Source organism: Chironomus tepperi, unplaced genomic scaffold (genome assembly GCF_022539635.2).
Source record: "Chironomus tepperi strain 1889 unplaced genomic scaffold, CSIRO-AGI_Ctep_v1 contig_461, whole genome shotgun sequence".
In the NCBI taxonomy this organism is placed as follows: Eukaryota; Metazoa; Arthropoda; class Insecta; order Diptera; family Chironomidae; genus Chironomus; species Chironomus tepperi.
In genome coordinates, this window is record NW_027226583.1 from 631418 (window position 1) to 871343 (window position 239926).

At 33.4% G+C, this 239926-nt stretch overlaps 29 protein-coding genes, 2 long non-coding RNA genes and 3 other non-coding genes across 39 annotated transcripts; 15 read left to right on the plus strand and 19 right to left on the minus strand.

Annotated features, from left to right (window-relative positions):
• Positions 1 to 25691: 25691 nt before the first annotated feature.
• PIG-Z (phosphatidylinositol glycan anchor biosynthesis class Z) lies at positions 25692 to 28259 on the minus strand. Its single transcript, XM_070651487.1, has 2 exons — positions 27957 to 28259; positions 25692 to 27887 (listed from the first exon to the last, which is right to left on the minus strand). Exons 1-2 carry the CDS (start codon positions 28201 to 28203, stop codon positions 25993 to 25995), a joined length of 2142 nt encoding a protein of 713 aa, XP_070507588.1. The 5' UTR covers positions 28204 to 28259; the 3' UTR covers positions 25692 to 25992.
• Positions 28260 to 28524: 265 nt separating this feature from the next.
• Positions 28525 to 30189, minus strand: LOC139099065 (ras-related protein Rac1-like). The gene is made up of 3 exons (XM_070651463.1): positions 29980 to 30189; positions 28807 to 29042; positions 28525 to 28745 (listed from the first exon to the last, which is right to left on the minus strand). The coding sequence occupies exons 1-3, from the start codon at positions 30087 to 30089 to the stop codon at positions 28525 to 28527; spliced, it is 567 nt and encodes a 188-aa protein (XP_070507564.1). The 5' UTR covers positions 30090 to 30189.
• Positions 30190 to 32025: 1836 nt separating this feature from the next.
• LOC139099066 (rho-related protein racC-like) lies at positions 32026 to 33644 on the minus strand. Its single transcript, XM_070651464.1, has 3 exons — positions 33538 to 33644; positions 32707 to 32942; positions 32026 to 32264 (listed from the first exon to the last, which is right to left on the minus strand). Exons 1-3 carry the CDS (start codon positions 33642 to 33644, stop codon positions 32026 to 32028), a joined length of 582 nt encoding a protein of 193 aa, XP_070507565.1.
• Positions 33645 to 39273: 5629 nt separating this feature from the next.
• Positions 39274 to 43761, minus strand: LOC139099092 (cell division control protein 42 homolog). Its single transcript, XM_070651490.1, has 3 exons — positions 43583 to 43761; positions 39634 to 39869; positions 39274 to 39572 (listed from the first exon to the last, which is right to left on the minus strand). The coding sequence occupies exons 1-3, from the start codon at positions 43687 to 43689 to the stop codon at positions 39343 to 39345; spliced, it is 573 nt and encodes a 190-aa protein (XP_070507591.1). The 5' UTR covers positions 43690 to 43761; the 3' UTR covers positions 39274 to 39342.
• A 2909-nt stretch (positions 43762 to 46670) lies between these two features.
• Positions 46671 to 105773, plus strand: LOC139099086 (uncharacterized). The gene is made up of 8 exons (XM_070651484.1): positions 46671 to 46967; positions 81076 to 81663; positions 81902 to 82064; positions 82129 to 82542; positions 96767 to 96816; positions 102271 to 102438; positions 102766 to 102889; positions 103681 to 105773. The coding sequence occupies exons 2-8, from the start codon at positions 81367 to 81369 to the stop codon at positions 104604 to 104606; spliced, it is 2142 nt and encodes a 713-aa protein (XP_070507585.1). The 5' UTR covers positions 46671 to 46967; positions 81076 to 81366; the 3' UTR covers positions 104607 to 105773.
• A 3387-nt stretch (positions 105774 to 109160) lies between these two features.
• LOC139099067 (cyclin-dependent kinase 2-associated protein 2-like) lies at positions 109161 to 109550 on the plus strand. The gene has a single exon (XM_070651465.1). The coding sequence runs from the start codon at positions 109161 to 109163 to the stop codon at positions 109548 to 109550; it is 390 nt and encodes a 129-aa protein (XP_070507566.1).
• A 2597-nt stretch (positions 109551 to 112147) lies between these two features.
• LOC139099053 (nucleoside diphosphate-linked moiety X motif 6) lies at positions 112148 to 114589 on the minus strand. Of its 4 annotated transcripts, none has more exons than XM_070651449.1 (7): positions 114463 to 114589; positions 114264 to 114378; positions 113829 to 113953; positions 113556 to 113749; positions 113027 to 113120; positions 112861 to 112959; positions 112148 to 112588 (listed from the first exon to the last, which is right to left on the minus strand). In XM_070651449.1, exons 2-7 carry the CDS (start codon positions 114329 to 114331, stop codon positions 112272 to 112274), a joined length of 897 nt encoding a protein of 298 aa, XP_070507550.1. In that variant the 5' UTR covers positions 114332 to 114378; positions 114463 to 114589; the 3' UTR covers positions 112148 to 112271. The 4 variants fall into 4 exon arrangements, with proteins under 4 accessions (XP_070507550.1, XP_070507551.1, XP_070507548.1 ...); XM_070651450.1 differs by having other exon boundaries at positions 114441 to 114572; XM_070651447.1 differs by having other exon boundaries at positions 114264 to 114506.
• A 258-nt stretch (positions 114590 to 114847) lies between these two features.
• On the minus strand, positions 114848 to 118561 carry Prp5 (pre-mRNA processing factor 5). Its single transcript, XM_070651493.1, has 5 exons — positions 118253 to 118561; positions 117574 to 118189; positions 116721 to 117480; positions 115411 to 116603; positions 114848 to 115343 (listed from the first exon to the last, which is right to left on the minus strand). The coding sequence occupies exons 1-5, from the start codon at positions 118426 to 118428 to the stop codon at positions 114927 to 114929; spliced, it is 3162 nt and encodes a 1053-aa protein (XP_070507594.1). The 5' UTR covers positions 118429 to 118561; the 3' UTR covers positions 114848 to 114926.
• A 115-nt stretch (positions 118562 to 118676) lies between these two features.
• On the plus strand, positions 118677 to 120132 carry rdgBbeta (cytoplasmic phosphatidylinositol transfer protein 1). The gene is made up of 5 exons (XM_070651435.1): positions 118677 to 118827; positions 118900 to 118994; positions 119055 to 119230; positions 119300 to 119673; positions 119733 to 120132. The coding sequence occupies exons 1-5, from the start codon at positions 118765 to 118767 to the stop codon at positions 119901 to 119903; spliced, it is 879 nt and encodes a 292-aa protein (XP_070507536.1). The 5' UTR covers positions 118677 to 118764; the 3' UTR covers positions 119904 to 120132.
• On the minus strand, positions 120111 to 121824 carry Atg3 (Autophagy-related protein 3). The gene is made up of 5 exons (XM_070651434.1): positions 121629 to 121824; positions 121445 to 121557; positions 120804 to 121312; positions 120681 to 120745; positions 120111 to 120413 (listed from the first exon to the last, which is right to left on the minus strand). Exons 1-5 carry the CDS (start codon positions 121740 to 121742, stop codon positions 120294 to 120296), a joined length of 921 nt encoding a protein of 306 aa, XP_070507535.1. The 5' UTR covers positions 121743 to 121824; the 3' UTR covers positions 120111 to 120293.
• Positions 121825 to 122109: 285 nt separating this feature from the next.
• Positions 122110 to 125787, plus strand: Patj (patj crumbs cell polarity complex component). Its single transcript, XM_070651515.1, has 5 exons — positions 122110 to 122623; positions 122686 to 124077; positions 124138 to 124307; positions 124625 to 125105; positions 125243 to 125787. The coding sequence occupies exons 1-5, from the start codon at positions 122305 to 122307 to the stop codon at positions 125386 to 125388; spliced, it is 2508 nt and encodes an 835-aa protein (XP_070507616.1). The 5' UTR covers positions 122110 to 122304; the 3' UTR covers positions 125389 to 125787.
• Positions 125788 to 125909: 122 nt separating this feature from the next.
• Positions 125910 to 128072, plus strand: LOC139099068 (oocyte zinc finger protein XlCOF6-like). Its single transcript, XM_070651466.1, has 3 exons — positions 125910 to 127341; positions 127470 to 127810; positions 127867 to 128072. The coding sequence occupies exons 1-3, from the start codon at positions 125969 to 125971 to the stop codon at positions 128070 to 128072; spliced, it is 1920 nt and encodes a 639-aa protein (XP_070507567.1). The 5' UTR covers positions 125910 to 125968.
• A 79-nt stretch (positions 128073 to 128151) lies between these two features.
• On the plus strand, positions 128152 to 130213 carry LOC139099091 (nucleoporin Ndc1-like). The gene is made up of 2 exons (XM_070651489.1): positions 128152 to 128336; positions 128399 to 130213. Exons 1-2 carry the CDS (start codon positions 128329 to 128331, stop codon positions 130161 to 130163), a joined length of 1773 nt encoding a protein of 590 aa, XP_070507590.1. The 5' UTR covers positions 128152 to 128328; the 3' UTR covers positions 130164 to 130213.
• Positions 130214 to 130498: 285 nt separating this feature from the next.
• On the minus strand, positions 130499 to 133621 carry LOC139099051 (WD repeat-containing protein 36). Its single transcript, XM_070651446.1, has 3 exons — positions 132459 to 133621; positions 131163 to 132320; positions 130499 to 131009 (listed from the first exon to the last, which is right to left on the minus strand). Exons 1-3 carry the CDS (start codon positions 133552 to 133554, stop codon positions 130552 to 130554), a joined length of 2712 nt encoding a protein of 903 aa, XP_070507547.1. The 5' UTR covers positions 133555 to 133621; the 3' UTR covers positions 130499 to 130551.
• Positions 133622 to 135875: 2254 nt separating this feature from the next.
• On the minus strand, positions 135876 to 155712 carry unc80 (unc80, NALCN channel complex subunit). The gene is given in 21 exon segments (XM_070651427.1): positions 135876 to 138831; positions 138889 to 139938; positions 140011 to 141504; positions 141787 to 142088; positions 142147 to 142299; positions 142356 to 143333; positions 143392 to 143809; positions 143860 to 143977; positions 144035 to 144383; positions 144981 to 145557; positions 145617 to 145773; positions 145980 to 145997; positions 146124 to 146236; positions 146446 to 146836; positions 150165 to 150278; positions 150347 to 151026; positions 151086 to 151409; positions 151926 to 151952; positions 153717 to 153877; positions 153998 to 154061; positions 155558 to 155712. Coding segments are annotated over 19 exon segments (10074 nt in total). The 5' UTR covers positions 153861 to 153877; positions 153998 to 154061; positions 155558 to 155712; the 3' UTR covers positions 135876 to 136164.
• On the minus strand, positions 141585 to 141656 carry TRNAT-CGU (transfer RNA threonine (anticodon CGU)). The gene has a single exon. It is a non-coding gene; the product is annotated as a tRNA-Thr (tRNA).
• On the plus strand, positions 146951 to 147023 carry TRNAM-CAU (transfer RNA methionine (anticodon CAU)). Its single transcript has one exon. It is a non-coding gene; the product is annotated as a tRNA-Met (tRNA).
• LOC139099034 (uncharacterized) lies at positions 148628 to 149526 on the plus strand. The gene is made up of 3 exons (XR_011545265.1): positions 148628 to 148714; positions 148781 to 148921; positions 149143 to 149526. It is a non-coding gene; the product is annotated as an uncharacterized lncRNA (long non-coding RNA).
• On the minus strand, positions 149972 to 150044 carry TRNAM-CAU (transfer RNA methionine (anticodon CAU)). The gene has a single exon. It is a non-coding gene; the product is annotated as a tRNA-Met (tRNA).
• Positions 155713 to 156764: 1052 nt separating the features above from the next.
• Positions 156765 to 159583, plus strand: LOC139099069 (uncharacterized). The gene is made up of 3 exons (XM_070651467.1): positions 156765 to 157316; positions 157815 to 159098; positions 159152 to 159583. Exons 1-3 carry the CDS (start codon positions 156765 to 156767, stop codon positions 159581 to 159583), a joined length of 2268 nt encoding a protein of 755 aa, XP_070507568.1.
• A 2735-nt stretch (positions 159584 to 162318) lies between these two features.
• Mlc1 (Myosin light chain alkali) lies at positions 162319 to 165137 on the plus strand. Its single transcript, XM_070651454.1, has 6 exons — positions 162319 to 162448; positions 162605 to 162635; positions 163469 to 163656; positions 163723 to 163843; positions 163927 to 164013; positions 164984 to 165137. The coding sequence occupies exons 1-6, from the start codon at positions 162446 to 162448 to the stop codon at positions 165028 to 165030; spliced, it is 477 nt and encodes a 158-aa protein (XP_070507555.1). The 5' UTR covers positions 162319 to 162445; the 3' UTR covers positions 165031 to 165137.
• A 1161-nt stretch (positions 165138 to 166298) lies between these two features.
• Positions 166299 to 167657, minus strand: Nup44A (nuclear pore complex protein Nup44A). Its single transcript, XM_070651437.1, has 2 exons — positions 167494 to 167657; positions 166299 to 167436 (listed from the first exon to the last, which is right to left on the minus strand). Exons 1-2 carry the CDS (start codon positions 167560 to 167562, stop codon positions 166444 to 166446), a joined length of 1062 nt encoding a protein of 353 aa, XP_070507538.1. The 5' UTR covers positions 167563 to 167657; the 3' UTR covers positions 166299 to 166443.
• A 59-nt stretch (positions 167658 to 167716) lies between these two features.
• On the plus strand, positions 167717 to 168410 carry LOC139099046 (60S ribosome subunit biogenesis protein NIP7 homolog). The gene is made up of 2 exons (XM_070651441.1): positions 167717 to 167849; positions 167909 to 168410. Exons 1-2 carry the CDS (start codon positions 167794 to 167796, stop codon positions 168393 to 168395), a joined length of 543 nt encoding a protein of 180 aa, XP_070507542.1. The 5' UTR covers positions 167717 to 167793; the 3' UTR covers positions 168396 to 168410.
• LOC139099045 (integrator complex subunit 12-like) lies at positions 168377 to 169276 on the minus strand. Its single transcript, XM_070651440.1, has one exon. The coding sequence runs from the start codon at positions 169215 to 169217 to the stop codon at positions 168447 to 168449; it is 771 nt and encodes a 256-aa protein (XP_070507541.1). The 5' UTR covers positions 169218 to 169276; the 3' UTR covers positions 168377 to 168446.
• Positions 169277 to 169302: 26 nt separating this feature from the next.
• Positions 169303 to 170248, minus strand: LOC139099044 (NFU1 iron-sulfur cluster scaffold homolog, mitochondrial-like). The gene is made up of 2 exons (XM_070651438.1): positions 170181 to 170248; positions 169303 to 170122 (listed from the first exon to the last, which is right to left on the minus strand). The coding sequence occupies exons 1-2, from the start codon at positions 170225 to 170227 to the stop codon at positions 169399 to 169401; spliced, it is 771 nt and encodes a 256-aa protein (XP_070507539.1). The 5' UTR covers positions 170228 to 170248; the 3' UTR covers positions 169303 to 169398.
• A 5326-nt stretch (positions 170249 to 175574) lies between these two features.
• org-1 (T-box transcription factor 1) lies at positions 175575 to 190928 on the minus strand. Of its 3 annotated transcripts, none has more exons than XM_070651521.1 (9): positions 189803 to 190928; positions 183945 to 184377; positions 183723 to 183791; positions 183635 to 183660; positions 183485 to 183567; positions 183263 to 183418; positions 181366 to 181433; positions 176447 to 176544; positions 175575 to 175978 (listed from the first exon to the last, which is right to left on the minus strand). In XM_070651521.1, exons 1-9 carry the CDS (start codon positions 190002 to 190004, stop codon positions 175677 to 175679), a joined length of 1437 nt encoding a protein of 478 aa, XP_070507622.1. In that variant the 5' UTR covers positions 190005 to 190928; the 3' UTR covers positions 175575 to 175676. The 3 variants fall into 3 exon arrangements, with proteins under 3 accessions (XP_070507622.1, XP_070507621.1, XP_070507620.1); XM_070651520.1 differs by having other exon boundaries at positions 183945 to 184389; XM_070651519.1 differs by having other exon boundaries at positions 189776 to 190928.
• Positions 190929 to 194577: 3649 nt separating this feature from the next.
• LOC139099050 (uncharacterized) lies at positions 194578 to 196562 on the plus strand. The gene is made up of 3 exons (XM_070651445.1): positions 194578 to 194735; positions 195769 to 195888; positions 195948 to 196562. Exons 1-3 carry the CDS (start codon positions 194678 to 194680, stop codon positions 196412 to 196414), a joined length of 645 nt encoding a protein of 214 aa, XP_070507546.1. The 5' UTR covers positions 194578 to 194677; the 3' UTR covers positions 196415 to 196562.
• Positions 196563 to 198480: 1918 nt separating this feature from the next.
• Positions 198481 to 200480, minus strand: LOC139099108 (ketohexokinase). The gene is made up of 4 exons (XM_070651507.1): positions 200324 to 200480; positions 199922 to 200102; positions 198945 to 199612; positions 198481 to 198722 (listed from the first exon to the last, which is right to left on the minus strand). The coding sequence occupies exons 2-4, from the start codon at positions 200029 to 200031 to the stop codon at positions 198571 to 198573; spliced, it is 930 nt and encodes a 309-aa protein (XP_070507608.1). The 5' UTR covers positions 200032 to 200102; positions 200324 to 200480; the 3' UTR covers positions 198481 to 198570.
• Positions 200476 to 202934, plus strand: LOC139099106 (WD repeat-containing protein 43). Its single transcript, XM_070651505.1, has 3 exons — positions 200476 to 200869; positions 200930 to 202376; positions 202685 to 202934. The coding sequence occupies exons 1-3, from the start codon at positions 200684 to 200686 to the stop codon at positions 202876 to 202878; spliced, it is 1827 nt and encodes a 608-aa protein (XP_070507606.1). The 5' UTR covers positions 200476 to 200683; the 3' UTR covers positions 202879 to 202934.
• A 183-nt stretch (positions 202935 to 203117) lies between these two features.
• On the plus strand, positions 203118 to 205765 carry LOC139099104 (O-acyltransferase WSD-like). Its single transcript, XM_070651503.1, has 3 exons — positions 203118 to 203981; positions 204279 to 204539; positions 204785 to 205765. Exons 1-3 carry the CDS (start codon positions 203199 to 203201, stop codon positions 205472 to 205474), a joined length of 1734 nt encoding a protein of 577 aa, XP_070507604.1. The 5' UTR covers positions 203118 to 203198; the 3' UTR covers positions 205475 to 205765.
• A 763-nt stretch (positions 205766 to 206528) lies between these two features.
• On the minus strand, positions 206529 to 216078 carry LOC139099105 (MAPK regulated corepressor interacting protein 2). The gene is made up of 4 exons (XM_070651504.1): positions 215873 to 216078; positions 215684 to 215762; positions 212819 to 212943; positions 206529 to 207030 (listed from the first exon to the last, which is right to left on the minus strand). Exons 1-4 carry the CDS (start codon positions 215925 to 215927, stop codon positions 206837 to 206839), a joined length of 453 nt encoding a protein of 150 aa, XP_070507605.1. The 5' UTR covers positions 215928 to 216078; the 3' UTR covers positions 206529 to 206836.
• A 902-nt stretch (positions 216079 to 216980) lies between these two features.
• Positions 216981 to 218862, minus strand: LOC139099047 (transmembrane protein 179). Its single transcript, XM_070651442.1, has 3 exons — positions 218483 to 218862; positions 218304 to 218416; positions 216981 to 218220 (listed from the first exon to the last, which is right to left on the minus strand). Exons 1-3 carry the CDS (start codon positions 218590 to 218592, stop codon positions 217754 to 217756), a joined length of 690 nt encoding a protein of 229 aa, XP_070507543.1. The 5' UTR covers positions 218593 to 218862; the 3' UTR covers positions 216981 to 217753.
• Positions 218863 to 220861: 1999 nt separating this feature from the next.
• LOC139099119 (uncharacterized) lies at positions 220862 to 221448 on the minus strand. The gene is made up of 2 exons (XR_011545269.1): positions 221315 to 221448; positions 220862 to 221235 (listed from the first exon to the last, which is right to left on the minus strand). It is a non-coding gene; the product is annotated as an uncharacterized lncRNA (long non-coding RNA).
• A 6652-nt stretch (positions 221449 to 228100) lies between these two features.
• On the plus strand, positions 228101 to 236047 carry LOC139099115 (doublesex- and mab-3-related transcription factor dmd-4-like). The gene is made up of 4 exons (XM_070651513.1): positions 228101 to 228701; positions 231935 to 232055; positions 235248 to 235570; positions 235638 to 236047. The coding sequence occupies exons 1-4, from the start codon at positions 228613 to 228615 to the stop codon at positions 235942 to 235944; spliced, it is 840 nt and encodes a 279-aa protein (XP_070507614.1). The 5' UTR covers positions 228101 to 228612; the 3' UTR covers positions 235945 to 236047.
• The last annotated feature ends 3879 nt before the right edge of the window (positions 236048 to 239926 follow it).

The following is a 239926-nucleotide window of genomic DNA, read 5'->3' on the forward strand; positions in this document are numbered from 1 at the left end:
GACTCTTTAAAAGCTTATCCTTCATGATAACCTACTTCTACTTTAATCATAACAATAAACAATAAGAAGAAAATTGACAAAAAGTCTCAAGATTTTTACGGATGAAATAATATTTTCGTAAATAAAAATCTGCGGTTCCATTTTTCAACAAGATTTAATGTCTGCATCACACAATAATGAAACACTCCGACTGGAAGTGATGAGAGCCCTTTTTGTAAGCATTTTAATTGTGAAAAAGAAATGAAAATGTGATAATGCTTGGTTTGTGGAAATGAACAATTCTCATTGTGATGAAGACTTTTTAGAAAATTTATTAATAGAAGATGAATTTTTGTACACTTTTTGAGGGGGAAGTAGAAGACAAATAGAAGAATTCATTTGTGTTTAGCTGCAAAAAAGTAGGACTGAAAATTCTTGTTTAAGTTGAATTTTAATTAAAATTTTTTTCGTGTTGATAATTCGAGTTATAGGATGTTCAATTTTAGGCATAATCTTATTATATCCAGGCGCCGGTTAATTAACTTATCAGGGATACTCTAACTTACCCTCCCGGGTAGGTAGGTCTATCCTAGGGTAACCCACTTAATCTACCAACGCAACCCCATGTTACCTTACTTCACACAGTCCTTGCTGTCCTACATTTGCTTGTTCCTTCCGTTCCTTGGTCCTCTAGGTTACCCTATCCAATCCGTTCTTAGTTACCCTAGATTACGTTACCCTATCCCATTCTAGGAACCCTAAGGCTATCATAGTAGGGTTATCTTATATGAGTCCTAAATACTCTATCCTAGCTACCTTAGGTTAGCCTATTCCATCCTATTCTAGGTATTCTGGGGCTGAGGTGGGATGATTACCCTAAAATAGCTCCACCCTGAACCTCACATACTCTATCTTAGTTACACTAGATTGTCCCTAGTAGATTAAGTAACCGGCTCCTGAAGCCCCCAGCTTGTCAAGATACCATACCAAACGCTACATTCAAATTGTCATTCTGCATGTCAGAGAGTCGGAACTTAATAAATTCACAATTGCTCACCAACCCAGCGTTCATGGGTTCGAAACTCGACATGAGAAATTTTTCAAGTGTCCTTTTTCAAATCTTATCGTCGCTAGATACACGACTCACAGTCTCTTCTGAATACTAAAGGCAGTAGGTTTAGGATAAAGAGCGTTAGTTTGGTGAACCCTGACTGCTACTCGCTGCATGAATATCTTCTTTCTCCAAAATACACAATCCTAACATATCGTAATCCTTGTCCATATGGAACAATAGAATGCAGTAAGGAACAACTAAAATATAGTTCAATTGGTCCTTCAGCCACACCAAAAAGCTCTATGTGGCTTTGCATGTGGCAAATACTTCAAAACCACCCGTAGTTCATTGCATCACACGAAAATTTCGTATGACTACCTTTGGTTACTTTATGTCACAATATGAGGCTCATATGCTAATATTACGACACATTCACAAAACCCCATCAATAAATGAACACATAATAAATGCAAAGCATCAACACTTTATTCAATCGAGAGAGACAAAAGGAACAATATAGCAATATCCAATTGAATTCATCAGGATTGTTTACCGTAAACTCTTTTGCCCATTCGTAAATAAATTGAATGATTTCAAGTGTAGATTTGGAACCGAAAAATAACAAAAGAGGAAAAATGTTCAGGAAGACAAGGAAAAATGTGAATTCCCTCGTCGATCCTTTGTGGCTGCTTTTTTTCTGCTTTGGTCACACACAGTCTATTCTTTTGTAACAAAAGCAATCTTTTATTGACATTTACAGCAAATGAGCATGCCATAAGCACATATTTTGTCAATTTGTGTGTCAGGTTGAACTACATTAAGGATGTGAATGACGTGGGACGGTTGATCAACGACCTTCTTTTACTTAGTCTGACTGAAATTTTATGATTATTATTAATGAATTGTTTAATAATTTCAGACGTGATTAAGCCAATATTAATTTCATTTGGCAATTATCAGCTAAGAGCTATTGATAAGAACACAAACAATTTCATTTGATTATCGAAGGTTGTAAATTTTGTGTAGGTTAATGAAGTTTGAGCTTGAATATTGCAGTAGGTAGGAGGAACTACTGCGATTTGACAAAATCACAGATTGGGCAACAAAAGTTCAAAATTGAGCAACAAAAGTTCAAAATTGAGCAACAAAAGTTCAAAATTGAGCAACAAAGTTCAAAATTGAGCAACAAAAGTTCAAAAATGAGCAACAAAAGTTCAAAATTGAGCAACAAAAGTTCAAAATTGAGCAACAAAAGTTCAAAACTGAGCAACAAAGGTTCAAAACTGAGTAACAAAATTCAAAATTGAGCATAAAAAGTTCCAAATTGAGCAAAAAAAGTTCAAAATTGAGCAACAAAGCAGTAAAAGTTCAAAATTGAGCAGCATAAGTTTAAAATTGAGCAAAAAAAGTTCAAAACTGAGCAACAAAAGTTCAAAATTTAGTGACAAAGGTTCAAAATTGAGCAACCAAAGTTTAAAAATGAGCATCAATGATCGAAATTGAGCTACAAAAGTTCAAAATTGAGCAGCATAAGTTCAAAATAGAGCAACTAAGTTTGAAACTGAGCAACAAAAGTTCAAAATAAGCTACAAAAATGCTGGTCAAAAAATGCATTTTTGAAATTGCAGATTTTTATTTCAAATTTTCAATTTCCGTTAAAATCATCAAATTTCTCCGAACATTTATAAAGATAACAGTGCCTAAATAGACAGACTTGTCTATTTTGAGAATGTAGGATCTTCCCAGAATTATCTTGATCAATGATTTTCCCAAAAAAAAGGCTTCCCATACTTGTCAAAAATTAATGAACTAAAATATCACAAAGAAGACGTTTTCCCACGTTGATAATTACATCATCGGAAGTTTCTTCCAAAAGAAGAAATTGATTTATTTACTTCGTCAATATTGACTTGCTTTTTCAGACATTTCCGGACACATTTCAAAAAATTCAATTTTGAAAATGAAAAATAATTATTTTTTTCATATTAAGGCTCGTGTTGACGGCACAAGAATAGCTATCAATAGAAACATTTTGACGACGTAAAAAATGTTTTTGAGGAGGTATTTGAGTGGAAGTGATTCTCTTTGATGTTATCGTAAATGATGTGAAAAATAATCAACGTTGATTTGTTTTGATCAATTAAGGAGATTGTGGAGCATCAATTGGAATTTTGGTGAAAATATGAACGATTTAAACTGTATTTACACAAAATATTCAATGTCTGGGCTACTTCTTATATCTTGAAAGCTGTTTCTCATTAGAAGCTTGCTTGCTGAGGTTACTCGGTTTTCTATTCTTTTTCGGTTTGCTCGGCTTTGCTTCGGTTGTTCGGCTTTTCTCGGCTTGTTCGGTTTTACTTGGTTTTTCTCGGCTTGTTTGGCTTTCTCAGCTTGTACGACTTATTCAGCTAGCTCGGCATACTCGCCTAGCTCGACTTATTCGGCTTGCTGGGATTGCTCGGTTTGCTCGACTTGTTCGGTTTTGTTCGGCTTTACTCGGCTTGCCCGGCATGATCGGCTTGCTTAGCTTGCCCAGCTTGCTAGACTTGCTCGATTTACTGTGCTGTAGATTGTAAAGTAATAATAGAACTCTGTGTACTGTTTAATACTAGTTTATTGATACATAGACTTATAAAAGTAAGAATGTTGTGACTTATATACTATGAGTGATGTTTACAATGTTTCAAGGATGTTAATAAAATAAACAGACAAGGAATGGATTTGATAACTTAATGTGTTAATCTTAGATCGTTGATGAAATGCCCAATTGTTGTTGATTTTCAAAGACAGCGGTGATTTTTGCCAGTTGGTTGTGAGTTGTTTGTGGTTGCTGCTTTGTAATAGTAACTATTTATAATACTTCTTGTTGTTTTTTGAGGTTTGTACGATAGGAGCTGATTATTTTGTTGCGATTTGAAATGATTGATTTTGGTATCTTAGTTATACAAAGGATGTCCCAGTATTTGGATGATTTCTTTATGGAGTAATGCACTAGCGACTTGAGATTATTGTGATTATATTGTGTCCTTAAAAAGTGTAGCATCCATGTGCTTCGGATTCTACTATCAACTATTATGTCTAATTTTCGAAGCTCTTTCTTCATTTCACTGTTCTAGTTACGAAGTTCGGTTCGTGTGTTAGATGCAGTTTTGATGTATTTGAAACGTAATATGTCTCTATTAATAAGTATACAAGGATATACTGCTATATGAATGACGGAATTTGGCACACACGAATTGTAACTAGATGCATTGCAGAGTACATTAGGTCTTATGACGGACTCATGTCTTTGCAATGTGAAGAGCTTGCAAGTGTCTCGTATTCTACTATTAACTGTAAATCCCAAGAGTGTGGTACAACAGTTGGTTAATCTTAGTGCCTCTAGCTCATAAGACTGGATTCTTCATACATTATATATTAAGGGTGTGGTTATTGAGCATCGCAACACCTTCAGCTCGAAGGAGTGCATACTTTATTCTTGCTTTGCGTGTTGTTGGTAGTTATGTTGTGATTTGACCCTTTGGAGTATTGTTAATTGATTGGTATGAGATTGATGGAACGATGCCATTTTTAGTTTAGCAACTGGTTCTTGTGTTGTTTATGTCCTGAATTAAAACTTAAGAGGTTGTTGTGTTTGTGGGTCTGCTTTGTCGATATGATTAACATTTCGTTGAATTAAGTTATCAAATTTATGAGATTTAATGCAATTTAAACATTTTAAGTAAAAAAATTTACAAAAATGTGACATTTTTTTAAATTTTAAGCAATGTGCTTGTTTAAGATTTTTATAATTAACAGTCTGTATAAGTTGTTGACAAAATTAACATTTGATTTTTAGCGCATTTTTGTTTTGAATTAAAATAGTTAATGAATAATGATAAGGAATGCATATTTGTTATCTTAAGTAATTAAAAAAAATTAAGTAAATGAAAATTAAGTGGATGTGGTATGGAATGTACCTGGTGCACATAGCTTGGATGTTGACTTGCACTCAGTTGGTTGGGGGCTTGAATGATTATGACTGCTTCGTTTTGGTCGGGGAGTTCCCTGCGATTGGGCGAGTATGACGTCACCACTTGAAGGTGCGGGTTGTTATTTCTTGCCCTTCCCGCATTGACAATATCACTGTTTATACTGTTAAACGCTGTTGATATTAGTCTCCATGTGATGTCATAAACATATAGAGTTCTTATTACGTTGTAAAGAACTTCGACTATTGTTGTAACGCATTTGAAAATAACTAGAACAGCGATGACTTGCGCTGAGTACTTCCCGAGATATTCAAGTTTTTCTTGTAGGTATCTCAATTGACTGGATAATAAGTCATCTTTAATTTTTTCTGAATTTATATAATTAAGTATAGATATACGTTCTTGTTCTATTGTCTTTTCATGTGCGTTGAAAAAGTTTGATGCGGTTGGATGGATTTCCTTTCTTTCCATGATAAAGTTATGTAACTTTTCTAATTGTTTATTATTATAAATTCCACCTGCGGTCAGTTGTTCTCGATTTATGTACTTCCATTCGAATCCTTCTGTAAGAATATCGAGAGGTTTTGTTGAAGCAATTGATATGTTATTTCCAGAGATTAAAATCCATTTGTTCTCGATAAAAAAAATAGTTTGGGATTATTTCTGAGCATTGGGAGATTGTTCCTGTTTTGGTTATTAGTCAGTCTCATGGTGAACTTGCTTTTTGATTGCTGAATTGATTGAAGACGCGTCCCATGGAACCAAAATGTTTCATATGTTTTGCATTAATGTTCCACTGGAATATCAACGTAATGCATACAAACATCTTGGTTACATGGGACGCATCTTCAATCAATTCAGCAATCAAAAAGCAAGTTCACCATGAGACTGACTAATAACCAAAACAGGAACAATCTCGCAATGCTCAGAGATAATCCCAAACTATTTCTTTATCGAGAACAAATGGATTTTAATCTCTGGAAATAACATATCAATTGCTTCAACAAAACCCCTCGATATTCTTACAGAAGGATTTGAATGGAAGTTCATAAATCGAGAACAACTGACCGCTGGTGGAATTTATAATAATAAACAATTAGAAAAACTACATAACTTTATCATGGAAAGAAAGGAAATCCATCCAACCGCATCAAACTTTTTCAACGCACATGAAAAGACAATAGAACAAGAACGTATATCTATACTTAATTATATAAATTCAGAAAAAATTAAAGATGACTTATTATCCAGTCAATTGAGATACCTACAAGAAAAACTTGAATATCTCGGGAAGTACTCAGCGCAAGTCATCGCTGTTCTAGTTATTTTCAAATGCGTTACAACAATAGTCGAAGTTCTTTACAACGTAATAAGAACTCTATATGTTTATGGCATCACGTGGAGGCTAATATCAACGGCTTTCAACAGTATAAATAATGATATTGTCAACGCGGGAAGGGCAAGAAATAACAACCCGCACCTTCAAGTGGTAACGTCATACTCGCCCAATCGCAGGGAACCCCCCGACCAAAACGAAGCTGTCATAATCATTCAAGCGCCCAACCAACTGAGTGCATTTGCAAGCCTAGAAGCGGAAGCAATGCAAGTCAACACTCAACCTACACCAGGTTGATAGCACACATTCCATACCATACCAACTTATTTTCCCTAAACTCAGCAAAAGTGAGTATACTCAGAGGATGATCTTTGTCTGTTTGGGATGAATACTAGTTACAATATTGAGTGTATATAAAGCATGAACATGCAGTATGCATGGTGATACAGTAACATTCTATATCTCTGTATATCACCCTGCATGTACGCAACAAAAATAAAGTAAAGTAGGTATGCGATTAGTTATAAGATGCAATTTTAAGTTTTTATTATTTTATGGCAGTGCAATTTTAAAGCATTTTACTAGAAGGATTCGTTTTTGTTTTGAATTTAGCTACCAGAGCTATTTAGGATGTTGTTGTTCTGAATAGTTTTACACGATCTTTTAAATTTAATTTTATGGTTTTTGCAAGGTTTTTTTGTAATGTTCAGGTGTTTCAATTAAAATAGGAATGAACATTAAGAGTCGTAAAAGAAATTACTTTTATCTTTAAAGATGCTCAATAGATTTACGTAAAAAGAGTTGTTAATTTTCATAGTTTTATCCAGGGTTGGCAGGACTTTGGGAGTCCGTATTAAAAAATTAAATCAAGTTTTTCTGAACTTTTTAAAACGTTTTAAATTTTTTAATTTTTAATTTTTGAATTTTTTTTTAAATTTTTAAATTTTTTAAATTTTAAGATTTTTTTTTAATTTTAAGATTTTTTAAAATTTTTTGAATTTTTTTTTTCTCTATTTTTTTTTTTTTTTTTGAAAGACGTCTCCCCAATAGGGTCCTGTCAAATTTAAATTTGTTACTGAATGTGATCAATACCAATCTTGGCATGTGATGAATTTATGATTTTTTATAAGAACTTTAAAGATTTATTTTTTGCGTAATTTATTGCTTTTTTCGAAGGAATTATTTTGGAGCAAAGAAAGCAATAAAAATTGCATGCTGTTTGGAAAAGATGCGTTTTTAGGATTATATGAAGTTACATTTTAAGTTTAAATGGTTTTATTGCTTTATGGAACAAAAGAGCATAAATTTTTGTTTGAGTTTTGCAACCTATTGTTTGTTTGTTTACCTAACAGGCAATGCATGCTTTCAGGATACAGAAAGATCACTGTAGTACGATATAGTACTTATAAGCGGTCTCATTGCTTGTTATGGTTTACAAGTGTTTGGAGAAGAATTTATGTTAATGTTTTGTTGTTAGAATTGTGCTAAAATTGCAACAATGTTCATCTTGTACAAATCTTGTTGTTCGTTTTGAATGTTTTTAAAAGGATTTGAATGTTTAAAATTGATGAGAGTGTAAAGAGAATTTGCAGGTAGTTTTAAAAGTATATTACAAGATTGTGAGGTGAATTTTCTTTGTATGAGTGTTTAACAAGTGTTTAATTTGTAAAATTTGAAATGAGAAATATTTTAAGAATTTTAATTGTAACTTTTAGGGAGATAATTAGAAATTTGATATTTAATTAGTTTTTTTTTTGTGCATTTATGAAATTTATTAATTGCTCTTCGACTTACCATTTTGATTTGTTTAATATTTATACTTGTGAAATTTCATTTGTTTAATATTTATACTACACCATTAGCTGCGCCAGGGACGTAGTTAGACAATTTTATAGGGTGGGTCTGACCTTTTTTTTGTAATTTTTTAAAAAATTTTAAAAATCACACAAAAATTTTGAAATTTTAAAAAGATGTTACAAAATAAACGATTATCCAATTCCGTTCCCACAATGGCCCCCACTGACTGCGCCCCTGAGTTCGTTCAATACGTAAAGCAGAGTGACTAGACTCCAATGTCGAGACGCCTGAAAAAAAATAAAAAATTTCTTCAATTTTTAAATTTTCAAAAAAAATTTTTGAGGCTTTCGGTTTGGAGTTGGCCAACTCTGCTTTACATATTGGCGCAGCTGGTATTAGCTTCTCTAATATGTAATTATTATTATTTATCTAAACTACTAATAAAACTCTATATACTTTTTAATACTAGCTTATAGATAGACTTACAAAACTAAGAATGACCCAAGAATGATGAGTGTTGTGACTTATATACTATGAGTAGTGTTTACAATGTTTCAAGGATGTTGCATGGATAATGCAATAGTGTGAGTGAGTTATGCATTATCGATGTCTACACTTGCACGATTTGCTGATCTTGTTGCTTGATTGTTGGAATTACTCCGGCATGTTCAGCCTGGTAGGCTTGCTCGACTTACTCAGCTTGCTAGGCTTGCTAGGATTGCTCGACTTCCTCGGCTTGCTTGACTTGCACGACTTTCTTGACTTGCTTGGTTTACTCGGCTAGCTCGGCTTGCTATCTAGTTGCTAACCATTTGATGTTGATGAAAGACTTTTTACAGAGCCTTCCTTTATTGTCTTCCTCGAGTAATATAGTATTTTAGGTTACCAAGAGACCGAATTGCTAAAATACCAACCAAAAATCAGTTTTCTTTCCATTACATTGTCCCATCAGTCCTTCCACGAAGTGACAAATCATTTCATTATAGTAAATATTTCCTTAATTTCTATTAAATACCTGTTAACCAAATTGATACCTTTTTTAATTGAACCTTTTTTTAAATATCCTAGTTTATTTATATTGTCAATTTGGTGCTGATTAAAGTAAATTTTCGGCCAAAATCAACAATAGATTTGAAAACTTTAGATCCTCTAAAAAAACTAAGCAGAAACAACATCCGTTGACAAAAAGTATAACTTTACAGTCTTATAATCACTTACTGAACAATTCAATGAATAAAAAGCAGCTCCAAAAACTTCTCAAGATTAAAATTGTTGAATGAAATATCAAGAGCATTAAGGCATTAGTAGCTGAACTTACTTTGATAATATTTTCAGTAAGTTTGCGTATTCTTCTAGTTTTTTCATGCTGCTGGCAACCACAAAACACACAAAATTGAGTTTTATTGGGTTTATAAATTATTTTGAAGTGGCTGGCTCCTTACAGAAAACTTTTTTTGTGAGAGACGTACAGAAATGAGGTCAATTTGATGTTTGACACAAAAAAAATGTTATCTAAGTTTAATAACATGGAAATAATGTGGAGCGTGACTATTGAATATTCGCAAAATATCAGCACTCTCATGAGGGCTGTTTATATGTTACGTAATGCTCTTGCCAAAAGATAGAGCTGTCTACAGACGTTCTTTAAACGCGGCAATTTGCCCCCGCGCCCTAGCCAAGAAAATAAGTAAGTAAGTAATGCGCTTGCCAAGGAGACAGAGATGTTGTGTCAAAAAGTCGATTGTATTTATGCATTATTGATACCGATGTGATAGACATCTCGATAGTTTCCCAACTCTGCACACGTTGCATGATCCAGGATATATTCTTGGTATACTCTGGACTCAACCTGTTAATTAGAGATTATAACCAACAAAGGAAGCAACCAAATGTAAACAGGACTGGACTCGCCCTTGGGTGGAATGCGTAAGGAAAAGAAACACACTGGAGCTCAAACAGCTACATAGAGCAGAACAGTGATTAAAGAAAATCTACTCATCACGTGAACATGCATAAATTCAGTCATATCATTGAGATTATATTTTGATAAAATCTTCACAAACTAGGTGACAGATGCAGCAAAAGAGACAGATGGAAATCATATTTTGCCACCATAGTTCCATATGAGAACATGGTCAACTGTAAGTGATTTTGGAATCATGAAGACGAACAAATCAGGTCACAAATTTAAACACTTTTGGTTATTTTGTCCATTTTTAAACGCTTTTTATTGCAACTTTTCTCACAATTTTGACTCTTTTGCCACATTTTTGACTCTGTTGCCAAATTTTTGTGACTTTTTGTCACCTTATCACCTAAGTTGTCTCAGGGGCGTAACAACCAGGAGACTTGAATGCATTTTTTTTCCCTAGGGGTGGAAACTCAACTCAACAACCGGAAGATACCGGTTTTAAATGAAAAATGCCGGAAAACAACTATGAGAACCGGAAAAATTTTAGTCGTTTCCACCCCTAGAATGGACCTAACCACAATTTGTGAGTGAAGAAAATTGCAAATCCTACAAACCAAGTTAACGTGGCTAGAACCAAGCTAGAACAGTAAAAAGACACTCAAAATCCAACAAGACTTTCTCTGGGATTTGATCCCGTGTCGTTAGGATCGATTGGCCGACACTCTAACCACTGCGCCACTCCAGCTCTTTTCCTACATTAAGAATTATGAACATTAAAATGTTAATATTAAAATTCAAAATACAAAACTTCAACAACTTGAAAAATAGAAAATAGAAACAAAATTTAATTGTGTGAATATGAAAAGCTTTCTTACTAAGAACATTTCAAGCTTAAATTGACTGAATAAAAATGATAAAATTTCATATTTATTTTTTCGAAAACTTTATGTGAATATGAACTGCTATAGAACTGTAAAAAGCAGTTTTGGAACTGAAAAGGAGTCAACTTTGAGTCAATTGAAAAGCAAATTAATTCATTTCATTTTCCATATTTTTAATAAATATTTATTTAGAAACTTTATGGTACAATAACTGAAATGAAGAATCAATCTTGCTACATACCAAGTCTAGACAGTTGTTTGTTTTAAAAATAATTTATCTTAAAATACCTAGAATATCAAAGAAGTTTCAATGCATATGTATATGCATACCATAATAGCATTTGTAGATGAGTTTATGAAAATGTTGTTTAATCTACTTTACAACTTATTAAAGGAACTTATTTAAGATGTTCAAATGTTGTTTCAGTTAAAGGAGTTGAAGTGGCTCGGTGGCGGAGTGGTTTCGTTCTTCGGGACTTTTCACACCGACCTAGCGATCAAAGGTTCGAGACTCGGCATGGGAAATTTTTCAAATGTACTTTATCGAATCTTATTCACTGAAAAAGCTGTTTACTGCTTCCATTTTCTAATCTAGAGGCAGTAATGTCATCAAACGAGTTGTTTCGGATATCCCACCTAACTTTGTTAGGTCTAGATTAGAATCCAATGAGATGGTAATCGGACCCATATTAAATAATGTTTAAAGGAAGCGGCTTTATGAGCTGGAGTCACTGAGATTGATAATAATCTATTGTCCACACCCTTTAGACCAATGGTAACCACCTGTGTGCTCCGATGCACTAATCGCCAAACTTATTTAGAAATACCATAAATCGTATATAGTGTGCAGTTTTGGTCGACATTTGCCACCAAGGTGTTACTTACTTCTTACTTCCTTGGCTGGGGCGCACGGAGGCCATTGCCGCGTTTAAAGAACGTCTGTAGACAGCTCTATCGTTCGATAACTTCTGCCAATTCGGGATATTGATCGGCCAACAAGGTGTGTCCGCGATTAAATGACTGGCATACCGTTGTTTTAGAGACCCTACAATTTTTAATAGGATCCGAATCTATTGCAATCTCTGCATTGCAAGGACACGACATAAGGACCTAATATACCCTGGAAAGTGCTCAGTTACAATTCATAAATGCAAGAACTCGTAAAAATCACATCCAGTTTTTTTTTTTTTTGTAGATCCTTGTGTACCTAGCAGTGGAAACACATTATGTACAAAAGACCTCAAAACTAGAACGGACCACGAATTAATCCATAATTTCCATGGAATCCATTGATTTCACCAGAAAATCCATAAACTCCATCATTTTAATAAATTTATCAATGGATTCCTCAAAATCCATGGATTCCATTAAATCCATAGTTTCTGCCAGATGATCTACTACCTAATGCTCTATCATGTAGGCCACTGCTAATTCACCGCTAACCCTTCCTAAGAAAGGAAGGGAACGAAGAGATTCTTAAGAATTTAAAAATTAAATCGAAATTTAATTAAAATTTTCAAAATCTCAAAGAATTTCAAAGCCTAAAGCAAAATAAATATTTCCTTCCATAACTTCTTACAGCTTATATTTTGTTATTGTCATAAAAATTCATTCCTACTGTTAGAATTTCAGCTTACAAAAAAATAAGCAAAAATTTTTATCGAATATGCGTTAATATGGAGCGATAAATCAGCATTAAATCATTCGAATATTCCATTGATTGTCAATTTATATCCCCATCCACAAGAATTTTTTATTTTTTATATCAGATTCAACATTTCAAATCGAGAAAAAATAAAAGGAATGTTCAGTATTTGTTGAATCCGCGATGCGGGAAAAAATAGAATTTTTTTTAAAAAAAAGGAAGTGAAGGCTTTGTCAAGGGAAAATTTTTTTTATCACATTGTTGCAAAAAACAGCGTGAAAAATTCCAATAAATTAAAATTCTATCCACAAAGAGGATATGTCAATGTGAAAGCAACCGAAGTAAATAAAATGATAAAGGTACGCTTGAGATTCAACAACTTTTTAGGCTGACAGATTTTATTTTTTTAAAAAATTCCAAGATCAGAGGTCATTATTATTGATGATGAAGTGAATTATGGACATTAAATTAAGGAAGGAGGTGTTTGTGAGTGATGTTAAGGCTGAGTATGAGTGGTACCTTTATGGTTCTACTCCTACGAGCGTAGCATAATAAATAAGGCTCGACATCAATGCGCACATTCACGCATGCATGCGCATACACTATTGCGCATCATGTGTGCGCAAACAAGTACGCATATGCGCATAAAATTTTGTCGATTCCTAGTAATAAGTGAACGGATTTTTGACACAAGGCATCAGAAGGTGCTGCAAAAGAACAGGGGTGGGTGGCCTGATAATAGATGCAATCCCGCACAGATTCCCTCGTATATGAAGCATAAAATAATGGAAAAACAAACGAGGAAGACGTATGCCTAAGGGTGGAATTATGCAAACGTAAGGGAACGGGGTATGAAGGAGAAGGAGGAAGATGGAGAGAAGGGGTTGGGAAGAAGGAGGAAAGAGAAAGGGAAGGAAGGAGGGAGAAGGAGGGAGAAGGAGGGAGAAGGAGGGAGAAGGAGGGAGAAGGAGGGAGAAGGAGGGAGAAGTGCAAGACCGGACCACCCACCCCAACCCCTGGGCTGCAACTTCAGATGTATTATGGAAAAAGTTGTAAAATCCCCTGTATAAAGGTACACTATCCTCAACAAAGTAATAATTGGAATAAATAAATATTAAAATAATAATGACAATAACCACCAAAACCGAGATGTAATGACACAAAATGAAAACCACAATTTTCGGTTTGTTGACACCAATTATTAAATTTTAAAACCTTAAATTATATCCAGCCACAAAAACCAAAAAATTTTCAAACTAATTTTTAATTAAAACTTTTTTTGTGTTGGTTCCGACTGATAAAATATGTTTTATGATATAATAATTATAGACAGAACCGTAATTACTGAGACAGATTGATAAAATAAATCTGTTGTAATCGGATATGATAATATTGAGCAGCAAAAAAAAACTGACATGAAATATTACAAACTTTAAGTCCCCAAACCAATCAATTTAAAGGCATTGTAAAAAAGCTTATAACTCCTCAAGGGAAGTTTTTGAATCATGATTAACACTGTAAACTTGTGTGTAGGAATAGACGAAACTTTATCTATTGTAATGTTGGATATAAATAAAATCGGATAATGATGATAACAAAAAATAGCAATCATTGAATCAACAATTTTGAGAATTTTGAGCTGTGGATGAAGTTTAAAGACAGTTATTTTGAAATTGCAATTTTTCCGACTTCTGACCGATATTTCAAAATATTTCCGACTGTCTGGGAATTTTTTCAAATTTATTTTGACCGTTAACTTTTCAAATTTATTTTGGCAGTTAATTTTTCAAATATTTTTTGACCGTTAATTTTTAAAATTTATTTTGACCGTTAATTTTTCAAATTTATTTTGACCATTAATTTTTCAAATTTTCTTTGACCGTTAATTTTTTCAAATATATTTTGACCGTTATTTTTTATATTTTGACCGTTATTTTTTCAAAATCGTTATTTTTTCAATCTTTTTTGACCGTTAATTTTTCAAAAATTTTGACGTTAATCTTCAAAGTAAATGCGTTAATGCCAATTTTACTCTCAATTCACTGTATTATTATCCCAAAAACACATTAAATTACTCTCATTGTCTCAAATCTCAATTACTTTTTCTGATCATAAATAATCCATTGTGCCTAGCAAATAATCTCATCTTAAAAAGCATTACATTGCCGCTTTAAAAAAAGAAAACACATAAAAATTAGGGTCTGCAAAGAGGATAATTTGATTTTTCGATCAAAAACAGATAAATCCAATTTTTAGAAGCTTTTAAGAGGTTTAGAAGTGGCTTTAATGTTTTTATGCTGAATTTTCAAATATTTAATGCATTTTATCGATCTAAAAATAAAAGGCTGAATATTAAAGATCCCACAGAGCTTTTATATCTGATTGAAAAAATCCTTAAAAGCTCTAAAGGCATGAAATTCTATGGCTGTAAATTCCATTCAGAATAAATTCTCAAGATCAGCCGACATTGCTATTTGATAATAACAATTCTGATGTTTATGTTCGTGAATTAATTTTGTCCTTAATTGTTTAAAGTCAGAAGAAGCCTGTCGCCCTTGCGAAATACCAGCTAGCACTTGATAAGAACATAAATATCTGTACGCGAAGATTTGCTGACATTGTCTTGTAAAGATACGTTCCTTTAACTGTTTTTTGAGAGAAAAAGGTCGCTTAATTATATTTTTCGTTCGACTGGCTGGATGAAATGCGAGGTTTTGATTAGGAGACATTGTAGAGAGGTCTAGTTTTGAGGACTAGCTTTATGGCATTGAGTTATACCGGTATGAATTGGTTTCAAAGCTTAAAACTATCTCTAAATGCATTAATTAATAATTTTTCATTTGATAAACAAAAACACGTGATTTTAAGGTCAAATATTGAACTTCGAAATTTGAAATTTTTCAATCGTTGATAATTTGAAAATCAAAATTTGAATTTTTTTAAGTCGTTAAATATTTGAATTCTTAAGAGCCGTTAAATGATTAAAATCGTTTTAAGGCTCATTGATTTGATTGTTTCAACTTGATTCTTGACAATACTATCAGGATAATGTTCGTTAAAGTACCCGAATAGCACATTTCATTCGTTAGAGCACCGATGCATTAACGGTAAGACGCGAAGTTGCCTGACGGTTAAAACGACGTTTAATCGGATTTAAATTCAATTTAAAGCCAAAATCTAATTCATCGCATTGTGATGCTCAGAGTATTTACAAGATCTTAATTATGCAGTTATATACCCATCCAAATGTTGATCACTTCCACAAAAATGCGCTAAAGTCGCTGCATAACCTCGTGTACAAGTCAAGTACTTCTTTTTAATTTTTTTGTAAACATCATTATTTATTCTTCTGAAAATTATACTCGAGCAATTTCATGCTTTGTGCTGTTAACCTTCTTAGCTCTTAACCTTAGTAAGGACATATCAAACATGTAGCTTTGAATGAAATTTGCGATACTCAACATGGATTACTTAAACTCTTCTAATGTAAATATTGATTCAGTCTTAGTCATGTATTCTTTCTCATCATTTCCTGTTATGACAGCTTCAAGAAAAAGTTTGGATAAATAAAACTAAATTGGAACTGCTTCATCCAAAAAAGAATAAGTCACGAAACTAATTTTCTGTTCCTTTGAAGGTTTTCCTTGATTATTTTGAACTTGATTTTCATGTTTTTAATTAGTTTCAATAGTTTTAGTGCTGCTTCATGCAATTTGGATTACTTTCTGAATTATGCTATAGTTTTTTAAAAACTATCCAGACAAACACAAGACAAAGTTTCAATTAGTTCCACAACAGCTTGATTTCTTTATTAAAAATACACAGAAAGTTTCTTTTTCTCGATTATTTGTTGCTTCTTCTTGTTTAAAGGAACTAAATTTAAAAGAAGTTTAAGAATATTTGAATTAAATCCAATTGCAACATGCAGGCATGCGGAGTCGTTCACCCAAACATTTGGGTATTTATGTTGACATCTCTAGTACGAGATCATGACAATATTGAAGCTTTTGGCTACGTTATATTAAAGAATGGATTAGAAACAAGAAGTGTAACAAGAAAAATAGGAAAAAGAGCAACAAGCTTGCTTTATGAATGGAATATTGGTAGAACAGGTCTTGTATGAACTCTTAATGATGCTTTTAATAGCTGTGATTGGATATAATTGCAATTAATATCTATTTTCAGACTTTTAAACCCTCAAAACAATGTTTATTCTTCGAAGTTCAAAAACAGACTGAACTTTAGTACAAAAAGGGGCCTTCAACTATGCACAATAGATATTTTTCAAATCTCAAATGACCGTTATAACAAATCAAACAATATAACAATCATAACAATCAGAATTAGTAATAAACCTCATTTACAAATAACTCTCCTACAATTGCCATGTCTATCCTGTGTCTACCTCAAAAAAACATCCAATTCAAAAGAAACCAGAGAGATTAAATTGGACAAAGCAAACCGAACGAGATGTTTCATTAAATTGAATACTGAATTATTCAGAACATGGTAAGCTAGTCCAAGATATTTAGATATTCTCATGCAGAGTTTACTCAACCATGCTCGACCGCATGGAATTTTGTGTATACTATTGTAAAATTGCATTCCAAAATTTGTATACAAATATCAAGAGATGGATTGTTATTTAGCTTTAGGTTGTTAGGTTAGGATTTAATAAAGCATCTGCAATGGTTTTGCATTGACAAAATTCATTAGAAAGTAGAAAATTTTGGAAATTAAAGTTGAACAATTTTCTTTCATAGTGTTAGTGTTTATGAAAAATTCAAATTTTTGACCGTTAAAAAATCCAAATTTTTGACCGCTGAAAAGTTCAAATTTTTGAACTTTAAGACATTCAAATTTTTGACCGTTAAAAGTTCAAATTTTTGGCTGTTAAAAAATCCAAATTTTTGACCGCTGAAAAGTTCAAATTTTTGACCGTTAAAAAATTCAAATTTTTGACCGTTAAGAAATTCAAATTTTTGAACTTTAAGAAATTCAAATTTTTAACCGTTAAGAAATTCAAATTTTTGAACTTTCAGAAATTCAAATTTTTGAACTTTAAGAAATTCAAATTTTTGACCGTTATAAAATTCAAATTATAGAACTTTTAGAAATTCAAGTCTTTGACCGTTACGACGGCAACATTTTGTATGAAAATGTCGACACAAGCTTCATACCAAACAAAAGACTTTCTAGGAACTAAATCCTTTTTTAAATTAAATGATTTCATTTGCACAGCATAAAGCATCCAACGACTTCTGTTGCTGTCACAAAAAAAGAAAGTTCTTTTCTTCATCTTTCATCATTTATAAGAGAATAATTAAACATCGTCATTAATTTTACTCCTTTATGCTTGAACTCTTATTTCCGCCTTTTTAATTTTTTGTACGTAATTAAAGTCAACCTTGAAGTTTTGTGATGCTTACAATTTTTTGGTATTTTTTAAAATTTCGTATCTCAAAAGGATGAGATGATTGTAGCTACAGGTGAAATTCAGTCACAATTTTGTCATCAATTTGTCATTAAAACTTTTTTGTTGGAACTGGATTGAACATGCACGATTGAGAACGCTTTAAGCTGATATCAATCATGATGGTCAGTTTTAATTAAAAATTACTTTCGTTCATTTGGCAATCATCCACACAGTGCTACATAGACTATAGCTTGTTCATACAGTGGTTTGTTCAGTGGTTCTCAATCACTTTTTCAATTTCCTGTTGACATTCTATGCATTTTGAATGAATTTTTGGTATTTGTAGGATAGAGTGACTAGATGATTGTCAGAATATTGAAAAAAATAGGAGCATTTCTAGATTTGACAATATGGAGGCATCATTTGGACAGTTTTGTATCCTAATATTCGAAGAACTAGTAAAATTACGTTGAAAAATTGCAAAATACTTGTCAATACCATCTGTATATTAAGTTGCTTTCTTTGTACAAGTTGATTTCGGAAATGGTCGGTTGTAAGCCTTACCAACTATTCCCTGATTGTAGGGTTGCCGCCCTTCAGACAAGGTGCTTTCGATAGGTTTTGACTCTATCCTTTAAAGTACTCATCCTGACACATAACTCATTTGCTTGAGGTTTATCACCGAAATCAGAGAATATCATGAGAAGGTATACATTTGACATTTGCTTAGCTTTGGAGTCAGACTTCGGCATTCCCGGCATTCCTCCTCCAGTTTCAATATCGCCTTATTTTTCCATATCACCAATGAAACTGCATCGTACCATTGGTATACCAATATCGTATCATCGTAGAATAAGTGCTCCACTGGTGTCCTATTTTGTCATACAAGGTGTTCGATTGTACCGTACCAGTGATGTGCCTATACCATCCCGTATCATGTCATACCCGTTCATTATCATCACTGGATATATCAATCCCTAAATTTTAACACAGACTCAAAATGACCTGTACGAAAATGAATTGTTTTTGAGTGTTTAAGCAATAAAGAACACAAATTTAGTGCTTTACATTCATCCCGAATGAACGACAATACTTTATAGCTAATTAACGTCAGGTTAATGTCCAGTTAATGACTAGTGCGTAATTTTGTCCACTCGGGTATATTTCGTTTGCTTCTTGAAGAATTTGGATATATTGGAGTTTGGTCGGTACATAGCAGCAACAGAGTAAAGTACACCAGCATCCCAACAGATGGCCACCCCATTAATCACAGCTTATATTTGCTGAAAAGTTTTAATTTCAATTTTACAAAGAAGGTTCAAATTTTACCATTCAATTTGCATTCAATAAGGATTTGCATACATAGTTTTGCAAAGTTCATTTAGGTAGTAAATTAATTCCAATTGAAGTATTTGAATAACTACATATTTTAAAAACAAACATCCATTAGGTAGCAAGAAAGCATGTAAGTTCATGAACTTTTTCATTTTACCATTTGAATTCCTTTACAAAAATTCTTCAGGATTTTTTTCAATTACCATTCATATCAATACATACGTAAAGTATGTTATGAAGCTTTACATTCTTTATTCAATTGATATTGCTGCAAATTTTTCTATGTACGGATAGAAAGGCAAAATGATTTAAAAATTGTGAAACCATTCACATGAGCCTGAATTGCTTGAGCATATTCTGCTACTAGAAAAGTGGAAGAATTTAGGAAGAACGATGGTGATGCGGCAGGTCCAGCGATGAAGCACGAGTTTTTGTATCTATTTAACTTAGTTGTACGTCCCTTCAAATTTGAATTGAGTCATTTATATCGCATTTAGTGATTATTATGTTTGGTAAGATCCACAAGGCACTAAAAGTGGACTTTAGGAGCATCCAAGGACTGTTACTATAAGATCCAGTAGGATCCGAGTCACTGCAGACATCAGTCAATAAATAGAAATGGTGTTAACGGATTTTTGAATTTCAAATTTTCTAACGGGTTTTAAAATTTCAAAATTTTCTCGCAAAAATTTGGTAACTTTATGTACTGAAATTCTAATTTTTACGATGTCTAATTAAAGGCAGCGAAAAAGCAGCAGTTGCTTAGTGGTTAGAGCGTCTGACAACCGACAGTAACGACCTAGGTTCCATCTCAGGGAAATTCTAGTCGGATTTGGACTTTTTTGCCGTTTCTAGTCACACCAACTCGGTTTGTGTATTAGCGACACACAAATTGTGGCAAAAATCAACCACAACTACATCCCTGCAAACTCACATATTTCATAGAAAGTGATTTTCAAATCTGACAAATCATTTTGAAGATGAATTGGACATGCGATGTTGAAAAACATCTTTTTTCTGTAAAATCATCAAAATGCTTGTCGAGAGTTCATCTTGTACAAAATGTATATACGTCGCGTCTCACAAAGACGACGGATGGCTTCCTCAAAAAATGACTTTTTAATCACGAATTCTAATATCAGCAAAAATATTTTTATGAAAAAGAGAATCTTATTATTTAATGTGTCGTCATAAATAGTAATGAGGAACTAGTAATGTGATCCGTCAAATTTGATGAACTAATAATATTAAGTTATCTGTCGTTATGGATCTTAGTGGGTCAGTGGCGGAATGGTTCGAGCTTTTGTACCTAATTATTTTGATACTGACCAAGTGGTCATGGGTTCGAGACTCGTTAGGAGAGAACATTTTCACCTATCCTTTTTTGAATCGCATGCGCGACTCACAGAATCCAAAAAAGCAAAATTACGCCTGAGTTGCAAAACAGGCTTCTGTCAAAACCCTGTACGGTTTGGTGCCTGTTTTGTAACATTGTAAAAAATGACAATAGCGTCATCAAAGGAGTGGTTATGATCCCACTATAAACTCTAGGTCTACTGAGTGGAGTGGTTTGTTGTTTGCTCATTTGTTAATCAATCCATCAACCACAAAATATCAAAGTGCAGCTCTGTATCTCAATGAGGAGATTTGTGGCTTAAATTCACAAAATGTGTTGCTTTAATCGACTATTAATGTTGATCTAGCAGAAAAAGTAAAGGAACCTGAAATGGGACTTGATCCCACGTTCCACGATTTCCGGTCGCATATTCCTACAACTGAGCTATCGGAAGTTACTCGACTTACTAGCACAGTGTCATATATAATATCCATATATCCAAGACTATTATGTCAAATCTGTAGCTGGAGTTAACAACTTGTTGTTTTTCATGTTTGAACAACACTCTTCTATAGGTTCCAACTTAATATTCCTAAAATTAGAGACTAATTATGTAAAGTAATATGATATATTGCGTGTCTGACTGTATTATTTGTTTATTTCCATATGCATATTAATTTAACATATTCTGTAAAGTACATCCATATGCATGAATACTTGTTGATGACTCAGAATTTAATAAATGACAAAATTTAGTTCCTTTCCAAATTAAAACCGCATCAAAGTTATTTAAGTTTATGAGACTTCCTTCAAGTTGCTTGCTTACATTCCTGACTTACTCTTAAATCCATATTGCATTCCTCGTTTTTTGACATTTGAATAGCTTCAAACTTTATGACAAACTTACTGGCACAAAACTTGTTTATCTTCTGTTCTCATAATTGCTTTATATTTGGGAATTCCATTCAGCAGAACATTAATAATTTCAATGCTAAGCACATAAGCGGATGTCTTTTTTTCTTCCCCATCCTTATTTGCGTTTTACAAACGGAATTTCATATCTCATGCTGAATATGTAATTACTTTCAGTGAAAAATGGCATTATTCAAAGCTATTCAAAGTTTTACTACTACTTGAGTATAGTTTATCAATAGGAAGCATCATAAAATGAGATTCAAAGGACCTTTTTAGTATTTTTTGTGTCACAGAGATTACACGCCCCTTATATTAAGGAATCAGCTGTGGTTGAGAAGAAAATCGATGGCATTTTTTTTTTGGTTCTTTATGCTTTAATTTGACCTAATCAGCATTATACATGTTATACGCGAACATCATCATATTTTGGTTAGGTCATTGCATTGTGGGAATGGATTGCTCACAATTTAAGGAAGCATGAAACAAACATTGCTTGACAGGCATTGTTTAGGAACGTAAAATGCAAAAAAAGTATTGGAAGAAGGAATATCACTTGGCGTACAATAGTAGAGAAGGAGGCAGAACAACTCCACAACAAACTAGCAGAATTGGCCGTTCTGGACAGAATAAAAACCTGTTCAACCGATTTATTAACGACCTACGATCCACAGTGGATTAATAGGAACTAACCATCAATCATCAATGCATCGCCGTATTAACGGTAAGACGTGAAGTTGCACTAATGCGAGGGCACATACTTACTTACTGCAATCAAGTTCTAATGTGGAGGCTTAGATTACAGCAGAAGATTTTCCATCTGACTCTGTTACTGGCTATGTCACTTATTTTTTACAAATTCTATGTCCACACTGTTGAGCTGTTCTACTCCTTTTGGTACGCTCCTATCCACCGTTTCCCTTGTGGATTCCATTCAATAGCTGTGTAGCAAACTTGAGTTTCCTTGTTCCAGAAAAGACATTTTTCTTGATATCAGTACTGATATTGTACCTGATAGCTTTTGCTTTGCCATACCAGGTGTACCATTGAACCGTGCCAGTTATGTACCTGTACTGTACCGTATCACCAACGGAGAAATCGGCACATAGCTTGACTATCTGAGATCGGGTTGCAATACAAAAGTCAGAGTTGAAAAGCAGGCACCTGCTACAGGCAAAAGTCGTACAATTTCTTTCGAAAACCATACAAATTCTCAATAAGATTGAACTGATTGAATTTGAAAATAGAGATTGAAGCTTGATGAGATAACTTTACCTAGAGACTATCTAGCTCCACTCCTATCTTGCTACCCAAATTTGTGACATTCCACAAAATATTTATAGCTTCGTTCCTGAGTCTAGCCATTGTTACATATTCAAAACGTATTTCAATTCTTGACAAGCTTCTTCCTCCTACCCCCTCAAAAAGTTATGTCTTCAACATTTTTGCCAACACAATAAACTCATAAACACTTTATTTTTCCTTACATCGATATGCTCCATAAATATTAATTAATGGGTAATAAAAATCTCACAATATTTTATCCAAATAATCTTATGATGAAGCTTATTAGTAATATTATTATTCATATGGTGTTTTGTTGCTTATTAATATATGACGCAGCATAAATTCTTATTCCTATACATCAAAAGGCTGGAATTTATTGGGTAAAAAATTTCATTAAATCCTTTTGATATTTAAATTTTTTTGTTCCTAATTAATATAAAATTGAATATAATTAGTGATATTTTATTGGTATCCATGTAGGTATTGCTAATAATAAACAAATTAGGAGTTTTCAAGGATATATTAATTTTATGCATATTATAAATAGCTATAAACAAGTTTGCGACATAAAAGAAAATCTTGAAGCAAATTTGTGTTTTAAAACAATGCGTTAACCTCTGATTTTGAGAGATTAGGCAAGAGGAATGCTGTAATCAATTTAGTTAGTTTTTTGTCATCAAAATCAAGGTAACCTGTATGTCGCGGTACGACGATATGTCATGAAGGAAACTCAGTTCCGCCTCGATATCGAAATGGATTGTTGAATCCAAAAGATGAATTTCCAATTTTCAATCTTAGTGTGTCATGGAACATCAGTGAGAATCTGGACTTACTTACTTCGCTGTCGTACAGATGAATCTGTGATCAATGACTCCCACAGGTGTCGCTGAAGGTGGCTCTATCGCTGGCTTCCACTTGACAATTTTCAATACCAAGCGCTCCACTATTTCTATCGACAGCTTCCTTCTTTGTCGTTTAGGTCGTCGATGATAGGTCCAGTCCGGTTCTTCCTTTTGGTTTCTTACTTCACTTACTTACTGGAACAATGCTCCGACTTAGAGCCTAGGTTGCTACAAAATGCTTTCCACCTGACTCTATTGCTGGCCGATTCCTTTTGGTTTCTTAGCTTATTGTTAAGGATGGCTTGCGAGACTGCTTGCTTGCTAGGCCGCTTGCATGCTAAACTACTAACTTGTTAGAACAACGCACCCTGTATTAACCAGAGACTCGTTCAATTCCGCTCCACTATGTGGCTTGGATTGACGATCTCCACCGTGACAAGGTTAGGTTGATGCATGAAGGAGTTGGGCTGAGTGCGACTACAATCTAATATAATACGCGTTCACCACCTTTAGTCGAACAAGAATCTGGCTTAACAACTATATTTTAATGAAGAAAAGAAGTCTCAACGGATCTTGTACTATGTTACCCCGTAGCAAATTCAACCTGTAGATGTCTCCTGCCCGATATTACATAACCACTGTCGTGCCTTCAAGAAAATGAAGAATAATATCCAATAACCGAAAATAATCTAAAAAGTATCATCATTTCGACCTAAAAAATCAAGCAAATCCTTCTGCAAATTCTAAATGTATTCTCTGAAGTACATCGTTAACCCTACTTGTCATAAGAGACATTCTTATTTACTTTTGTGAGCATTTCCTTTGAACAGAACCTTTATTTCAATTCCAAAAATTTCCATTCTTTATCGGATGAGAGTAAATTGCCCATAGCCTCAATGTTCTTCCTCTTTAATCATGTCAGCAACTGAAATCACTGATTGCATAATAATAAGAGCTTGAATAAACAGTTGATGACTGGAAAAATACAGAATTAAAAAATGCAGTAATTTAATTTGAATTTAAAAGCTGCAAAAATTGTCATTGTTCCTTTTTATTTGGTTTGAAGCTTAAATATTATTTAAATTTTTTTTTAGAAAAAAAAGTCTTTAAATAAGTATGGAGTTCTTCTTAGGAGTGCTTAAAAATAAGTCTGTTGATGTTTACATAATCAAGTGCCTTACTGCTTCTTATGATTTTTTGAAATAATAAGTCTCTTGGGGTTTTCGAGAGCATTTTATTGTGGAGGCATGGCTTGTGGATGACATTTGTTGTGACTGAATGAACATTTTGTTGGATTTGGCTTGAGAATGAGAAGAATTTACTCAAAAATTTAAGTTTTTCAAACGGTCAAAAGTTGAAATTTTTTGAAACTATAAAGAAAAAATTTGAAAATTTTGAAAACCGTCAAAATTTTTAACGAAAAATATTTGAAATTTTGAAAATCGGTAAAATTTGAAATTCTAAAAGACGTTAAAACTTGAGATCATGTTAACCGTTAAAATTTTTGACGAAGAAATTTGAAATTTTGAAGACCGTTAAAATTTGAAATTTTAAAAGTCGTTAGCTTTTTTGACGAAGAAATTTGAAATTTTGAGACCGTTAAAATTTGAAATTCTAAAAGTCGATGAAATTTGAAATCATGTTGATCGTTAAAATTTTTGACGAAGAAATTTGAAATTTGAAGACCGTTAAAATTTGAAATTCTAGAAGTCGTTAACATTTTTGAAGAAGAAATTTGAAATTCTTGAACCGTCAAAATTTTTCTAAAAAACGATAAAATTTGAAATCTTGTTCGTTAAAATTTTTGACAAAGAAATTTGAAATTTTGAAACCGTTAATCGTCAAAAGTCTTCGTTAAAAATTTTGAAAATCAAAAAAATTTTTGATGTTCTTCGTCATTAAAATTTTGAAAAAAGTCGTTTTGAAATCTTGTTAACCGTTAAAATTTAACGAAGAAATCGATTCAACCGTTATTTGAAATTTAAAACTTGAATTTTTCTACCGTTAAATTTAAGACTCTTCAACTTTAATTCCAATTCTTTCTCATTTAGTAAGGACATTATCCAATATTGTCGCCAAGCAATTTATCAGATTTAACGAGAATGCGCTCATATAACATCATGAATTTTTAAACAGCCACAAGTCTTCTTAATTATCAAAAATTACAGTATCAAAAGCAAAAGAAGCTTTTCAGCAGCTTTACAAGCATAACATCAACAGAGACAAAAGAACAAGCAGAGCCAAAAACGTGACTAGACATTTTATATAATAAAAAAAGTACAAAATTTACTACGAAAACTTTGGTTTCTTCCTTCTTATTTCAACTTTATAAAGTGCAAGTCCAAACTGATGTGCCGTCAATGAGACACGCCGCAAAACACCTGCAGTCGTCCATTGATCCTTAATATCATCATAATTTTCTAAACTACATGTTTCATCCAGTTCATCGACATTTGTATTTATCTCACACGGATGAATGGTTGTGTAGAAATTTGGAAATGCTTCTGTTGATAAATGTGGATAAAATATTTGTTCCTCTTTGTACGTTATCAATTGCTGATGCTTGTAAAACATTTGATTTAGTTCATAAGCTTGACTGGATGGAATGGCTATAAAAACATCATAATTCACATTTTTCATCCTTAACTTCAATTCAGCTGCATCAAGTACAATCTTCATACGTTTAAACATTTGCTCAATGTCCATACTTCCATATTCATAGATAAAGAATCTACGTGAGCTTTTATACTTAAGTCCAGTCTCAGGATTTGTAAGGATAATGTTGGAATTAGGTATGACAAGTAGTGACTCGGGAATGCTATAAATATGACTTGTTACAAGATGAATTTGTTTCATATTCTCATGATGATAATAACTTGACATGTAATCGGTCAGTTGAACAACGCCAGCTTGATGAATGAATCCAAAGAATATTGTGAATATAATATTCATCATGTACCATATTTTAAGGATCACACGACCACGTACTGATATATTCACATAAGATCCAAAGAATCTCACTAAATACCAATTGGATTCTCGTAAATAATTGGATATATTCACGCCGGTAATAAGTTTAGGTGAATGTAATAAAATTAAAGGTGCCGTGATTGGAATAAGGAATCTTGGTTCCTGATGATTAAAGAATGAGAGCATAAATATTGGTGCGAATATGGCGCTTGTCATCATGAATACAAATGACTGAGTTTGTGGTAAATTCTGGTATTCCTTCCTGCAGAACTTGTAGAACATATTCAGGAACGATACAACCGCGATGATGCCAAGTATATTGTATAATATTGGAATGTTAATTAGAAAATGAAGCCATTTTGGATGTTCACCATGTGCTGCAGTATTGCTTGAATTAATATTATATCTGATGAAATTTACAGGCGTAACAAGAAAGCTGTAAATCGATATGTCCATAATATAAATTTGTGCTAATGATAAATAGCCATAATAAAGTGAGTCGATGATTACAATGATAAAAAATGATGGCAGTGCGCTTGTGATGAAAAATAGCATTCTTAAATTAAAGTCTGTAAATGTGACAGTTCTTGATATTCCCATACCACGTAACATCCAAAAGAATACAAGCGGTAATCCAAAGCATATGAACGTAGGACGATTGAAGATACCGATAACGCATATTGATGATATCATAGCACATTTACTGTATGAATGATGCGGTAATGACATTCTCATCTTGAAATATTTCACACGTTCGCTGATATTTTTTGCATTTTCATATTTTTCTTCTAAAAATTCCTTTTGATAGATGACGGTATTAGACAATATCATACAGTCACTAACTAAATATAGTAGAAGTGAACATAGTGTCATTTCGATTGTATTTGAGAATGTTCTTATTCCAAATGTAAGGACAACAGCTGAACTGGCAAAGGTCACAAGTCGAATGTCATACTTCAAATTATAAGCACGACAAATTTGATAAATGCTATAGTCATTCAGGAATGAGATGAGACAGATGATGATTCGTGGAAATATCAAGATAATGTATGATGTTAGGAGATCAACGCCCAGTAGCATCTTTGTAAACATCAGAATGAATTTTAGGACAACCATTGGAATTTTAAGGTAGAAAAATGGAATGGCATAGCTTCTTATTGGCATTGTACTGTTGAATTCCCATGTTCTTGTATGTTCCAGCTCAAAGACTTCTCCTGTATTAAAGGAATTACAAATTTTCATGATTAATGACTGTAAATGACATCCACATCTTGTAATTTTACCTGAGATCACTTCGGACGATTGAAAAAACTCATCAGGATGAATATATCCATATTGAGGAACAAAAACTAGCACAATTCTTATTATAATAAAGAAAAAATATGTAAATAAACTAAATCCTTCACTAATTTTTGCAAATTTTCGCTTTTTTGCAAGTCTTTGCTCATTTTCTATCTTTCTAAGAACACTTTCGGCATAATCATCATCATTAGTTGCTGATTCACTACCATTCGTCGTATTATATTGCATATTATCACTTAAATTTATTATTTTTTTAACAAGAAAATTTTTTCAATATCAACAAAGCGCTTTTACAGTGTACTAAAAATTTTTGTATCAATCTGCGAAATCCCTGCGCGGGAAAATTTGAATTTTTATCGTAACGGTTTTTTTCTTACTTTTTATTGACAATGCCGGTTTGTTTTCATTGAATATGAAAGTTTCGCTTATTATTATGCATTCTATGACTAACTTTCAAGATATTTAAATGAAAATATGCTGATTAATCAGTCAAAACAGTCAAATCAGCAAAAACACAACATTTTATTAAAATATCAATGAATACTTGATCTAACTACAAACACAGGAATGCTCTTTAACCTTCTTACCATTCTGGTCTTCTATGACAACACGCAAAGCCTCTTCAATTGCATCCTTGACTTTTACATTATTCATTGCCGAACATTCAACAAATCTTCTTGCACCAATTTTCTTTGCAAGACCCACGCCATCTGCTGTTTTTATTAATGGTTCAGAGGTATTTGCATCGTCTCTAAGGTCAATTTTGGTTGCTAAAATTTTGTAATTTGATAATTAATGTCTGAAAATATTTGTGTTTATTTTGTTACGTACCGACGAGGATGTATGGAATTGGCTTGCATGATAAATGTTTCAAGTCAGGAATCCATTTATTGGATATGTTTTCAAATGATGAAATGTTGTCAATTGCGTAGCATAAAATGATGACTTTTGAGTTTTTATAGTAGAAAGGACGATATCGATCAGCATCTTCATCAGTTTTTGGTTCCACTAGATTGATAGTGAAAGTTGTTTCGTCCAGAGTAATTTCTGTTTCCTCATTGTCAATGCTGGAAATGAAGATTGTTAAGTGGTTGTAGATTCAAAGAGTGTCAACTCCGTAACCGTTGGAAATAGACTTTTCCAATCGGCAAGATAGCAGTATACCCGAATAGTACAAGTTGGATCGATCCAAAACCAAGCCCAGGAGAGGATTGACTCTGGCATTTAAATCAATGGCACCAAGGCAGAGTCACCCTTCCCTTGTACAGGATTTTAGAATCAAGTGACCTAAGTATCCCGATTAGCACAAGACCGCTAATCGATTCAAAGCCGGGCACCTGACATGCGTGACTCTTGCATCAATTCAGAGTCTATGTAAACTTTTGTCGGATTTTAGAACCGGCTAAGTATCCCGAAAAGCACAAGACGGCTAATCGAACCAAAATCCGATATCAAGACAACGTGACTCTGATTTGGTGCCAGATGCGATTTAAATCTGGCACCATTGATCAAATCCAGCACCAAGTCAAAGCTCCCGGATTTTTGATCAATTAACTGACTTAAGACATTCCGGACTCTTGGATCACTTAGTTCCAGCCAATTGGTAAATTTAGTTGTTTTCGCCAAATATCATGGCACTTAGTTCTAAGTATACTGCCGTCTTGTCACCGTGGTGGCCAAATTTGAATGTATGCCGAACAAAATTAAAAATACTCTAGAACAGTGTTATCCAAACTGTATGCCGGCAAAATGTTTTGAAAATGCATTAAACCACATAGCTCGTGCGGTTTCGGTCTTGGCTTTCCATCAAGGTTTTCTATGGCATATAAAAGTTTGGATAACACTGTCCTAGAACATGGCATTTTTTAAAATGCATCTAAGAAGGTGGGCTTGTGTTCAAAATGTCCCTTGACTGGATTTTTTCAAATATAGAATATTTCCATCTAATTTCTAGCTTCAATTCATCACCACAAAATTATAAATTAATTACTTTATTGTACTTACTTAATTGAATTATTTGGCTCCAAAAATGTGTCATGGCAGAATCGATAAATTAGGCATGTTTTACCGACTACTGCGTCACCAACAACTGCAATTTTAACAATAGTCGTCATAATTCAAGGAAACTAGAAATTTTTACTATGTTGCTTCCTACGAAAATTTTATTAAAATGATTTTTGTGCATCAACATTCATCTAGCTTTGAGGTTGTTCATAAATTGTGGCAAACGCACTTTTAGAGGTCGTTCACTTATTAAGGACTTCAATAGGCAAAAGATACCGGTTTTAGGTGACATAGTGGATATTTCTGTACCATGAAAGCATGCTCTTTGTCTATTAGGAATAATGCTCATGGAGAAGTTCAGGCAGAGGTCAAATTCGACTTGAATTTGATCTGGTTCGCTATAATCTTGCTAAAAACCGAGTAAAATTTAAATATAATTTTTTTTCTGATGGCTCTTGTGAAGTATAAAATTTCATACAAATTTCATTGGGTTTTTAGAAATTGTAAAGAACTCAATTTGGCTTCGGGCTCTGAATTTAAGATTTTATTATGCCTCAAACGACAAAAGACTTCTTGAGGCAGTTTTGGACAACCTGTGTGCCACGGCACTCTAGTGTCAAGCCAAAATTTTTGGAAATGCCATGAATCGTATGCCGTGGATGGTTTCGGTCGAGACTTACCATCAAGATGTGCCGAGAAAATATTTTATTGCGCACCACTGCTTTAAGGACATACACATTTCAGACTTAATATACAACTCAAGTCAACTTGTCAAGCTTTGCTTTATGTAAACAGGCAGATGATCTATTAAAATTAATATTTCAATAGACATCATCCATTAACTATCCCTAAGCTTGTTCATTGTTCAGAGTCACGATAAAATTAAGAATGATTAATTTCTAAATGTGATACACAATATTATGATTAATGTTATATACAAACTTAATCCTTGAGTGTAGCTAGAACTATCTGTAAACTACATTAAAAGTATAAATGGACGCAAAGTATGTTCGCGCGGATGGCCAAAGAACTTTTGGAAGGAAGTCTGTTGATTGAGATGGTATTGCAGTTGGTAATGGAGCCCGTTTTGAACCCCAACTGAGGAAAGGCATGGATCACAGCTAATCTGTACAGCCAGCGAATTGAGTAAGTAAGTAAGTACAGGAAATTGGGAGACGAAATCTAGCGATAGAATCAGCTGTAGGCGCCAATTGAGAGAGTCCATCACATTTGACCTGTATGACTAACGAAATGAGTTAGAAAATTGAAATGAAGCATGCTGTACTGATCAATTGTGATCCATGGCCTCCTTAAGATGCTTTCTAAAACTGACCATATCTCTGACTTCCGCTTGCCAATTTCCAATACCAAATGCAACACTGTATATATCCATTCCCTTCTTTCAAGAGTTCTATGGCCGTCCACGCGAACTGCTTCTGAACAGCTTCCTTCCATGAAGTCTTTGGTCGTCCTCGTAATCGTATGCCATCTACAAACTCAGACTTGAAGACCTTATTTAAAGGAGCTTCTACAAACCAAAGAACTCATGGAAAGGACCTGTCTATAGAAATAGTAACTCACACTTGGAATTAGTAATTGTCAAGCAGGAGCCAGCTTCATGCGCCACTTGATCTATACGGTCAGCGAAGTAAGTATGTAATTTAGTAAGTACAGGCCGTCTTACAGCATATCCAGTCCATCGAACCATGTTCGCTTGAATTCGATGTCAGAATCTCTGTACAGCAACATCCAACATTTCCCTTTAAAAATACAGCAAATGGTCACGCTACTTAATATCCAAGACAACAGCATTAAAACAAAATTTTTAATGGTTTTAATAATGTTCGTTCAATGAACTTTATCAATAAATTTAAAGCTCCTAAAAGCTCATTAATGTCTTTTGTCTTAAAAGTTCGTCCACAAAACATTATTTTCTACTTTATTAGGAATCTTCAGCAACTACAAAAAATCTCGGTTAAGTTTAGAACAAGATAAGCACATCAGATATATATTCTTTGTCTAATTGATTCCATTCACCATACCTTCTCAAGATTGACGACATGAAAAGCATAAAACCTTTTTTTGGGGCTTTTCTTTCATCAACTCTTCATGTGCTGCACGCAAAGCTTCATGAATTGCCTCCTTAATTCCTATATTTAGCTTTGCTGAGCATTCAATAAATTTATTCGCTCGTATTTTATTCGCTAATTGTAAGCCTTCATCTGTTGTTATTAATAGCTCCTTATGCTGTACATTTGGATTATCTCTAAAGTCTATTTTTGTGGCTGAAAATTGAGTGAAAATTAAATTAATTTAAGGAGGATTTGTTCATGCGAAATGGCATGTGGTTGTGTGTGGGAGACACTGTACTTAGAATTAAGCAGCATGTCTGTAATGTCTTGAGGATTGTAGGGATCCTTGTCATATCGACAGCACTGTACATAACGATTGAGACTTCCAGTCTCTGGTGGGAATCGAACTCACGTACTTACAGAAGAGCGGACACAAATATCCGGTCCGTAAGCTAACCTCTCGTCTACAGAGTCCTTACTATCGCACTGGTAGATTCACATATATATGACTCAATACCCCAGATTCCACTCTGCTCAGACATCCACACAGAAGCTTGCCAAATCGAATCAAAAAAGGTTGCAGCATGTCCATTTGAAATGTGTGATTGAGCATACATTCCTAAAACTTCAAATTTCTCTACAATCCGAAACTTACCAACCAAAATAACCGGAACTGGCCACTCAAATATTCGCATGAGTTCTGGTATCACCTTCATGGATATCCTTTCATATGAATCTCTATTACTTATGCTGTAACAAATAATGAATGCTGAGACATTGTTGTAAGCTAGTGGTCGTAGATGCTCATAATTATCTTGTCCCGGTGTGTCAAATAAACTGAATGCACAGCATTTGTCGTCCAGAACTGTTTCGAAGTCTTTGAAGTCAATGCTAAAAAATGGAATTTATGTGAATTAGTTAAGGAATTGATCGACGGACGTTCCAGAGTAGTTCAAGTCGGTTAATCGATCCAAAATCTTGCATCAGGATGGCTTGACTCTGACTTGGTCAAGTTACTATCACGCAACATGCAACTGACTAGGTCACATCAGTGTCACGCCACGTGTAACAGACTAGATCACGTCAGAGACACGCAACGTGTAACTGACTATGTTACGTCAGTGTCACGCCGCGTGTAGCTGACTATGCCACGTAAGAGTCACGCAACGTGTAACTGACTATGTCACGTCAGAGACACGCAGCGTGTAACTGACTATGTCACGTCAGAGACACACCGCGTGTTACTGACTATGTCACGTCAGAGACACGCCGCGTGTAACTGACTATGTCACGTCAGAGACACGCCGCGTGTAACTGACTATGTCACGTCACTGTTACGCCGCGTGTGGCTGATTATGTCACGTAAGGGCCACTCCGGAACAACGCTGATCTGGAGTCAGATTTTGAATCGATCAGCCAACTTGTGCTATTCTGGTTCGATCGGCTGCTTTATAGACATCATCAGTACATGTGTCGAACAACTTACTTCTTTGCAGGTGTAAACTTTAAAAATATATCATTTGCATATCGATGAAAAAAGCACGTTTTTCCAGTATTTTCAGTACCGACAATAACAATATTTACACTTTCCATATTGACTTTATCAATTAGTTCCGTATCCATTCACATTAATGTTAATTATAATAAGTATTTTAATGCAATTAATTCAAATTCACTAAAATTTATGAGAATTTGCATTCATAAACTATGAAATTATGTCAAAACAAGTTAATGAGCTCATTTATTCCAAACGAGAAGTTGTGAATCATTATTATAATTTGATAATATCAGCTACGATACAGATACGTGGTTGAGACAAAATTATGATGCTTTTCAGACACTTTTTGAAATTATTTTAATTCTTGTGGATTTATTCATGAAAATGATAAAGGTTCAAAAGAAGCTTGAGATGTAGGAGGTGATAGTTTGGTTACTAAGCTATAATTTGCAAAAGGTTGGTTACCTCGTATCTGTATCACTTCCTCGGAGGGAATCACTTCCTCGGAGCGGATCAACTTCCTCGGAGCGGATCAACTTCCTCGGAGCGGATCAACTTCCTCGGAGCGGATCAACTTCCTCGGAGCGGATCAACTTCCTCGGAGCGGATCAACTTCCTCGGAGCGGATCAACTTCCTCGGAGCGGATCAACTTCCTCGGAGCGGATCAACTTCCTCGGAGCGGATCAACTTCCTTGGAGCGGATCAATTCGTCGGAGCGGATCAACTTCCTTAGAGCGAATCAATTCGTCGGAGCGGATCAACTTCCTCGTAGCGGATCACGAGTGTATAAATAGATCGAAATAAACTGTCACGGTGCAGACATGTCAAATGTGTCATGTCACAATAAACGTGTCACACCACTGATGCAATACATCCCTCCATACACATTCCTATATAATTTGAATATTAAATGTCCGTTATAACAAATTATACATACTTCCGCTTGACAAATTCGCGATTAACAAGGTCATACACTTTTATTTATCTCAAAGCTAATAACATGATGCGTACATATGCTGTGATGTAAGGACTCCTACATTCAAATTATAAATTGAATCCAATTAGCCAGTTCAAATCGTCATGGGATACTTTGTAAAACAAAATCAATGTTGATTTGATTATAGACAGTCGGTTGACCTTCCCGAGTAGCACAATGTGTTTGCTATGGCACAGTTAGGGGGGCATATTGACGGTAAGACTTCTGACTGACATCCTGAAAGTGGATCTACAACAAAAAATACCAAAACCAGCCTAATTGTGCCGCTCGGACATTAAACCATTAAATTGTGTGTTCAGCCTTTAATCAGACATCAAATAAAATTATTCAGCCAGTCAAGCTTGTTAGAGCAAAACTATAAATCACACAATTCATTCATGGCTACTCCAATGAGTAATTTACAGTTTATAAGCAAATTAATCCTAAACAAACTAACGTGTTAGCACGTCAGTACGTCAAAGTCATCAGATCCTATCACATGCTATCCCTTCTCGAAATGAGCACTAGCAAAAGTTAAATGATTTATACAAACATAAAAGAAGCAAGACTAAAGTATTGTGTAAAGGACCAAAAGTTATTTTCATGATTTTATCAGGCAGGCACGTAAGAGTAACGAGAAAATAGCACCGGAAGGCATAAGGCAGTGCTGTCCAAACTTCTTTGTGGCATGGCACACCTTGTTGCTTTGTCGCGACACAAAAAGTACACGACATGTGGTTCATGACATTTCTAGACAACACATGTGTGTCGCGACATGCAGTATACCCAGCACTGGCCATAACGCAATAATTTTCATACTCGAAGTAATCTTCTTGGCCGTTCACTAAATAATACAAATGAAAAATCGTTTCGTGCAACCTTGAAAGTAGCTCAAATAATAAATTCTATTTACATCCTTAAATTATTAGCTGCTGTGGGTCTGCGGAATATGCTTTTTATATTTTTCGTCTCTATTTACCTTCGATAACTACCTATAAATGTCAGTTTCAAGCATTATCGCTTCGAGGAAAACGGAATCTTCATAGAACATACATGTAACATATTATATCCTCCAAGAAGGTTATCATATATTATTAAAATGCTCCAAGATATAACTTAGAGGCGTTCAAGTGATATATTTTTGGTGAAAATATGGAAGTAGAAGGTCGGAAGTTATAAATATTGAGGATATCTTTAAGAATAATTTTCACTTACTCAAAAATGTGTTTGTTTTGGGTGGTTTGAAGGATGCTTAGGAGAACCATGCATGAATAAACTTTTCCGGGTGACACAAATGAAGATGGTCACGGCTACAGTACTTTTAAGTCTCTAGGTAACACCATATGACTGCCATATATGGACGGCTTTGATTAGATGCCTTCTTGTGCATGTTAAATTATGACACATGTGGCAGTGACGTAAACGCAACATAATAGCCACTTGGACGCAACATTGTAGCCACTTGGACGCAACATTATAACCACTTGGACGCAACATTGTAGCCACTTGGACGCAACTTGGAAGCAACATGGAAGCCCCTTTGACACTATATGGCAGCCACTTGGACACAACATGGAAGCCAGTTGGACCCAACATTGAAGTCACTTAGACACAACATAGAAGCTACAAGAATGCAACATATAAGCCACTTGGATGCAACCTTAAAACCACCATATGACAGTCGCTTGAACGCAACATGGCAACCATTTGGACTTCATATGGTAGATATTTGAACGACATATGACAGACACTTTCACGTCAATTTCACGCTTCCATGAATAATTTGTGTCGATCGGGCATTTAAACCTTCATTTTCAATTCGAGTTTATCATCAGTAAGTTTGCAATAACTAGCTTAGCTTTGAAAATAAAAAATAGTTGGAGTATGTTATTGAATGATATATGTAGTAGGCAGGATACATCCACGTCATCTTGTTAACAGAAAAAACGACACGAGAACGTGTGGATGTTGTAAAGTACGTATTTTTTAATATAAATTGATTGATCAAAGTAAGCATTGAAATGTTGTTAATGTTTATTAAAATCTCCATCGAAACGCTGAATTATTATTGAAATTGTGATTAAAGATAAGATGAGAGGTTAAAGCCAAATTGAGTTTGCCCTAGTTTGATTAGAACTGATTGAAATTTGTATAAAATGTTATACTTCACAAGTGCTTGCAGAAATTAATTCAATGCAAATTTTAATCGGTTTTTAACGAACTCAAGTCGACTTCGATCTCTGGATTAGATGATTGGTCGATACAATGACGACTGTCTTACGGCTAGAAACGAGATTTGCTGCAGTGTACTGCTCGGAATTCAAATAATGCAAATTATTTGATTAAATCAAGAATTTGCGAAGATAATTGATGAAGTACATATTTTGAAAAGGAACTACGAGAACCCTGACAAGAACTTAATTAAGTAGGCAATACTTTTTGAGGTTAGTGGTCAAACTTGGTAGAGCTGTTGGTTGTTTAGGTGAAATTCTTCAATTTGCAAGGGGTTTTCGTGAAAATATCCCAAAAATCGGCTATGCCTCTATGTCTAAGCATTTCCATCCAAAATCTTCATTTTCTTATAAAAGAATCAATCATTTTGGACATTAAGTGCCTTAAAACCTCAAAATCCAGCCTGTTGAATGATATTTCAACATTTTTTGTCTTAGTTGGCTTTGATATTGTGAAAAGTCAGTTTATTGAAGTTTATTGAAGATCATTCATTGCATTGGAGAAATAAAGCATTATATATTTTTTAAACTAGATACAGTCCACTGAAGTTTGATTATATCAAAACGCTATCGTTTTTTACAGCCATTGCCATGCATTTCAGGTCAATATTTTGTCTGTTCTGCTTCATCTAAAATTTAATAAGGATCACCATAAATACGGAAAAGTTTTAGTTCCCAAAGTAGCAACACCTTTGATATGCTAAAATCCATCACTCTATCCACAAAGAAAAGGCTAACAAAGAATTATAAAAATTTATTAAACTTGAGTTTAGTGTCACCCATAAGGTCAATTGCTTGCTGAACTGTTTTTTATGCATAAAAAGAAATTGGAATTGGACACAAGAAAGCTTTATGGAACCGGACAGGAAAGAAAAAAAAATCAATTTAATACAAATGTAACTTAATGACATTATATATTCGTGACATGTACACAAATGTACAAGCATTCACAAGAAATTCCATTTTCTACTAAATGCAGTGTTAGATTGGAAGATGAAATTACTTACCCTTATCATCACGCACGGAACCAAAGTGGAGTGGAGGCAAAAAAAAAAGCAATTTAGTTTTTGATGTTGATTAATTACGATATCCAATTTTGGGAAAGGATAGTAAGGCCGACACACGTGCTAATAAGTCCATCGTACAGGATCAATGAATTCAGTTCCGATGATCGACATGAACATCAAATTTATTTCGTTGAGTGACGTCCAAAAAGTTTGAAATGTGCTTGATTTATTTCGCATAATCAACTCGATACATCCTAACTGCTTACAAGAAGCATTATCAGCAGCATGTAAAAAAAATGAACAGCATGATGCTTGGGAAAATACCCATACTGCTCGTGGAGATTAATGTGAATCTTAAATTTGATGCTGAGATCAAACGAGAGGTTAAAGACTCAACGTGGAATTAGTTTACAGCTTGATGTAATTTTTCTCACCTTACAAATTTCATTTTGAATATTTTGAATATTTATTAGCATTGTCTAGACCAGTCGAGACTGTGCATACTTTTTGTTCCATATTATTGATGATTTGTTCTTATTCATTTTGCCCTTGGGTAGTAACAGGGGTATTTTTATTGCAGTTTCTAGTTCAGCACCTATTAATTTAGGGACACTTTTACAGGTACATAAGTATTTTACCAGGGCAATTACCCCAACTAGAGTCAATAATTTTAAATCTAAGTATTTTTACCGTGAAGCAGGTACTAAGATTACCCCAGTTCACTAGGGTAGTTTTACCCCGAGGCAATAACGCTGGGTAGTTTGGGTATTTTTATCTTAGGAGTAAGGATCAGGCTCCAGCGGGTAGGCCAAACCCCGCGACTTATTTTTAACCCTAGAGCAGTTCTCTAGGGCGTAATTTTAATCTAGGGTGATTCCGGGGGTATTTTTACCCAGCAGTCGGCTGTTATTAGGGTATTTTTAACCTACGGGTAGTTACACAGAGTTTTTTATCCTTGCAGAAGTTTTAGGAGTATATTTCCCCTAGAGTCCCTAACAGACAATAAGCATTCTCACCTAATTGAGAGCGCTCTCACTTAGCGTGCCTTGTCTGTTCGAGGGAAGCTACAGGGGTCTCAAAAAAGTCTTAAAATGTAATCCAGAAAAGAGTGGGTCGAAACCACATTCACTTATTTTAGACAATATTCTTAAATTTCGATACAAAAATCCACATTTATATGTATCTGTCAAATGCTATCACATCATGCTGCCTGTGAACAGTGCAAAATTTCTATTAATATGAAATGTCAAAATCTATCTATAAATTCATGTCAATTTATGACCCACTTAGTAACAAAAACTCTTTAAATCCGTCGAATTTCAAAAGCTTACAACCCACAGTTAAACTGAACAGCTGCCATCAACTACTCATCATCAAAATTACCCCGGAAATAGAAAAACTCCAGTTGTTATCCTCATTCAAATTTTTGATTAAAAATATTCACTATGATGTATTATAACTAATTTTAACCATCCATCCCTTTAAATGTCCGTCGGAAATGTTAACACATTTTTTAATATGGAAAAATAAGATTTATTTTATAGCAGTAACAGTAACAGGCATGATAAAAACTCAAATTCATGACTGACAGCATGTAAAACACGAATCCTTTTTCTTATTCTCAACAATTGGTCCATTAAATGAAGCACGTAGTGCTTCTTCAATCGTATCTTTAATGTGGACATTTTTCTTAGCTGAACACTCGATAAAACGATTTGCACAAATTCGTTGAGCAAGGCCTTCACCTTCTTCTGTTGTTATTAATGGCTTACGGTATGTTGGATCATCTCTTAAGTCAATTTTCGTACCTGAATGTGGAAGAAAATTCATGAAATTTAAATGCTATAATCTTCGTTAGAGCCTTCTTACCGACTAAAATAAATGGAATTGGCCAATTGTCTATCTGCTTCAATTCAGGCATCCATTTATTATATATATTATTAAATGATGCATGATTCTCTATACCATAGCATAATATGAATGCTTTTGCATCTTTATAAAACAACCTTCGTACCCTCTCATAATCCTCTTGTCCCGCGGTGTCAATTAACTTTAAAACATAATTTTTTCCATTTAACATCACGTCAAAATCTTCCTTGTCGTAGCTGTAATTATTCACAATTATGATAATTTTTTTTAGCACATTTACAGAAACTTTTTTTAATTTTTTTTTTTCCTTAATTATATTGTCATTTTGTGTAATGGTCTGTCAGTTTGTCTGGTATACTTACCTGTACCTCCAACCCATCCTTCTTCTTCTTCTTTAAAGGAATAAGTGAAGGAACCGTACTTAGAGCTTTTATAAGAATGTATATAAAGCCTTATTTGTCTTAAACTTAAGACAAAGTTGATGGATAATCTGGTGTCAGAGCAGTTTGGCAATGTGAGAGTAAGGTCTGAGGAACAGATCGGAAATCTGTATCACTCTTTTGTCATATAATAGGTTCGATTCTGCCAGAAGTCGACTTCTAAGAATTTTATAGAGTGGCTTAACATGTTTAAGGACTCACACATTTCTCACAACCCTTTTGACCCTTAAATGGGTTCGATTCCAAGAAGGCGACTGTGTGAAGAACAACCCATAAAAATGTCTTGATAACAACCCATATTTTCTCACACATTGCTCACACATAGTTGCTCAGTCCATTAAATACTTGGTCATATACAATTAACAGAGTATTTACAGTGCCCCACGGTACACAAGTTGGCAACCATTGGTCATACATAAACTAGCATTGAAAGACGATGGTAAAAAATTGCGCACCCAAAGTTCAGTTTCGACAAATCTCATACCCAAACTAGATTTCAATTAGCAAATCTAGTAGTAAGATTCCTTTTATAGAGAATAGGTCTAGCTTCAAGTGGAAGGTTCGATGAGCAGGAAACCATGACAGAGCTCTACCAAAATTTCCCAAATAACACGAAATTCGGTGCCGCCGTGTCAATGATAGAATTGCTCAGAGCTCGTCTGGAGAATCTGTCGAAATCGAGACTTTGGGAAACCATACCTAGACATCATTTGCAGATGACACCAACTACCGATGTCACACCAGTAATAAACATACAAGTGTTCCATACACATCTGTTTGTCATCTTCTTAACTATTATTACTTCGATTACCGCACAGCTTAGTAATATTTTTTACCAATTATATTCTTTGAACCAGCACTTTTCTTAGTAGTCTTCGTCTAACCTTGCTGTATAAATTGCTTTTGAACTTGTGCATCTTAAGGGAAATCGATAGAAACCGTCTGTGAACATTTATGTCAAAAATGTATCACACAGAGAGATTATACACAGTCAACGCACAAATGGTGACTCACAAAAATGTCATAAGAAAAAGATAAGATTTTGCTTGGGATTTAGCACACAAAATAGAAATGGAATTTATCATAAGAGAGAATTGCCGTCATTGAATAAAGTATGATATTTCTGTAAATCCTTTTTTTCTGTGTCTTTTTAGCTTACATAAATTTTTGTTCTGTATGATTTAAAATCACATGAATAATATTTGTGGAATTTAATGGAAATATTCTACATGTCTTTACATCCGGGCAGCATATTAAGGGGCTGATATGTCGCAGTATTAATGGTAAGACGCAAACTGGCATTGACGGCACCATTAAAAAAAACGTTCACCCAGAACTCGAGGTCGATACACTTGAACTCGACTCGACTCGGTTTCGAGCTCTGCCATAACCTAGTCAGATCATTGAGATCCAGAGCTGCGCTAGAGCGTTTCGCGGCTAATGATTGTTTAACAAGGGGGTGTGTCTGACCTCGGTACTCGGTGGGATTTCAGGGATTATAGTTTATAGTGGGATCAGAACCTCCTCTTTGAGGAGGCTATTGACTGGTAATTGTCTTTATAAAATTCAAAAAAAAGGACAATTGAAAAAGTTTGTATTGCCGAGTCTCGAACCCATGACCGCTTGATCGATATCACAATAATTAGGTACCAAAGCTCCAAACCATTCCGCCACCGAGCCACCCCGACGGCAACTTTACAGCTGATTTTGTCCCATTTTAAAGCAATTCTCAGAATTGTGCAGCTCGGGACATCCATGTCATTTGCTTGGGAAGCATTAAATGTAACTCATTAATATTAATGGGTGATGACGATGTAATGGATTCAATTAAAAACTTTGATGAATCAGATAAAAAGTTGGTAAATTCACAGACAGAATCAGAATGAAAAATCAACATTTTTTTTGTCAATTTAATTTAATTCTTTAAATATATTCAAATTTATTTTAAATTAAAATCACAGGAGACGGGTTTGATTCTCATTTAGAGAAGGTATTTTTTTTAGAGGGATTTTGGCGTCAAATTGTAATTTGAAAGGATTAGAGAAGCAATTGCTTCATTTTAGTTTTCAGTTCTCAATTTGGAAGTAATGTAATGAAATTTTATTTCCGACCTTTTTGGTCAGGTTTATTGACTTTAACTTTAATGGTCAATTTCATTACTGCAAAATTGGTAAAATTGTGAATTTAATAACTTAATTTTGAATTTGAATGGAAAAGTTGAAAAATTTACAATTAAACAGCTCTTTATGGGAACGTTCGGAAATTACGTAATATTAAATTTTGTTGAAGAATCAATATTTTGAAACATTTTAAATTTGAAAAAATTAAATTTTCAGAAATAAATTTTTAAATTTTAAAAACTTAAAAACAAAAAAAAAATTGAAATTTTAGAAAACAATTTTAAAACTTAAAAAAATTGAATTATAAAGACAAAAAAATTAAAAATTTGGAAAAGAAAAAAATTTTGAAAATTTATGCAGTTCTTCAGAAACAAAAACAAATTTTTTAATTTAAAAAAAGTTGAAATTTTAAAAAACAAAAAGTTTTGAAATTTTAAAAAACAAAAAATTTGTGAAATTTTAAAAACAAAAAAAAAACTTTGAAATTTTGAAATTTAAAAAAAAAAATTTAAAAATTTTAAAAAACAAAAAAAAAAAAAAAATAGAAAATTTAAAAGATAGTTTTAAAATTTTTGAAAGAAAAATTTGAAATTTAAAAAAAAAAAAAAGAAAATTTAAAAAAAAAAAAATTTGAAAATTTAAATAACAAATTTTTTAAATTTTGAAAATTGAAAATTTTAAAAAGCGTGAGAGATTTTAAATTTAAAAAATTTTCTGTTTTTTTTAAATTTAAAAATTTTGGTTTTTAATATTGCAATAATTTTTGTTTTTAAAATTTCAAAATTTTTTAAGTTTTTTAAAATTTCAAAATTTTTTATTTTTTAAAATTCTAATTTTTTTTTTAAATTTGAAATTTCAAAATTTTTTGAATTTTTACAATAAAATTTCAAAATTTTTTTTCCAAATTTTTTATATTTTAAAGTTTTAAAGTTTTTTAAATTTGAAACTTGAATTTTTAAAAAAATTTAAAATTTGAATTTTCGAATTTAATTTTGTTTAAAATTTAAAAAAATTTTTAAATTTTAAAACGGTTCTTAAATAAGTTTTAAAACAGATTTTTAACTAACTTTTCTTCTGCATAGATGTATTTTTATATACAATCTATATCTTCTATATAAATAGCTGCAATAAATCTTATACTTTCAGTCACCAAAAGAGCTGTTGCTTTTGTAGTAAGTAACTAGCAATTAATATACTTCAATACAGTATCACAAACTTTAGTAATTTAAAAAAAAACTTCCATCGACTTCATTCCATTCTCATTAAAATCACTCTTTTTTCTATTTCCTAAAGGTAATGTCAAGTTCACTAGCTATGAATCACTGTTCTTACATAGATCAACTTATTATTCTATAAAATTCAATGAAATTCAACATCATTTAAACTTACACTGTAGGTACATAACTTTCCAGAAAAGTTTCATTTGAATAGCAATGAAGTAGACAGGTCTTTCCCACTGTACCATCGCCAATTATCACAATGTTTATGGTATCCATTAGGAATTCCTTCAAGTTTGTAACTCAGACTGCAAATTCTGTCACTTTAAAAATTGTATTTTAGAGGAATTACGGTGTGACACTGATAAGATAAGCTGAATAAAGCATTGTTGACACATTTTTTATCGATGTATTTAATTTTAAATTTAATTTTATCGTTTTTTGATTACGACTGTGTGAAGGAAATGGCAACTTGACATCCTAGTCTTAAAATATCATTTGAAGCTATTGCTAAATTATAAATAACGAGAATTGTTGATTGAAGAAGATATAATCGTTATGAATATGTCATGAGCAGTGCTATAAACATATTTAGACTAAAAATAGAGGATTTATTTATTTTAAGACATAATGTAAGGCTACAGCAAATTGAACTTGAATTGGATTTGTAATTTACGCTTTAAACAGAAGGTCAAGATCGTCCTGCGGAATTTTTATTAAGGAGGGAAAAAAATCTAGAAATGTCAAGAACCGTATGCGGTGTGGGATACAGGTTAAGGCTTACCACTAAGGTGTGCCGCAAAAAATAAAAGGTTGCCCACCACTGATCTAGAGTTACACCTTGAAAGGTCATTAGCCCAGAGAGAAGGGTATGGAGGGCAGGGGGTGTCTTTTGGCTTTATTTTGGATTGAATTCTAAATTGTCATGGGGCAAAATTGTCATGGGGCAAAATTGTCAGGGGGCAAAGTTGTCATGGGGCAAAATTGTCAGGGGGCAAAATTGTCATGGGGCAAAATTGTCAGGGGGCAAAATTGTCATGGGGCAAAATTGTCATGGGGCAAAATTGTCACAGGGCAGAGCTGTCAGGGGGAAATCTAGGGGTAAAGTTGACCGGGGAAAGAAGACAGGGGCGAGAGTTGTGAGGACTCGAATGTGGAAGCCACGGAGGACTTCATCCGGTGTTGAGGTTTAATTCCCAAAATGTTTCCAGAATTCTACTAAACCTATACCCACCTTCCTCACTCCATCTTAAAAAGTGAGGCTCGCTTTTTAAAGCTTCACCAAAAGAAATCTTCAATCTGAAAAAATAAATCTCTCATACAAATCACGTACAACAGTTGATTCTTATATCATGAATAATGCATACTCATTGTTTATTGCAAAGAAATCATTCATGCATCCTTGATATTGTCAACTTTTATTTTCATCTTTAAGAAATGTTCAAATTGAATGGAAAATGATTAATTCTCAGAAGAAATTATCGTACCGTCTGGCTTATGATCACAACATCATAACACTTTTGATTTAATTGATCACTTATTGATACTTGGAACATATTATCTTAATTAATCACTGCATCGTGCATTAATCTATGACATAATTCAATAAGCTAGAGATTTAATTAAATTAAGTGGTCAGTTGCTCGATGCGTTGGGAAAGTTCTTGCTTTTTCGAGAATACCTTATTCATACCTTCAAGCTATAGACTTATAAAAGGTGCTGTTTGGTTATTACATAACGCAAAGAACAGAAGGGATTGAGTTTTTGTTGGAATTTGTTTTAAAATTCTTGATTTTCTGAATAAGTTTTTGTCAGTGGAAGTAAAGCGGAAATTCTGAGGATCAAAAGCACTCATTTTCTTGCAATACGCAATAAAAGAATGACACTTTAAATGTACGATTCTGAGTTGTAGCTAGTGCTGTGACCCGGAGTAGAGCATATTAAGAGTCAACATCAAGACCTCTTGAATCAATCCACAGAAACGCACATGCAAAGCATTCATTTCTCTTTGTTCGTATTCAAATTATTCAAAAATTCCGTTCGTTTTATGGGATCCGTTCACTTATTACGTTACATAAAAAATCGACCATTTGAACCAAAATGGCACCACTCCCGCTTACATGCCTGACGTCATCCATTGTAGGACAGGGCTCGATTTCTTCCGTGACATGGAATTGTATATATACACTATGGGTGCGAAGCAGCAAAGGTACATCTGGTGTGGTAAAGTGGTATTACCTTTCCCGTACTAACGGTGTAATTATAACCCAGTATAGTGATATGATATTGATACACCAATGGTACGGTACAGGTGCACCATTTGTATGGAACAATAGTACTGGATTGATACAACCCTGGAGTACCATTTGAACGGGACAAATGTACCACTTTGTCAGATGTACCAGGTGTATCAGGTGTACCAGGTGTACTAGGTGCATCAGATGTACCAGGTGTACTAGGTGCATCAGGTGTACCAGATGCACTAGGTGCATCAGATGTACCAGGTGTACTAAGTGCATCAGGTGTACCAGATGCACCAGGTGTACCAGGTGTACCAGGTGTACCAGGTGTATCAGGTGTACCAGGAGCACCCGGTGTACCATCATACCGTACCCATGGTGTACCTATGCAGTCCCATACCTTGTGATGCAACACCGAACCACAGCCGTAGTAATCGACTTATGACCCATTCCTCCTTCCCCCTCCCCCATTAAAAGCTTCCGTAAAAGAAGTTAACGATTCATTATCCCTCAATACTTTTTTTCCCATTTTCATTCTGTCATGCAAATGTTATGTTGTTGTACATTCAAGTGTAGGAAATTAGTGAGCATAACGTGATAAAAATGAATTACGATTAAATTTTTCCGGCACGACTGCCTCATTTACTGCCACTCGAACACAATTGTACTTAAACAAAGCATATCCACCGAAGGGAAAAAGCAAAAAGGAAGCTTTAGTCTTGAGAAGTCACTTGAGTACAGCACACATATATAATTCAACTATGGATATTCAATCGTCGTGTTTCACCATAATCAACGGATGTAAATATTCTCTCACGTGGCCGGCTGCTCAATTTTTTTATTCTCTCATTTTTTACTACAAAACAGGCGAATTCCCAATTTATATCGCAGCGGAACCAAAACACAGAGAGAGAGAACCGAGAGAAGAGAATTCCTTTCATCTTCCCGAATTCGCTCCGATACGTATCGCTTAACATTTTTCAAGTCATACAGCATTTTTGTTTCAGTTTCGCGTAAGCTTTTGAATCGGCAGCATGGCTAAAATGAAACGGCAATTGATAGTTTAGTGACTGGAATTATTAAAAGATATAAGAATAAGGAAAAAGAATACCTCAAAAAATAATAAAATTTAAAAAAAGGAAGTTGATGGAAATTTTGTGGATGTTTTGAACCTTATTGTGTAGCTTAAATAAATATTTTTATAGTAAAGTGTATTTTTGAATATTAAAAAATTAAAATAAATATAAATAAATTTAATCAAGTGTTAAAAAAATTGTGCAATAATATTGGATAATCTGGGGATAAATTCTTAATAGTGTATGTATTAATTGACTTACTATCTGTTGAAATTGAATTGAAATGTGAATGAATTAAAATTGGATTAAATTGAATTATCAACCGTAAATTTATGATTGGATTAAATGCAAAGAGATTTGGACTAAATTGGAACTAAAATTAATTTATGAAACAGGAAAAAGGCCGGAAGAATTGAAATAAAAATTTAAAAAGATAAAAATTTAATTATTTTGAAAAATTTTAAGATTTAGAAATTTTAAAAAAAAATTTTAAAATTTCAGAATTTTAAACAATTTTAAAATTTAGATAAATTTAAAATTTGAATTTTAAAAATTTTAAAGTTTTGAATTCCAAAGATTTAAAATTTAGAACAAAGTTTTAAAATTTTGGAATTTAAAAAATTTTAAAAAAAATATTAAGATTTTGAATTTTAAAAATTTTAAAATTTAAGAATTTTAAAAAATTTTGAATTTTAGAATTTTAAACAAGCTTTAAAATTGAAAAATCGAGAAATTTTAAATGTTTTAACATTTGGAATTTTATTTTTTAAAAAGTTCAAAATTTTGAATTTTAAAACAGTTTAAAATTTTGAATTTTAAAAAAATTTAAAATTTTAAAACTTAAAATTATAAAAAATTTAAAAATTTGAATTTAAAAAATTTTTAAAATTTTAAAATTAAATTTTAAAAAATTTTAAAATTTGAAATTTAAAAATTTTGAAATTTAGAGATTTAAAAAGTTATAAAATTTTAAATTTTGAAAAGTTCCAAAATTTTGAATTTTAAAAGATTTAAAATTTAAATTTCAAATTTTAAACTTTCAGAGTAAATTTTCGAAAAATTCGAAATTTTAACAATTATTAAAATATCAAAATTCAAATTCCAAGTAAATATTATCCTTTTAATTTCCTTCATTATCAAACGAGAATGTTTTCAATTTTTTTTACACAAACTTCCGCATTTGTTCCGACAAACATTTTATTATTATAAAATTGTCTATAGCACACCAATAACATAACAAATTTAACTTGTAAAAAACCACCTGTAAAAACAATAGTTTTTTGTTTTTTGGACTTTTTAGTTAGTTTTTAAAGTTTAAAATTATCTGTAAAGTTACTATTTTTATTAAAAAAGTTTGCGGCACAATTAAGTATTGTCAAAGACACACCTCTAGTTTATAGTGTAGTAGAATGATTGTATCGGGAAAAAATACTAAATTTAATTAATTTGGCAATATATTCGGCCAAGACCTGGATTTCCTGCATTTATATACACAGACTTCCTTTTCTAAGCTTTATATTATTGTTCAAAATGCGTTTTTTGTCTGCTGACCGGCAATTTTTAATGAATCCTAATATATTCGCAATTAGCAATGCAATCATTATCAATACTCAATTGCTTCCTGAAGGTAATTTTCATCTCTACTAAAAGTTTGCTCTTTGGTCGGCATAAATGTAAAAAGCTTTGATTTAATTAGCTCTTTTCCTGTATTCAGAAATCAGAAGGTTTCATTCAATTGTGAAATGTATGAAATGTTATACTTCACACGAACCAGCAGAAAAATAATTCTTTGCAAATTTTAATCCATTTGGGGCAATGTGTGGACCAAAAATCTCAAAACATTCGAAAAATAGCACTTTTTGAAAATTAGCTTAGGGATATGCAAAGAAATTTCAAAAAACATGACAACAAGTGTTGGATTTAGGGTTTTCAATCTTGGGATGGAATTGTATGTAATTCCGGAATTCTGTACATTTTGATCTCAGAATTGAAAAACAAGTTTGGATATTTTGGGATTTTTGATAGTTTCCACTCCTTGGTTTCAAGCGAACTCAAATCGGCTTTTTACTTATTTCCTTTGCTTCGTTGGAAGGGGTGTACTTGGCTTACTTGGAAGGGGCGTACTTGGGCCCATTGCCGCGTTCAAGTCGACTTCTACCTCTGTTTTATTATACTGTCAGACCTTGAAGTTGACTCGAAATTTCTTTGAAGAATTAGACTCATGTCGACTCGAATCCATATAAATTTTAAATCTACTTCCATCTCTGATTGTACTTATTATCCTAATTATTCATGCTGATAATCATTTCCGAGAAGAACAAAAGTTCTTAAAAGAAGAAAATTCAAATTAAAATTTTCCAATTTTTCATGCTCAGTGAATCCCTTTAAAATTCTTTAATTCCTTACAAGATCGTTGAATCCTCTGAAAAGAATTTAATTTAAGCTGTGACGCATTAAAGATTTAAAGATGTGTGTAAGAAAAGTTGTGTCTCTTCTGTTACTTTGCTGCAGCAGCGTTAATTTAATCAATTTAATATCATTATTTTGTTTTGATGGAAAAGCGAAACAACAACAGAACTGAACGTGTCTCTTGACATGTGCTTTATGCTGTATTTTATCACAAACAATTTTTAAGTTTGTTGAATCCATTAAAATTTATGTAAAACATAAGATAAAGTTCGAATTTGCTCAAGAATGTGGAAATTGTCCTGGAAGCAGACGACGTAGAAATTGTGAAAAATACAGTCCCAGGTTCCATATTCATTTCCATTGTACACTGAATCATACATTACCATTGTTGCATTTGCAGTGGATTCAGACACCGCCAACACCATTCCCCTCCCACTCTCTTTCCCGTTCTTTCAAGAAATTATTCAGTTTGCTAGGATTTATCGCAGCAAAAAGTCCAAAAAATGTCAAAAAGTCTTCGTCTCATTGATCGAGTGTCTTAAGCGCATTCTTACTCAGCCTCTCTGTTCCGTCGTAAATTGAAATTTGTAAATAAAGGATACTTATTAATTACCCAGCAAATCAGAATTTATTAAACCGAAATTAAGCACAATAAAATACAAATAAGCAAGCAATTGAAAATGACCTGGAAATTGTATGAAAATTAACCGTTAAATTTATTTTGAAAATTAACGGTCGAAAAAAATTCAAAATTTCAAGGGGCTAAAAACACGTGAATTTTTTGTATGAAAAATTGAAAAATCATTAATTAAAGCATTTAACCATGGTTTTAAGCTACCAAATAATAATAAGACATTTAACTCAATAGTGCAGAACTAACGCTTCAAACCGGATTCTTAACGATGTCTAACCTTGTTGAGATTTTGACTCACCCAGACATCCAACCGATCAAAGAATGCTTTCTCAAAATCCCAGTTCCGATAAACTTCTGGGACCGGGATTGAAATTTTCGGGATTCAGAGATTTTTTGGATATCCTGATTCCGATAACGAGAAAAATATTCTTACTTACTCAAGCTGGAACCATGCTCCGACTTGGAGCCTAGGTTGCTACAAAAGGGCAGAGTTGTTACTTCCATCTGACTCTGTTGCTGCCTGTATCACAAAGCTTGTACATATTCACAATTTTGAAATCTAACTGACATTCCTTCATTACCGTCCTACGCCATGTTGCTCTTGGAGCACCTGGACGCCTTTTCCCCCGTGGGTTCCAACCAAGGGCAGTATAGCAAGCTTGTGTCTCACCCCCAGCTATCACACTATACATATAGAAAGAATATATCATAGTGAAATTATTTAAAAAGGCGGTAAAACCTCCTCAATTTCTGACTACGCTTTTGGCTACCACAGCACACTTAACAAGTCCTAAAAGTCTGTAAACAAAATTCCTTCAACAAATCATTTAATTCTTAAACAAATAAAATCTCATTAAAATGTTAAGCGATCTGTCATGTCAGACAGGTGATGCATAATGTCATCACGACATCAAGCAAGCATGCTTATTGCCTTTGTTCGGAGTTCACAATTGAGAAGGTATTCTAATGTACATGTCAATTGCATTATTGCCCAAACTTTTTCGTGTCACGGCACGTCTTGGTAGTAAGCTACGACCGAAACTGAACATATTAGCATTATGCAGCACTGCCACATTAGTGCGTCGTGTCACACAATTTAAGCATCACTGCTTTTAATGTTCAAGTCATTCACTTTCAATAGATAATAGGCACTAAAATATATGAAGAAGCAAGTTAAAATTGAAGACACACGAAGAAGTTGTGACGCTATAAGTTAATATTTAAACAGCTTTTATTCCTTCATTTATGGAAAAAGAATTTTTTGTTTTTCAATGTCGACTTTAAGACTTTAATATAAAGTTTGACGGTGTGCTTCTTCATTCATTGCACACTTTTGGATATTCTTCGTTTTAAATGATTACTTTGTTACAATTCTTGAATAATTCATACAAAAGCTGCAAGGATACAATGTAATTAATCACTTTTTGATCGGTCGGCGCGACCTTATAAGGCTGTTTGGAATGACAGCAGACGTCTATAGGTGACCAAATGAAGAAGGAATCGCCTGGAGCTTTAAAGGTTCCGAAAAATCTCATATGAGCACCAAATGAGAAGGTCCCTATTTTTGACAGCCATATAGACAGCAAACGGAAGCGGCTTTCCACATTGTGTCGCTCTGGCTCATCTAAATCTATTTAAGGAGGTTTTGAGGCATTAAAGGTTCCGTATTGAGCCTTTATCATTTGTGTCGCTCGGGTTGACACCTGAGAAAGAAATCGCATGAATCCATATGGCCCCGTCACGGACACATTTATGAACACTGTAATTGGCACACATTGAAATGTTGCCATCTATGGTAACGATGGCAGTATTCTTAGAACCAAATGGCAGCCATTTGGCGAAAATAATTAAATTTGCCAATTGGATGCCACTTGGTTATAGGTCTACTGCCTCGTCACCATAGTGGCAACTATTCAATATGGGCTGATCGGACCCAAATAAAAGACACATCAATCCATATGACAGCTACTCTTTACGGCAGCCAAATTGAGGCGGACGTCATTTTATTGCAACAAATGTAACCATGGCGTAGTCTTTCGCAATTTGTGTTGCTCGGGATAACTTGTTGACAAAAAAAATGAGCAAATTTTAATACATTTAATCAATTTAGGTCATATTCATGCACATAAAGTTATTCAATTATTCAATTAAGTTAAAAAGTTGAAATGTTTAAATTCCAAATTTATCATAGAAATCCTTGCATTCCTCAACATGCTATGCTTCGCAGTTTTATATGCAAAAGCACACAAAATGCAAATTATCAACGTCAATTCTCATCATAATGGCATTCTGAATGATGTTCAAATAGCGAAAAAACTTTCAAATTGCGTTGAAAAAAATTCAAATTGCATCCAGGAATACGCGAATAATTAGCGAGGATCAAAATAGAAAAATTACTGATAAATTCGTTAATTAAATGAACATGTATTTCTGAAGAATTCCCACGCAAAATATGTAGTTTTGTTGATGGCTTTTTAGCTTCTGTCTGGGTCAATACAAACGCATATTTTTAAAGCTGTTTCATGTCTTCATGTTCCATCTCATTTATGTCAATCAATCTTGGTAAAGAAGCTTATCAAATGTCGAATAAAATGTGTTGCTGGACATTCTTTTGTTCTTTTACTTTGTTGAAATTGTGAAATGAGATTTGAAAAATTATTTTGAAATTTTCAAATTCTTCAAAATTTTTAAATTCTTCAAAATTTTCAAATTCTTCAAAATTTTCAAATTCTTCAAAATTTTTAAATTCTTCAAAATTTTCAAATTCTTCAAAATTTTTTCAAATTCTTCAAATTTTTCTAATTCTTCAAAATTTTCAAATTCTTCAAATTCTTCAAAATTTTCAACATTTTCAAAATTTTCAAATTTTTCAAATTCTTCAAAAATTTTCAAACTTTTTAAATTTTGCAAATTTCTAAAATTTTTCGAATTCTTCAAAATTTTCAAATTCTTGAAATCTTTCAAAAAAATTTTCAAATTCTTCAAAGTTTTTAAAAAATTCTTAAAATTTTCTAAATTCTTGAAAATTTTCAAATTCTTCAAAATTTTCAAATTCTTCAAAATTTTCAAATTCTTCAAAATTTTCAAATTCTTCAAATTCGTCAAAATTTTCAAAATTTTCGGATTTTCAAAATTTTCAAAATTTTCAAATTCTTCAAAATTTTCAAATTTCTTCAAAATTTTTAAAGTTTTAAAATTGTTCATAGACCAGTCCAGTAACCTATTATTTGACATTTCATCCACAATTTATTAATCTTCACCACAGGTGCCACTTCCATAAAATATAGACTACCACAGCCTCTAGCATTAATCAAAATACAATTACACATTTCCATGCGGTTCCCAAATAATATAACCTAAATTTTCATTCAGGATTACTATATGTAAATTTTAATTTGAAATTTATGTAAATCTAGCAATGCAATCAAATTGCCAAGCATTGCGTATCAAATTTCTGTGCCAATAAAAAGTAATATTTGCATTTTAAATTGCATTTCCATTAGCATTCTCACATGTGATGCAACAAGTGTTTAGTTCTACATCAACCTACATTTATAGTAATTTCATATCACGACGCTTCCTCAGGCGTAAGAGTTGAAAAGTTCATGTTTGTTATAGCTTTGAGCTTATTATCGATTACTGCTTATTGCTACTTATTATCGATATTATTGAGATCAAATTTTAATTGAAACTCAACAAATGGAGAGGCATGCGAACAGGTATGCAAACAGGCATGTGTGCTGGTATGCGGGCAGACATGGGGCAGGAATGCGGGAAAATATGCGGTCAGGCATGCGAACAGACATTTGGCATGTGGACTGGTATGCAAGAGGTCATGGGGACAGGTATACGAGCAGGCATGGGGACAGGAATGCGAGCAGGCATGGGGACAGGAATGCGAACAGGCATGGGATAAACATGCGAGCAGGTTTGTGAACAGGCATGTGGGCAGATAAGGAATGCTGGTAAACATGATAGCAGAAATGCGTATAAACATGCGAGTAGGCATGGAAACTGGCATGTGAATAGGCATGGGAACTGGCATGTGAATAGGCATGCGAACAGGCATGTGGACAGGCATTCGGTCAAGTATGCGAGCAGGTATAGGGACAGCATGAGAGTATGTATGCTGGCAATTATGCGATAAGTATGCGAGTAGGTATGCTGGCAAGCATGCAATAGGAATTCGAGTAGGTATGCTGGCAAGCATGCAATAGGAATGCGAGTAGGTTTGCTGGCAAGTATGCGGCAGGAAAACGGGAAGACATGCGAGCTAGCATGAAATCTAGTATGCGAGAGGCATGCGAGCAAGCATGTTGGCATGCATGCGAACAGACATGCGAACATGAATGTAGGCAAAGAAGTCAAACACAAGCTAATTTAGAATTGTGAAGATCTGAAACCCACAAAAAAGCTTCTCGAGCAATTCGAGATTATATTTAGGCTTCTTTTATCAGCTATTGTTTCACTTCTATTATCACCAAACATATGTAGACGTTATTAACATTTGATAAGTTTTAAAAATAAACATCAATTTCTGAATTTACGCCCATTGCCAAAATCTGCCTATTTTTTGTGCAAAAACACGATATTACGCCCACAAAAAAGAGAATCTGTAAAATTACCAAAGAAATTTTTGTTATTTTTGAACCATATCACTTTGAATTAACTTTTTTGTCATTATATGCTCAACATGCTGAACATTAAAGTAATAAGTATAGACATCAAAACATCATGTTCTTTCAAAACTTGATCCTATTACAGAAATTTTTTCTTTTTTTTTTTGACAAAGTTATTAGAATTTACATGAGAAAAATTTCAAAGATATTAGTGTTATGAATGGGAAGCAGATGCTTGATGCAATATAAGTATTTTAGGCAGAGATGGAAGAGATGGGATGGGAGTTGGAATGGAGATCAGTGGGGTAGTCTAACAGTCAACGAGCATGCTTTCAAGAGCAGACTAAACTGTGAGCATGCTGGTGAGTCTACTTAACTAGCATGCTTAATCAGAGACTCTAACAGGCGATGAACATTATTTCAAGAGCTTACTTATTTACTTCCCCAAACTTCTTTATGGATTATCATGAAGAAATCCATTGAAATACGCTTCATTAGAGTATGTCGGAAGCTGGATCTGTCTTTTGATAACTTCTGCCAGTTTCTAGTTTCAAGCACTTTTGCATCGTTGCTCACACAATGATCTCATGTAAGATACTTCAGTCTAACTCGACATTTCTTTCATCCAGGATGTCACCAGTTGAGCATAAGCATGTATGCTTGAGTGGGCATCAAATATCTAGTCTAAGCAACTAGATCTCATTACTGTTGCTACCGCTTCCCAGATACCCAATTCCAAGCACATTCCTGTCTCAATTAACAGCTTCCTTCCATGAGCTCTTCAAACGCCCACGTGACTTCAATTTATTAATTGAAATTAATTTTTAAGTCTCAAACTTTTCATCAAATTTTTTCAATAAAAAGCTCTCAAAGCAAGAAGTTTCCATTCCTACCATTAATAATGTCATCGGATTTCCAAACTTCAAAAAAATCAATTTCTCATTTGACACTAAATCTGTGCGAAAAAGTTATTGACAAAAAAAAAGAAAATTACAAACAATCGAGAGAAATTGGCATAAAGTCATTAATATCTGTCATGAATAAGATTAACAATGAGAAACTTTTTAATGATCAACGAGAGATTGGATTGATGGGGTTGATATATGATAAGCATATTGAGAGCATATTGACGTATATTTTGAGGACTTACTCACTTTAGATGGAATTGCTCAATTTGCTGGTAGCTCATGGAATGATGCTGTAGATAGAGATGGTAATGCACTTGACATCGGTAATTGGCAAGCAGTTCCCAGAGATTGAGTCAGCTTCAGGTACCATCTGAGGGAGGACATGGATGACAATTGATCTGTACGGCAAGCTTACTTAGTTACTTAGGAGGCTGCACATATCAACTGTTATCCATTACTTACTTACTTACTGGAACCATGCTTCGACTTTGAGCCTTGGTTGCTACAAAGGGCCTTCCATTTGACTCTGTTGCTGGCTGTATCACAAAGCTTGTTCAAATTCTCAGTTTCTCATCTAACTGGCATTCCTTCATTACCGTCCTACGCCATGTTGCTCTTGGAGCACCTGGACGCCTTTTCCCTTGTGGATTCCAATTAAGGGCAGTATAGCAAGCTTGTGTCTCATCCCCAGCTACCACACTATTCCGTTAACTGTTATCCATAGCCTCCCTTAAAGGTATGGTAAGCATTAACTGCATATACAGATCTGCTGGTCGTACTGATCAATTATGAACCATAACCTCCATTGGATGGCGCTTTAAGCTGGCTCTATCGCTGGCTTCCGTCTGTCAATTTCCAATACCAAGTGCAATACTGTCTCTGTCTACTGCTTCCTTCCAACTTCCACTCTAGAGCGACTCAAATGAATCAGGCTCCAAAACAGAGCTTTTAAAGCTCCTTAAAAGCTCTTTTACCAGCATCAAATGGAAGCCACCTCCATGAGCCATCCACATACCTGCCATTAGCCCTCCTCTTGGTTCCAACATTCCATTCCTCACCACATACCTCAACAGTCCGAAATCAGACTTCCTTTTCTACTTCACTTCCTAATTATCTTCAGACATGAAAAAATAATTTTAGGATTTTTTTATATCCATGTACAAAGCCTTCCTTAATGCTTCTTAAGTCTTTGAGAATTTTCGAGATTATTCCAAAAAAAAAAATTCAATTTTAGAATAAAGCTCACAGTTGTGAGAAAAATTGCGATGAGCAAATTGAAATAAGAAGATTTTAATGTGATGTACACCGTGGATTGTGTCAGTGTCAGTTGGATTTTATTTGAAGATTGAAGAATTTATGGTAAGAATGAGGTTAGTTGCTTAGGGCTATTTTCTATGCTATTTGCGAGTTTAATGAGTGATGGGCGGGCGGCATAACTCTATACTCAGTAGACTTTCAGTTTATAGTCAAATCCGAACAACTTCTTTTATGACATTACTGGCTGCAGCTTTCAATAAGAAGCTGTTAACAGCATTTCCAGTGCAAATGATTCGAAAAAAGGGACGAGTGAAAAATTGTTTCTGCCGAGTCTCGAACCCATGACCGCTAGGTCGGTATTTCGTATATCAACAATTAGATACCGTAGTACTTAACCATTCCGCCATCGAACCACTTTGGCTCACGAAAAAGACATAGGCGGGAAGTTAATCTGATTTAAAAAAGGGAAAAATTTCTAAAATTCTTCATTCTGTAGCGTAATTAGTGGACAGTCCCAAAGAGTCCCTAATCAGTGTTGGGCAGCTTACCACCTAAGTGGTAAGACAAGATCGAAACCGCACACGGCATACGATTCATGGCATTTCTTACAATTTTTGTGCGGCACACAGTTTGCACACCACTGCCCTAAGGGGATATTTACTAATTACGTAACTCTTTTAGGTGGGGATTGGGTGAGGGTTGATGTCAAGATTTTGTAAGGTTCCCAAACAATGAAAGTTTGTCAGAGAATGGAAGGAGGGGCAGGGTCAAAAAAGACATTTTTTTGTGTTACGTAATAATTGAACAGACCCTAATGTTTACTCAGAAAGTCATGGAATTGAATACCGTTTAGTTATTAAGTTACGGAATAACGAACTATTTTTCATAAATGGGCAATGGAATTTCAATTGTTTAAATCAGATTAATACCCTTAAACGTAATAAGTGACACGCCCCTTTGTGATTTTTGAGCGACTCTATTGGAAAACCCTCTGAAAAAAGCATTGTGCATTTCAACTATCTCTAAATCTGATACAAAAACTGAACAACAACTGCATCTAATTTTATCTCACAAATTATTTTGATCTGGACAAACCCAACCGGATGACTCAACAGCAACAACTATAAAGCTATCTAAATACAATCATATGACTATTTTAAATACAAAAAAAAAAACATAATTTCAGCAACAACAACAAAAAAGACGCATTCAGGCAGAAAAAAGCCGACATCAATTTCATTAACGGATTTGCATTATTTAATTCGATGCCCGTCAATTTTTTATGCATTTTTTTCTGCCTGAAAGCAACTCATTAAGTGCATTAGTTAATGAAGTCTTCAACAGTACAGCACAGTACGACACACACAGAAATGAAAATTAAATAATGGATACAAAAAAAACAAAAAATTTATTCGACACTTTAAGTTCAAGTACGAAATGTGTCATACGATGCATCAGCAAATAATTCCCATCATTACTATGAAAATTGTAGAATAATTTATAATTCTAAATTGCAACTTGCTTGAATATATTTAATTGCGTTGAAGGTTATATATTCAACGATAATTTACACTCACCGATAATTAATTTTTCATCAATGTCTATATTTACGCTGAAAGTGTAATAAAAATAGCATTTATAGTCCCGAGCAATACAGGAGGATTTAATAGAGCTTTTAAAGATCTACTTTTGAACAAAAAGCTCCGATTTTAAATAAAAAGCTCCGATTTTGAACATAAAGCTCCTATTTTGAACAAAAAGCTCTAATTTTGAACAAAAAGCTCCGATTTTGAGCATAAAGCTCCGATTTTGAATAAAAAGCTCCGATTAAGAACAAAAAGCTCCGATTTTGAACATAAAGCTCCGATTTTGAACAAAAAGCTCCGATTTTGAACAAAAAGCTCAGATTTTGAGGAAAAAGCTCCGATTTCCAACAAAAAGCTCCGATTTTGAACACAAAGATCTGATTTTGAACAAAAAGCTCTAATTTTGAACAAAAAGCTCCGATTTTGAACAAAAAGCTCCGATTTTAAACAAAAAGCTTAGATTTTTAACGAAAAGCTCCGATTTTGAATAAAAAGCTTTGATTTTGAACATAAAGCTCCAATTTTGGACGAAAAGCTCCGATTTTGAACATAAAGCTCCGCTTTCAAACACGAAGCTCCGCTTTAAAAGCTCTTTCATTTCCAACAATTGAACATATACATGGGCTCCATCCCAAAACCTTCCTAATTTTGTGTCACTCGGGCAATGTTTGGCACGTTTGGTACTTAGCAAAATTATTTTTAAATTACGTTCATTGTCTTCTCATGTTACAGCATAATTGAAATTTATGTTGTGAATATATTCTCTAAAAAGTCTTTCAGTCTTTCATGTGTTCTTCTTGATTTTACCACACGCAAAAGAAAAGTCTTGTTTATAACTTATAATGTAAGCTATTTTGAGGTAACGTTGCTCATAATTCTCCTTTGTGCAACATCTGAAGCTCCTTTTTACCGGTAATTTGAGTTATTTTTAAGAATAATTTGTGGATATAAATTTATTCATGAAAAAAATGTTAAGGTTGATGTTCCTTTTAGCAAGATGATAAGGATTTGTGTGTAATTATCTGTCTGAAGGAAGCATCAATCCGGTACAATCAGGTGGACTGCTAAATACAGACGTAAAAAACATCACCAACGCAGTTTTAAAACACATTTTTGCGACTGTGACTGTTGTGCAGTGGTGGACAACCTTTGTGTCGCGGCACACTAGCACTACAATATTTTAGAACCATATAACTTGTATTGTTCCGGTCGAGGCTTACCACGACAACGTGTGACTCGAAAACATTAGGTTGCGCACCACTGCTCTAGTGTGACATCGCATGTGCTGTAATTACTTTAATTACTTTTTTATTGTTTTCATTTAAAATTACTTTAAAATTCATTAAAAAAACTTTATCTAAAAAATTAAATGTTTTTAAAGCACAGCGAATATTTAAAATAAATTATAGACATTCTTAAAGTTCATACTTTTCAACCGAACTGCGGGATACTAGTTAGCATTGGATTTTAATATTCACATAAAAAATTTAAAGAATTCAACTTGTTTTGAAATGTTTATGTCAAATGAGACATTTAGATGTATGTGGTCGTTCAGTTATTACGACGATGGCACCTCCTCCTTCTCCTTAAGAGCGTTACGTAATATATGAACAGCGCCTATGAGGTTGTTCACTCCAGAGTTGCAAAACAGGTGCCTGTGACAGGCGAAAACCGTACAAATTCTTGATAATTTGTATGGTTTTGTCTGGCACCTGTATTGCAACTCTGGTTCACTCATGATGTATCAGTTCCTATATGATATTCTCCGTTCTTTTAAATGGATTTACGGCAGCCCAAAATTTACAAAGTATACCGCATCTAACACTAAATTGCGTAATTGATGTATATATTTTTAGTATGAATTTTTTGCGACGCATCTACTATTTTAAGCAACAAACTAGTTGTGTGACAATTCAATTATGAACTGAAAAACCTATGTATATATTTTTAGAATTTCTAAAATTTAATTGTCTGCTGACCTACCTAAAGCTTTTAATTTAGTATCTAGAGTTTGGAAACTAATAAATTGAATTATGAAGCTATATGCGAATCAGAGTTGCAAAACAGGTGCCTGTGACAGGCAAAAACCGTACAAATTCTTGATAATTTGTATGGTTTTGTAGGAAAAACCATATAAATTATCAAGAATTTGTACGGTTTTCGCCTGTCACAGGCACCTGTTTTGCAACTCTGATTGCAAATGCTTGTCATATCGACTACATTCTATGTAATGCTTATGAGATCGGTAGCTATGGTGGGAATCGAACCCACGTTCTCACAATATAATGATATTATAAAGTCTGTTGCATAAACACTCGACCACGGAGGACTTACTCTCACATTGGCACATTCGCCTACACATGGCTCGCTACTGCAGATTCTAATTTACGCAGACACAACACTCCTTAAAATTATTTCCTCGAATCTCAACTTTTATTGTCTGAATTTCTTCATCAGTGGTGGATAGAGATCTAATTCAATCTCGGGACAAAATCTCAATCCCGGGATCCCGGATTTGAAGCATCTCAAATCCCGGGATTGCGAGACCGGAAAAATGTCCGGGATCCCGGGATTGAAATACCTAGTGGTGGGCAACCTTTTTTTTTATCGGGGCCACTTCGTGGTAATTAGTCTCGACAGAAGCCGCACGTAGTTCAACGAATTTCCAGATATTTTTAGAGGCACATACTAGAGTGTCGTAGCACACAGGTTGCGCATCACTGCTCTACAATATTATATAACCATGCAATTTAACCTTATCTAAAGTTCAAATTTGAATAAAAATTACATAATTCACTCATTTTTTTTGTTTGACTTAAGCATGATATTTCCAAGATATTTCATTAACGGAAATCCCAAAATAGAACTAGAATTGAATTTCGTCTTAATCTTTTTAAATTTATTGTTTTTAATATTTACGACTTTATTTTGTTATTTTCGAGTACAAAGTCCATAAATTACAAGTTTTTCGCATGTATTGCTGTCAACTTGGAAGGATTACGGCATAGAAAAGGTGAGATGCGTGTTTCCAGAGTCGTGTTTGGCTTCATGACTTGCTGGTTTGAGATTCTATTCTTTTCCTAAAATGGCTTATCCAGAACAATCCAAATCAGCACAAAACAGAGTTGGTGCTCTGTACCTCCGGCAAAAAAAAGTGGAGTCAGACTCAATGGATGCCGGATTTTTATGGAATTTTGGAGTTCGGACCCAGGCTGAGAAACTAGGTGGTATCGGTAATATTTATATGGAATACCTCGGTATTTAGCGGTATTTGGGGGTATTTAGCGGTTTGTATGAATACCGCGGTACTACCGATACAGTTTCTCAGCCTGGGTCCGGACTCCCAAAGTCCTGCCACACCTCTGGCTCAAAACCAACATTCTGTCCCTCCGTTCCGCACCAATCCCGCATTTTCCCCGACCTATCTGAGATGAGATTCCAACTCTGTCTTATAAAGTGAATTGCTTAAAATTGTCGGTTCCTTTACAATATTCAGCTATCAATAACAATAAATTAACATATTTTCATCATTTATCAATATAAAAGTGCCAAAAACCTTATACATGAGTAGATTAAAGTCATCAAGTTACAATCAAAAACCCTCTTAACTGTTAAGGAGGTCGTTATTTGTATAACTACTCAAATGATATCTTTATACTCAAATTCCCCTTTATGATGAATCTTCTTTCATCTTTCAAGTGCTTTAATATCAGATTTACAATTAGGATCTTTAGTTTTGTATTTTATTTCAATAACATTTAATTGAATTCTTGAACATCAATATTCATTACTTTAGTTTTGTGCTGTGCTGTATTGCGAGGAATATATTCGAATAATTAATTAACATTTTTTTTCAGTCATGACACACTTTAGTGCACAATTTTGTGTTGCTTGTAACACTTGGTTTGTCCCCGAGCGATACATGTGACATACTTGTTGTTTTGACTGGGCGAAGTAGGCTCCGCTACCCAGAGTTGCAAAACAGGCACCTGTGATTTACAAAAACCGTACAATTTCCTGATACAAAACCGTACAAATTATCAAGAATTTGTATGGTTTTTGTCTGTCACAGGTGCCTGTTTTGCAACTCTGCCGCTACCATTGATTGTTGTGTTGGGTCACGACCCAGTATTGTCCAGGTCTTCAGTCCAGACCAGACCTTTTACTGTTTTACCTTAGTCCAGTCAATTTAAACTTTTGCTGCTTTCTTTGTATATGTTGATTTCGGTAATGGTCGATTGTAGTCCTTCCATCTATAGTGTGATTGTTGGAGTGACTCCCTTCAAACGAGGTGGTTCACATAGTCTTTAACTCGAGCCTTTAGCGTACTCATTCTAGCACAAAGCTTGGATACCATCGCGGTGGTGATGGATCGGTGTGTTTAGCAGTATCAGGGGATACCACGAGAAGATATACACTTGAAATTTGGTCAGTTTTGGTATCAGAGCTGGACTTTCATAATCTCTTACGACTCCAAAATCCCCTTCAATTTCCAAATCTCTCACGCTTACAAAATCCACTAAAGTTTCACTCCAGAACGCTTTTATTGGCACCAAGTAGAAGCCGTTCTTGTATAACATCCATATTGTAATCCATAAGTTGTCTCTGTCGCTTCCATATGACTAAATGCCATCTCTACGGCTCTGTATCTAGCCATATGAATGCCATACTGAAACTGTTTCCACTTAATTTTAACTAAAAATGCTGTGGGACAGCCTTACTATTACTTACTTACTTACTGGAACAATGCTCCGACTTGGAGCCTAGGTTTCTACAAAATGCTTTCCATCTGACTCTGTTGCTGGCTGTATCACAAAGCTTGTACAAATTCTCAGTTTTGACATCTCACTGGCATTCCCCTACAGCCTTTATATTATAGGATTCGAACCCACGTCCCAAAATTTTTGATCATATGTTCCTAACACTGTGGCCCATCAAGGTTTACATGACTACATGGCAAAGTGCTATATTTAAATTATTCATTTTCTGTATCCCCATCACAACTTCATTCTCAATGATGTACCATTGATAGGCCATCACAGAAATCCCATTCCAATTGACCCATCTTCATTTATGTCTCTCGGACTCTGTATCAATAATATCTTTTGTGCATGACCAAATTCTCATTTTTTGTTGCTCTAAAGCCATCTGTTCCTATTCATATCATCCAATTTGGTACGCCACAAAATTGAGCTTCGAGTTTGAATTTCTTACTCAAAACATGCATTAAAGTCTGCTTAAAATCAAATGTATTTTTGCCAGATACCCAGAAGTCATTATCATCCAAATATTGAAATTATCACTGAATATAAATGGAAATTTTCATATTGGATTTCCTCATAATGCTTTAGAAAATTTCCAAAATTTTGCTGAATATTAAGCCCCGGTGTTATTAGTCTGATTACTAATTTATTCGCACATAGAAAGCATTGAAATGGCATAAATATTCCTAAGGAAATGTCTCAGCCATTCCATAATACTAATTATTATATTGAAATATTTATGAAAGTGCTTTTGTTAAATTGGTTGAATAAGGAATGAGAGACTCTGAGCGACTCTTTATGCCATTTGAAAAATCCTTTCAATTCAGTCATGCTGAAAAAAACACTTTTTTCTATCTCAAAAATGAAGAATATCCGACAAATACAACAAAAGAAGAAGTAAATGTTGATAAGGATCAAATTTCTACAGGAAGCAACAAGATACAAAATGCTGAAACGTTTTTGTCAGAGTGTGGCCGTCTCAAATTCGAATTTTTCGACATTAGATTGTCGAAAAATTCGAACATTTTAAACTCAACTTATTTTAAAATAAGAATTTACGTTACGAAGAAAAGTTAAAGTAACGGTCAAAATAAATTTGAATTTTAACGACAATTTTTTTTTTTGAAAAAAATTAACGGCCATTTTTGAGACAGCCACACTCTGGCTTTTTGTTTACTCATGACACCTTATTCAAGGAAAAAACAAATTTTGAATGGAAATACGGCAAAAATATAGAAAAATTTTCATCGCTTTCCATCTGTTGAGAGCAATTTTACGTTCTTTTAAAGGAGTTTAAAAACCTACTTTAGATCAAATTTTACAATCAACAAAAGATTGGAATATCTTTAGGAAATTCTTAGAAATTCTCATTTTAAACTTGAAAGTGATTCAATGTAAACAACTTGATGAATGTTTGTTTAATTTTCGGATGGAAATTTGATGAATTTTTGAATTAATTTTAAAATTGTCTAGGGCATCAAGTTGATGAATTGAAGATTTTTTGAGGTTATAAATTCTTAAACAATTGAATTTTTAAAAGAATTCAATTTTAACGTATTAAAAATATTCAAATTTTATTTTAACTGAAGTTCAATTCAAAATTCGTCAAAAAAGCTTACAAAAAAGTTCAAAATTCAAAATAAATTTTTGTTTACATGTTGAAAATTATTTGATTCTTAAAATTCGACCCTCCTGGACATGATTGCTTGTCATATTATTGATCTTTTGTTAGATTATAGCTTAAGGTTATGTTTCCAACATGTTATGAGCTTGTAAAATGTCCAAAAAAGCTCAAAATTCAAATCTTTGTTTACATTCTGAAAATTTCATTGTTTCTCAAAATTTGGCATTCCTGGGCATAATTGCTTGTCATATTATCGATCTTTTGTTAGTTTACAGCTTAAAGTTATGTATTCAACATGTTATATGCTTGTAAAATGACCAGAAATCACTTAAATTTGCAATTTTCTAAAATGTACTAAAATTGAGAATTTTTAGATCAAATTTGTACTAAAATAAGCAAAAAACCGTTACAAATCCAGAGTTATTAGAAACTAAGTACTTTTCCTTCGGACTTGACATCATTGACAAAATTGTCCTAAAATTCCATTTTTCTACAAAAACGAAGATATTTATTAAATTTAAAGACAAAAAGATGTTTATCAATTAAAATCACAACAACAAGGCTCAGTACACATCACAATGGACCATTACATCGGTTCCAACAGCTGTCATAACCAATCTATCGTTCACAATCCTAATTGTTGTTTTTCAAATCATAGATTCTGAAGATTAAAAACTTGTTCATTGTTAGTTACTACAGCATCTAACCAGATTACAAGTAAATACCAAATTAGCAACAAATTACACAACAACTCAAATCAATCAATTTGGAATATTCATAGATTATCTCAAATGAGTGATCAGATTACAAAACTTTATATCAAATTTCAAAATTTCCCAGGGAAATATTGAGTAAATAACTCATTTACTGGAAAATTCATTGCCATAGGGATAATTACATTTACGGTAGCAACAAACAGATGATAAATTCCACATCAACAAAGCAAAGTCTTAAGGATATTTCCTTTCTTGGCTGTTGCTTTTGAGTGTTTTATGTAAGATTTTTTTGATGCTGAGGTTAACGTCGAGCGATAACAAAAAAAAGCACTTGAGATGCTTTCAATCAAAAAATTTTACTTTGTTGATGATACAAGTGTTGTAAAGTGAGAGTTGGAGACAGGAACGTGTTTTAGGGGGAGGGGATTGTGAGGTTATCAACCCCAATTCACATGTTTTTGAAAAAATCTAAAATTTTCTAGGATTTTTTGTGAAAAAATCCCAAAGTTTCCTTTTATTTGTAATATCATACCTTCCTCCCTCTCTCTTGGAGGGTGTGTTCATGGGAGAGGGGTTGAATAAGTAAGTAAGTTGAGGTAAATCAAACCCAAACCGATAGTATATTCATGGAAGAACAAACTACCATCAAGATTTTGGTCTGAATGGTGGGAGATGAGGGAGTACTTGTGACTCCCACTGAGAACCCATATGTGGGAGCCATCCCCACTCATCCTCTCTCCTACCATTTGATCCAATAATCTTCAATTTGTTAGTACTATTCTTGAAAAATTCGAAAAGTCCATACCCCGATTCCCCTTCCTGAGGGGTTTATTCAGAAGAGGAGGAATTGGCGATAAACTCTCCCTTGGATTTTACCCCAACTTTTTGAATAACATTTTCCAATTTACTAGGTTTTTAAGAATTGAAATTTTTGCGGTATCATCTCTGCTACTCTCCAACCAATCGCTCTTTCATGACTACACACCATGGTATGACACCCCCTAATTCATACCCCTTGCTTCGACAGAACACATTCAAGTAATGCAGTTGGCTTGTGACTGACAGATTCTCTTTCTCTTAGATATCTTCAGATTCTATTTCTTGATACTTCAGATTCTACTCTGCATCAGCACAATGATTTTGAAATTCAGAGACTAAATACACAGAGATCACAACACTAAAAGCTTAATACAGAGAGAGTAGATCAGTGTTGTACAAACTGTGTGGTGTGACACACTAATGTGTCGCTGGCGTTTCTTTAAGAAATGTCATGAATAACATGTCGTGTGACATTTCGGTCGTATCGGTGGTTGCTTACCTCCAAAGTGTGCCATGACCACTAGAAAGGTTGTCCACCACTGCAGTACATCCATATCTCCATTTTGATCCAAAACTCATTTTCCAAGTTGAATGTTTATTGTCATAAGAAACTACCCAAAAAAAAGGGATGTAGAAAGCATAATGAAAGAAAAACTATGCATAAAAACGTGCTGAATGTTTATTTATTTTTGCTGTACATAGGTAGTCGCATGATTCAAACCCTTTTTTAAAGGAACATCCTCTTTCGAATGATTGAATATTCCTTTTTGTCACATGGAGTAAATGAAGAACTTTATGTTATTTACTAAGATTTTCTTTCAGGCATAATCCTTTCTTAGAAATGACAAAAAAATCTTAAATTTTTTGATCTTGCATCTCCATTATGTCAAAATTTTCATGACTTAGACCTTCTAAATGTATATAAATATACTTCTTATTCATGGAATGTTCTAGGGACCGCTTGTTTTGATTAATGTCAGCATATCATCAGCATAGATGCCAGAAATATTTGTAGTAATACATTTTTGAGTAGGAATCACAACATTTGACTCTAAAATTAATATTCAATGAGATGCTTGTGATTAAAAAATATTTTGGGTTCAATTTGAATTTCTATGAATAAATCTGGATGGAAATAGCTTAAATTGATGGACAATGATCATGATTATATGGTATCGTAATGGATTTACATGGTATCATGCTCATATGGCATCGTGATTGTATCACATGACATGTGGTATGTACCACATGACATGTGAGCATGATACATTCTAATTGAAATATTAGCATGATTCAATCACGATACCATGTGAAACCATCAAGATGCCATATGACACTATCAGGATGCCTCATGACACCATATCACGATGTGTCATGACACCATATCACGATGTTATATGTCACACCATCACAATGTGATATGTGACATCATCACAATGTCCTATGTGACATCATCACAATGTCGTATGTGACATCATCACGATGTTCTATGTGACATTATCGCAATGTCCTATGTGATACCATCACAATGTCTTATCTGACACCATCACAATGTTCTATGTGACACCATCACAATACCATGTGACACCATCACAATGCCTTATGTGACATCATCGCAATGTCCTATGTGACACCATCACAATGCCTTTTTTGACACCATCACAATGTCTTTTGTGACACCATCGCAATGTCCTATGTGACATCATCACAATGTCCTATGTGACACCATCACAATACCAAATGACACCATCACAATGCCTTATGTGACATCATCACAATGTCATCTGTGACACCATCACAATGCCATGTGACACCATCAAAATGTCCTATGTGACACCATCGAAATGTCCTATGTGACACCATCAAAATGTCCTATGTGACACCATCACAATTTCCTATGTGACACCATCACAATGTCCTATGTGACACCATCACGATGTTCTATGTGATACCATCACAATGTCTTATCTGACACCATCACAATGTTCTATGTGACACCATCACAATACCATGTGACACCATCACGGTGTCATATAACACCATCACGATGTCATATAACACCATATCACGATGTGTCATGACACCATATCACGATACCATGTGAGCATCTTCATTGTCTGTTTGGATTAATGAAAATCAAAAAATTGCCTTCTCGTTCCAAAATCGAGCTTTCGGGAAGCCATAACTCATGCTGATCGGGATTGTAATTTAAATGCGGATATATCGTTTGGTCAAATAAACATGTATGCATACATGCCATTTTTCAACCAAAAAATACCAGAACATCCTTAACAATAAATAAAATTTAATAAAAAAATTCTATAGATATTTGAGTTTGTTCCAGAAACGAGCAAAAAAGCATTCATGCCTTTAAATTCACCAATTTTCAATGACACTTGTGGCAATATTGGAAACATTTTATATGAAAAATACAAGCATCGGTTTACAGTAGTTTCAAATACGCGCAAAAATTCATTTATATCACTGTCGATGATATTAAATTTTCAAATAAAAATTAAATTCCATAAATTTTATTGCAATAAACAGGTTTTTTGTGGAATTTTATAATTAATATGTAGCTGTATGATCTATTTATAGATTTTGATTTATTTTTGTGAATATCAATTTTGAGGTTATGGTTTTAGCCGATTTTAGTTTAATTCAACCATGAAAATTCGATAATTGAATCCTTTGTCATTAATTAATCCATTGGTGCGCAACCAGTGTGTCGTGGCATTAAATAGTTAAGTGTTTCGAAATATGAGTGTTGCCGCATTAACTAGTTAGTGATGAGCAGCCTGTGTGTTGCGGTATTGACTAGTCCAATGGTGAGCAACATGTGTGTTGAGACATTAACTAGTTCAATTGACATTAACTAGTTTAGTGTTGTGCAACCTATGTGTCGCGACATTAACTAGTTTGTGATTGGCAACATGTGTGTTGCAACATTTACTAGTTTAGTGATGTGCAACTTGTGTGTCGCTTCAATAATTAGTTTAGTGATGAGCAACGTGTTTGTTGTGTCATTAACTAATTATGTGGTGAGCAACTTGTGTGTCACGGCATTAACTAGCTAAGTGACGATAAACCTTTGCGTCGCGGCACACTAGTGTAGTAGTGGGCATCATGCTTGTCGTGACATCAACTAGTTTAATGATGGGTAGCCTGTGTGTCGCGGTACTAACTAGTTTAGTGGTATGCAACATGTGTGTCGCGACATTAAGTAGTTAAGTGGCGGACAACCTCTGTGTCGCAGCATTAAGTAGTTTAGCGATGAGCAACCTATGTGTCGCGGCATTAACTATATTCGTGGTGAGCAACCTATGTGTCGCGACACACTAGTGTGCCAACAAAATTTTTTGGAATTGTAACGGACCGTTTGTCATTTACGGTTTCAATCGAGGCGTACTACTAAATTGTATCCCGAAACATAAAAAGTTGTCCACAACTGCACTAGTCAATGACTATTTTAGTGGCATTTAATTTATATAATCATGTATAATAATTACACATAAATTATTCATTGAACACAATTGTTGAGAATTACACAATTAAACACAATATGGTGATGAAAACTGTCAGATGAAATGGAAAGTTATGAATGAGATTTCCAAATAATTTAAGTTATAATTAATGCCTTTTGTCTGTCTGTCTGTCAACGCCAGACATTTCGATTGTGTTAATAAAAACAAAGAAAATTAATGACGACTGAAAGCACATTGAGTGACGGTTGAGCAAAAAAAGGAAAGAATAAGTTAATGTTGAGTTTTTCACATACTTTATGATTGTTTGAGCTCAATTCTTATTCTCATGACGTCAATCATTTAAGGAAGTTTCTGTAAGAAAATTAATTTTCAAGATAAATGGTTTACATGAAGATGCTTTATGATTGACATGTGTACTTAATTAACTAAATAATCTTCTATGGTTGCTTTGTGTTCAAACCAGAGTTGCAAAACAGGTGCCTGACAGGCGAAAACCGTACAAATTCTTGATAATTTATATGATTTTTCTTACAAAACCATACAAATTATCAAGAAATTGTACGGTTTTTGCCTGTCACAGGTACCTGTTTTACAACTCTGGTTCAAACTATGAATGCAATTGCAATTAGTTGATTTTACCCTTTTATGGTTGTTAGTCCCCTTTGCTAAGTTTGTTTTTGATCTTCAAACAATAAAGGAATTAAATTTGTATATTTATGTTGGTCCAGTTGTTGCTTCTTGGTAGAGGCTTATAAGTTGCTGCATTAACAAGCTACAGAAGTGATTTCGACATTTTCATAATAGAGCATCATTGTCTAATTAGATCAATTTGTATTTTGTGTAAACTTGATAGTAAATAAGCTTAATTTTAATACAAAAGCTTTGAATGACTAATTTCTAGGATGTACATACATACTTGTATGCAGTTGTTGAATCTTACTAATTTGTTAATTTTGCTTAATCAAGTTGACAAGTTGACATCCGAGAAAACTTTGTGGAATTTAGAGAACTGTAAATTTAAATGGAATTTACCTCTGTCCTGGAAGTGACTTCCTTGACCACTTTTGTTCTTTATTGTTTCCGTATTAGAGATCCATCACCAATATCAATACTATTTTAGGCTCCCCAATCAATTGTAATCCATGACCTCCCATAGAAGTCGCCTGAAGCTGGCTCTATCGCTGGCTTCGACTTGCTAATTTCCGATACCAAGTGCAATCCCGATCGGCACTCTTTGAAATGTTGCAACCACGGCGACGAGATAATAGTATTCTAGGAACCAAGTGGCAGCCACTTGGCGAAAACAACCGATTATCAAAAGTTTCGGTCTTGACAACTCTAAATACCGAAACTGCGACGTCTTGGTCTCAAGAACACTTAGTTGCGTAGAACTTTGTCACTTTAATACTCAGAAGTACTTCTTAAGTTATTTTTAATTCTGAAATCTTTTATATTTTTATTTTAGTACTGAGAATTACTCTTTTATGACTTTATCTTTGAATTTATCCTTTAATTATGCCTCAATGTTGTTTTTCTGCAGATTTAGATATTTATTTTTCGTGTGGCTGAAGTACGTCGGCATGATATCGCAAATCGAATTAAAAACATGTCTATAATTTAGTCATAATATCGTCAAATTTCGTCAACCCATTCCCGGATTTCGTCAAGGCTTCCTTGTCGAGTTACAGCATGTCCAATTTTGGACAAAAATACCGACGTACTTCAGCTGACAATATTTTCAAAACAAATATTTTATAACATATTATATATCAAAACGCATCTACTAATTTCGTCAAATTTCGTCAAGTAAAAAATTTTAAAATCGGAAGTGATCTCCAGGACCTACATCCTGTTTAAGCTGTACCTGAAGGTACAGTCAAGTCAAAAAGTTTATTAGTATGACATTTTATACGTCTAATCATATCTAAATTTCATAAGGATTTCAAATAAACAAAAAGTTTTTGGATTGGACCGTCCTCAAGTAGCTTAAGTCGATTAAAGTGCTTTAGAGTGGCCTAAATTTGAAAAATTTCGTACATGACATGTTATATGTCTAAACACGTCTATTTTCATCAAGAATTACGAATTTTATAATATATCTTATTTTTGATCCTTATGTAAACTGCTTATGTCGGTTAAAAGTAATAGACAGGAGATAAATTTTCTAAAAGTGCTGCAAGAAATTTTTTCTAGAAAAACTTAATAAATCAAATTAATTTTTTATAAAAATCGAAAATACAAAATATATGAATTGCAAATTGTTTTCGTAAAAAGTGAAAAAATTAATTTTAATCTTGGTTCTTGTGATTAAATTTTTTGAGATTGTTAGTAAACAATAATAATCTCAGATCTCTAATTTTTTCTAAAAAAATAAATTTGAAAAAAAAAAATTAAGTTAGGTATTAAAATTGTAAATAATAAAATCAAATTACTAATAATTTTACAGAATTTGATTTATTAAGTTTTTCTAGAAAAAATTTCTTACTAGAAGAAAATTTAGAAGAAGTTAGAAAATTTAGTTCCTGTCTATTACTTTTAACCGACATAAGCAATTTATATAAGAAACAAAAATAAGATATTTTATAAAATTCGTAATTCTTGATAAAAATAGATGTATTTAGACATATAACATGTCATGTACGAAATTTTTCAAATTTAGGCCACTCTAAAGCACTTTAATCGACTTAAGCTACTTGAGGACGGTCCAATCCAAAAACTTTTTGTTTATTTGAAATCCTTATGAAATTTAGATATGATTAGACGTATAAAATGTCATACTAATAAACTTTTTGACTTGACTGTACCTTCAGGTACAGCTTAAACAGGCTGTAGGTCCTGTAGATCACTTCCGATTTTAAAATTTTTTACTTGACGAAATTTGACGAAATTAGTAGATGCGTTTTGATATATAATATGTTATAAAATATTTGTTTTGAAAATATTGTCAGCTGAAGTACGTCGGTATTTTTGTCCAAAATTGGACATGTTGTAACTCGACAAGGAAGCCTTGACGAAATTCGGGAATGGGTTGACGAAATTTGACGATATTATGACTAAATTATAGACATGTTTTTAATTCGATTTGCGATATCATGCCGACGTACTTCAGCCACACCTTAATTTTCCTTTAGATGTTTCCTCTTTGAGTATTCAAACTAGAAGGAATTTGTTTTCTGAAAATTCCTCGTTTTTTCATCGAAGTTGGCGCCAAAAATTCATGAAGTTCAAATTTTGAACCTTTTCAAAATTCGAATTGTTTCTTTTTAAATTTTTGAACGGCCGTTAATTTTCTTTAGGTTTGAATGTCATTTCGCAAAGTTCAAATTTTGAACTTTTCACTGCTTTGGACTATTTCTTTTTAAATCCTGAACTGCCGTTAATTTTCTTTACTTTTAAATTTGAATTGTTAGCATCTTAAGTAATAACCTATCAAATCATCTTCATTTGTGTTAAGAGGAAATTCTTAAAAACTGCTTGAAAAAGCCTTCCTCACTTGTGTCACTCGGATGAACTAATTAATTTATGAATCATAAAAGACATTTCTATCAATAAATATTACGAATTCTCCAAGATTCAAAGTCATAATTGGCACATTTCCAATTAAGCTTAGTTAAAGGCATCCAAAACTATTCACAAATAATTCTCAAATTATTGAAATTCTAAATCAAAACAGATACTTTTGTGTATCCAAAAAAACTGTGTCTCTAAGCCGTTCCATATCTCATGATTGACTCATAAAAACTTGGCACGTCATTCCGTCTCGATTTCATATTAAAACAATCAATTCATTGTTGACAACATAGTGTAAGTTTAAATCAATAAAAATTATATTGTTGACGCAAAAAAATTCATTTTCTTTTAATTTATGATCAAGGTTGGCATTTGTTAATTGCTCCTATAGAGAGAAAGTTATTTCTGTTATCAACAAAAATAAGTCATTAGAAGCAGTGATGGACAACCTGTGTGTCGCAACACACTTGTGTGACTGAGCAATTCTTGTGCCTGGGCCACTTGTGCCTCTGGACAACCTGTGTAACTGAGCAACCTGTGTGATTGAGCAACCTTTGTGACTGAGCAACATGTGTGCCTGGAAAACTTGACTGACTGAGCAACATGTGTGCCTGGAGAACTTGAGTGACTGAGCAACATGTGTGCCTGGGGAACTTGAGTGACTGAGCAATCTGTGTGCCTGGGGACCTGTGTCCTTGAGAAACCAGAGTGCCAGGAGAAATGTGTGCCTGGGGCAACCTATGTGCCAGGGGCAATCTGTGTGTCGGGGGAACATGTGTGTCTGGGGAACCTGTGTGTCTGGGGCAACCTGGGTGCCTGGGGCAACCTGTGTGCCTGGGACAACCTGTATGCCTAGGGCAACCTGTACAAGGGCAACCTGTGCACACTGTTGTACCGTCATGCACACTTTTGTTTTTTGGAAGGGTCATGAACCATACACGGTGTACGGTTTCAGTCGAGCCTGTTCACCAAGGTGTGCCTCGAAATAAAAGGTTGCCCACCACTGCATTAGAAAGGAAAGGAAAAAACTCTTCAGAATTTCATCATCAAAGGGGTACATCCAATAAGACTTTCCACGCTCAGTTACACAGCATGAATAGGATGGTTAATTGATGCTGTATCTAAGTGAAATGTTACAAAATATAAAATAAAAAAAAAATCTTTATTGCGTAAAGGAGGTAGAAGAAAACATCAGTAATCGCCTACGTTTAATAATTATTTTTTCTTCATTGGCATAAATTCAAGACCCTCTGACATAAATTGTCCTTTTTTTATGCCATCACTCCAAACTTGGTAAAGATGTGATAATTTTTTCTCTTAAAGTTTGTAGAGCTTTTATAGACTTTTGGAGAATAATGCGTTTTGTTGATTATTATTATATTCTCCGCCTTGGTGCTACACAATTTTATTATTTACTTTCTTGCTTGCTTAATGACAAGAAATAAGATACAAGTTACAAGGCAGTCGCTTGTAGGCGTTGTGGTTGTTGATACAGGGGGTGTGAATTGGAATTCAAAGTTTGAATTTCAAACTCCAAGAATTTTTCGGGGAATAAACATCAAAGCTCTATCCTAAAATGCTTGCATTCCAGATAAAGTTACAAAGGAAATTTCAGAACTCATTGGGGGTTGTTCAATTATTACGGAACTCCACCGTATATACTTTGTAGGGTTTGCCAAAATTAGATGTACATAAATGCAGAGATGCAGAAAACTGCAGACCTGCGCATCTGGATGCGCATCCAAATGCATCTGAAAATTTAACCAAATACTTTAAAAACTCTGAAAATGATAATTTTTCACATAAATTAACATATTTTAATGATGAAAAATCTTGGAAAATGCTAGTTTTCCCTTAATTTTCATATATAATGATGAAAAACTTGGAAAAACACTGGAAAATTAAATTTTTTCAAATTTTTAAAAATAAAGTTAGAATATCGTAGAAAATGTTATTTTTGATTTAGTTTTCCAATTACGACGGTGAAAAACTCTCAAAAATGCAATTTTTCATCATTTTTTACAAAAAAATTTCCATACAAAAAGTTCAGATGGATGCAGTTGGATGCAATTGGATGCGCATCTGGATGCGCATCTGGATGCGCATCTAGAACAATAGAAACTGCAGGCCTGCGCATCTGGGCGAACCCTAATACTTTGTAATGAAATCCACACCCCTTTCCTTAACAATAAGTGAACAGCCCATTCGTAAATTTTTGCACTTGACACAAAAAACAGACCCTTCCACGACGTCTGCCCCTTCTACCCCTTCTCCCCTTTTCACCCCTTCTATCTCTTCTAACCCTTCCACCACTTTCACCCCTTTACCTAAAAACCCTTGTTTGTCTCCAAATTCTAATTTGGAGTAACTTTCTAGCTTGGATTCGACACATTCATGCACATTAGTACATACTGCTTACTTACTGTAACCATGTTTTAACTTGGAGCTTAGGTTATTATAAAAGGCCTCTCTAACCCACCCATGCAGAAATTATCAAGAATTTGTACAGTTTTTGCCTGTCTCAGATGCCTGTTTTGCAACTCTGGTACCGCGCATGGGTGGAATCCAAAAGAAAAAAAGGCGCCCGGGTACTAAAAAAGCAACTTGGTGTAGAACAGTAATTCGGGAATGTAAATTAGATGTCAAAACAGTAATAAGTAGTAACTATGCACATTAGTGTGCCGCACGACACACATAGCCCACCACTGACTACATTGTATTAATCAGGTTCTTTTCCATCCGGGGATTAAATAAAAATACAAGAATCTTAACAGTCACCCCCAAAGTGAATATAAAAAGGTGACCAAAACTGTTGCTTATTGATAACAAAATAAAGCTGTGTTTCTACTTCCAAAAACAAAGAAAACAGAACCAAATGGTTGAACCTTTTTCCTTTCATCCTCATAAAATAAAATTTTACTTCCTTTGAAAAAAATCATAAAAAAATAATTTATATTTTATTGCGATTGAATGAAGGAAAGGAAATGAAGGGGGTAAAATGGGGTAAATATTAAACCGTAAAATGAAACGAAAACACGACATAACACTTCCAGTCGAACATATTTTATGAAGTTTTTTACAGCACAATAATTGAACACTTCTTTTTAGTGCTTCATTGTTCAATGAGGAATGGTTGAAAGTTTACATGAATATTTTTGATGCTGTTGCTGTAAATTGTGTTATTTATGGAAATATGTATGTATATAAGGTAGCATTCAGAACTAAAAGGAACGTTTTCATACTCCAGACTGTAATGGTTTGTAATAAAATCAAACCTCATCTCCTCAAAGCTTTTGGGATTTCCGAATGTTCTCTACCATGGGGTTTGTGTTGGTTACATGTTGGTTTGACCAACTTGGTTACTTTAAGCATAACTCCTCTTCGCGTCGTAGACCCACCACACCTAAAACGTGCGGTTCCTTCCAAAACATGAACATATTAAGGGATCGTTTACAATAAAAAGTCCTTTAAGTTTGTCAAAACATTATGCGCATATGCGCATACATGCGCGTGTGCGTATATATGCGCATTTATGCGCAAACTTCACGCACATGTATGTTTGGATCAAGGCTCAGAAACTCAAAATAAAATTGTAAAAATTTTTTTTACAAGTTACAATTTTGGTTGAGTGTCTGAGCCTTGGTATGGATATTCGCATTTTTGTTGAATCCTATCCTTAAGTAAATGAACGCTTCCTTATGAGAATTCAGAACTAGTAGTTTTTGATCACATACGGATGTGGCATTCATATGCTAGTTATCAAATAGAGGCAGCTTCCATTTGTTGCTAACAGAAGAGCTTGAGAGTAGGCTTCTAAATTTAAGTCGCTTGGGATGAAGCATCGGTTAATAGATTAAGTTTTAAAATCATAAATACTGTATAGCGATGCGAACAGTTCTACATAATTAATTAGTAATAAAATCAATACCCAATTCCTTATAAAATTCAAACAATACTTAATGATACGATAAGATTGTATCCACATCTAATAGCTTTTAATAGCTATTTATCATAATGCTTTCAATCTCTCGAAGACAATTTCATCCATTTCATTTGCATATTTAATTTGAACTATGAAATGTATTGAAACTTCATCAGTAATGCTTCATTTACCATTACAAAATATAAAGCAATTTAAGCATCAAGAAATGCTTCAATCAAGCTTCAATCAGGCAAATGCAGAAAAAATCCATTAAAATTTTGTAATTTTAATTTATTGACAAAATCAATTGTCTGATTTTGATTTGAATAGAATACAGTTGGAAGTCAGGACTGATTTAAAGTTAATTGGCAATTTGAGTGAAAGAAACTTTAGAAAATTCATAGTCAGACAGCTTAACTTTTAACTTTAAAGACAGTGTCCAAGGTCTGAACATACTCAATTTTAAGGTTATGCTCAAATTCACCAATCTAACAACTTTGACTTGATTGACAGAAATGAAGAAGGCTCATCCACGGAGCTATAAAGGCTCATCTTAACATTTTATTCCTGCCATTCAGAACAATTTTGTCCGTTAAAAAATCTTTCAAAAAAGCTCAAAATTTTCAAAGTTTAAATCATTGTTTACATTCTGAAATTTCGTTTGTTTTTGAAAATTGAGCCTTTATGGACATAATTACTTGTCATATTATCGATCTTTTGTTAGTTTACAGCTCAAAGTTATGAATTCAAAATGTTGTGAGCTTTTAAGACGTTTAGAAAGTATTTAGATCAGTGTTCAAACTGTTTTGTGTCATGGCACACTCTAATGGAAAACCACGACCGAAATCACGCAGGTCCTGCGGTATCATGGTTCATGGCAATTCCAATCAGTAATTCAGTCGGCAATTAGCCGACAACTTTCGTCAAAAGCCCGCTAAATATCATCTACCATCGGCAGTCAACGGCGAATATTGACACCCGATGTTGACCTGTGACACCTTCCACCGGCAGTCGACTGGCGACCGTTAGCCGTTGACTGTCGATTTTAAAAGACAAAAGATGACCGAAAACAGCTGATTGCCAACTCTGTTTGACATCATCAAGACGTCAAAATGTGTTGATCGGCAAAAAAGCCTTCCCTAACATATAATAGGCACTATCTTCTACCTAATGGACGTGCTCATGAGTATACTTAACCAATATATGCAATTTTTCATGATCCTTGCATATCCGTTCTTACCTACAGCTTTAAATGAGTATTTTACGTAAAATGAGCATTTTACTATTGATTGACATTGAATCTAACAATTCGACTGTAGGCTAACATCGGATAAACAGCTTAAATAACCATACCATACCATAACAAGGCAGCCTTTCTGCAATGTCTAAAGTTATTCAGAAAAATAAATATTATCTAATTCTTAGATTAAATATCGAACACCCCAACCCACTCGGGTAATGTGCTTTTTTCTTCTATTCTACGAAAGATCTAATGCCTGATAATCAACTTGAATGTTTCACTTTCTAATCTAGAAGTGGAAATCGATAATTTATTTGATGGTAGGCGGACGAAGAAGGTGAAACTTTTATACAGAATTGCAAAACTTCCTAAAAAATAATGAAGAAAAACAAGAGTCGTAATGATCATTAAATCCAAATCAATAATGTTATTTCAATGTGTGACTACACAAGGAGCAACACGAACATTATGCAAGAAAAAGAAAAAAAACTTTTTCATTTATAACATGATGGAATTTGCTTCTACTTAAAGTTGTTGATAAAGTTCTGGATAAATCTTAATTCCAGATTGCGTTGTGCTGTTGTTAATCATTCCACTTCAAAAGATTCGATGCTTTTCATTTAATTAATCTCTTGATGAATATCAGGAATTATTCTATCGATAACCTTGAAGATAACTTATACTCTGAATCAGTGGTGGGCAACCTGTGTGCTGCGGCACACTTTTGTGTCACGGCACACTTTTGTGTCACGGCACACTTTTGTGTCACGGCACACTTTTGTGTCACGGCACACTTGTGTGTCACGGCACACTTGTGTGTCACGGCACACTTTTGTGTCACGGCACAATTGTGTGTCACGGCACACTTGTGTGTCACGGCACCCTTGTGTGTCACGGAACACTTGTGTGTCACGGTACACTTGTGTGTCATGGTACACTTGTGTGTCACGGCACACTTTTGTGAAACGGCACACTTGTGTCACTAAATTATTTGGAAATTTCGAGAATCGTATATTGTGTGCGGTTTTTGACTAGGCTCACTATTAAACAGTGATGGACAACCTTTTTTTCACGGCACATCTGGGTAGTAAACACAGACTGAAACCGCACATGACATACGGTTTATGTTACTTACTTACTTACTTCCTTGGCGAAGGCACACGAGGGCCCATTGCCGCATTTAGAGTTCGTCGGAATCTGAATCTGTCTTTAGATAACTTCTGCCATTTTCTAATTCCCAGCACTTTTGCATCGTTGCTTAAACAAGAGTCCCATGTTTATGTTACTTCCAAAAATTTTTGACTGCATACTTGGCACACTGGTTGCCCACCACTACTCTAAAGTAAATACTCAAAATACACACAATGTAGAAAAAACGGATGTAGTCCCCCAGGACACTGTAAATCTGTCATGGAGTCGAATTCAATACAATGTAGCATGTCAGCATCAAAACAGTTTGAACAAACTCAAACAATCTTTTCCACTTTTTGTACTCCGTGTGCCTTAAGGGTTTATTTTCTGGATGATTGGAAATCATTCAATTGAAATTTTCGTGAACAGCATAATGTGATGGCTAGAGCACTAAGGCATTTCGTTGTATTAACCGTAAGACACGACGGTTGTGCTGATGACATCTTGACAGTTAATTTTGACCTAATTTTGGTATGCAAATTTTTGTGCAGCCAGAGGCGTAGCCAGAAAATTTTTGTATGGATCGCTCCAACCCTCTCACCCTCACCTTGAATACGCCCGTATTGTGCCACTCTGGATTCCATCCCAAATATAACCAAAAAGATACACTAATCAAAAACCAAAACATTTAAGCTTTTGCATTAATATTTTTAGTATATCCATAGTAAAATCACAAAAGTTCTCATAATATACGATATTTCCACATGAATGCTTGTGCAAAAACAAATGTGCTTAAAATATATCAAAATGTAAAAAAAAAGACTACTAACCATAACATTGTGGCTGGTCAAAAAACAAGGAATCTAATAAAAACTTTTTCATCATTCCATTTTATTTCTATTTAACTTCATTTTTCAATTTGGTTGAGAATTCACATTGATATGCATTATATGATGTCCGAGAGATACAGCTTTGATAAGGAAGTTTTGAGACTCAGCGTCTCCATGTCGTGTGGCCGTCTCCATGTCATATGGTTGTCTCTATGTCATATGACTGTCTCCATGTCATATGACTGTCTCCATGTCATATGACTGTCTCCATGTCATATGACTGTCTCCATGTCATATGACTGTCTCCATGTCATATGACTGTCTCCATGTCATATGACTGTCTCCATGTCATATGACTGTCTCCATGTCATATGACTGTCTCCATGTCATATGGTCGCCTCCATACCATATGATCTCCTCCATGTCATATGACTGTTTCCATGTTATATAAGCGTCTCCATGTCGTGTGGCCGTCTCCATGTCATATTGCTGTCTTCATGGCATATGATCGCCTCAAAGTCATATGGTCCCCTAAATGTCGTATGGCCGTCTCTATGTTGTATGGTCAACTTCATGACACATGTCTGTCTTCATGTCATATGATCACATCCATATCATTCGGTCGCCTCTATGTCATATGGTTGCCTCCATGTAATATGGTCGCTTACATGTCATATGACAGTCTACGTATCGTATTGCCGACTACATGTCATATGACAGTCTACGTATCGTATTGCCGACTACTATGGCCGTCTCCATGTCATAAGAAGCCATAAGCCTTCTTAATTTGCGTCGCTCGGTCTAGTAAAATAAAAAAAAAAATCCAATTTTAAATCGTTCCTCACGCTCGATTGAATTTATTTTATTTTTTATTTTTCTCTTCCTTCTTATTGCAGGACAACCTTGTCTTCTTGTTGATACTATTGGATAGCATGGCAAGATGAAATTAAAAGTCACAATCATGAAGAATTCCAATTGAATTATTTACATAAAAAAAAGTTTATAGTCAATAGTAGAGTTTACAAATATTTTTTTGTAATAAACGTGATACAAAGTAGCTCCAAATAGAGGACGTGATAGGAAAGAAAAGAGTAAAAAGTACAAATGCACACAGGAACGGGAAGCTGTGAAGAGTAGAAAAAAACAGTATAAAAAAGGGGTTAAAATAACAATAAAAAAATAAGAAGATGGAAGACAACTCAACCGTAGTATTTGGTAGCATAAGACTGACATCGGAAGAGAATTTTTACAACAACACACCAGCACCGCCATCGTATGGATATATAAACTATACAACACCATTTATAGGTCAATCAACTGATGACTTGTTGATGCCAATTGCTGATGTTAATCGTGATCCATTCTATGTCGTTATACCAATAACTGTCGTATACGCAATTATTTTTATAACTGGAATTATTGGTAATATATCAACATGCATTGTCATCTCAAGAAATAAGTCAATGCATACTGCAACGAATTATGTAAGTTACGTGATTATCATCTCAGACTGTAGAAATGTCGAATTTGGTATAACGGTCAAAATTAATTTGAAATTTCGACGTTTTTTTATAACGGTCAAAATTAATTTGAAATTTCGACTCCTTTCGACGTTTTTTTATAACGGTCAAAATTAATTTGAATCCTTCGACACTCAAATTTCCACAGTCTGAATCATCTTTTGTGATTGATTTAATAATATTAGTTCCTTTATTCCTTTAGTACTTATTTAGCTTGGCTATATCCGACTTCATACTACTCATGAGCGGTGTACCAATGGAACTTTATTACATTTGGCAGAAACATGAATTTATATTTGGTGAAGCATTCTGCATATTAAGGAATGCAATCAATGAGATGTCGGCTAATGCTACTGTCCTTACAAGTATACTTAACATACTTATAGACTGATTCATATAATCCATAAATTTTCATTTTTTTTTCCATAGTTACTGCATTTACAATAGAACGTTATGTAGCGATATGTCATCCGTTCCTCTCACATACCATGTCTAAGTTATCGAGAGCCATTAAATTTATCTTCCTTATTTGGATTCTCTCAATTGCATTTGCAACGCCACAAGCTATGCAAACGGGTATCGTTGTGAATGAACAAAATGAGACATGGTGTACAATTGTACAGGATCGTGTCATAATTGAACATTCATTCCTATATGCAACAATATTATTCTTCTTTGCACCAATGATGCTGATATCTGTACTTTATTTACTAATTGGCATTAAATTACGCTCAAATACACTTATAAAGAGAGAAAATGGTAATGTGGTTAGGAATAATAATCTTCATTCAAGTACGCAGAGCAATACAAGCCAAAGCACAAAGAGAGTCATCAAAATGTTGGGTGAGTTGAATGCCTTTTGTTTATCATTTTATCGGGTTTTAGGATAATTTTAGGTTTTAAAAGGAAATGAGGCACAATGAGGGGATTTTGTGGTAGATGAATATCATCATTTGAGTCCAGTTGCATCAAGGCATTGACACTCTTCATCCGGCCCATACAATCTTTCATCCGGATGAAACGTGTGTCAATGCCTTGAGTTGCATTGGAGATCTTAACGGTTTTTTAGTACAAAATTTGAAATATGTTCTTTAATTTAGTACATTTAGAACTTGTACTAAATACAAATTAGTAACGAAAATAACAATTTTTAGTACAAAATTTTAGAAAATTGCAAATTTGAGCAATTTCTGGACATTTTACAAGCTTTTAATATGTTGAATACATAACTTTGAGCTGTAAGCTTACAAAAGATCCATAACATGACAAGCCATCATGTCCAGGAAGGTCAAATTTTCAAAAACAAACGAAATTTCAGAATGTAAACAAAAACTTTGTTGAATTTTTGAATTTTGAGCATTTTTAACGGACAAAATTGTACTTCAATGTTGTTGAGGAATAATGTCAATAGAACCATTTGAGTAGCATTGACTTTAATCGAATTATACTGTTTACGTGGAAAACATCTCACTCTTGTCCGATCGGAATAGCATTATCAACTCAGACGTTTAATGGATGAAGACTAAGCCTACATAACTTTGATCAACTAAACCAGTGGTGAGAAACCTTTTTTGTTGCATGGCACACTTACTTACTTACTTCGCTGGCCGTACATATCAGTTGTGATCCATGACCTACTTCAGATGCTGCTTAAAATCAGCTCTATCTCTTTCTACCGCTTGCCAATTTCTTAATCCAAATGCAATACTATCTCGATCGACAGCTTCTTTCCATGAGTTCTTTGGCCTTCCTCGTCCACGACATGACACACATTGGTGGTAAGCTACGATCGAAACCACAATTTGTGTGTCGTGAATCACACAAACCCAGTTGGCTTGGTTAGAACAGCGAAAAAGCATCCAAATTCAGTTAGACTTTCGCTGGCATTGAGTCCGAGTCGTTTGGATCGATTGGCTGACACTCTAGGCCAGTGGTGAGCAGCTTTTTATTTTTCGCGGCACTCCTTGAAAGTAAGCCTCGACTGAAACCACACACGGAATACGGCTCATGGAATTTCCAACAATTTTTAGTGCAGAGCCGTGTGTCGCGGAACCACAGGTTTCCCACCACTGCTTTAACCACAACGAAGCCACAGCAGTCTTTTCACTGTCTGGTGCATAGCATTTCGGGTCAAATTCGGCTACTCAAGGACCGCGACACATAGGTTGTTCACCACTGCTGTAACCACAACGACGCCTGTGCTGACTTATCGCTGCTTAGTTAATGGCATTTCCAATAAAATTCGGCTGTATGCGAGTGTGCAGCATCACACAGGCTATCCACCCCTGATCTAAATCCAACCAACTTGTGTGCATGTTAAGACTAATTAGATATATATCAACAGACAAGCTGCAAAAAGAAATCCATTTATACAACAGAAAAGTTTCGCAGATTAATTTGTCCTTCTTATTAATCTTTTTCCTACATCCAGTTCAATGATACATTACTGATCTTTCAGTTCCACCTCAAAAATTATCATCACAACCACACAGTACGTGACACAGAACTAAATCGCTTAAAGGTTGTGTCTTGTTTAAATACTTAAAACAGATTATGATAAAATTACGAACTACCGTACCTAAGGCTGTAATCCTATAAGAATCTCTTACCAATAGGTACAGTTGTTGATACATAGTCACATAGTACAGAAGTGCCCACACACAAATTTTTATGATTATGGATTTATTCAGGATTATCAAAGAAGAAGGAACCAAAAATTTGCTGATAGCAATGCGCATTAATGCTGTTCAAATCAGCACTAAAAGTCGTGACTATTTTTAGAATTAAGCAACGATTAAAATTTTGTTGGAAGTAAGAAGATGCACGTGGAACAGTGTTACTACTTACTAATTCATTTCGCTGTCCATACAGATCAATTGTGGTTCATGGCCACACTCAGATGGCGCCTAAAGCTGACTCTATTCTTAGCTTCCATCTGCCAATTTCAGTTTTGCCTACATTTGCCTTAATTATGTTTGAATAATCATCCGAAAAGTACGAATTGATTAATCAATCAAAGATCCAGCTCTAGGCTGATGTGACTCTCTGACTTGATACTGGATTCGATTTGAATTCGGCAATATGCCAGAGTCACGTTGGGATAATGCTGAATTAAGGCCAACAGAGTTTGTCGAAGTCTCAGTTTCAATCAAAATTGAGGACTGAGACCAGTAAGTCTTGGAATTGGTATCAAGAACCCTTAATATTAACCTGCCATACTTGGATCAAACTCTCTAAATTGCTTGTTTTTCGTAACTTGCTTCCTTACTTTGCTGGTCGTACATTTCAGTTGTGGTCCATGACTTCCCACACGAATCGCAGGAAACTGACTCTATCGCTAGCTTCCACTTGCCAATTACCAATACCAATCGCAAAACTATCTCTACAGCTTCCTTCCAAGAGTTCTTTGTACGTCCAAGAGCTCCTGTACCGTCCAGAAGGTCAGCTTGATCGTATTGGAGTGTGGCTTTCTCAAAAACGACCGTTAATTTTTTTCAAAAAAATATTTTTTGTCGTTAATATTCAAATTTTTTTTTTGACCGTTACTTTTATTTTTCTTCGTAACGGAAATTTGTATTTTAAAATAAGTTGAGTTCGAAATGTTCGAATTTTTCGACAATATAATGTCGAAAACTCGAATTTGAGACGACCACACTCTGGATCGTATAAAACTAGTATAATTCCGAACCATGAATAGGGAATCGAACTCAAGTCCTAAGAATTCCGGGTCTCATGCTCTTAATTCTAAGGTATTGTGAGTTACTCGAGTATATGGCAAAATGGCATATTCGACTTATACAATAACTGTATCTTCTGTATTCTACTGCATTCTCGATAGACTAGTGGTGGGCGACTTTCTATTTTTCGCGGCACACTTTGATGATAAGTCCAACCGAAACTGCATACGATTCATGATATTTCCAACAACTTTTGGTTGACACACAGACTGCAAATCACTGCATTACAGGAATCCAATTCCAACATTGCTAGACATAAATCCTAACCAAGCCAACACCCTCCTCCTTCCTCCTCTCAGATCCAAAAACCAGATCCATCTCAATATTAATGATCCGTACTCACCTAAACATCTGGTCTCCCAACTCTGTGCTTACAATTTTTTTACAACTTTATTTAAAACATCTTCTTCCTTTCTTCCAATTTCTTAATTAACATAAGTGGTTAAATTACAGTGTAAAAAAGCTTTCCACAACTTACCGACTACATTATAGTCATGTCTACAACGAAATTAAATTGCTTCCGTGGTATCAATTCTAATATTATAATAAAATGCGATGAGATTCAGATCACGATTGCACACATTTTTCTTCGCCAATTTATGATGAAAAGCAGAAGAACGGAAAATTAAAAAATCCTGCTTTAGGGACGTTCAAAAGTTAGGTAACGTGGGAAAATTGAGTTTTTGGAACCAACCGACTTTTTTTACTTCCATTGACAGTTTGATTGTTTCCCGACCCCATCCTCATTCCCCTAAAAGCGCAGGGTTACGTAACATGTGAACGTCCCCATTTCGAGCCTCAAATCAGCATTCTTGTGGCTGAATGTAATTTAGAGTTGTCAAAAATTTATTGCAAACTTTTCCTTGACTTTTTTTTCCATGCGTAACGCATGTATTAAATAATCTTTTTTTTTCGTACTCTTATTCTCGCTTTGGTTGTAAATTTTCCTTCCAACCGTGCATGGCTGGTGAGAGTGTAATTGTCTGAATGACTGAATGTGTAGGCAAGGAGAATTGAGATTTCCTTTTATCTTGTTTAAGGTCTTGTTTCATTCATTTTGGTAAAAAATTGAATTGAAAAAGTTTTGTTTTGTACATTCATAAGAGGTGGGGTTGAACATGAGTTACGGGTGACATTTGGAAATGATTTATGAAATGAGCCGGTGTTGTTGTTTAGGTTTGAATTCGTTGGCTTAACATAGTCTCTTATATCATTTTTGAACACAGCTTAATTTGCAGCTTTGAGGCATTTTGATTACTGAATCTATTGTACCACACTCTTTAGACTTACAATTTTTAATAGGATCTAGGATTTAATGTGATCCGAACCTATTACAAGCACTGTACATCAGAGTTGCACAACAGGTATCTGTAACAGGCAAAAACCGTACAAATTCTTGATAATTTGTATAATTTTGTGGGGAAACCGTACAAATTATCATGAATTTTCAAGAATATTCCAAAGAAAACATCCAGATACTAGAGAATAATCCAGTTCTTCTAGCAGTGGATACACAATTATGTGCGAAATACCTCAAAAAACTGCATTCAGCTTAAGAATCGAACTTTGGAACTAGAGTGACGAAATGGAAAAAGAGCTTCAAAAATTAGACATGACTTGGGGATTGAACCCAGGACCTTTGACACGTAAAGCCAACGCTCTACGATTTAAGCCACTGAGCCCATTTGACTGCTTAACCAACCCTCACTTAACAGACATCATAACGTCTTAGCATAGATATTGATCATTCAGATTTAAATAACTTTTGCTTCTTTTAAATCGGAACATGGTAAGTGGTTGTTGGCGATAGAGCTAGTTTTGAACGACATCCGAGTAAGGTCATAGATCATAAGGTCATAGACACAATTGATCTGTACGACCAGCGAAGTAAAATTAGGTAATGCTTCTTTTGCCTACATCACGGAATATCAGAGCATGATTTCATGGTTTCATATTAGGTGCCTATTGGGTATAGTGCCTATTAGGATCAGTTATGATCAATCTTAAGATATTCCTTTAAAATCTATCTAAAAAGCTCTGAAATACTTCAACACCAGACGAAGCTTTCATGAAACCCCAATCCACATTATTGATGGACATCATAAATTAACATATCCAAATGCTGTACATTTGTAGAAAAATGAGAAGTAACTTTTTATATTTTTCATGATAAATTTGAATAAATTGAAATATAAGAAGTATCATGCTGTTGTGAAAAGATTGATTTAATAATTCAATGAACTGTAATGTCTTATTTCTCATGATAAATTTTTGAAGAATCTAAGTATGTCAATCAATAAGAAAGACTTTACCAAGAATGAAGTACATTTCCTTTTTGAACATTCTTATTGGTAAGTCAAAGCACAGATCAAAGACTTATGTTTTCCTGCCAGTTTTAATTCAAAAGAAAATGTCCTTCAAGTTTCAAATTTCAATTTTTGTTCATTTGTCCTTCAATAAATAGGTTAGGTAGGAATTTGTGGATTCTTATGCTGTATTTTGTATCTCAATTTTATTTTATATAAAGCTGTACAGTCTTATTATACTCTTGGGTATGCTCACTAAAACCAAACATGGTCTATTTTATTAAATTTAAGACTTTATGCTGCTTCGAGTGCTCTGATCAATATTAATGCCACAAAATGCCATTTAAAAAACTCGATAATTGGATATTGCTTGAATTTTCACAAGTCTGTATGGACTAATTAAGATATATATGGAATATTTCCATTTTACAAGGTCACTTTGATTTATTCAATAAATTAGAAAATAAGAAGAAATCAATTTATAGGAATGGTCTTCTGATCTTCTCGTCCTTCAAAATGGTTCATAAATTCCAAGCGGTCAAAGTCAAGCAATTTATTACGTAAACATAGCTTCATTTGTGGGCTTATTCGATCATCTAGCAATTTGAGCTTTTCTAATTGAGGTTAAACATTTGATTATGCAAGAGGTGAGCAACCTGTGTGCAGCGGCACTCCTTGATGGTGAGCCACGACTGAAACCACATACGGCTTGCGGCTAATGGCATCCTAGCGTCACCTTAGTGTCACATTAGGGTCACACTAGAGTCACACGAGTGTCACTTTAGGGCCACATTAATGTCACATTAGGGTCACACAAATGTCACATTAGGGTCACATTAGAGTCACATTAGGGTCACACTAGTGTCACATTAGGGTCACACTAATGTCACATTAGGGTCACACTAATGTCACATTAGGGTCACATTAGTGTCACATTTGGGTCACACTAGTGTCACATTAGGGTCACACTAATGTCACATTAGGGTCACATTAGGGTAACATAATTAGCGACTTTTAATGTGAATATAAAATTAAAAAATAACGATCAAAACATCTTTGAAAATTAACGGTCAAAAAATTTGAATTCCGAAAACGCAAAAACACGTGTTTTTGTTTATAAACCTTTAAATAAAGCATTTATCTATAGTTTAGAACCATTTTGAGCTTGCAAAGGATGCGATAAGCCAGGAAATCAATGCCTGGAGCTAATGCTTTAAATTAAAGCCTCCAACAATGTCTTGTTACTGAGATTTCTTTTTTTCTTTACTCATCCAGTCATCCCTTTAAAGAGAAATACCAGGCATAATTTTGTTCAAATATGCGCAATGTTGTTCAATTACTTGTAGCATATCAGTTCCCAGAAATTGAATCTCATCTACATGTAACATAAAAGCTTGATAAAAGCATCTATTTAAGTGAAATCTTCCATGAAATTAAAAAGAATTCCTTAATATTGTTTTCATAAAAGAAAAAACTCAGCTACGCATAAAACCCCTTTATGCCTAAGCTTTACTACATCCACTAATGTAGGACTCATTTTTATGGAAAATATTTCCGCATGCCTACTGAGAATATTAATATTAAATGCGTGAATTATATTGAAACATGTCAAAATTGAAAAGCTTCCAGAGAATTAATCTTGACATGTCATATCCAAAGACATAATTGTCAGATACGCTCGCATTTTCTCTCGCACATGTAAGTCAAAAAGTAATATCAAGTTTCATAAGAAGAGCTGAAGTGCATTAAGAATGGCATCAGTAAAGTAAAACTTAGCAGGAGATATGGAGGGGTCATTCAGTTATTAGGTAACGCAATAAAGGGGGTTTTACCCCTTGAACCTTCTTTCCTCCTCTGAGAGCGTTATTCAGAGAAATTCACATAAAACTCATGGTGTAACAAAGTTATTTTTTGACCAACCGACTACCCTCTTTCCTCCTCCAAAAAGAGCGTTACACGTTGAAGGAGGGTCACGTAGAACTCTTGGGGGTCGTTCACTTTGTACGTTTCGCTTTTGAGGGGATGAGGGGAGGGGTCGAGATTCTGTTACTAAGGAGGGAGGAGGAGCAAAAAGTCGTAAGTCCAAAAATAAGAAGGGGGCAACCTTCACCTCTCTAAAAGCGTTGTGCAGGAGCATACCCAGAGAGGAAGGGGTGTGGTGGGGTTTGAAGTTGATGGCAAAAATTTAGAGGGGAGGAGTTGGTCACGAAAACCCCAGGCTACTCGAAGATTTGTTCAAAAATGTGGGAGATGTGGTTGTTTTGACCCTCTAACGATACGGCGTTGCGTGAACTCAGGCGTTACGTGACGCCATTCGTTACATGACTCCAAGCGTTACGTGACGCCATGTGTTACATGACCCCATGCGTTACGTGACGCCATACATGACGTTACATGCCAACGACCCCCTTTGAAGATGAAAGAAAAAAGAGTAGAAAACTGGAAAAGCAGGAAGAAATTTATCAAAAGAACTTCTGCTGGAACTGCTTAAATAAATGACGCTGTGACCAAGTTGTGACAATAAAATAATTAATGCGAAAAATACCTAAGTAGTCGGAAAAAACTTTTTGAAACTACGGGAAAAAGTTGGGAAAAAGCTTCAACTGAACTTTATTAATTGAAAAATAAGTTAAAAGCGCATATCATCTCGTACTGCTGCGGGTCGGTTGTAATGTTTGCAAACTTTTTTTGTCGTTCAATTAATGTTCTGTAGACAAATTTTTTAATTGAAAGCCGTTTAATTAAGTATCATGTTGATGACGGTGATTTCCTTTATAATCAAATTTGGGTAAGATCCACTTTACTTAATGATGTGACTGAAGGAGTCTACATCAGTGGTGGGCAACCTTGGTGTCGCGGTACACTTATATGACAAGCCTCGACTGAAACCGTACAATTTATAAGGCTCATGGCATTTCCAAAAAATGTTGGCAACACATTAATGTGTCACGCCACATATGTTGCGCAACACTGATCTCCATTAAAGCAATTAAGAGGATTTCCAAAGAAAATTGACCAAAAAAATAAATAAATCAATTTTTCAATAAATTAGCATGATCCATGACTTTCCTTACATCTACATAGCTTGTCAACATCATTCATGGTCTCATTGATTTGAGGCACACGTGCATGGAAACTGACAATCAAATTTGAAGGCATTTTTCTGTTCGTCAAGTTAACTCTTGTTGGCTTCAAAAGAAAAAAGTACTTCAATCATTCAATTTCGTGCAGCCATAACAACTTTTTCATTGAAATTTTCATTTCATCAGTCAAAAATTGACGGTATATTGAGAGTTGTTCTGCGAATTTTAAATTTGATTACGATGAAATCGTCAATTGTCAACTTTAGGGTATGAAACATAAGTTATTGCAGTTAGCCCGAAAGGCATGCGGTGGAGAAAAGGCAAGAAATATCATCCCCGGGCTGACATGACTCTGTCCAGAGCTCTGAGCTACACGAATGAAGAAGTCTTTACCAAGGAACTTTAAAGGCACCGTTTTATTGGCACCAAAGTGAAGCTGCTTCAATTGGTTCATATTGTCTTTAAAGTTCCTTGGTAAAGACTTCTTCATTCGTGTAGCTCTGGTATTAACGCGTATTTAGATTCCTTATTTTGGTTCCTTAAAAATTGCTAATTTAAGTACTTTCTGCTTTAATTTCTGACTATTAGCATATTAATATCAAAAGTATGAACTGTTAACTTGCAGAAGATCAGTAAAATGACAAGCAGCTGCGCTTGAAAAGACCAAAATTTGCAACAAACTAATTTTGAACTTTGCAAACATTTTGTAAACAAAGACCTAAAATTTTGAACTTTAACCTTTTTTGAAAGCTTTTTTAACGGACAAAATCACTTTCAATCAAAGTTGCCATTGAAATCTTCCGATGAATCACATTTTAATTTAAAATCATCCTAGAAACCAGGCAAATGACTTAAAATTGAATTAAAAATAACTGGATCTTGACGTCATAGGGAAATATTATTTCAAAGAGTCCTGTGGCTTTTTTCATAAAAGTTCAATAACAAACTGTTCGGTTAGATTAAAACATCAAGCAGAGCTTTAAAAAGCAATTGAATAATAACTTCAAGTATTTATATATTTATACTTCGTGGAAGCCACATTGACACTGAGTAGAGATTAAGGACTCTCCAGATCGAGGCCAAGGCTTCTCAGTCCGGTTCTCCAAGAATTCCCTTGTTGACTCTGTCTGGTTCCGGATCTCGGTCTTGAAAATTCATAAAAAACAGAGTCTACAGGAAACCCTCCTGGTAATAAATCCTAGAGATTTCTAGGAAAATATACACAAATGATCCAAAGAATCAAAAGCACACAAAAAGCAAAGAATATAAATTGGGAAATTCAAGATGAAATATGAACAAATAAAGAAAATGATAAAAGTGGATGCAAATTTCATGTCAATTTCAGATCGTTTTGTTTATGAATTTTACCAGAGTTGACATGCTGTCTACATACATGGTAGCAAGTTGTGGTATTTGAGGAGAATGTAATCTGGGGTATCGAGCTATATATAGACGAATCTGCAAGTTCAAGATTAAGGCCACTGTGACTGAGTGGTTAAGCAAATGAACGGACTTCTGTATCAATCTATTATGAGGACGTGGGTTCGATTCCCATCAGTAGGAGGATCTTTCAATCATTAAATAGAGCTGTGGTGCGCAACTTGTGTGACAGAAGTGTCATGTCTCACTTGTGTGACAGAAGTGTCATGTCGCACTTGTGTGACAGAAGTGTCACGTCGCACTTGTGTGACAGAAGTGTCACGTCGCACTTGTGTGACAGAAGTGTCATGTCGCACTTGTGTGACAGAAGTGTCATGTCGCACTTGAGTGACAGAAGTGTCACGTCGCACTTGTGTGACAGAAGTGTCATGTCGCACTTGTGTGACAGAAGTGTCATGTCGCACTTGTGTGACAGAAGTGTCACGTCGCACTTGTGTGTCGCCAAATTTATTTGGAAATGGCATGAATCGCATTCTGTATTCGGTTTCGGCCGTGACTTACCACCGAGAGTTCCCATGACACAAAAAAGGTTGCCTACTATTGATATAGAGCGTTGTCAATTCGACAAGGATTTCCACAATGCTAACAACATTACACCAGCCAATATGCAGCAATTGTAAAGTTGTCCGAACTCTGCAACTTTACATAACACAACTCTAGTGCGACTTTGTTCTGGAAGAATGACAATTTCCATAAATTTTTTATGATTTATCCTTTATTCGTGTAAAAAACTGTCATAGCACTCAAACGCTCTGGATGAAAAAGGAGTTATACGAGCATTTAAAGTAATTTTTCATGACTTTACAGATTTTCTTTTGAATTTTTGTTTTTGTCATATTTGACATGATTTTTTTATGCCACAAACTTTTGAGTTTAATATGTGTGAATGTTTTATGTTGGATATGTGTACATAGTAAAGTGATGAAGATTCTCAAGGATAAACGTCACTCTACTGTGATGTGTCATTCACTTAGTATGGAACGCTATTAAGGTAGTAGGGGAGAAGAATTGGGAGCAGGAATTGAAATTTTGGAACTGATCAAACAGTGACTACGAGGGGTTATGAATACGGAGGGTTATAGGGATGTCAATCAGAGTTGCATAGCAGATGCCTGTGACAGGCAAAAACTGTACAAATTCTTGGTAATTTATATGGTTTTTTCATACAAAACCATACAAATTATCAAGAATTTGTACGGTTTTTGCCCGTCACAGGCACCTGTTTTGCAACTCTGATGTCAATAAGTCGACTTTTTGCGTTACGTAATATATGAACGACCCTAAGCAGAGTTGCAAAACAGGTTCCTGTGACAGATAAAAACCGTACAAATTCTTGATAATTTGTATGGTTTTTTACAAATCCATACAAATTATCAAGAATTTGTACGGTTTTTGTCTGTCACAGGAGTGTACTTTGGTCTGTCACAAGTGCGTGTTTTGCAACTCCTACCCTAAGCATAAATTTGAATAAATTTTCATAAACGAAAAAAATCCCCCAAAATAAATCCAGACAAAGTCTTTGAAGTCTGCAATACACTTCCAATTGAATCTAAAATTCTGACGCGAGGGAGATTCCTTCGAAAGTGAATCAAAGTGATTTTAAGCCCAAATCTAATAAAATTTTTCCAAGAATATTTTTCTCTGATTTCACATTTCATGTAAAATATTTAAAGCAGGGAATATACCTCAAAGGAACAACATCACTCAGATCATTAACACATTTCACGAGCTTTTTGATGTTCTTAAATTAATTTGAGATTTTTGACTTTTATTTAGTCTATATTGTGAACATACCTTGATGATTAATTTGTGGTTAAGTTGTCAACAGTTGTGTTGGAGTTTCTAAGGAAAACCACATCAATGATAAAGATCCATACACTGTCTAAGAGCCTTTAGAGCAGGATAATAGTATAAATTGGCATTCTGCCTAGAATTTCCAAGAACGCCACTAGCTCATTGGTAAGAGCATACGACTAGAAATCGTAGGAAGCGGGTTCGATCCTCGTTCGAATCAAGTTGTTGGGAAATTGTTCCTTTTTCTGCTATTTAATCAAGGCTCAGCTTATTAAGTACAGAAATTAAGCATCAACAAGTTGTATGTAGCACAAATCTAGACCGTTTCTCCAAAAAAGCAACAATTAATGACCAAAATTATGCCTATATTCCATTGCGTGCCTAAGATTCTCTAACCTTGATCTCAGGAAAGTCAAGATTAGTCGTAGCACATATCACTGATCTCGTCACGAATTTCAGCTATAGTATTGAACATTGAGTAGCAACGCACAGCTCACAACTACGTCATAACCCCAGCATGACTTCTTTTCTATCATTTGCTCCTTTATTCATGAAATATTCATGTCTTTTCAGAACAAAGTATATTGCATTTAACTACCCACATCTATGTAATACTTTGAAATCACCTGCTGTATAACTTTGTTTGTATTCTTACGAAAAATAAATCAATTTAAATGTTGCAGCAACAATAGATTTTTACATTAAAAGTTCCTTTACAATCGTTTTCAGAATGCAGCAGCTCTAAAATAATGAAGCATAAGTTCTATGAAATATTTTATATTTACGCATCCATTGTTGAATCATTGAAGCTTTATATTGTAGTGGTGGGCAACCTGTGAGACGCGGTACATTGGAGTGCAGCACCACATTGGAGTGTCGCACCACATTGGAGTTACGCACCACATTGGAGTTACGCACCACATTGGAGTTACGCACCACATTGAAGTGTCGCACCACATTAGAGTGACGCACCACATTGGAGTGCCGTATCATACTGCATTGTCGCACCACATTGGAGGTGTCGCACCACATTGGTGTGCCACCGTACATTGAAGTGCTGCACCACATTGGAGTGCCATACCACATTGGAGTGACGTACCACATTGAAGTGTCGCACCACATTGGAGTGTCGCATCACATTGGAGTGTCGCACCACATTGGAGTGTCGCACCACATTGGAGTGTCGCACCACATTGGAGTGCCGCAGATGTGTATTCAGAGGGAGGGTTGCCCACCACTGCCTTACATTTTCAGTTCCAATTTCTAAGCTATCTAGAGACTTTTCGAGTTATGCCTTCGTGACATTTGAACACTTTTTCTGATCATTTATTTCCTAGAATAAATATTTCTTCTGCTCAAGATGTAATCACTACACCGAAAAAAGTCATTCATCGTTGTTAACGACAACAGAATTGAGCTGAGAATGTCTTTTATTGTGGCATTTTTCTCATTTTTTGTTTCCATACCGACCACGACTCAATCACATTTTTCCGTGAAGTCAATTAACATCAAAATAAAGTGTCTATCTACTCAATTATGTGGGCAATTTAAAATTATTGGATGGTGATGCTCACTAACGATTATTACTGAGAGAGAAAAAATAAAAGTGGAAATGGAAATGGAAGTGAAAAAAATTTTCTTCACACATTTTTCGATTAGCATTTTTCTAGCATAAACAAATGCTCTGTAATAAACGATCTCCATCCGTGAGAGGTTTTATATTTTTATAAATTGTCGTTTGGGGTCAATCGTAAATGATGTCATACTAAAATGGGGTGCATTAAGTCAATGATGGGGAACCTTTTTTGAGACACACCTTGATGATAAACCTCGACCAAAACCTTATACGATATACGGTTCATGGCATTTCCAAAAATTCTAAGAGGAACACTAGAGTGCCGCGACACACAGGTTGCCCACTGAATCAGATTCAATGAACCAAGAAGACATATGGTGTCGAACAGTGTTGTCTAAACTGTGAGTCGCGGCACAATATTGTGCCATCAATCTATTTTTCAAAAATGACAAGAACCGCATGGCGTAGAAATGACAGGTATTTAAAAATTCACTTATACTGTGCCATGGAACATGAAGGTTTAGACCACACTTGATGACGAACAATTGACAAAACATCCAAATTCATTGAATTTGAGTGATTTTGACCGTTAAAAAGGTTCAAAATTCAAATTTTTCGGTCTTTGTTTACAAAATTCTTGCAAAGTTCAAAATTAATTTTTTGCAAATTTTAGTTTTTTCACGCACAATTGCTTGTCATATTACTGATCTTCTGCTAGTTTACAGTTCAATGTTATGATATCAAAATACTACTTACTTGAGCAGAAAGTACTTAAATTAACAATTTTTGAAAATTGCAATGTACTAAAATAATCAATCTAAGCAAGCCATATTTTAAATTTTGCACTAAAAAACCGTTACAAATTGAGCGTAGTTATCTGCAAGCAGCCTTTCCCTCCTAAATCCTAGTCATCACCTCCAAATCCCTCCCATTCTCATCATTGTCAAGTACTTAATTTATCACTTGTCAGGTAAATATTTATCATTGTGCCTTTACCCTTCGCGTTTCAATAATAAAAAAATAAATAAACAATTTAAAAAATTCAATGAACCTTCAAAAGGCTAATTTATTAAGGAATTATGGGTAATTTAGAATTTATCAATTTAATTAATTTATTTACCTCTTTTTCAGTTGCGGTGGTCATTTGCTTCATACTCTGTTGGCTTCCTTTTCATTTTCAGGTAAGAGATTAACATTTTCTAGCTGTCTAGTTGATTTATTTGATTACATGAGGGGCGTACAACTCAGCTGACAAGTTACAAAATTTGTCACCGTAGTTGTCCGCCCCTTTGTTCGTAATAAAACTGTCGCTGTCATCGACGTCGAGAGATTTTCTAGCAACTTTACGTCATTTCTGCTTCTTTTTCAATTTACGTTCTTTGTTCCTTAGTTAGAGGAATGTAAATTTTCCATTCTTAATCTTTTCCGTCTGTTCGTGAATTTTCTATTCTATTTTTAAGCACCAAGAAAGACATAAATAAAGTTGGGATTTTATGTAGATGTTAAGTTTTGACGTTGAATTGTGATGAATGGGGAATGAATGGATGCAGGGGGGACATTTGGAAATTACATGACGATTGAGGAGGAAGGGTAAGGATGGGGAGCCGAGTGGTAAGGGTGGGGGAGGAGGATTAAGGATGCGAAAAGGGATAAGAATGCCCAAAGTAAGGATAAGAAATGAGGAGGAGGGATAATGGCAGATAGGGGTAAGAGTCTTTTTCAGGGGAAGAATCTTGCAATTTTGTAACAGAATCCAAACTTTGGCACATGATTTTGCTATTTCAACCGTCACGTGATTTACTAACCCTTTCAGTGGAGTGTACAACATTTGAATCATATATCACGCCTCGCGTTGCCTGGAACCAAACGTCATTATTATAATTATACAATACTCTTAAGGTATTGTAGGATGTTAAGACACATACAAGCTCTCGAAAAATCTGTCTAGATTGGACAGACTACTTCTGTCATAACGTAAAGTTGGGCTCATTACGATGACATAAGTTTTACGTGGCAACTAGATGAATGGTAGGCAACCTGAATGGATGCAGGGGGGACATTTGGAAATTAGGTATCGCTTTGGGAGAAGTGGTTAGCCTGGTAATGATCTGAAACCGCACACGGCATACGATTCATGGCATTTATGTCCCCACACTAGTATCCCACAGCACAGGTTACCCACCTCTGAACTATATTCACGACTTCAGAACTACATTCACTCCTAGCTAATTAAAATCATATTTCCACTCAGAGTAATTATGTCAACGTCATATGATGTGCGGTTAACCGATAATCTGCCTAGTAATCTTCTTGCAGTTGAAAACGCGATTCACACATCAAGTATGATTGTGGCTAATTAAGTAGCTTCTATGCATATTTGAGTGGCACAGCATAATCGTTAGAGTACAGCTACATACGTCATGTGTTCATGGGAAAATGTCAGGATGGGAAATGGGGCAGCTGTTCTTTGAGCATGTAGACCGCAAAATTAGATTGGTCGCTATGTGCTTCTCGGGATAGCATGTGGAATCGGGAATTGGCAAACGGGAACCAGCGATTGAGTGGCTTTTAAGCGACATCTATGGGAAGTCATGGATCGCAATTGATCTGTACGGCCAGCATAGTTACTACCTACTGCTCGGGATAGTACCTTGTTCACTGCAAATTAAAAGCATCCTTAATATTACCTCTTATTCCACATTTTTGAAGTAGAACTTATGGAAAGCCATAGTAACTCTAGAAGTGCCATTGACATTCGATGCTATTAGCATCAACATTCCCTGATATACATGCAAAACTTCTTCATGACTGAACATTCTATGTTGTACTTAGCATCAGTGGAACTTAAGTTATTAAAACCTTGTCAATTACTTCTAATCTTATTCATCTACAAACATGATGTTTTCAGCTTCTATAATTACCCTAAAATATCGTTGTTGATAGGTAATTAAGGTATGAAAGCTGCTTCATAATTTCTAGTCTTTTAGTCAGAAAAACAGACTTAAATTTTGATTCCTCTTGAAGCATTAGCAACAAAGTCTATAACTAGTTACAATCATCACATTCTTTTGATTTCGCACTCCCAAAAGGTCAGATTCAACACGACTATTATTCCTGGGTCGATGCCAAGTTCTTAATTCACGATCATGGTTAAAGATAAATGACATACAAAACACAACTGACATTTGTTAGACGTTGCTTTACATATTTTTATTATTTCTAAATTAACGTGATGTCTGTGTGGATACAGAATTACTAAAAATAATAATAAGAGCTGTGGGAAACATTTATTTATCAATCAATGCTGTCTTTGATAGTCTTTTAAAATTTTAAATAATTTTTGACCGTTATCTTTTTGTAAATATATTTTGACCGTTATTTTCAAATATTTTTGACAATTATTTTCAAATATTTTTTTCACAGTATTTTCAAATACTCATTAACCGTTATTTTTTTAAATATATTTTGACCGTTAATTTTTCAAATATTCAAATAATTTTTGACAGTTATTTTTTCATATAATTTTTAACCGTTATCTTTCATATACTTTTTGACCGTTATTTTCAAATATTTTTTGACAGTTATTTTCAAATATTCGTTGACCGTTATTTCTTCAAGTAATTTCTGGCCGTTACTTTTCAAATGAGTTTTGACCGTTACTCTTTCAATTATTTTTCGACCGATATTCTTGATCTACTTCCTTTTTCAATTCTGTTCAGTGAAAATCCTGGCGAAAATTCATTTTCATCGGCCTCATTTATATCACGTTAGCAACGACATCCACAACTCTACTTTATGCCGTTTTAATCTTCCAAATTGAATCTAATGTTCATTCCTAGAATGACTTTATGTTCAGTCACTTAGGTCAACTATTAGCAAGCTATAAATATATTTTTGGATACGAAAAGCTTTATGGAACTTTCTCATGCTTACAAAGTGGGGTTACCCAAAAAATGACCACATAGAAGTAATTTGTTGAATTATTGTTCTAATGTATGTCTAAGGGAAAATAATTTTCGAGCATTAAGAAGCTTTGTGGCTAAGTTGATGACTTTTTGTGGCATTATTTTGGGAAAATTTATTGAAAGGATATTTTGTATCTTAAATGCTGCCTTTTTGCCATCTTTAGCAACAAAATTAAGTTTGTGCGAAATCAACTGCTGATGTTTAAATTTTCAAGTGATTTTCGGAAAATCAAGCATTAAAAATTCTAAGTATAAAAGCATTTAAATCTGCATTTCTGATATAAGTTTCTGGGAACTTCTATTTCCATTACTGCATCCTTAACCAAACTCTCTGAAACTCTTCAACAACAAACCCCATTATTGATTTAAAGCAAGCAAGCAGCGATGAAAATATGGAATTTATGTTAAAGTTGTTCAAAGAAGTTTTCTAAATAAAAAGCATTTCCGCTAGGTTTTCAATACCGAACCAAATTTTCAATGGTATTTCGGTATTGAAAAATCTCAATGCCGGTATACCGGTATCATACCGGTATTCAAAATTCAGTCAAAATTGCTGTCTCAGGTCACGAAATTGGTGAAATTTTGCTTTTCTGACATTTTTCCGTTTATTAAAATCTTTAATAAATCTTCAAACCGTTTCAAAATATCATTTTAAGTATGTAAAAAACCTTAAAAAATTGTTTCCTGTTTAGAAAAAATTAAAGTTTTCCATATGAAAGGACCAACTTTTGATATTATTGGACCTATTTTCACATGTTCATATGAATGTGTTTATAATTGCAAGAAAATAAACCAACCCTAAGCAAAAAAAATTCGTTATAACTAACTAATGGCAATTTAATGTCCACTCAATGACTAGTTTTAACGTATCAGAAATAATACTCAAAAATAATATTGAGCATCATTTTTTAATAAAGAAAACTAAAATCAGTTAAAACAATTTTCCAAATAATGGTTCAATATAAAATTCATATGTTAAGTTTAACACGTAATTTGACAATAAACGAGTGTAAATAATTTTTTTTTTGACGATTTTTTATGAACTCCTAATACTTAACGTTTCATTTAATAGAAAAATTTTGAAAAGTTACCTGAAATTTACTAAAAATAATAAAATTTTCCCTGCATTTTTCCATACCGAGAATACCGGTATTCAAAAATCTTTAATACCGGTATTTCGGTTTTCAAATAATTTCGGTATACCGGTATTTCGATACCGGTATTGAAAACCCTAATTTCCGCAATCAAAGATTTCTTCAAAGTTTCTAGATTGCTTAGTTTGATTGATGAATTTCTAGTTGTGTAACTTAATCCAATTAAGCCATAAGAACTGTATAATGAGCATTATTTAGAGCAGTTTTGTGTAACTTATGTGTTGCGGCACACTAGTGTGAATCATATTCTGAGGTCAAGGCAACCTGAACCCGTAGCCCTGGCAACCTATAACCCTGGTATAGAGCAATAATGAGCAGCCAGTGTGCCGTCAACATTTTTTTGGAAATGCCATGAACCAAATGACGAGTGCGGTTTCGGTCGAGGCTTACCACCCAGGTATAACACTGCATAGCCCTAAGCAGTGCTGGGCAACTTGTGTACCATGGTACACTAGTGTGAACCGTATATCGTGTGCGGTTTTGGTCGAGACTCACCACCCAGATATAGCCCTGTTATAGAGCAGTAGAGGGCAACCTGTGTGCCGTCAAACATTTTTGGAAATGTCATGAGTCGAATGACGTGTAGTTTCGGTCGTCAAGGCTTACTACTAAAATGTGCCGCGAAAAATAAATGGTTGTCCACCACTGGTATAGAAACAGAAAGCTTAAATGAGCATTTTGCCAGACTCTTCAGCAACCCCCAGTGTAGCTCAGTAGGTAAGAGCACTTGACATGTATTTAATAATTAAGAGAGTGTGGGTTCGAATCTCATTCTAGACGATGTTGTAGGAAACTGTACCTTTTTCTTTAGATCCTTAGTTGTAGTGAGGTTTCGAATATAAGCTATGTGGATTTATAGAGTTGCAAAACCAATGTAGCTTTGTAAATTAATAGACGTCCAACTTGCCCGATCGGCTCATACTAATGGTAGCCAATTTTTATGTTTGGTCGTTTTCGCCATGAAACCGTCCACTTATTACATTCGAAAGGTAAAGGGAAGAGTTGCAAAACCAAGCACCTGTAACAGGCAAAACGCGTACAAATTCCTGGTAATTTGTATGGTTTTTCTTACAAAACCATATAAATTATCAAGAAATTGTACGGTTTTTGTCTGTCTCAGTTACCAATTTTGCAACTCTTGCAGAGTGGGGAGCTCAATCCGTAATTATTGAACGATCCCCAACTTACAGCAACTGTCAATATGAACCGATCGCGTAACATTGCTCTTCTGACCCAAAATCACTTTAATATTCATCAAACGTCAACATTTTTACAGCAACGTCAAAGCAAAGCAAAAAAGCAAGATTTAAGTTCACACTTGTTGATTCCCTCAGTTTCTCTGACGCCAAAGATTAATCGCTTTCAAAGAGCTCCGCTGCAAAATTTATTCAAAAGACTAAAAAAAGAAATGAAGAAAATCTTTTCGTGCTCTTCCAAACATGAAAATGAGTTCCTAATCAAATAAGAAAATTTAATTAAATTAACAAAAAAAATTTTTAATCCTCTTTATTTACAGCGTCTGGTGTACATTTACATGTCATATAGCGGTGATTTTCAAAATGAGATAATAATAAGCTTCTTCACGTACACGACATACATATCTGGTGTACTGTATTATGTGTCGACGTGCATCAATCCAATATTGTATAATCTGATGAGCAATAAGTTTAGAAATGCATTTAAGGTGAGAAGATTGAAAAGTTTTAAAAAAGCAAAAACAAAATAGCATCCTCGATGTCAGACATGATGATGATGAGTACTAAATAGTATTATGTTAACGTTCATCATAAATAGAATATCCATTAACGTTTTTTTTATAATGTCATTTTATTCTCATGAAGCACTTGCTTTTTCCGGTCTTCAAATCCAATGTTGACTTGTATAATAAATTTACAGAATCAACGGTCGGCGACATTTCATTCATTCTGATAAAGAGACCTATTAATTTTTTCATATAAATGTGACAATTGTGTACGTCATTCAGACTCATTCAATTTCAGTCTCTCTTTAGGAGACACTTCAGAAAAAATGCTGCCAATGTTCTACAGCACAAGCCAACTATCAAAAGCGCCAATACCGAATATTATCGAGAGGGAAGCGATGGAATGTTCAATCTGAACCATCAGAGTATTCAGGTATTGTAGATCAAGTCAATAGATTTTATTCATCAGTGCAGAGTTGTTATTCACTTAATTGGATGAAATTCTATGCTCAAAACTCTAAAGATCATGTGTGGATATAGACGATAAAATATTAAGGTAATAAAGATACTTTTCTTACTTAGGTGAAGCAACAAAGGATATTTTAACTATTTTTGGCGGTTCTTGTTGAGGTATTCAAAATTTTAAGGCTACTTTGATTGCTTTTCTTTTGAGGTTAAGCTATGAATGCAGCTTAAATGTCAGCAATAACAATTTTCTTGGCATTAGGCTTCTAACGGTCTTTTCTGATTTGAATTTTCACAATTTCATCATAGTTGCTTGCCCTTTCATGTGATAATTTTCAGTTCTTTGTTGACAATCGAGCAGGAAACATTAAAATAGTTTATTAATAAAATAGAAAGGTTTATAATTGATTTTATTGTGGTAATAGTAGCAATTAGCTTCTAGTGAAGGTAATAAAAGTAACAACTAGCTTCTAATGAAGTAATTGAATGCTTTTGTCAAGCTCTTACTTTCAAAAACTGTCATTAAACTAAATTTTCAATCTAATTTCCTCAGGTAATTGCAAAATACTAACAAATTCATTCCATACACTAACTTTTCACCTTTTGGATCATGCATTAATATAAGAAATAACAACTCTGTAACTATATATCAAATTTTTTTATCTTTTTTGCTTGTTCAGCCTTCATTTCCAACTCATTCATTCATTCAATTCTATATATTCTTTTCTTTCTTTATCTATATGATTGACACATCAAAAGGATCCGGAAAGGACGATTATTACTCATCATCTACTCAAAAACAATCAATCGAGACTATAGCAACATCGAGAAACGCATCTTGTAAACAATTAAATAAATATTATACAGAACATTTTGGAAAGACTCTACCAACAATTGAAATGGGATCATCAGCGACATCACGATATCCAAATATAATAAATGAAGATGATGAGATGACAAAGAATTGCAACACATGTCTGTCAACGAAAATTGCCGGCTCAGAAATCAACTTATTTCCTGACTATTATATTAATGAGATTCAACTCAATATATTTCCGCCATCTGCATTGTATACAGCAAGAACGTCATCAACTATACAGGGTAAAAATAGAACCAATAATCAATGTGATGGTAGTGGTGGTGGTGGTATTAGTCCTATGAGAACAGTGAATTGCCTAAGCATAGATGTCCATGAGAATAAATTGCACTCATTATTTAATAATGTGTGTGGTGAGACTAAAGATGATGCAGTTGGCAACTTCTCACATATATCATTTAAGAAACGCGATAGCATCCTACACATCTCAATTGGAAATTCTTCAAAAATATTGAAGCGCAGTAAGCATAAACGACGATGGTTTTTTGCAAAATTCTACAAAATGTCACGTAAATCAAAAAAGGAAAAGAATCAAATGTTTTTAAATTCACAATTTGGCAGTCGCGATGGCAATATCAATGAAAATAATTCCAATTATCATTTAAATAATACAGAGAGTTTAAATATTGTAAATGATAATTTAGTGATAACAATAAATAAGAAATCTCATGAGAATAATCATGAAAATCACATTGATAATAATCAATTAAGGATATTTGAAAGAGATTTGGATTATGGTGCTAATGAACTTGATTTTTATATGAATGAAATTAAGAAACGTGAGAATCGGGGTGGTTATGAGGTCTGACATGACGAGAATTCTAATTAAATTTTTCTTCCTTTAAGCTCAGTCATTAGAGCTAATTAGATAATAAGGTTGAAATTGTGAAAAAATTGGATTCCTTTTTCTTTCATCCTTAATATTGTTTGTTTGCATACAGCATCCTCAAAACCAAAGAATGCACTGTGTTATTCACTTTATAAGACAGCCAGTAATCAGTTTGCTTGTTCGCGTATGGTTTTGCGGGAACTTAATTGAATTTAAAACCTTTTTTCTCTTTGTTAAGCTTGCTACTTCTTTTGAATAGATGAATACTTTAGCAAAAATGGATCAAAATTAGTTTCTATGATTCTTTTGTCTTAGTGAATGGATTTATAAGTTTCATTAATCACAAAAGTGTCAAACTCATTAAAAACTCGTTAGAAGTTTGAAAAATAATTAAATTTTAAGAAATTTTGACAAAAGAGACTTATTTGAATATCAAGAACGTTCAAATCTCAACACTGTGGTAGACAGCAACCTGTATGCCGTGACATACTGATGTGATCCAAACCACCATCCACCCATCGTCACATCTCATTCCTTTTTGGAATAAAAAAATCTTCAATTTGCTTTGACTTTTCGTGAATAAGAACCAAAAAGCATTTTCTAGATTGTTGCGATCCATACACAAAATGTTAGCAACCACCTCCATCTAAGAACGGATTTAGGGGTAGGGGTGGGATTTGAGGGTCAAACACCTCCTGCCCTACCCCTTTTTTGGAAGAAATTCTTCATTATTTCTCCAAAATTTTCGCAATTCATTCACACACCCCTTCCAAAAATTGTCTGGATGCACTTCTGCACCCCTCCCTCCCACCAAACGTCTAGTCACCGCCCCACTGCTTTAACTGAATCTGAATCAAACATGAGACTCAAAAAAAAAACAATTTCTTTTTCCCAATTCTTCTTTGACTACAAAATACACAAAATTGATTTGACGTGTATCTTGCCATAGATTCTTCTTAATTTAAATTTAATTCAAATTTCAGTTTTTAATTAATTAGTCAAACGGCAGTTCAGTACTTGAGATTTCTGAAACAACAGATCTGTTTTTGATATAGAATCAAGTCTGGTTTCTTGATATTGTTTAATTTTAAGCTTTAATTCCGAACAGTACAATGTGTTCGGTGGGGTGCCGGTGATTTTGACTCATATTTAGGGGGAAGAAATGTGGATTGCTGAATTGTGCTGCTCGAGATTAATCAATAATCAACATAAAGTATGCAACAGAGACATAACTCGAATTATTAGGATGAAAATCTACTTGGATTGGCTTTCCGAACAGCACAACCTACTTGCTAGGTCACTATCATGTCCTCGAATAGCACAAATCTGCAGCAAACCTCATTGTTGCTTAAATGGATTGAGATTTGCCGTCACGGGATCGTCAGGGTAACTTCGCGTCTCTTCGTTAACACGGTGACTCCGGATAGCACAAATCGGCTCATTTGATCTTAGAAACGGCACCAGGTTGGCGTAGCTCTAGCTTAATACTAAAATTGAGGCGAATTCGACACCAAGTCAGAGTCATGCCAACTTAAGACTGAAATCTTGATCGATCAACAGATTTCTGCAATCCGAGGACATGATAGTGTCCTAGCCAATACATTGTGCGGTTCGGATATCCAATCCAATTAGATTTTCAACCTAATCATCAAGTTATGTCTCTGTTGCATACTTTATGTTTAATATTGATACGGAAGATATGATACATTCCTCAAGATCACAGTCTCTTGTTTTCATTAGTCCACCTCTTCAAGTCGATAGATTGCTATATACGTAAACTAAACTTATTGAATTTTTGAGAGCAACTACTTAGGTAGATCTTAAGAGGTATCTGATATCTGTGATAAAGCTATAATTAGACCAAATATAACCTAAAAAGAATCGCAGATCCACAATTTTTTCCATAAATTTTGATCCATATTTGCTAATAACGCAAGCAATAAATATTGCCTGTGTAATTGAGTTCATCTTCGACTAGATTACCATCCCTAAATCTCAGAATGAATTAAAATTTATTACTTTAATTCCTTATTTTGAATCTCATCGAGCCTTTAAATTGTTGATTTGTTTATTGTTTATTTGTTATGGAGTCAATGTTACTGATTTGTTTTGGAAGAAGTTGGGGGTCGTTCACTTGTTAGGTAACTCAATAAAAATTGTATTTTTTATAGAATCCCTGATTATTAACCCCAAGATATTTAAACGACCCCTAATTTGTATACTCGCTTGAATATTGGATTGGCACATGTATTAGCCTTGGTGGGAACGTTCGGAAATTACGTAAGGGTGAAAATGGGGTTTTGGACAAGCTTTTACCCCTAAAGTGATGGTTTGGGACAATATCATGAACCAAAGTTTGTACTCCGAAAATAATTTGCATCCAGCCCCATGGTGATGCAGGGAAAACTCTGCGGTGGGCTGTGCTGAGCAACCTCTTATTTTTCGCACCACACCTTGGTGGTATGCTCCGACCAAAACCTTACACGACATACGGTTCATCGAATTTTTAAACCAGAGTTACAATTGTGCAAAAACCGTACAATTTCTTGATAATTTGTATGGATTTGTAAGAAAAACCATACAAATTATCAAGAATTTGTACGGTTTTGCCTGTCACAGGTGCCTATTTTGCAACTATGTTTCAAACAATTCTGGATGCACACTAGTGTGTCGCGGCACATAGGTTGCCCACCACTGTTCCAAGCGTTACGTAATTTCCGAACGATCCCCTAATTATGTTATCGACCTTTACGTAATCTTGTCAAAATATTTATCGAAACATGAATCTTTGTTATATTATTTTTATATCATTGTTATCAATTATTTAAACTTAATTAAATCTATATATTTTTGTAAACGACAGCGCAAGATGCTACTTATAAACCATTAAATGTCCAATTTAAAGAAAATTGTTTATTTTGTATAAAAAACAAAATGAAAATAATGTAAAAATTTTCAGTGTTCAGTGCAATGAATGTTGTTGATTAAATGATTAAAAATTTGTCAAATTTGAATGACTGAATCAGTTGTTTAGTACAAAAAAAAATTAAGTGTTTGATATTTTTTTTTTCTTTTTTTCAAGAAAAATAAAATCGTGAAATTCATGAACTTTTCTCAATTATTTTGGTATTTTTACTGTTATTTTCCAGGTATTTGTTTACAGGAACTCATTATTGAATGGGGCTGTCCACTTTTTATGTAACGCAAAAATCGACTTTTTGACACCCCTTCTATAACAAAGGGATGCTCAACTTCCGCAACAAAATACCAACCCTCCCTCTCCCCTTCGCTTCTTAGAGCTTTACATAATAATGGATCGGTTCCTATAAACCAGTGGTGGGCAACTTGTGTACCGCCAACTATTCTTGGAAATGCCATGAATCGTATGTTGTGTGAGGTTTTCATCGAGGCTTACCCCAAGGTGTGTCGCGAAAAATAAAAGGTTGCCGACTACTGCATTATTGTATTGGGTCGCTTATTTTTCATGTAACGCGAAATTGGACCCTTTCATAACAAAAGGAAGCCCACCTTCCATAGCAAAATCTCAACCAACCCCCTTTCTCCTTCCTCTTCATAAGAGCGTTAAGTCTTAAGTAAACGGTTCCTTTATAGCTTTAAAGATATTCTTTCTCAGAAAACCGTTGATCACATGGAGGCTTTAAACGTGAAAACTTACAAATCTGTTTAACGGTTGAGAAAAATTCAAACTCCAATTAAGCTGAAAATTGCTGAGTTGTAAGCAACATTTGAATTATTTTTAACCGTTACACTTTTTACTTACATTATTCAAAATTAACTTAATTACAAGATTTAATTATTTCATCTTAATTTCATTGCTCTTAAAGCTCTCTTGATACAGTAAATTATCAGCAAGCTTTCTATTTTTACTAAATAATTGTATTTTTAGAAAATATTTCATATTTTTTAACGGTTTTCTCAAATTCAAATGTCATCTACATAATCATCTATAAACAAAACTATTAATTGGGTAGAAACCCAGTGTGGATATATTCACACCATACGATAAGGGTCAAGGGATCACACTCAGCCGGAAGGCCAAGCAGCGCTTGTGGAGCCTCAAGAGATCATATTTGAGGGTTGAAGTTTCGCTCAGCTCGTACTTGAGAGCTAAGCTCGCTTAGCTCATATTTTAGGTACCAAGCTCGGCTGGTAGACCAAGCTTTGTTCAGCTAATATTTGACCAAGCTCAGCAGGAGGCAAAGCTTCGCTCAGCTCATATTTGAGAGATCGAGCTCGCTGGTTGGCCAAACTTCGCTCAGCTCATATTTGAGGATCAAGCTCGATGAGCAGATCATGCTTCGCTCAACTCATAGATTAAGCACCGGATAAGCCAAATTTCGCTTCACTCATATTTGAGGGGTCAAGTACAGCGAGTAGGCCGAACTTCGCTTAATTCACATTTGAGGGGCAAGTAGGCCAAACTTCTCATGACATACGGTGTGAATATAAAAAAAAAATCAATTCAAATTAAATTTTGTTTTTTAAATAAAAAACTTAGTTAAACTAGTGAAAATGAATAGTCAGTCACGCCGTGAATTGGAATTTCTTCAAGAGCAGGCACTGCTGTTAGAGAAGAACTCTGTATCTTTAACACAAATTACGCCAAAAACTAATAATAATAATGGAACTAAGCAGCAAAATTCAATAACTCCGAGTGTCAATATAACACCGAATGTAAATATTACACCTAGCATCCAACAGCCTACATCCACATCACCATCATCTAATTTATCTAAATATTCTCAATTATTGATGGTAATTGAAGAAATGTCCAAAGATATACGACCTACATATAGCGGATCCAGATCATCAGCCGAACGATTGAAAAGGACAATAGTAACAGCCAGAATCTTGGTCCGTGAATGCTTATTGGAAACTGAGCGGCAACAAAGTGGACGCTAAACTGCAATAAAACTAATAAACAAACAATTTAATGCCTGAAAAAAAGATTCTCAGATTATATATTAAGAGATGAAAAAAAAATGGAATCTTGTACCGCACGTATACTTTTCATATTACTTATTAATACTAAAGATGTTTATGATAAAGATGTATATCATGAATATATCTATTTTATAACAAAAAAAAAATTGAATTAGATCAAATTGATAAGTACAAAGACAAATGAAACCTTATAAATCAATATCACACAATACACAATACACAATAGCTTCAAATTTGTAATCAAAACAACCTGAAAATCAAAAAAGATAAATCTGCCACATATTAAACTTAATTAACAATTGACTAAGACGACATTAAAAATATAAAGCAGAGTGTGGCCGTCTCAAATTCGAATTCTTCGACATTTGATTGTCGAAGAATTCGAACATTTCGAACTCAACTTATTTTGAAATAAAAATTTACGTTACGAAGAAAAATATAAGTAACGGTCAAAAAAAATTTGAATTTTAACGACAAATTTTTTTTTTTTTTGAAAAAAAATTAACGGTCATTTTTGAGACAGCCACATTCTGGTATAAAGATGATAAAATTGACACATAAACCTCAGGACATGATATGATAAAAACCTTTTTTGGCATGTAATGAATGTATACCGAAAAATTTTATAGGAAATTAATCTATTCGATGATCCTTCTTTTTGATAATTTAATAATGACTAGTAAACGATCTTTATTAATAGATTTTAAGTGATTTAAATTAACTTCCATGCACGGAAGCTTAAATACCAATTATTAAGGAAAAAGAATTAGGTTTAAAAAGTAATTTTATGTGAGTATTTTTAGTCAGGATTAAGTCATTTTTGGAAGAGAATCTCAAGTGTTGCTGTAGTTCCACTATCTACATATGATCCACAAGTTGGTTTGGTAGTTCCACTACCTAACAGACAAATATACCGCTTTAGGTACCGAAGTTGTCTTTCTGTACCATAAAAGCATGTTCTTTGCCTCCTAGGTACTACCTATGATATCTAAACCAAAACAGACAAGAAGCATGCTCAACAAAATGACAACAAAATTGAGAATGCACTTTTATATTGATTGAGTATCCTCAAGAGCATACTCATTTAATTGAGTATGTCCATTGTCTGTTAGGAAAAGCTCTTCTTAGTTTCTTTTAGATAAAGTTGTAAACACGCTGAAGGTCAGCTTGAAAGATCTATCTACATTCCTTGACTAGGAGTCAAATGTCTGTTTGTGATCCAGTTTTGAAAGTCGGGAACACATTACGTTGAAAAGACAGACAATCATGAGCTAAGATGTGATTCCTTCTTGAAGTCGGATTTCATCGAATTCTACTCCAGATCATAGACACATATGCCTAGTGTCGGATATTAGCCTTATCTACACAGTGAGTCATCCGGATAAACTGTTTCCTCTAACATACTCTATAACCATGTTGTTCAAGCTGTTTTATGCCACGGCTCATCTTGATGGTAAACCACGACTAAAACCGTATACAGCATGCGGTTCATGGCATTCCAAAAAAATCTTTGACTTACTGACAAAACAGACAAAGAGTCCGTTTTAAGATTTTGAAGTGGTGATCCCGTACCATGAAAGCAAGCTATGTGTTTGTAAGGGACTAATGCGACATAGTACATAGCTTGATCAACACTGCTCTATTAGCACACCACTGAGAAATAATAAGCAAAGCTCGAAGTTAACTTGAATTTTGTAAGAAGTCAACTTCGACTTTTTCATACAAAATCCAAGTCGACTTCGAGCTCAGCTTATAAGTACCAATAACTAAATCTGAGCAATTAGACTCAAACTGTATTCTTCTATCTCATAGGCAGTTTAGTTAATAATACTATTCAATCTTAAATCCCAGATCTCTTCAAGATTCTCTTCAACCTTTTGTGTTGAAATTTAAATCGCAAATCAGTCCAACTTCGTCAGCAAACTACGTCAGCTCAACAATGTTGAACAATGTAGAACGTGACTATTTAAAAATCGTAAAAAGACTTTATCAGCACTTCCGACATTCTCGGTGAAAATGACTTTTTCTTGTACATTTTAGCATAATCTACAAATCAAAAAAATCGTTGAACTTAAGTTCAAAAATCTCATTATGCAAAAAAAAAGTATGAAAAATAAAAATAGGAGTGATTTAAAAGCCGACAGCTGCGTGTGTCTAAATTATTTCTTATCTATGCATAGATTTGTTTATGTCTAGCAGCCTTGAAGAGGTGTTAACAAATTATTGTTATCTGATTAGCAGTTTGGGTATGTAAATAATATTCAATTTTAGGAATTGTGTACATAATAGTAAGATCTGATTGATCTGGATCTTGAAGTTCAAGAGGACAATCCCAAAATAGCTAAACAGTTCGTGTATTTTGAGTATGAATAGCTTAAAGTCACACGGAATCTGCTGGATCAACAATTCTATTGTATGTTAAGATTGTCAGGAACAAAAGAATACATTGGAATTCCACTGAATAATTCCCAACCAGATGTTACTTCAAATTCAAGCCTTTCACTTCATTTAACATCCAGTTATGATAATCACCAGTAAATTAACATCAATTCCTCCGTATTTGATCAAAATAAATTGTATAATTTCGTTTATTTGTCAATATTTCTATTACTTTACACTTTATAATCATAAGTTTTCAATTAGGTGCTGAACAGGATCTACTTTAAACTTTAATAATCCTCATTTGTCGCTCTTTGACTCCTCATCAGCATTTTTTGGATAAAATATCTGATAATCACGATTTAACAGCTTATGTGTCTTATCTACAACATCTAACGTCAATCCTTTATTTTTAAGCTTCAGCCAGTGATCAACAAAGCTTCTGTTTGTCTCATGAACACGATCATGAGTTAAATATTCATCTACGTCCATCCAACAACATTTAGCAATTTCTCTATCACATTTTGTGATCTCCTCGGTTAAAGGAATAAGCTTCATTATGAAGTAGAGGTCACTGCAATTAAAGGCAGCACTGTGTGCGTGACGGACTGCAAGAACTGGATTTATTAGATCAAATGTTCATGAAATTGTTTGTTAGTACACAAAAAGGACGGGAAGGGCTTCTGAATTATATTAGGAACTACATTTAGGGATGCAAGATTTAAGTGATCTAACTACTGGATGATTAGTGACTTGTCTACTGTTAATTCTACAATTTTAGTATAAAATTTCAAATTTTCAAATTTAACGGTTTTTCAAAATTCAAATTTTACAACGAAATTCAAAAAAAATTTAGCGGTTTTTCAGAAACCCTTAAAACAATTTTTACCTGACACAAGACTCTCAAATTTCGTTTGGATATTTGTCTCTTCTTGAACTTCACGAATTGCTGCTTCAATTAGATTCTCTTTCATTTCACAATAGCCACCTAAAAGTTAAAATGAAGGTCATTTAAAATATGTGTTGATAAATAAAAGAATATTTGGACTTTATACCTGGCAGTTTCCATGAGTTTGGAATAAGTGCATTTCGCTCGCTGACAACAAGCACTTGATTTTTATCATTAATTACAAGAGCACCAACACCGACCTGTTATCAGTAGAATAAATTATAGTATTATCTGTATGATAATGGCTTAATTATTGTAGTGTAATGAAGATTAAAGCAATCAATTAGGGTTGAAATGTAACGGTCATTTTGAATTCAAAATTAGTTTGGTGACATTTTTCTAATTTTTCAGGAATTTAATTTTGAAATTCTAGGTTTTTAAATGGAAAAACAGGGAAAAGCAAGTCATAAACTAATGAAAAGTCATTACAAGTCATTAATAAAGTGAAGTAAACAGGAACAATATGAAGAAAACTCAAAATGTAGCAAAATTCATTCTAAAAATAGCAAAATTCATAATTTATAGAACAACTTTGATGGAAATTCTCAAATGTCAACAGATAAGATATCAATTGCAGGTATATGACCTTTATAAAGATAACAATAAGCGTTAATCAGTAATAATTAATGACATACCATAGTGTGAGCAAAAGGAGGCACCGTAATTGATTCATTTTCAGGAAGCCACTTGTACATCATGACAAAATCCTCGCGTGCATGATGAAACTTGAAATCATTCTTAACTAAAGTTGGTATCCACGTTGACTGCTCTCGATAAACTTTGAACCATATTGCGCGCCTTTTTTGTTCAATCCAGTGTTCAAGTGATTCTGGATGGAAAATGATAACATTAAATGTAAATAATCGATTACCTATAGTGTATATGCATCATAATGACCCTGAACTTACTTGCGAGTGTATTATCAAAAGTTTGAACATCATCACAACATTCTACGATAGAATCAACTGTAATCCCTTGAAACCGATCTGACACACCTTGAAATAATCCGTCAATCTTATTTACGTGCTCATATCTACAAAACAAATTAGATTTTATTTAACTAACATCTCTTTTGGACATTGCTACACGTGTAACGTGACAACAATATAAATTAATTAAAATATTTAACAAAAATAACAAAGACAAAATCAAGTTTTTCCTCGTGTGACTAGCTGCTGATTGTGGAAATCTTTAGTCCAATTGAACTTTGAATTCTATAAATTTTATTTGTTTAGGAATTTATTGACCCAATTTTTTCACTTCCTTAACTTTATGTCACGACTTGAAAATTCCAAAAATTAATCCACAACATCCATAAGTTAATTATAATTAACTACACTAACCGATTAAACCATTTATCGGACTGGTTTTGCATTAAATTACTACTTTCATATGACTCTTGTGATGCCATTATACGATTTAGTTTCCGCTGTAATAGTCTCTTCGAGTGACTGTAAACTAATGACATAGACGACTTATTAAAATTCATTTAAATATTTAACTAGACTTTTTTTTTTTACTATTATAAACACTAAAAATTACACTATATCATTAAATATAATTCTCATCAATGAATATGTGAGACTAGTTACATATTTTTCAGTCTCAATTTTCGTGAGAAATTCGCCAAAAAGATCACAAATATTTACTATCTCTCAGCTTTTTTTGCTCACAAACACAGTGCTGCTCAACTTCATGGCACTCTTGACCGTTATTTCAATTTTCAAATTCTTTCAAGTTCAAATTTTGAACTTCATTTTTCAAACATAAATTCAAATTTATTTTGACCGTTAATTTTGAAATTTCTATTTTAAGCTGAAAAAAAAGGTTTAGCATAACTGTACGAACATATGACCACGAAAATTGAGAGAACAACCTTCGCTTCACTGCTCTTTTTTGCTTCAATGAGAGAGAATAAAAATTCAAATAGTCTTTACCGTTATTTTTCTTTTTATTCAAAATTTTACTTCTTGCTTCTTAATTATTATTGTACTCAATGTGGAAATTTAGACAACTTTATAACGGGCCTTATTAATTAAATGATGCGATACATTCTTAATCTTCAATAATTCTTCCTTAATTAATCGTGTAATTTCACTCTTGGCCTTAGACACAGCACGTTCACTGCAACTTTCAATCGCAAGATATAATTTACGTTCACCTTCAGGAACTGGTTTGCCTGGTGGAACAAAAGTTCCTCTAACTGTAAGACCAGCTTCAGAATACTCGGATATTTGTGCAAGGGCTTCCTTTGATGTAACTTTCCATCTTGCTTGCTGTGGGAAATCATTAATTTCCAATTCTTCTTCGTACTTTTTGAACATTCCGTCTGTTTGTTCCATCATTGCATCTTCATCGTCCTTAGGTTGATAATTAAGCTTCGTGTTGAGTTTTGATGCAATTTGTTCTGCAATTGTTTTATTCTGAAAATAAAAATTAACGGTTTTTTAAAATTCAAATTTTTAACGAACTTTTTAAATGATAACTTACCGTAATCAGCTGTGTAGACACACTTCCTTTACCGAATATAGCTTCCGCAGCCTGTTGAGTAGCTCCCTTCGCTTCAGCACCCAAATTCTTAGTGATATTAATTCGAGATGCCAATTTTTTAGCCAATTCCAATTTATCAGTAGATGCAGCAGCGACAGTTTGCGGTGGTGGAGCAGCTGGCTGTGGAGCTGCCGGAATGATTGGTGCTTGAATCTCTTTGACTGTTCGTTTTGTCGCAAACATGCTCTCAATTGTCTGATCAATGTCATTTTCAAGATCATCTTCGTCATCGGAATCAACAAGACCTAATGCTGCCTTTTGTAGCTTCTTCATTTCATTTGCAGCTGCTGCTTCTTGCTCATCGAATTTAAATCCTTTTCCACTAAATCCACCGCCACTATAGACCTTCTTTCCAATAGCTTCTTGTCCTTCTTTGTATGTGTCAAAAAGATTTTGTAATTCTACTGGAACTTCCGTGCTGGATAGCTGAAGTGCTCTCAAAATATCACCAGAATATCTGCCTTGATCTGGTGTTAAGAATGTCCATGCATATCCTTTATTTCCAGCTCTTCCTGTTCGTCCAACTCGATGGACATAATCTTCGTAATGATTTGGACAGTCATAATTTACGACGAGAATCAAATGCTTAACATCTAAGCCACGAGCAGCCACAGAAGTAGCAATAAGTAATTTACATCGACCACTTTTAAAGTCTGCAATTGTTGAGTCACGATCATATTGATCAATTCCTCCATGCAAGCTCATACATGGATATGAAGCCTTCATCAGTTCCTTTAACAATATATCTGCATTTTCCTGCTTATCTACGAACACAATAATCGATCCATGTTCCTGATAATGTCCCAAAAGTTCCAATAATTTAAAGAATTTCGCTTCCTCCTCTAGAATAGCAATATGCTGTTCAACTTCCTTACAAACGACTGATCGTCCACCAACTTGAATTTCAATTGGTTTCTTTAAAAATCTTCTGGCAAGTGCTTCCATTTGACGTGGAAATGTGGCAGAAAACATGACAGTCTGTCGATCTGGACGAATATTTTCTAAAATTCGAACGACTTGAGGCTCAAAACCCATATCGAACATTCTGTCAGCTTCGTCGCATACCACATAAGTTACTCTCCTTAAGTTTGTCACTCGACCTGAATTGGCAGCAAGCATGTCTATCATGCGACCTGTTGAATATATAGAAAATTAATAATTTGAATGGTTTTCTATGGAATTGTATGGTTTTCAAACATTCAAATTTGAGAAAACCGTTAAATTTATTATAAATCTATATTAAGTCTTACCTGGAGTACAAACAATGATTTCAGCTCCCCTCTTAAGTTCAGCTATTTGTTCACTAATGCCAGTTCCTCCATAAACACAAACACATCTTAAACCTAATGATTTTGCAAATTTCTTGATATCCTTGCCAATTTGCATGCAAAGTTCTCTTGTTGGTGTCATAATAATTGATATTGGACCATCGCTGTCTTCTAATGGTGGTTGATCAAGAATATGACGAAACATGGGAAGAATGAAGGAAATTGTCTTTCCACTGCCAGTTTTAGCAATTCCAATGAGATCACGTCCACTCATAATTGCTGGAATTGCTTGACATTGAATTGGCGTTGGCTTTTCAAAGTTTAATTTCCTTAATATGTCCATTTCCTTTTTAGAAACACCACATTGTGCCCAAGTTCTTATTGGTCTTGGACATCCTTTACCTTTGACTTGAATATCCTCTAATTCAGTTCTGTATGCATCAACTTCTTGTTGTGTCATCTTAGTTAATTCTGGTACTTCCACATAGAAATTCTTCTTGAAATCACTATATTCCATTTTTGTATGATCAATTTTTGGAAGTTCTTTCTTTTGTTTTATGGCTGCTAAATTTGCAGCTGTATCTTTAATATCCTCAAATTCTTCTTCACTCGAATATTCTAAACCGTCTTGATTCTGCTCAATCAATTCACCTTTCTTTATTTCCTTTTGTTGCTTCTTTGCATTACCAGTCACAATAACTAATCCTGTTTGTCCAGAAGTTGTTTTTGCTGTCGTCGAAACCTGAAAATATAAAGAATAACGTATTTTAGAAATTTGAAATATTCAAATAATTTTGGGCCGTTAATTTAAAATTATTTTGACCGTTATTTTTACCTTGGACATTTTGTTGATTTTTCTGACTTCTTCATCGACACCCTTCATATAAGCATCTAATGGATCAACATCATCGTCCTCTTCTTCCTCTTCAATTGGTTTTTCTTCGATTTTAGGCAATTCTGGGCTTACAGGCTTGACAATCTTCTTGGATGTAGCAATTTTCATGTTAAAGTCATCATCGTCATCGATTACGATCTTCTCAATTTTCTTCGGAGGCTCCTCATTTATCGGTTCCTCTTTGACTCTTGTTGGACTATCCTCTATTTCGATAATTTTTACATCCTCGTCTTCATCATCATCTTCCAAACTCCAAGGCTTTGCTGACGGTTCCGATACAGGCTTCTCTGGCTTTTTTTGTAATTCCATTTCCTTCTTTTTACGTTCAGCACGCCATCTTTCAATCCTTTCCTTTCTTTTAATCATTTCCAGCTCTAATCTATGCTGTTCTTCCTCTTTATCGAATTTTGCTGGATCAAATTGATCATCTTTGATTTCAATGACATCTTTTGATTCCTTTGTGACCTCTTTTGGACTTCTTGGACGCTCATCACGAGACTTTTCTTTATGTGCCTTCTCTCTGCTTCTGGATCTTGATTTTCTTTTATCTTTACCACTAAAAATGGATTAAATGTCAAATTAATGATTCCAAACGTTTATAAATGTTAAATTAACTTACTTCTTTTTTCTTGACTCTCTGTCACGTTCACGAGATTTAGAACGATGTCGTTCCTTAGATTTTGATCGTTTCTTCTTCTTTTCACTTCTATCGCGATCCTTATCCTTATTTTTGGACTTTTTTCTTGACTTTTCCGGTGAATCAGATCTTGAACGTCTTTTTAGTCGAGAATCCATGATTTTACTTTTAATTAATTACTTTAACTAGTTATGACTAATGTAATAAACGATGTTAAATAGTAAAATTATGAAGATAGTTATGTTAAATTTATTAAATTAATGAATGTGTAAAAATTGTCACAAAATTTTCGGTTTTTAATTTGTAAACAATGGGCAAACTACTTTTTTCAAAAATTTACCGTTAGAAATAAGACAGACAGTCAAATAAAAACAGTTGCACAATTGCCTACTAAGCTAAAAAGTTATCATCCCTTGGATTTTTTTCCAAAAAAAAATTGCTGCAATAGAAATTTAGCTTAATTTAATTAAACTAGATAGAAACAACTATTAAAAATGCTTACAAAGGAATATCGAATTGCGATGCCGTTGACTGTTGATGAATATCACATCGGTCAAGTTAGTTTTACTCATAAAATCCCATAATTAGACTTTCGGTGAGAAAAAATTAATAAATAATTAATATTTCAGCTGTATATGATTGCAAGGCATTCAAATGAGCAGTCACAAGGAGGTGATGGAGTGGAAGTTGTTGTCAATCGAGAATGTACAGAGGATGAAGAAAAGTGAGATCCAGTGGAATTAAATAACCCAGTTAATCATTTTAATCCATTCCTTAATTTTAGCATGAGTGACAACCATAAAGCGTTCCTTAAAGAACGTGAAAAGCACACAAAAGGTCAATTTACTGAAAAAAGAGTCCATTTGAGCTCACGATTGCCATATTGGCTACAAGCCGTCACTCCAAGAGTCTTTTATATCACTGAAAAATCCTACAACTTCTATCCATTAACTATAACAGGTATGAATCATAAAAAAGTGGGCTAGTCTTATTATAGATAAGTAATGTATGTCATTTGACAATTTTTAGAATACACATGCTCTTTCCTGCCTAAATTTAGAGTCGAAATTTACACAAAATTCGAGAATAATAATGGATCAACAGAAAATGTATTTAAAGTACCGGAAGAAGAATATGCGTCAGTGACAATTGATCACATGGACATAGCATTTGATGAATTGTCAAATCCAAAGCATTATAAGGAAGATGAAGATCCAAAATTCTTCAAAAGCTCAAAAACAAATCGTGGACCATTAATGGAAGGCTGGAGAGAAACAGACAAGCCAATTATGTGCTCATATAAGCTTGTTCATACATCATTTGAAGTCTGGGGATTTCAAACAAAAACAGAAGACTTTATACATAGATGTATTAGAGATGTACTGTTATTGGGTCACAGACAGGTAAAGATTAAAATATTAATCCATAGGATTAAAAATTAAGCATGGCATTAACATTGCAGGCATTCACATGGGTCGATCAGTGGTATGACATGGATATGGCAGCTGTCAGAGAATATGAAAAGAAGTCACAGGAAGAAACTAATCAAAAAGTTTTAGCTGATACAGAGCAAATCCCAGAAGTTCCTGAAAAGCAGGAAGAATTTACCAAAGATTTATCTGAAATCGATTAAATTGGAACTAGATAACTTGAATAATGGATGTTAATTAAATCACGATATACTTAAAGTAGATTCTATGTAGTCAAATTGTGACATTTCACCTAGTGTTACCTGTACTTAAAGTAAGGGGATATAAAGTTATGGTATTTGTAATTGCACTGCCTTTCTAAAAAAACAAAAAAAAAATGCACAGAAATAAATGTAATTAAATAACATGCATTATGAGATAAAGTAACACTTAGCACGAATCTCTTTATTAATTTTTCTTTTCCTTATAAATTAAGCAGTTCTTCGTTCCATGCCAATCCAAATTTTATGCAGCAATGTAACATTGAGATAGTTTAATTATCAGTGGGTAATGGCATCATTTGAAGCAGATTTTAGGCAGCAGTAATCTCACATTTAATTGGTTTTAATTGTTTGAGAGAAATCGTAGTTGACTGTTGGGATTACAGACTGCACAAACTTTAGGAAAATGATGAGATAAGAATGAACCGATAACTCATTACCGCCATCCTCGGCCTAAAAATAGATATAGATAAAGAGCTTTATTCATTTTGTGCTTTTTGCATTACTAATGTGATTTCGTAATTAGTTGACTGAATGACTTAATTAAGATAGCGTTTAATCAGGGGTTTAGTCTTGATAAATGCAAAAAAAAGTATTAACGGTTTTGTAGAATTTGAAATTTAAGCGGTTTTGGGAAGTTCAAAAGTAAAGTTCAAAATTCAAATTTTACAAAACCGTTAAAAATTTAAATTTTACAAAACCGTTAAAAATTGAACTTACAATTTGAATGAATTTTTTCATTAAATCTCCGTGTCTGCAAGGATGAACAGCTAACATCGAAGGCCCTAAAATTACAAAATAACAATTACATACTGCATATGTTAACAAAATAAGACTCCATACCCAAATGAGGATGTTGCTCAAAAGTGACAGTTTTTTTGGCATTATCCTGTGAGACATCTTCAAACATTTCATCGACAGACAGTAGTTTCTTGTTCTCATCGTAGCCAATAAGGAAGAGATGCGGTGTTTGATAATACTTATTATAAACAATATGAAGATCATAAGATCTGCAATGTACGACAGAGTCAACTTCATTACTTGGATCTTCAGACGCACTGGATGTTGGTTTGACAATAGCAACAGATGGATCGATATTTTCAAGCATGCCTGATTCTTCAAAATCTTCCATATCTACTGCCTCTTCTTCCTCATCTTGAGCATTTGCCTCCTTTTCAATCTGCTCGTCTAATTTGTTGCATTCTAATGTCATTTCCGCTACGCTATCATTAATATCATTTTCATCATTCTCATGAGTGACCCAACCGTCTTCACCTTCTGCTTCCTCCACGATCTTCTCAACGCAACTAAACTCAGTCATTTGTCTACAGCGCTTAGTGCATGGGACATTCCTGGAAAGACAAATATGGAAAATTAGTTGACTAATCAAGACATCACGGAAGTACAGCACAGCAAAAGGAACAAAGAAATTCGTGCCATACTTGACGGACAAACTTATCAAGTGCCACCTGTAAAGTTCTTACTTTGTAACTAAATATTGTTTATCTGCTGGCAAATAAGATTTAATCTTTGATTCATCTCCACTTGACCAGTTCCATGTCCTACACATATGAACTAAGTGATCTCCAGCAGCTACCTGAAATGACCAATGAATAAATAGAAAAATATTGTTTTTAATAATAAAACAAAGAAAAATCCTTTTCTTACAAATTCTTCAGGCGTTATACGTCCACTCTCTTTAAACTTTGATTCCTTAAGTACGGGAGTGAATATTTCTGCCACTGAGAGTGACGTTGATTTAATTTTATTAAATACATCCATTTTATAGCTTAAAAATTCACTTTTAGATTCAAATTCCAATGAATCAAGAAATATTTTACACAAAACAACAACCGAGACGACAGAATAAGTGATTAAGACTGACTGGCATTTTGTGCATATTCACAACCTTAAAAATGTTGGTCGAAAATAACGGTTTAATGATATTTAAATTATAAAACCATACAAATTAATTATCAAAACCTTATAAAGTTCGAAAAACATTTGTAAGGTTTTAAAAATAATTTTTAATCAAATTAAAATCTAGCAATCTTTTACATTTTCAGGGCATAAATGTATCAACAGCAGGCAAATGAACAGTGTGAATATGAATATTTTCACAAAAACTACATCCCATCAGTTAAAAAAAGGAATAAAAAAGTGAAAAAATTATTAATTTAACTAATAAAACGGAAAATATTTACTTTTAAGTAGTTAAGAATCATAAACTACTAATGCAAATTGTGTTCATAATAAAAACTTTCTAAATATTTTGGTGCTCATCCATAGAACGAAGATTATTTTTATCGACCAAACCCATTAATAACTATATTGGAATTTAAAGATGTTTTCGTCCAATCTTGAGCTTTCGAATGCTCAACAGAATTTGGAAGTAATAAAACAAGCCGTAATTGACTCGGGTGATGCAAGTTTACAGCTCGATACACTCGAGGATTTAAATTCACTACTTTCATTACTGGATGATCCAATTTTTCGGGATTTAATTAAAATTCAGGACGTTATATTAGAATTAAATGGACAATTGCAACAACATCCATCAATTCTTCCAGCTGACTTTGATATTGTCCCGACAACAGGTGAACTGATTCTAAATGTATCGCGAAATTCGGACATTTATGAAGGCGAATATGATGAGCAAAGAGGTAGGCGTTAACATTTTTTTATTTCCCCATATCATAATCAAATTAATTCATGTATATTTTAGTTCCATCAGCTCAAATATCACCGCGCAGTCTAAACAGTCCATCGAAATATAATGGTGAACAATATCATTCACTTGAGCATAAAAACAAACACGATATAGAATTAATGACGCGTGAACCGACAGAACGTCCACAATCGGCAATTAGTAACAATTCTAAACAAAATGTTGACATTATGTCGAGTGAATGGGCTCAAGTGCAAGCACTTGAATTGGTAAATGATGGAACTGGCCTCGGATTTGGTATTGTTAGTGCTAAAAGTTCGGGAGTTATAGTCAAGACAATTCTTCAAGGTGGTGTAGCTGATCGTGATGAAAGATTACTGTCTGGTGACCACATACTACAAATTGGAGATGTTAATTTATTCGATATGGGATCTGAACAAGTCGCATCCGTTTTACGTCAGTCAGGTACACATGTGAGACTTGTTGTTGCTCGTGCTGTCGATCCAATGAAGACAAATCAAGATGTTGATGGCGATTCAGCTATAGTTCCATCAAGACTACTCGCAGATCCTCAAGAATTACAAAGGTACTTAATTGCTGCTGGATATCCTGAAATATTTGGTTTCTTGCCATCCTCGACCCCCTCAACACCCTCAATGCAAATTCAAAAGTTCACATTTAAGAATGAAAGTGAAATCACATTGGAACTTCCAGAAACTGAGAAATTTACAGTAGAGCTTAGAAAGGATTCTCATGGATTGGGTATAACAATTGCTGGATATGTATGTGAGAAGGAAGAACTGAGTGGAATTTTTGTTAAAAGTGTCGCACCTGGCAGTGCTGCTGATTGTGGTAAAATTCAAGTTAATGATCGTATCATTGAAGTCGATGGACAGTCATTGCAAGGATTCTCAAATCATCAAGCTGTTGATGTCTTAAAACAAAGTGGAAATATCGTTAAATTAGTCCTTGAAAGATATCTTCGTGGATTGAAATTTGAGCAGTTACAACAAGCAATTGCAGCAAATGAAATCAATAAGCCAACAACACCTGTTAAGCCATTCACATCCATTTCGCCAGCATCATCATCAAGACGACAATCATTTAATGAGGAACGGAAGTTACTTATGACTAAAGACTCGCTCGAGACACGGACGGTCACGCAGAGTGTCTTGAATGACTATCAAGGACAGGAGTCAAGTGTTGATAATGAAGAGGATTTAATTAATGAATTAAGCAATCATCATATTCATTCCACACCTAAACAGCATCATAAGTATTATGTTGATCCAAAATTAACAAAGGAACAGGAACTTGCCATAATGAAGAAATGGAAGTCAGTTCTTGGTACGGAAGATGATAGCAGAATTATTGTGGCTCAAATTAAGAAATTTGCAGCATCAAGTGGGTTGGGAATCTCATTGGAAGGAACTGTCGATATTGAAAGTGGTAAGGCTGCATATTTTGTCAATTCCTTTACATTTTTCATAACTTCCATTTTTTATTCAGGCGTAGAAGTGCGTCCACATCACTACATTCGGTCTATCCTACCCGAAGGACCTGTCGGTCAAAATGGATTGTTGCATTCTGGCGATGAACTTCTGGAAGTAAACAATCAACGACTTTTAGGCATGAATCACATGCAAGTTGTTTCCATTCTCAAGGAACTTCCTCAAGATGTAAGATTTGCTTTTTATATGACTGATTTTTATTGTGCGATAAACAGCTATTAACATTTTATTGCGCGTACTTAACTGTAGAAACGTGTTTCTTGTGCTATATGAGATTGCATGTTACGTTTCTTGTCAGGGTTGTTGCCGTGAAAAAGCAATTTGCTTTTAACGGATTCTGAAAATTCAAATTTTTAACGGATTTTGAAATTCAAATTTTAACGGTTTTTAAAAAATTTGAATTTTTCAATTGAACAGAACTGAAATGAACAAAGAATTACTGAACAACACAATTAATTCAATTTAATTTTATCTCATCCTCACAGGTAAGAATGGTATGTCGTCGTGGAATAACAGAAATCATATCATTCACTGAGGACAACTTCCGCAATTCACTACTCGATCATGGAAATGCAAATGACAGCAATAACAATTCAAATTCATCCCTACTTTCTGATCGTTTAGTTAAAGCGAAATCTGACGGAAGTTTAGCAACAGCAGTTGGTAATGGCGATGGTTTCATTAAAATGAAATCTCGTTCATTAGAACCACTTACTGGACTAGCTATGTGGAGTAGTCAACCACAGATAATTGAACTGGTTAAAGGAGAAAGAGGTCTCGGTTTCAGTATTTTAGATTATCAGGATCCACTGGATCCTAACGACACACTTATTGTTATTCGATCACTTGTTCCTGGCGGTGTTGCTCAACTAGATGGACGGTTGATTCCTGGCGATCGATTATTGTTTGTTAATGATACAAGACTTGAGAATGCTTCACTTGATCAAGCTGTTCAAGCATTGAAAGGTATGTAAAAATATTTAACGTATTTTTAAAATTCAAATTTTAACGGTCAAATTGTTTTTGAAAAATTAATAACCGATTCGATAAATTTGAAACTTTCAAAAAATGACGGTTAATTAACGGATTTTTTAACTTTTTAGGTGCACCAAAAGGAATTGTGAGAATCGGAATCGCCAAACCCTTACCCATGACTGATTTTGTTGAGAATAGAAATTATTCAGCAACGGAAAGTTTTCAAGATGAGCTCAAGATGAAAAAATCAATTCCCGACTTAATTGCAGAATGAGATGCACAGCAATTGTTAAAACTTCTTTTATCGATTCATGAGTTTGTGAAATATGTTGATCAGCATGAAAAGGACGTTATCGTTATTTAAAGAGAATTCTATTTTATTTAGTTACTTATTACTAGTATTAATGGAACATTCCAAAAGGGCAACGTCTATAAGGTAGCTAGACAACATGTCTATGAATTAATACACTGTCTGTGCAATTATGTTAACTGTATCTTCCAACATAGTATTCATTTATATCTCTCTCACTCATTCACTGTTTAATTAAATTTAATTTTATTAGAAGATTTTATATGCACGACTTTATGCCATTAATGACAACTTATTTTGTTTAATATATGAAAGAAATTTATACTTAATGACTACCTAAAATACGTTAAATGACATTTATAAATCCCTTTAGTATTAATAATACAATGTTTTTTGACAATTTAAATTAAATAAAAATATTTGAATTATTTAATTAAAATTAACGGTCGTTTTAAATTTAAATTTTTAAGTGAAAATTTTGTCAACAAAAATCTCAGCAATCTAGAAAAATAAATAATTTTGATGGAAATTTAATTAATTCACAATGAATACTACATGCAGGCTATGTGGAACAACAAGTTCTAAACTGGTTCCATTATTCAGCTTCGATAACGGTCGAATTATCAGTGATCTCATAACTTTATTAATTCCAATAACTATTAAACTGGATGAAGAGAAATTACCAAAAAATATTTGCAAAAACTGCTTAATTATCATCAGATCCATGCATGAGTTAAGGCACAAAAGTGTAAGGAACGATGCAATCTTTAGGAATTCAGTCATAGATGATGATCCAGTGAAGAAAGAGGAAGTGATTAGCTGTGTAGCAAAAGAAACATCCAGAAATGAACCATTAAAGTCTATTGAGGACAGCATAAGTGCTTTTAGTGATGCTAACGACTATAATGACAATGATTCGAATGATAATGACAGTGATTGGAGCATGCCAGACTCAGAAAAACCTAGTAATAAGCTACCAACAGACAAGGACAATTTTAATTGTGATTTATGTGATGCAACATTCCTGTTCAGGTCTAATCTAGCCCGTCATCATCGAGAGTACCATAAGAATACAAGCAATAAATTTAAGTACTATATGAAGCCTGTCAATTGCACAGTTTGTGGACTTTTGATTCCACAGCAAACAAACTTAAAACGACATATGATTCAGTACCATGACAATAATCATCAATATGGATGTCCACAATGCACATATAGATTCTCAAATTTAACATCATTGAAGCATCACGGTGTCAAATTCCATAATGTCATGAATATCCTTCCCAAAGAGGAAGAATCGCCAAGTGACCAAATTTGTATCTTCGAATGTGATATTTGTGCTGGTAAGTTTGTTGACAAGAACAGCATGTTAATTCACATGAATAGGAGGCATCGTAGTAGAGCTAGTGGTGATGACAATAGCTACAACTCTAAACTGAACTTCCAATGCGAATATTGTGATCGTGAATTTTCCGTTAGAAGTAACATGTTTCGTCATTATCAGCATGCACATTCTCAAGAGCTACCATTTCAATGTGATCAATGTAAGGAAGGATTTAGGACTGAAAGGCTTTATATTAAGCATATGGAAAAGATTCATATGATTGAAAATTACAATAAATACTCAAATCCAGAATCCAGAGTTCCAGCATCAACAGAGCCATTAATCTGTGAATTTTGTAGTGAGGATTGTAGCAGCAGTAAATACAGATACGAGAGGCATATGATAATCATGCATGAAGATAATCTACAGGAAGTATTTGAATGTAAAACATGTAAAAAGAAATTCATCTTTAAAGATTCTTGGGAGCAGCATAATGCATGGCATGTACGGAAGAAAATGGAGAAAACTTATGAGAATGTCTGCGATATGTGTGGCAAGAGATTCCCTAACGAGGAGAGATTGGAAAAGCATAAGTAAGAATTTTATCAATTTTAACAATTTTGTGAAAATCAAATTTTCTGTTGTTCAGTAAATTGAACTTCGTTTTGGTTCAGTTCAAAATTCAAATTTTAAAAATCCGTTAACATTTTATTTATTTTAGAATTGGATATCACGCTGGTCAATCATCGCTTGTTTGTCATATTTGTGGCAAGCAAATGCGCAACAAGTCATCACTTAATTTTCATGTCAAACGGCACTCGGAGAAGAGAGATTTTGCATGTCCACAATGTCCTCAATCTTTTGTCTACATTAAGGAACTTGAGAGGCACATGAATTCACATATAGACAGTAGAAAATATGCTTGTTCCTTTGAAGGTTGTACGAAGAGATTTAATGACCTTTACATCTTTCAACTCCACAAAAAACGTCATTTGGGACTTTTGGAACGGAAATATCTTTGTGAATACTGTGAGAAGAGATTTACATCCAAATATGCATTAGGTATGTCCTTTTCTCAATACCTTATTTTCCTACAATAATTAATTTATTATTTACAGACCGTCATGTCTTAACACACACTCAGCAACGTCCTCATGTCTGCGAATACTGTTCTATGGCATATACACAAAGGAATGATTTAGTCAAGCACTTACGTGAGCACGTGGGTGATGCAATATATAAATGTGACTTTGAAGGATGTACTGAAGGATTTAGATTAAAATTTGAACTAAAACAGCACTATGCTGTACACTATGCAAATTAATTTTTAAGTATTTATTATAAATAAAATGATGTTGTAAAATTAACGGTTTTTTAAAATTTGAAAGTTTAACTGAAATTTTTAAGAGAAACGAGCGAAAATAAAATTGCATAAATTTTGAAATTAAAAATCAAAAGAATTACACTATAATTAATGAAACAAATAACGTGTGAGTGTTAATAAGACAATAATCAACTAAAGTAAGGCTATATCGTGCATGAATTGATCAAATTAGTGCTAAAACGTTTGAAAGCCGAAAATGCAAAGGTATGCTGATTAAATTTGTATTTTTTGACTTAATTAAACTATATTCTGTTCATCTCTTTTAGTCCAAATATATCACAAATGAACTCAACTCAAATCATCTCTAGTCCACTACAAACAACGCTGCCAACATCGCCACAACAAATTAATTCATCACCAACTTCTGGATCTTTATATCAACGGCCAGACAATGAGACACAGTGTAAAAATATATGTCTAGAGCGATTTAAATATGTTCTGGCATTTAGTGCTGCAATCCAATACCTAATTTTGATTATTTTTGCAATTCCACTGGATCTTCAATACTTAAATCCAATAAGATGGTTTACTGAGCTATTTTCCATCCTTTGCTCTCCTTTAATGCTGTTTACTGTAATTTATGGCATATCCAGTTTGAATATTATGCTCAAGGAGAAGATCTATTATGGTACAAGAATATCGAGATTTATTAAAGGATTTAGTCATGAAGCTTTGATGCTGTTCCTTAATATTTTCATTGGACTCTTCACATCACGTCTATTTGTAAGGTATTTAGCAGATAATTACAAGACAATCATGCAGGAACAAGAAGGAAAAAATGTCCTGAATGAGAATCATTCATACTTGTTGCTGGCCGGAGTCTTCATGCGTTGCTACTTCTATTTTAAGTGTCATGACGATGAAAACTGCTTAAATCTGTCATTTCCAATGGTCCATCAATCAAAGTTAGTTCAAATGAGGAGAGAGACAGTTTCAGTCATAAAATCGTCATTTATGAGATCCTTAATTCCAACAGCTCATTTCATCGTGTTTTACATGTTCTTCGGCAATACTTTTGGACTATTTATGAGTAAAATCTTCATGCTTGGAACCAGTGATTCACATTCAATTTGGAACAGCATGACACTCTTCCTGAATATTCGTTTGTTAATCTACTCATGGATCTTATCTGCTTTAATTCTCTGCAATATCGAATTAATCAAAAAAGTCATTAACATCTTTGCAACACAGCCAAAACAATTCATGATTGCTGGATCTGATGAAATAATCCTAACAAAGGCACTGGAAATTAAGAAATTCCAAATAACAAGACATTTAGCAGCACAAGACTTGTCAATCCTCGCAGACAGCGCAAGTGATAAGCGACGAAAGGAATTCTATCAATTGTCAATTCCTGGAGGACATCCACATAATTGGAAGCAACTCATTCAAAGAGTTTTAGCTATAATTGATGAATTTAACAATGACATGAAGACCAATTTGGAGTATGTAGCTAAGAATCGAAATAATAATACAGTAGACAGCAACGATGTCATGAAGAAGTTCTTCGACCACAAAAGAATAATTCGTGAAACTAATCAAGTACATGGAATAAGAAGCTTCATGACAAGTCCAGTTAAGGAACAGGAATCAATAATAGAGAAGCGTTCAGTGTTTTTAATGAAATTAAAGGAAAGATTGCTCAGTAATCGAGTTATTGGATATCTGTTTGGTGAAGCTGAATGTGGAAAAATTAACTTTATTTTATCACAAAACACACAAGTTGTTATTTGGCTGGTTCAAGGCATATCAGCTATTGTTGTTAGATCTATCAAGGAAGATACTTATGGAATAGTTCAGCATGACATCAAGTCAATCATTAAATCACTTTTGAAGCTTAGAGCAACATTAGAAAAAGTTGGAGCTTTAAATGCTGTTGTCAAGTCTAAAAATTATATTGCTCTTCGTTCGACTCTTCGTAGATCGATTTATAGGATTGTTATTGAGTTTTCACAATTTTTTGATGATATGCTGCTTGATCAGGAGGATTTGAAGGCACTTCATAATTTCATTACGTTCAAGGAATTGTAAAATATTTTTATAAATAATTCAATAAACATTTTTTTATAACTAATTAAATATCAAGATGAAGCTTAATTACTTCACTTACTCCTCAAGTTGTAGTTGAATCTTCCTTAAGTCAGCCAAAAAATAACGTACAAAATAAATTTGAATTTTAACGGTAGAAATAAATTTGAACTTTGATCTTCAAATCATTTGAACTGAACTAAATCAAACTTTTAACGGATTTTTTGAAATTTGAATGAACTAAACTGAATCAAACTTTTAACGATTTTTCAAAATTCAAATAAACTGAAACAAATTGAACTAAATTTTAAAATAATTTTAACCGTTAAATTTTGATATTTTTTCAAAATTAATAAAATTCACATTATTTTATTCGTTATTTAAACTTCATTTAACAATAATTCCTTAAATTACTAACAACTCCAATGCTGTACATAAGTTGTTCCTCAAGCGTCGACCAGCACTTGTTCTGAACTGTTTCTATTTCATCGAGTGTTGTCATTAAAATTTTACTTCCAGAAATGATTTCTTCGTGTGATTTCAAGAATAATGCAAGATATGATTGAGCTAATTCGAAATTTTTGTTGCTTTTGAACATTTCGACGATCATTTTAAGGAATTTGTCCATAAGACTGATAGAGCCACCTCCAAGTGGTGCCAATGAACGAACTTCATAGTCAATCATTGATGGATTAAGACCCACAAAGTGATTAATTGAATTTGTGTAGTCGTTTGATTCTGATGACTTCTTGAGGACTACTCCAAAGGTTGTGAGGTTCTCCACATTTGAAACGGATTTAAGTTTGGTATGATCATCATCCTGCTCGGTTCCATTTACATTGAAAGCCACTGAAAAATAATTAAATTTTATAATTAAAAGTTTTTGATAAAAATTTAACGGTCAAATTATATTCAAAAAATCTGAACTGAATTGAAGGTTTACTGAACGAAATTTCAAAAATATTTAAACCGTTAAATTTTTAAAAATCAAATTCAACTTACTTTCTAATCCAGCAACTGTTGGAAGGAAGAAAGGTGCTTGTTTAGGCTTCTTCGGTGCTTCCTTTGGTCTGTTTCTCTTCTTGATGATATCCAGATCAAGTAAGTTCTTCCATTTAGCTTCAGTTAAGCTTGACATTGTAATTAAATCATCATCAATTTGGAATGGACTTTTGTATTCTAAATTGATGTATTCGCCTTCTTCATCATCCTCATCAGGTTCAAGTTTAATAAGATTCATGGCATCAACAATGTCATATTTATGCTCGAAGTTAAGCATATTTGGCAACTCAACAGATGGTGCTTCATTTTCAGGATTAATTGACCTTAATGAGATGTGTTCGTAAAGAGTCTTATTAGCCCAAAGATATACGCCAAGGAAGTCAACATGTGCTGTAGCTAAAAAGTCTCCTGTCGGTGACATTGACAGTGAAATGCATGGCTGTGACATTTTGAAATGATCAATTAAATAAGATGATGGAATATCCCAAACTTTTACTGTACAATCCATACTGGAAGTAATCAGCCATCGACTATCAGGACTAAAGCATGCATCAGTAATTGGAGCTGAATGTCCAACGAATTTTCTTACAATTGTCTTTGTGTCGTAGTCAATAATAAGGACTGTAAAGTCTTCAAGAACAACGCAAAGCATTGAACTTTCTCTATGTCCTCTAATGAATAAAATGCTGTCCTGAAGCTTCATTTCACCGAAAGCATCTTTTGCTTCTTTTGTCTTAAAATTCCAGAATTTTAATTTTGTGTCAATTCCAGCACTAATAACAAACTGATTCAAATTATCGACATAAACACCTCGAACATCATTGCTATGTGCTGGACTTCCATAAGTTGCTCTATGAATTCCTGACTGCATATTATATCGCTCAATATCTCCAGACGAATATCCAATAATGACAAAATTACCACAATGTGTCATAGTCAAGGATGTTGCAAATGTCTTGAAATCCTTGCGTTTTGAATTCTTAAATCTTTCTGGCATTAGCTTAATGTCTCCCATTTTTCGTTTATCAAACGACCAGGTTGTTGCCTCAACTAGATTGTTATGAATGGCGACAATGCTATCCCAGTGCTTCTCTCTCGTCATTTCAGATGTGAAGCTTGTAATTGGTGGCATTAGTAAGTGATCTTCCTTTAATTTATCTACAAGTAAAAAAATTAATAAGTTTTTGAAGTTTCAAATTTAACGGTTTTTTGAAATTTCAAAATTAACGGTTTTCAAAAATTTAAAAATGGTTTTGTAATTTTCAAAAAATTCAAAAATTAACGGTTTCTACTTACTGATTTTCTTAGATGCCTTCCTATTGTAACTAGCTCTTCCAAGACTAGCATTAAGTGTCTCAGAAATTGTGCTGAATATTCTCAATGATGAATCCTCGCCAGCAGACAATATACTATCGCCTTTAGATCCATGATAACGAATACAAAGTGGTGGAGATGAATGTCCTTCTCTATAACGCAATAATCTTGGAGTTCCATCAAGTTTATCAAAGATCCACAATTTTAATGAATTATCTATTGATGTTGTTAATAAGAGTGGCTCATTTGGAAGGAACCTGAGTGTGCTGACACTATCATGATGAGCTAGCAATGTGCTGACGATTTTCTTTTCCTCTAAATCCCAAAAGGCAATTTGTCCATTGATGCTGGATGTTGCCATCATTGTTGGACCATCTGTTCTGAATGCTATTCCTGTTACCATTCCCCATTCTTGTGTAAATTCCATAAGAATTTTGTCAACTTTTATGTTAATTAAAGCAATTTGGCCATTTGACATTCCAACAGCAATAACATCAATAGCTGGAGATTGCTCAAGTACTGTTATTTTACTTGTAAATCCACTGAATGTGTAGATGAGCTTTCCATGACGAACATTCCATAGCTGTAAAGTTCCTTGTTCACTTCCCAATAGGATTTTATTGACATAAGTATGTGGATGCATAACTGCTGTGATTTTAAATGATTCATTTTGGAATGGTATCTCAGTATACAGGCATTCACTTTTCTTATCCCAAACTTTCAATAAACTATCCTCATCTACAGATATTATGTGATTTCCAAACGGAAGGATATGAGTGACTTTTGATTTATGTCCAACATATTTATGCTTTATCTCATTTCCACGTCTCCATCCATAAATGGTTGATCCACATGCTGAATATATCAGAAATTTGTCACTAGCTAGACATGTTATTTCATCTGGATGTAATCCAGAGACTGTCAATAGTCGAAAGTGTGTACAGCTTATTGTTATGAATGATTTTCCAACACATGTTGTCACTAAATTCTCTTTTCTACCAGTCACATACCGAACTGTTGCTGGAACTTGATTTGACACATATCCAAGTGCACGATTCTGCTGAAATATCTTACTCATAATGATTAATTATTGCTTAATTTAATTTTTAATATTTTTTTGCAACACCGAATCACATGGATTTGTTTATTAGGGGAAAATCAACTGAATAGAAAATCAACTTGTCTGAAAAGTTGAAAAATTTGAAATTCAAAAGACCGTTAAAGAATTTACATTTTTGATTGCTTTATTTAAAACACTTTAGTAATAAATACGGACAAAAAACTTGATTATTATAAACGTTAACTGAACATTGTTTTGGCATCAACATGAATCTAAATGTTTGGCATAAAAGTTTTTCATAAATATGGCATTTCATTGTAAAATAAAATACTGTTACATTTTGCATAATAAATTAGTTAATTAACCAATTTCCAAAAAAACATCTTGATGAACGTGCTTCATAAATCCATCAAAAATATATCTCTAATTTCGTACTTAATCAAGTGTTCTCTTTTTGTTTAATTCTCATCTACAACTTCCTTTACTTACTCAATTTCACCTAAAACAAATCTAATCATTTTTACCTTTTAATGTTAACATTAATTATGTTCCTTTTTATCATTTAATGATTCTAAAACTTCTAGTTTAACAACACACAACAATAAACTGTTTAAAAATTGTTAATTGTCAGCAAAAATTTGTAGGCATTTTTTATGTTGCTTCTCAAATATTTTATCCGCACTTCCTTCATGTTTCTTATCTTATTTTCATACTTTAAAATACTTTTTAAAAAGTTCTGGATATTCTTCATAATGTCCTCAACTTTATGAATCGTTTTGACTTTTAAAAATACTTCAATGTTAGTCTGTTACGTATGATAAATAACATCAATCTTTCATTTTTCTTGTTAATACTATTACAAAATATTGTTACTTCCTCGTAATTGTTTAATAATCCAACTTTACTAATTGTCAACTGCCTTGTGACTATGAGTTGGAAGAGTTTTAGAGTTTTCGACACTTTTGGAGTCTGGATCTGAACTTCTAATGTCTTGATACGTTGTCGTGTACATTTTTGGCAAAATAAATCTAGCAAGAACTTCATGTTTAATAAGCCTCTTACCGTTGATACAGTATGAAGTGGTGCTCTAACGATTCTAGTGGTGCTGTTTCTTACACGACAATCAATTCAAAATTTCAAAATTGGAATCAATATTTACCCGGGGCGGTACACTGCGATAAATTTAACTTTTTGGCGCCAAAATTGATCAAAAACAGATTGACTGTGAATTAGAGTTAAGCAGCAGTGCGCAACCAACTATGCTGTGGTTCCCAAATCACTCAAAACCCAAATATCAAGATCCAGATTTAAAAACCTCCCTCTAAAAGACCTCCAACCCACAATCCATAACTCAAACCTAAATCTCATTCTAATTTTTTTTCATCAATAATATTATCAACTTTATGTCTAACAATTAACATCAACATTCTACAAAATACAACATCTTATTGTGTAACTCTCATAAGCCTTTATCATCCCTAAATTTATCTAAATATTATTATTTTCATTTTCATCAAGAAAAATACACGTCAATATGTAAGATATAGATATATATCATCAGAATAAAAGCGTGTCAATAAAATGCATCTCAATAATAGAATAAAATAAAGTCTCATTCGTTCAAAAAGTTATTTCTCTTGTTACTTCCTACTTCATCTCTCGACCAAAAAAAAAAAAATAAATATTCATTGTAAAAGTTAAAAGATTAAATTGAGGTTGGGGTAGGTTTGAGGAAGCTTTTGGAGATTTTCTTTGAGGTTAGGTGATCTTAGATGAATGTTTCGATATTTAGACTTGAAATCATGATTTTTGATGCATTTTAAGATCCACAAGCACGCGCATTTGGAATATTTTTTGGAGATCCAGGTAGCAATTTTAAAATCGAGAACTTTAACCTAAGTAGCACAGTGCGGTTCCAAATAGTTGAAATATACCGCTTGAACTTGTCTATTGCAGCATATTGGAAAAGAGTCTTACGGAATCTTACTAAGGCTTTACAATGACAAAGATCATGATGAAAATTTTGAAATTTTTTTAGCTCAAATATAAACTGATAGACATTCAGATCTAGAGTATTTTGAAACTTTACAATTTGATCTTATCATTTTTAAAATCTATTGAAAAAAATCTGGTCACATTCGAGTTTAGGTCAGAAATCCAGTTTAGAGATTGTGAATTGTGTTTGGCAACTCATCTTTCCCTTGCAAGATCGAACCACAACTATATAGTATTAAACTTAGAAGAACTTCTTCGAATATCTTGACCATACCGACATTGATCTCTTCTTAAATCTCCAAAAATCAATTTTCATTTTGCGATCGAAGTCACCTTTTCCTTTCTAAAATAACCTCAAAATCATCCTCAAACCCAACCCAAACCTTACTGTATATTATTGATTAAACACTTTTGTCACGTAAAGTTTGTAGATAAATAAATTTTTTTTTGTTTATAATATATTTTAAAACGTGTAGAACTGGAGAGTATGTAAATATGTCACATAAAAATTAAAATACTGTCAACATTGTTTTTTATCATCATTTTGGCATCTAACATCAAATACTGATAAGTTTTATGCGTTTCATTTATGTTAATCATTTGGTTAATTATTAAGTATTATTTGATTTAATCTTATATCAACGTATCTTCCTCATCTTGTGCTTCAAACAGCATCAATAATGAATTTTGTGATGATGATCGTGCCATTGAGGCACTGCCTCGTTCCAATGCTAATTCATTAAAATTTAATGATCCATCTGGTGACAATAATCCTGTTTGGAAGCTATAATTATCTCTATAACCAGATGTTGATGATGTCTGTGAGACAGAATCCCATGAATGTGGTACGTCCGTATCATTATTACGTCCATTATTATCCATAGGTTCAAGTGGTGGTAAATGGAAGTGTGAATGTGGTGAATTTGTTGGAGTCGTAGCACTGACTTGAATTGTCGTTTGTGAATGAATTGGTGGTGCTGATGCTGGCGGAGTTATTAGGTTCGGCGCATCCAGCTGATTTAAACGACCACCGCGCTTATATCTGAATGTCTTACGTGATTGACCTTTTGATCGTTGCAATCGATGCTTCTGCGTTTCACCTGAACTGTCATCAGCTGGACTATCAGGTGACAATGGAGTTGTACTTGTCTCACCTGCTGGATCTCTAAACTCAACGGATGATACAAACCTCAATTTTGGTGGCTGAATTTTCAATGAATGATGATGATGCATAGAATGTGAATGTGATAGATGTGGAACACTTCCCGACATATTTGGGGAATTGAAGCGACTTGTGCGTCTTATACTTGATGCTCGTGAAATGATTGTTTGACATGTTCCATGAGTTCCATCAGCACTGATTGTATCACTTGTTACTCCAGGTTCTCTATTTGTTGTTGTCGATGAACTTGACAGTGACTCACGTGGTGGATGTAAAGTTTGTTGTGACAATGTGTCACTTGGTGTATGGAAGCCTGTACCACATCGTGAGTCTTGCTGGACTGAAAATTGGGAAGCATGTTGATTGCCAGCACCTGTTAAGATTGATATTAATGATGGCCGTTGCTGAGATTTTGATACTGGCTCGAGTGGCTGAACAGTGACTGTTGACGATTCCTTCTTTGTAGGTTCGGAACTTGCTGTATTTTCCTTATCAATTCTTCTTTCTTCCAGTTCGTCACGTAAGTCCTTCAGTTCTCGTGCTAATTCAAGCAATAAGCATCCACGAGATTTTATACCGCCAGGAGGTGCCAATCCTCTCAATCGTTCACGAATTAAGAACTGCATGTGACGTTCATGATCGCCAATTGGTGGCTGTGCTATTTTATGCAATATGAATGGCATCAAGATGATATAAAGTGGAGTTCGATGTGTTACTACAAATTCCAGGAAGCTCCATAGTTCTGGTGCTGCTTCATTTCTTCTTCCTAAATCTCTCATGATTCTTGCCATTTTTGGCCACTCACTTGACAGACGAGACTCAAAGCATACACAAAGCACTTTCAATGCTAAAAAGGCTGCTTGATAAAGTGTGCCTGATATTTTTGCTGGTCTCTTGGAGTCTCTAGATCCAGTAAATGTCAATGATCCACCTCTTATGTCACTAACAACACGATTAGTTGAGATTCCAGACTGTGCTGTACGTCCAGATGGAGGACTCATTGAATTTAGAATTACTGTGACTAAGAATGAGATATCATTGTCTCTTAGTTCCCCTACATCAGACACTCCACGTCCAGAGCATATTTTCAAGCATAAAGGCATCAACAGGTGCATCAAAAATCCTTCTGCCTTTTCTTGTGTTGCAAATTCAGCTGTTCCACCACAAACTTGTTCCAATGTGAAACAGTCAATTGGACTTACAAGCTGTAATGCAATTAATCGGACAACTGTCGAGCAGAAGAATGCTGGTGGACTTTGACTCATTAAGGCTGCACTAGCACTTGAGACATTTTCAGTCGATGCCTCATTTATAATCAAGTTTTGAACAGTCAGAAGAAGTGACCGCATTTGCTGCCAATGAAGCACAAATGGACATCTAACAATTGTTTCATGAATTCCTTTCAACAATCCAGCAGCAGCTTCCCAATCTGTATTACGTCTGATTGATGGTTTCTTGGATATCTTTAAGAACACTTTGTCAAGTCTCCTCAAAATGGTCACTAAGGCAGCCTTCATCTTCTCATCACCCCAGTCAGCACGTGGAAGAATATAAGTCATGTACCGTTGAAGTCCACGACATGCCATCGAGTCAGGATCGTAAGGCGATACTTTAAGCAATGAATGTGCAATGTCAGCTAAGCGGATATGACATTTAGCATCAAGAAGCTCAACATATTTGGAATCAGCACCAGGCTTTCTTGATAATTCCAATAGTCGTGTCGTTGCTCGATTTAAGAACTCTCCGACAAGTGACAATAGGACATCCCTTGCACGACGATATTCAGTTCTAACAAGTTCTGAATCTTCAGCCATTTCCGGTAAGTTCTTTCCACTTCGTCCCATTTCACTGACATATTTTGAATGTGATTCCTCTTCAAAGTCAAATCCAGGCGATGGTGGAGGTCCACGTGACTGATTTCGTTGAGATGATCCTTTATGTTCTGGACTGTTGCGGTATGGACCGTTATAGCTCTTTGATAGTCCCTCACAGTTATGTACCATTGTTCTTATTGTAATTGCCAGTTGCATGATGATGTCCCGTTCACACTTTCCTTCAAGTGATATGTAGGTATTGTTGAAGTAGTTTGGTGACTGGATTTGTTGCATGTAGCAGGGTAAGATCGCTTCCAATATAATCTAAATGAGACAGAACAGCATTAGATCCAGCAATATGCTTAATTTAGAATGACTTACCAGCATTTGATATCCCCTCAAGCTCTCAGCAGAATAAGATACAGTCATGACACATAATGTGATACAATCCAACACAGTAACCATTTCATCCTCATCATGATAACAAAAGTCAATAGCTTTTAAAGGTTTTGGTTCCTTAACCAATTCAGCAATATTTAAAGGATCCGGTGAAGGAGTTTCTAAGCTCATAAGGAGATTAAAAAGGCAGCTAGACTGAACTTTCGACGCCTCACCAAAAGCACCATCTTCATCAGTGTCCAAAATAGCCGAGACACTACCAAACATTTGAAGTATGAATGGCTTTCTATTCATCATGTAGAACTGCTTTACTGCATACTCAATGGTTGTTGTGATTAATTTATTTGTTTGATGTAAGGAATAGATTTGCAGTAAGGTAGGCATGATCATGAAATAGCCATTTGTAGAGAATATATTCTTAAAATTAAAAGCAGCATTGATGAATGTTGCCATGACATAACGCATGATACAACAATCTTCAGAATGCAAAATTGCAGCACCAGCAAGCACATTTAAGAACAATTGAATGTCAGCAGAATATGCAAAATTTCCAGCCATAGCTTCAAACATCCTAGCTATCAATCGTACCCACATGAATTTATGCAGCACATCAAGGCCTAAAAGTTCCTTTCCATATTGACCGCCAACATACAAGTCCAAGTCACTTTCAAGTGCTTTTCTTGGAAATGAAGGCAGCTTCATTAGTTCCTCATGCAAAAATACAACACGTTGCACGACCATGTCCACATTCTTTAAAATTGCCCACGTCAAGTGGACTTTACCGATTTCAACAAATTTCTTAATCAGTTCCTGTCGTTGGAGTGCAATATAGGCTTCATCTGACTTCATTTCAATCATTCTAAGCTGTGGATATTGAGAGCGCTTGAAGAAGTACAAGTCACGAACAAACCAATTGGAATTAAGTATCTGATGTGTCTTGTAGTCAATTAAGAAGTAATTGTTGTAGTTCTTCTCATCAATTCCAAAAAAGTCGAGACTTTCACGTAACAGCATTAAGAACTGCGTATCCTCCTATTTAAAAAAAAAAACATTTGTAAGGTTTTCATATAAATCTTATACTTCACAAATTCATATTCTACTCACCAAAACTGGAAATTGACTAGGAATAATTCCTTCATCATTATCATCTGGTCCATGAACGATAATTTTCTTAGCTGATGGAACATTTGCTGTTAACAAGACGGAAGCATCGCATTGTTCCTTACGTAATATTTGCTTCAAATCCTTAAACATTATTCCATGAACAGAATGTACAACCATCCATAGAACTGATAGTGCTGATCCAACAAGTTTCTGACTATTTTCCTGTGTTGTCCGTACATAAAACATAATATATCCAATGATGTAATTATAGAGAGCAAATGCTGCTTGTTGTGGAAGTCGCGGAACAAATCTAATCAAATGACGCAGAAGCTTAAATTGCTGATCAGGCTTCTCGCGTGTCAATCGTTCCAGAACGAATCTCAAAAACAATGCAGAGTCCTCAACAAGACATCCCCAAATAACTTGATAAGCCACTTCATAAACAGCAGTTCCATCAGCACCAATTGCACAGTCATCTAATGATCCAACAATTTGCATGACTGATGAACATAATATGGATGGAAACAGTGAATGTGCAGCATGTAGATGTACTGCTCTGGCTCCATCCTCCTCCTCTACATCGCCAACATGATCGTCACTTGGTGTATGATCAAGTCTTTCATGTGCTGCTTGCTGAACAACAGGAATTGTTGTTATTAGGAAGCTGTGACGTTCTTGTCGTGTCTTATTTTCCTGGATCTGCATAGCATGACGAATCGCATCACTTTGTTGCTTCTTTCTGGACTTACCAGCCGATACATAATGTCGGTGACGTTCCTCAACATCCATATCTTTATTTTGTTGACGTGGTGCCCACGGTGGATCTACAACGGGCAAGCATTCAATACCAATTTTTGGCGATGGAAGTGTAAATTCTATGCCTGGCGGTGGTACTTTAAATGTGACATGAGCACCTTCCTCCATTCTTGGCCATACTTGGAATCTGGATTTCCATAAAACTTGATATCTTAATATAGCATTTATTCTTACAGTTGGATCTTTATGCTTTAATGCTCTTTGCATGATTTCTGATGCTTGTGCTGGCGCTTTTACTGACGAAAGTATGAAGAATGAAGCCGCAGAAGCAGCAGTTTCTTGATTTGTTTCTAATAGCAGCTCCCATGCAACTGGAATAACTTCAACAAATTGATCCTCTGTCAATATAACAGCACCTTTAAGCAGTGCCGAAAATGGTACATGAAATAAGTCGCGTACATGATTTTTAACATATTTTAAAATCAATGAATTTTCCTTAATTTGCTTCTTTTCCTCCATCTTTTGTGAGTACTGTGATGATGTCTGTTCCGAGTCATCATGAATGATCCTGTCCCGACGACTTGTACTGTCTTTACGACGTGACGGTGACGTATGTGATGAACTTTGATCAGATATTTTACGACCAGCACGTGATTTTTCACGACGACCGTTTGACGACTTGACTGTTTCAGCATGCAAGTAACTTGACGGAACAAGTCCGAACTCTTCTCCATAAATCTATCAAAAAAGAATTAAAATTTAATTAAATTAAGCAAAAAAATTAAAAATTATGAAAAAAATTAGCAAAAAAGTAACATTGCCTTAAGTGAGGATTGAACTCACGACCGCTGGTTTACGAGACCAGCGCTCTACCACTGAGCTATCAAGGCTGTCTTGAACGGTCACGGAATGTGGCAAAAGACACTATTAAACTTAAGGGCTATGCGCATGTACTGAATTTTCACGGAAAATTCATTTGTGAACTATACATTTTGAAAGGAAATGACATTTTCCACTTACTTTTCTCACAGACTTAATTAATCGTGATGCAGCTCTCATATGACGCTTATAACAATATGGATGACAAAATGACTGATGTGAACAGTAATAATTGAATGAATTTAATATGGCAATGACTGCACGCATCCATGGGAAATTTTTAGATGTTTCATCAGAATCATTGGAATCATTTGGTGAATCTGGTGGCTGTTCATGATCGTCACTTAATATTCCAGGAGATTCTTCTTCTCCGCCACTTGCATGCTCGGAATTGTCACTACGGTCTGATAATGATGAAACTTTTCGTCTTGACTGCATTGAATCTGTGGATATGGAAATGGATATACAGTATAAATATTATTCATTGTGGATGTAGCTTACATTCTGTTTCAATTTCCTTTCCTTCTTTAGTGTTCCTACGTAGTTTTAATGATCTTCGCTTGAATGATCCTCCTGTATTTGTTGCAGTTCCTCGTCTCAGTAAGAATGGTCTAACTGTAGCCACTGGTCTTCTTTGCGACAGTGACATAGGTACTGGAAAAATATATTAATCAATTAATGCTGTTTAAAATCCAATTTTAGTTACTTACTCGTCATTTCCTCCCCTTGCAATGTCAAAGTTGTGTTGCTACTTCCTTCAGACTCATTATCAGGTTCATGCAATACAAATGAAATTTTTCGTTCTCCTTCGCCAGCAGCAATGCTTTGTAAACTTTGTGCTGATGTTTGAGAATGTCCCATAGAACTTAATGCCATGGACCATCTTCGATTTGCCTTTTCATAGACTTGATGGTGATGATCCCATGGATGATGTACAGGCTGCTTTTCTTTGTGTGACATTCGAGTAGATTTTGGAATTGTTTGGTAAGTTTCACGTAGGAAAGCTGTTACTTCTAATAAGACAATTGCAGCGACAAGTTTCAATGCTGCTGGGCAGTCATTTCCGTGGATGTTTACGCTCACTGTGGACAGAATAGTAACAAAATTGTAATTAATTTAATTAAATTTGTAGATAAACTTACAGTCATCAAGGAAATCCTCTTCTTCATCCTGTAGAATCAATTGCTTCTGCCTTTCCGGATCTGACATAGAAGCTTCAACATAATCATGGTTTGCCTTGTCACTTTTGATCATTTCTTCTAATCGAATTCCAATGCATTCAGCCCATTGATAGAATGTCTTTCCAGCAGCTCTTTGCATGAGATGAACACGACGAATACTTGTTGATACACTTGCTCGATTCTGTATTGGACCTGATGGTCTGAATGATGGCAAATTCTGTTTCATCCATGATGGCCATTGACCTCGATTACACAAATGGACATAATGTGCACATTCCAATAAAAATGTAGCTCTGGTAATCAATGGAGCTTGCGGTAAGTCCAATATAGCACCAATTAATTGTGGATCAGGAACTGTACCTGGAGCACAAATTTCAAGCAAGAATGAGAACCGCATCATTCCTTCACGGACTGGTTCAGTTGGAATTAAACGTCTTTCCTTCAAGATGACAACTTCAGATTCTCTTGGACCGTCACCCATATCAACGGAACTACGATGACTGAAATCTGTAAAAAATCGAGAATTATTAAAAGCTTTAAAGATTTTAGGTCAATTAACACTTACAACTTCCAGAAATTTCCTCAATTCCACCAACTTTCTTCTTTCCTTTTCCAATACCTAACCGTCCCAAACGTCTCTCAACTCTACGTCTTGCTCGCAAAAATGATCGACCAATTCCTTCAGAACCTCGTCCTCTATTCGATCCAACAGAACTCTTTCGCAAATATGATGACATTTCAGTTCCACCACCAGCTTCAATGTCAATTGATTGATCCTTAGATCCTCGGAACCATCGAGCTAAGCCACTCAATCGACTGAATGACTGTCGATCGGAACATGGTGAATCTGTCAATAATGTTCGTTCACTTTGTCTTGGTGTCAATGTTGGACGTTGATTCTTTCGTCTAACAGCTGCTAATGGACTCTGACGAACTTGGTCATCAGTCCCTTCGGTTTCCAACAGACTCTGAAATGCAATAAACTTAGAAAATTAATTTTAAAGAAGTGCTGATGGTCGACTAGAGTGCTTACTGCACATGCAGATGAGGTGCTTCTCTTCTTGAAGTACAACTTCCTTGCTGCCCTGTCATCTGGTGGAATATTAGGGTTCGGTGCGATTGTCTGTATCTCTCCAGTTTGTGGGATGTGACTAGAACAAGATTGATTATTGTGGAATGCTTGATAACCTCAAATGTTGAGGACTTACCGAATAACTCTAGTTGTTGTCAATTGTGGACCCTTCTTATGAGGTCTTGGAGTCACTGCTAATATTCCACTAAGTGCGACTCTTCGGAATGGACCGCCATGTGCTCCCTTGATGTATGTGATCAGCTGCCGTACATCACAATAAAGGCCAATGTTCTCCGGACTCTTCAGTTCCCTCTGTGCCTCAACAAACCTCGTAACAAGTGGCTTAAAAATAGCAGCAATGATTTGACTCTCAGCATTACCAGTGAGGCCTGATCCAAAGTTTGTTGCATATCCTTGTCCGCCAGCTGATTTAACGCCATGTTCAGGAATGTTCAATGATTTTATTCCAGTCGATCTTTTATGGTCTGGTTATGGGTGCGTTTAATGTAAAAATGAATGACGGCAACATGCACAAATTAAAAGCTACTTAAGCAATCATGAGGCAGAGCAGACGTGTGGTGTATGTGAGGTGATTTTTTTGTGTATTTAATTTTTCAATAATTTTATATCCAATTTTAATTTAATTAAGCAAATTTTAATCGACAATCAATTTTTTTCGTCAATTTTTGGGTATTTAATGTAATTAATTAATTAATTTAATTAATGAAAAATACTTTTTATCATCTTCATCCAGCTTGTGTACTTTGCAGTCAAGATATATAGATATATATAGCCAAAAAAGCTTACTACGATAATTTTAATAGGTGAAAATTGATTACAAAAAATCAAAATAAATAGAATTAATTAATTAAAATGCAATGATTACAATACTCTCAATACTGATACAACTATGCGGATAGCGATGATGAGAATAGAAATGACTTAAAGACACACTGTTTTTTGTTACTTTTTGTAAAATGTAAACAATACGTTACTAAATGTAATTATGAGATATATAAGGTTGAACATATGGAATGTTGATAGGTATTTAGTATTAAAGTAATGAAAAATCTTGGACTTACTTAATGGTGATAATAGTGAACTTGGATCCACACAAAATCCAACGAAAGCATGAAAAAATTCAATAAGCTCATGTAAGGATGAATCACGAACCATATTCCTTAGATATTTCTTTGAGAATGTCGATGACTGCTTCAACAGCCGTGATAGATTGGAATTACATTGAAGTCGTAAGAATTCAGCTTGTGCTCCTCGAACACCATCGTTACATCCATTTGGACATCCAAGATGTAGTAATGCACGGATTATTATTCCAATTGTCAAATTATGAGAATGTTCACCCAATTTTAAGACACCAAAGTCAATCAGCAATTCACAGATATTCAATCCTGTTTCAAGAATCCTCAATGATGTTGTATTTGACTCTCGTTTAAGGACATGATAAACAGCAAGTAAAACAACTTCATAGTCTATTCCACCTTCTTTTGTAATGTAAAATGAAGATCCAGGAACTTCATTCTCATCTAAACCAGCATAAACAATGTGTGAATCAGTTTGTGATCGAAGCATTTGTGCTTTATAAATGCCTGTTGTACTTCCATTGACACTCATGGCATCGAGTTGTGAGTCGATTGATCCCTGAATAATTGAATAAACTTGAAGATCTTGAAAGGATTTCAAAAATGACTGGAACTTACCTGTCTTCTCATAAAGTCTGGTGATGGTGTCGGAGTATGTTCAGTAACAGTGATGATTGGATTTCTGGGAATAGCTGATGCCTTATATTCCTTATGTCCAGTTGACTGATTACTTCTGTTCAATTTTGGCATCGGTGGATCCACAAATCTGTAGTATCTGGAATATTTACATGAAAACAGCATTAAAATCCATTCAAAATCAAATTGAAAGTTATGCAATGATAGAATTTGGAAGTAAATTTGAGAGTGCATTAAACCAATCATGAAGAATTAAATCCTATTAAAGGTTGTGAAATGATTTTTTGATGACAGTATTGACTTGTATTATGATAGTGATATGTGACGAATTTTATTCTAACTCACCCACTATCAAGTAGACAACTGAGCATATAGATATAAAATTAAGATTAAGAAGATGCATAGGCAAGTACATACATTTGAAGAGTTGAGGATTAAAGAATAGAGGAAAAATGATGAGAATAGATTAATTTAATTAAATTTACAAACCTAAGTGACGGCATGGATTTCCCTTTGACAAGGTTTGATGACGAGTCACGTGTCAATGTTGCTGTTGAACGGGACAGATTCTCATCTCCTGTATCTAAGCTACGATGGATATCCTACATGATTAATGAGAGAATACATATTAATCATATGATGCACATCCACATTAACATAGCCCAGTGGTGAGCAACCTTTACATCTTGTCTTGGTCGATCGGTGGTAAGCCTCGATCGAAACCATACAAAGTATACGGTTCTAAAAAAGTTTGACGGCACATAAGAGTATCTCGCCGTAAAGATTGCCCACCACAGACTTAATAACTTACCCCATGCTCTAATCTCTTTCCATTATCTCCAATCTTTTCCAATCCACGATCAGATTTAGATAAAATTTTAGTCTCAATCAATGTCCTCAAGTCTGTCATCTTAACACGCTTCTTTTTCTCGCTAGTTCGTCGTGTTCCATTTGTTGACACAGAATCATCTGGCTTATCAAGTGATTTTTGCGGTTGAAATGGTGTATCATTAAGTATAGTACTAATTGGAGGCTCTGGAACTTCAATATAATCTTTAGTTGTAAGTGAACTGTTGCTTGGACTATCTCGACTTCCAGTGCCTTGATAGAGAGAAATTTCAATTTGTGGTATGGGAAGAGAATTCGATCGACGTCTTGGTTGTGCTGGTGGCACTGTACTCTCTTCACTAATCTCACGAAGTCTGTAGTTAACGTGTAAAATAAGAGAGGAAAAAGAAAGTGTATTAATACAATGTATAACTTTTATGGGTATGTTGAAAATGTTCATTTGCCACCGTACTAACACAACTTGAAAAGCCTCGTTGGCTCAGTAGGTAGAGCGTAAGTCTCATAATCTTAAGGTCGTGAGTTCGATCCTCACACGAGGCATTTCTTTTTTGCTACATTTTTTCACTTTTTTTTACACAATTTTAATGATGTTCCATAAATTATTAATTATAGCATGTTAAGTAAGTTTTTGCATAATACTCTTTTTTTAACGGTTCGTACAATTTTCAAATTATTGCGGCAGGTCAGTGATTTTTTTTCTTTAGAAAGTTAATTAAGGCATCAATTTAACATGTCTTTTTTTTAAGCAGTCACAACAGTTAATTTTTCATTACTTTCGCTTATTTATGTCATTTCATGTTCTTCGGCTCTCACGTTATAATCACGTATCCGAAGAAAGCATTTCTTTAGCCTTTTTTTGAGTGACAAAATAAACAGAATTGACAGACTTGAGAGACTTGCAAAATTTGGCTCATTTTAATCGAGGATGATTGGTTGCTTTTTGAGCAGAAAAAGAAGTCACAGACCCAAAAAAAAAAGACATATAAATTGGTCAAAAGTTTTTTAGATTCTTTCACTCTCCTCATCGCCATCCAAAGATGCAAAAGTCACTTGGAGTTCTCATTTTAGTCGCTTTAATTCAGCATGGATCTTGTATTTTGGTACGAAAAAAATTAAATAATTTTCCAATAAAAATTCCTGTTATTTAACTTCTGTTATAGACCAAAATGGCATGTAGAACGTCAGGGAATGGAACGTGTGTTGACCCATTTTGCTTTGTGACGCCGGTCAATGAGAAGACAAATGCTGCAAATTTCGGATGTGGAAATATAACGAGACCTTTAAATAAAGTTAAAGTAAGATTCCTAATCTACCTGCTACTTCTTGCAGGCACATCTCTTGCATGTTCTCAAGAGCACAGTAAGCTAGGAACAGAATTGCAAACCATACAAATTGTATGGTTTTTGTCTGTCACAGTAGCCTGTTTTGCTACTCTGGTTGGGAGCGATGCTCATCTAGTAAGCAAGCTCTCAAGAACATGACCTTTGCCTGTTAGAATACCTGAACAACATACTAACAAATTCCATCCCACAGATCAGACAGCAATTCTACTTCAAATTCTTCCAAAGCTACATCCCATTCAACATATTCCCAGAAGTTGAATGGTGCAGCTTCGTAGCAAATCCAAATCCCTACTCATACTTCAATGGCATCGTAAATGCACTCAAGGAAAAAGTTCCGGGATTTGTAAAACAATGTCCATATTCAGGCACAGATGTACAAATTAAAAATTTAACATTAGTTACAAGTGATTTAGCACTTTGGATAACCGGTGAATATAAGCTGATCTATACACTTTATGACGACATTGACCCAAAAATTTATGAAGTGTCCGCGAGAGGAGTTATCAAGAGAAATTAGTTTAAGATCCAGCAGTATAGTTAATAGTAATTTAATGAAAACTTATTTATGCATCAAAAAAAAAAAAAGTTATAAGATAAATGACCGACAAGGTAGAAAGTTCCAAAAAAAAAAAATTTCTCGTTCCATTTCTTTTTCTCTTTTTTCTATGAAGATGGTAAGCTGTAGTGAAATCAAACGATTAAACATTATTTACCATAATTTTGTCATCATCGTTAGCTTCTAGTCGTGACTATATAAATCCCAATCAATATTAATCGTAGTGCCAGTAATTTTTGATCAAGTGTGAATTCATGAACGTTAAATACAGTGCTATTGTGTTGCCACTATTTCTAGTGGCTATAACATTACATTATGGATATGGATTGATTGTAAGAATTGTGAAAATTGCGTGACTTAAAAGATCCAGTTGAATAATTTGATTTATATTTTGTTAGACAAAAGTTCAATGCAGCACATCAGGCAAAGGAACTTGCATGGAACCTTACTGCTCATTCTCAAAAAGTGAAGACAATAGTTCTGTTGTTGTGGCTAGTTATGGATGTAAAGAAATAAGGAAGCCATTGACGATATTAAATGTAAGTTTGGAATTCTGGAGGTTCTTGTGAAGTATATAATTCCTTAGGAAATTGCAAGTTATTGTTTATTGCCATTGGTTCCCTAACAGACAAGGAGCAAGCTTTGATTTTACAGAAATACGGTACCTAAAAGCGGTACTTCATGGGCACCGTACCTAAAAGCGTCCATCCTTCTCCTAGCTAGGAGTTGCCATTGAATTCTAACAAAAATTCACTTCCAGGTCCACCTCAAAATCTACATGAAGACATCCTCCCAATACTACCAAATAGGCTACTTCCCAAAATTTGACTACTGTCAATACATCACGTCATTTGACAAGGAGAACTTTCTATACACTGGAGTGAAATTATTAAAGAAGAAAATGCCAGAAGTTGTGCATGAGTGTCCATACCAAGATAACGAGTTACAAGTTAATAATTTAACACTAACAGACAGTGATTTTAAGCACATACCGGCTGGTAAATATAAAGTTGTTTGCACATTCTCGGACGATGTCGATAGCAAAATATTAAAAATGACGACTCATTACCATATAACATGATTATTAATAGGCATAAAGGAATGAAAAAAATAAAAAAAAGAAGTGATTCTCACTGTGTGAGCCCCGTTGAGTTAAATTTCAAGTTGTTATACTTAAAATTTCTTTGCATAACTTTATTTCCTAAAATGGCCTATAAAATCGCACTTCCAATATCAACGTCACTATAAATCCGAGACTAAACTCGTCTTGTATAAAGTGAGGATCTCTGAAAATGCGTAAGCTACTTAGAACTTGGTACTTTCTACCGTTAAAAAAATGCCCGGGGACTTTCCCACAGAAAGATTCGAACCTGAGGAGTTATCAGAAACTCGTATGTGTCCTGGTACAAAGGCAAGCAAGAATCACAATAAAATCACACGACCTAAATATGGCTAAACACGATATTTAAATGAAATGAGATGAAAATTGGACTTTCTGTGAAAACCTTACAAATGTTTTTTCAGTTCCATTTTCCACAAAAAATTTTCATGGAACTAAAAAAAAAAATAGAATTTTTGACAAAAAAGAATGCTCCGTGTGAGGATCGAACTCACGACCTTAAGATTATGAGACTTACGCTCTACCTACTGAGCCAACGAAGCAACTCATGACATTGCGGATCTACTTAGAACCGCAAGTCGACCTTAGAATGTTGGTCGGGCCGCTCGCTCGCAAAAGCGTATCTTAAGGAATTTTTTGGACTAAATGTATGAACATTTTACCTATTGTATAAATAATGTAAGCCCCAATAGATTCCTTCTTCCTGCCAATGTGATACAAATAGACATCTTAAAACAGCGACATCTAAGAATGTTGCAGCCGCTATGTCATATGAGCTATAAAAAAAAGTAATTTTATGTTTATTATCTTATCTATAGCTTATTTATAGATTTTTTGTGCCTACCTATGACGAACGAAATTTTTCGGATCTGATTTTTGGTATTGTGGTGATTTTATGTCTGTATCGACAGATTCGCGCTCTGTTGAGGAGCTTCCTTTTGGCTTATCGTCATGCTTCTTTTCGAAAGCTTCAATCTTATCGAAATCAAATCTTGTGGCATTCTTGTCATAAACTCGGTCTTTTGACAGCACTGATGTCTTGCTACTTCGTCGACTAAACTGGTAATGTGAATGATGAAGTAAACTTGCATCAGCTGTATAAAATATAGGATCAGGTCCTTGTGGTAATCGAAAAAGTAATACATGTTCTTCTTCGATGCTTGATGCTTCTTCAGGTATTGTTTCTGGGAAGACTGGTTCTTTTGGCGATGCAATACCTAAAGATATCTCATCGTCATGTTGTGGTGTTTCACAATAGGAAGTATTCGTTGGTGATTCATGTTGGTGCTGTTCTCCTCGTGCATTTTTTCCAGCAAAAACTTCTTCAGATTGAGGAGCTGTTGTCGATGCTGATTGTAGACATTGACGAGCACGTGGCTTAACAGGTGCAATAAAACATTGAATGTTGGGTGCTCGATATTCCCACATTCCTTGCCATAATTTAATTCCATTTTCCAGGCGAAAATTTTGAAAATCTGATTCTTTTAAGTGATGTGCAATTGGTGCGAATAAGTAGACAAATAGCTGGAAATGTAGATGGAAGTTAAGATTAAAATGAAAGTTTCATGATCCAGCAGACTTACCGATATAGTCGGAATTGAGAATAAATATTCATATGTATTTAATATCTTCCTTCCATCCTCATTATCAGCGCATTCATCAGCTGCAAACAGCAATATCCAATGTAACGTATACAATAATTTCGTCTCAGCTGCTCCAAGATTCTGTAAGTCTTTTACTCGATTTGTAAGCAAAGCTGCCGCGCAATGCATGACATGTGGCAATGCTGCTTGTACAAGTCTCCATCGTGGAATCGATTGAATTGCTGATGTCAATGATGGTGATAAGCCAAAGTGGATGTTTTGGACTAGGACTTTCTCGAATGATTTGCAAGCTTCTTTCAGTTCCTGTGATGTTATTGAAATTTTATTAGTAATTTTGGATGTTATAGGATTTTCAGAAGGATTAGTCTATTCTACATAAAACTTATATACATAAATCATAAGATCTTATGGACAGGTATCTCAAAACTTTTGTGAATCGTCGTCAAAAGTTCATGTCCTTTTGCATGGACTGTTATTGAGATAACTGCCAGGACAGAAATGGTTGTAATTTTAGTGTCGAACGCATTTTTGATTCAATTTTGGAGCTTTTCAGGGAATTTGTCTATTTACAGTGATTTAGTCGGTCAAATGAGACTTGCTGCCATTGTTTAAGCTGCTCGTATGTGAAAGATCATAATGAATGATCCAAAATAACATCCAGTCCACAAAATAATGTGTTAAATTGGACAAACAAAAGATCCAGTAAGCTGGATCTTTAAAAAAAACATATAACCACAAAAACTCATCAAAAATGCGATCAAAATCCATCAATTGCCGATGATTTTTAAAGTTCATCATTATTATTGTTAACACACTTACATGATGTCCTTGCGTATGTTGACAAAACTACGTAATTTTGTGTTTTTTTAATACATAATACAAAAAATATATTTACAAAGAGTTATTTACATTTTTTTGGTCATATTAAGCAGTGGATTATATTTACAATGATAAATGAACATGGCATATAAACAAATAAAAAATTCATGTATGTTTATTTGGTAACATAAAGAAAAACTTTATGCATCTATAAATTTCTTGTTGAACATTCCTGTTGATTTGCTAAAAAAATTTTATATCCCACGGGACATGAGATTTTACAATTTGGCATCAAAAAAAGCAAGGAAATTAAGAGAAAGGAGCTTGAAAACTGTTGATATATATTTTTTAAATGCTCAAAAAAAAGACATTGAGGCATCACAAATTAAAATGTTAAAATTTTATTAGACATGAGCCATACATGCTCATCGGCTATCCAATAAAAAATCCAGCAATTTGAGCAACAAATTAATTTTTTCTTTTTTTTATAAACCGGGGAAAGCAACAAAAAAATGATTTTTTCGTGATGTACAGCACAGCTTAACAACAGACAAAAAATTGATTATTTTATGAGTAATTAAGGTAAACATAAAGTGGGTGTGAAGAATAAGCTTTGAACATTTTAATAGAGAAGAAGTGCTTGGCACTTTGACAATTTGATTGTGTGTTGATCAATTTGAGTAGCTTTAAGGATGTTTGTGATGATTTATGAGTGAATCTTTAATGTTTCTGAATGATACTTTTAACGGTTAAAATTTATGACTTCTGATCCACGAAAAAAGTGGGGAATTTTTGATTTTTACAGTATTTTTGTTATAAAACAGGCTTTGTTTACATTCTTAAGTTGTGGATTATGCAACTAGACTCAAATAACACATGTTGGAATCATGTAATTGCCATATCAATAGCTAAATCAATGAATGTTCTCAAATAAACAAATCAAATCACAAACATCATTGACAGAAATTCAAATTCAAAATAACCGTTAAAAATTCAAATTTCAAAAATCCGTTGAATCCTTTAAAATTCACTCAATACTACCCAATACCCAACATATAAAGCATATACATCATCCAATATTCATTTCCTCATTTTCTCAGGTAAATGATCCCATAAGCAGTTTTCGGTTTAATTTAATATTCAGCACAAATTGTGAGACATAAGCATTAAACAAAATAAAAAGAAACAATCTGAATCACATCAAATAAGGCACTCATTTTAATGTCGGAAGCAAATTTGATTTCAAGTCTGAGATAAGAAGACTATAAAAGAATCCTAAATGAACCTCAATTGTATTTATTTAAACATGATTGTGAACAAAAAATGTTCATGTTAAATGCTCGAGACAACAGCAACAACAAACAATAACTAAAAAGTAAGTAAGGAGGGATTGTTATGAGGCACGGGAAATTTTCATTAGATTAGAGTCAGTGGTGGGCAACCCATGTGTTGCAGCAATCAAGTTTGCCGCTAAAATGTTTGGGAAATGTCAAGAACCGTACATTGTGTAAGGTTCTGGTCGACGCATATCACCAAGATGTGCCAAAATAACAAAACATTGCCCACCACTGGATTTAGGTGTTTGAATAAAAAATGAGGAAAAAGGAAGTGAAAATAAGCATCTCATGAGCCTCACTCTAAAATTGAGTTTTTTGCATAATTGGATTAGAAAGCATTAAGCCACTTCCATATTTCAAAAGAAAGGAAATAATGATGATGTGCTGATTTTTATTCATAATTGTGAATGTTTGTTATGCCTTAAATAATTAATGAATACATTTAGTTCCTCACCATACAATTTGCTTCATGTAATTTTCCCAATTTTGGCCTCACAAATGGTGCAATTTGACGCCATAGGAATGTTTGGACGGGAACAGGTAGACGTCCCAAGTCCTGAAGGCCACCATCATCCAAGTTATCAGAATTATCCCTCATGATTGTGTTCTGTGATTCTACGGTGGGATTATACGATGGAAAAAAATCAATAATTCTCTGTGCATGTATACATTATGAATATTAAATCAATAAAATAATTTAAATGTAGCACAGCATCCTCTGTGCTGTGTACTCACCTGATTGAAAATACTGAAGACTTAATGCATTTTATATTCCTTTTATTTGCATTAATTTGCAGCTCTGTGAATAGTTTAGATGGATATTAATATGTCATAAAAAGTTCAGGAGATTGAAAAATTTTTCACAATTATTGGCATCAAATGTTACGTAATTAAAATGCTTAGGATGAAATCACATTCAGAACTGAAATTTAATTTTCAATTCTCGCTTTAGAGGAAAAACAAGTTCCGCTTGCAACAAAATCAATTATTCATTCCAAAAAAAGTACTGACTTTCATGCTGACATATCGCTGCATGTGTTTTTTGAGAATGGTCAGATGAAATATGACGTCTAGGGAGCAATTAGTTATTATGAATGTGGATGAATTCTCATTTTAGGTCAAACTGAGCAAGACACTCTTTTAGGTCGAGCAACTGAGCAAGACATTCTCTCAAGTCGAGCTGATCGAGACACTCTTTAAGGTCGAGCTGAGTGAGACACTCATTTAGGTCGAGCTGAGCGAGACACTCTTTAAGGTCGAGCTGAGCGAGACACTCTTTTAGGTCGAGCTGAGCGAGACACTCTTTTAGGTCGAGCTGAGCGAGACACTCTTTTAGGTCGAGCTGAGCGAGACACTCTTAGGTCGAGCTGAGCGAGACACTCTCTTAGGTCGAGCTGAGCGAGACACTCTTTAAGGTCGAGCTGAGCGAGACACTCTTTTAGGTCGAGCTGAGCGAGTTAAGTCTGTTCGTTAACAATTATTTTGAGTCACTCGCGTCTCTCACAAATTAAGTCACACTATCAGGAAGGATCTACGACAATTTTTGTCATTACCTAACATCCACAATGACCCTCCTTTATAAGAACAACTAGATTTTTTTTTTTCAACCACAAAACTGCAATGCAACAATTATTTTCACACTTTGTGTCTCTATGGAATTAAAATGTATGTCACATAATATAATTGGTCATATCCAGAATAAATGTTATCCTGTTGTGCAAATATTAATTGATTTCCTGACTGCTATATCCACCCGTGACCTATTTGTTGTGATGAATTTTTTCTCCTTACAGCAACAACAAAAAAATTGTTTCCTCCTATTTTTCTCCTTCAACCTTTTCTCATTACATGGTGCCTTTTTCGGGTTGCCTGATGACCTTGCAAGATTGATGTGAAAAATTGAAAACTTTGAAAAAATTTTTTTGGAATTTTTGATGAATTTTAAAGGAAATTTAAATATTTTAAGTTCCAGTAAATCAGGCAACCCAAATCGTTCGAGAAAAATCAAACATGTCGTCTAATTTTTCCTGTGCTACATCTGTGTAACAACTAATTTTTCTATGATTTTGTTAAAATTTTTCCACTAATTTTTCATCCACAAGTCACAAAATTAATTCAAATTTATAGCCACAAACATGATTATATTAAGCGATTCCACTTTCAATTGGCATCTTGCATTATTAATGACATTTTTGGCAATTGAAAAATTTTTTTTTTATTTATATCCATGTAACACCCATAAAATTTTCTTTTTCATTCTACTTCCAACTCTTAATTCACTTTAATGGCACTTACGTAAGACTTAATGATACATTTTCGATTATTTTGAATTTTTTTAGAACTTTGGAAGCATGAAATTGTTAAAAATGTCCACAACTTTTTGAGAATGGATAGAAAAGCCAGAAAAATTTTGCGTGAAAAGATGGATGCGAGCTTTTGTGCAGTTCAAAATCGTGATGGCGACTGAAAATTGTGAAAAAATTTGATGGAAAAGTCAGCGAAATGAGCGTAAAAATGGAAAATTGAGTAAAAACTGGAGGAAATTGTTTTTACAGTTGCGCATTGTGGAAATTTTCATGTGTTTTGCATGCTTATGACTGTAAACAGACGATTTTGTATGGAAAATGTAATTTGATCTGCGCTGGTGCTACATGCTTGTTTTGATTATTTTCGCGGTATTTTTGGAGCGAGCACGTGGCTGAGAGTTGAATTTCTCCTTTTATGCTCAATTTTTACCCCTTATCCCCACCAAAATATTCATAAAATCACAAATTTCTTAATTTTGGAACACTTTTTGAGGTTAAAAATTTTCTTTTGTTAAATTTTGATTAAAAATTTACAATTTAGATTCCTACGATTTTTTCTGAAAATCTATAGATATCCATTAATTTTACCTAACAAGTCACGGCACTCAATTCAGATCATTTTCCTCTCAATTTCCCCTTTAACTCTCCCAATTTTCCCTCTCACTCTCCGGAAAATATTTTCACTCTCAGTTTTGTCAGTGCCAGACTCAATTTTCATGATAATTTAGAATTTCTATAGAAATCCCTGATTCCGTCCCAAAACTGCATCACATGACCAAAATTTACGCTCAATTTTCTCAAAAAAATTTTAAGTGGGAGAATTTTCCCCAGTTTACCCCTCAATTTCCCCAACTTTTCGACAGTATGGTGTGAGAAAAAAGCACATGTCACTCCCCATTTCCACCCGTTTTCGATTCAACAAGTGGTTACACATCCGCCACAGCATGCTAGACATTCATTGACTCGACTTTCCGGTACACGTGAAAGTTGTAAAATCAGCTGATATCAAGCATGTCTGTTGTTTGGAAATTGTATGAGATTCTCTCTCGATTTTTTAAGGGTAGTTTTATATCAGATGATGACAAATTCATTCATGGATGCTTGCTACTGGATGTTTTGAATGAGAATTTTTCATTTTTGATCACAGCAACTTTTGAAAATTAATTAAATTTTTTAAATTCGAACATCTTCCAAAAATGTCAATTCCAGTTGAAAAATCTTCATTGACCTCAATATTCAACGAACAAGACTTGCCATCGGGGTCAGCGCTCCTTGCAATTCCAAGTGCACATCTGTGTCCAAAATGCAAAGATTTTAAAGCACTTACGAAATTAAATCGTGAAGAAGAAGCTCAATGCAAACAAGAGGCAGCACTTGATGAATCAGATCAAAATGAAAACTTAAGAGGAACAGAATCAACAGACACGATTGTTGCAATTCCACAAGATTCACAGGAAAATGATCCAAGCAGATTCCGCTTTGTCAGCGATGTATTGAATAATATGACATTGGAGATTAAGTCAATTGAGTCGATTCATGAACTGAAACCGAAAAAGGAAGAGAAAATATTAATTGAACCTGAACAAAGTCAACGCAACACAGCAGTTGAAAATGCTTTGAGAAGTTCTGATAGAAAAAGATTGTCATATTTTGAAGATGAAGGATTTAAGATGTATGATCTGAATATTGTGACATCATTGACTGATTTGGACACATTAAAATATAAATCAGATAAAGAATCGCCAAAGGTAAGTTTCACATTCCAAGAATCTCTAAGTTAAAATTTCAACGGTTTTTTAAAATTTGAAATTCAAGAACTGTTGATTGGTTTTCTTTGTGTAAAAATACTGTTGTATGGTTTTCAATAAATATTTAATTTTGTTCCGTTACAGTCAATGAATCTGGTTGACACTAAAAGGCAGTCATGGAAAATTTTGCGACGGTCAACAGGAAGCTTTTTGAGCCGTGTATCAAACCCATTTCGAAAATCTAATCAGTGATTTAAATTCGTTAAATATTTGTCTTGATATCTCTGAATAAAATTAATCAAAGTGATCATTGAAATTATTTAAAAAAAAATTTTTTGTCGTAAAATTTTTGTGTGAATAAAAAATTATTAATTATGGAGGAAATAGAATACATGAATACAGTTGGTAATGTTGTTGGGATGTCATCAATGATAGTGAGTATTAATTTTATCAAATAATCGTTTTCTCTTTGTTAATTAAAGATTTTTTCATAATTAGATTGAAAACTTAAGTAATGAGCCACAAAATTTTAATCATGAAGTAGTTAATGCTGGCAAAAATGTCGGTAATAAAGATCAAAGTACTGAGAATCAGGAATTCGATAACTCAAAAGATCCAGAACAGCTAAATAAAGCTTTAACTTTTAATGAATCTTATCAACCGACATTCAATATGCAGCCAGAAATCCTTAACATTAAATCAAAGCCATTGCATGGTCAACAATTTGTGTTCGGAAGTGGCAAAAGCAATCGAAAGAATGAAGTTAAAGATCCAGCAGTCAAAGAAAGCTTAGATTTACTTAAACGAAGCATTGAATCTCTTAAGAAACGAGAGTTTGGGAATTTCGCAGATAATATCTTGCAATCAGTCACAAAATTAAGTCTTGAAAAGAGTCAGCAGTTTAAGGAAGTTAAAAACAAATTCAGTGAAGCTGAAATCGATGAGAAACTACAAAATACTGAATTTAAAGACATAGAAATCAGCTTGATGCATATTGAAGGAATGTTGGAAGAGATTCTGTCAAATGAGCAAAGTGTTCAGGCTGACGATAGTGAGAAACGTTATGTCATTGTCATACAGAAGTTATGTGACGTTTTATCACTGCTTTTTGAACAATTTCGTGATAAAATTGAACTTCCTGCCAAAATCAGTGACAATGAAGCTATGGATCCAAATGTTCAGTCAACATCACCAGAAATTGAAACTAAAGTGTCGATAAAACTTGATATAGCTGATCCCATTAATCAAGAAGTTCCCACAAATGAGGAAATTGCCACCAAAGAAAATGAGACAAGCAAAACTGTCGATGTCACTGCTAATGGCAAGAAAATCTGTAAATGCTTTTCTATGAATAATGAACTCGATAAGCAAAGTGATGAGCCTGTCTATAAAAATGACACAGAAATAAAAACAGCAAAATCTGTTGATTTTGATGTCCTCGAAGAACAAGTTGAAGTTCCTTTAAAAACATTCAGCTCATTGAGCAGCACAAAAATCAGTGACAGTAACTTAAGGAAGGTCCAAAATGTGGATGACCTGTCAAATACTGAATCTTCAACAAATCTGAAAAGTCAAAGCTTCGTGCGATTTAAAGGCATTGATGAACATCATATTAAAACTAGCGTCATACAAGTTTCGTCCATTCCAAGCATGATCACGAGACATTATCATACAGATGACTTAAAACAAGCTTTACTAACGGAATCGATGCATTCAATTAAAGGTGAATCAATGTCAAAAGCAGTAATTGAAGATCTTAATGATGATGGATTCCAAAATTTGGTAAGCTTGCTATTTAGTTCTATATTCAGCATAGTAATAGACATTATTTACAGCCAAAAGTCCCATCGACAGCTTTGAGTGAGGCATCAAGCTCTGAATGGATTGATGAGAATACTTCGTTCATTAAATTGCATGATCAGAAAGTTGAAGTCGAGGCTGAGCCAAAATTAGAGGATAAAGCAGCTAAACCCGATGCATTGCCTATACTTCCTTTAGAATCGTTATGCAGCATATTAAATGAACCTCAATTATCAGCTTTAGAAGATCCACAACCATTAAGTTTAAAGCATACTGATCCACAACCAGCAGTCTCTCCACAAGATGATCCACAGCCATTAAATGCAATTACTTCCTCTGAACCACAGCCGTCGACATCAGCACAATCGGAACCCCCAGCGAAGAAACAGACACGATTTTCAGGATGTAAAAATTTTGTAAAACGGCTCATATCCAACACATTACTTCGTAAAAAAGACAGAAATTGAATTTCCCTCTGTAAATTCCTTTCTCTCGGCACTTTTCTTTCGTTCATTCAAAAATAAATTTATATATATATTTTTTGCACAGAATATAAAGTAAAGCATTAGTAGAAGATGTATGATGTTCGCGCATAAAAATGACACGAAAATGTAAACAGGCTTTTAGCTGTAGATGAATGGAAAATTATTGAATTGCCTTGTTATGAAATATTAAAGAATTATTAATACTTTTATGAGCTATAAATTTATGGAAATTTGTGCATTCTGGAAAATTGAGGATGAATCAACAATGTGAATTGAAATAATTCAACGGTTTTTTGAGATTTGAAAATTAGAAACATTTGTATGGTTTTGAAACATTATTCATCATTTATATGGTTTTAAGATTCAATTTTAAAGGCTTTGAGAATTCAAATTTCTAAAGATCGTTAAAATTTAAATTTTATTTGAACTGCTAGCTTAACTCAGTTAATTAGCATAACTGAGTATATGCACTTTTATAGTCAACCGCTTAAAATAGTCGACGTCCTTTAACTCATATCTGTAAAATTGTAAATAAATTATTATTTTCCTGTGTCTTAGAATAGCCGCTTGGGGCAGAAAATAGACAAAAATATTTTTCTCTCGTATCTGATGATGCCAAAGCTATTGCATAAATATTGTCTACGCACGATTATAAAGGATAGAAATAATTATCATTATTCTTTTTATTTTTGCTGTTGAGTGATTCTATTTATGTTTTTATTTTTTTTTTTCACATCCAATGCTATATTTAAGAGAAATTTGCAGTCGATTTAAATTTTTCACGGTCATTTTATGTGTGGTTTTTAAATTGAGGATTGTCATTGTTGACATGTTCCTATAATTATTTAATTAATCTACATAGTTTTCACATTTCAGTCAATTTATCATTGCACAATTGCGACAGCCAAGATCCCGTTGAGGCTCAACAATTGAAAATTATCATGTTAATGATGACAAAAAATAGAATTATTGTGTCGTGAGGAAAATAGAAAATTTTTCCTGCCAATTTTCATGTTGTCCACTACACATTCGCCTTCAAAATTGTGTCATCGTTGTCAGTCATTCGCTTCTTATTTACCATAACACAACCGTATTTTTTTTTTCGGCATTTTCTACGAAAATAGCCATTGAGATTCTTTTATTTTATATATTTTTTAAGCTATGATTGTTGAGTTACATTTTTTTGTATGTCGCATCTTCCCTTTGAGCTTTACGCTTTATTACTCATTGTGGCTGACTTGTGGGTGGATGAATGAGTAAATAGAGTATGTTTTTAGTTCTACCTGTGGAGTATTTATGGGATATTTTCACATTTGAGTGATTTTCTTGATGAATAATGAGGAAAAAATTTCAACAGTCAAATTATTTTTGAAATTTAAATGAAAGTTTGTTCAGTAAATTTTTCAGTTCATTTCATTTCAATTCATCGGATTCATTTAATTCAACTAAATTTCGTGTTTTTTGTTGAATTAAAAGGGATTTACACTTCAAAACTAGGATAATCTGGTTCCTTATACACTCTAACATACTGGAATATTAATAAACAATAGGTAATCATTCTATAAAGTAGAATAAATTGAAGAAATAACATTTCCTGATAAAAACGAGGGCCAGTCAACTTTCACCTACAAATTCCAAGTGCATAAAATTCAAATCCAAAGAATTCCTTATTCAAAAACTATCAAAAATCTTAATTTTCATCAAGCTAATCGATCAAAATCAACAGAAACAAGCTTCACATGATCAAAAAATATCAATGTAACAGAGACTTTCCTACTAATTTAAACGAAAAAAACAAAAAAAAAAATCAAGCACAACCTCTCGAATAGAATGAGCAGTGAGAGATGATGATCAGTTGCGAAACATTCTTGCACTTTTTATGGTTGCTTTCAAGTTGCGTGGGTGTTGGATATTCAAATCAAGAAAAATATCTTTTCACGTTCATCTAAATTTTTCTGAGAAAATTATGAAAGAATTTTTTTCATCGCCGAAAAGTTCAACGACAATTTTGCACGACATTTGGACATTTAAATTCCTGTCGGTTGATTTTTTTGAACATATTTATGACAATAAATAACATTGGCAAAGATCCCATCTATAATTAATTAATTGTTACCGTCCGAAGATAGATTTTTTATATTTTTATTGCCTGCCTTTAATACAGTTGCATCATTAAATTATATGTATGACACGTCAGACTAACTGAATACACTTGCAATGCTCAATCCAAGCGAGGCACAAGTGAATCATCAATTGGAATTTTTTTTTCTGGTCTGTATGTAAATACTTGACTCCATTTGCCACTTTCTGCCGTGTGTGTCTATGTGAAAAAAAGGTTTATTTTTACGAAAAATAGATAGATTAAACGTAGTAAAGGAATTTTCCCAACTTTTTTTTCATTCCTCTCTGTTTCTATTTTACATTTAGCTATATTTTCTGATGATCGGTCTTCACACTCCGTACAGTTTTTAAGCTGCCTAAATTTAGAGTCGAAATCAAGGTTCGATTTTCTCAAACATTCGATCCCAATATTAACGTCGAGTTCGTATCTGTCTGCGATGTGGCAGTATACAACTATATTACATTCATTTCATCACACAGCTGCGACTTCGTATTCGAAATATGTATGTTGAAAATTAAAGAAAAACTGTTGAATTGAGGGAAAATAAAAAAAAAAAACGGAAAGAAAATGACTCGCGAAAATTGCCGACGACTCGAGAAAATTAGAAAAAAATTGCCTTCATCAAATTGAACAACGTTCAGATCGAAATCGTTAGTCGGTTGTATAACTTGATCCTGAGTTGTTGAGTTGAGTCCGAAGCAATCTAGAGAACACACATCAGAATGGTGAGGACGGAATTATTTTTTCAAATTCTTTCACTTTCTACCTAGAATAAATAATTTTATTTATTAAATTGTGGATAATATGTGAAGAATATTGAGGAATTCATTCATATTTCTAATCCTTTGTTTCTTTTTCCATCTCTTTTGTGGAATCAACAGGCAGACAAATTGAAAGACCAAGACATTGAAAGTAAGTTGAAAGTTTTAAATCAAGTGAATGTGAGCTTTTTAATCGACAATTTCAACGGTTATCAAGAATTCCAAAACATAACGGCTGTCAAAAATTCAAATTTTGTTCAAAACTTCCAAAAATTTTTCAAATTTCTCAGAACAAGTCAAATTGTTGAAAAAAAGTTAAAATCAGTGAAAATTAATGAAATTAAGCATTACGTAAGCCAAATAGTGACAAACAAGGAAACTAGGTCGACTAGACATGACAGAAATCAGTAAAATTCAGTGAAATTTAACATTAATGACTTAAAAAGAAGAAAAATAGATGAAAATGTGATCCAAATAGACACTTAATTATAATAATAAGAGTAAGAAGTAAGAAAAGATTAATTAAAAGTGGATAAAAAGGAATGATGAAAAATGTGTGAGTGTTTGCAGAAAAATAGAAGAAAAAAAAATCACATAAAAAAAGTCGTGTTGGCCGCGCAGAACACTATAAATAGATCACATACAAAAAAGGCGAGTAAAGGCCCTCGCTCGAGCGATTTGCTTGTAAAGTTTCAATTCATGAGAATGTCTAATTTTAAAAATATGTAAAGAAGAAAAAAAGAAAAGTTCCCACAGATGAAGGCACACACAAAAAAAAAAATTGAAATGAAATTGGAATGTTTATTTAAAAGCCACAAAAAGAAATGTTATGAACAGAATGTGAAGAGAAAAATTGAACAGAAGTTTCGTAATTCGCAATTGATAATTCCTTGAAAGATGAAAAGCTTGCATCATTAAAAACCCACAGCGAGGATAATAAACAAACAATGAATTAACTGGATTTTATTTTAAACCACTTTTTAGACGCAGAATTCGCATTCGGTATCTATGATTGTGATGGCTCAGGAAAGGTCGATGCCTATGATATTCCAGATGTCTTACGTTCATTGAATCTTAACCCAACTCTTGAATTATGCGAGAAAATGGGTGCCACAAAGAAGCGTGGTGAGAAGAAACTCTCAGTCGAAGAATTCCTTCCAATCTTTGCACAAGTATGACATATCCTTCATATACCCAAATTTACACATTGCTAAATAAATGTTATTATTGTACAATAGGTCAGAGCCACAAAGGACCAAGGCAGTTATGAAGATTTCATGGAATGTTTGAAATTGTACGACAAAATGGAAAACGGTACAATGCTCTTCGCTGAATTGGAACACAGTTTAAAAGCTTTGGGTAAGTGTCCATCATACAAGTGGTTGTTGTAATCCATGACGCAACAAGTTATTTATAAAAAATTTCACCCTACATTTTCATAGGTGAGAAATTGAGCGACGATGAAGTTGCTGAACTTTTCGCTGACTGCATGGACCCAGAAGATGATGAAGGCAATATCTTTTATGCACGTATGTATCATGAATCTATTCTTATTCATTTCCCTAGTAAATAACAATCCAGGTGATATAATCACCAATTACTACCTCAATATACATTTAATTGTTGAATCATCATCATTAACAGTCTTCATGACTGCAGCATTTATCAAAAGAAGTAGATATTTTTACTCAATGTGCTGTAATTTATTTTTAAAATCATGAAAAAATGCTCAACAACTACACCAACGTTCACGAATACGTGAATACCAAATAGCCGCTTGCCATGTCCTAAAAATAGCGCACCTTCATACATCTATGAAGTTGAAAATTATCTTTTTTTTCTTCTCTCAGCTATATCTGTCTGTGCGATTAATGAGCGGAATGGCAATTACTATATATCCCTGATGATTACGCATTGAGAAATGTTTCATTTTGGTGTTTTTGCGAAAAATACTTCTATAGTTGGTGTGGAGTTGATGCTCTTCTACCTACATACAGTTCAAGAATTCATGTCTACTTCCAATAACTTGACGATTTTGAGGAATAACCTTAGATTTTTAAAGAATTCAAGAATAATTTTAAATTTTGAATTAAATCTGCAACTGCTTGAACTTTCTCAGCACTAACTCTACGTGACAATATCTGTTGATGACTTTCCACTAGTTTATGACTTGATTATGTCTGAAAACTTAAATTTTCAAAAATGAACCAAAAACAACCAAATTTGAAGTAATTTCTGATTTGAACTAAATTCGCTGGCTGTACAGATCAATAATGATCCATAGCCCTCACTTTGACTGTTAATGACGATAATGATGATGACAATTATACCCAAAATCTCTACATTGTAATTAATTCAATATTTATTTTATTTATTTCTATGTTATGTATCCATCGAATGTGAATAATTTATGTGTAAATCCATCAAAATCAAATTTATGTTCGTCAATACCTTAAAAAAATCAATGTTTGTGTCCAAAAAAAATGTGTAAATTAACAGCATTCTTGCAAAAGATGATGAACAACCCAATTGTCTACAAGAAGTAAATTACGTCTGCCAAACACAACATCATCCATATTTAAAAAACGACAAACAAAATTTAATTATTTGCATAAAATTGATATAAAAAAAATAAAAAAAATTTTAAACTTTATTCGTAAGTGTGACTTTATGTTATATTTTATGTTTCATTTTTATGAAATTTTTTGTGTTTTTGGTGCCAAAAAAAAAATCTAATTTTAATCTTTTTTTCTCTTCATCTATGCAGCGTTTCTCCGAAGAATGTGCAACGTAACAGAAGAATAAGTTAAGACTAATTTAAATTTCATCTAAAATCCAAAAAAACGACAACTCAATTTCGATCAAAATAACATCAATCAGTTTAAAATAAATAAAATCATAAAGAAAACGACATAAAATGTGAGAGAGAGAATCAATCTGCTGCTGATATACCTTTAAATATCTAGAGATGAACATCATAAAAAAAAAATTAAAAAATTGAGGGAGTTTGAGCTTGATATATGTGTGTGTGAAAAAAATATCAATGGTGACTAGGCAATATTTAATTTTGCAGTTTTCATATCTATTGCCTTTTCATCTTCATTCATTTTTTTAAAAGCCATCACAAAAATATATAATTTTTTTTTACGTAATTCACCAAATTTCGAGTTTCAAAATTTCTTCAATTTTCGGACACAAGTTTTCAATTTAAGGATTACTTGCTAAAAAAAAGTAAAATATAAATAAATTTTTTGATAATTTAAGAGTTATAATTAATAAAATGCAATAAAAAGTACTAAAAAACAGAAAAACACACGAAAAACACTTTTCACAATTTTTCATGAACAAAGTTTTCCATCAAATATTTCAGTTTCAGGCATTCTTTAGCTGTGTCACAATGTTCATGTTGCGCAACACATTATGACAAAATTGTTTCGTAATTTATGAGAATTTTTTGATGTCACACGGTTCATGCAACATTGATTTATTGTCATTTCGCAACATAACCATTTATTGTCATTCTGATGTTGCGCAACAACTTTTTTGTCACATAGTCTCATAGCAAGCTGAGTTTGTTTTTAGAAATTTATTAAATGGTCAGTTAGTGAACTTCTCTAACCAGATACTGTATTGTTGTCTACTTTCCTTTTCCTATGTTCAAAAACATTCAGTGAACATCCAAATTGGAGATAAAACATCAAAACCTTTCAAATGTTTTCATTCAATCTTGAAACATTTGTATTGTTTTGAAATTCAAATCTGAAAAAGCCGTTAGATTTTTAAGAATCATTAACAATCAAATTAAAGACAGCACTTAAAGTTTACAAATTACTTTTTCAATTTATTTTCAAAAAACCTCATTTAATTAAAATCCACCACAGATATTTTCAACTTTTTTTATTTATTATCATATGAGGAACAAATAAGCGTAAAAAAACATAAATTTCACTGTCTATAACTTAGTGCTGTTGAATTTGCGATGATCCAGCGAATGCACCGACGCCTTTCTTAAAAAATTTCGTTGTTGATGAGTTTATAAGTTGAACAGCTTGTGGATCGTGATGATTAACGTTACTGTCTGGTTTATAAGAGCAAATGCATTTAAATCCTTTGAGGTAATTCATTCTCCAAATTCGGACATAGCCGTCGTCCGCGCTTGTTACAAGCATAGTTCCAGTTATATTCCATGTGACACGCCAAACTGTACAGAAATTATCATTAAACTGTGCAGCTTGAACGACTTCAAATCGTGTATTTCCAGATTGTTCAACTATTGGCTTTAAGTTGAAAATGCTGACATCTTTAGAAGCAACAGCTAAAACGTGATAACTTCGGCCGACATTTGGTGCAAACTCAATTGAATGAACTGGTTCCGTAACATTAATATTTTCAGTTTTTGTCCATCGTCGATTGTATTCACTATATTCAAAAACAAAGACTTTCGGTTCATTTGATTGTGCCATATCACTTCCAGCAGCAATCATTGGAGGATGTGCTCTAAATAGTGATGGATTCCAGCTTATACATGATAAAGGAAGTTTACAAATAATTTCATGCTGTAATGTCCATTGTGATAGATTCATTATATCTGGTGCTTCATATATTCTAATAATGCCATCAGATGAGGATGTAGCCAATACTAATCCAAGATTTTTAGGTCCAAATTTAACGTCTGTAACACTAGTTCTTGAATCGACCAAATTAGTACGTCTAATCCATCTTTTAGCAGGTGTTGAACTAGCTGTTGGTTTTTGTTCAGCTGTTTCTTCCCAAATACTTGCTGTTCTGTCAAAACTTGCAGATGCAAGAACTGCGCCAAATTCAGGATGTGCCCAATTTAACTTCCAAATACTACCCGAATGTGCCTTCCAACTTGATGACACTATCCATTGTCCTTTCTCGTTCTGTTCCCACACTTTGATTGTCTGATCGGAGCTGCATGTTGCCATTCTCTACAATATTAACATTTTATCAGTTGAATTTCATTAAATTGTGTTTTAGGAACTTACCTGTCCATAATAGTCGTAACTGCAATCATGAATCACATCACGATGTTCGGTATGAATGATTGAATTCATTTTTGAGAATGGAATTAGTGTATTTAACTATTAAATTAAGAGAAATGAATTTTTTAAAAATTATCTTTTAGCGCTTTGTTGTTCAGGGCAAGTTGAAAATGTATGGGGCGAATTGGTTAACGGCGATTTGAATGTTTACGGGCAAATTCACAAAAAACGTGTTGAAACAAAAAAGTTGACTTCTTCAAAATAAATCCTTTAAAAACAGTTAATTAAATTAAATTTAGCAATATGAAGCGATTAAACGATGAACAAACCAAAATTTTCTTCGAGAAGCTCACAAAATAGTAAGTTCAGCACATTAATTCCTTAAAAAATCATAAAACTTAAAAATAACATTTTTCAGCATTGGAACTAATGTAAAATTCCTTCTGGATCGACCGGATGGAACTTATTGTTTCCGAGAAATGAACAGACGAGTGTATTACATGTCAGAAAGAATCCTAAAATTGGCTGAAAATCTCAGTGAAGAACATTTAATTGCTGTCGGAACTTGTTTTGGAAAATTCACAAAAAGCAACAAATTCATGTTACAAATTACAGCACTTAACTACCTCGCACCATACGCACAGTACAAAGTGTGGATTAAATCGTCAGCAGAACAGCAATATTTGTATGGAAATCATATTAATAAGGCTGGATTAGGAAGAATTACAGAAAATACACCACAACATCAAGGAGTTATAGTCCTGTCCATGAATGACATACCATTGGGATTTGGAGTGACTGCAAAGTCAACAACAGATTGTAAGTTAGCCGATCCATTAGTTACAGTATGTTTCCATCAAGCAGATATAGGAGAATATCTAAGATCTGAGGATACTTTGATGTAAAATATTTCTTTATTTTTAATTAAAATACAATTTTTTTATCAAAAAATATATCTATGAACTCTTTTTACTGGAACGGGATCTTGATGAGCTGGATGATGATGATTCCTTTGACTTTTTGCTGGTACTTTTACTACTGCTATCAGACTTTCGCTTTTCCGACTTTTCCTTCTGTTTGTCTTTTTCCTTTTCCTTTTTCTCTTTTTCACGTTCCTTCTCAATTACCTTTTCCTTCTCTTTCTCTTTATGCTTATAACTACTGGATGATGAACTCTCACTTGATTCATATGACTTTATTGATTTTGATGATCCTTCCTTTTTCTTGCATGTTGAGCATGTCCAAGAATTTTGGTCAGCATCATTTGGAATCTTTGTAGAATGGCACAATTGATGCCATAGCTGGTGACATTCAATGCACTCAAATAGCTGATTATTTGCAGAATTGTCCATTTGACGACATACTACACATGTCAAGTCAGTAAGTAGGTCCATAGCTGATGAACTTTCATTGTCGCTGGAATCTTCAGCTGGATCATCAGTTTTAATTATTTGTTGATTTTCACTGATTAATGATGTGGTAGGTAATTTAAGTTCCTCAATTTTCTTCGTTTTATGCTTCTTTAACTTAAATCCACTGCCCACAGCCTTAGTTTCCTGACTAATTAATGAATCAACTTGTTTTTTACTTAAATGATTTTCGACTAATTTTGTTTTGTCATAATGCTTGAGAATCTCGGTATTTAGCAATGTCCTCATTTTCTCAGCTGAATCCGGAGCTGATGAATGAAGTAATTTAATAGCGGCTGTAATATAGCTATCGTCCATGATTAATAATAATTATATTTTAAGAAAAATTGTTTGAATTTTAAATAAAAATTCCGGCAGTAAACAAAGGCAAGTTGGAGGCGAATTCAAAGTTTCCTACAATTTCAAATTTATTTTAACCGTTAGAGCTAAGAATTGAAAATTCAAATAAATATAATTAACAAGCTAGTACGCATTATCATTATTTATCAGATTCCTTCTCTTTGATCTGAATTTTCTGCTCCAATTTCTCAAATTCCTTATCAGATAATTTTTCAGCTTCATCCTTAACTTGCTCAACAGATATTACTTCTGGGATATAAAATTGCAGCATATTTTGGACACCATTCTTTAACGTAATTATTGATGAGGCACATGTGCTGCATGATCCTTGTAATTTTAATTTAACTATGCCTTCATGATAGCCAACAAATAAAATATCACCGCCATCCTCTTGAACTGTCGGTCTAATACGTGTATCTAATAGTTCCTTAATCATAGCAACAACTTCATCATCTTCATCTTCAATCTGTGTGACTGCATTGTCTTTTCTCTCATGAACAATTGGTAAGCCACTTGCAAAGAAGTCCATAATGACAGCAAATATTTCAGGTTTTATGACACCCCATTCAGCATCTTCTTGCTTTGTTATAGTAATAAAATCACCGCCAAAAAACACACTTCGAACTCCTTCAATTCTAAAGATTAATTTAGCTAATGGCGATATCATAGCATCATTGGCATGCGGAAAATCCATTGTATTTCCTTTTCCTAAAACATCCTTTCCAGGAAGGAACTTCAAGCTGTCTGGATTAGGAGTGTCCTGAGTCTGAATAAACATATTTCTAAGCAGAGTTATTGACGGCAAGACTCTCTTTCTGATATTTTGTAAATTGCTTCTATTATTTGATATAACATGGTAGGATCTGTTGATGATGCAAATTTAGTGTGTTTTATGGATGTGCTGGTGATATTTGTACTCACCTACTCCTAAGAGCAACCGTTAATAATGGAATTAAAGTTCTTTGCATGATTTGTTTTGATTCTTTCACAATTTAGGAACTGTATAAATGTTTTGATGAATTTTAGAACAGTTCAAATGTTTTTGAATTTGAATTTTAGAAAGTCGTTAGAATTATTATTGGGTTTTTTGAGATTTTACTCGCTTTTATTAGATTTGTTATTAATTCCTTGATTTCAAAAGATCAACTTTGATAGATTGAGACTAGAAAATGATTAGATTTTAGGTATGGAGCAGTAATGACAATGATTGTAGGAGAGTATGAGGATATTCATCGAATTGACGCAAATTGACCACCCACAGAATGCCAAAAATGCCATCCAAAGTGAATCAGTGCCAAAAAACAGTCGAAGAGAAAAATTGCATAATTATGGGAGGTCCCCAAAAATTTATGTAGCATTCTCAAGTAGCAAATAAAAAAAAAGGAAAAGAAAAGAGAAATTGAGTAAAATTTTTCCTTTCACCACATGACAGCAACTACATGATACTTGAATTTACATGTGCCCATAAAAAATTTCTTTCATTCAGAACACAAATATTTACGACATCTGATCTTCTCCTTTTAAAAGATTCTCATCCATACACACTCGAGTCTATACGAGAGAGAAAAAAAGAAAATAAAAACAGATCATTTTCACAAATTGCAAACATATTGCAGGTCAGACGAGAAGATCTATATAGTCATAAATTTTAAATGGCTCGACCTATCTCCTCTCGAATGGATTATACGAGATTATAAATGACATTACAACACAAACATATTTGAAAATTTTGTGTGTAAACAATTCATAAATTATGAATTTTTTGTGCCATGTAGAGTAAGGGCACTGACTACTATTATGAATATTATCAGACTTTCTTTAAGAAAACAGACAATAAATTAAAGTCACATGCATGGATGGGAATATATACACATACGATTAAGTTATGGAAGGGCATTATGACGATACAGAGATTTGGTTTTTACATTAACTATTTTATGGATATTTACAGACATTTCATGAATGAATTTCGATCATCCTCACTTCCATCCGTAATCGAATTAATTAAGTGTTCCTGTAATTTTGGCTAGGTAATCTGTGAGATTTTAGTCGTTTTGGTTATTTAAATTTGTCTAGAGGATTTCCTCATAAAATAGCAAGTTATAAGTGCTTGGATCTTGTTTATTAATATTTTGCCGTCATTTAGAATTGATATCTGTTTGTTTGTGTTAAGATTATGTCTTAATTAAGCTAAAAACTGCAAAAAATTTCTAAATATGAGACATTTTGAGGAAAAAATTCAAAAAATTTCAAATCACAGAAAACTGCTAAATTTTTGCCAGCTTACTTTGATTTGCAATGAAAATCTTGTAGCCTTAAGAATGCGCTCTGCACAGCTATAATAACAGTCTCCTTAAAAAGTATATTCCTCTAAAAAGAATGATCAATAGAAAAATTTCACCTCATTAAATTTTTTTATGACCTCCATACTCATATTTACAACTTACTTAGTCTGAAACTTACTCCATATACACAAAAAGAATAATTTTTTTTTTTTGAAGTTTTAAGCTTCTCCATAAAAATTATGCTACCGGTAATAAAAACTGTAAATGTTATGGACTGCTATATGAAGCCCATTTTCCTTTCCTGCAAGCCATAATGTAGAAAAATGCTCTCGAAACATTTCTTTTTTCAAAATTTATTGTAATTAACAAAGAAATGACTTGAAAATGTAAATAAAAATTGTGGAAAAAATTGTATCCAATTTTAGGAGATTGCTTGCTGGGCATGGAATGTATATTTGGGTGACTCTCTGAGTGATATTTTAAGAATCTTGATAATTTTACTTTGATCTTGGAATATGAGGGCAGTTTTCATAGAAATATCGATTCCATAATTGCTTTGATGATGTTTCTATGGATTACAAGTTACAATGTTTACATCCTTATATTTAGCTTTGCGAATTATTAGTATAAACTAATTTAAATTTTTAACGGCTTTTCAATTTCAAATTTTGCTAAAAATTGTTGAAAACTTCACAAATTGAAGTTCAAAATATTACAAATTGAAGTTCAAAGCTGTTCAAATTTAATCGGTTCAAAAACCAACAAATTAAAGTTCAAAACCTTACAAATTTAAGTTCAAAACCTTACAAATTAAAGTTCAAAACCTCACAAATTAAAGCTCAAAACTTAACAACTTAAAGTTCAAATCCTTACAAACTGAAGTTCAAAATTCTAAAAAACTGAAATTCAAAGTTCATCACAAACTAAAGTTCAAAACCCTATACGAAATGAAGTTCAAAACCTTACAACTTAAAGTTCAAAACCTTACAAATTCAAAATTCTAATTCAAATTCCAGACTTAAAATTTGAGAATCGCCCACACCAAAAAAAGTATAACAATAATGTTGTTCTTAACGATGCATTCATAAATAAAATAAAATAAAATAAAAATTCAAAACACAGCAAAGAGAGAGCAGCAATAAATTTAATAAAAGTGTGGAAAGAAATGTCCCGTAATGTTTCATTTCTTGAAAATCCATAAAGGACATTAAAAACATTTAAGACATGCATCTGCATATGAAATTTTCATTTATCAATTTCGATCGTCATGACGATTTTTCTTTTTGTTGTTGCTTCTCCCCTTGAAATATCGTAAAAGAGATGAAGAAAATGGGAAATAATAAAAGAATGCTTGGGGAAGATACAGAATAAATAGAAACAAATCGGATTGCTGATTGACACGTGAGAGTTTTTATGAAACAACGAAAATTTTCATCTTTGATCATCCATCGTCATGTTGTTGAGGAACGAAAAAAAAAAATCTCTTTTTATCATATTCACGAATGTTACTTCTATCCTCCACAAAATAGAATTAGTATAGACGTGTGGCTTGATATTGAGGCATGTTAAGACGCATTTACAAGTTACAGAATTCAAGTTGAATTGAGCAAATTAAGTGACTGATCACCAAAATAGCTCTGATTTAAGTCTTGGATCAGTTGTTAGGTCTTTCTGCCCTAGCAGCACAATGAAGTCGCTATAGTGGAGCTACTTTGCTACGTTGACTATACAACGTCATAGTCAAGAAGCATCGCTCAAGTAGGGTGTCATGAAAGCAACATGATAGCTGTTTCGGTCCATTTTATGACAAAATATGTAATTCGTCGCATTTAGGTCGGTGAATATAGCTTTATATCCTTAGAACAGTGAAGATCAGCCTTTTTTCGCGGCACAACTTGGTGGTTGACCTCGACCAAAACCCTACAACAGCATACGGTTCATGGCATTTCCAAAAATTTTTGACGGTAAATAACAAAGAGGTTATTCATTCCTGCCTTAGAATATACAATAAGCTATAAACCAGAGCTCGTAGTCGATTTGAATATTGTATGGAGTCGAGTCGACTTTTCAGTATAAAATACGAGTCGACAACAACCTAGCTACAAACTAGAAGGGCAATTATCAGACAGACAGACAGACACAACACAAACAATCACCAATCCCAGAAAAATAAGCTCCAAAACAGAATTTAAAAGAAGAAAATTGCAAACCTCTCTTCTGCTCCTCCAGAGATTTCTGTAAACACATCATAAAAGAAGATCCGCCAAAGACATATCTTATACTGCGTACGACAATAAAAGATCTTGTTAACAGATTTTCCTTTTTATTCTTCTTATTTCCCTTTCATTTCATCATTTTGCAACAAAAGTTATTACCGAGCGGCATCAATGAGAAGTTTTTTTTCTTTCCTTTTCGGTCTGTTCTTCATGACTTGAGTTTTATGATGGCGTGGAACACTAAATGTTAAGCTTTATGTCTTGTCGGATGAGTTTGTAATGTTTGTTTTTATTATGTGCTGAATAACTTCTAGTTAAACAGTAAGAATAAAGAGGATTTACTGGGAGATGAAAGGATTTTTGAAAGTTGATGCTGTTTTGTTGAGGATTAACTTTTGGGTAGAATTTGTGTCAATTTATAAGCTGAATAAAGTGGAAAATTAAATTTTTGAGGCGAATTCAAAGTCAAAGGTTGCTTAATTGTGCTAAATTCAGCTAAATATTGCTTAATTGTGCTAAATTCAGTTGAATGTTGCTTAATTCAGCTGAATGGTGCCTAATTTATCAAAATTATGCTGAATTGAGTAATTTATGGCTGAATCCAAGTAAATTTTCATGCATTTAGTATTTAGAGGCTGATATTTCAACAAAATATTGTTGAATTTGGCTGATTTTAACTGAAAATGACTGAAATTATTCAGAAAATTGCTAAATATAAGTAAGTTGAGCTGAATATTGGAGAATCAAGCTTTACGATGCAGAATATTGTCTGTATGAGGTTATTATTGTTGATATTATGAATTAATTGTTGCTGAATTTAGCTGAATTAAGTTTGTTTTGTATTCAGCTAAATGTAGCAGAATTAAGAATTCAGTAATGCTAATTAACAGAAATAATGTTAATGTCTAGTGTTCCTTCATATTATTATGCTTCCAATTTTCCCAATTCCAACAGAACTACTTAAAAACGTCATGTAAACTCAAAATTTTTGCATCCGAAACTCTCATAATTACTTACTCAACACGAAACCTTTATCTATGTGACTCAATGACAAACCCATATGACATGATGTTAAACTAAAACCTTAACTAACGATCTGGTTGTCAATCAAAACATGAGAATGTGTCTTGTATCCATATCATGTGATCATCTTTGAGATACATTTTGACTAATTCTTCATGCCACTCATGCTATACTTAGAGAGATAAAGGAGAAAAAAATGCCACACCGATCCAACCAAAGTCAATTGATCCTCTAATGTCTTTTTAATGTTCAGACAAAAAAATACTTTTTTTTAATTTTAGAGAAGCTGAAAAGAAAATCAAAGGAAATTTAAGATGGATTGTTGGCAAAAAGTGGGATGATCCAATTAAAAATATTAGACTCATTAGCTTTGGCATTTCTCGTAACTTTTTTGACTCTTTTCTTTATTAATAGATGACATTTTTGTGGAAATTAGCCTGAAAATCCAAATCCGGAAAGCGCATGACATGGAAATATGTGAAAATCCGGAACAAGACCAGCATGACTCTGATTCTAGCCTAAGTCAGCGTGACTCTGGTTCCAGACCATCGTGACTCTGGTTCCAGACCATCGTGACTCTGGTTCCAGACCATCGTGACTCTGGTTCCAGACCATCGTGACTCTGGTTCCAGACCATCGTGACTCTGGTTCCAGACCATCGTGACTCTGGTTCCAAACCATGACATCGGACTCAGTTCAGAATCAAGTCGGCGTAATCCAGTCGACTTGTTTCAGCCATTTCTACGTCGCGTGCCTTCCGGGCAAAATAATAAGGAACACAAATGCACAAATGCTTTAATATCTCAAAGTGAAATTGACTTTATTAAGTATTAGCTAAGTTATTTAAGTATAGAAAAATATATTTTTATTGCCAATAAATATTAGTCTTAAATCTATCTTGGTATATAATCCACACGAGTCATTTGATGTCCATAAAATCCTTGATAATGACTTCCATAAACATTTGGGGTAGTTGGTGCTGGTACCTTATATTTATCATATGGATTCGCGTACGGATGTGCATTATGATGATGATGGTAAATTGGTCCAAAATTACTGTTGTCTGTTCCATACGTCTGACCTAACATGTGTGTAGCAACAAAGTTTGAATTTTGTGGATTTATTGCATATGTTGGCTGCGGTGATGTCGTCTGGAGTTGGGATGAAGTCAAGCTTGTGATTGACAAGTCATCTTCTGTGAATAAATGAAGGAATTTACATGCTGATCAATAATGTGGGATTAATAAACTTAAAGATGGATGTGTCCAGGGATTAATGATTAAGAGTTGCTGTATAATTGTTTAAAAATCCGCACAGCAGTCAAGCATTAATCCCTGTTTTCATTCCTCTTCCTCAACTCATATTTTATCACTTTCATGTGTTGTGCAATTCTCATTTTCAACTCATCATTAAAGTGATGATTACAATTGCAATACTAAAGTGCGAGATGACATGAAAGTCACAACTGGAATTTTAAGAGTCGAGTTCGTGTCACAAAAATGAATAAGAAAAAAAAATTGCACTTTTTCACACTCGATTTCATCGTCGGTGAACGCATGCAGGAATATATATAAAGTTTTGAGAGGCTGCGCACTTGGTGCTTACTGATTGAAAGATGAGTGATTTGATTTATTTCCATCATTAAATAAAGATTTTCACTTACTTTTGCTATTGCTACTAATATTGTTATTGTTGGCGCGATCACTTTTCAATCGTTCGGATGATACCGCTACTGCTGCTGTCAGTCGTTGATCTTGTGAACTGTAAAATGACAAGAAAAACAAATTAAAGTTTTTTTTTTTTTAATTTCTTAGGTGATAAGAACGGAAAGATTTATGGATTTTTCAATTATTTATAATTTAATTAATTTTAAAGAGATTTATATCCACAAAAGAAGTGCCAGACTCAAATATTTAACACATGGCCTTCTCTTCTTTACAACACTATCAGTCAAGTGTCGTCTAATTCATGAGAAAGCGATGAGAATTTGTAAACAAATTAACCTTTCATTTCTGGTAAGCAGCATGGCATTTGTGAGTAACTTTCGAAGATAAATAGTCTATAAATTATCTTTGACTGACTAATTTTTTGATGAATGCACGAGCATGAGAAAAAGTTTACGCATTTTCAGTCAATTTAGATAAATTTATGATTTTTCGCGAGAATATACTTTACTTTCTGGGATTGATGTTGCTTTATATGATGTGGCTGAACTGATATTTCTCCTTTATACAGCTTTAATTGATTAAAATTGAATTAAAATGCAAATTTACTTTAAAATGTGTTTATTACGTAATAAATTACGTACGTAAAACGTAAACTTCAATTATTTAAATTCAAAAAAGTCGTTATAATTTCCTGTTTCAAATTAGTAAGCAATTGAGACAGATCCGGTCATGAATCACGACTAATGCACTTTAAATCATCACCTACAGTGACTTATTTACTTACAATCGTTATTCGCTTACGTTTTTACTCGAGGAACAGAATTTCCATTGCAAATGTAAACATTTCAAACAATTTTTTGGAATGAAACAGATTAAGAGATCAATTTATCAGGGAATAACAACAAGTAAGTGCATATGTTTTATGTTTCAGAAGTTATGTTACAAATTTAACACACAAAAAAAAAAATAGATTCGACTATGGAAGGCAATATCTTTACCCAACTTTATTTGGCAATTTGTAAACAAATTTCAATGCGATGATCATGTAAAGTTTCTTCTTATATTCTTGATTCATTAATTGTTTAAATTATATTCAGCAGCATTTCTTAAATATTTTTTATAGATTCATTATTATTATTATTTAATCCCAAACTATAATAATTGAAATTATGATTATGCGTGTGTGTTCTTGTGGGAAATATTGAATATTTTCGGTTCATATATCATGGCATGTATGCCACGATTGTTCAACACATTGACAGCCATAAATTTGGAATGGCATCATAAATTATAAACCCGTGCTTAGTGAAAAATAACTTCTTTTTTTAAACAATTTGAGAATTTATTTGTTCTAGTTCTGGATGTTTTGGAGATAATTTTTGAGAATTTCTACATGGATGTGCATTTATGGAGCAATTCTGGAGTGGGTAGACTAACTGGCAAGAGTAATTATTGATCTATATTAATGAGACAGAGTGGTTCGTATCCTACTATAAGCTGTATGTCTTGGTTTGAGAAGGATACGGAGCGAATCCTCTCTAGTTAAACTATCATTCGTCAAGACATGCAGATACCGCGCAACTATTTATCTAAAGGTCTGAACAGAATCAGAACTTTGTTACACGGCCCTTGATTGGAATCCGCAAGGAACACTGCGGCCAGAAGTTCCAAAAGCTATTTGCCGCAGAACAGAATTGTAAGAATATCAGCTCAATATGCGGACAGATAATTTGTACAAACTAGATGACAGAGTCAAGTTGATAGCCTTTTGTTGCTTTCATGTTACAAAATGACTACTACGATACCTAAAAGCGGTCTCTTTTTCTGTTAGGGATGGTTACAGAAAGTGAGTATATTGAGGTTAGAATGATTTTAAATTGATTATTTGATAGAAATTTATGATAATTTTGACTACAGAATTTCAAAATTTCGAAAGACGCTAATTTTCTTAAAACACATGAAGTTGGCTACAGTTGAAAAAGTTCAAAAATCCAATTTTTGATAGCAAATTTTCAAATTTTTGAAAGACGTTATATTTCTTAAACCGATTGAAATTGGCTTCAGTTAGTGAAAAATCAAAATTCCAATTTTGGATAGCAATTTTCAAATTTTTGTAAGACGTTACATTTTTCAAACCGGCTGAAGTTGGCTGTAGTTGAGAAAGTTCAAAAATTCAAGTTTTTTTTTACTGCTTTAGTATTGAATTTTGAATTGAAAATTTGTATCATTTTGTGGACAGTACCAGTTCTAGACATCATATGACGCGGAATCTAAGGAGACCGACAAACACATAATCACTAATTTTCTAACAGACATTGCTTTAGAATGAGTTAAGACACTAAAAAAGGAATTTATTATCATCATCGTATAGGAATTTATATCTCTTAAAATAAAAATATTATTGCATTTACATCATCATGCCTGAATATTCTAATTTGTCTTCTTTTCCTTTCCATAATTTTTTTTTTCTAAAATTTTTATTTTAATAACTTCTTACTTGTATGTACACAAAATATTCTTGAGCATCTTCACACTATATTCTCTCGTCGTTATAATTTATGAATTTGTTGATTGACATTTTAGTGGCTTTACCCGATAATATGCGACGGTAAAATGAATGTGGATTATTTTTGGATATTCATGCAAGCATAAGTTAAGAGACTGCGAATGAAATTTTCTATTTTTGTTACTAAACAATTTCTTCCTACTTGTGACAATTTTTTTTTTTATATTTTTAAATTTTAAATCTAGAGAATTTAACTTTAATTAAGTGAGGAAATCTCTTGAGATATTTTGCATGAAATTATCTTACGAATTGAGATAATCGTTATCGATATCATTAAATCATCATCCTACATATTCCACGGTTAAATTTATCTCAACTTTATTTTTTTGACTTCTGGATCTCTTTTGTGGTGATTTAATGGAACTGAGTATATTTTTAATTAAATTAAATTGTCCTTCTGAGAGTAATTTTTGTCTTTTGGAGCTATAAATTGCGATAATTTGAGGTTATTTGCTTATTTTGAGATGTTAATTGAGATTTTTGAGTATATTTTGACTGATTTTGTCAATACTAACATTAAAACAACGAATTTAATTTAAATTGTGATAAACTATGATGAATTGATTAAAAATGAAAATAACAACAAAAAGGGCTTTGATAGATTTGCTTGAAAATTGATCCTTGATTCGATTTATCTGCTTCAAATTAACGTTTTTTTGAATTTTTGAAAATTTTATTAAATTTTCTCATGAAAGTGAATTTAATTTTTTTACAAATTGTGATAAACTATGATGAATTGATTGAAAAGGGTGATTAAAAGTTCCTAAAAAACAACAAAAAAGGGCTTGAAACTAGGAAAACCCAATACTTTTATCAGTATGTTGTGAGGGGTGAGAAACTAATTGAAATTCAAATACCTTTTTTACGTTCAAAAATAAAATAACCGTCAAAATTTGTGATTCTCGAATTAACTCGTTATTTGTTAAAATTTTGAAGACTTCTAATATAGGACTGTAAAATGGCTTGATCTAATATAGGACTGTAAATTATACAAAAGATCCGCGTGATGAAACTAATTAGAATTCAAATATTTTTTGACAAGGTTTTCGTTACTTTCATGAGAAAATTTTAAAATTTTCAAAAACTTGAAAAAAAAGTTAAATTTTACTCAAAATCACAAAAATTGAATAAAAATAGACCAGAATTACAAAAACAAGACTTCTCTGGAATTTATACAACTCCAGCCACTTAATTAACGCTAAAATTATTTTGCTTAAATTTTTATGAAAATAATCAAATCCTGTTCAAAGTAAAAAAAAGTGCAAAATAATCAAAATAATCTTATACTTAATCGAATCAAATTGAGAGAATCTTTTAATTAAAAGAAATAAGAAAAACATGAGATGGAAAATTATAAACATTTTTCCGACTCATCGCAATTGAATGAAAATCAAATTGAGCCTTTTCAATTGATGAGTCTAATTTAAGAAAAAAAAGAAGAAAATTCTTTTTAAAATAAACATTAAAGTTTTTTTCTGATTTCTCGAATCAAATTTGACGAGAAGCAATAAATTGTATTTTTTGGGTAGCAATTTTATTCTAATTAATGAGGAAATTTCTTTTCTGTGTTTTAGATTGATGAAAATTTATCGAGTAAATAAAGTATTTTACGTAAGGTAGATCGGCATGACGTTTAAGAAATTCTAGCAATCTGCAGATTTGTACGTAAATTATGGCTTTAATTAAGTATTTCCTTTAGTATGTGAGACTATTGATCAATTGAAAATTTATGGTTGATTCTGGTCGTTAAGGAAGAATTTTAAATTTTTATTATGTGATAAAGGTTCAAAACCATACAACAGATTTTTGAAAATAATACAAAAACAATCAAATTTTGAATTTTTGAAAGTCGCTGAAATTTACGTAGGCTTTTTTTACGTAAGTAAAATTATTTTGTTTACAATTTATGGAATTGATCAATTTTGGTTACTATCACATCAATACTCTGCAGGATTTGATTGAACAGCATTTTTAAACGATTGCTATGCTGTTATCAATTAGTTTGCATTACTTTAGGGACTAAAATAAGCTAAATTTTGCTAAACAAATGATATTCACTGGATCTTAAATTTCCTTAAAATTGTTGTATTTTAGCAACTTTTCTTCGTGTTGAGGATATAAAGCAACAATACCTAGTTACAAATAAGTATCAATTGGCATTATCAATGATCTTTCTTGCAGATTAAAGTAAGAATGATGTTTATTGTTTGAAATTAGAAAACAGACTAAAATATGATAAGAAGGGGACCAACAACCATAAAAGGGAAAATCAACTAATTTATCTTCAATATGATGAATATTAAACGACAGTTGGCATATTCTTAACAATTTGAATTTAAATGTACTTACTCATCATTAGTGTCATTATCCCTGAATCCCTTAGCAAATGGATTTGATACAATCTTCAACTGTGTCACCTGTTAAATAAATTAAAATTAAAAAATCATTTGTTAATAATTTAGCAACAAAATATTGTGAAGGAAAAATTAAGAAATTGTTCCCAAAAGTCATCATTTTTCAGCCACCCATTTACACATAAATAATATCGCGAAAAAAATGTGAATAATTAACATTTTAAAAGCACGCAAATTAATTTTAACGACACTCATTTAAGCAAGTGTAAAATGAACAGTCACGAGTGCGTACACAGTGTTGGATATAAGAAAACACGAGCAACAAATTAAAACTTTTTTCTGATAATAAATTTGAAATGTTTTGACAGATATTGAGGGACATAAAATACAAATAAGATCCATAAAACTTGTTCATGCCGGGGCAGTGCTTAATAATATTGTGTGTGGAGAAGTCAGGAGGACAGAAATTTATCTTACAGCAGCCAAAATAAGAATCATAAAATAATAAAATTATATCATATTTTAAATTGTCGCCAGAAATGTCATGTAGTTCTTCTCCACACACAGTATCTTAATTATATGAAGAAATACATCAATATTCCTGCTAGTTTATTGTGCAATGAACATGGAATGAGAGAAAAATCATCTGTTGGATCAGCATGAAAATTAGAAAGTGGAAAATTATTTTCAAAAAAAAAAATCTGCTCTCAATGAAGACATATCTTGACGCCATCCATAAATAATGCAATAAATTTCACTGGTGACAGTAATTTTTACTGTATGTGCAGAAAAATTTGGCGATAAATTAGAAGACGAAGTAAGTTATGAGAATTTTTTCTCATGTAATTTCCTCACTAAAAGTCATGAATTGTTTTGGATGAATTTATTCATTTTTTTTCTTGTTGGGGTTTCTGTGGATTTATGCTTACTGTGTTTTGAGAAATTTGAGTTTAGTGAGTCACTTTTGGATTGTGTTTGTCAATTATTTGAGTTTTAAAGTTTGAACTTTTAAGTCATGTTGAGCAACATGTGTGCCGTGAGGTCGTGATTTCTGTCGATGCTTACCATGATGAATGATCAAAGACTATGTAGATCAAATAGATACAGAACTACATCACTTACGATATCCATATCTTAACCTCAAAAAACATTCAGATTCATTCCATCAAATTGCAACACAGTAAACCACATATGTGGCGTGAAACATTTGAAGAGTGACTTAAGCGAGACACTTTCGAGCGACACAAAATCAAATGTCATACAACAGTGATTTGGTTGTCTTACGTCAGTGTTGTCCAAATTTTTTGTGCCATAGCACACATTAATGGTAAATCTTGATCGAAACTGTTCATGACATACGACATATGACATGCCCAAAAGACTTCTGTGATTCATTAGTATGCCAACAGTTTGGACAACACTGTCTTACAAGAAAATAAAATTTTCATGACGTCATGATGAATGCATTTACAACGTCATCGTAACATGTCGCTTGGTATTAGTGTGTTGCGTTGCATAGCCTAAGAATCAGAACTTGAATTTGAATTTTTTATGGCGTGAAATCAATTTGAGTCGATTTTTTTTTCAACACAAAAAATTCTAGTTCTGCTGAGAACTACAATGAGACTTAAAACAACCAAACCTTCCAATAAAAATTATGCGCCACTAGCATCCACCAACCTCTAATCTCTAATCAAACCACACTTAACTTACTTGAGATGAAAAAATATGTGGAAAATTTTTTACAACTTCTTAATGACTATCAGACACCCAGTCACACACATTTCACATCATACGAAATGACTTTCTATCTATCAAGAAAATTTATTGCAATCACAAACAGATTTCCTCTCCATTCACACTATGCTCGTGGGATTTTAAGATATACTTACGCGTTGATTCTGATAAGCAGTCACAGCAGTAAATGACGTTTCAGGGAAAACGAAGGCACGAAAATTCATAAATTCACGTTCTTCCTTTATGCCATTCTGCGGTAAATACACGATATGGAAACGAGGCTGGTATCTGTGCATTGAATTTAAAATAATCTGAAAATATTCAAATTTTCAGTCTTTAAACATGAGAAAAAATGGCCATAAACTTTAAAATCTTACATGTCCATGATCATCAAGCTGATTATTTGTGAGTTTTAATTTATCAAATGATATTGTTTGTTTCATCCATGTCGCACCTGATGCTGTTTACAAAGAAAATGTGTTAGATATAAATAGTTTATTTTTAAAATGTTGTTTTTTGGCACTTACCAGGTGAATCTGGATGTACGTGGATTCTGAAAATAAATTTTTGATTTTATTATGATGAAGAATTTGGAGAATTTTGTGACAGACTTACCGAGGTGGTGAGATTGGATCTGCTTTTCCGGCGACCACCCAGGAGCTGGTGTGGAACGCATATCTGTAGCTGTAAATACAATTAATATGCTCGTTAGTAATGAATTTTATTATAAAACACTAAAATGTGAATATTAGAACCTTACAACAGTTTCAATTTTAAAACCATACAACAGCATAAAATGTCTAAGATTCTAAAAATAGTATTCAAAATCAAACTTACCGTTTGTCATCGACAGGAACGAAATCCATCATCATCATGTAACTAATTTGTGGATCAAGTCCAACAACGCGAACTTGAAATGTTGGAAACATTCGTCGACCAGCTTTTGTCACAATCATTTCAGTACCTTGTTCATGAAATTTATCCCATAGTGGTTTAGCTTCAAGAATCACATTAGCATTATGGAGTGATGAGTGGAATGGAAGTTGTTGCTTCTCATTATCACCCTTTTTATTGCACTTTGGCTTCTGATTTATGCCTTTATTTACGTCATTTCCATTCACTTTATTTCCACTAATATCACCATGTGATGCTGATGTCGCCTGCTGAATTTGATGCGGTGACTGCTCACTGATGTCTGTCAATTTGATTTGGTCCAATTGCTCGAGTGGCTTGTACGAATTTCTCTCTTTGTCGGCATTCTGTAGACATGCTGTAACAAAATCTTTAAAAATTAAAAGAAATTCGCTTTTAAAAACCAAGACAAAAATCATGAAAAAGAACAAAGCAGGCAATACTTAAAATTAGGAATTAGTTGAATTGTTTTTATGATCCATAAAAAGAATTAGCGATTGGATTAGAACACAATTTATGAAGTTAGTCTCATTAGTAAGAATATTTGCATGCCATATTGTTTTGTTAATGATGTTGGTGACGCAAAATTCGACGATAAAAATAAATCAATGCAACAAAGTTGGCCAATTTTTTTTTGTTTTGAAGTCAATTTAGTCAATTGAGAGCAATTTTCTAGCACAACTATTAATTTGTTCCTTAAGTCATCACTATATAAATATGAAAAGTGATAAATATGAATTATGGAATGAGTTTTGTGTAGTTCAAGGTAGGAAGTGGGGAGTGATAATTGGAATATTAGATTTATTTTAAGACAAAGAATTTTCAAAGCCTGCTGGATTATTTTGAAATTTTTTTAAAATTCGGATAAGAATTTGTTAAAATTTTATCAAAAATTTGGCAGAATCCGACCGGATTTGGGCATAAAACGACCGGAATTAGACAGAATACGACCAGAATTAAGATTGAATTTGACTGAGATTAAGACATAAGTCGATCAGATATAGGACTTAATCCGACCGGAAATAAGACAAGTTTCGGACCGCTTTTGACAGAATCATACTAATTTGGTCATAATCTGGTTTGATTTGTTCAAAGTTCAACCAGAATTAAGACAGAATCTGAACAGAAACCAGACAGAATACGATCGCATTTGGACAGAGTCCGGCCGGAATTAAGATAAAGTTGGACCAGAATTAGGACAGAATCCTGGATATTAGACTGGATATTAGACTGAAATCCGAATCTAATCAGACTTGAAATTCGACCTAATTTGGACATAGTCAGACCTAGTGGGACCAGAATTAGGACAGAATCCGACAGATTGACCGAATCCGACCTGATTTGGACAGATTTCGACCTATATATGATAGAATCCGGCCGCAAATTGAAAGAATCCAACTGGAAATCAGATAGAATTCGACTTGAAATTCGGAAGAATAATGAATTAAATTTTTCATTCTTCTAAATTTTTCCTCAATTCATATTTCTCCTAGATCTCCCCAAACACTCAAAACATGCTCATTTTCCCAACTAAATCATGCTTGAAGAGTTAATTAGCATATTTTAATGATGTTAACAGCAAATATCATGTGCGAATTAAAATGCAGGAACATTATTCATCCTCACTTTGCACGTTTTTACATCATAAATAAGGCAAGCATCTATAAGATCTCATTATGTGGAATAATTACATGTAAGTGAACATTCTAATTACACATTCAAGTTGCCAAAATTATGGCAGAAATTTCTATCTTCACTTGAATGTAGAGAAAAAAGGAAGAAGAAGCAATGTTTGTGACACTCGACACTCATAGTCTCACACAACAGATGATTACTAATGAGTAAATTAATTTACTGTTTTACTCACAAACATTAATCAAAATGACATATTCATTCATTCGTCTAATTTCTATTTTATGACTTTAGGAATGTTCCTTGGTTAAATTTTTGAAGCTGTGATTTTGAAGTGTTTGGATAAGAAAAGACTTATTATGACAGATTGACTGATTCGGGTGAGTCTTGTTTGTGCTCAATTGATCATTGCCAACTTTTATGAGCTAATAAATCAGTTTTTAGCAGTTAATTGAAAGTTTAGATCATAAAAAATTGAGAAAAACTTTTTGAGGTGAGGAAAATTCGCCATTTTTGAAATTTGAATTGTTAAAAGTCGTTATTTTTTGTAATTACTTTTTAAAATGCCTTCTGAGATCAAAAGATGCTGAAATGGATTTTGAATGATAAATCTAGTAAGTTTCACTATCAATGCGCTCTAACTTGAGTAGTTTCTTGTTAGTTCCTCTACGGATTCCCATGAAATATTGAAAATCTATTAACAAAGCTGTAAAATGTAAAGGAACTAACTTCTAAAAACCCATTTATCATCAAAAAGAACTTGATCTGGTCACAACAAAAGATTAAGCAGAGCACACAACAAAGTAGATAGAATTAGGCACGTAAGAGAGTTAGTTTGAACAAAAAATTTATGTCTAAGTAAACAAATGATTGAAAGAAACTTCCTATAGCATCATCTTGAGTTTCCACGTTCTTTAATTTCTTTTCTCATCATCATAATTTTTACAACCTCTCAAAACTCATGAGGAAAAAATGTAAAGAAAAATCATTAAACAATTTGATTTATGACCTGCACTTTAAAAAATCGGTGGTAAAAATTTAATGTTCTCAAAAAAATAAGATATAGACAAGGAAAAGCCACTAAATTTTCCGACTCGATTCATATTATATTTCAGTTTATTTTTCGGTTGAGAGCAATTTATCTGAGTGGTGTTAAGTTATTCCTTTTTGCTTGCTTACTCTCTTCAATAAACAATTTTATGATCTCTCACGTCTATATTAAAATATTAAATATTCGACATGCAAGTTGAACGATCTTGTTTGTGATCATCACTTTTTACGTCACTACTGGTTTCATTATACAGTTTTATGGTTACATGGAGTGATTGGAAATCATATTGAACCTTGAATGATTTGATTGATTGGTCTGAATTTTTAGAAAAATGTCTAAAAATATCAATCAAGATTTGAGTGGAACTGAGCTATAGCTTACTATAATATAATTCAAAGATGATCACGAATCTCCTTGTTGAATTCAAATTTTGATTAAATTGAGTTTTTGATTCCTTTAGAATTGTCTTAACTGGATGTAACTTAATGAATATGGAATTGTTGACGTTTCAAGATATGTGTATTTTGAAGAGAAATGGTACAACAGATCATCGATCGCGGTGTCGATTCTTCTATAAGTACATTATATTCTATTCAAATTTAATGGCAAGTCTAAAACGTTTAAATCCTAAAATTTATTGATTAATAAACTGCTCCGGTATGCCGGATAAGTCTATTAACAGGATTAGGAATAAACAATTCTAACAAAAGATCAGGATCATTGTGCCTGCGACTTTTCGCTAATTCAATTCCATCCAAAAGACATATTTTGAAGTAGAGGCGGAAATGTAAATTTGACACAGATTTGTCAACAAGCCGACGTGGAAACGGTAATAATTTTGAAAAATACACTTTTTTTCTAGTTAGTCTTTGAGAGTTTAGATGATTTTACTATTCAGCAGAGCTTGAAATCGACTCGAATTCTTGAGTGATACAAATAGAAGACCGACTCCATCATTGACTCATATATTGATGTTAATTTACGATTGAAATTGCAACTACATACAGTTCATGGCATTTCTAAAAAATTTCGGCAGCACACAGTTTGGACAATACTGCTTTAAGTATTCGTAATGGATACATTTTTTATCACCATATATGTACGCTTCTATTCAACGGCTATTTGGTTTTCGGAGCTATCGGGAAGCCCAATCACCGTAAAAAAGAGGCGTTTTCCATTTGTGTTAATAGATGTATCAGTTGCGGAACCTTTCTCATTTGTATCGCATGAGAATATATGTGTCTACATAAAGTGTTAAGTTGACTTTTCTATCCAAAATCCAAGTCGACTTCGAGGTCTGCTATTAAGTTTGATCAATTCTATGGACTTAGGTTAGTTGAACAAACTTCCTCAATTTTCATAATAATTCGATAAATCTGATAAAATCATCATCAATACAGTCAACAAATAATTCTAAATTCTCAAACCAACTAAAAAACGTGATCCAAATCACTCACTATCCCATACTAATAAGGTCAAACTAGAAGCAAATCGACTAGCAAAAGATCGCAATTAAAAACATTCGAGCATTGATTAAATCAATTCCCTTCAATAAATTTTCAATTCATTCTTGAGCATTTAAATTAAGCAAGAAAAAAAAACTCGTGAAAAATAAATTTAGCTGTCTCGAGGCAAGAATCCCAATATAAATTTCTCAAAATCTTAATTTTGTTTATTCGTTAAAGTGGCAAATTGAAAATTTATTTATCTTTCGCATTACACACATTTAAATTTCCTCTCTTGCCTGCCTGCCTCGATCCTATACCCAGAAGAAAATAAATGCCAATGTCTTGTAAACAACAATTAATGGCAATTCGACCTTTTCGTGTCAAGCTGATGAAAAATTCTAAAATTTTCTTCTTTTCAATTCTAAAATGTGACAATTTGCAATTATTTCAGGCGTGATTCACAATTTCCTAAATTTTCATCTGGCTGAGATGTTCAAATTTAAATCCAAGTCAATTGAATTAATTTAAGACACAATTTAATTAAATTTAAAACTATCAAAAAAAAATAAATTTTTGTATAAATAGAGTCAATAAGCAACTGATTAAGAAGTGGCGTTAAGTGGATGTGATAATTGACGACATGAGGCTTTTAAATTCCTTAAAAAAAATTCTTTTAATTTTATAGTTGCAGGAGATTGTTTTGCATCTTGACAAGTTAGAATTAAGTTTCTAATCAGTTTTGGGTTGAAAGACTGTCGATCACTGTAGCAAGTTGCAAATGGAGATACTATGAGATTTAAATTAGTGAGTTTTTAGACTTTTTTGTTTTGAATTTTTGAAATTTAATTGAAAAATTAGAATGTTGTCTTTTAGGAATGTTTAGTGATCTCCATTAGACTTTTGCCATGACAAGCATTCATTATATTCAATAAAAGATTAAAAAATCGAAGCTGATTTTGTAAATTTGTACAAAATTTCTTAAATATGAGAAAAAATATTGAGGAAATAAAGCTGAAAACTCAATTTTTGGTTTGAAATTTTAAAATCCGTTAAATTCTATCTCAAGTTATTTAGTCAATTTTTAATGTATTTCTTAAAACAATAGAAATGATTTTTAAAATGCGATGATCACTTTGATCGGCTAGTTAGGTGGTTAGCTGAAATGCAAGATCTCAGCAATCAGACATTGAACAAATCTTTGGCATAAATTATTAGCTCTATGTTATCGAGTAACTGGCTTATCGCTTGATTTAGTTGCTTAATAGTATTGTTAAATGCTTTAATTAATGATTTTTCTACATTTTTGCAAAATCCTTCAGAAATTTCACCTTGGTCAAAATTTGAAATTTTTTTGACCGTTAAATTTTTTCAAGATTCAATTTAAATCCTGTTGCCGGATTTGTCATGGAATTCAGTTAGAATTGTGCTACTCATATATACCTAAGCTGAATCGTCATTACTCATGCATTTCCAGAATTATATTGTTAGTCATAATTAGTCAAACCACCATTTTGTGACAAAAATAAAATAATATAAAGGAACAAAATCAACACCAAACTTCATCTAAGTCTAATGAATAAAAAGTCAATAATATGTCATGTATGTATGTAAATATCCTAAATCACCTTTATATAAAATTCTGTCAAGCTCACCTTCCATTTCTTTCATCGGTGTAGATCCATTTTTATATGACGAGTTCCAATAATCAGCACCATAATGATGATATTCATTATTTAAATTCAAATTTAATACATTATCATAATGATCAGTTCCAACATTTGTATGATGATGATGATGATGAATATTCATATTCATTGCACCATCATTCAACTGTTGCATATGTCCGTGACTCATCTTTCAATTCTAATTTCCAATAATTATGTAAAATTGTGCGGATAAAATGTATCAAGCAGTGTGTTTATTGCTACAAATTCAAAAGTCTGAAGCACTTTGCCGATATATTTATTTGAAGAATATTTTCACACTTGTACGAAATATAAGCATTGCAAGTCAGTATATTCACGGTTTAAATGGTGATCATCACCTTATTGTTTTCACACATTCAATATATATATCGTATCTAATGATTACTCCCCAGAGTAGATATCTCTTTACATATGTTCTCGTCTTTATCACAACATTACTTTTGCAGTACAAATCATCTTAATATTTATTATTAATTTGCCAACACTTATCAATAATTCATTTTATAACAACAGACACAGCCGTCGACTTCTGTGTTGATATTTCTAATTCACACTCAACAGTAAACCGCCTGCGGTGATGGTCATACGTAAGAGATACTTCATATCCAAAAATAATAATTCAATGGCCACGCGAGATCGTACTTAAGCTTTCAATAGGTAGCAAAGATTAAGTCGGGGAAATTACTACAAATTTTTTCTTTCTCTTCCCCTCACAGTCCCCGAGAGTATGAGAGATCAGGAAAAGAGAAGATCTTTAATGTTATAGATTATTTTTTCCTGTTTGCGCCACGTACGTGCGGCGGAAAATTTTCTTCACACTTTCTGTCTAATATCACTTCACACTTTCGATTGTGAAAAATTGAATGCTTTTTATTTTTTTCGGGTTCACAAACTGAACATTGGGGAATTAATTTCCTATCCAGACCTTCTTATTTCCACTATTTTTATATATCATCGATTAAGAAATTTCACGTCTAATTGTTGTTTTATGGAATCACTTTCAATTTTCACTTTCACGATTCGGTCTCGGATCAGTTTCAATCAACTCTGTTTTTTCACGACTTATCGGATGCGAGATGAAAATTCAACTGCGGCATTCACAAAAAAAAAATATAATTTTCCTCATTCACAAAAAAGATTTTTTTTTTGTGTGTTTCTTCTTTTCCTTCCTCGATCTTCAGTGTTGGTTGTATTTATTTAAATATCTTTTTTCTTTTCTTTTCTTTTTTGACTGTAGAAGATGATCTCTCTCTAAATGACTTCTTGCCTTCTGTTGATTGGATGAAAATACAAAATTTTATCTCATTTATGAAATTGTGAGTAAGGAAGAGATTTTTTTTGGGAGTTCTTTGAGGACGCTTTTGTTTGGTGATCATCAAGGATGTTGGGTGACAGTTTCATGATGTATAGATGCACTTACTTACTTTACTTACTTCGCTGGCCGTACAGATCAATTGTGATCCATGACCTCTCTCAGATACAGCTTAAAACTAGTTCTATCGCCGGCTACCGCTTGCCAATTTCCGATTCTAAATGCGATATTATCTCGATCGACAGCTTCTTTCCATGATGAGTCTTCTCATCAAGATTGTTATAACGTTCATTTGAGATTTGAATAATATTTATTGTTCATAGTTGAAGACCCCTTTTCATACAAAAGTTCAGTTTGTTTTTGAACTCCAAAGAATAAACATCATTGATTTTTGAATTCTAAAGAATAAACATCATTGTGAATATTTAAGGCTTTTGAAGCAAGGCTGACAATCTAATTTGAATCACAAAACCAAGAAACAGACAAAGTGTTTCGAAATTCTCTCTTATGTCCGTGAAAAACTTGCTAAATTGTTTTTTTCTTTCTCTTGGTGGATTAGACAGCAAGTAAGAAGCAGCATATACATAATATTGAGAAAAAAGATTCAAAGGGATAGGAATCATTACTAAAATGGGAAACAATCTAAATTAGGAAATGCTTTTGATTGAATACCTAAATATTAAATGTTAATACTAGAAAATCATCAGAAAGTTGAAATTTTCTTTATCACTTTCCAATAACTTGTAATTTTACAAATCAGAAACAACCTATGTAACTTATCTACAGTCAACAACATGTAAACATGCCCTACAAATTATTAGAATTGGTCGAAAACAAGTCAAAAAGGTTAAAAACTTTAACTTCATATAAAATTTAAGCATCTTTGCATTCCCTTCGCATAATCTAGTGATGATCAACATAAATGTTTCATTTATTTCTTCTTAGTCTTCTGGATGCTGTTAAGAGTTCACACATGTTTTTCTCTCAGAAAAAGAATTAGAATCTACACACAAGTCTCTCGAGTAAAAAAAGAACTTACTGTCAATTTGTTTACCAAAAATATTCTTATGCCGTAACAAATTTAATGATCTTTCTCTTTTTTTATGGGTTTCATGTTTTCATGAAAGTAAAAGGACCTTCTGGTTTTGCCCCACATATGTTTACATACAATTTGAGAACAGCGATGCCACACAAGATCACAATTATGTGTAGAAATTGATAAAGATCCTCAATACTTAATTGTGCGTGAAAGTGTTATCGATTCCATTAAGTGACAATGTCGTAATACCTCGAGAAAAGTGCTTCCAGCTGCTGAGTAGCTGTGAGTAAGATGATTAATATTTTTTCATGTGTTTTTGTAGATACAGCAGTGTTATTTTACTCGTGTTATGGCTGGCTGAGTGAGTTGCGAGATAAAAGATAGAGAAATATTTTAAAGTGTTGAGTTTTAAGGATTAAGCGTGTGGAGAAGGCTGTGAATTAGTTGAAAACAGAGTTGGCAAGCAGGAACATGTCAAATACAAGTTACTTTATATCAGCAACGATTTAGAACTTGACTTAAGATGCAGTTTTTCTTCTAATTTTTACGGATATTTCAAATTTATTGTTTACATTTTTACGAAGTTCAAAATTTGATTTTAAATTTTTTTTAACCAATTTAAATTTCCAGAAAACGTTGAAAATTCAAATTACTAAAAGACGTTAAAAAGTTGTAAGTCTCTAAATACTCAAGTTTCTTTTAAATTAATCACTATTAATTAAATATTGCATAATTCTGCAAAAACAGCGCTTAAATCCCTATAATCTCTATCACATATTATTCATGAGAGAATCAAACAGTGATCAACATAAGGCGATGAAAAATGCTCATCTTTGACGTACACAACAGCAATCTTTCTTCTTTTTTTTTTGTTTCTCATTCATACATGGGAAGGCGGAGAATAAAAAAAGATGCGAGATGCGACGGCTCTTTCATCCAATAAAAATGTTTTTCTTTCTCAATCCTCTCATCTTTTCCTTTTCAATTTATTCTGCGTGATCGTCGCATTAAAAAAAATCTTTTTTTTTTATATTCTATCCATTTCCTCACATACAACATTTTATTTTCTTGATTAATGAATAAATTATTTATGGCGTACACATGAGATTGATGATGATTTTAATGTGATGTTTTGTATCAAAAAAAGACGTGTTAAATACGTGTTGAAATTTGATTTTCAGCTAAAATAACAGCAATAATATTTTAGACGTGTGCGTGTTATATTTTTGCGATCAATTATCAGTTCTATTTGGTTCTGAAACTAGTTTATGATATCGATAGCATTATCATGTTTATTTAACATATATATTTGAGTTTATGTATTGATTTCCTGAATGTTAAGCATTGAATTCAATAAAATGTTGAGTTTAGGGTGAATTTGAGTATTGAATTTTTAACGTACATTTTAATTTCAAAATTTTGATCAACCAGTTTTGGTGAAATGGTGAATTGCTAAAAATCATTGAAAATCAATTTTAAAGAATTTAGCTGCATAACTAAGCTAAAACATTACGTATTGTAAGTTATATTGTTAATTTTCAGTCGTAAAATAGTAATTAAATCAAGGATTTAGGGAAGAATACTGAAAAATGCAGTGATTTAAATTTTTTGTAATTTTCAATTATCTGATAACAAAATTATTATTTTTCTATATTTTCAGCTGTTTGCAAGTCTAATCATGAACAATTACATCACTATTGATCACATAGATCTTATCTTGCTAGTGTGAACAGTATTTTAATTGCAAATAACGATGACTCATTCAAACACTGGATCTCATTGAAAAAGTAAATTTTGGAGAAATAATTCTAACTGGCCAAAAGCATGCTCGCGATGAAATACCAGTTGAGGATGCTCGCGATCGAAGGACTCATGGAAGGAAGTTATTGATGGGCAGTGCTGTAGTTGGTATTGAAAATTAGGAGGTGGAAGCCAGAGAAAGAGACCGCTTTAGACAACATCCGATTTAAGTCATTGATCGAAATGGATCTGTACATTCAGCGATGTAATTAAGTAAGAACATGCTAGTGAGCATTACTTGCACCTAACTCTCCTTTATGCCTGCTAGGATAAGACTATTTTTGAAAAGCCATGCTTTCCTCAACTGCATGAAAACCAATAGCAAGACATCCATTTTTATAGAACTACCGAATTCATTAATACTATTTAACTTTGAGCTTATATCGTTTAAGTTAAATAAACTAAAATTTGTGCATATGTTTATGAGCATTAAAAAAGAAGAAAACATAGATAAGACTAATGATAAGATACAGTATATAACTTTTCCCCATGTACTTTACTTTTTGTTGTGGATGTGTCGCGCTCTTATCACTTGGCTTCGTTTATCACAGAAATAATTATTTTAACACAAAAATGCGGCATTTTTCAGTTATAATTTAGCTTTGGGTGTGAACGCCGGTGAAATTGAATTTAATTAAGTTATCTCTTAAAATTATTTTTTGAATATAAAATGTGGAAAGTTGCTGTTGCAATTGCAATTTTAGGATTTGCTGGAATCCAGGCACAAGGTTATAGTCTAGAAATTGATTTATTAAATTGATGCAATTAAGGTTTCGGGCAAAAATTGCAGGCTTGCATTTCCTGCATTTCAGATGTACAGGACTGCAGTTTAAGGCTGTATCTTGTAGTTCGTTCAAGTCTGCATGCCTGCAGTTTTGGATGAATTCTGGATTTTCGTGAAGTTTGTCAGTTGAATATGTATAACATGTTGAGGGGTAGATAGGCTTCTGAGAAGGTTAATTGAAAGGAATAGCCCACTCTTAGTAAATTAAACCATTAAAAGATAGTCAAGAGCAAGTCGAAAGTTAAGCTCGAGCTAGTTATTGGTAGGAACTAGAAAGTACCAATTACTTGGGGAAGGATACTGAAGAGAAATGTTAGATACTCAGAATCTACAGTTTCTTGAAGTCTCTGCTTCAACAAATCCCGAGACCGAGAAACCTTGGACTCAATATCTACAATCCTTATCAGAATCTTTGCATTCAATATTGCGTCAGGGATAGTGGACTATAAAATGCATTTTCTGATGCACGTCATAAGTTCTTAAGGATTTCATAAGAAACTTTCTACAAACTACATAAGAAAATGCAATAAGTTATGTAACTTAGTACTATATCTTCATATCTAATCGAAAAATCGGATTTTTATGTGCTATATCTTGAATAAACAATCATTGACTTTATCATATTACTCCACCTTTTTTTGATCAATGTCGTGGAATCTATAAATATATACATTACATACTGACTACACAAGAATCTTTAACATTAAGTAAACTTCCAAGAAGAAGCAAGAAGTTATGAGTCATAACAAGCAAAAATCTTGTTCTATCAAAATTCGCGTATCTTCAAATAAGTTGTTTTACTTTAAAAAATATGATAAATCTAGTTCCATTACTCAGCCCTAAATGACGTAATGATATTTCAACAAAAATAAATAAACTTAAATCCCTGATAAGTGTTATCAATTTATAAATTTTGTAGCGAAAATCATCAATTTTGATATCTAAAAATTTACTTTTTTTTCTTTTCTACTACACAGAATTTTGTGTACAATGTACATCCAGTGCTTTAAATAATGATTGCGTGTACCAAGAAAGACTTGCAAATTATACTGTGCCTTGTGCTAATCTAACTGGATTGTGCTTTACAAGAGTTAACCGTAAGTAAATTTTATGCTAATTTCTGAATACCTAACCTAATGACTTCATACTTCCATAGATGACGGACAAACACAACGTGGATGTGGATCAGAAATTGATACAACTGAATGCAATAACGAACTTTGCACAACATGTCCATTGGTAGCTGGTACAACAGTAGCATGTAATGACCTGATCCTTCCAACCGACCGTTTGTCATGCTATACCTGCTCAGGTGATAGAAATTCAACTTGCGGTGCAATGAATGACACATCATTAACAGAACACAAAATTATCTGCCCAATTTACCTCGATGGTGATCAATGTGTTGCAACTAGAAGAAATGACATTGTAGAACGAGGATGCTTTTCATCAATGCACAGTGTCAATTGTGGCGTCACCCATAATTGCTGCAATGGACATGGATGCAATCATATGGAATGGGATACAGTTCATCTATCATCATCATCAGTTAGCATTAACTCAATCTTCAAAGTTGTCACAATTGCTCTTTTCGGAGCTATTGTAGGATATAATAATTTGTAAAATTCCTAAATTCACACGAGTTGTCTACCTTAAAAATGCGAAGGGGTAAAAAAATGTTCATCAAATGATTTCATTCATAGCATAGATACTTTAAATATTTGAATTTAATTTGAGATAAATAAAGTAATAAATTTTCTTTTTAAAAGTATTTATTCAATTATTTACATAACAATTTTGGAGTAGGTATGTTAGGTGGGATTTGCAGAGTGTTACTTGAAATAAGTAAGGAATTGTTGCAGATGTGGACGTTTTGAACTTCAGTTTTTGGATGTGAATTTTTTATCAATTTCTGAAGATAACGACTTCTTGATTGAGGGGGAAGAATAGCAAGCATATTCACAAGTCATGAGAGCCTCGTGCTTACGAGGTTGGCGTAGAGATAAACCTCTAAAAGAACAAACAGCTTGTTAGGGTTCTTTATGTTGAGAATTAGGTTATAGAGAAAGTAAAAAAATTTGCTTACTTACGCTGTGTTATCCTCGAAGACGGTGATGCAGACGAGAGATACGCTTCCGAACAGCTCAAGTCAGTTGATCGGCTCAAAATCCACAACCAGATTGGAGTGATTCTGGCATGGTGCAGGATTTAAGCCATTTCCGACATAAAGTCAGAGTCACGCCGGCCGAATATCCAATTTTTGATCGATTACCTTAACAGACAATGGGCATACTCACCTAAATGAAAGGACCCATGAGTATACTCAATCATTATATTGGATTCTCGTTAGAATGATCCTTGCCTGTTCGGGGTAATCGATTTGTGCTAATCTGTGCAATAGGACTCGACTGGAAAATATAGCTTTTTGTTCATTGAGTCAAATTTGGACTTCTTAATGACTGTCTTGACGACTGAAGTTGAAGACAACTACACAGAAGAAGGCAGAGCAACAATAAACCCGAACAGGCAAGGCGCATGCTCATGAGTATGCTCACAAAGATTGAGTATACATACTCATGAGTCAGCTGATTTAAATGAGTATCCTCATTGTCTGTTAGGGAAAAGAAACTGTCAGAAAGAGTCCTCAGAAACTTGAACAACCGCTTTATTAACGTCAAATGATTTACAATATATCACAATGTGGAACTAATCATTATCATTATCACAAATCATGAAGCTTAAAGGAATTAAACTTTGGTGCGTCGATAGCTTGTCAATTGGCAAAATGTAGAATTGGAAAATGTCATTCATAAGTTATAATGCCTTACATCTAGTCCACGATAGGTTAGTGAGTTTTCATAACTTTGCGTAGATCAGGGTTGTCCAAACCTTTTGGCCACTCGACATACCTTGGTGACACGACATCATCCGTCATGAATCTGCTTGTCCAAAAATTTCTGAGCAACATTAGTTTGCTATGGCATAACGTATTGAGCTTTACATCAGTGGAGGGCAACCTGTGTACCGCGACACACTCGAAAATGTCATGAACCGTTTGCCGTGTACGGTTTCGATCGAGGCTCACCACAAAGATGTCTCGCGGAAAACAAAATATTGCCCAACACTGCTTTAGGGACTTTAGATCAACTCTAGACACTTGAACCATCAAGACGAACTAACCAAGCAATCCAGTGAATCGCTGCTGAAAGAAAAGTGCGCTAAAAACGTAGATTGAAATCAAAATAATGAGAAATAAAGGTGAGGATATAAAAAAGAAAAAATATCTAACGGCGTCGATAGAAAAATTGATCGTACCCGGATGCAATGTCCATTAAAATGTCATCACATTCATTTGATGTTAAGAGAAGTAAAAATCCATTCCTTTATGATTATGTGAAGCGGAAAACTATAATATCAATTTCTATTTTTCCAGAAGATGTTTTCTTTTTTTCAAGCAGAATTTTTTCACTTTTCTTCGTGTTTTTTTAATAATTTTGCAATTGATGTTCTGTTTGAATAAAGACCCTCTATAGCCTCTTTGATGTTAGAGGCGGCAAATTTTCATAAAAAGAATTCTAATGGACTTTAACTGAAGAAAATTTTTACGATTATTGCAAATTGCCTTTAGTTTATCCGTATTTTGTGGGCTGGAGGAGAATCCATAAATTTTTATATAGATACTCATAAAATTCTTATTTTGTAAGAAGAAGCATTAAAAAAGTTTATTGAAAAGTTTTGCGTAATTAAAAAAAATAATAAAATTTTAACAATAAAAAAAGTTATGAAAAATGGAAATCTTTAACGCAGTCATAGCCATAAAATCCACATTTAAAGCCGGCTATTTTGCAGCCATTGAATATTGCTTGTTGTACTTTATTAAAATCCTTAATTAAGCTGTATAGAATGCCTGCTGTGAAGGTATCACCTGCTCCTGTTGTGAAGAAATTAGGATTTAATAATTAATAAAGATTTTGAATTTTTAACGGTTTTTTAAATTTTGAAAAAATTTTTAACGGATTTTGAAATTTTGATCAATTTTTAAAATTATTTTAACGGATTTTTACATTTTGAATGGCCCCTGAAACTGTCTGATCGTCGTCATAAATGTCGATTCCCATGTCATTCCAATTAATATTAAAATTATACTACATACCTAGTGTATCTACAGTAGTTTCGCAAGGATATATTGGACTCTCAAAATAATTGCCATCCAAATCCAAAGCACAAGCTCCATCTTTACCCCAAGGACAGATCAGTATACATTTTTCATTCTTATACCGGTCATCATTGATCGTCATGTCTTTCAATTTATAAATAGCAGTTGTCTTATCATGACATCCGAGAATTTCAGCAAAATCTCTTCCGAGAATAGCAACGTCAGCATATTTGATAAGAAGCATGTTTTCATCGCGTTTCTTTTCCAATTCCAATGAAATTTTGATTTGTTCATCGTCAGCTTTGCCTTCATTGAAGTCCTTAATTTTTTGCATCATTCTTGTTGTCTCAGGTACACTACGTGCCTCAAAATGTATCCAGTAATACTCACTCAAGTCACATTTATCAAAATCTTCAAACTTAACATGTGGAAGGTTCTTATTGGTATGTATAATTGTACGACATCCTGTATCCTTACTTAACAATACAGTTGATAATGGAATGTTGCAGTTCTCATAATAACGACAGTTTTTAATCTCAATGTTGCGATCTTTTAAATCTTCAATTATGAACACAAACATTTTATCATTTGAGAATGTGGTGAGTAGTTCACATTTCAGTCCTAAGTTTGTCAAGACGGTTGAACTGTTCGATGCATTGCCTCCTCTGATTGAAGAAAAAGAGAATAATTTTGGAATTAATTGAAATTTTCATTCAAAATGTTGTCCACTTGGAGATTTTGAACTTAATTTTTAGCTTAATTAGATGTTTTCTATTGGTTTGGATGGTTGAGTATTATTTAAAAAGTGTGAGCAAAAGCTTCAGTATTACGTATACTTTATAAATCAGTACAGACAATCCAAAAAAGTCAATTTTAATTTTTTTGTCAAATTGTAAATGTAAACAAATGCGAGAAAATTCAATAAAAATGACAATTTCAGTTGTCATTTTAACATTTACAGTTCAATTCCTTACCTTTGATGATAAGCATGCACACTACGAACATCGTCATCCTCTTTTGGGAATGTATCAACAATTTGAATAATATCTAAAACACACTCGCCTACTAACAAAATTTTCTTCATTTTATTCAAAATTATTACTTTTAAATCAACTTAATGATCATAGCAATGCAGTTAGTTAAAGCAGTTAGTACCTAGAACAGAAATATTGAGTTAATCAACTTTTAATCTAATCATTTAAAAGCAATAATTGCATGATAATGACGAGAAAATTAATTAACGTTCAAATTATGTCACAGGATATTTTTAAAAACATTATCAATAAATCATCTGTTGATGTTTACAACTTTATATTAGAAAACAATTCTTTTATATCAAGATTCTAGCTAATTCTATTGTTCCTTAAATTGCTCACCTTGCGGTTCCGTCAACACAAATATTTATTTATCTTAAAAACTAATAAAATCGTCACAATATTGCTGATTACACCTTATTTAATTAATTATTGCGCAAAAGGTGCTATCAAATTTGTTTAGTTTACATCATCTAAGATGTAAACCTATCAAGTTTAGGTACAGCATCTAAAATCTTAAAAAGCGCTTTCACCGGCGATGAATCGGTTAATTTTAACGGTTTAAAAAAATTCAAATTTCGTATCGGAAATGTCCAATGAAAAACGAATGTATACAAATCGAGTATAGAAACGTGCTGCATTCAAGAAAAATAAAATTTTAAGAATTAATTAGTTTAACTGAGTTTAAGCTTCATTATTATCATGGAGAACTTACATTTGAAGGAATTTTCACCGGATCAGAAGCTTTTTGCAGTCATACAAAGTGACGGTGTGCTGAAAATCTATGATACTGAAACGAGTATTTTGAAGCAAGAATATATTCCTAATTTACATCTGTCTACGCCATGTACAGCTTTGAAATGGATCAAAATGGAATTAAAGAAGAAGGTAATTATGATTACATTTAGTTAAGCTAGTCCAATTATTAATTTAATGCTTATTTTGTAGAAAAAATCGGAATTAAGCAACGGCACATTGTACATACTATTGGGAACAAACAAAGGCGATTTGTGCCTATATTCATATGCGACAGCTAAGATTGAAGCAACATTTAAAGGCGAAGGACATTCAAAATCAATAACATCCATAGATCATAATGGAACAGATACAATTTACACGACAGGATTAGATTCTCAAGTGATAAAATGGAATATCGCTAAATGTCGGCAGGAATCATCGTTTGAAGTTGGACCTGATAAACCATCAGCAATATGTTTATTAGAAAATGGACAGCAAGTTGCCACAGCATCAAAAACTATTAAAATCTGGGATTTAGAGACAAATCAGCTTGTTAAATCATTTACTGGACATTCATCAGATGTTATTATCCTCAAGTCATTTACACATGATGATACAAGTTATATCCTAAGTGCCTCAAAGAATGACAGAAATTTGTCATTATGGAATGTCGATGACAGCAAATCGGCAGTTTTTGGCACCTTCACGTTATTAAACAATTCACCGAACTTCATTGACTGTAAAATGTTTAATGATCAGCTACGTGTTGCATGCATCTGCAGGAATGAATCATTGTCATACTTTGATGTGCCACTCAAGAGCATTAAAAGTAAGAAGCCAGTAAAAGTGAAATTTACAGTCGAAATTGCATCCGATAATGATAAGAATGTCACTCATATTCCAATTATCTGTGCATCAATTCTGTCATTTGACTTAATGATTGGATATGGAGATATGATTATGAAGTTTGAGACAATCACAAATAGTCAAGAGACAACAAATACAGTTTTGGTGAGGAAAGATCCAACAAAATTGGATGTAAGTAAGGCACAAAAGAAGGATGCTGCATTAAATGAAGCCTTGAATATTGTTACCCCAATAACTGATGGAAATGCCGAAGTCTTGAACATTATTAGTGCTAAAAAGAAATCACAAAAACCAACGGAAATTCCACTTGGTGTCCGATTTGATAATCTTACAGTAGGAACAAGTAAGAAGCCAAATGCTAAGAAATTAACCCACCAATTAGTTCAAGGATTACATGGACATGATGCAGTTATCCTTAGAAATGTCTTACGTCAAACAGATGAGGAGACTGTAAGGCTTACGGTTAAATATTTGGAACCAAAATATGTCATGCCATTCGTAAATGAATTATCATTGTTAATGTCGAAGAAAACAGCTGGATCTGAAATGGCATTAATATGGCTTAGACATTTAATTCAAACACATTCAAGCAGTTTGATGAGTTATGGTCATATCAATTTAATGAATACTTTTGGAACGACACTTGGCATTATTGATCATCGAACACAGAATTTGTCAGGACTTATGCGATTGAGGGGACGATTGGACTTGCTTGTTGGACAATTGAAGCAAACTAGTGACTTTGATGATGAGGTTCATAATGAAAATGTTCTTGTTTATGAAGATTCAGGTATGTTTTTGGTATATTTTGTTAATTAAAGATGGTTTCTGTGGAATGAGATTTTAACGGTTATTTGAAATTTGAAAAGATATCTTTGATTCAAAATTTTGAAAATCGGTTGAAATTTCAAATTTTCGAAAGACGTTGGAATGTTTGAAATTTTGATATCCGTAAAATTTTCAAACTTTTGAAATTTTAAAATCCGTTTAAATATTTAAATTTTTGAAAACCGTTAAAATTTCAAACTTTTGAAAAACTGTTAAAAATTTAATTTTTAAAAAGGAATTTTCATAATAAATTTCAATTCCTTATTTTAGACGACGAATCAAATAAAATGGATGCTAAAAGTGTAAGCTCAAATGAGGATATTTACGATGGATTTGAGGACGATGACGATGAAGATGATGAAGGAATTAGAGAAATAATCCGTAATGGCAAGCACTCCATCAGTCTAAATGATTCAGAAGGTCTTACAAATGACGAAGATTACGAGCAGATGGACACTTCATAATTTCTTGAGCTGTTTTAACCAATTTACAATAATTTGAAATAAAAATAAAAATTGAAATATTTCACATAAATCAAAGTAAAAATGTTAAAAATAGAAATAAGTCAACCTTAATAGAGTACAAAGACATTGTTTATCCTAAACTTTTCCTCATATGTTCTATGGCTTCATAATTCCTTATAAACAGCTATAAAAGGACAGGAAAATTTGCAACTGTCTTCTATTCGAACTTATTGTGAGTTTGCAGCCACATTAAGTATAAAAAAATATAAGAAAATATTTATAATTTATTCCTACAGTGACGAAGTTAAGACCTGAAAAAAATGGAAGTGAAAAATCCAATAATTGAAAAATTCGAATTAATGAAAAATTATAGTAACGAATTTTATGGTCCACTCCGTACCAACGATACGAAAGCTGACAATGTTGTGCCTTTACATCTAGTCAGCTTAGTTCTTATGTCGATTATTATTTTTACGAATTTTAATTTTGATAAGGAAAAGTTAAAGAATCGAGTGCTGTTTGTGCTTAAATCACCAGCAATAAGGGAACACCTTTATGTGATAACTTGCTTCCTTGTGTCAATGATGTTTATGCCTATTGTCGTCTTGATTGTCAGTGCCTTTAAAATCTACCGTGCATATGTCGCGAAATGTATCAAAAATAACAAGTCATTTAAAGGATTTTTGGTCGGCGAAGATTCATTTTGGGTATGTGAAGATGATCATGCAAAGTCTGTGATAAATGTCCTTGCATTTGTGAACTGTGGAAGTGATGTGAGTGATAAGATGCATGAGAAGCTGCTGACTTCCATTAGAGACCGAATTCACTCAAAATTGATGCTTCCAAATACATTCCCGAAAATGTTTTATCGAAAGAAACGCGATGAATCTGGATATTACTATTGGACTGATGAGAATTATCTGACTATCAACGATTATGTCAGATTTATGAATAATTCACAAGACATGTTCATGACTGATGATGACTTTAAAGATCAAATGAGTTCAATTTGTAATCAATCATTGCCAGCAAATCATTCGGCTCTTTGGGAATGTTTAATCAGTCGACAGGCAATTCAATATGATGATGGCATTAAGTACCCTGTAAGTCATTCTATGATTAGTTTATGATTTTTGAGAATTTTTAAAATTTAACGAACTTTTGAAATTTGAAAATTACGTACGTTTTGATGTGTACAATCACGTACGTTTTGAGATGTAAGATTACGTACGCTTTGATATGTAAAATTACGTACGTTTTGATATGTAAAATTATGTACGTTTTGAAGTGTAAAGTTACGTACGTTTTGATATGTAAAATAATTTCTGCTACCTAAAAATCAACAAAAAACTGCATTTAAAAGCCAAGTTCTATAATTAACATCATTCTCTCTATTACAGGTCATCTTTCGAGTTCATCACTCAGTTGGTGATGGAGTTGCCTTGTTGCGATTATTCTTAGAAGCTCTAGCTGACAAAGAAGATGTAAATATAGAAGGAAATCCAGTTTTAATGCAAACAGACAATTCATTCAGTATGAAATTTATGCGATTCCTATCAAATGTAGTCACAATCATTAAGACTCCATCGGTATTATGTACTCAAATGCAAAAGCAAATTGATATTAATAGAATTCATCCAAGTAAGCTTTCTGGCAATAAGGTGAGTGTTGGTGATTTGTGGAATATTGAGGGGGTCCTGGGTTTGAATAATTTGATGTTTCTATTGAGGAATTGCTTTAAGGAACTGAAATTGTCATTTATGGACATTTGCACACTAAAATCTAAGAATAAGCTAATTCCTCCTATGACATTCAATATTATTCAAACCGAGGACCCCCTCCCAACCATTCAATAATTAAGTTATGAACACATGTTAATAATTCATATTTGCTATTCTATTTGCAGAAAATTAATTGGATTTATGAGTCAAACAACAACAACAATGATGAAGATTCAACACCGCTGCTTACTGTCGTCAAACTACTTAAACGAAAATTTCCTGGATCCAGATTTTCCAATATTTTACTAGCTGCACTATCGAAAAGCTTGAAGGATTACTTCATGTTTAAGAAAATGGATGTACCAAAGGATATGACTGTTGTGATTCCAGCTCGAATTTGTCATGAGAGTCCAACCTTAAAGCTGCAAAATAAATTCTCGGTTGCTCTACAAACGATTCCAATTGACATGAACAGAACGACTGAACGTGTTGAGAGAGTTAGAAGAAATTCACAAGTTGTCATATCCTCACCAGATTATCAAATCAATTACTTTCTATTGTCTGTTGTTGCTGGTCTGTTCCCAGATTGGATATTGAAGAACATCATAAACAGCAAGCATGCAACAATGGCAGTTAGTAATCTTCCAGGACCAAACTTTTCACTCAAGATTAATGGATTTGCATTCGAAAGTGTCGGATTCTTTATCCCAAATGTTGGACAGACTGCATGTGGCATAACAATCCTGTCATACAACAATAAACTTCATTTTGGTGCAATTGCTGATGAAAATTCTGTCGGAAGTGTTAAAGATTTGGGAATGATACTTAATGGTATGGTCAATGAACTTCATGGAATGGCTGAAAATCTCATGTAAAAAATTAAAATGCGATAAATTTCATATTTTAATTTAATTTTATTACAAAAAGAAAAGAGAACAGAAAAAAATGATATTCCAGTAGAATCGTTTCCATTTACAGCCAACTTCTTGATGGGATGGGAAATTTTAGCAATAATAATTCCTGTTGCGTAACATATTCTAGGACATGAAATGTAAATTTTTTGTAATAATTTTAAACTAGGTTGCACATTATGACTCGCGTTATAAATAGCAATTAACATGAGATTTTTATCAAAATAAAAATGGGTTTTAGCGAAATAATAACAATTACTAAACATCCATTCTAATTTTGATAATCATAATTTTAGTTCTCATTATTTTCATTTAACATTCATTTATTTTTGGACGTACTTTTTTTGCAAAGATATTTTAGGTATTTAAATATTTTTTCAGAATTTTTCGGGAACAATTTCGATTTTTTTGAACTTTAAAAATTAAAGCAAATGAAATCAAAGTAGGCAAAAAAATAATTAAGTAGGAAGTTGTTTGATTTTTAACGGTTTTTTCATTTTTGAATTTTTAAAGTTCAATCAAGTTCAATTTTAAAACCCTTCAAATGTTTAAAAATTCCATCATTTTAAAAAAAGATCATCAAATCCATACAAATGTTTTCAAAATGTGACAACCTTTCAAATCCATACAAAAGTTTGTAAACATTGTAAAACCTTACAAATGTTTCTGAACTTCCCGAAACCTCACAAATGTTTTTTGAGCATCATGAAACATTGAAAATGCTTTGAAACACTGTTAAACATTCTAAATGTTTCTAAGCATTGCAAAACCATACAAATGTTTCAAAATTCAAATTCTCAAAATCCGTTAAAATTCAAATTTTCTTTCAAATCTCAAAAAACCGTTAAAAATCAAAATAATCCAAAATTCTTCCATCCTTAAAGTTCTAAATCACGCCGCTCTCGTTAAGAATCACTAATTAATTAATATTTTTTTCATTTATTTATTTTTTCCATTAACGACTATATTCTTTTTAATTAAACTCTAACAAATCATTATTCTAAATCATCTATCAGACTTTGTTTTTGTGTATGCATGTAATTTATTTATTTATTTTTTTATGAACTGTTCATCAATGAAAAAACTTGAAATTTTTTTCCTTAATTGCATTATAATTATTAATTATTTATGTATGCACATTATTATCATGTTCACACAAAAAAGAGATGCACTCGTTTAGTAGCAAGATTGAGTTGTTTTTTTTTGTGTACAAAATATCAATCTTCTTATTCCATTTTTTTATTACTCCATACCCCGATGATCACCGAGCTTTTTGAACTCCAGCAGATATTTTTCATTAATTCTTTTAATCAAAAAACTTCTTTTTTACACATTTTTGGTGATATTTTGGTACAATCGACGACACCACCACAGTTCTAAATTGAATGGTTCGAAGTCGGCAGATGGACTTGGCTGATCAACATAATATGTGTATGAGGATGATGACGACGTTGATGAGCATGTTGAGCCCGAGTCTGAGGAGGCGTCATATGGATTCTCAGCTATTACAAGCTTCCATGCTGCAAAGAAATAGGAGAAATATGAAAAAATTAATATTGATTCTAGAATTGTAGGAAATTTGAGCAGCAAGATGCAACGAATCGCTTTATTTGCCGTTAAAATAAATCAAAAGAAGTTGCCGGAAATCAGCTGTCACGGTATTGTTATAGAAACTTCGAGTCACAACGTTAACTCAGTGACGTAGCAGATACGTTGTGCATACGTAACGGACATGTTGCGCACACATACCGTAACACATGTTGCGCACATGTACGAACACGTTGCGCACATAGCGAACACTTTGCGCACACGTAACCGAACACGTTGAACACGTTACACACATTTAATGGACATGTTGCGCAAACATGCCAAACACGTTGCGCACACAATTGATATGTTGCGCACATGTAGCGGAGAAGCCGCACATGTAACGAACACGTTGCGCACATGTAACGGACACTTTGAGGTGATGAAGTGGATACGTTACAAACATGTAGCGAACACGTTGCGCACACGTAGTTTACATGTTGCTCACACGTTGTGCGGTCCAAGTAAGGACGTCCTTAACATTCAGAACTATCTGAAGGTTGCATATTCTCTTCCCAAAGCAATGGACCTTCGCCCAAGTCAAGGAAGTAAACAAATATTAGAATCAACAGCTTTAGATCTCCTTCACTCATAATGAGTCATAAGATTTTCAAAATCAAGTAAACAAATCTAAGCTGTACATTTTTCACTTGCCATTTATACAGCAAAAATGTCAAAATATGCCAACGATAATCGATCACAGCTTTTATTCCTCATTTCCCTCTAAATTCGTTTAGTCAAAAAAGTCACCGACTGAATAATTGCCACAAAGAAATTTTAATAAACGTGATATTTGATGTCTCGTGATACTAAATCATTAAATGAACGAGAATTAAGTAGAATTAGCAACAAATTTGCTGACAGCATGTTATTAAAAATCGCACATCGTAATGTGATTATGTGAATTAATTGCTTGCATGCTTGTTTCATTTATAAAGGCTAAACTTTGAGGTTGAGTGTCTGTAATTGTGATGACTCTCATGCGAATGTTTATGGCTGAATGTGTTCATAATAGGTCTAGACTTGGTTAGAATTATGCCAACATTATTGGCTAGACAACGTCACGAAAAACCGCAGGAAATTGAAGACTTTTGGTCAATGAGGGTTGGTGCACAAGCCCTGAGTCTTGAATATCCTGAGGTTTCGAATAAATTCAGGTTCTCTAGCTTCAATATTTCCCTAACAGGCACAGAGCGTGGTCTCAAGAGCAGAGTAAGCTTAGAGCAACGCTCACGACCTTGTCATCTAGTGTATCTAAGGTGACCAAGCTCTCAAAAGCATGCTTATTGTCTGTTAGGGTTCTGTGTGCTTGACCTGATATTTTCAGGTCCGTTATGACAATCTTCTAATCATAAGACAATCTTATGGCTCTCATCCCTATTTCTACCATTCCACTTCAAATTCCTGATCCGTTCCTTAATCCAAAATTGTCAATCTGAGCGACATAAATGAAGAAGACTCCACTACGAAGCTTTTAAGGCTTTATTAAACCTCTTTTATTAATACCAAATGAAACTCGTCTTTTTTGGCAGCTATATGGACGCCAAACAGTGGAGCCTATAAAACTCCGAAGTGCAGCATTCATCATTTGTGTCCACTCTGACCAGAGACCCGCTCATGGCTTGATATCTTACATTAAGCAGTCAGGGTATCTAAACTTCCGAAAAAGGACAAATTTGAATATGGCTGGGATTCGAACCCACGACTCTTGGGTTGCCATACCAAATTTGAGCAAACTACCTTACCTATTTGACCAGTAAAACGAGCGACATTTATGAAGAAATTGGAAACTATTTGGCGTTCCTAAGGCAGCCAAAAATAAGCGGGTTCCATTTGGTATATTGGATTCATTTGTGTCGCTCAGGCAAGCCCGCTTAATTGCATAAACATTTCATCCTAATTACTTTCCCACGATTTATGTCAGTTCCTCAATACATTTTTTATTAGAAACTAACGACATGAGACTTCCAACTGTCCACAATCCATAAAATTATCGTGATTTTCTCATTAATACATTCAATTCAAATTTCATTGCTCGTCACGACGACTCGTCAACACAACAATTGTCTGACCTGCTTGAACTTTATTGAGCTATAAAGACTGTTACCCCATATAGCGATAATGATTCTTATTTACATGCAAATTTTCTATTATATTCATTCAAAATGCTCTTCGTTCGTCATCAACACAAGGTCTACGAAGAGGGAAAAATAATAGAATCAAGAAGAAGGAACTTAAATCAGAGTCTTGAAAGTGATAATAACAACATTTTCGGACCAAACACATGTGCTTGTGACTTTATTTTCGTTTTACGAAAAAATTTTCTATTTACACATCTGATTTACTCGGTACGTAACAGTTGTGGATGTGTGTGACTATCAAGTACAGCAGTGGTGGGCAACCTGTGTGTCGCGGCACCAAAAACTCTTGGAAAAGCCATGAATCTTGTGTCGTCTGCGGTTTCGATCAAGTTTGATCACCAAAGTGTGCCATGAAAAACAAAATGTTGCGCAACAGTCACATGTGACACATGGAATACAGCCATCAACCGTATGCCGTGTGCGCTTTCAATGCAGGCTTATCACCAAAGTGTGCCATGAAAAATAAAAGGTTGCGCAACACTGAACTACAGTCACATGTGACACATGGAAGATAGACTCTAAATTTCTATGATTTTGATCTATGGCTATAACCACGTTTTTTTGTGACTTTATGTGTAGTTGTGTAGGAAAAGTCATCGGGGGCTTGTCACATGATATGACTATAAATGCAATCGGAAGCTCTTCGTTGATTTTTTTTTTGGATGCAAATGGCAAAAAAGTCATATTGCTTATGACATGGTCTGTAGATTTTCATTTTTTTTGATACGTCCTTCGATTACGTTGACTGTACTAATTTTAATATGAAGGTCGGAGAAGTAAAAATTGCTTCTTTTTTTGTGTTCAGTCTTTGTATTCAGTTTTTCTTTTATACATAGTTGATGTGTAGGAGGTTTGAAGGGATATAGGGAGAAATGTTGAATAATCAAGTGATCTAGATGCAGAAGATTTCATAATATACAGTTCCATTTTCTGAATTCTCTGAATTTTTGAAGTCGTAAGCCCGAGTGACATTCATTAAGAATGGTCTGTCATGACTCTGAGTAGAAGCAACACCGAACTCGGAGTTCATATAGACTCCATATATCTCCTATGTGCCGTATTAACCGTAAGACTCAAAGTTGTCCGGACAGAACTGTGACAGTTGACAATGACCAATTATTACATGGTAACAAATGTGGTTCGTCGCATTGTGTCGCTCGAGATGGCTACAACGTGACATCCAATTAAAGGTGACTTGTATCTTGCGAAACTAAGCTTTTCCCTAAAGAAGCCTTGAAGGAGTCATGACGAGGCCTTCTTCATTCATATTCCTCGGAAATTGAACTGACTTCCGGCAAGATAATTCTCAAGAGAAATTCATCAACCAACACAAACTAAACAAAAACAATCATCTGGAGCCCAAATGAGCACTGAGTTTTATAAGGATTCTATGTGGATAACAAATGAATCCTTTGTGTCGCCTTCCCAATCAGCACACAATAAAGTGTTGCTTAACATTGCCAAAAAAAACAACAGTATATATGAAGCCAAGTAACGAAAATGATCAAATTTGCCAATAAGGGTATGTTCGGAAATTATGTGACGCTTTTGAGGAACGAAGCGCTTTCACAATATTGTTACGGAACCCAACTTTTGGTTCATGATTGATTTTTACAAATCGTTACCAGGGGTAAGGAAGTGGGGCTACTATTTTTAACGCTACGTAATTTCTGAATGTTCTCTTATCAACTCATGGCCAACTCATGGCGTATTCTGATTTGATCAATAAATACCGACTTGTTCGGCTCGGGATTGTACTCTAAATGACATATCATGACAATCACGTTGTAAAAGTAGTCATCATGACAACTTGAAGACTATCAAATAACCGTCAAATGATGAATTCTCATAAATTTTTGTCCTCAATATGCTGTGACGAATGCTTTCACAACATCATCGTCATGATATGTCGCTCGGATACAATAGTTATGTATGTAATACATTCAAGTTCGAAGTGATTCCAAGAAATATTCTATTTTGATCCTCAAAATGTGAATCAAAGGTCATAAAAATAGAATACAAATGTAAAAAGAAGGGATAAAAAAATGATATATGCTGCGCAACACAAAGTGTTTCTAGATATTTCTTCTTTTTTACACTTCCTTCATTCCCAAATGCATCTATTCAACACATGAAATATTAGAAGAAATTGTGAAATTTGTTGTTGTTTTTATAAGCTTGTAAACATAGCCTTAGACACTAAAAAGTTATAGGAGATTAGATGCGCAAAGATAATATCATGAGAGTCATTTGAAGATATTAGCAAATTATCAATTTGTAGCCCGAGCGGCACAATCTGGCGATCCACGATTTTCGCAATATAAATTGCTCGAGATCATCCGTTTTGGAGCTATCCAGGAAACTTTGTGTCTTATCGTTAATAGATGCAGAGTGTGGCTTTTTCAAAAACGACCGTTAATTTTTTTTCAAAAAAATATTTCTTGTCGTTAATATTCAAATTTTTTTTGACCGTTTCATTTATTTTTCTTCGCAACGGAAATTTGTATTTTAAAATAAGTTGAGTTCGAAATGTTTGAATTTTTCGACAATCTAATGTCGAAAAACTTGAATTTGAGACGGCCACACTCTGATACGACGTCGTAGAGAATCAGTTCTAGTGAAAGTGAGTTCTAGTGAGTATATTGTGCTGGTCGGGAATAGATCACTTTTAAATCAAACTGCCTTTTATCAGTAAAATTAAATAAAGAAATAAATCAAACAAAAGAAAAGAGTAACCTGGTGAATTTTCTAAATCACTGGCTTAGTTTTTTTATCATTTTTTTATCAACGATAAGGAACGCATGATTTCCCAAAAATATTTCAACCGTGACTACTCAGTCGTCATATCTCATTGTGAGTTGATTTATTATTATGCTTAATGCTGTATGCTTTCACTTTAAGTAGCATTGTAGCATAAAACGAGAAGCACTGACATTAACAAATCAAGTACCATTTACTATTGGCGCCTGCGGTGTCTGAGCAGAGTGGAATCTGGGAGATCGAGCTTTATATAAGCGAATCTGTCAATGGGAGTGCAAGGTATCTGTGGTCGAGTGGTTAGGCAACAGACCGTAAGTCTGATTTACTATATTGAGAGTATTTGGGTTCGATTCCCATCGGATACCGATCTCTTAATCTTTTATATAGAGTGTTGTGGATATGACATGGAATTGCACAATGCTCAAGACTGAAGAATGAAGCTTGACAGCTTCTGGATCTTCTACATTTCCTGCATATCTAACCATTTACAGCTTGAAATAGGCAATAATCACACGACTTTGTTTGCATACAACTGACTGACTGACTGACTCACTTGACTCCCCATAAATTAACTTATATTTCCAGGAACTACAAACTATCAAGCTACAACTTTATCTTTACAACACCTAATAATATCATTCAATTATTTAATTTATAATGTCACTGATGAAGTGCACAAACAACCTTTTTATTCCGGCAATAGAACTTAACTTTATCATTATCAATTTAACGACATAAGTATTGCATTATTGCTTATCTCGTGACCGATAATAAAGTTATTTATTTTTTTTTTGCTTAAATGATATCCAAATCAACTCACATTCATTCATATAACGTGCTAATTCCTCATGCTGCGGACTAAGTATCTCTTGATTCTGTTGGTAATGCTGATGTGATTTCATGTAATTGTGTGATTTCCTCTGTTGAAAAACTGGCTTAGGTACACTGGAATGGAAAGAAAGGAAATGATAATTAATAGGAATATGTGGAATTTAACAAAGTATGCATTTGATTCTGGTGTTCTTATACATTTTTTGCTCAAAATTAGGAAGATACTTTTTAACGGAAATTTAAAATTTGAATTTTATGAAAAAAAAATTTTGTCTCCACCTCGAAAAGTTTTTTGCAAATTAAATTACTTTAATTAACACTTTTTGCTTCATTATGATTGCTAACATATTCAAAAATATGGCAAGAGTCAGCCTTAATATTCCATTCAACCCAATTTAAGTCCAATAAATCAGAATTATCAACTTTAAGATCAATCTAACTAAAGAAAAACGTGTTTTTGAACTACAAAGATTAGTTATAGCAAGACCTTGTTTGACTTTCCAATAAACAGGTTCAGAATTGAACATTTTCGAAATCATAGCAAACATAAATAAAATTTTACTATTTACAGTGCAATGCTTTATTTTTGTATATTCAAAGATGATTTTGATCACGAGAAAGCAATCATAGCAGGCAGAAAAAAAGTCGAAAAACAAAATTCAACGTCACATCCACACATGACTTTAAGATGTGCATTAAATGATTTCAATTAAATCAAGTCTTTTTTCTTATCAAGTCCAATTTTTTTTGAGGATGGGAGATGAAGAAGATGAAGAGAATTGTTATGCTGCATCAAAACTCGTTATTTGCATGAGAACATTATCATATTTATTACATGTCTGTTACAATGTTGATCTTCTTCTTCCTTCCATATATTCTTAAGTGATAAAAAAGACTTCAGATTTTCTACCACAAAAAAAAAATTGTTTTTGTTTATTTTTATACTTTTCACTTTTACGTTCAAGACGTTGATGTGAATGCACTTTTGGAATGGATTTTTTTTAAATGAGTCTGATTGCGACAGAATGAAAAATTTTATTTCATTTTGTGCTCAATTTATTTGTATTTAAAATTGAAATGAGAAAAGAAAACGTGCGAAAAATTGCTAAATAAGGCTATAATTCTTGGGAATAAGTTGTTGATTCTGTTGAATTGTGACATTTTGAATGTGATGTATTGTTTGATTTAAGAGAGTTGTTAAAGATATGTAAATTAGATTTATAAAGAGAAAAATTGTCAAAACCGTTCAACAGTTTGTAAATGTGGAACAAATTGAAAAGTCAAACCATTCAACAGCATTTATCGATATTAAAACAGTTCAACAGCTTAAAAATTGTCAAATTTTTAAGAAAACTCTAAGTTAAAACCGTTCAACAGCAATTTGTACACATCAAAACAATTCAACAGCTTTCGAAAGTAAAGAAAACTCAAAATTAAAACCATTCAACAGCATTTTAAAATCAAAACTGTTCAACAGTTCTTAAATGAGCAACAACTTGAAAATAAAACCATTCAACAGCATTTGTCATAATCAAAACCATTCAACAGTCATTAGTAGCCATCAAAACCATTCAACAGCAATATGTACACATCAAAACCATTCAACAGCTTTAAAAATGGTTAAAATTAAGATAAAACTCAAAAAAACCATTCAACAGCATTTTAAATATCAAAACTGTTCAACAGTTCTTAAATGAGCAAAACTTGAAAATAAAAACCATTCAACACTTAAGATTTGTCATAATCAAAACCATTCAACAGTCAATATGTACACATCAAAACCATTCAACAGCCAAGTACACATCAAAACAATTCAACAGCTCAAAAACATAAATGAATGAATCATCAACAATTTTCAAATGCTTGTCGTAAATAAAAATGAAAAGTAGTAAAAAATATTGAAATGTCAAATTTTTACGGCCACAGAAAATTTTCTAAATTAATTGCCGTAAACACATTTCTTTCATGCTTGATTTATGACTCAAATGTTTCGAATTTATGCACTTTTGTTGCATTTTATGCGTTGAAATAACAAAAATTTCATTTCCCGAATGTTTATCTTGTGTAATAGCCGAATATATAAGTAACAACAAGCTCAAAGTGATGCAATCAGCAGGTAATTTGTGAAATTGAACTGTCAATTAACTTGAAGTACTTTTTGGTTCTTTTGATTAGCTTAATATCCATACTTAAAATACACTTATTGTCAAATAATATGCTTGTTTAGAGGCACAATAGAATTAATAATACACACAATATTATTAAGCACATGATACAAGCGTAGGACAAATAAATAAATCAAAATATGTTGTTTATCACAAAACAATAAACAAAAAAAAAAGTCGTCAAGGTCATGCAGCAGTTGGAACTTTTCCTTCTCGAAAGTATTTTTCCTTTTGGATTTACGTTCTATTTTCCTTTCTGACATTTTCCCCTCAAATTTTAGTCATAAAAAAGTGAAATAAGTCTAAATTTAAACATCTTGACTAGAAATGTCACATGACGGCATTTGTTCCTCAATATACCGGCGTCTCATGTGTACTTGGCACTCGCGAATAACTTTCAACAATTGCATCAACAAAAAAAGTTTGTCTATCCACAATACACCCGGGTTTTTAATGCGTTATGCAATCAAATTCATTGAAAATATTTTCATTTTCATTCACAATAAGTTTAAAACGTGCGAGAAGTTCTGTTCTGTTCCTTTATACTTTTCTTCTCTCGCTGTGTGTGGAAAAGTTTTTTTTTCCGAATTTATTGATTTTTCTCCGATTTTTACTTCCTTATGAGCAAAAGTTGTATAAGTCTTAAGATTCCGACGATTGATTACAGCATACAGCATCATGATTCTCACCTGAATTCATTATTATCACTGGCACTTTTTTTACTCATCTCGCGGATTGTTTCAATTTTCTCAAAATTCTGCGGAAGTCCTGCGTAAGTGAAATTTTTTTTATGATTATTAATCCACATTTTTCATCATTATTATTCAATATTTTATTTTGGAAAGCGGTTCCGCATATAAAAAAAATAAGCTTTTTACCTCGTCGAGTTTTTGTTGCTACTAATTTACTTGGTGCTTTTGATATTGTGTACATGACAAATCAATTAATAAATACAATTTTATTAAAAACTTTTACTTTAAGTTTTGATTGAAATTATAAAATAAAAAATAAAATTGAGTAGATATTGTTACACAACACTGTAGGAATCGAATAAAAAAAAGTATTTCAGTTCTATTCACGTTAACGTCAAATAAACGACTGAAGTGAGAGGAAAAGAAAATGTATGTGTACATGCTAGCGGATTTACTGAACGTCTTCATGTTTTGCATGCCGCTTTGTCAATATTTTGACTATTTTTCGGTTATTTCGCGTTGTCAGTTGGAAGTGATGGAAGAGTTTGAGTCTAGGATGTCTTTAGAATGAATATTAAGTCTTAAATTGTTAGAAACTTAATGCAAAGTGCTTGCCTGCATGTGAAATATCATGGAAACTTAAAAAACCTTACAATATTTGGAGAAACATTTGTGAGGTTTTACTTGATTTCTTTGATTCAAGTTGAGTTAAATATTAGAAATTTTGTTGATTTATTGTAGCAACAACTAGCATTAATCTAATTGTTTTTGTTATTGTTAGATACAGTTGCTGTCTGTATCTAACGATATTCGAATTTTTGACTTGATTATGCTTAGTATACATAAACATTTTGAAATCCGCAGTATTTCAGATTCCTGAACGAGTGAACAGGTTCATATTTGACTAGCTGGATATCTTGTTCTAAGGACGACAGTTACATCTAGTCGATGTAAGTCGTACAAAGGACTTATGTCTACACTAAGGTTCCTCGAAGTCTCAATTTTGATTCTCGAGATCCACATCGGTACCGAGACTATAACGAAGTCTTAGTGTCGGCAAATCTCGAGATTTGTATCGATATCGAGTACCCTTAGACATACAACTAGTCAACTACCAACCTGTCCACTCGGATCTGATTGCTGTTTAATTATATTTGTTGATGACTTTCCACTAATTTGTGACTATTTCATACAAAACGAATTTTATTACTTACTGATACTTACAAAGCTTCTATGTTGACTTACCTGATTCAATTCATCCACTTGACTGTGCCTTGAATGTCCATCACAATAATTATTTTGAATCATAATATCCACTTTATTGGCTACAATTCTAATCATGTAAAGTTACAGTGAGCTTTAACAATTCCGATCAAATTTTCAAATTCTTAAGATCTGGCAATATCTGCATTTTGCTACCCTCTGTTCATTCTATTGTTGATTCAGTTGCTATCACTGGATGATATGTCACTATTGTTTTTAGTGACCTGATTATGATAATATGTATCGCTTGCTTATTTTGAGGTATGGGAAACTTTGTGAGCTTTCTATATTGGACATAATCAGTTTAGAAGCTCTAACAGTTTACTTCACTTTATAATCTACATAACATTGCTTCCATTATAAATTGAATAATTTTGACATTAAAATTTTAATTTTTTTATAGATTCCAAATATATCAAAAAATGTTCCCTTAATCCCTAATTATCATCCTTAATGATCTAAATAAACTTTAAACATACTTTCAACTTGTTCAGTGTAACTTTTTTAATTGATCAGTTATTATTACGTATGGATTCATATTACAAAAATGGACTAAATACATTTCAATGCTATGTATCCAATTCGACAACCATGTTTTCAGAGAAATATACTATAATAATAGGTATAAAGCAAATGAGTGAGGAAGGTGATGAAAAAAATCAGGTATCGATTATAATTAAGGTAGTTGTCATAATTATAATATAAAAAAATTATAAAAGAATTTCTTTTATCACAAAGAATTGGGGATTAATAATATTCAGTAACTTTTCAATAATAATAATAATAATTCGAGTATTAATTTCCTTAATCCATATTCTCCTGTCTGATTACAGGTTCGGGAAAATTATGGAAGCTATCCTCATTAACAAGCCTTTGCCTCTCTAAGTACATTGATACTCTAAGATTCCTTAATTGATGATTATTTACTAATTTAAGAATAGCTAAACTTGACAATACTGCAAATGTTGCAAAAATTCCCCACGAGCCGAACTGTGCGACTCCCATTCCATTATAAAATCCAGCAGTTTGAATTTGGACGTCTGGTTTTGTGATATTTTGTCCATCGGCTGTCTCACATGATGGAAATCTCTCGTTCATTAATCCACACCATATGATGAATCCTAGTGTGATGAAAATACTTGATGCCAAGACCATTGCACAGCATATCAGAGATACAGCAGAGTCCAAAAATAATGCAAGAAATGAACTTTCTTCTTCTTTGTGATATAACATTGCAATTCGATATATTTGTAGACTTGAAAGTATAAAGACTGCAAAACAATGAAAGGAAATTAAATGCATATTATAGATAACAGGATCCAGTAAATTGGAGACTTGTAATAAATTAACATACTTAATATTCCTGTTATCAGAGGAAATACGCAATAAAATTTCGACGCCCACGAAATAACAAGCAGTCCATCTTCTTGTGACCAATTTCCACCAGAAAACAGCAAACAATGTCCACTAAAAATTAAATATTATATAAATATGAATTTAAATGAATTAATTTATTTATCATGAATCACTTACTCAAAATGTATTTGATGAATAATTAATGGTATTGTAAGACAGACTGATAAAATTAACGAAAACACGTGTAAACTAATTTGGCCGAGGAGAATTTTATGTGAAAGTGTCATTTTCTTAATTAAAATACAATATTTTTATATAAATTTTTAAAAATCCAATCTGTATTTTGTTATTTTATAAATACACCTATGCGGGACAGCATTTATTGAGCAACAATTGTTGCTTGGATTGAGCAACCAAAATATTTTTGAATTTTTAAAAGCCGTTAAACGTACATGTTGAGAATTGTGTCTTTATTCTTTAATTTTAGGTGTTTTATTACCAGTTCCATACAGCAAAGTGCCTTTAAAGGGTTTTTGGATGAATGACTAGCTATCATTGAAGATTTAAATAGCATTAAATAGGAATTTCAATAAAATTTCAATGAAAACCTTACAAATGTTTTTCGAAACAATGGAATTTGTAATGCTTTGAAATTCAAAATCTGAAAATCCGTTATTTTTGGCAATTAAATTCTTCATTATTGTTTTACTTCTGTATATGACCAGCTAGGTTACCGTTCTGTAAAATGGAATTCTACAAAGTTAATGACATCATAAGCACATTCGCGACATATACCAAAAGGTATAAATAGAGACAACACCATCACATCCCACAATCAAATCACATCCTCTGCACTTAAGTCTATTGATCTCATTTCACGTAAAATGTACTTGACAAAAGTTATCAAAATTATGATGAATTTCAAGAGAGTATTAAGGCAAATCGTCTGATTCCTCATAAAAAGTATTACGAAGTCCACAAGTACATTATTTATGACTTATTATTTGGACCTTGCAATCACATGAGACATTTAATTATTTTTAACTTTCTGTGACATTTATGTCAGCTGATACAGTTCATTTATCAAAAAAATTATTAATCAGTAATGTAAACAATTCCAATTTTATTTCCATTATCAGACTAAAAAGAAGACTGTGTAAAAATTCGCGAGTAATGAGATCGGGTCGGGTCGATTTCTTGGGTGGGGGTATGGTATGGTGTAGGTGCATCACTGGTATGGTACAGGTGCACCATATACCACTTGACGGTGCACCATGGGTACACTTGACGGTGCACCATGGGTACACTTGACGGTGCACCATGGGTACACTTGACGGTGCACCATGGGTACACTTGACGGTGTACGGTATACCACTGATACAGTACAATGATACACCTAGTATGGAATTTAGATATACCACTATACCATTGTACCATTGTGCCGTACCAGTGGTGTACCTATACCATACCACACACTACCACAACCCGCAGAAATCGCCTCCTTGTTGGAATGACACAAAAAAGGAATTGATTATCATGGCCATGTCATAAAAAAGTAGCTGATAAGTTAAGACATTCATGAACTCATCGACAACAATAGCTTGAGAAAAACAGAAAACAAAGTAATAAGAAAATGATAAATAGATTAATTCAGTGCAATTGAAGTTCCTTTTATCATAATTATCATTATCGGTTATGCCTGAACGCAAGTTAAATTAAATTCCATCGTGTGCAGAGTGTATTGACACAAGAAACACACAAAAAAAAGTCTTTTTTGGAAAACGTGAGCAAGAAAAGGTTTTCAAACAATTTTTAATCTTATCACAAATGAATTCATAAATAAATATTGAATTTTGTACTTAAACGTTTGTTTTTGTGCAACTTTTTTGGGAAATGGGATCTTGTAAATGAGGTTTGGGTTGTGGCTGACTAGTTGGATGAGTTTGGAATCAGTGATGTTTCTTTGAATTGCAATTCAATTTTGAAAAAACCGTTAAAATTTCAAAATTTGATAGGTGTCGTAAATTTGAATTTTGAAAAATCGTTAAAATTTTGAATTTCAAAATGCCGTTAATTTGTTTTCTTAAAGTTGTTAAAAATTTGAAATTTTAAAATTCGTTAAAATTCAAAAAAATGTCGTCAAAAATTCAAATTTTGAAATGCCGTTACAAATTCGTTGCAAAAAATTTGAATTTCAAAAATCCGTTAAAATTTAAACCTCAAAAAGTCGTTAAAAAAAATTAAAAATTCCATAAAAAATTCAAATTTCAATATAAAAATCCGTTAAAAATTCAAATCTCAAAAAACCGTTACAAAACATAATTTTCAAGATCCACCAAAAAATGCGTTCGAATCCCTTGATAAACCTTAAGACTTTCCATACTGTTTCTTTCTTCCTCACCCGCTCGCATGTATGGGTATTTAAACATATATGGCATAATACAATACTAGCTGATATAAGTAAGTGCCTCTGAGCTGTTTGTCTTAGATTTCCTCCGTTCCGACACTCCGTCTGAATGCATAAAGACGGAAGAAAACAGAAGAAAAACTTCCTCATGTACTTCAAAACTTTACTTTATTCCACTTATTGATTTTAACCTTTTAATTGGATTACTTAGATTGTATTTGTACACTTATATGCTCGATGCATCGTGTAGGGACTGAACATATATGCTGAAAAAATGTGTTGCAACATTGTGTGCCTGTGCATGTGAATTATTTTTTAATTCCATTTAAGTCTCAATATTTCAACATGAATTTTAGATTTTCTAATGACTTTTTTGATTCAGCATTTTAATAACTTTAGTGGCTAACGATCTGGGGATTATTGTTGACCTATAAATGCTTAGCTAATGCTATTTTATTTCAAGTCATGCAACTTTGTTGGATTTAGTCTCGATTTTGTTGATAACTTATCTGCTGATTTGTGCCTAAAAATATCATTTTTTGCGCTTGAGATTGCAGTCTAGACTTTTAAAGTCATTGAAAGTAAATGCGGTAAATACTTACTTGGGTAATAATATAATTCTATTGTGATAGGTCGTAAAATTGCTGAATTAGATTGTTTATATGGATTATACTGAGTTAGTCGAAGTTGCTCGATGGAGTATTGATTTGATCCTTCGGTACTCAATTGTTACTTCAGCTATCTTGGGTTCGAATCTCGGAATGGTCAATTTGGAGCCAATCTAGAATTGTGCGAGAGGTCTGGTGAATCCTCTCCGAATATGTAGCAAGAATCCGGTACCATAATGACCTAATTCTGGAAAGATGATGATTTTAAACCAAAGATGGCACCCTGTCAGAATCACGTCTAAGTCACGTTTAAGTAATTGAACTCATTCTTTAAACCATTATTAGCTTAAGCCATATTATATGTCATATATTAGGATATAGATTAGACGGGATTAGACAATGGAAGTGTATGGTTAAAGGATACTTCTAGAGCGCACATGACCCTGGTTCACTAACTAAAATTCATCGAATCAAGTTAATCCGAAGGACACGAGGGAAAATGTCAAAAAATATGTCCTTAGGTCATTAAGACTCTGGTGTCGAACTAGACTCGAAGCCAGGGTCACATCAGTCTGTAGAGTCGGATATGACACGGGTTTACATCGAAAATTCATCGAATCAGGAAGAACTACGATTTTGTGAATAATTTGTCATGAAAATATTGTTCCCAAGTCAAATTGGTGCAGAATCCGACTACGGAAGCCAGGGTCACATCGGTCTGTATTTGTCCGGATAATACCTTGACACAATACATTCTAATTCACAAACCCAAAAATATTCTCGCAAATCATCTCAGTAATCACAATTTTCTTCTTAGATATCAAAAATCTGTATACTTTTCCACCTCGGAGGTCTATCAATGTTTTCATATGGTTTCAAAAAAAGGAAAAGAATTCTTTCCCGATTGTTATTTTAATATCAATCACTCGAGCGGCAAAAAGAATTTTCTTTTTTGAAAAAAGAGACAACCACATGCATTATTTACACAAGAAATAGAGGAAGAAAAAAAAATTGAGTTAAAAAATATCGAAATGTTAATAATGTTGGGTGTTAATATTACTTTTTGGGGGAAAATGTGTCTTTTTGAAAGGAAGAAGAAGAAGAAAAAATTGTGAAAAGTTTGAGAATTATTGGTAATTTAGAGGACTGTAAAGCATTTTTATGTGGTTTCAGCAACCACGAATAGCACTAGTCGAGTAAATGATTCAAAATCCCACTTGGGCAACCTAACTCTCACATGATGCTAGTTTGATACCGAATCCAGCAAAAAGATAGAGCCATACCGGTTTTGGACTGGCTTTTTGATCAATTAACCAATTTATCAGCAAAATATTGTTCATTTAACTGTCAAAAATTTGAATTTATTACAGAAATTTTCAACCATTTTGAATTCTTCACTTCAAAATTTAAAATTCAATTTTTGAGAAAAATTTACAGCAAATATAAAACAAATTATCCAAACTGACTGAAAAAAGCGGCAAGGATAAGCTGTAATATTCATAATCATTCTTTTCTAGTCAAAACTGATGAAATTTTCAATTTTTTATGGAAAATTTTGATGTTTTTTGTTGTTGTTTACATATTTTGATGTGTGAAATTTAACAAATCATGGTAAAATAGATTGATCAAGCATAAATGATCTTGAATAGTTCAATGAATGACTAAATAGCAATGAATTTAATGACGTTAATGACTATCTGGTGATCTGGAGAACAGATAGTTCCTAAATAATCAGAATTTCTCAAAATCAAGACAATCAGTATAACTACGATCACAATATCATTGACTTTCAAATCAAATGCTAACATGAAACTTTTTCTTTTGTATATTTTTGAAGCAATTAGCTAGAGTCAGAGATCGAATTTAGGATTTTCGTTTCTTTGTGATGAAACAAATGTTTTTGTTCCTATTCATTCACCTCTGGAATAATAGAAATAATAAGAAGATTTCCTTCAATCTACAAATCATATGTCTATGTATGTTAAATACGATCAAAAATCAATTAACAAATCAACATGTTTAGTCTGTGATGTTTCATTAAATTCAAAATTTCAATATCTACAGCAGTGGAGGGCAACCTGTGTGCTGCGAAAAGTTGCAAAACAGGCACCTTACTTACTTCGCTGGCTGTACAGATCAACTGTGATCCATAGCCTCTCTCAGATGTCGCCTATAACTGGTTCTATCTCGGGCTTCCGTCTGCCAATTGCCAATACCATAACATCCACCTGCCCCATGCAAAAACCGTACAATTTCTTAATAATGTTTTTGGTTTTAATTACAAAACCATTCAAATTACCAAGAAATTGTACGGTTTTTGCCTATGACAGGTGCCTGCTTTGCAACTTTGGTTCCGCGACACCCAAATTTTTTGGAAATGCCATGAACCGTATATCATGTATGGTTTTGGTCGACGCATACTACCAAAGTGTGTTTTGGGTTTCGTGGCTTTGGTTTAAGGATGGCGGCTTGCTAGGCCAACGCACCCTGTATTAACCAGAGCTTCGTTCGTCTCCGCCCCACTATGTGGCTTGAATTAACAGCCTCTCACCACGAGAAGGCGGGGTTGGTACTTAGTGGTGTTAGGCTAAGTGAAGCACTAGGCTCCATGTGTTCCGCATTCACAACCTTTGAGAAGCCACCAAAAAGTTTACTCCCGAAAATTCAAGGTTGCCCACCCCTGACCACCACTGTCAATTGTTAGACGTAACCTCATGTACGAAGCGCCGCAGCCAAACATTGAAATTTTGTTATCGACACATAAACACAAGAAATTTTTGATTGAAATGAGCTAAATGCGATGCGTGGAATGTTTTTGAATTTTGACAGCAGTTAAAAAAGTGATAACAGGCATATTGACTTTATAGTGAAGTCAACATTTATCTCTGATTCAATATTTTTTGTACTATCTTATCACATTTTTTTCATACTGTATGTACGTAAATTGAAATATCACAAAAATATTTACTTAAGTAATCAACTAGTCTAATATTTCATTAAACTGCACATTTACTATCCGATTTTTTTCACTTCCACATGTGATTTGAGGCATGGCAATAGTTATTGGGTAATTTTTTGTGCAAACATTAAGGAATTAATCTTAGTTTGTGCCTACTTTTTCAAGATTCTCTTTTCACAACTTGTTGTTGCCTTTAAGGGATGAATGTATATGGTAGAAAGACACATCGTGTGCATTTAAAATACATTTTAGTCATTGTAGCTTTTTGTTTATCTTTGCGGTTTAGATGTTTGAACTTTTTCCCATCAAAATAAATATCATATTTCCCGTAGTACGATTTAACGCACAGTTAGGAGATGGCAGGGATGGAGTGGACATTTTAAGGATTTTTAGGGGTTGTATAGATGTCGATGAATGACATGGAGTTGATTATTTGGTCTCACAGAGGTTAACTAAGAGCTAAACTCCTAAAAGGCAAGGAGCATGCTATTTTGGTACAAAACTAACACTTACTTACTTACTTCGCTGGTCGTACAGATCAATTGTGATCCATGGAGTCGCCAAAAGCTGGTCTATCGCTGACTTCAACAAACGAACACTACGCCATCTAATAGCAGTCTCTTACCTTGTTAAGGAAACGTCTCTAAGTCCACAAGTAAGCAAATAAATCTTCCTGATCAGACACGGATAGCTCTTAGGGTTCTTCATGTTGGGAATGATATTGTAGAAGAAGTGGGCTAGTTTGTTTACTTAGGCAGTGTTATTTCCAAAGACGGTGGTGCAGACGATGACGCAAGCAATAGGACTCGACTGGTCAATGTAGATTTTGACTCATTGCGTCATACTTGGACTGACTCACGATTACCTCGATAACTGAATCTAAAGATCTTCAGTTTTAAAATTAAGCCATTGATCTGTCATACCAAACCTGTATGATTCAGGTCATTTGTAGTTTCTTGACAAAATAAACATTGTTGTGCTTACTAATTGTGTCCAAATTTGGATAGCTTTCACTAAGTAGTCTTATTTAGCCGATGAGTACTTTAAAACCGACACATTTATACTAAATATGAACAAAAGCCAGCTCAAACGTCAGTTGGAACTGTTGAACTGTGTTGAAAGTACTGAATTCTGAAGGATCATACCATATTCTAGTTTGAGTGTAATGTCTCTCAGTGGATGAGAGGTTAAGCAACAGTCTGATGATGATTAGTAACTATTGATCTACTGTGGATCGTAAGATGTAATTAAGCGGTTAAACAGGTTTCTAATTTGGGACAGTCCGAATAACAGTTCGACGATTGATTTGATTCCTATCCAAGACTGATTCACAATCAATATGGAAAGTATCCTTGACATAATAAGGATCGCACATTGTAAAGATGAGCAAATTGAAGATCTATAGCACAATGATTCCAAAATTCCATTCCAAAGACTTCAATTCCAGACATAAACAAAAACAGTAATTAACTTTTTCATGATCCTTTAGGTTGTATTTTTGTTGATTAAACACAGAACTTTGAATCATTGCACTTAAAGTTAATCTAGGAACACACCTCATTCACTTATCGTTCACGTTTTTTAATTTAATGGTTGTAAAAATATAATTTACGATGTTTCAATCTAATTATAAGCTGCTGATTGACAATTTTTACAAAAAAATATAAGTTAGAGATGATTTGGTTGTTGGGATGATTAGGAAGCAGTCTTGGGGAATGCATTGTTGGGTTTGAATGTTGAGGATGTTGTCATTTTGGGGTAATTTAAGGAATAAGTCATGAAATTTTGATGATTTTGTCTAGTTTTGAGGTTAAAATCATTTTAGAACAGAGTTCCCTTCAAACATTCAATCCCAGATCCTTACCCAGACCTACCCCAACAACCATCATCCAGACAAATCATACACGAGACTGCTCTACTTCCAAATCAAATCGTGCACATATAATTGTAGCGCATTTCCACAAATGATTTTTGATAACCTTCCAAAGATAAGCATAATATGATTATAGCCTGTCGAAAACTAGATTTGTCAAGTTAAGGTCTGCTTCAAATTATCAATTTTTTGTGTGTTGTTTTGAAATGAAAGCTTAATTTCAATGACTTGGTGCCGATGTTCAAAAACAAAGCAATTGAGATCATGAGAGTGAGTAAGTTGGTGTTGGATGATGGAAAATTTTGGCCAAAGATTGTATGATGAAATATGGGAACTAGACCAGACTAGTTGTTATCAATTTTGATATGATTGGCTTACCTAGATGAACGAATTTCTGTCCATTAAGTCTTCTAAGAGGACAAAATCTTTAGTACTAGAAAATTGAGATATTCAAACTGAAAATATCCGTTAAGATCTTATTAAGGTATCAAATTAGATTTTCTTCGTTAACCAGACATGATGCTTATTGTCATCATGTTCTTATGTAGAGCTTAGGTTGCAACAAATGGCTTTCCATCTGACTCTGTTGCTGGTTCTGTCACCTAATTTGTACAACTACTCTGTCCATACGTTAAGCTGACTTGTTTTCATTGCTGTTCTGTGTCAAGTTGCTTTTGGAGCTCCTTGCCGACGTTTCCCTTGCGGATTACAACCAAGGACGGTGTGATGTGGCAAACTTGTAATTCTGTCCCAGCAATGACATTCTCTCTGGCAAAACAGACACAATAATCCTTATAAATCACCCCAAATCTTTATCCCCAGTTTCTTATCTCCTAAATCCATCCCTCTTCACATTTACGTCTATTTATCATTAACTACCACATCAGATATACAGAACATAGAAGAAAAAATGTCCTTAATTACTAATGTAAACATTTGAACGTCAAGTGGATAAGCTTCCTGCAAAAGTATTCAATCAAAATAATTCTCAAATATCAAAACACGAAGACAAACATACAGTATGCTTGTGAAAACTGTATATAGATATATTTACACATTGATTCATGACTTTTTGTAAAATATTTTCATTGCATTTTTATCCATATCTAATATTATATTAGATGAAACATTATCAGGATAATGTAATTGATATTTTTTTCACATCTGCACTTGATGCTCATTGGCAAAACACTTTATCCAATGAGGATGAAAATGCTGTGTGCTTTCTTGATGGAAAATATTGAGATTTTTCACTGCTACAGCGCATGAGAAAAATGTTGAGATACAGTGGATCGCTTATGATGAACATCTGTTAGGATTTGGTTTAGAGGTTTTAGACAATTAATCCCGGAGTTGGATGAAATTGGCACAATTGTTATCACTGTTCGATTAGTTATCACAATGAAGTGGTATTAGATGATATAATTTTCCTTTGTTTCTGATATTTTATCACAATTAATCAAGTTGACACAGATATTTCATAACCATTTGGTTTTGATAAGCAAGTTTATGATTCTAGTTCCAGTTTTTTAAATAAAAGCTGCTAAATGGTTTATGTAAGCTTATAATAGAAGGCGTGTGGTATCAAATATGAAGCTACAAAGCTTGTTATGACACAGTTTAAGGCTAAATGAGTGTAAATTGAAATTGAACTGTAAGAAAAAATGAATTTTTGTCAATTATTGGATTTAAATTAGGTTAGTTTTGTTACTTACTGTTAGATTAGAGCTTGTTGAATGTAATGATGTCAAAATACTTAGTTAAATGTCATTTATGACTTGAAATTCTATAATAAATTATGAAAAAGCAAATTTTGCAATTTTTTACCGAGATGACTAAATTTTGTTCAAAAAACAACAAAAGGAGAAAATTCAAATTCTAAATGGCCGTTAAACACTTGAATTGTCAATTAGACTGTTTTAACTGCAATAAATCTCAATACATAGATCCAGAATAACTCAATATCAAGCTTTCTAAACATAGGCAGCAACAATCAACCCCTAAATCATTTTTTACCAACTTCAACCCCTAAAAAACAGATTCAAAAAATCACAATACACATCTCCTTATGAGCTCCACCCACGAAATGGGAAACTTTCTTCATAAAAAAACGATCTTTCTGGTTTCATCAGCAAATGTTGAAACAAATTTTTCGTTTTGTGTGTGGCTAAATGAAAGTCTTTTTTTTTGTGTATATTTTGATTTCTAATGGAACAAAAAAGAAAGAAAAATCTTGTGAGGATGATACACATTAGACATTAATGTAGATTAGTATCATCTGAAGTGAAAAGTATCGGCTGGCAAATGGCTGTAGAGTGTATGAATAGGAAAAATATATAATTCGGTCGACCACCAATGTTGAATCATTTGTGTGGCAATCTTCATTGGGATAAGGAATTAAGAAGTGGATTATGGATATAGAATTGTGACTAAAATAAAGGAATTGTGAATAAAAAAATTATGAAATTAAAATATAGTTTAAAAAATATGTTGAAAAAATCAAATAGTCAACTTAATCAGCAAATCTCTCGAGTTCCTAAGTGTGCGAGGTGATTACACATTTGCTAATTGTTTCTTTTGTGCCTTATTATCAATAATAATGTCATGAACAATGTTATAAATAAAGTTATCAAAGATTTTAAATTGCTGATTAGAAGTTCAGTTATTTTTGCTTTGTTTGTGTTGTTGTGTAATATGAGTTGTGACGCAAACTATAGATTTCCTTACACTGGTGCTGATTATGTAAAATATTGTAAACAAATCCGTGTAATTTAATGTGGCAAAAGGGAAAAATATTTAAATTAAATTGTTAAAAAAAATTGAATTTTTATGGTCATTTCATGCTTGATAATTCATTTAGATTTGAGTTGGAATTTATGGAAATATGGACGTGAAAATTACGTGGACTGGATTTATAAAAAAATGTTATATGTTCAAAATTGTTGATCGAAATTGTCAAACTTTTTTCTAGATTAAAATTTTAAAAAAGATCAAAATTAAAAATCTTCAAAATTTGAATTCAAAAAATCCTTGAAAAATTTGAATTTATTAAAATTTGAATTCAAAAAATTCTTGAAATTTGAATTTATCAAAATTTCAATTCAAAAAGTTCTTTAAAAATTTGAATTTGAAAAAATTGGTAAAATTTCAATTCAAAAAGTGGTTGAAATTTGAAGTTTAAAAAGTCTCAAAAAATTTAATCAAAAAAAGTCTTGAATTTGAATTTAATTTTTATTAAAACTTCGGATTTAGAAAATTCGTTCAAATTTGAATTCCAAAATTGTTTAAAGTTTAGGTTTGAAATGATTGTCAAAATTTGAACTTGTCATCAAAATTTGAATTGAAATAATCGTTGAAATTTGAAACTGAAAAATTTGTTAAAATTTCTATTTTAAAGAATCTTAAAAATTTCGAATTCAAAAAATTCTTGAAATTTGAATCTATAAAAGTCGTCAAAATTTGAATTCAAAAAGATGTTAAAAATTGAATTCCGAAAAGTTATGAAAATTTCAATTTTTAAAATTTGAAAAAGTGGTCGTAATTTAAATTTTGAAAAGTCTCAAGTATTTGAATTAAAAAAAGTCATTTGAATTTAAATTTAAATTTTTTTATAAGTTTGAATTTCAAAAATTCGGTAAAATTTGAGTTTCAAAAATTCGTAAAAATTTGAATTTAATTTGAAAAAGTTTTAAACATTTGAATTTAGAAAATTCATTAAAATTTAAAAAAAATTGTTGAAATTCGAAATAAAAATTTCGCAGTTAGCTGCAACAATTATTAAGTTGAAAATCCTTTAGCACGCATGAATAGATAAATTAGCAACAATATTGCATAAAGCTACAATCAGCTTACTACAATTCAATAATAAAAACTAAGCTGTCAACAGTCAAAGTCACTTGCATTTGAACAATATATTTTGCTGTCAAGCTGAATGTTTATATTCTGAGAAACATTTATTACAACCTCGATTGTCCTGATTTCACAAGGCTAGTTATAATTTCTAAAGAATCGATGAAATGTGGATCAATAGGCTGTTAACCCATAGCATATAAATCGTCCTTCAAGCTATTCTGTCTCAATGTGTTCACATGTGCCATGGAAAATCAAGTACATGTCCAATCAGTTTATCAAATGACAGCTAATGGAAATAATATTTTTTTGCACGCTTTTCAAGATAAAGTTTGGGAACCAAAAAAGGTTTCAAATCTACTTGAATTTTTTGGAATTGATAAAAAGGGTAAAGACCTTGATTAAAAAGTCTGTTAAAGGGGATTTACTAGTTAATATTTGAGTTTATGTGTGATTTAAGTTATAGATTTGTAGATGAGTGTACATGAACATTTGAAGTGCAGTTAGATAAGTTTAATATCAAATCAAGGTGACTAATGAGACTAGCTAGTTTACTAGAGCAATAGACTTTCCATAATTGACTATAAGTAAGTGCTTAAGAAGTCTTCAGTGAGGACAAGTACTTGGGAGCAAAGCTAGAAGCGTGAAGAGGAGAGAATGTTCGCTAGGGCACCGATATGACGCCATTTTAAGAATAAGACACAAAGTTGCTCCAAAGACAACCGTGAGGATGGTTTCCGACGCATTTTTTACGGCAATAAATTCTGAATTCAGCGCATTTTGCTGTTCGGGAAGTTGACTTTTTCATGCAATTTTTCATGCAATCTGCTCTGAGTTTCAATCTTGCTTAAAATTTATGGTCTAAAGTAGTTGTGGGTATGCTTTCTCGAAATCCCGGTCCCAATAAATTTTCGGGATCGTTCGACTTTTGAAATTTTCAGGATCCCGTAATTTTTCGGGATCGGGAAATCCCGTTGAATCCCGATCCCAATTCCGATTGAAAGCATAGTTGTCGGTACCTTGTTTGCCATGGAATACCTTTAGGGGTGATTAGCTTCGACCAAAACCTCACATACAATACGGTTCAAGACATTTTTAAAAAGTTTAGAGTGCCGCGGCATACAGGTTGCTCACTAAATTAATTTAGATCAATTGGTTTAATTAGATAGTATAATTGGTCTAATGCCAAGTCTAAATCAAGTGCTAATCACAATATTGACGCTGCAAACATGAGAGTACCCCGTCGGCTATGTAAGTGACAACTTCAAGACATGAGGGTGTCATGACGGCTAAGCGACGGTTGATTTCAACTGATTCTGTAGTAGCCAAATAGCATGCTCTTGAGAGCTTCCTCCCTTTAAACATAGTAGTTTACCATGCTCGGGAAAGTCAATCTAATCTCCTTCTTCTCTTGAGACATGACCTTGGCCTGCTAGGGATTTTAACGACGAATATTAAAATTTGCCGCATTGTGTTGTTCTGGACAGATCAAAAATATCCTTGATGCTCTTAATAATAATTACCATTAGACACCTGACAGTGCACCTACGTCAATACTCCAATTCAAAATATAGAACTAAAAGTTACCTTAATTTAGCTCATAAAAAATGATTTCAAGATTATTTTAAAAATAAATCTCGTTATTTTTGTATCGCACAAAATACTTGAAATATTAAGTATAAAAAAAATAAAAAATAATAATTTGTTCAACACCTTCTCACAATGAAAATCAATTCTCAATGCACAACAAATGTGAACGACTCACCATGACCATATTTTTATTATTTGTAGCTTTTTTTTTCGATTTTTCCCTGAAAAACAAATTACGCGATGCTCACATAATTGCTCAATTTATGTCTAACTTATTCATTTTATGTCAATGTCCTGTTCAAAAAGTTAATTAAAATCTATCAACAAAAATTTACTTAATTAGATGCAGAAATCACGGTATAATTAGTGGATTACGAGGTCACAAAAAGCTGTGTACATATAAACATTGTAGATGTCCGAAATGTGACTTAATTTTTGAGCGACAAAGGATTATGGCACAACAAGTAAGTGATAAAAATTTAAATATTTACGAATCTTTTTGAGTTATGGGCGGACTTGTGATGGACTTGAAAATGACAATGACAATGACTCATTGTGTATGTAGACCAGTGGTGTGCAACATGTGTGCTGCGATACACTAGTGTTTTTGGAAATGCTATGAACCACATGTCGTGTGCCATTTCAGTCTTGTCATACCATCAAAGTGTGCCGTGACACAAAAATGGTTGCTTACCCCTCGTAAAGGCCAGTGATTGGGAACCTTTTACTGTTTACGGCACACCTTGGCGGTACACTGGTGTATCGTGGCATAGAAGTTGCCCACCACTGCTAGAGACACACTTGTTTATGATTAATATTAACGGTGATTTTTTTGTGAATTTTCTATGCAAATTGCAGGCTGTAAAAAAATTAATAGTTGATTATTTTAATAACTGATTAAAGTATCTCATGGATAAGCATGTTATTTAGTACATTTTGACTGTTTTTCTGGCAATTTCCTCTATTATGAACCATCAATTGCATCTATTTCTAAGCAAATTAGAACTGGATCTTTGCTGGATGTTTAGACAATCATCAATTTAAGATCTAGATGATTATTTATTAAAATAAGGGTGTACAACTACGAATTTCCAAGAAAAACAATATCCATATTTTCGGGGGTTCCATTTAATGGGTCCGTTAAATTTTCAATACCTAAAATCTCTGAAAATTCTTATTAAAGACAAGGGTTTAGAACTACGAGATTCCTGGAAAACAATATTCATGTTTTCACACCCTAAAAATTTTTGAATTTAAAAAAACCGTTAACTTTTCAAAAATTTAAAATCTACTCAAAAAGTCGAAAATAAGGAAAACTACGAAATTCATAAAAAAAATCATAGTTTAACACCACTAAAATTTGAAATTTAAAAAGCAATTTAATTTTCAAAATTGAATATGTCATTGAAAAGTCCGACTAAAACTGAAAGTGTAAAACTACGAAAAAAGTTTCATAGAAAATTTCATAGTTTAGCTAGAAAATTGATATTCATAGTATAATACCACGAAAATTTTCAAAACTCAAAATCTCTGAAAATCCTGATTTAAATACTAAATAGGGTGTTTTTACATCCCGAAAATTAAAAATACGTTAAATTTTATTTCTGTGTTAAAAAGCATAGAAAGATATTCATAATTTCACACCCTGAAAATTTGAAATTTAAAAAACCGTTAATTTTTAAAAAACATAAAATCTATTAAAAAAAGTTCTTAAAACTTATTATTAGATTTTCGTGACAATTCCTCTAATAATTCAATACAAAAAAGCGCTCTGCGTGACACAATATTTACAAACACTTGGCATTCCGCAAAAATAAACTGTATTAAACATGTAAATAAAAAGTTTGACGCAATTATCACGCGATGATGAAAATACTGTAATTAATATAGTAGAAAAAACATTTAATTATATTATCAACTGAACGATAATTGCTTTAGTGTCGTGAATAAAATTAATTTCATTAAAAAATGTTCCAAATTCTTCATTGTTTGGGTGGAAAGCTGCATAGCCAAAATTATATTCTTTAATTTAAATAAATTTTCGATGTTAAAATTTTATGAATGGCAGGAATGAATAATTCATATAAGCAGAGCCCACTACACTAAAGTTACCTTAACATTCCAGCTTAATGAGTGAATTTGTGTCTTTATCTCGATTGCAATGGCATTGTTTCGTCTTGGAATGGCTTTAAGACTCTTTTTAAATGTTTTCTTGTAAGTCGCGAGATTGAAAAGTTGTTGAGCTGATGACTTTAAATGGAAGTGTGCTGAATTTAAGATCAGAAGTTAGTAAATTGAAATGTTAAAGATCTAATAAAAGTTAAATTATTAAGGTTCGAATCCTTGAAACTAAGTAGGTTATTAAAAGGATACAATGCGACAGTTTTTTGAGATTTTTTAAGCTTAAAATAATTTTTAATATTTAAAAAACCGTTAGAAATTTGAAATTTCATAAAAAAGTCATTAAAATTTCAAATTTACAAAATCCGATAAAAATTTCAAATTTATAAAAATTGTTAAAAATTTCAAATCTATAAAAATTGTTAAAAATTCAAATTTTTGAAAATTGTTAAAAATTTCAAATTTATAAAAATCGTTAGAAATTTTAAATTTATAAAAAACGTTAAAAATTTGAAACTTTGAAATTCATGTTATTGAATTTTTTTAAGAATTACAATTTTATAAAAACATTTGAGAATTTTAAATTTTTAAGATTCGTTAAAAATTTCAAAATTTTAAGATCCGTTAAAAATTTCAACACTTTAAGATCCGTTAAAAATTTCAAAATTTTAAAAACCGTTGATGTTTTGAAAATTATAAAAAATTTATCTTCATAAGAGTCGTTAAAAATTTGAATTTTAAAAGGCTATTAAAATCCACAAATTACCATTCCTCACTCATTTAAAAACCCTATAAATTGTTGTTCACTTACTATTGTCAGTTACAAAAATAATCTCAAGCCTCTTGATCTTTAGCACGAATACAATTCCGATTTTTTTTTTGCATTAATTTTGTCAACAAAGCAATCAAATTTAATAACTCATGAATTAAAAATTCATAAATTTTGTATCAAAAACTAGTAAAATTCTAGTATTGACAGCTATACAAGTCTAATCACAGTCTACTTTGATATTTCAACCAGAGTGTGGCCGTCTCAAATTCGAGTTTTTCGATATTAGATTATCGAAAATTTCGAACAGTTCGAACTCAGCTTATTTTAAAATCAAAATTTACGTTACAAAGAAAAATAAAATTAACGGTCAAAAATAATTTGAATATTAATTCACACTCTGATTTCAACCTCATTCAACCTTGAAAATCGTCGATAAAAATTCGATAGAATTATCAAACTATTTTCAAAGCATGCTTATTTAAATTAATTAAATTAGAACAAAAGTTCTTTGACATTTTTCAAAAAATAGCACGACTGTCAAGGCAGTAAACAATGCATTAGTCATAAAATAATCGAAAGTGTATTTTTAACTTAATTTTCATTACAAGTCAAGCCATTGAAGATACAATAAAGTCTTTTTATTGGATAATTCCCTCAACAATCACATATTAAATTAATAAAGAGCTTATTAGCCTGCCTGATAATTCTTTATTGCATTTTTGCGCACACTCATGTCATTTAATTTAATCTTTATAACCCCTAGGTAGCACTAAAACGTCAACAAGCCGTTGAGGATGCGATTGCACTACGTTTGGCATCGAATGAGACTGGAAAGTCACTTGAATCACTGCCGCCGGGTAAAATTTTCGGTATGAAAGTCACAGAACCAAAGACAGAATCATCGCAATCGCCAACAATTGAAGTCCAATCGACACAAGATGAGATGAGTAAGAAATCCGATTCCGTAACATCCAGCACACCACTCGTGTCACAAAATGCAATCGAGATGCTCTCGTCACTTTTTCCGCATCGAAAACGATCAGTATTGGAACTTGTGCTGAGACGATGTGATTTAGACTTGCTAAAGTAAGCACAAATTCCTTTATATTTAATTACAAACTTAATAACAACATGTTTATTTATTTCCGTAAAGAGCGATCGAGCAATGCAGTAAGACGCAACAGCCATCACATTCATCACGTGAATCACCTCCATCAAGTCCCGAAATACAAAGTGCATTTCGGCCAATTGCATCATCAACAACATCAATTACACCAACATTACATCAATTTTCAGCAATTCCAACACAAAATCCATCAAGTTATACGTCATTGATTGCATATCCAAATAAGTGGTTCCTGCCCATACCCGTTACAATGAGTCATCATCACTTGACAAGTTTACCGCGATGTAATTTGGCAAATTGTACAATGTGCTTGCATCATCCAGCGACACTTTAAAATTCCAGTCATTGGATATGATACATGATGATGATGTACAGGTCAGGCAGTAACATAATATGTGACAAAAGATATTTAATAAATTAAATTAATTCTATGGAAATTGCGTTGTTTTTGTTGTACTGGAACTGAATATGCTACACAGAGTGTGGCTGTCTCAAATTCGAGTTTTTCGATATTAGATTGTCGAAAAATTCGAACATTTCGAACTCAACTTATTTTAAAATACAAATTTCCGTTGCGAAGAAAAATAAAAGTAACGGTCAAAAAAAATTTGAAAAAATATTTTTTTGAAAAAAAAATTAACGGTCGTTTTTGAGAAAGCCACACTCTGATGCTACATTAGAATAATAGACAATGAATTTTTATGCTTAACAGTAAAGCAAAAAAATATGAAAGAAAGAACTAGCTTCCAACCAGGTGTAGGATGATTCAAGGTGAAATATAAGCTATTACGTGCTGTATGCTTTATATTGTTCCATATCTCTCTCACTCGTCTATTGTAGAATCTTTTTTTGGAATATGAATAATTTTTTTGTGAATCACTTTGACTACCTGGATTGAGAATGTATGTGGATGTGTGAATTTTGAAGATTTTTGGTTGCTTCCGCAATGATTTTTAAGAGAATATTCTTGATTTTAAGGTTATACAGTTAAGATTTTTTGTTGATCTTTAGTCTTTTAGGAACTGGAGATGTTATGTAGATTTTGGGTATTGAGCAGTAACCTGTTGTGGTGTCTGAGCAGAGTTAAATCTATGGTATTGAGTTATATATAGGCGAATCTGTCAGTGTAAGAGTAAGGCCTTAGTGGCCGAGCAATAAGACAACAGATCGGATATCCGTATCACTCTATTATGAGGTCGTGGGTTCGAATCCCACGAATCCCACTAGATGTGATGATCGCAGTAGCTTATGTTTTCAGTACTAGGTTCCTTTACTTCGCTGTAAATACAGATCAATTGTGGTGTATGGCCTTCCTTAGTTTGCGTCTGAAGCTGGCTCTATCGCTTAAAACCGATTGACAATTACTGATGTCATCTCTAGTGCATTGCCATCTCTATAGACAGCGTCTTTCCATGAGTTCTTGGAACCCTTAAAGACTTTATTAATTGGAGCATCAACAGGACTCCAAACAACATGTCCAGACCAATACAGTTCGTACCTGATTCGTGTCCGCGTTGCTCCTTCTTTTGAATAAATCACCTTCCTTCTTTGGTCCATAGATAACTCCCAGGAAGAACACTTTTCAGTACAATTTGTTCTGTTCTTTAATGATCTGTACTCATAACTTGTCCCAAAATCCTTCCTGCTTCTCTAAACATTCCAACAATTAACTTCCATCAATCATCAACATCTTCATTTCCAAAATTGACCAAACATCCATCGATACTCCAATCAACGTCCAAAATACAAAACAAATTTCAACAATACAATCAGCATGTCATGACACAAAATTGTTCCTAATTTGTATATAGTCTCATCCTACCTAACTACTGCCATAACTGTAGCACATCCAAAAAATAATAACTGTCACTCATATTCGTCATATCTGATGACATTCGTCATTGATGTTAACTGTTATCTAGAATGTCTGATAATACTAGCTTATAATAAATCCATAAATCCACAACAAATTATCCAAGATTTTTTTTGAGATTACAAACTGTTTATTCAATTAAATTACTGATAACAGACTTTTACGACTAATACGTGGAACGAGAAGGTTAATTTAATGTGGGAGGAGAATGTAAACAGCTATGAGAGAGTCAGACCTTCAGACTAGTGATAAGTTCAAAACAATCATAATCCAGTGATTAATTTGTTTAGGTGATTAAGTGTTAATCAGGAAGATTAAATGTAATTTTTTGAAGGGAATTATCAGTTGTTTTGGAACTAGTTTGCTGATGAAGTAGGCGTGTGAAATTTGAGGAAGCAAGGCATGTGAAAGTGAATCTGCCAGTGGGAAAGTAAGGCTTATGAAGCCTAAGTAGTTAATCAAAAGATCAAAATTGTTTAGTAATTTCTTATGGTAGAGGCATGGGTTCGAATCCTAGGATAATTGAATTCATTCATAAAATGACCATTGAGTTCAGGCAAGGATTCGAACTGTGCATCGACATCATATTTGCATCTTTACAAAAGAGATTGCTGTAACCTGGAAAGCACACGGGGTAGAAATGTCTGACAATCCAGAAAAGACAAGCTTAAGTGGTGATTGAATCCGGCCTCAGACCAAAGTCAAGTCTGCCTGTGTCCGACACTTCTCGTCCTGTGTGTTCTACGGTCTGTGCATCTTGGGAAAATTGTCAATAACCTTTCAAATTCTGCGAAACACAATGTTGCAATTCCGCCAACGTAACTTCCCTTACCGAAGACGTTGTGCTACTCTGGAACTACTCAACTTTGAGACTGATTCTACTTGGTTTTGACACTATCCTTAGTTAGCAAAGGGCGTGATCCTAAGATCAGAGTAAGCTGAGAGCAACACTCATGAATATTGCTCATCTGACCGATCGGCAGAAATTATTCATGGCAGTCAAGTGGCTGTGACATGATGTCCAAGAGGCAATTTTTATGTTAACCGCCATGAAAATTGTCACTTGGATGCCCTGTGGCCGCTATTTGGTTGTCATGAAGAGCTTGTATGTATATTTAAGGTAAGTAAGCTCTCAAGAGAATACTCTTTGACTTTTAGGGTATGATAAACAATATTCAATTTCCAAGATCCAGCAACCAAAAATGCGTCCATAACATCTACAGCAGCAACACTTCCAACCTCAATAAATTATGTGTATGCTTCGTTTCTGCTCTATGATTGAATGTTTTTCAGGTGATTCTCTCTTTAATTGTTTATCATGAAAAGAATCACTTCTTATTCCCCTGCTGCTTCTTATATCCATAGTTTATTATTATTGTTTTTTTCATTTTCTTTAAGCTTTGTTAATTCTCGTAAAGATATCCGGTAAATGAATTAAATTCAAGATTACGATAAGGAACAAAAATAGCAAAAAAATGTCAAGGAACATCCACGAAGTTTAAAGCCATATCAATGAGTTATGTGCCCTACAAAAAAAAATTATAAATAATCACAGCAAAGTGTGGCTGTCTCAAATTGTCGAAAAATTCGAACATTTCGAACTCAACTTATTTTAAAATCAAAATTTCTGTTGCGAAGAAAAATAAAAGTAACGGTCAAAAAAAATTTGAATTTTTTTTTTGAAAAAATAACGGTCGTTTTTGAGACAGCCACACTCTGAATCACAGCATGATCATGATTTTCATGACTACTTCTTCCTCATTGACCTCACTTTTGCTCTAATTTTTTCTGTCATCAAAAAATCTTCTTTCTGTGCCTGATCATGTCTCATATGACGCATTTTATATTTAAAAAGTTCTTTATTATTATTATTGTCTTTATAAATAGACTTATCATCTCCGAAGAGGGTTCAAAGAATGTCTATTTTCTGCCGTGACTGAATCACATTTAATTCCTTTACTTGTCCCCCATCATCAATTTCGTACGCGACGCGATAGTGAGATGTATTTTGAGAATGTAAAGCCAAAGAACTTTTGACTTTGATAACTTTCGATGACATTCCTTTTTGTTATGGACAATAAACATGCCATAATTTTGTTGCTTCCTCGACATTCTACTTTTTGAGCTTCCTTCTACATTTATTTAGGTATATAGACAATAAACACTTCATTTCTTGTTTTTTTATGTCGCAATTTCAAGATACGCACTTTTCAGGAATATTAATCTACGGCAATCTTAAAAATAAACAAATTGTAAGGTCTTATGGCTGTATACAGGCATTATAGTTGTGAATACATTTGTACGCAGATTTACATGACAAGATCGTAAAGAGATAATGTCTTGGGAAGTGATCTGAGTGATGTTATTATGGTGAAATTCGGCTGTGCTTTAAATGTCAGTTGGAAGCAGAGTTGCTAAACAGTCACCTGTGACAGGCAAAAAC

What these genes read in the sequence shown, in the direction of transcription:
- LOC139099051 (XM_070651446.1), bottom strand. Translation starts at nt 133,554, where the DNA reads ATGAGTAAGATATTTCAGCAGAATCGTGCACTTGGATATGTGTCAAAT. An exon ending in GAAGGCATCTAAGAAAATCA is followed by an intron (nt 132,321 to 132,458) that starts GTAAGTAGAAAC and finishes TTTTACTTGTAG; the next exon opens with ATAAATTAAAGGAAGATCAC. An exon ending in AACAGTTGCTGGATTAGAAA is followed by an intron (nt 131,010 to 131,162) that starts GTAAGTTGAATT and finishes ATTATTTTTCAG; the next exon opens with TGGCTTTCAATGTAAATGGA.
- LOC139099053 (XM_070651447.1), bottom strand. Translation starts at nt 114,409, where the DNA reads ATGAATTTTAATAAGTCGTCTATGTCATTAGTTTACAGTCACTCGAAG. An exon ending in TCCGATAAATGGTTTAATCG is followed by an intron (nt 113,954 to 114,263) that starts GTTAGTGTAGTT and finishes TTTGTTTTGTAG; the next exon opens with ATATGAGCACGTAAATAAGA. An exon ending in CTCCTTTTGCTCACACTATG is followed by an intron (nt 113,121 to 113,555) that starts GTATGTCATTAA and finishes TACTGATAACAG; the next exon opens with GTCGGTGTTGGTGCTCTTGT.
- Nup44A (XM_070651437.1), bottom strand. Translation starts at nt 167,562, where the DNA reads ATGAATTCAATCATTCATACCGAACATCGTGATGTGATTCATGATTGC. An exon ending in GTTACGACTATTATGGACAG is followed by an intron (nt 167,437 to 167,493) that starts GTAAGTTCCTAA and finishes TTAATATTGTAG; the next exon opens with AGAATGGCAACATGCAGCTC.
- Prp5 (XM_070651493.1), bottom strand. Translation starts at nt 118,428, where the DNA reads ATGGATTCTCGACTAAAAAGACGTTCAAGATCTGATTCACCGGAAAAG. An exon ending in AATCATTGTTTGTACTCCAG is followed by an intron (nt 116,604 to 116,720) that starts GTAAGACTTAAT and finishes TATATTCAACAG; the next exon opens with GTCGCATGATAGACATGCTT. An exon ending in TGTCTACACAGCTGATTACG is followed by an intron (nt 115,344 to 115,410) that starts GTAAGTTATCAT and finishes TTTTATTTTCAG; the next exon opens with AATAAAACAATTGCAGAACA.
- LOC139099086 (XM_070651484.1), top strand. Translation starts at nt 81,367, where the DNA reads ATGGAAGACAACTCAACCGTAGTATTTGGTAGCATAAGACTGACATCG. An exon ending in GAGAGTCATCAAAATGTTGG is followed by an intron (nt 82,543 to 96,766) that starts GTGAGTTGAATG and finishes CCTCTTTTTCAG; the next exon opens with TTGCGGTGGTCATTTGCTTC. An exon ending in AGTTTAGAAATGCATTTAAG is followed by an intron (nt 102,439 to 102,765) that starts GTGAGAAGATTG and finishes GTCTCTCTTTAG; the next exon opens with GAGACACTTCAGAAAAAATG.
- LOC139099104 (XM_070651503.1), top strand. Translation starts at nt 203,199, where the DNA reads ATGGAAGTGAAAAATCCAATAATTGAAAAATTCGAATTAATGAAAAAT. An exon ending in ATGATGGCATTAAGTACCCT is followed by an intron (nt 203,982 to 204,278) that starts GTAAGTCATTCT and finishes TCTCTATTACAG; the next exon opens with GTCATCTTTCGAGTTCATCA. An exon ending in GTAAGCTTTCTGGCAATAAG is followed by an intron (nt 204,540 to 204,784) that starts GTGAGTGTTGGT and finishes TTCTATTTGCAG; the next exon opens with AAAATTAATTGGATTTATGA.
- LOC139099045 (XM_070651440.1), bottom strand. Translation starts at nt 169,217, where the DNA reads ATGGACGATAGCTATATTACAGCCGCTATTAAATTACTTCATTCATCA.
- LOC139099069 (XM_070651467.1), top strand. Translation starts at nt 156,765, where the DNA reads ATGTCAATTCCAGTTGAAAAATCTTCATTGACCTCAATATTCAACGAA. An exon ending in CAGATAAAGAATCGCCAAAG is followed by an intron (nt 157,317 to 157,814) that starts GTAAGTTTCACA and finishes TTTCATAATTAG; the next exon opens with ATTGAAAACTTAAGTAATGA. An exon ending in ATGATGGATTCCAAAATTTG is followed by an intron (nt 159,099 to 159,151) that starts GTAAGCTTGCTA and finishes CATTATTTACAG; the next exon opens with CCAAAAGTCCCATCGACAGC.
- LOC139099044 (XM_070651438.1), bottom strand. Translation starts at nt 170,227, where the DNA reads ATGCAAAGAACTTTAATTCCATTATTAACGGTTGCTCTTAGGAGTAG. An exon ending in ACGGTTGCTCTTAGGAGTAG is followed by an intron (nt 170,123 to 170,180) that starts GTGAGTACAAAT and finishes CATCATCAACAG; the next exon opens with ATCCTACCATGTTATATCAA.
- LOC139099108 (XM_070651507.1), bottom strand. Translation starts at nt 200,031, where the DNA reads ATGAAGAAAATTTTGTTAGTAGGCGAGTGTGTTTTAGATATTATTCAA. An exon ending in GTGCATGCTTATCATCAAAG is followed by an intron (nt 199,613 to 199,921) that starts GTAAGGAATTGA and finishes TTCTTCAATCAG; the next exon opens with AGGAGGCAATGCATCGAACA. An exon ending in AACTACTGTAGATACACTAG is followed by an intron (nt 198,723 to 198,944) that starts GTATGTAGTATA and finishes TCTTCACAACAG; the next exon opens with GAGCAGGTGATACCTTCACA.
- LOC139099092 (XM_070651490.1), bottom strand. Translation starts at nt 43,689, where the DNA reads ATGGATACCATAAACATTGTGATAATTGGCGATGGTACAGTGGGAAAG. An exon ending in GAAAGTTATGTACCTACAGT is followed by an intron (nt 39,870 to 43,582) that starts GTAAGTTTAAAT and finishes GAATAATTACAG; the next exon opens with CTACGACAAGGAAGATTTTG. An exon ending in AATTCCATTTATTTTAGTCG is followed by an intron (nt 39,573 to 39,633) that starts GTAAGAAGGCTC and finishes TTCCACATTCAG; the next exon opens with GTACGAAAATTGACTTAAGA.
- org-1 (XM_070651519.1), bottom strand. Translation starts at nt 190,004, where the DNA reads ATGAGTCACGGACATATGCAACAGTTGAATGATGGTGCAATGAATATG. An exon ending in GTTCCTGTCGATGACAAACG is followed by an intron (nt 183,792 to 183,944) that starts GTAAGTTTGATT and finishes TTGTATTTACAG; the next exon opens with CTACAGATATGCGTTCCACA. An exon ending in TATTAGTAGCAATAGCAAAA is followed by an intron (nt 175,979 to 176,446) that starts GTAAGTGAAAAT and finishes ATTTATTCACAG; the next exon opens with AAGATGACTTGTCAATCACA.
- Atg3 (XM_070651434.1), bottom strand. Translation starts at nt 121,742, where the DNA reads ATGGATGTATTTAATAAAATTAAATCAACGTCACTCTCAGTGGCAGAA. An exon ending in GTATAACGCCTGAAGAATTT is followed by an intron (nt 121,558 to 121,628) that starts GTAAGAAAAGGA and finishes TGGTCATTTCAG; the next exon opens with GTAGCTGCTGGAGATCACTT. An exon ending in AAACAATATTTAGTTACAAA is followed by an intron (nt 121,313 to 121,444) that starts GTAAGAACTTTA and finishes TTGTCTTTCCAG; the next exon opens with GAATGTCCCATGCACTAAGC.
- PIG-Z (XM_070651487.1), bottom strand. Translation starts at nt 28,203, where the DNA reads ATGCAATATAATACGACGAATGGTAGTGAATCAGCAACTAATGATGAT. An exon ending in ATCGTCCGAAGTGATCTCAG is followed by an intron (nt 27,888 to 27,956) that starts GTAAAATTACAA and finishes CCTTTAATACAG; the next exon opens with GAGAAGTCTTTGAGCTGGAA.
- Patj (XM_070651515.1), top strand. Translation starts at nt 122,305, where the DNA reads ATGTTTTCGTCCAATCTTGAGCTTTCGAATGCTCAACAGAATTTGGAA. An exon ending in AACTGTCGATATTGAAAGTG is followed by an intron (nt 124,078 to 124,137) that starts GTAAGGCTGCAT and finishes TTTTTTATTCAG; the next exon opens with GCGTAGAAGTGCGTCCACAT. An exon ending in TCAAGGAACTTCCTCAAGAT is followed by an intron (nt 124,308 to 124,624) that starts GTAAGATTTGCT and finishes TCATCCTCACAG; the next exon opens with GTAAGAATGGTATGTCGTCG.
- LOC139099106 (XM_070651505.1), top strand. Translation starts at nt 200,684, where the DNA reads ATGGAGAACTTACATTTGAAGGAATTTTCACCGGATCAGAAGCTTTTT. An exon ending in AAATGGAATTAAAGAAGAAG is followed by an intron (nt 200,870 to 200,929) that starts GTAATTATGATT and finishes CTTATTTTGTAG; the next exon opens with AAAAAATCGGAATTAAGCAA. An exon ending in TCTTGTTTATGAAGATTCAG is followed by an intron (nt 202,377 to 202,684) that starts GTATGTTTTTGG and finishes TCCTTATTTTAG; the next exon opens with ACGACGAATCAAATAAAATG.
- LOC139099105 (XM_070651504.1), bottom strand. Translation starts at nt 215,927, where the DNA reads ATGTACACAATATCAAAAGCACCAAGTAAATTAGTAGCAACAAAAACT. An exon ending in AGTGATAATAATGAATTCAG is followed by an intron (nt 212,944 to 215,683) that starts GTGAGAATCATG and finishes TTTCCATTCCAG; the next exon opens with TGTACCTAAGCCAGTTTTTC. An exon ending in AGCACGTTATATGAATGAAT is followed by an intron (nt 207,031 to 212,818) that starts GTGAGTTGATTT and finishes ATTTCTTTGCAG; the next exon opens with CATGGAAGCTTGTAATAGCT.
- LOC139099068 (XM_070651466.1), top strand. Translation starts at nt 125,969, where the DNA reads ATGAATACTACATGCAGGCTATGTGGAACAACAAGTTCTAAACTGGTT. An exon ending in GAGAGATTGGAAAAGCATAA is followed by an intron (nt 127,342 to 127,469) that starts GTAAGAATTTTA and finishes TATTTATTTTAG; the next exon opens with AATTGGATATCACGCTGGTC. An exon ending in TACATCCAAATATGCATTAG is followed by an intron (nt 127,811 to 127,866) that starts GTATGTCCTTTT and finishes TATTATTTACAG; the next exon opens with ACCGTCATGTCTTAACACAC.
- LOC139099050 (XM_070651445.1), top strand. Translation starts at nt 194,678, where the DNA reads ATGTGGAAAGTTGCTGTTGCAATTGCAATTTTAGGATTTGCTGGAATC. An exon ending in TGCTGGAATCCAGGCACAAG is followed by an intron (nt 194,736 to 195,768) that starts GTTATAGTCTAG and finishes TCTACTACACAG; the next exon opens with AATTTTGTGTACAATGTACA. An exon ending in GTGCTTTACAAGAGTTAACC is followed by an intron (nt 195,889 to 195,947) that starts GTAAGTAAATTT and finishes ATACTTCCATAG; the next exon opens with ATGACGGACAAACACAACGT.
- LOC139099066 (XM_070651464.1), bottom strand. Translation starts at nt 33,644, where the DNA reads ATGGAAAGTGTAAATATTGTTATTGTCGGTACTGAAAATACTGGAAAA. An exon ending in AAGTTTACACCTGCAAAGAA is followed by an intron (nt 32,943 to 33,537) that starts GTAAGTTGTTCG and finishes TCCATTTTTTAG; the next exon opens with CATTGACTTCAAAGACTTCG. An exon ending in AGTTCCGGTTATTTTGGTTG is followed by an intron (nt 32,265 to 32,706) that starts GTAAGTTTCGGA and finishes CTCAATTTTCAG; the next exon opens with CCACAAAAATAGACTTTAGA.
- Mlc1 (XM_070651454.1), top strand. An exon ending in TCCTTCCAATCTTTGCACAA is followed by an intron (nt 163,657 to 163,722) that starts GTATGACATATC and finishes ATTGTACAATAG; the next exon opens with GTCAGAGCCACAAAGGACCA. An exon ending in AGGCAATATCTTTTATGCAC is followed by an intron (nt 164,014 to 164,983) that starts GTATGTATCATG and finishes GTAAATTAACAG; the next exon opens with CATTCTTGCAAAAGATGATG.
- LOC139099046 (XM_070651441.1), top strand. Translation starts at nt 167,794, where the DNA reads ATGAAGCGATTAAACGATGAACAAACCAAAATTTTCTTCGAGAAGCTC. An exon ending in TTCGAGAAGCTCACAAAATA is followed by an intron (nt 167,850 to 167,908) that starts GTAAGTTCAGCA and finishes AACATTTTTCAG; the next exon opens with CATTGGAACTAATGTAAAAT.
- LOC139099065 (XM_070651463.1), bottom strand. Translation starts at nt 30,089, where the DNA reads ATGACGACTATTGTTAAAATTGCAGTTGTTGGTGACGCAGTAGTCGGT. An exon ending in GAGCCAAATAATTCAATTAA is followed by an intron (nt 29,043 to 29,979) that starts GTAAGTACAATA and finishes CTTCATTTCCAG; the next exon opens with CATTGACAATGAGGAAACAG. An exon ending in AATTCCATACATCCTCGTCG is followed by an intron (nt 28,746 to 28,806) that starts GTACGTAACAAA and finishes ACAAAATTTTAG; the next exon opens with CAACCAAAATTGACCTTAGA.
- rdgBbeta (XM_070651435.1), top strand. Translation starts at nt 118,765, where the DNA reads ATGCTTACAAAGGAATATCGAATTGCGATGCCGTTGACTGTTGATGAA. An exon ending in ATGAATATCACATCGGTCAA is followed by an intron (nt 118,828 to 118,899) that starts GTTAGTTTTACT and finishes TTAATATTTCAG; the next exon opens with CTGTATATGATTGCAAGGCA. An exon ending in CTATCCATTAACTATAACAG is followed by an intron (nt 119,231 to 119,299) that starts GTATGAATCATA and finishes GACAATTTTTAG; the next exon opens with AATACACATGCTCTTTCCTG.
- LOC139099047 (XM_070651442.1), bottom strand. Translation starts at nt 218,592, where the DNA reads ATGACACTTTCACATAAAATTCTCCTCGGCCAAATTAGTTTACACGTG. An exon ending in ATTCATCAAATACATTTTGA is followed by an intron (nt 218,417 to 218,482) that starts GTAAGTGATTCA and finishes TTTAATTTTTAG; the next exon opens with TGGACATTGTTTGCTGTTTT. An exon ending in TCTGATAACAGGAATATTAA is followed by an intron (nt 218,221 to 218,303) that starts GTATGTTAATTT and finishes ATTGTTTTGCAG; the next exon opens with TCTTTATACTTTCAAGTCTA.
- LOC139099067 (XM_070651465.1), top strand. Translation starts at nt 109,161, where the DNA reads ATGAATAGTCAGTCACGCCGTGAATTGGAATTTCTTCAAGAGCAGGCA.
- LOC139099115 (XM_070651513.1), top strand. Translation starts at nt 228,613, where the DNA reads ATGAAATTAAAATATAGTTTAAAAAATATGTTGAAAAAATCAAATAGT. An exon ending in CGAGTTCCTAAGTGTGCGAG is followed by an intron (nt 228,702 to 231,934) that starts GTGATTACACAT and finishes TTACTTAATTAG; the next exon opens with ATGCAGAAATCACGGTATAA. An exon ending in TGTGATTTAGACTTGCTAAA is followed by an intron (nt 235,571 to 235,637) that starts GTAAGCACAAAT and finishes ATTTCCGTAAAG; the next exon opens with AGCGATCGAGCAATGCAGTA.